Source organism: Rhinolophus sinicus, chromosome 1 (assembly GCF_057876585.1).
Source record: "Rhinolophus sinicus isolate RSI-liver-muscle chromosome 1, RSI-T2T, whole genome shotgun sequence".
Classification (NCBI taxonomy): domain Eukaryota; kingdom Metazoa; phylum Chordata; class Mammalia; order Chiroptera; family Rhinolophidae; genus Rhinolophus; species Rhinolophus sinicus.
The window spans coordinates 5,209,834-5,498,191 of NC_142501.1; the positions used below are offsets into that span (position 1 = coordinate 5,209,834).

General features: G+C 47.0%; 2 protein-coding genes and 1 pseudogene across 3 annotated transcripts; 1 reads left to right on the forward strand and 2 right to left on the reverse strand.

Annotated features, from left to right (window-relative positions):
* Positions 1-3,107: 3,107 nt before the first annotated feature.
* On the reverse strand, positions 3,108-152,030 carry ATXN10 (ataxin 10). 2 transcript variants are annotated; one of them, XM_088795878.1, is made up of 12 exons: positions 151,828-152,030; positions 130,874-131,065; positions 129,318-129,400; positions 120,081-120,177; positions 117,912-118,070; positions 105,813-105,893; positions 98,110-98,275; positions 90,619-90,727; positions 88,723-88,892; positions 31,588-31,651; positions 3,887-4,074; positions 3,108-3,408 (listed from the first exon to the last, which is right to left on the reverse strand). In XM_088795878.1, exons 1-12 carry the CDS (start codon positions 151,986-151,988, stop codon positions 3,406-3,408), a joined length of 1,473 nt encoding a protein of 490 aa, XP_088652004.1. In that variant the 5' UTR covers positions 151,989-152,030; the 3' UTR covers positions 3,108-3,405. The 2 variants fall into 2 exon arrangements, with proteins under 2 accessions (XP_088652004.1, XP_019594793.2); XM_019739234.3 differs by lacking the exon at positions 151,828-152,030 and adding an exon at positions 151,152-151,541.
* Positions 152,031-182,706: 30,676 nt separating this feature from the next.
* Positions 182,707-182,806, forward strand: LOC148759000 (U6 spliceosomal RNA; annotated as a pseudogene).
* An 18,967-nt stretch (positions 182,807-201,773) lies between these two features.
* Positions 201,774-278,850, reverse strand: FBLN1 (fibulin 1). Its single transcript, XM_019739265.3, has 17 exons — positions 278,635-278,850; positions 262,409-262,514; positions 259,289-259,424; positions 256,937-257,108; positions 253,049-253,108; positions 251,520-251,621; positions 250,805-250,942; positions 249,539-249,676; positions 244,743-244,886; positions 243,791-243,919; positions 243,031-243,156; positions 240,241-240,360; positions 239,241-239,372; positions 237,386-237,509; positions 224,650-224,792; positions 222,561-222,692; positions 201,774-202,577 (listed from the first exon to the last, which is right to left on the reverse strand). The coding sequence occupies exons 1-17, from the start codon at positions 278,714-278,716 to the stop codon at positions 202,438-202,440; spliced, it is 2,124 nt and encodes a 707-aa protein (XP_019594824.1). The 5' UTR covers positions 278,717-278,850; the 3' UTR covers positions 201,774-202,437.
* Between the last annotated feature and the right edge of the window lie 9,508 nt (positions 278,851-288,358).

Below are 288,358 nucleotides of genomic sequence, written 5' to 3' on the forward strand. Positions count from 1 at the left end.
CACGCATCAGGGACTGTCATAAGCGCCTCGTAGCCATTTCCTTTTATCCTCACACCCTCCCACAGGTTGCTGGTATTGGGATGAGGAAATGGACGCACAGGGCTAAGGACTCTGCCCAGTCAGACGGCGAGGGAGGGGCAACTGGAACCAGGCACTCGTGTGCGAGTCTCTGCTCTCAACCACCACCCTTTCCACAGAGCTGCTAAAAATCACATCCATGCTATAAAACACCACGTAAGCTCTTGCGTCACTGAAATAAGCAGGATACAAGTCTGTAAATAAAAAATGTATATTATGTTGTTCAAACAAAAACATGTAACTTAACGTTTCTAATGTTTTCATTTAAACGAGTAAACAATTACCGAAAGCTTCAAAGTCATTTCCATTGCCGTAACTGACTGTGGATGAATGAATTAATACCAACCCCCTACATTTACAGAAAAAGCTTACCTTTAAAATTCATGTATATTGTAGCTGGTAAATCAAATTCTTATTGTAAAAATATCGCCTAAATAAGATCTGACCTAAAAAAATCCAAGTAACTCTATAAAAATGTGCAGGAAAGAAGAAAATAGCTATTATGTCATACAAACGTAAGGAGGAAATCTCAATTTTGAAAACAAGGTTTTTAATTGATTTTCCACATATAGGCCACTGTCGCTGAAACTCTCAGAACCTTGGACAGCACCAAGAAGGCCTGTTTTCTCCAAAGGACTTGGTTTTATATTAGATCTCAAATGTTAAGATTCTTCCTCCTTCAACTTCTCTGCATTTTCAGTCTTAATTTTACTGACTCTTACGTAAAAACGGATTCCTTTATGTGTACGTGCGGAACTTACCGATGATGAAATATGTAGTTTTTAAAAGTCTTCCTCCTGCAAAGACTGGCGTTTTTATTCTCACATCTTTGTTTACTCATTCAAGGATAGAAATTCAAGAACAGTAAAAAAACATTTAAATGACATTTAAATCATAGGTGTTGTAAGAGCAGGCATATCAATGCCAAAGACGTAGGTAACGGACACAAGAGATACATACTCACATATGAAATATTAAATTTTGATTTAAAATTTATTTACTAATGGGTAGCCCAAATGACCTCAATCATTTCTCTATATCCATTTTTGCAAAATGGACATCTTTTAGTAGTCTGCAACGTCCTGCAGTTAGATTCAGAAGTTACTGAACAAAATGCATCTCAATGTTAGCTTCCCCCCAAATCTAAACCCATGAGATGTATTAATATGGATATACATACAGACACACACATCCATTTGTATATACATCATGGACGAATTCTAATAGTGTATTACTAAAATGGTGAAAATAAGTATTTCTGAAGTATGAGCACCCATTGTTACGGTATTAAAAAACTATTCTGCAAACATTTGGACTTGATATCAAACAGAAAGCCTTTCCCTGTTATCTTCTCAAATGAAGCAGGCTAGGAAATTGAACTGCTTTGTCAGTTTGCACTTGGAAGCAGTAACGTGGCACGACACTTTACACACTTGGTAAGGCTGGCCTGCCCTTTTCCCCTGCTAGAGGATTGGCTGAGGTGGTGACTTAATCCTCTACAGCGTGTCAGACAAGGTTCTCAGGAGCTCCCAGGCCGCTGCTGGAGGACAGGGAAGCTCTTGTGCCCAAGAATCAATCTCTCTGAGGGCATCAAAACGCAGCCACAATGCAGCCGTCAGCGTGTTTTCACTCTGCAAGCCCCACATTTCCTATTTAGAAAACACACAACCATTACCCCATTCTGTATTCCCACAAGGCTCCCTTTTATTTGTGTTTGTTATTATATGGCCTATACTGACATGTTTGTGTGATTCCACTGGTGTGCACACATCCATTGAGAGAGGAAAAACAGAAGTGTCTATTGCAAACTTGTTAAAAGGAAAAAGGGACTCCCACTGGTTTTTTCCCCTTTGGCCAGACTTCCATTTAGAGAATAGAATTTTAACTCTTTGTGTCCCAGAGGAGAATGACTTCTTTGTGTGTTTTAAATTTTGCAATGGCTTCTTTACTGGTGGAATGTCATAAATGAGAGGAAAAAAGTATTATTTGTAGATTTCCACATGATCCAAGAAGCTGACATTTCTTCAGCGTTGTACAGAATATATTCGATGGCACAGGGGAAAACTTATTTCATTCTTAACATGCTTAAGCTGTTTTTACAAAGCAATTTAAGTATGGCTACCAAAAAATCTAAGAAGCACTTTACTTTGGCACAATCAGTATTTCTGGAAAATTTCCGGTTGGCTCTTTGTTGTTGTTACTTTGGAAGGTTCGACATGAATGGTGCCAAATCTCTAGGTATTTGTAACATGGCCGTTTAAGGAGATAATGTTTTAAGTATTCACAACACGACCCCCCAGGAGTTTTCTGATGATATGATCCGGTGGTTACAAAGACTGTGGGGCTCACTTAATCCAGTTCTATGTGTATGTATGTATGTATGTGTAGACGTGTGTGCAAACACGCACACAGATATTGGGGAAATTCATTCCCACTCCCCGAGGCTACCTTTGCAAGTCCAGGGAAGCCACGGCCCAAACCGAGGGGCGTGCCTTTGCGAGGCTGGTGCTTTTTAAACTGAAGAGGACACAATGTACCCTGAATGCAGTGGCCTTGCACACAGAACCGACCAGAAAGCCTTTGTTCCCCCTTTACAGAGGCGTGGAGGTGGGTAAGATACAGGCACCAGCGTTGAAACATACTGGGTTGTGAGGAGTGTGATTCCAGCAGGATTTGGAACGAGAAGAGTTAATGGCCTACATGTTCTCTCATCCCCGCTCAATTCCAGAGGGACAGGGCTCGGTGACAACACAGCCCGTCCCTAAAATGAAGAGGGAGGGCGCTCTATTCTTCAGCATCTCTCGAATTAATTAGCTGGAAATGAGTCTCGTCAATGTTTTGGAAAGGCAGCGGGGGTGGAAAGAGATTGCTAGAATTAATCACAGTGAGAAAGTACTTGGGCTGCCTGCCAGAGTTCAGAAAACCCAACGAGAAAAGGAAAATAAAAGGAATGAGGCTGACTAGCCATCTGAAGGAACAAATGGAACCCCAGCAAACAGCCACATCTTTGCCAAATAAGGGACGGGCCCTCCACAAGAAGAGTTTATTATTTGCTGCCACAGTAAGTACAATATATGACTTAAATGCATATTGTATCCATGGGGACAAAGCAATTGAAGACAGCTACATTTTTAATGCCAAGAAACAACAGAATACTCATGTACTTTCACTTTTAAGCTTAAACACATTTAACTCTATTACCTAAAAGCCTCACGAGTTTATGAACTTGTACTTAATAAATCTTCAAACACTTGCAATTTCACATACCGACGAAGATGAAAAATCCACGAAACAGTCTCCAAAAATTCAGGTATTTGGAGAGTGTGTTCACTAAAAAGAAAAAAGAAACAAAATTGCAGATGTAACAGATCTATTTACAAGAATCATTAAAGGAAAAAATAATCCAGAGAATTGTGATCAGTGATGAGAAATAACCGAGAAACCCGACAAAACTCATTCAATATTATACAAGGAGTTTTCTGTCTTTTTCATTGCAGGCAACATTAGCTATCTTTTAAAGAAAATCTAATTCCCATCAAAAACTTCTGGACCTCATGAAAGTTTGATATGCTTTTTATATTTCTCCCTTAAAATGAGTTTGCAGTTTTAACGCTTGGAAGAAAACGGCAGCATAAAGCCTGGAGAAAAATGATTGGCAATTAAAATTTAGGGCATTCTTTGGTATTTTAAAAGCAAAATGCTCTCCTCCACATTCTCACGAAGGAACCTTGCCACGTGCAAGGTGATGGGCAAGTGGGAACCGCTTTCTACAAACTGAGGGCGTTGCAGCCCACGCCAGCATACTCACCGGCTGAGCGGTGTCACTAGTAGATTTCAGAATCAGTTTGTCACCTCTCTTTTCAACTTCAAAACCCACTTTTTTAAGTAGGGATGTGTCGGCCAGCCCCTGCTCCTCCATCTTGGCAATCAAATCCTGGTTTTGGCTGTTGTCTTCTGTAAGGTTTCGGATGGCATACACCACCCACTGGGTCAGAACTGGAACCAGAGTGAAGGAAGCTGCCAGCATATACTTTCCTGCTTCAGAAATTCGCACGAGGATTGGCGGGTGGGAAGCGTGCAGCACAGCAACACCAAAACCCAGACTCAATTAAGTTTTCTTGAGGCTGTGCTAAGAACATGGATCTGAAGCACTAAGTACTCAAAGATGTGATCACATGTATGCACACGCGTGTGCAGCCTGTGTGCGCTGTCCGGCAGCTTCCGCAGGATTTGCGCAACGTATGAATGAGGAAGCAAAGGCTTCGAGGGGCCACGTCTGAAGCGTCGGACACCAGCGTGTGCACTCACGCACGCAGGCACACACGAGCACGCGCACACACACTTCATACTTACTGAGTCACTAAGGAAAGACTAAGAGCATCAGAGAATTAGTCGCAGAGATGCCAGCTAGAATCCGACAAGAAAACCATCCTGTTTAAAGAAAGCCTAGTTACCAATAGGAACTGTTTCCTAGGCGTCACCCTGGAATTTCCCTCACTCCTCATTTTAAAGATGAAGCTAGGGAGCCTTTGAAGGATTTGCTGTGTTCAATTTGAATACTTGTGCTCTCGAGAAAGCATCTCCCCCTCGCTGCCTTGATGTGCCCCAGCCCTAGTTTTAAATCTTCTGCCCAGTGTCCTTCTGAGCGGACAGAAGACAACTTACGAAGCCAGACTCACAGCGCCATTTACTGCAGTCTTTGAGTTAGTAACCAAGGGCGGTGGGAACCTCAGGAAAGCATTGCACCGACCGCCATTTGATGGTGTCTTCTAGCAGTGTATAAAAGCTGCTGTGTGGACCAGTGTCCGGTGTTGGACTCAGGGACACACAAGAGATGCCAACAGTGGACCTGGCACCCTCTGTTGGTCCAGAGGGACACACAGCGCCTCGGGTGGAATAAACACTTTTTCCAGTGAAGACAGGGCTCCCTGCCCACAGGGACGGAAGGCAGCAGGAAAACCAAGTCCTGTCCCCGAGCACCAGGAGTTTCCAGTGCAGCCATTTCTGATGCAAAACTGGGACACTTGGGTCCCCAAAAGGGATCAGGCCCTTTAGCTCAAGAGTCGAGGCTTCTGATCCTGTCCTGGTGGCCAGCACAGCAGTGAGTCCGGCGCCCAGACATTTCCGGCTCCCTTGATGGCGCAGGAAGCCAAAAAGAAAGGCCTCGCTATGCATAAAGCCTGGGACTCTTTCTTAGAGTGTTTGGGGAAGAAAAGTGAAGCAAACGGTCTTCCTAGTTCAGTAACCTCCAAGGAAAATAGTAAAAGATGTGTATGTCCCGAAAGTCAGACAAACCAAACAGGAAGCACAAACAGTTTTAAGCCCGGGATGCGTTTCCTGGGGTTTAAACGCTGCTCCATCTTTGTCCCTCCGACACAGCCCCGCTAGTCCCGTCCTGACAAGGCCTGCCTGGTGCCGAGGTGGGCGCGGCCTCACCATGGGTGCTTCCCAATTTTAGAGTTGACCCCTCATTGGCACTGGCTATGGGTGCCTGCCTCTCCCAACTCCTCCAGGCCGGGGAGGAGAGACACTGGCCGGCACCAAGAAGAGGACCAGCGAACGTTTGCTGAGTGATCCACTGGTGTCTGGAGGTTTAGCATCCAAAGCACTGATGGGTATAAACGACTAACCCCTTCCAGACGGCAAGGAGTAAGCAAGTGCTGGTGCCCAGCTGACGCTGACCCTGTACTCAGTCCCCCCTTCAGTGGGAAAAAGGCCTCATTTTGCCGCCGATCTGCCATCATTTCATGACAAAGCCCAGGTCCTTTGTGAGGCTGTACTTCTTGTCTGGTAACAGAGTCCACACAAATATTCAAACGCATAAAACCTTAATTTGATTTTCTGGCTCTTGCACAATCACCAAACCCCCACTTCATGCCAGTACAGAGAATAGACATAATGACCCCGGGCGACAAAAACTTCCAATATGTTAGCGAGGCTCGGAACAACGAATCATCTGCCACAACCATTTCTCGTCCAGGACCCTGTCCTTAGATGAATCCATTTCCTCACTTTCCGTAGGAAAAGACAGGCGGCGATCATGAGGACCGATGGCAGGAGCCATCATTTCAGGGGTAAATTTGGGTAAGAAAAGGCGTGGAAGGTGGGTGAGTTTGAGTCAACGTGGGTCACTATTGCTCATGACAGAGGCAGAGCACGTCTGTCTGAAGCTTCCTGGTTATTCATTTGAATGTAATTCAAAGTAGGAAACCCAGAGTTCCTTTAACTGCACTGAGAGCTCCTGAGAATCAGAGGGCTGCTTTGCTCGGTGATGCAGGAATGCGACGCCAGCCTGTCACGCAGGATCTCTGGAGGCAAGCACCATCACCCCCAGCCTCAGATTGTCAAACTATCTCAGTTCCAGGCAAACAGACGCCTGCTGAGTGGCCCTGCAGAGCTCTCTTGCCAGGCGCCCGTCATATCTTAGCCTCTAGCAACACCAGGATGACGGGTGTCCCGTCTTCCCACACGTGTCCCTGACCTGAGACGTGGTTCCCCCTCACCTGCCCCTTCCTGTCTCAGACTCAGCTAAGCTCCCCCTCCCCCGAAGTTTTCCCTTACTGTCCGAGCTGCCCCTGGACACCGCCACACGTTAGGCACGCCCGCTGTGTATGTTGTCCAAGCATCCTGTAGCCATTACACCGCCTGTACCCACCTGTGCGAGGGTCTGTGAGCATCTGCGGGGCAGGAGCCACGCCCAAGCGAGCGCTGTCTCCTCAGCACCCAGTCTAGCTCCTGACAGAGTGGGTCCTGGATTTATGTTTGTTGACGTCACGTAAGCTACGATGACCTGTTTATGCGTGTCTGCGCTAAACCCCGTGAACTGATAAGCAAGTCTGAGTTCTTCTTCACCCCTCTGCTCTCCGTCCCAAGCTCAGTGCTGGGACATGTCTGCTGGACGTCCAGACGAGTGAACACACCCGCCCTTCACCATGGGTGGGGCCGTGGTGGGGCTGCAGTGACCCACACAGGCTGGGCTTTTCCTCCTCGTTCTCAGTGTGGTTTCCTGACTCAGGGCTTCGCAGGGTTGAGAGATTAGATGAAAGTAAACCAATATAAATGCAACCCAGGCAAGGAAGCTGAACTGTGTAAATAAAAGGTCCATGACAACAAAACCCCAGGAGAAGTCCCATGTGGACAGATGAAAGGGTGGATTTTAATCACGTCATCTGGGCAGGCATCTACCACATTTGGAGAAAAGACTCACAGTATTTTAAGAGCATTGCACCCTTAAAGGGTTTGGTAGCTCATTTCTGTAGAACAACTTACACGATCCCCATTTAATGTATAGAAAAGGAGGAGCACAGACGGGCATGGGTTACCGCAGGGTAACCAATCAGACACGCACGGGCCCAGCCACTCACTGGGCAGCAAGAATGTCGTGCCCAACCGGGCAGCATGACTTCAGGACAGAACGTGACGGTCAAGATTTCACGAGGAGCAGACTCCTGGCATGGCCACCCTCACAGAAGCAGCATGAAAGCCCAAAGCAGAAGAGGCATTTTGTCTTCTTCCAAAACTCGCATTCAAAAGGCACAGAGGTGCATCTGGCAGGAGTGGGTGGAGCTGGGAGAAGTGTTTTTAGCACCTTGCAAACCAGAAATTACAAATGAACAACAAAGCCCCCAACACTTCACGGTAGGGTGTAGTTCACATTCTTAAGTGTAAGTGACATTCCTCTCATTTCCTCCTTAAGGGGGATTTCACGAGGTGAGAATACCGTGTGCTGTGACACTCTACCTGGGCAGGTACCTCTCCACCTTAAGTGAGCACCCACATTTTGGGGTTTGCTTGTCTACCTACAAATTAAATACCACACGAAGGTCCCCTGATTTGTCCCTATTTCCGGTGAGAACATTTTAGCCCCATTGTCCAGGGTCTCTGACTTAATCATAATTTAAAAACCAAATTTTAATGATTGTTTCTTTCATAAAATTTGAGTTGAAAAGAGAAACACTGAAGCACCGCCCTGAGGAACTGTGTCTAATGCGCGAGGCTGGCTCATGAATATGCATGGCCCCCCTTGTCAGTGTGAAAGGCTGAGAGCCTGCTCGCCTGTGCAGACCCAGACGGCCTGGAGTGTCACAGGGGAGATTAAAGCGAGTCCCAGTTAATATTCACATTGCCCTCTTGTTCCCTCTCTAAAGAGACAGAAAGAAAGGAGGAGTGGGGGAGAAAATTAAACATCTTCTAAAGTCTCTAATCCTACCAACACTTGAAGTGCTTTCTTGTATGCTTAGCTTTAGAAAGAGAGCTTCTAGAGTTTCCATAGCTACTGCAAACAGAAAGCATGAGCCTGTTTGTTACAAAACTACCTTGAAAGAACCCTGCACCAGCACGGGAGCGAGGACTCCACAGGGCGAGCCAGCTCTTCCACAGAGCACCCCGGTGTCTCGAGACGGGCCACAAAGGGGACAGTGACGATTCAGCACCTCCAGGCCGCTGCGCCTCAGAAGGAGGAAGTGAGAAGCTGTGCTTGGACTCCAAGCACTGAGCCCTGTGGCCTTGTGCCAGTGAGGTGACGAGGAATGTACGCTGGAAGACAACCCAATACAGAGAAATATTTCATGACAAGGGTATTACTAACCAGCAGATTTACGCACCAAATTCACTTTTTAAGTAGTCAGGCGAGTTAAAACATTAAAATGGCAACTGTCTGATGAGAAAGCTTCCATCTAACTGAAAAAGGCAACAGTCTTTCAACGATCAGATTCAGTGGTACTTATCCTGTCGATGACTAGAAATTGGGCCCCACGCTGACAGGGACTTTGTCCTGTCACTACACTATCTCTGTGTCTAGAAGGCTGCTGAGAATGGGGGCTGGCAAATTATGGCGCAAATTAAAACGTTTTTGTATTTTTAAATGGTTGGGAAGAGCCAAAGAGCACTAATTTGTGACACATGAAAACTATCTGAAACTCAGACGTCAGTATCCATGACGAATAAAGTTTTATTGGCACAGCCGTGCTCCTTCACTTACTATTACCTATGGCCAACTCCATGCTGCAGCGGCCCAGCTGGGCGGTTGGGACAGACATACAGCACCAAGGAAAGCCAAAAATATGTACCAAATTTCAACCTGAAGGTATGCCCATCTCTGCCTAGGACATGGACACCAATAAATATCTGTTATACAAGTACTGTCAATGGAAAAACTTACATTAATTCAAACAATTTAAATATGTTAAAAGACTTTACTGACTTTTCACTATATATGTATATACACTATATATGTAACATCTCTATGTTTTATATTTCTATAGATGTGTAATGTATCTGTTTAATGTCATATACACATATAATAAATATGTATATAACAAATACATGTACTGTATCTATACTATCTTTATTTAATTTTTGCTTCCAGGATAGATTTTTAAAAATGGTTTTCAGACAGCCCCATTTATGACCAGGGATTTACGTATGCCTGACTGTCCAAAGCACAGTATGTAGTTGGGCGCAGAGCAGACATTAGACAAGCCTGTTATGAAGCTGGTCTGAGAACAGGATGCTCTGTGCTGGGAAGCCTCCTGCATCAGGTGGCCACGAAGCCACGGCGGCATCTGCCATGTGAGGCTGCAGGACGCTTCGTAACTCTCACATCTAATCTACTACCTCCCCAGACTATGGAAGATCACAAAATTTTTCACAGCGTGAAGCGTTCAACTTTTAAAATTGTTCTTAAAATGCTATACACTGCTAAAGACCAAAATACTTCCAGACAGGCCAGTTTCTGTCAGCTGGAGGAGAAATCACGGGATGGGGCACTGAAAGACGACTTCTCTCCCTCGACAGGACATACTCCTGTCCTAGCAGCCTGTGCGTGACGGGTGGTGTGGCCCCTGGGGGACCCTGACCTCTCACCCCTTCTGCAAGAGTCCTACCCAACCCCGGCCCTGCTCTCGAAAGAAGCATTAGCTTTCGTAGGGAAGGAGAAAGGTATGTCCTCCACCACTGCTGCCCAGGGACTCCGAGGCGCCGGGTGGCTCTGCTGCTGGGGGACGAGGGACCTGTCCGAACCCCGGAGGACGTCATCCCGGTGGAGATGGTGGAGGAACAGTGAGCTGTGGGCAGGGACAGAGGGCAGCTCACGGGTGAAAGTGGAAGATGGGAGGCGGCCAGAGCGAGGGCCCTGACAGGAGGGAGGAAGCGAGAAGCACCGGCCCTAGCCCTGCCCAAAGTGCACACGCTTTCCTGCATCGGCGAATCGCTCCGAACGCCAAGCGATACTTCAAGGCCTTCGTGGTAAAGCTCACGTTTCTTGTGCCCTCATCGACTGTAGTTTTGTTTTGCTTTCCACTCCATCACGTCGCCCGGTCACAGCCCACTCCCCTCATTCAGAGCAGGCAGAGGAAGGCTCCGTAGGAAGTGTGCAGCCCACACAGGTCTCCGCGCACGACGTGGGCACGAGCATGGGCTCCGCAAGCAGCGCTGACCACCCATCATGGCTCCCTCCTCCTCACGCTGTTGATCTGGCTGGCATCTCATTCCTTCCGCGTTTTGTATTTAAATGTGAGGGGACAGAGCACACTGTGGTTCGCGTGCTTTGCTGCTGTGCTGACATGGACTCTTCTGGGTTTTGCAGTCCATCTTAACAGAATGTGCACTGTATGTGCACTCTCTCATTTACCGATTAACGGTTAGGTGAAAGTAGTCAAAAAAATGAACAGAAGACGGTGGGAACACAAATAATTGCCAGATTTGTCAATTACAGGTCAGTCTGAAAAACGTGATACTTGTTTAGTGTGTGTCACGAGAAGGAGTGAAGCGTTCCAGTCCCGACCGAGGGAGTCATCCAGAAACACCACCCCGGCTGGCTGAGGCTGCCTGTCTGGCCTCTATCCACCCCCCTGCCCCAGGAGCTGGACATCAAAGGAAGTAGTCCAGCGGCCCAACAACACACACCGCTGGCTTCTGACAGAACTGCAAAGCACAAAGAAGCCCGAGTGGCAGCCCGAGAGTTTTCACCCCTGCGCAAAGCCCAATCGGCGCTTTCTTCATGATTTGAAACAAAGGCCACTTCACTGTCCTTGGCAGGCACACCTTCCTTCCCATACATCGACCCTCTAAAGGGAGACATGACGTACTCAGGACGCCACAGGCCTCCCTCCTCTCGGAAGCCTGAACGCTTTCCACCTGACAAGGCCCCACGTCCGCCGTGCAGACCCCGGCCGGGCTGTGAGCAGAGAGGCCTTTACAAGTGCTGGTGCACAAGGCACAGGCAGAACATGTCGCTGCTGCTGTCGGTCGGGCAGTGACGTCACAGGCAGAGGGACCCCTGCTCCCTGTCCAGTCGCCATAGGCAACAGCCCCTCCCAAAGTTCCTGCGGCCACAAGTGCCGTCCTCCCAGTAACCTCACATCCACAGTGCTGTCGGTGAAGGACCCCGCAGCCCTGGGGCTGATTTTGTACATTAGCCTCTGGAATCATTTACCAGCCACTTCTACACACGCGTGGTACAGAGCAGTCAGTCTGGCATCCGCGTCACAGGTCAGGTTTCGGACCAGAAACAACTGATATCGCTTCTGACTTAAACCACACGGAAGGGTTCTGGGGCCACGAAGTCGTTCCGTTTGTACTTGGGGCAGCGCCCCAATGTCACTTCTGAGACTCTCAACGAGCCACGGCATATAGTGTTTAGCAGAATGCCTGGCACACGCCAGGCGTGTAGCAGATGCTCAGTAAATGGTGCAGGAATAATCCTTCTCGAGTCCATCATGCTGTGTGTCTGTCTTCTCTGTGACCTCTCTCATGCCACGTGTCACTCTACTGTCCGTGTAACTCTCTGTCTGGCTCCTTCTACAGAGCGTGTGCTCACCTCGTGCTGGGACTCCTGGCTCGGTCCTAGGAGCTCCTGGCACATACAGAAGGAGGCATGTTCTAAGTAATTGCTGGATGGATGCCCCCTGGCGCCTGGCTTCTCTCTCCTCAGCGGCAGTAACCCCAGCTCTCCTGGCAGCTCTGGGCTGTGGTGTCCTTTAGTAAATGCATGGATACCCAGTGTTATACGTCAGCCATCATGCTGCAAGGCAGAACTCGTCAGGGAGAGGCGTCCTGGACACAGCAAACTCCCCAAGACTAGAATACTGCCCAGTGCCTCAGTTCACATGCGGGGTCACTGCCTGGAGGGCAGCAGGAGAGGGTGTGATGTAACGTGAGAGTACTGGGTCCTGACAGCGGAGGAATTTATGGATGGAAGCCAGTGGAAGCACAGCAGACACACCGGGGAGCTCCAGGCCCCTTCTGCCAGGTAAGAGGGTGTCTGTAAAGTATTCTGCACTCCTTGGGATAAAGGAATTAAATAACAAGCTGGCTCCACTGAATTTCTATTCATGGAGTCTATTGCTACCTTCAGTGTAAGCAAAGCTTTGCAAGAGGAATTAATTTAGGTGTCTCTTGCATAAGCCAAGACTGTCCGGTTATCCACATAAAACCATAACAGTAAGAACAACAAAGATAATGGCAGCGGCCCTCACCAACCAGACACAGTGTCAGGGGCCGTTCCAGGCACTCTCAGAGGGCGATCCACCCGAACCAACACACTCTGCGCGACTATTAGCAACCTCATTCCGCTGCTGAGCAGACAGACACGGGAGGCTGCGACATGTCCAAGGCCACACGACGGGGGCCCCGGTACCCCTTACGCACGTGGCCATATCGCCCCACACACTCTTCACGACCACGGTGATGATGGGGACCTCTGCAGGGGGGCAGATCTTCTTCTCGGCGAGTCTGACTGCAAGCTTCTCAGCTACGCCTACAGACCAACGGCAGCAATGGGAGCGTTTCTGCTACTTGGCACCGGGTCCCTTTCTCTTCAAAAACATCCTACAGCATAAAATAAAGCTTGCAGACACCAGTTAGGGTGACTACCTCTGCAAAATGCCTTTAGAAGTAGCTAATAAACAGTTAAAATGAAGTTAATATTTGAAGCAGAAAAAGAAGTAATCTCATCTAAATTACAGAAGATTAGCGGGAGTCTCGCACTACTGACATTCCAAATTCATAATGTGCAGCCGGAGGCGGAACCGGTTCTGAGAGACACAGCGTAGGGAGGCCACAGTGTGGGGCTTCTGGTGGCTTTCAGACAAGACATGACAGCAGGCTGCAGGGGCAGGGCGCTTCCTCACCCGCATAAGCTAGGTGCCTGCTCCAGAGGTCACTAGTCACCTGGGAAGTTCCGCTCTGCGGGTCACCCGTGGCCATGCTGGCTTGCCTCTCCCCCCTCCCCCCTCCCAGTAGCTCCCAGAGGTCAGCAGTCAAGGGCGGGTGGGCCCGCAGGTTTGAACAGGCCCAGATCCAGGGACAGGTGTGCTTCCCGAGGACACGCTGTGCTGCAAAGTCAACACGGGGTGTGTGTGGAGGTTCCCTTCTGTGTCGTCTGCTTCCATTTCTATGAGTCACGGGCGAGCGGAGAGCTGGGTACAGACCTCTAGCTTTCGCTTACCCTCAGTAAGGGAGCTGCGTCCACTTTAAAGTCAAGACAACCGTCAGCACAAGTTTACAATATGCAAATAACTCTGGCATTAATTGGAAATAAATCCCAACAGTACTTCAGACAATTTAAAAGCCAAGCTGGTTGTAGTGGTGACATTGAGTTCTAAAGCTCTTTTTTGACACACGTCTCTTAAAACTTCTAAAGTACGAAATATCTTGGGACAGGAATCTTATTCAATTATAGAAATCTAATACTTTAACATCTTTTTCCTTCTATCTGTGAATAGTATGCTTCTTAATTCCTATACTGGCATTACAGCAAGGGATTTAAATATAAACAGCAACTTAAACTGCCAATCACACCTCTGAATGTCTCTTAAGAATTTCACCCTGACCTGTTCACACATTCGACGACTCTGAAGGCGTGACGCTCAATGCTAGGAATACAGCACTTGGCAGGCCAGTCAGTGGCGCTGGCATTCGAGAGAGGCAGGCCCAGCTAAAGCAAACCCACTAAACCAAACCCAGACCTGAAGGGGGTGGTATGATGAAGTATCAGAACAGGAGGACAATGCACAGACAAGGGGGGGGTTGGATAAGGCCTCTCTGAGGAGGTGACACTGAGCAAGAACCCACAGGATAAAAAGAAACGGGTCACCTGGCGAGATGGGGATGGCGGCGGCAGGCAGCAGAGCAGACGTGCAAAAGCTGACTAGCAGTGACGAGGGAAATCTCCCGCTGGAGAATGTGTGTGGAAGGACAGAGAACGAGGCAGAGGGAGGCTGAGGCCGGGCTGTTCAGGGATCTCAGGCCATAGTAAAGTGTCTGCATTTTATTCTAATGCAGTGAGAAGCCACTAGCAGCTGAGGTAGAAAAATGAAAAGCTCCCTTTGGCACCTCTGTGCAGGGAGGCAAGGGAGGGACTGGAGACCAATCAGAGTCTATGTGGCAAGAAGCAGATTCTGGAAGAGGGCAGACCTGGGCTCAAATTCCAACTCTGCCATTTTATAAGGTTTGGGTAGTTTATAGAACCTCATTTGTCTTGCGCCGCGCCGGGCATTGGGTGCACATCAGCACACCTGAGGGCCACAGGTGCTGCCCAGCTCCACCCTGGGACACTGGGAGGCCTGTGGAGTGCCAGGCTCCCCTGTCGGGCAGGAGACTCCACTTCGCTTTGCCTCGGTTTCCTCACCCATACAATCAGGGGAGACAAAATGATTTCCCAGTATGTCAAATGACAGCACCGGACAGACAGTAAGGTCTCACGCCCGGCAGTCAGAAAGTCCAGGGTAGAACTGCCTTTCCTGCTGCTCACCAGCTCACGGGCTCGGCCGGTTACAAAACCTTTTTGCCTCTACTTGCCCGTCTATAAAATGGGGATAACAACAGTATGGATTTCATAGAGTGACCATGAAGTTTAAATAAAATCACAATGCCTGGCCTAAAAGAGGCACTCAAAAGATGTCAGTTCTTTGTGAAACACCCAGATCTGTTATTGTTGCTAGTGTCACAGGGGTCTACCCGGAGGTCAGCAAAGCTGGACTGTACACGTTGGGTATCACAGAAAACCCAGGACCGCCTCTGTCTGTTCAGTGATCAACAGCACTTAGTTCTCTGGCGGCCCCTTCTCCCAGGGACACGTGAGATGGTTATCGCATCCTGTAAGTCACTGTTTCCCAACCAGCACCCCATGCATGTGTAGATTTCATTAAACACAACACCATTTCGTAGTTTGTTCTTTCTCCCTTTACCGATTTCCAACTAAGGGATGGAATGTCAAGCCCATCAGCACGGAGGGAGGGAGGAAGGAGCAGACGCTCTGCGTACGTGCACATCCATTGGTTGACGTGGTGAGTGCCAATCAGAGTGCTTGTCACAGGAAAGGCAGTGGTCCTGACCTTCCAGGAAAGAAACAGGTAACTACAAACTTTCTCAACAGCTACAATGTCAAACGACAGGATGAGACGAAACAGTAACAGGGGCCATAATTATCCAAATTGAGGTCATGGAAGACTTCTCTCCATGAATAATGTTTAAGTCAAAATGGAAGAGTAAGTAGGAGTTGGCCAGTGCAGACGGGAGAATTCTAGGCAGAGGAACAGGGTGTGCAAATGTGGGGGTGGAACAAGCTCGGTGCCAGTGGAAGAGGGAGGCCAGCGTGCCAGAAGGACAGCCAGGCAGGCCTGGAAGCACGCGCCCCTGCTCCAGCCAGCACTCCCTACGCGGCTTCTCTGTGCCAGGGACAACTGACACGGGTCAATCAGATGTGGTTTGACAGAAACAGGTCAATCAGATGGGGTTTTACCGAGAAGAGGTCAATCAGATGTGGTTTGCCCTCAGGGAGCTGAGAATCACATACAGGCGGCAGGCCCACTGAGGACACCTCACAAGCTCCTGGGGGCACCGAAGAGGCTTCCTGAGGGCGAGGTCAGGGCTCCTTCCCTAGGGAAGCTGGGCGCTGTCCTAAAGCCTACCCCCCAGCCTGCAGGCTCCAGAGGGCACAGATGGTATCTCCTCTTTGGTTAGCACTGTATCCCGCAGCTAGAACAGCGCCCAGCACTCAAGAAACGCTGCTGAATGGACAAACAAAAATAATGATAGACCTGGTGTACCAGTGAACTGAATCCAGCAACAGGAAAAAGATAGTGAATGAAACATTCGTTGACAGTGGAAATCTGTTCTACCCGGTCGATGTTATAAACCATAATAATTAAGACGGTACAGTCTCATGTTGGGCTAAGGAACAGATAGGGCAGGATCAACGCTCTGAAGAGACTAGAGAACCAGAACCAGAACCACGCCCACAGGACAATGATTTATGACAAGGTGGCCCTGCGGAGCCAGGGGTGAAAGGAAGGTCTTCTCAATTCTGCGACAACTGCACAACCACAGGAGAAAACTTAAAAACTGAGCCCCTACTGTACACCACAAGTAAGGATTAACTTCTGATAGATTACAGATCTAAACGGGAAAGGTGAAACTATAAAGCTTTGAGATGAAAATACAGAAGAATATCCTTATGGTCTCAGGGTCTTCAGTAAGATATAAAAGCCTCTAACCATCGAGGGAAGAAAAAATTCATGAAAACACAACAGAAGTCAGAACAGAGCTCAGCTGTGGGGACTGGTACTGGGTGACAGCGCGCACAAAGGAGCCCTCTGGGGGCAGGGGAATGCCCTGTGTTCACCTGGATGAGGGTTCCGTGCATGTGCACATATGCAGAGATGCTCATTTACAACTTTTGCATTTCACTACATGTAAGTTACATCTCAGTAATAAAGAGATACCATAGAGAAAATAAAAAAAATCAAGCCACAGGATTGGAGAGATTATTTCAATACATAGAAATGAACAAAAAATTGATAACTTGAATATAAAAAAAATTCCTATGAATCAATAAAAAGGAGAGAGAACATAAATATAGGCAAAAAAATTTTGAACAGCTTATTCATGACACAGGAAACTCAAATGGTCAATAAACATAAAAATGTGCTTACCGTACTAATTAGAAAAATTAAAACTGTATCGCGACAATTGTATTGCAAAAAAACGGCAAATCATTAACTATGTGAGAAAATACATACACGCATCAGAAAGGCACAGATTCCAAAGTGTGACTGCATCAAGTGTTGGCAAGAACACAGAACAAAGGGAACTCTTGTGTCCTGCTGGTGGGAGGAGCATAAATTGGCACAAATGATTCTGAAAGAGTTTAGCATCATCTAGAATAAAGTCGAAGATACACAAACCACAAAAATCCCATACCTAGGAAAAAACCTCATGCTCATGGGCCAGGATACACGCACGGTACAAAAGGGTCCATAGCAGCATTAACTGTACTAGCCACAAGGCAAAAATAAGCCAAATGTCCACCAACAGCTAACACATGAATGGATATTAAATTGTCTCGGTATACACTATACAGTCAACCACCAGCAACGATCGGAATGAATCACACAATTCTGACTTTGAATGACAGATGACCAAACAACGCGAGCCCTGGTTCCACTTACATGAATTCCCCAAACGGCCAACCCAAAGCTCATGGTGCAGGGGTGCAGGCACAGGAGCTACCTGGGGAGGGCAGGTCGCGCTGACCCAAGTCAGGCTTGTGAGTTGTGTCTGAAGGGGCTCAAGGAAGCCTGGAAGTGTTTTGTCTTGACTGGGTGCTGTTACACGTCTGCTTTATAATCATTGGCAAACAGTACATATGTACTCTTCTCACTTTGGGGAATCCACATTGTATTTCTAAATAAATAGTTTTGAGAAATGAGGATGACGATGGAACTGAGACGAAACGTGGGTTGGTTTGCCAAATGCAGGTCACGTGCCGTCAACTAGACAGTGCGAAGAAATACTGTCGCTAACACCTCAAAACTCTTCGGAATTCTGCGGGTTCCACGTCCTGGCGACTCACAGCGGGTGCCAGGGTGAGCAGCATATCCCCTGTGGTATCATTTTCTTCTTAGAAACCCGTTAGGATTTCCTGGTGCTTCCTTCCTAGTTCTGCCCCCGGGAAAACACCTGACTAGGAGCTGTGCTAGTTTCTAAAAGTGCTTTAAGGAGAGAAAAACAGCAGGAGTAGTTTTGACTCTGACATATTTTGCTTTCTCTCAAAAATCGGGAAAATGTTTTGAGTTTTTTATAGGCTTTTCCTCCCCAAACCAGGAAGTGCAACAATCCACCTGCAAGTGACAATCATCCTTCTGTGAGCTAGTATGAGAATGTAAAATTAGGCCACCGACCAAAAATGAAGACAAGACTCTCCTGTAAAAGTAAGGCTGGTCATTGTCACATGACACAGCTCAATGGCAGGGTGGATGGACCCTTGTTGTAAACTGGCCTCTCGCCTCCTATTTTTGCTTCTGCCCACCAGTGAGGCTTTTCCACGCCCGGGGCAGTTTTCAAGGGCACTCAGCTAACCCTGAAGAGAAGGTCTGTCCATCTCCCAAATAGCCTTTGCTGGCAGCTCACAGAAACCAGGTGCCATGCTGTGTGAGCGCAGGTGGCCCGTAAGCCACAGGGCAAGGCCTGCTGTCCTGGGGTCAAGTCTGTCTCTACCTCGGAGAAGATGCTCAGACCAGAGAAAGGGAAGAGCGGAAAGGGGGAGGGTACCTGATAGGTAGCTTCATTTTTCTCTTTTCTGGATCTGTGACCGTTACCCAAGTGCAGGGCTGAGGTGGGCCCACAAAACCACGGCGACGAGAACGGCCCACAGCAACCGTGGGCTGTCCCTTCCCTCGCCCCGCGCCACACCCGTGTGAAGCCCCAACTGCAGACAGAAAGCAGACCTCACGTCTCCCCAGAATCTGAGGTGTCTGTCACAGGACACACTCAGGAAACGTGTGGTCAGGGTCCCCCCCATGCTCCGTGGGGCTGAAAGGGGGCTCACGCGTGTATTTCCCAACCAGCCCGTGAGCAAGGCTCACACTTCCTTCACCCAGCACCCGGCCCGCGGTCATTTCATGACCAGCTCCTGCTCACTGAGATCATTCTTCCACAGACCCAAACACTCGCCCACAGGGTTTTTTTTGTTTGTTTTTTAAATCTGTTGGTTCTAGAAAAATAAGCGATAGAATCCAACTGTTCCTGCTAAGAAAGACGATCTCAAAGCAACACAGCCAGGGAGTCACTATCTCACTACGCTTGACATGGTCGCACCACGCCGTGTTTTGACCAGACTCTTCTCTGTCACTGCTAAATTTGAGTAAGGTCATTTTAGGCAAAAAATACTGACATTAGTTGGGGTTACCTGGAACATGTTTCTCTGTGCCAAACTGCGGCAACCCAATCTCTCGAGTGTCTTAGAAAATATATATTCTCTGTGGCAATGGTGTTTAAGCATAGCAATTTCAAAAAGTTATTTATTAAACCTCCTAAACACATGCAAAAGTCACTGCTCTTTTTAATAAGAAAGCAAGTAGAAAAAGGAAACTGGCCAATCATTAACTGTGTGAGAAAATACATGCACCGTAATAACACTTATTAAGCACAGACCATGTGCCAGGAACTGCTCGAGGCACTTCAGCCCAGGTGCGCAGACTCCTTCGAAAGTCAGCAACTCGTGAAGGCAAACCTACATCCTTGGGGACCGCTGACTGTGACCTGCCGACGGACTCCACGTCAAGTATGACACGCCCAGTGACGCGGCTAGGGGATGCCATCTGGGGACAAGGTGAGGCCTAATTATCCAGCACGGAAAGGATTTCCTTGTGACTGGAACACTTCGTGCTGAATATGCTTTCAAAGAATTCCAGAATGCTCTGTGCAGAGAAAGGCTCTCTGGGACCCACGTACAGCCCCCTGGAGAGTGCACCATCGGCTGATATTTCAGACACTATGATCTAACTACACACCAGATACAAAACCTCTGAAGTACAGAGCTCGCCTTATACCATAGTTTACACGACAGGGAGACGGGGGAGGTGCAGAATGAGCAGTGTAACTATCCTCGGTAGAGAAAAGCATCTTGAAAAACAAGCACAGCTGGCCTGCGAATGAGTTTGAACTGCGTGGGTCCACTTGTACGTGGGTGTTTGTCAGTGAATCCCGTACACACGTCTTCTCTTCCTTACCATTTTCTTAACATTGTTTCTCTAGTTTACCTTATTGTAAGGACACCGTATATAATACAGATAACACCCAAAACGTGTTAATCCACTGTTTATGTTTCAGTAGAGCTTCTGGTTAACAGCAGGTTACTAGTTTTGGGGGAGTCAAAAGTTAACAGGTGGATTTTCGACGGGGTCGGTGCCCTTAACCCCCATGTCATTCAAGGGTCAATTGTATTTCATCCAGAAAATGGAACAGTCTGCACTAAGAAAAAAACAGCTATGAAGCCATAAAAAATCACGGAGGAACCTTATAGTCATGTCACTAAGTGAAAGAAGCCAGTCTGAACAGGCTACACACTGTCTGATTCCAACTCGTGACATTCCGGAAAAGGGAAAACTATGGCGACAGTAAAAAGATCAGTATTTGGGGGGAATGACTGGCAGAGCACAGAGGATGTTTAGGGCGGTGAAAATACCCTGTATGACACTATAATAACGGATACATGTCAGTATATGTTGGTCCAAACCCACAGAACGTCCAACACGAGGAGAGAACCCTCAAACTATGGACTCTGGGTGATGATGACGTGTCAGTCGCACGCTCTGCTGGGGGATATTGAAATGGGGGGACCTATGCAAGGGTGGGGGTACATGGGAAATCTCTGCACTGTCCTCTCAATTTTATTGTAAACCTGAAATTGCTCTAAAAAGATAAAGTTTTTTTTTTCTAAAAAACAAGGAAGGAAAAACAATGATATAACAATAAATAAACATTTCATGTAGTTTCTAAATTAGATATACTCTCTTAGGTTAGGAAACTCACAACTGCCATGGTGGCTATTTAGGCAAGTACACACGCCTCCTGCTTCCCGGTGACATTCTTCCTCTAGTTACACTCATCAGACAGCTTCCGTTAAGTTAATCAGCCTCAAGGAGCGGTTCCTTAAGAATAAGAATTCCTGGCAATAAGTGTACACATAAAGTTTTGTTTCTGGTTTCAAATCAATTTTACAGGGTGGCACTGATACCATTAGCAATAACCACTGAGAAGTCAAATTAAGAAAACACTCATCTCGAAGCCCGGCGGCTAAAGTGATGGAGGTGCACGCCACTTGTGGTGTGTGGGCAGTCGTGCCCTGGTCCTGCCCAGACCGACACTGAGTGAGCGCCAGGCCACCTGCAGACCACACAGTTCACACTGGGCACCTCACCCTGGGAAAGGACGAACTCGCATCTTCTAACTCAAGTGATGAGACCGACCCTCCAGCAATCTCGCTCTTCATGCGAGTAGACAAAGCAGGACCTGGTGCGTTCTGACCTGAGAGGGGACACAGGGACGAGCCGAGCAAATCAGGCTCAGCACGACACGGCCAGAGGACAGCAAGGAGCAGGACGTGGCGCCGTGAGGGCAGACAGGTACGGCACGCCAGGCTCCACCAGGCGGTACCACACCGAGTGTGGTAACCATACTGGGAGTCCTACCCTCTGGGGCTGCAGCGACGTTAGACAACGAGAAACACGAAACTAAGAGCCTATCGGACACAATCTGAAGGATTGTGTACAACTTGAAGCATTTCATTTTTGTCTCATTCTAAAAGAGTCTGATGATTTGCCAAAATACCTGAATATGGAAACACAGTTCATTTTGTGAAAGCCTCATTCATGACATTACATCTGACTTGTCCAGCTCGGCTTCCAGCTCTGGGGAACCAGTTGCTAGGATACCACAAAAGCTATATAATGCAGGTCTTCTTTCCTCTTGCATTTTGAATGGGTCTATTTAGATGACAACTTGGCCTGCATCTGTGTGTGTTGGGGGGCGGGGCTGCGTGGTGGCAGCGGGTTGTACCCTTAGCGGCCTGGGAGCGGCACCCGTGTGCCTATCGCCCAATCCTCAGCCCCACTCTCCACTCTTCACACAGGGTCCCGGGGAGGTCTCCGCTAATCTGCGAAACTGTGTGTTTGCACTTGTGCACTTTGGCTGGGGAGAGAGATCTGGTTTGCACACCATCAATCGCACTAGGTGAGGGGTAAAAGAATCAATGAGAGGCTTTAAAAGGGCAAATTAAAGGGTTCGGAAGCCGAACCAAAAATTTACCTTTTTAAAGCAAAACAGCACTGAGAGGTTTTCTAGTTTTCAAGTCATGTCAGCATAACAACCGAACAAATGGTAACTGAGGGTTTATCGGTGGCTTCACACTAGGGACACAGAAATAAATGGAGGGTAGCCCTTGCCCACCAGAGGTCAGACTGGCTTGAGCCCGTCTCTGCCTCTAACATCAGGAGGGACAAAGTGAGACTCCGAGAGCAGAAGTGCATCACTTTGTGGCCACAGCACAAGCGCTTCTCTGGTGGGGAAACTCACTGACGCCTTTTACCAACACCAGACCCTGCTAGGAGCACCGTCCTGAAACGTGTAAGACATTTCCCTCCACGCTCTCCTGTCGTTGCTGCTTGGCAGTCCCAGTCACAAGCTGGAGTCCCCATTAAGAAAAGTACAGAACGGGACGGGTTTCGATGTTTATTCTGAAATTCCTGCATTCCCCAAGATGTGGCCCTATCATCCAGAGTTTCCAAAATGCACATGAGAACAGACACTGCTCCTATGTACGTATGTGTATTTATTATTTAGAAGCCTTTTCTTATATAGTAGCTAGCTAAGACACCACAGAAAACAAAGTACTTCAGAACCCATTTTGGTAACACGCTCTTGGGTCCAGGGGGTCCAACGTGGGGTGTGCACTCAGGGTGCAGGAGCAAGAGACACAGACCCCGCCTAGGATCAACTTCCTCGAGGGACCGAGTCACATATCCAGGTACTCCTGTGTCACATTGTCACGGAGTGGCAGAGTAACACAGCCGAACCATGAAAGACCACACGGAGGTGCTCAGCTCAGTTGAGGGGGATCAGGGAAGAATTCCAAGAGGAAGGGACACGTAACTAAAGCGTTCCAGGAGGAAGGAGTGGGGAATGGAAGAGGGACTTGTTTTGCAAGAAGCCACCATCTCAGGGCTCTGGGATCGACCTTGATCATTGTCTAGGGTCAGAACTCAGCTGTGAGTGGGGACGATGTGCAAGGAGCTCAACAAGATTAGTTCAAGACTTTTGTCCAACACGGCAGGACAGCCACACGTTCCCCAGGAGAGGACACTTGAGAGAAACACTGAGCGAGTCAGTGAAGCACCCACACGGAGGGCTGGACACTCAAATCAGGACCAAAGCACGGGCCGTGCAGGACAAAGCTGGGCTTGCACCCTGGCCCTGCCCCTCACGGGCTGGGGGAAGCTGGACCAGCTCGAGTTAGGAAACTATGAGCTTTAGTTTTCTCATTTGTAAAACGGAAATAGTTCCCCAAAAAGTCTGCTGCTTATTTTGTGTGCAAGATAATGTATGCACAAGACTTGGCATACAGAAACAACTGAGTAAATAATTTTAAAATTTTAACGTGAGGTCTAAGAGAATGCACACATCTTGATGCGTCTCCTCATGAGTACACATCACATAACCCCACCCAGACCAACACTCAGGACAGGCCAGCAGCCAGGAGGCCCCTGTGTGCCCCTCAGTGCCCATCTCCGACCCCCAAGGTACCCACTATTCTAACTTCTATCACAGGTTAATTCTGCCTGTTCTTGAACTTCATACAGCGTACAGTATGTGCTCTCTGAATCTGGCATCTTCAGCTCAGTGTGTCAGTGAGACTCATCCATCCGTTACAGTTCCTTCTTCTATCCTGCTGTATAGTATCCCACGGTATGGACACACAACTTATTTGTTTTACTGTGAATATTTGGGTTGTTTCCACTTTGGGCCTATTATAAATAATGGTATGAACGTTCTTGCATGTTCCTGAGGGACATATATGCGCATTTCTCTGGGGGACACTCCTAGGGATGCAGCTGCTGGCTCCCGGGGCAGAGGCATGCTTGGCGTCGGTGACACTGCCATGAAGGCTTCTGAAGGGATTATTCCAGTTTACATCTCACCAAAAACGGTGTCTCCACCCTCACCATGCCCTGGCAGTTCCTCAGTGGGCTCAGTTTGCATTTCTCTGAGGACCGATGCTGTTGAGCTCTTTCCATGTTTACTGGCGAGCTGGACTTCCTCTTTTGTAAAGTGCGTCTTTTGTCCATTAAAAAAACACACACACACAAAACGGAATTATCTTTTCCCTGTTGTTTTGTAGGAGTCTTTTACATGTTATGGGTACGAAGCCTCGGTCAGGTGTACACAACGCAATTATCTTTTCAGTGTTCTTCCCCTTCTAGTGTTTCTCAGTTATAATATTTATGTCTATGATGTCTTCTAGAAGCTCTTCTGTTTTACCTTTCATGTGGAGGTCTATGATTCATCCTGAATTAACATTTGTGAATGGCGTGAGGTAGGGGTTGCAGGTTTTTCCCCCCATTATGGATACTGAATTGATCTAATACTATTTAAGGCAATGACCATCCCTAACTCCCTGAACTGCAGTGGGGCCTGTGTGTGAATCTGTTTATGGACTCTTTATTCTGTTTTGCGATATTATTCTCATTATTTGAGCTTTACCATTGACTCACAGTGCAATCATAGATGATGAAAGTTCACCTTTCTCCTAGGGATTAATAGCTTGAATAGGATATTTGTACAAGAACATCTATTTGTTGAGAAACTATATGCTAGGCCCTTTACAAACATGGTGACATTTTACACTCACCATCACCCTGTGGGGTAGGTCCCACTTTAGACAAAGAAGCTAAAACTCACGGGGTTAAGTGAAGTGCTTAGAATTTAAGAAGTGGCCGAACGTGGGTCGGTCTGTCCCAAGAGCTGTTGCTCTTGCCACTGTGCCATACTTCCTCAACACGGGATTACGGGGGGAAACACGGTTTTCTTATTATTCCTAGAAACTTACATTTCAGCATGTAAGTGAAACTTACAAATGAGGTCTTTCAATATGAAAAAGAGAAAAGGAAGGGAAAAAAAAAAGAAAACAGAAAGAAAAAGTCCTGTTTGGACTCTCATTCTAACCCTGTCCCCTTCCCCTCCAATAAAAACAACATTAAAAAAACCCACATCAAGGACAAGTGATCAAAACACAGATCAAAAAAGGATGAAAGAAAACATTTCAAATAAAGTTCAGCTGTTTCTATTTGGAAACAACAACAAAAAAATCCCACTTGCCACAATAAACTGACAAATAAGAAACGGACCCTGTGGTAGTGCAGCTGGAATTTTCCGACGGCGTCTGCTACTATGTCATTACTGTGGGTGATCCACAAGTGAGCGGGTGAGTGAACAGCTGGGCGCTGGCTGGGCCTGTGTCGCCGAAACAGCAGCCCAGGACGCGCCTTCAGAGTTAGCCACCGCTTTGAGATGACGTCTTTTCCCTGGAGCTGGAAATCCCCGCTGGCCTCTAGAATCTACCTCCAAGAAATGGGAGAGTAAGCCTTCCAGCCTGGTCCCTGGCCCGGGGGAGTTTTTAGCTCTAGTTTTCTGGTATGCCAGCCTGAAGTCCCTAATCCCCAAGGGTGGCCAAAAAAGGAGAGGTCTTCACGGGGTCCTAACCACAGATTTCCGGTGCGGAGCAAGGACTGCTGTCCAAAGATACCGCGAGCCCTCACCCCACCACATGTAGGTGGTTTATGGGCATGGCCAGGGGTCCAGAGTGACCAGAGAACGGGGGTACTTTCATTCACTAACATTTAACATAAGCACTGTTCCTAGTCTAGGCACAGCCAAAATATCTATTGCTTTTTTAACACAACGTATTATAGCTAAAGTTCAACGAAAGTTTGGCTGGTGTTCATTATTAGGACGCGGTGAAACCAAACAAATTTGAAATAATATCACTGCCAAACCAAGTGTAATTAATTCACGGAAGAATGGAAGAACTCATGGGAGAAATTTCTCGTGCTCAGGACCCTCCCCAACAGAACATACACACGTACAGACATGTATTCACCATGCTACCGTGTGTTCATTTTCTTGTTTATTCATTTACTCTATAGAAACACACCGTGAGTGACTCCCAGGTTTCCGGACCGAGCAACTGGAGGGATGGAGACATTCACCCGTCTACTGAGAAAGAGGGGGCAGTTCTGTGGGGAGACAGGAATAGTTCAGCTTTGGCCATGCCGGGTTTGGAATGGCGGTGAGACATAGAAGCAAAGTGTTATGCAGGGAGTTAGCCACATGTCTGAGTCTCAGGGAGAGGTTTGCCTAGAGGTTAAGTTTAGGAGCCACAGGTGAAGAGATGCTATTTAAAGCCATGAGACTACTCAGATGACAGCTCTGTCTCCCCACCTGCAAGGTTCCTAGTCTGACTCAAGCCACTGTCATCTCTTGCCTGGAAATGGTAAGAGCTGCCCTACATTCCATGGGCCCAGAAGAATGTCTGGGATGCAAAAGGTATTCAGTGAACACTGAATGAATAAATGAATGAGAGGCGGGGTTCCGAAGGGAGACACAGCGAGTGGGAAGAGGGCGCTGAGCTCTGGGAGGCCCAGTACTCAAACCCTGGAAAGTCGTGATGAAGAGGAGGCAACAAAGGAGACAGACAGGGAGGTGCCAGGGAGACGTGAAGAAACCAAGAGAAGGTGCGATCACGAACGCCAAGAAAAAAGTGGTACGTGAAGGAGGAAGTGATTAATTCTGGCGAACTGAGTTTTAATGAGAACTGTAAAGTACCCACTGATTTGGGCAATACGGTGGGGACTGGCGACAATAAGCAAATGAGGAAGCTTATGAACACATTCATCCATCTATACTCCCTTTTGAAGACCTACTGGCATTTTTTAAAAAGCGTAAACCCACAAGGACAAAAAGAATTTCGGAAGCCGACAGGCAGGCAGCCAGACACGAGGTAACAGACAGGCCTGTGGCTTATGGCTGTGCAGCGGCTCCAGCAACAAGCAAACCCAGCAGAGCTGACCCTACCATTCAATCGGTCTGTAGGACGCCCCCCAACTCAGGTGTCGGCGACCCTTTAATGTGAAATGAAGGTGAACATTAAAACAGAAGGGTTGTCTGCAAATTTTGAAAAGCAAGTGAACCTCCAGTTCTCCCCTCAATCTCAATAGAAGATTGAAAGATTCATTAATTTAACAAAAAGGGTAAAACAGAGACTCCCTGGAAAGGAGGATACCAGATACGCTAGAGGGTGCAGCTACCACACTGGAAATCGTGGAATTAAGGGAAAGTATCCATATTCAAGTGTTGAGAACCTGCAACCATCCCAACAGAATACTGGCACCTGGCATATGCTCTCCACAGGAGATAAAAAAAATGGAGGTAAAAGAGAAACATTTCAAACAAACTCAGTTCCCCACCAATGGACACAATTTAAAGGAAATCCTAAAAGAAGGACTTCAGGAAGCAGGAAAATGTTTGCAGAGAGCTGGAGAGAGACAGAAGGGGGAGAGGGCTGGGAAACTAGTAAATGTGTGGATAGATCTAAATGAACAATGAATTTATAAAACAACAATAACAGTTTATGGGGTTTGAAAAATAGAATGAAGATATTCATCAACAACAGCATATAAGCTGGGAAGTGCTAAATGGTCCTGTATTATCTGGGAAGGGGGTAAATGTTTGAGAAACATTAAATATTGCTTAGTTAAGAATGCATAATGTAATTTCCTAGGGAACTATTAACAGAACAGAAAAAAGAATAAAAGAACTTTTAAACTAGAAAAAGACAAGAAATTGAATTACAGAAACAATCCAAAATAAATTTAAAAATAAAATAAAATAGAAAGGACAAATACAGAGGCTTAAGTATAAATATATCAGTAATTACATTAAATATAAATGGGACAAATGCAACAGCTAAAAAACAGTCAAACTACATTAAGAAAAAACAACTATTATACGCTGTTTATAAGAAACACCTCGGGTACAGAAAGGTTAAAAATAAAAGGACTGACAAGGTTACACCATGTAAATACCAACCAAAAGTGCTAGAGTAGCTACATTAATATTAGGCAAAAAAGACTTTGAAGCAAAAAGCATTTTTAGAGATAAAGAGGGTCATTTTTTAATAACAACAGGGACATATCTCAAGATCTATCTTACACACCTTTATCTAGTAACATTACCTCAAAATATATAAAGGAAAAAATGTATACAGCTAAAAGGAGAAATAGACAAATCTATAATCATAGGCTAGTATTTAAAAATCTCTTTCTCTATAACTGATAAACCAAAGTAGATAAAAAAAATATCAATAAAAATATGGAAGTTTTACAGACTTTGACCTAATGTATAAATGTAAAACACTGCACTCCACTACTGGAGAGTAGACGTGCTTTGCAAGCACACACAGAACATTTGCAAAAAATGCCCAATAATGGGTCATAAAGCAAGTGTCAGGAAATTTCACAGGACACAGAACATCAAGTATGTGGTCTCTGATCATAATGCATTTGTACTAAAAATCAATCTCCTAAAGATAACTAGAAATTTCCTATTTGTTTAGAAATTAAGAAATGAATTTCTAAATAATCTACGAGTCAAAAAAGAAACCATAATAGAAACCAGAAAACACTTTAAATGAATGGTCACCAAAATAATACATTCACTGAGCTGGGACAATTATGTGTTCACGTGGAAAAATATAGAAATAGACCCCAAACTCACACCACACACAAAAATCAACTCCAAGTGAATTACTGTGGTATTCAGACTACAGATTATCATCATGACCTGAGGGTAGGAAAATAATTCTTTAACAAGATACACACCCCCAAAAATCTAATCGTAACAGAAAAGTGATAAATTTGACTAAAAATTTTTCTGTTAATCAAAACAAACTATAGAGAATGACAAGGTAAGTTCACAGAATAAAAGAAGAAAGTATTAGCAGCACATGTAGCTGACGAAGAACTTCTATCTAGAATGTATAAAGATACACAAATAAATATAGAGATAACCCAATGAAAACACAGGCAAAAATGGTTTATCCAGTACATTTTACGTACACACACACACACACACACACACACACACACACACACACACGAGCAACCCAAATAGCAAACAAACATTTTAGAAGACACTTGGCTTCGCGGTCATGAAGGCAACAGTAACTGGGATCTGTCATCTTTACCACAGTGGAAGTGAGGGGGAGGACAGGAGGTGGCATACAAGCCCGAATCCTTGGGTCACAACAAATAGATAACATCACAATGTGATATATCAAGAAGCAACAGCAAAGCACACTGCTTAGGAAGACAAAAGCAACTACCAGAAGAGCTAAGAGAGTGAACTGAAAAGTGTGGAGGGTGGAGCCAGAGATCTCGGACCCCCATTCAACACCTGTTGGCATTACAAAAAAAAAAAAGTCAATTCAGATGTAGGATTTTGATGAATAAAAAACATAGGAAAACACACCCCCTAAGAACGAAGTGCACGAGAGGCAAGGAGCAAGGTGAGGGTAACTGGTAATCTTCAGGAAGCATTGCCTGCAAGGGGTGGGGGTGGGGGGGGGGCAGATACAGTATAGAAGGGGTGCTGGTGTACGCTTTACTTGTCACCTGTAGTAGCACGTACTGTCTGCTGTGACCACTACCAAGGCCAGGCTGTAACTTATGGCTCACGTGGACGGACCGAATTTCTGGACTCTAAATGTAGCACATCCTTGTTTCTGATCAACCACTTTCTCCCTTGCTCTGATATTTCAGTATGTTATCTTATACCTTATGCCTATTTTATATGCCTTTAAAATCTGGTAGCTTTAATTAATAGAACTCTAAAGAATGACTGAATACACATCACACTAAACATATAATATTTTACCTTTTCTTGACAATTTAGAGGTGATTCTGGGCGCTTGTAATGCTTCACCATCATCATAAAAACCAGTTATCTCTATAGAGTATCCATGTAAATGTTTTCAACTTATAATTCTGAGTAATTTCTCTGCTACACGAAGACTTACTATGGTTTCCCTGTCCGTGCTCTGTCCCCTCCCAGACTGGTGAGCAGGCAGTGTGGCAGGTGGCTAAGAACCAGGCACACAGGGCAAGTCTGAACTCTGGGCCTGATCTTTAGGACAAGTCACTGAGACTCACCTACGTGCTCACCTAGGAAACGGGGCGGGTGAGCCAACAGCACTGCCCATGGCGTCGTCTGGTGCAGACACGGTCACGTGTGTGAAGATGGCAAGGGCTCCCTAACTGCCCTGAGGGAAGAGATTGCAGGAAGGCCGTGGGCACCGATCATGTGGCTGAGGGGCTCAGCATCCTGTGCGCTGGAAAAGCCAGACTGGTGACAAAAACCGTTTTCACTAGAAGGTCAGTGCAGGGAACAGAAAAGTAAAACAGTGGGTGCACTTCCTTTGTCATGATGAATCACCCTTTTCATCAGGAAATCGACACCAGCACCTGAATGTTTTCCTACTGCTTTCCTGCCATGAAAAGCTTTCTTCTTTCCTCCCTCCTTTCCTTTTCTGGACCGAAATAATTTCAGAACTCGCAGGAGCCCAGCCTGAGTGGCCGATGACAATGCCGGGCAGCAAGCCCACTGTCTCACCTAGAAGGATAGTCGGAGACGGTCTGTCTTTCCCTGACTAAGCTTGTGAGCTGTCTGCTCTTTGACATAAGAAATTTTTTCCTATTGCTACTCAGACATGACAGTATCTTTAGCATAAATGAGCATTTTTCCATCCACAAAAAGGGGAATGTGATTTTAAAACGCCCCTCTCCTCTGTCTCCTGTCCTAGGCTGGGCTCCTCACTGTCTCCCTAGGGTCACATCTCCAAGTTCCTACAAGAGCCTTATTCGCACCCCCTCCACCCCACCCCACCCCACACACGATTAACACAAAGCCAGGGGAAGGGGCTGGCCGGATATTTAGCTCTCACCAGGGAAGGTCCTGAAATTAACCAGTTTTTTTCTCAACCTAAAAAGGCTCTATCCGGTCCCTGGTCCCTGGCCACCGCACTAGGCCAGTTTCCTACAGCGCAAGTACTTGGCGAAGCAAGTCCCCTGGGAACACCCCTTACCCCCCCCAATCTAGGTAAGGGCAAGGGCCAGAGCCCCCAGCTTCAGTCACAGACGATCCCAGGACAGGACCCATCGAAAATGAGAGTTCAGTGCCATTGAAATGTCTCTCCCTATTGCTGGGGTCTCAATGCCCCTCATGCTTCTACGTCACCAAACCATTGTCTAAATGGCTCTCCCAAAGGACTGAGTACTTAGAATCTTTATAGCAAAAGAATGTAAAATTCTTCACATTTACTCCAAAGAACACATACACGGTTTGGAAAGGTGACACTGGTGCCATGCAGCACACACAGGGGCCCCCGAGTTTTAAAGTCCTTTCCATCAGAAGGCTGGTTTAGGATGTTCTGTTTACCTTGAACATTTCAGCTCACTGATCGGCCAGCACCTAACTCTGAGCAAGCGGCATAGTTCTGAGGAAGAAGCAAGTAAGAAAGCATGCCAGCTGCATGTCACATGAATCCCAGGAAGGGGACTTGGTGCGCTAAGGCACCTGGTTGGGAACCAATGCTCCATGATTCACACGCAAGGATACAAGGGTTTCTGTCATCAGGCCTGCAGCTGTCCAGGATCAAGGGAATGCCATCCAACTCATTGACCTAGAGAGAAAGAACAAGACACATTTACATGCTGGAAACAGCCTGGGTAGCGTCAGAGATTATAGATGATGCATTTCTTTTTTTATTTCCTTCTTCATTGCTAAGCTGCTGCTGGTGCAATTACCTGAAACACACCTCCATCAAACCAGAAATACTCAACAACAGACATGCAGGCAATGTAGGACTTTTTTCCTCCCCTTCCTCAAAAATGTTGGGGCAACTGGGCAGCCCTATAAACAAGGATACAAGTAGACCTCTTCCTAACGTTGTTCACCGGGATAAACTCCAAATGGTCTCAGTTTATAGTTTACTATTATGAGTAAGTGAATTCTCTTTCTAAGCTACGAGTAGGAAAAGCTCTTCTATGATTCAAAATCCAGAAACCTTAGGGAATGGGTTTTAAAATTGGACTAGATTTTTTAAAAAAGGCAAATGAAAACCGGAAAAATTATTTGTAAGATATCACAAAGAGTTAATATTCTAATATATAAAGAACTTGTAAAACTTGAGAAAAGACCAACAATCCAATAGAAAAATGGATGAAATACATGAACAGAAATGGCACAGAAAAAAGGAAATGCAGGTGGACCACAGAGATATCAGAATATGCTCAACTCTGTTCACAGTAAGAGAAAGGTTAAGTTATCATCACACTGAGATGTCATTCCTCACCTGTCCAAATGGCAATACCTAGTCCAGAAATTATTTATTTACTCTCTTTTGATCCAGTAATCCCATTTCTGGGACTGTAGATAAACATACATTGGCACGTGAAATTTTGTTTGCACAAGGTTATTCATTGTGGCACAATTTCTATTTTTATAACAGTTTTACTGAGATTACAGTTCACATGCCATAAATCTCACCTTTTTACAGCATCCCGTTCAGGGGATTTTAGCAAATTCACAAAACTGTGGGCTCACCACCACTGTCTACTTTAGAACACCTTCATCAGCCCAAGAAGAAACTCCACCCTCCCTCTCCAGTCCTGGCAACCACTGATGTACTTTCGGCCTCTGGATTTGCCTACTCTGGAGGTTTCATACAAACAGAATCATTCAATATGTGGCCTCTTTTACCAAGCACAATGCTTTCAAGGTTCACCCACATTGTAGCATGTATCAGTACTTCGCTCCTTTTAATGGCTAAATGGTATTCCATTGTCTGGACAGATGCCATTTTGTTTAGCCATTCACCTAGTGACGGGGATCTGAGTTGTTTCCACCTTTTGACTATTATGATATTTGTCTCAACCTTTTGGCTATTATGATAATGTTGTTACCATTTATAGTATGTGCATGTTTTTGATGGGCATATGCATTTTAGTATCTTGGCTGTATACCTAGGAGTGGAATTGCCTGTTTCTTAGTTAACTCTATATTGGACATTTTGAGGCACTGCCAGACTGTTTTCCAAGGTGGCTGGCTGCACCATTTGACATTCCACCAGCAATGTGTGAGGGTTCTAATTTCTCCACATCCTGCTCAACACTTGTTATGGCCTGTCTTTTATTTTAGTCACCATAGTGGGTGTGACGTGGTGTGTCATTGTGGTTTTGATTTGCATTTCTCTGATGACTAATGATTTTGAGTGTGGCAAATTTGTAACAACAAAGGTCCTGGAAACAACTCAAAAGTCTGTCGATGCAGGCCACGGCACAAGAACAAAACCTGTCTATGGAGCTGTGAAAATGAATGGAGAAGATCGAGATATACTGCTATGGGATCACCAGACTAGAACGGGAAGTGAAATAAAGCCAAGTGCAGAACGGGCTCACACGGGAACCTCTGGTGTAATGAGGGAGGAGAAACATACCGACTTCCTTATATTCCTAAAAAGAAATGATGAAGGGTTAAGTAAAAAACAACTAATGGTTATCCAGAGGACAAAGAAGAGATTGAGGTGGAGGAAACAGGAATGGAGGTTAGACCTCCGGGAATGTACCTGGTGTCTAATTCTGCCTTTGGAATCCTGCATATAGTTTACGTAATTTTTAAAAATGAAATTGATAAAGCTATAAAAACAGAAACAAATTAATCTGATGACATGTAAAACAAAGAAAAACCATTTCACAGAGTTAAAACAGTATTTTGACTTTGCATCTCTAGTGAGATATATCCTAAACTCACAGAGAACTACACAGAAATCTTAAAACCACATTCAGTTGTCTGAGCATAACAGATTGGCACTGTTATTTTCCAGGGGTTATTTACACATTTACTTTAAAGCAAATGGGTAATTAACCATTAAGAACAAGATTTTCGGCATCAAAAAGAAGTTAACTTTACGTTTAAATGAGGAATATTAGCATGAATTCATGACATATTTTTCTCTTTCTAAAAAATATTTATTTCCTAGCTGTTTCCTGAAAAGCCCAAGAAGCAAAGACAAGCCAGCAGCAATGATCGTTCCAGTACAAGATGAACTATTATAAATATCACTCCCATGAAAGAAACCAGATCTCCAGTTGCCTGGTGCACAGACGTGCTGAAGACAGAGAAGAAGAGAGTAAATCCAATTTCCATCCTTTCTTCTAGGCACTGAGGTAGGGCGGGAAATGAAGTACTATTTAATAGACATCCAGCACGTACTTGGTGATGACAGATACTTGAACGATTTCATTATTGGTTGCGTTTTACAGATAACGGAAGTGAAGGCTCACAAGTTAAATACCCTCCCGATGGTCACTTAACTAGTAAGTGCGAATCAAAATGAGGTCTGGAGACCACTGTCAGTCTACAAGGACAGACAGCGAGGAAAGGGTCATGCTATGTCTGAATCGTGTAACAAAATTTGGGCTTGCATTTTGTCTTTAAAAATATTTCTTTCTCTAGTAATTCATCTGTAATATATTTTATAAACCTATTGCCTCAGGATGGTTTGGGGGTATTGGTCCAGATCACTGGGTCTTCCCCACAGAGAGTCTGCGAAGCTCTGGCACGGAGGGTTAGACCGCGAGAGAGGGTTAGAGCTGGAAGGGATCATGAGTTTGAGAACCACAGAGGGAAACTGTACTCAGAGCTTCCCAAGCAGCCCTCACACCCCACTTCTCCTCCAATGACCTGCCAAGCAGCTCCCAGCAGGGCGCACAGGGTGCTACCAAGTATCCAAACGGGGAGGGGAGCTCTGTCAAATGCGCTCGCCTTGGGGCGAGGAGGTGACACACTGAAAAGGAGCAAGGGCCTGGTGACTAGCAGAGAGGGACACGCTGGTCCTCACCGGCTCTGAGAACGTGTGAGCCAAACCCATCTGGGATACAGGTCGTCTGCAGGCCGCAATGAGCTTGGTGTTGCGCTCAGGGTTTGGTTTTGTTAGGGGACCATACAGCGTGGGACTCACCAGGCTTCTCTGAGGAAGCGACATTTAGCTCAAGATGAGGAGAATGACTAGGAATAGAACAGACAAAGGAAAGGGGCGGTGCAGAACGCTCTGGCCAGAGGCGCGCATGTGCAAAGGCGGGGAGGTGGGAAGGAACACGGAGCGTCAGGAACTGGGATGCTGCACAGAGCAGGGGCGAGTAGGAGCTGGACAGCAGAGCCAGAGTGCCAGGGTCAAGGCCAGGTCTACAGCACTTGTGAGCTGCCACCGCAAGCAAGGCACTTACCCTCTAAGACCCAATTTTCTCATCTGTAAACTGGAGATGATAGGGCGGAATTCAAAGGGGACTGTGAGAATGGAATGGATTACTCTGAATGGCACGCAGTCAAGTCTCCAGGAAGGGCACCGGGAGTGACGGTGACAGCTGGTAACACTCAGTGCGGTTAACTGCCAGTTCAGTTGGCCAGGGCCTGAAAGCATGAGGACATAGGAGAATACCTTTCATACAGCCGAGTATACAATTCTGCTCCATATTGGGCAAGATTGTAAATTTATGTTCAAAACCCAGTTTTGTGGGTAAGAGAAATAAAAGGACTCAGGCTCTATTATTCAATATAAGAGCAACGTCTCATTTTCTGGGGGTGGGGGGAGGAAGAATTCTCAGATACGCTACATGGGTAAGATGTTCTTAGAAGGCAATGAAGTCACGTGCTAAAAACTAAAATTGAAGCAGGCAGTAAGGGGGCGTTAAAGAGTCCCTGAAAATGATGGCTACTCCAGAGTCGTGGCTGAATTAAGGGTATGCTTCCTTAGCTGAACATTTCTCATTCACACAAATGCATTATGAAATGAAACAAAATGAACGTTTACATAAACTCATGAAATATTGGTAACATAAATGACCTACTCTAGACAAGGACGGCAGGGGCATCCTGACAAACAGGTAAGTATACACTTAGGAATGAACACAGGTACAGTCCTGAGGAAGAGTGTATGGATGCACCATCGTCAGGAGGAGCGACTGACAGCACCGTTGTGTGATGGCCAAGCTCAAGTTCACGGCCGCAGCTCCACGTGTGGAGCTCCTGTCTGGGGCAGGGGAGACAATTAGGAAATTAACACGTTTTCTTCTGCTCGCTCTTCATAAAACAAGGAAGTTGTTTGTTTTTTCACTGAACATGTTGGGAACGGATTCTAGACCCGTAATAAATGAGTCACGAGTTGTACTTCGTATCAAGGAGCCAAGTGCAGTCAACGCTTTCCCTCAGCTAACACATCCCAACAGGACAACCTGCCTGCGTTAAACAAACTAACATTTCGCCTCTGGAAATAAAGTGTAAACAGTAGGACAGCTGGTTGGTTTGCTAACTCTTCTCTCCCCCCTTAGCCAATAATCTCAGAGAACGCACTCTGCCACACGCCCACCCCATAACATCTGATCTCCCTGGGGAAAGTGTATTAGGTTAACAGAAAACACAGCCTCAATTATTCGCTGCTCTCCCATTGAAGGGTAAATACCGAAAGCTGAAGAAACACAAGACCACGTGACCAACACAGGACCAAATCTCCTTTGGACCAAAGCTCCTTTTCAAACAGTGAAGTGAGCCTGGCATTTGGTAAATGTGTGTTCGTAACACACCTCCTCAAAACAAACGCACAAATGAAAAGATCACCAGCGTCCTCGTGCGGAAGAGAATAACGAAGCATCTTTTCGGGGCGTATGGGCCAGTCCCGAATCTTTTATGAAGTGCTGTTCAAATCTTCTGCCCGTTTGATGAATTGGGCTGTTCTTTCTTGAGTAGTATGAGTCCTTCACGTGATTTGGCCATGAGTGAGACCTGTCCCAGATACATGCATTGCATGAGTATTTTCTTCTCTTCTGGGCTTGCCTTTTCATTTTCTTAATCGTGTGTTTCAAAGAGTATAACTTTTCAATTCAGATGAACCGTTTATGATTATTTTCATGATGAGTGCTTTTTGTATCCTCAGAAATCATTACTCACGTTTTCTTCTTTGAGTTTTATAGGTCTCGATTTTGTATTTCCATTTTAAATCCATTTTTGACCTTGGTGTAAGATAAGGTACTTTTTATTTCCCGTAAGGATATCTAATTTCTCCAGTACCATGTGTTGACAAGACTAGCCTTTCCTCATTCAATCTATTTCTAACTGTTCTGTTCCTCTGACATAGACATATCTTTATTTATGCCACTACCACACTTAGTCAGCCTTGTAGTAAATCATGAAAGAAGTATAATCCTCCAACTTTGTTTTTTAAAAGTTGTTTTGACTATTGTATTAGTTTGCTAGGGCTGCTGCAACTAACTACCACACTCTGAGTGGCTCAAACGACAGTTTATTCTCTCCCAGTTCTGGAGGCCAAAGCCTGCAACCAAGGTGCTGGCAGGATTGGTTCCTCCTGAGAGCTGGGAATGAGAATGCGTCCCATGAATGTCTGGTGGTTTGCTGACAATCTCTTGGTTCCTTGGCTTGTAGATCTCTGTCTTCACCTTCAAATGGCATTCTTGTCTATGTGATCTGTGCCCAAACGTCCCCTTTTAATAAGGACACCAGTCATATTGGATTAGGGGCCCACCCTACCCCCATACCACCTCATCTTAACTAATACATCTCCCACAACCCTATTTCCAAATAAGGTCACATTCTAGGTACTGGGGATTAGCACTTCAACATATGAATTTTGGGGTCACACAATTCCCATAACAGTTATTCTACGTCTGTCATGTTTCCATCAAAAGTTTAAAACCACCCGATCAATTTTTACAGAAAAGACCTCCTACATTTTTGACGGGTATAGTGTTCACTCCATAAATCACCTTGGGGAAAACAGATTATCTTAACAGCGAGCTGCCCATTAAATGAATACGGTAGCTCTCTCTGCTTAGGTCTTGTTTAACTTCTCTCAGCAATGTTTGATGGTTTTCAGAGTACACGTCTTCCACCTATTTTGCTAAATTTATCCCTAAATATTTCATGTCTTATAATGCTACTGTAGGTAGTATTTTTTTCTAACACAAATACACACACACACACACACACACACACACACAGTGTGTCCTCATCAACCTTATTCACTGGATCTGGCACCGTGCGATTTCTGGCTCTTCCCCAAAGTCAAAATGACCATGAAAGGTAAATGTTTTGCATCGATTCAGGACATCGAGGCAGCCACGACCATGCAACTAAAGACACTCACGAAAGAGGACTTCCAGAACTGCTTCAGAAAGTGGCAAAAACGATGGGTGTGTTCGAAGCGAGGGGGAGTATTTTGAGGGGGATTAATGGCAATGTGTCTTTTACTGCAATAAATTTTTTTTTAAATTTAAACATTCACCATAAGTTTTGGCCACTGTGTGTGTGTATACTGTGACCGTTCAAAAGTCACTTTTCATAACTTTCTTGTAAATTCCTTAACACACGTGATCTTCCCATTTATGGATGAGACAGTTTTACTTCTTCTTTCAATTATGTATACTTATTTCTTTTTCTTGACTTATTGGATTGCTTGGGACCTTCAGTGAACTAGAATGGTGAGAGCAGACATTCTTGCCCTGTCCCTGATGTTCAGGGGGAAATCAGTCAGTCTTTCATCATACAGTATAAAATTAGCTGTTCAATTTTTTTCAAATAGATGCCCTTTATCAAGTTGAGGAAGTTCCTTTATACTCTTATTAGTTTGCTGCTAATTTTTATTATGATTGAGTGTTGAACTTTGTCAAATGCTTTTCCTCTATATAACGAGATAATTATACCTCTTTTCCACTTTTATCCTATTAATATGGGGGAATCAAAATGTTTGATTTTCTAATGTTGACTCAACAGTGCATGGCTGAGATAAACCATCATTATTTGTGATGCATTATCATTTTATACAGTACAGAACTCAGTTAATATTTTGAAAACATTTTATTTCTGTTCATGATTCTATTCATGTTCATGGTTCTACAGTTTGGTTTTTTTCCTTGTAAGGCTTTTGTCTGGATTATATCAAGACAAATATATTGCTGGTTTCATAAAATAGGTCGGAAAGTGTTTCCTCCTCCTTTATTTTCTGAAAGACAAAGATTGGGTATTTTTTTCTTTCTCAGGTACTTGACAAAATTAACTTTTGAAACAATGTATGCTTGGAGATTTTGTTGTGAGAAATTTTAAATCACAAATTCATTTTTTAAAATACAGGCTGTGGAGATTTTCTATTTAATCTTGATTCAGTTTTGGTATTTTGTGTCTTACAAGGAAAATTTCCCCATCATCTAATTTGGCAAAAATTTTGGCACAAAGTTGTTTATAATATCTCCTAGTTATCCTTCTAATGCCTGTAGTATCTGTAGTGATGGCTCCCCCTCATTCCTGATACAGGTAGTTCGTTTTTTTTTTCTCTTGGCAGGTTTATCAATCTTATTGATCTTTTATCAATCTTACTTATCTTTTCAAATACCCAGCTTTTGATTGTACTGATTTTCTCTAATGTATGTCTGTTTTCTACTTCAATTATTTCCATTCCTGTTTATTATTTCTTTTCTTCTACATACCATGGCTTAATCTGCTCTTGGTTTTACTAGCTTCTTCAGGTGGAAGCTAAGATCACTAATTTTAAACCTTTTTTGTTTTCCAACATAAGTATTTGAAACCATTTCCTAACTACTACTTTATCTCCATCCCACCCATTTGTTGTGTTTTCATTTTCATTCAGTTCAAAATATTTTCTAATTTCCATAAGATTTCATCTTTGACATATGGGCTATTTAGAAGCGTGTTTAATTGTCAAATATTTGGAGATTTTAAAGATATTTTATTGCTGCTGATTTCTAATTCAATTCTGTTATAGTCAGAATATGCTGTTTGATTTTGATTTTTTTAAATTTATCAAGATTTGTTTTAGGGCCTAGCAAATGGTCTATCTTGTGAATGTTCCATGTGTACTGCAAAGAATGTATATTCTGCTATTGGTGTTTCTATAAAATTTAATTGGTCAAGTAGATTGATGGTATTCATGTTTTTTATATTTCTCCTGAATTTATTTCAGCTTGTTATAGAATTTACTAAGAGTGTTTAAATCTCCAATTATTATTAGAAGATCTATTTCTCCTTTCAGCTGTCAGTTTTTTCTTCATATAACTGAAGCTCTGCTATTAGCAATATGTTTAGGTTGCTATGTCTTCCTGATGAATTGACCCTTTAATTACTATGATATATCCCTCTGTATTATCTAATATACCTGTTCTCAATTCTATTTTGTCTGATATTTATATAGATTTGTGTTTGCAATATCATTTCCATTCTTTTACTTTTAACCTATCTTCATCTTTACAGCCAAAGTGTGTTTCTTGTAGACAATTATATCATTGTCTTGCTTTTTAAAACCAGTCTAACAGTCTCTGTCTTTTAACTGAAATATTTAAGCCACTTACTTTTAATGTACTTACTAATAGGGTTGGGTTTAAGCTTATCATTCTGCCGTTTGTTTTCTACTTGTCTGACTTTTCTTTTTTTCCTTTTTCTTCTTTTCCAGACTTCTTTTAGGCTGCGTATTTTTTAATGTTCCACTTCTTTCTCCACTATTGGCATATTATTTTTTTCTTCAATAATTTTTTAAAAAAGGCTGCTCTAGGGATTAGAGTACATTATCTTAAACTTGTTATAGTTTATCTACAAATAATATTGCAGCAGGTCCTCGAATAATGTCATTTTATTCAACATTGTTTTGTTACAATGTTGATGAGAAAAAAAAAAAAAAAATCATGATTCCCAGCCAAGGCCACTGTCTGACTTTTCTCTGGGTACTCTGGTTTCCTCGCACATCCTAAAGAGCTGCACATTAGATTAACTGGCCTGTCTAAACTGTCCCAGTGTGACTGTGGGTGTGGGTGTGAGTGTACCCTGCAATGGAAGGGTGTCCTGTCCAGGTTGGGCCCCTGCCTTGTGTCCTATCCACCTGGGAACCTGAACTGAAATAAGTGAGTTAGAAAAGAATTCCCTTACTTGTTTTTATCAATCTTCCTTAAATGTATCTGTCATGCAGGGAGGCCTGCAGGGTCTCTGGTCCCGCTCCCCATACAAGAACGCAGGATATGGTGAGGCCAAAAAGGAACACCCACGGAGCCATAGGTAGGGGAGTCATACCACTACGGTCTCACTGGAGGCTGGGTCCACACTGTCCGCAAACCGCCATCCACACTTGCCAGCCCAGCCGCCATCTTCTTGCTAGCCCCCATTCTTTCTCTCTCTCCCTCTCTCTGCTAGCGTAGCCACAGCAGTTATATTGTGGCCAATGGCTCACTGGTTACAGCTGACGGCCAACTAGCCACAGCTGATGGCCATGCAATCACAGTTGGCCATTTACTACCTGAGCCAACACCTTTCTATGTGAGGCCGAGAGCCTGGAAACTTCTTTCTGGGGCTCTGCCCCCACAGTATCTATAGTTCACATTTATTTCAATGTCTAACATTAGATGTGTTTTGGGTCTTTATTTAGAAGTTAGATGATGTTTTGTGACCAGAAATATGCTGTAGGAACTTACTCTTGTTTTTATCAATTAGCCTAGCCTAGGGTAAAATTGGTTTTGTTGTATGTTGTTCCATTTAAAGTCACATTTTCCAAGAACCTATCAATGATGTAAAGTGAGGACTTCCTGTTTACTATTTCACATACAATGTAAGAATCTTACAGCTGTATATTCTACTTGACATTTGGGCAGCTGCTCTCATACATTTTATTTCTACATACATTATAACCCCCAAAATACGCTGTTATTATGATTGCTTCAAAGAGCCAATTATATTTTAAATAAATTAAAAAGTGAAGATAAAGGTATTTTATTTTGACCCACATATGTAACTTTCCTAGTGCTTTTGATCTCTTCATATGGAATCAGGTCTCCATTTGGTATCATTCTGCTTCACCTCACACAGCATCCCTCAGCATTTGGTATAGCACAGTTCTGTTGACAACAAATTCTCTTAACTTTTGTTTTTCTGGAAATGTCTTTATTTTGAGGGATATTTTGGTTGGACAGTTCTAGATGAACAGTTTTCGTCTAGCATTTTAAAGATGTCATTCATTGATTCCTGTTTTGCATTATAGCTAAAAAGCCTGCTATCATTCTTATCTTTGTTCTTCTCGACTGACAGGCAAAAGTCAGTGAATTGGAGAGTAACAACATAACAGAAAAGATTAACCAAAACCAAAAGCTGGTTCTTTGTAAACATTAATAGAATGGAAAAATTCTGGAAAGACCAGTGAGGGGGGAAAAAAAGAACCATCAATTTAAAAAGAATAGAATGAAAAGAGAGAAACAGGTATAGAAAACATAGATAAAATATTATAAACTTTATGACAAAATTGAAAGTCTAGATGGAACAGATATTTCTGAGAAAAGTAAAAAATTAACACAATGAATAAAATGCTTGAATAAAACAATAATTCAAAGATGCAATGACCAAGACTCACTGACAAAAATAGTCAAAGACCAAAACAGCTCTCCAAGTGGGCACCATTAAATTTTAAATGATCAGATCATCTACCATGTATATAAGATGTTCCAAAAAATGGAAAAAGAGGAAAAGTTTCCTACCTCATTTTATGAAGCCACTATGACTTGGTTCCAAAACCAGGACAAGACAGACCAGTAAGAAAATTACAGGCCTATTTAATTTACAAACATAGACCCCTTTGGCCCTGAAAAAAAAAAAAAATCCTAGAAATATTAATGAAATTAAACATGCTACAAAAATTCACCATGATCTTAATGCAGATCAGAAAATCCACAGTGTAATTGTCCTCATTAATGTACTAATACTTATCTCTGTAACAGACAAAGCATCTGATGTTTAGCACCTATTTATGATTTTTTTGAGTTCTCAGAAAACAAGAGAACTTTTTTAACTGGAAAAAGGCTATGTGCCAGAAACCTATAGTAAATATCATACCTAAGAGGAAATTCAGAGAGCTCGCAAGTCCATAGAAAACACAAGGACTCTGTCTTCTCACTCTGATGGAGAACAATGCGCTCATCAACACACTGCAGTTCAAAAGGTTTTTGGAGCACTGTCCCTGGAAATCCAAGAGGAATTAGTGGTGTGAAAAGTTCTCACTAGTAGAACAGAAGCAGCAGAAAATCGACAGTGAAAGAAAGGAATCAGGCTGATTTACATGAAGGACGAGTGTTTTTTTTTGTTTTTTGGTTTTTTTTAGGAGTCAAAGTTGATGTCTTAGAGGACAGAGCACCCAGGAATAAAACAGGAAATAACGATCTAAAAGGTCAGGAGAACATGATCTAAAGGGAAATGAAAATTGCACCTAGTCCTAAGTGCTGTTAAGGTGAGTTTCAGGAAAGGGGTAAACGTTTGAGTTGTTACTACAACAGAAACTGTGACTGGGGCCCTACAAACCCCAGGAGAGGAAGATAAGCATGGTCTTGGCTCATTGGAATCACTCATCAAAGGGGAGCTGGACCCCAGAAATCAACGAGAGACTGCTCCCAAATGTCACAGGCCACCAACTGCCACAGACGGACTGGAGTCCTAGGGAAGCAGGAACCAGGACGTCTTACACCACGATGTCACAGACTGTCTGCTATGGTCTGCTATCTCGCAACAGGTATGAATGCTGGTTTCTGGGGATACATTTTTGCTTGAGGTTAACTATTAGAAGACTGGGGATTGGCTTGTTCTCTGTGGTGTGGAGGGGTGGGGGTTGGTGTTGGGATTTGTGAAACCTCAAGACAGCGGCATAGGTTGCAGCTGTAACAAGAATCCTGACCCCACGCAGACACCGAGCCCCTCCCATCAGGACCAAGCAGAGTAAGAATCGGGAGGATACATTTTGCACTTAATTCTTTTTGAATTTCAACTTACACAGGCTGAGAATCTGACTTTAATGCCTTTGAACTTTAATTTAAAATGAAATGTAATCTTCGGATTTTAATCTCTCCTTGGGAATTTAATAATGAGATAGAATTTAATATTCAAATATTGAGTATCTCTTGTGGGCATTTCATTATCACAGTGAATTCAGACCTTTCACTGGAGTATCCTAATATGGAATAAATTTTCTGCCTTGAGGTCAAAGTGATTTGGGGGTTAATTTGATTCATGTGTTCATCTGACCCACTTAAGAGCCTTCTGGGGGCACAATCTCCACTCCCCTGATCCAGGAGAAAGAAAGCAGCATGGTTGGTATAGGGAAGAGATGCCAGCCTCCTAAACGTGGGGACAGGACAATCCTGATAAACTAAGCTTCTCTGCAAAGAAGGGGCACCTCCCTGGCCCGACACGTTAGTAGAACAACAAGAAAAAGCAATGCTGAGAGAGGCAGAAGACACTGCTCCTCCCTTATGTTGTGGAGAGAAGTGGATTAACCTAACATTCCTTGGCTTCCTAGGTCCTTCACTGGTCCCTTCCCAGGGCAAGGACAATCAGATTAGTGAGTCTGGTTGTATCAAGTCCATGGTACATGTAGCAGCTCTTTGTTTGTCTGACTCTTTCATTAGACTCTGGGGTTTTCAACTGCACAAAGCACGTTTCCCTCATTCCTGCATCCCTTCTCTTGCCGTTAGACGTCAATAACTATTTGGAGAAAAAAATAAAAAAGTATATGAAGGAGCTTTGATGACTGGCCCCACCAGAAGTTGGGTAACATATGCATATGAAAAAAAATGGGAAGATCAACTAGAGGGTGATGGGGAGGCCCTATGTTAGTTAGACAGGATGGTGAGGGAAGACTTTCCATAAAACGGTGACACTGAACAGACACCTGAGTCATGAAAATGGAGCAGGTGCAAAGATCTAGAGGGAACCAAAATCATTTAAGGGCGAGGGAACCAGGAGTGTGAAGACTCACAGGTGAGAGTGGCCTTCGGGGGCCCGGAAGCCAGCATGGCGTGTGCAGGAGCAATGGGTACACGGCAGCAGGTGAGGCCGGAGAAGGAGGAGCCTGATTAGGAGCAGGTTCTCCAAATGTGGTCCCTGGGGCAGCAGCAGAAGCATCACCTGGGAACCTGCCCTTGAGCCATGCAAATCCTTGGGCGCAATCCCCAGACCTGCAGAATCAGAACCTCTGGGTCAGGGCCCAGCAGACAGTGTGGCAACCGCCTTTCCGATGACTGTGATGGGCGCGCCCTTTTCAGAGCAGCGGTTCTCAGGCCTGTGAACCTGAATCCCGGGGAAGCTCTGAAAGCTGGCGATGCCTTGGTCCCACCTCACATCCCCTGAATGGGAATCAGGGCGTGATGGGCCAGGCACATATCTGCACAGGTGTACAGTGGAACCTCGGTTTCCGAACGTAATTCATTCCAGAAGACCATTCAAGTTCTGAAACGCTGGAAAACAGCCGACAGCTAGGCCTCAGGACCTTGCACTCAGCGGAAGCTGTGGGACATGTTCGACTTCCGAGGCATGTTCGAAAACCGAAGCATTTACTTCCAGGTTTACAGCATTTGTAAACTGAAATGTTCGTCAACGGAGATGTTCGAAAACCAAGGTACTACTATATTTTCAAAGTTTCCTAGGTGATTCAGTGGGGTAGAGCACAGTCCTGACGGCCAGGAAAATTGTTTTGGTTTTTTTTCTAAGTGTTAAATCAGGGGTGTCCAAACTGCAGCCCGCAATCCATTTTTAATTGGCCCGCAGCAAATTCCAAAAATATATTTAGTTCACTTAAATAAACCAGGTGAGGCAATACGTACTTCACCTCGAGTGAGTGGCCCAGCTCTTTGTGTATTTTACCGCATATGGCCCTTGGTGAAAAACATTGAAAAAAGTTTGGACACCCCTGTGTTAAATGAACCACGGAAGATTTTTATGCAGGTGAATGAAAAACCTGCATAAATGAATGAAACCTGCAGGTGAGAGAAAAAATTCAATTTGGATTTTTCTAAGGATGACCCCAGACTGTCATAAACAGAACTGGCTGAAAAGGAGCAAGAGTGGCTCCAGGAAGACCTGTTTAGGAAGCACTGCAGTAATGGACTTGAAAGGGGACGCAGGCAGGGACGGCGGCGGTGGCAGTGAGGACGGGGACAGACTGGCTGAAGTGAGACAGAGTTTAAAGGTAGATCAGACAGGAACTGCTTTCTAGAAAGGTGGGTGGTTAAGAGACAGACAGGACTCAAAGATTCAGTGGCAGTTTCTGTTCGGCTGGACGGGGTGGCATCAGTTCCTAAGACAGAGCAGAACAGATCTGCAGGGGAGCTGGGCACCTGAGAGCATGATTCTGGACACGTTAGTTAGGGGTGAGGCGTGTGGAGACATCCCAGTGTGTGGCAGCAGTTGTGTCTCCCGCATTTCATAGACAGAGGATGTGATCGGTTATGGACCTGGGCGGAGCCGAGGGGACAAGTCTGGGCTCGAGAGGTACTTTGGGGTCATGTGCACACAGATGGCCTTTCAAGCCCAGGAACCTGAGGTCTCCCAAGGGGGGTGGATGCAGACAGTGAAGGGCTCGGGACCAAGTCCTCAGGCATTCGAATGTTTAGGTCTCGGGAGAGAAATCCTGGGCTCCTTCTGTAACTTTCTCTAACCTTGCATCATCACCAAATATTGTTTAGTCAAAACGTTTGAGGAATCCAACACGAGACACTGCAGGCAAATGGAAGCACTCATTCTTGACGGATTAATTTCTAAGCAAAATGAATATTTTTTCATGGAAGGACATACCCAGTAACTGAAGCTGCACAGAAGCAAGATTTTCTTTCAAAGTTACAGTGACCATCAGATGATCTGTCCACGGACCACGGACCGCTCTGCAGGGTAACTTCTTTTAGAAGCTCGTTCCTAAGCCAAATTCTATTGTGGGCTGTGAAACATGCACATTTCTTAGCTTGTTCTGTTAAAATTATATACGAATAACAGATACATGGACCTACCTCTCTAAACTGAATAAAACATATTTTAATTCCAACCGACTCATTATGTCCCAGCCCAGGCCACAAGAAGAGCAAAGACGACTTTGATGAGAAGTTCAACTTCAACAAGACTGATGGGCAGTGGTTCCCATGAAGTAGGTCCACTGAGTGCCCAAGATACACAAATGCCAGTCCTGGGAGCGGGAGGCGGGGAGGTGGGAGTGAAATAGCCACTGGACTCACCGTGTCCTGAGTCCCTCTGTCCCTCTAGCTGGAGGGCAAAGGGGTGAAACAACAGCGTAGAACCAGGAAAAGGTGAGTTTCGGAGCCAATGAGAATTAGAGCTCACTGCAGCCAGACGATGGCCGCCCTCTCATCTCCACAGCCAGGCTGACATCCTAGGACCTGACCCCTCTCTTTAGAGGCCAGTCCCCAACCTGGAGATGGGGACAGATCCTATCATGCACACTTTCAGACTTTTTTTTAACCCATGTATATTATACACTTTTAAAAATAGAGATCTTTATATATACACTATTTTACATGTTTCCATAAAAATTCTTTGAACGTGTGATTTTTTAAATGGTGCATATGATTCCATGACTATAATCTACCATAATTTAGCTAACTTTCCCCTTTTTAGGACATATGATTCATTTCTAAAATTTAACCAACAATATAATGAACATCCATATATACCATATTTTTACTATATCGCTGATTATTTCCTTTGGAGAAATTTCTAGAACAAGAATTACTGGATGAAAAAACACTAACATCTGTAAATTTCTTTCATCCACACTGCCAAACTGCCCCCAAAAGGGTTCTTCTAATTTATACCACCCAAGAACTACCACTCACTTTATCCTACTGATAAGCGCATAATTGTTTTAAAAGTTGCTTTTTAAAAAATAAAAGAATGTAATTTGGGCGCTTTACTTTGTCTTTTACTATTAGTATTAGGTTGAGCATTTTCCCACCTGCCTAAGTTTTTGCAGGTAAGGTTTTCGGAGACACAGGCATTTCACAGTCACGTTCCTTTGAGCAGCTAAAACGGCCACGAGTCACTCTCGGAGTGGCCTCTGAAGCCTCGGAAGAGCCAGCAGTTCTTCCTACGGGTGAACGATGTGCAGGCGGGAAAGATTAACTATGGGACAAGCCTTTGCCCAGTTTCCATACGTGACTGACACACCACAGAAACTCCGTGCCACCATCAGGGACAGGGTGACAGTGCCAATGCAAGGCCACAGCGAGGGCCAGCAATGGACCCAGACTTGTTCACAGACGTGTCCCATAAGTGACCTTGCCCCCCAAGTCGCTGCCAGGCTGATCACTCTGGGAAAGACAAAACATGAAAAATAAACCACGATCCAGCTAGGACAGCAGGTACAGTCAGAAAAGACTCCGGAGGGAAGACTGACAACCATGGCTGTGCACTAAAACTCACGGGGGAGGCAGCAGTGTTCTGAGAACGTCTGCAGAAAGACAGAGAAGCTTTGCAAGCATAGTAAAGACTGAGACTGGAAGAACAATGTAATTGTAAAGAACAATGTAATTAATAAAAATACTTTTTAAGTTCAACTACCAAATTCCAGAGAGACGAACGACCCATTTTTCTTTAGCAAGCCATGCGTCTGAATTCAGTGCAATTTTCTCACGCATTCTTTACCCAGCAGCTAAGACCTCTGTTTAAATAATGAATGAAGCTGGCTGGTCTTGAAGATGCTTACTATATTCTGCTTACCCGGCTGAAAAAAAAGTACCGTTTTTAAGTGAGAGGGAAATGGCTCACACACGGGAAAAACTCGGTAAATACCAGGTGAATGAAGGAACCGCACAGCTCCCACACTGACTCATTACAGCAACCAGAAACCTTAGGGCTGGGCATCACGACCGTATTTCCACCTGAGCTGGAATGCAAGACCTCTCCAGGCGTTTGGTCCAGGAGAGTGGAGCTCAGAGGCCGCTGAGCGCATCCCCCACAGCACGGCACCACAGCCTGTACACCACCGTCCCCGCTCCGAGTCCCTCAGCGTCTTCAGACTTCTGCGTGACAAGGGGTGGCAGCAGGAAAGCTGGAGGAGGACCCTATCCCTGCCACCCTTTCCGCCATGTGAACGTAGAGGAGTCACCTTGGTCTCACATGAGGAAGACACACAAGGCTCTACTGGCAAAGCGGAGGGTGTCATTTATGTAGATGGTGAGAAAAGACGGGCGCAAACCTGGCTTCCAGAAAGTGCTTGATAAAATGATAGATATTAATAGCGTCTTTTTGATTTATCCTTCTACTGACGGCATTTCTGCTGCACTCTTTGTAAAGAACTTTAAACTAGCTGAATAGTAAGAAAAAAGTGAAAGCACAATGTTGTTTTTCCATTACTGTCATTTCTTTCGGATCGTTTAATTAAGCAAATGTCCTAGGCTGACCAGTGAAATACCTGAAGAGCTAGATGAAAGGCCTGTTGTCGAGCAGAAGCAGGGAAAACATATGGATCAGAAGTGAACTTATCTCTAACGCACTCGAGTGCACGTGACTCAAAGCTGCACTGCACTTAGCGGCCTCCCTAAAGCAAAGCGCCACAAGATCTGACTTGAGAAAGTAGGGGCACCACAATGGGCTCGGCACACCCTGGCCGTGCCGAGGACACAAAGCAGCTCGGAAAAGTCGTTCTGGCACATCTGTGCTAACATGCAGAGCCGCATGCAGACAAAAACGACCCACAGAGCAAGGTGTTAAAAGTATGCATTCCACCTCTGCCACTTGGGGTGTAATTCCCACCCGAACGCGTCACCTACAGTGTCACACTTCAGTGCCTGAACAAACAGAGACCTGTCCAGAACACATTCAGGCTTTAATTTTTAACCCACGGACAGAACCTCAGCTGCCTGCTGTATTATGATGAGCTCTCTGCCACCGATACATACAGCCTTGGAAACGGATCAACTTGCCCATGGTGTTGAAAAACAGCTTGCTGAAAGCGGGAGTCTGCAGCCAGCACCAGAACCATAGCATACACGGCCCATGGAAGGAGTCTGGAGTGTGAGAACAGCTCGGAGAGGAGGGGCCAGGCCCCCACGGGGGCCCTGTTCTGAGCCCTGCGTCCTCTTGGCACAGGGAGGACTGAAGTGACAGGTGAGGCTGGGGGAACCAACCTCCTGTCCTTCTCTCTGGCACGCCATCTGGGAATCATGATGGACTGGCTGACAGCCCGTCACCGGCTCTGAAGGGCGTCACATGGAAGCCTACTGTCACCTTTCAGGTGCAGATTACCATGAGGGGAATACGTCTGTGAACAAAGACGACACATGTCAGAAACACACCCAACTGTCAGAAACGGTAGTTCTGCTACAGAACGGAGCCTGGAAGAGGAAGGAAACATACACCAATGAGCTGCTGGGATGCCCACGTGCTCCGTGCAAAAACGCGGTGCTTGTAACCGCTTTGCAAGGCAGGAAGGAGTGCTCTGATCTGACAGATGAAGAGAACGCGGCTTGTAAGGGTTAATCAACTGTTCACGGTCACAGAGCTGAGTGAGTGGCAAAGCACAGGTCTGTTCGTTCAACTTAAACATGCATGCTTTTTATAAATCGCACCATACAAATGGCAGGAGGGTATTTCTGGTCTTCAGAAAAGAGATAGTGGATGAAATAATATTAAATGTGCTAGAAAACCTCGAAGTATATGTAGCTGAGGGTGCTCAGAATTGAGACGGGGAGAGGAAGGGGCCAATGAGACAGGCCTGGAGGGGGACAGGACGGCCCCCGGCCCCGGAAGCTGCCAAGAACCATGGGGACAGTGCATGGTCAGCCTCAGCAACCCAGGGAGGCCTCTAGCACCAAACCCTTTGCAGCCCCGACCACCGGTGGGCAGGAACGGACTCTGGCCATGTCTCCAGAGCCCTCAGGAATCTCAGTTAGCATGACGTGAGAATTACAGCGTCATTTCCAGGTCCTTTCTCCATGGCTGATTTCTCTGTTGGCTAACACCTGAACACCTGAAAATGTTTGACTCTACAACTATGTATTTATTTGACAAAAATGTAAAAGCTTCTTTGCGACAGATCCCATGCTGGGGACCAAAGGGGGTTATCAGACACATTTACTGCTTGCAAAAGTCAGGATGAGGGTGGTGATCAGGAAGAGAGAAAAGGCCGTAGATACAAGCAAAAACCACCATGGCTGTCTGGGGCCGGAGGACACGTGACGTGCCATGGGGGTACCACGGGAACAGACGAGCCACACCCCTAACCCAGCCTGAGTGGGGCCAGTCACGGGGGGCCTGGAAGGCCAAGCTCATGAGTTTCCAGTCTACCCTGATGGCAGTAGGAAGAGTTTAGAGAGATCTGTTTCAGATCACATACAGATTTTATTTTTAAATTTAATTTACACAGTAAAGTGCACGCATCTTAAGCGTACAGCTTGCAGAAGTTTTATATACGTATATATGGGCACCCACCACCCAGATCAAGACAGAGAACACCCCCGCACCCAGGAGCTCCCTTGTGTCCCCCACCAGCTGGTCACCCTTCACGGTAGCCAGTGCTCTAGCCCCTATCATCTTAGATTTCTTCTGCCTCTTCTGGAATTTTGGGTAAATGGAGTCATACAGTATGTCCTCTCTCCTGGCTGGTTTCCTGCGCTAAACACACCCATTGCTGCATTATCATGGCAGCTTGTCTTTTTCACTGCGGTGTACTGTCCCACCAAGCACACAGGGTGGTGTCCACCCACATTCCATAATGACAGACATCTGGGGGGTCTCCAGTTGTTAGCTATTGAGAATACTGTGCTACGAACGTCTATGTACATGACTTTCGGTGGACACAGGATTCATTTCTACTGGGTAAACCAGGTAACTGTTGTTTTCAGGAAAAGATATGTAGCAAAAAAGACTATTTTGTTATGTTTTTATTGAAAATGCTGGTTGTTATAACCTGGACTAAGATAATGGATCTTAGTCATTAAGAATAAAAGACTGAAAGCAAGACCCTTTGTTTCAACAGGATGGATGGGTTAATGGGATCATAACAATTTCCAGAGAGGTGGGTCATTTATTATCCGGAAGCTAAACCAAGGAATGACCCAGTCTCGACCCTCCTGAATCTGAAGGTTTCTTTTTTTTGCCAAATTTGGGAAACTGCTTCTTTGAACACTTTTTTGACCCCATCCTTTCTTATCTCCTTCTGGGACTTTGATGACAGAATGACAGACCATTTATCAGAGTCCTACATGACCCCGAGGCTGTCAATTTTTCCCCCAGTCAGTTTGCTTTCTGTTGTTCAGATTGGACAATTTTTTATTCTATCCTCAAGTTCACTGACGGTTTCCTGGGTCCTCTCTGCTATGCCACTGAGCCCACCAACTGAGTTTTAGAATTTTATTTCGGGTTATTGGGTTTTCCAGCCTTAAAATTTGCATTTGGCTTTTCTTCACATCTTCTATTTCTTTGCTGCGATTTTCTATTTGCTTCAAGTGTTCATTGCTCACAGCACTTTCATGACGCTGCTTTGAAACCCTTGTCAGATAATTCCAGCATCTGTGTTGTCTCGGGGTTGGCATCTGTTGATGGCCTTTTATCATTCAAGTTGAACATTTCCTGGTTCTTGGTATAACACATGATTTTTTTTTTTTTTTTTTTTATTAATTAGTTTCAGGTGCACAAGACAAAGCAAAACTTAGACATTTATCATTTATATCCCTCACACTGTGTGAACCCCCCTCCCCCCATCCATTATCCCTCTGTACGTTCCCAAAACCTCTCACCTAACACATGATTTTTAATTGTACTCAAAACATTTGGAGTATGATGCTATGGATGGTAAGAGATTGTGGATCTTAACTTAATCAAGTCTTTTAGCTGGTCTCCTCTAACACCACGACGGGTTGGGGGGCAGTGTCTTGCTACTGCCACATGGAGTGAAAGTGCAGCATGGGGGTGGGCGGTTCCTTACTGCCAGCACAAGGTCAGACCAGTTTTATACCTATCGCCTTCAAACAGGTGGGACTTCCGGTTTCCCACATGGTCTCTACCAACAGCGAGGCTGTGCAGGGGTGGGGAGGACACCTTGTTACTGAGAGCGAGATGGAAGTCCTGACTCCCTCCTAGTCTTCTCAGACACCACCCAGTGGGGCAAGGGGTCCCTCACATATCCAGGTGAAGGTTTTGGTCTAGGCTTCCCATTTGGCCTTGGCGGATGAGGGTAGCACCCCCTTTTCCCCACAGTGTTTGTCTGAAGTAGGGCACTGACTGTCTAAAAGTTGCGTCTTTCTCGGTCCTTTGGCAAGCTTCTGTTGGGGGCTTTTTCTGTCTGCACCCACTGGTGGTTCTGGGCTGACAGCTTCTCTAACATCTGGTCTTAGATATGCAAGAGAAAAGGAAACTCCGGGGACTCACCCTCAGGCTGCGCCTTGAGTCCCGAGGTCCCCAGGCAGGCCGCCTTCTCCTCTCCATCTTTCTGAGTCTTACTACGTTTGTTTGACATATGCTGTCCAGGGTGTTTAGCTGTGGGAGAAATACACCTACACCATCGCCATCCAGACCCACACGTGCCATTCCTGACATTTTGTTTTTAAGATGCCAAAGGACTTCCATTAGGAGATAAAGGAGGAAGTCGATGATCCAGGCTTATATTTCACAAGAAAGATCAGAATGCACTTGTGCAAATAAAAATGACTGCAGTTAGTAGTTACTAAGGCTTTGCCCAGCACACGTCACATGACATGAGCTATCTGACCCTCCTCCACAAAGTCCTCTGGGGTAGGACTTCCCATCGCTCCATTTTTCAGAGGGGGAAGGAAACAGGCTCACACGGGGTCATGCCCGGGTCCACAGCAGTCCAGGGCTTGGACCTCGATTCATCTGACCAGAGCTCCTAACCACCACATTGCATGAATGTCTACACCACATGCCACACTCCAAAATGGGCAGTAAGAGACCTTTACTCACACTTTGCTCTGTCTTCCAAACATATGACCCAACACAGGCGAATAATCAGCCGCTTCAAATGACCGTCTGCCCTTTGGTCTATTAAAGCCTTTTTAGTTGGAATTTCCTGAATTTGGAATACTATAGACATTAAAAGTCATAGATAACATTAACCTTATATTTTACTGACTCCTGATTGATAAAATCACTGAAGTATATTTTCCCACTTTACTTCGTCAGCCAGTGATTTTTCAAAAACACACTGCTAATTAGTAAATATCCCAAAAATGAAGGTTCCAGAAGAATGACATGTTTTCAAACAAAGTACAAATGATTTTTCCTTTGTATTTTCAAAAAGGATATGTGAATTTTATTTAACCTCTGCCAGATCACAAACTATAGATTTCAACTTTTAGTTTTTACAGCTCTAATTATACGAGGCAATTTTGAATTGGTCATTTCACATCATATATGCTTTTAGGCATAAACATTTCCTACGGAGTTGTCTGCCAAAGGGCAAGCTTGACAGGAAAAAGGACACTGCACCAACACCACAGGACATGACAGATGCCACTGAAACCCTGACGTCACTGCCAGGGTCACAGCCACTCTGGTCTTTGAAAACTCCCAGCTCTGGAGGTTTCCCCCTTTCTCCACCTTAAAAACAAAACAAGAGACAAAACAAAGCCCTCTCCCTTCCAGCCCACCTTTAATTTTCAGAATTTTACTCTGGAACCTTCGAATGGCAGAACTGGAAAGTGCCCCTAGTGGTCCATGAGAACTGCACCCCTGCCTACGGCTGCGGACTGTGAAAGTACCCTGATTACGAGGAGGAGGAAACGGGGGACTTCTCAGGGAGCGCGGGGCTGTTACCCCAGTACCATGCGTTCTGTACTCAGAAACAGGAAGAGCCCGGGTGTCACGCCATGTTGAGAAGGAAACAGCGGCAGTTTCCAGCAGGAGGGAAAAACAGGCAAGACTTTCTACTTTGGGGAATCTGGTCAAGGAGAAAATTCACAATCACATAATTAGAGCTGAAAAGTACCTGGAAGAACTTGGTCCAATCTCCTTACTTTACAAATGAGTAAATTAACAAAGTGATTTTCCCCAAGTCATATCGAGGTCCTCTGTCCACTCACCAATTAACTGCCCCACCCACCATACATGCCCGAGTACCGAGATATGAAACACTCAGGTCGAAGGACCTTGTGTACAAACACCCATTAGATCATCAACATTTAACGTACATGAAGACACTAGTATCAATTTCGTATTTTCAGGTAGTAAACTTCAGTGTTCAAACGATCACCACGCCAAAGGACATCACCTAAGCCGAGCCGTCTCCTGAGTACTTCTCCCTACTCCTACACGGATCCAAAGAACTGCCGAGTCCAAGGGATCTAACGTCTAAGGAGAATTTGAAAATATGGACTGAGCAGAAAATTCCAAGAGTTAACGCCGAGTTCTATGAATGAATAGTAAGAGATTGGAGGCAGCAGATTTTCAGTTTTTCTGTCCTTATCTTCTCCATCTGGAGTCCTGTGTACCAGGAACGACCTGTGAACTGATTCACACTGCTCTGAACCGGGACGCAGTGACACAATTCTCACTTAGTGGAGACCACACATCGTTTCACAGGAGTTCTTGTCTCTGTCAGGCTAACTGCACCAGGTACACGTCTTGTTATTTCGAGTTATTCGTTCTTTCAGTAAAAACCTTCCAGACAGGACACATGGAATTAGAAGCGTTTCGATCCTGAATGGAGGTTCTGCTTTGTTTTGTACATGAACCACCCTACACTGAGCATAACAGTAATAAGCTAACATCGCTGAGCATGCAATCCACTTACGACCGCCGGTGCCAAGAAATGCTCTAAGTGTGCTTTCCAGTATTACTTCCCCAACCCTCCCTCGGAGGGAAGCATGATTACCCTCACTGAATAGGCTCCACTGGAATGTAAGCCCCACGAGGGCAGGTATTTGTGTCTATTCTGTTCACTGCTACATTTCCTGAACCTAGAACAATGCTTTGCCACATGGTAAACACAAAGTTCATTGAAATGGATAAATGACATTTGTGGAGGAGAAATCAAGGTACAGAGAGGTTACGAAACATGGTCAAGGTCACACAGTTACTGAGGGGCAGGGCTAAGACTCAACCAGTGTTTTTTTATTGCATTGTATTGGGGTCAGCAAACTTCTCCTGCAAAGGGACAGAAAATAAACTCGTTAGGTTTTACAAATCATATGGTCGTGTCTGTCACAACGACCCAACTGTGTTGGTGTAGCATGTGCACAGCCACAGCCAATATTAAAGGAATGAACGTGACTATGTCTCAATAAAACTTTATTTACAAAAACAAGTCCACTGGCTCTAGTCTGCCAGCCCCTGCATTAAATCCTCACACTACTCAAACAAGGTTGATTAATGAGAACCAGAGACTCAGCTAGTAAGGGCTTCATCCAAGATTACACATGCTTTTCCCACTAAACCCCAAGCCCCATGTGAGAGGGAGCCCTGCAGCCTGTCATGCACTCAGAATGTGATTTTGCATTTCTGCTGCAAAGTCGGGTCTCAGCTCTCTTTTGCATCTTGAAATCAGAACCATGACCTCAGCAGGTGGCTGGAGCTTAAGTGCACAGGCAGGTGTGAAGGGGTGTGTGCAAGTGCACAGACACAGTTAATCCAAAATCTGTTTTCACAGGAAAATCTGACCTTACATTAAGTACTGTGATCTGGAAACAAAGCAAAGACTCCATCTGGAAGACAGGCAGGGCACAGGATTGGCTGTTTCTGTTCTCAGAAGGAAAACAGCCTAACCAAAACTAAACACTAACCTGGTTAAGCGTGAGGCTGAGCATAGCTGAATGCATTACTCATCAGACAGGACAATAAAGGAAAATATGCAAGCTCTCTCCCAACTGTTTACCACTTATATTTTTCTTGGAACAGAAATGCATTTTATATATTACATGAACCTGTAAAAAACACATACCTGGTAAAATATTTGAACACATACTCTGTACCAAGAGTATTAAATGTGAAATATTCCATCATCATAAAAGAATTTTGAGTTCACAAAGGTTTAAACACCCACCCAACTCCAGCTATGGTAACAACGACATAACAAAAACTAAACTGCACTTTATGCTAACTGGACAATCTTGATAATTTTTAAGCTATTTAGTATGTAACTAAGTGTGACAAACTTCTCCTTAAAGCTGGCAGATCTTGGTAAGTAACTTAGGAGTAACATGCTAAAATTTAAATAGAAAACTTCAAGTCAATTATACTTCAAAATATAAAAGCTTTATATTTTGGTTTAAGATTACTGTTCATATATAAAAAAAAATCATTCAATTTCAATGGTGTCCATTATTTGGACTGACATAAATATTACTTGGCTTAAAAAGTTCAACTCAATACGTTTACTGAGAAATTATTTACAAAATGATACGGGAAAATAAAAACTTCACATCTGTCTCAGACTCACTGGTACAAAAACTAATTGGCATATAAATGCTTAAAACACCAGTAGCAGCAGCAGTTAGTATTTCGGGGTGACTGTCATATTGAGCATCATTTTATATACTTTACATATATCACTTTCACGCTTACAGCAATCCTGCAAGATACAACGCGTGCGTTATTTTTCTCTATTGAGACAACTGGGGTTCAGTTATTCTTGTCCCAAACCACACAGCTAAGTGAGCCCCTGAGCCCGGCATGTGGGCACCTGCAGGACGTAGCAGCAGGTCCGCCTGGGCACTCAGTCCAAACTCCTTCCCTGGCTTAGTTTAAAAGCAGGGTTTGAACTCTGACGTCCCAATGTAGGTTTCAGGGACCTGACAGGCCGCTGCTAACTGGATGAAAAACTTTGTATGATTATGGTGTGCGAGCTTTGCTGAAAGGGAAACTTTTTAAAGGAGAAAAAAGGGACAGAGGGTCACACGAAACGCATGTAGCATGTATCACACTCGCAAGATGTTCTCAGTGCCTTGTGCAGCCCTTTCCAAAACCTGCTGCTCCCATCTGTTCACACAATTCTAAAACAAAGAATGACTCGTTCTCTCTTCTCTGGCCTAAGGACAGAAGTGCGAGGGTACAAGCCAACCAGTCCGGCTCAGGTCTTTCACTGAACGGCAGGAACTATCCACCCTCACGTTCACCTTGAGAAATATACAACATCCAGGCCAGAGTTATAAGTCCCACGACAAACACCACTGCAAAAAATTCAACTAACTGCACACCATTTGCTTTTCTAGAAACAGGAAGATTCATTCTACAGTCATCTGGGAGTTTATGTGGAGGGGCCATCACTGTGCATTGAGATGCCCACGAGCCACTGACCACGCTCGTCACGCACTGATTTCCTGACGCACCAAGACCCCTGAAAGAGTGTTTCCAGCAAAGACAATTTATTTTGCAAACCTCCTTCAGTGATGTGCATGTGAAAGTGCCTTGCTATAAAAAGATGAGTTATTATTAACAAACCAGTGGGTGACTTAAGGTTACGGTAAGACATGGCCCACGTTTCTTGAGTTTTTGATGGAGAAAGGGAAAGTCACCGCAGGCCTTATGCAGTGGGGGTTTGCATTGCTGCGGAACGCTTCCTGTCTGACCACAGATCCGAGCGTGTCCTCATCTTGATTTTAAGGACACGAAAACTAGAGTCCTGAAAGAGCACGTGACATGCTCCAGGGCACTGACTGCAGCCCTGGCTGACGCATCAGGCCATCCCCAAGCAGTCAGGTGACAGAAGGCTATGGAGTGGCCGGATGCCAGTGCCCACAGCAGCGCCACCCAGCTTCCCGAGCTCCACGTTCTCATCAACAAGGGACGCCACGCTTATCTCCCAGGTGTGCTGTGCAGGGCCCAACGGTACACTGTAAATGTTTACCGTTAGAATTACTATCTTAAGTAAGTTGAAGTCCATGTTCACCACATAAGGCACTAAAGAGGTAAAATCTTTCAGCATGAAACTACTCAGATGCTGTGTTTCGCTACACTCCCCTCAATAACAACACTCTTAGTTGTATTCGCGTTATAAATAATCACACTAAGCAAAAAGGCGTTGTTACACAGACTGAAATTGCCCAAAGTCATCGGTGGCAGTCACCTACTTCTAACTGGATTTTTCAGTATTAACTGTATTTTAACAAAATTGACACACTACAGAATAATTATTCCTGAATATGATTCAACAAGCAAATAAGTAAATGAACGAAATATAGACAGCTAAATATGGACTAAATACAAGCTTTCATTTCAGCACGTGAACTCCCTTCCTATAAACCCTTCACCATGGTTGTGTTTTCCAACTTTAGTCTTGATTTCTAATAAAATCTCAACTAAGCCACTTCACGGGGGAGCCCTTAGCTAATGGTCCCTCTGCTGAGGCCCAGCGCGTAAGCACAGGGACATAGAGACCATCTCAGAACCGTGAGCTACGGGTCCCGCTGCCGGTTAAACATGGCGGCATCGGGATGTGTGGCAGACCTCACATTCTTTGTGAGCAAACACCTGCCTGCCCCACCCCTCCTTTTCTAAGGACCCAGGGGCAGTGTTTCTAAAGGCCAAACTCAGAACCTCTGGAAATGGGGGGATCTTAAGGTCTGCATGGTCACTGACTTTGATAAGTGCTTCTTATCAAAGGACATTCGCGTTTTGTAATTACCAGGAGTGGGGAGTAGGGAAGGAAAAAAGCAGGAACCATACTTTAGTGAAATGTGACCCCCCAGCCCCACCTCCGTTGTGTAAAAGCCATTTAAAATTCCTTTTTGGGAACTCAACTTGGACGATTTGCTGAAGGTGGATTCTTTGCTGGACAACACTGGTGGGATCTGGGAAGGCAGAGGCGTGACAGGAGGACATTGTGGGAAGAATCCAACAATACTGGTCTCTTTCAACAAAGCAGTTGCTCCTCTTTTCCTCCAAGGCAGCTTGGGTTTTCACAAAGAAGGGGTGGGAGGCCAAGGTCTCCACTGAGCCGCCTGCTGACGCACTGTCTCCAGACTGTCGTAACTCTAAAACTCTGATACACTGGAAGAGACAGGCAGGCAGCATCTGTCTCTCCCTCCACGGGACAAGTGGCCATGAGAAACAGTAACAGAGTCACAGTGGCCGAAGACACCCCTGGCGAAATGTCACCAGGAGGCGGTGACTCCCTGCGTTTCTGAGGCCCACCCGACACTAGTGGCCTGTCACAGGGCTTCCCGGAGGGTATGCAAGCACACATGCATTGCACTGGTGTAGCCGCTGCACTTAGTACGAATGGTTTGTTCTGCTCTAAAGGACCAGAACATGCTCCATCGCTATGGTTTTGCATTGCTTTCCAGTTCAGTTCTACCGGCCATTCTCTACCCAGAAATGACGAAAATAATAACTCTCCAAAGTTAATTCCGGAGTAGGAAACCTTCACATTCAAATATGCCTATGTGTAAACATAACTACTTTTCTTTTATTCTTTCAATAGTTGGCTCATTTAAAAAAAAAGAAGTCTGTTTTCTCTTATTCTTCTGGTTTGGTTTTGTTTGTGATTCTTCTCTTCCGTTTTAATACTTCTCTATTCAGTAAAAAGTGGTTTCTGTTCCCATTCGGCAACCCAGGGAAGAGGGAAGAGAGAGACATCACAGCATAACCAGAAAAGGCTCCTCGGCGGTGCCGTAAAACAAGAAGTGGCAACAGAAGGCACACAGATTGCAAAGGAAGAAACACACCTGCATCCTTACTCACGGAGGATGCCATTATCTACGTAAAGGATTCCAGGGGATCTGTTTTTAAAAACTCTTCAAATACGAGTTAGGAAGGCCACCAGATCCAAGGTTAACACGCAGAAATCAATTGTATTTCTACACGTATGCAATCAACAACCAGGATATCTGAATTTTTTTTAAAGAAAAAATACCATTCATAATAACGCCCCTCAAAAAGTGAAATGTCCAGGAACATGCAGGATCTGTATGCCAAAAACTACGAAACACCGATAAAAGAAACCAAGGGAGATCTAAATATAGAAAGATGCTCCTTGTTCATGGATTGGAAGACTCAATATAGTAAAAGTATTAATTCTCCCCCAAAGTGAGCTGCAGGTTTAATGCAATTCCAACCACAACTACAGCAGGGTTCTGCACAGTTATAGACAAGCTACCCTAAAATATACATGGAGGGCAAAGAAGGTAGAACAGCTAACATAAAGTTGGAGGAATCACACGACCTGATTATAAGACTTAATGTAAGTGTACAGTAATCAAGACAAGGTGGTATTGGTAAGAGAGGGACACAAAGATCAATAGAACAGAATAAAGTGTCCAAGAAACAGACCTACACAAATAGGGCCGTGTGGTTTTTGACAAAGATGCAAAAGCAATTCGATGGACAAAATATCATACTTTTAACAAATGATGCTGGAATAACTGGTCATCCACATGCAAAAGAGAAAAGACCTAAACTTCACATCTTCTACAAAGACAAACTCAGATGGAACATAGCTGTAAATGTAAAACACAGAACTATACAACTTTCAGGAAAAAACATGATCCTGAATTAGGCACAGAGTGCTTACGATGACACAAAAGGCACGATCCATAAAAGAAAAAACTGATAAATTGAACTTCGTCACAATTATAAAACTCTTGCTCTGCCAAAAACCGTGTTAAGAAAATGAAAAGGCAAACTCCAGACTAGAGAAAATATTGTGGATCACATAGCTGACAAAGAAATTGTATCCAAAATATATCAAGAACTCTCAAAACCCAACAAGAAAACAACGCAATTAAAAAGTGACACCTCACCAAAGATACAAAGATGGCAAACTAAGCCCATGAAAAAATGTTCAACATTGTTAGCCATTAGGTAAATACAGACTAAAACAAAATGAGATATTACCACACACCTATCAGAATGGCTAAAATAAAAACCACTGACCATGTGCTAATGACGATTCTATAAATATGTGGCTGGTGGAAACGCGAAATGGGAAAGCTACTCTGGAAAATGCTTTAGTAGTTTCTTATAAAATGAAACATACATTATCCTGCAATCTAGCAGTCCCACTCCCGGGTATTTACCTTAGAGAAATGAGAACTAAGTCTTTATACGAATGTTCATAGCAGCTTTATCTGTGATCGCCCAATGCTGGAAACAACCCAAGAGTCCTTCAGAGGGTGAGTGGCTGAAGTGTGGTGGTGCCCCCACACAATGGAATACTCCTCAGCACTAAAACAGAAGGAACTTCGGAGAACGTGGGTGACTGTCAAAGACACGGATGAGTGAGGGCAATTCTCAAATGTTACGTACTGTGTGATTCCACCCATGTGAAACCTTCCTCTGAGTGGGTCAAACTACTCGTTTAAAGAGGTCCTGGCTGGCAGGGGTTGCGGGTGGGGAAAGGCTGCAACCACAGAGACAGCACAAGGGAGATCTCTGGGCGACGGAGCTGTTCTGTATCCTGATTATGTAGTGGTGGTTACATGACTCGACATATATACTTAAAAATTCAAAGAACTGTATAGCGCCGCCGCCCCCAAAGTCAACTTTACTGTACGATAAGCAAAAAAAGAGGTTCAGAAGATATAGAGCTCTAAGGAGATGAAGGAAGAAGGCACCCATGCTTTCCTTAGTCTGCTAGTTCCCAGGATATTTTGGGGCAGTCAGAGGGGAAAAGTCCATCTGCAGGAGGAAGTCACCACCGGGTCTTCTGGAACTTTCTGAGTAGGTGCTCTCCCTCCAGCACAGCCTGTGCACTGTGCATTCTGCAAGAAAGGGCCCCTGTGCCTCACGCAGAAAGAGGCAGACAAGCCAACGTATCTGTGTGCTCGAGAAACTTCTCCTCTAACTCTGGTATGAAGGAAGAAATGGAAAAAGCAAGCAGCCCTGGGGAAGCCCTGCGGAAGCAGGCAAAGTCTGTGGTCCCCTGGATGCAGACGCCCGTCTGAGGAGAGCTGCCAGAGTGGCTGCAGGGCCAGTCTTCGAGTAGGAAACGGTGACAGCCCTGAGGGCTGCTGCGAGGACTGCCTGCAGAGGAGAGGGCCTCAGAGACTGTGGTCTCCTAGAGGTGGTTCAACTCCGTGCCAAGGAATGAACAGGAAAAGGCAGTCCTGGGAGGCCAAAGAGCTGAGCCAGCGTTTGCCCAGGACTGGTGAAAGCTCTTCTGTATGGGGAGGTTGTCGTCCTCTGTTTCCAAGTGACAGTTTCTGGAAGCCGCACAGGGAGTGGTGAGGGAAGCAGGGGTCATTCCAAGGCCACGCAATCCAGTGAAAACAGCTCACCGGCTAGAGAGTCGAGGCAGCGGATGCAGACTGGCGCTTGCTGGACCCCGGACCTTGGATTCCTTCTCCGCGGGAAGCCCTCTCTTGGTCCCGGGCCGGTGCTGGCAGCAGTGAGCTCTCATGTTCGCACATCTGTCATCCCACGACGGGCCAAGCTTCAGCAGGTGTGTCTCCCCCACGGTGGCCATGTGCTCGGTGGGGCGCCCTTCTATCTGGTTCATTCTAGGACACTTCAGAACCCAGTCTGGCTCCCCTCCAGCCCATTCAGACAGCCGCTGCAGTGTTATTTCAATGTGTGACTCTGTCCCACAGTAAGAAATATACTTTGTATTGAACCTAATATACACAAACTCATACAGAAACATACACGTGTGAGCATGTCCAGTAAACGCACGTAATCGTCACACACCGTCCCCTATCTTTCTCCCATCATTTATCTCAATTGGCCACCATCTTTATTATAATCTATTCCATTTTACCTCATTTTTAAAAAAATCCTAGCTACAATCCATTCGATTGGTTTCACATCCCATCAATGGGTTGCAATCCACATTTTAAAAAAACCGCTCAAGGTGAAATTCAAACAGATCCAGGTTTCAATCACACTTGACTATAACTGGTTTGAGCAAATTACTGTGACTTTGTTTCCTCATCTGTGAAACACGGGTAACATCTCTCATAGGTAAATGACAGGCATAAGACACAGGGTCTGACACGTCGTAAGATCTCAAGAAATTGTAGCATTACCGGTGCAGAAACTCTGAGATCGCTCCATCGGCTCTTGGTCTTACCATCTGGGACACAGTCTGCTCTGTGGAACTGCACCCGTGACTCCTTATTTAGAAATGTATTTATAGAGTCGCACTATACTTATGGCAAAGTTTCATTTCTATTCAACCAATGTATCTCTATCTGGTGTTCCATCCGAACATTTCTTCCTATTTTTTAAACTTCCTGACACTCTCACAAGTCTTTATTCAGATCAGGCTCCCTTACTGTGCACAGAGTAAATTGCTTCATCAAATATTTTCTGAGCACCGAGCAGGCACTGTACGGGGAAAACAGAATGACAGAGGCATGGCCCTGGCCAGGAGGTCCTCTAGCTGACTGACTCAAAGCCCTGTGGAATCTGGCCTCCATCCATTTCATGTTGACCAAGTTTCTTCCAGAGTCATCTGGCTTCGGCCAGGCTGCACTCCCTCTTTCCTTCCTCTGTACCTTTGTGGTGTAACTCGTTCCTCCTGCACATTCTCTGCATTGCCACACAGCTCGTCACCCACCCTACCACAGAGCCATCTCTCCTTTCCCTGAACTGAGGTTTTGCGGCCTCCTGCCCTTCCGACTCAGAGAGCGCCCCACATCCCCAAAGACAAACTCGTGTATGGATGAATTATCCTCGCTCCGCAGCTCCTGACAGAGTCTGGCCTTCCTGCAAAGCCGGCCAGGTCTCCCAGCTCTCAGTCTCCCGCCGCTGGCTCGCAGACCTGTCTTCCCTCTGTGCGTGTCTGGGTTACTCTGACCGACAGCTGCTGTTACCATCCCTGCACTAAGTCAAACATTTCACTTTCCACTGCTCCCAGAAGAACTGCGTGCGTGCCAGGGCCGAACCAGTGTTGGGACGGTCATTTCCTCTGACCCGGTCCTCTTTCTGTGAAGACGTACTTTCCTTCATGTTGCTTTCCTATCCCCCAGGCTGTTTCAATTCCTCAAAGGGATAGTACCATTCAGATGATAACAGAACATTTATCATACGATCACACACAATGTAAAACACGGGACACTAGAACCAATAGTTGCTGAGAATGAACTGACTGATAAATGAAGCACACGCACTACGGCTGTGAGGCCATGTGCAATCCAGGTGAAAATGGCCCAGCACCCCGCTGGTCGCCAGCTAGATGGGGCTTCCATTCTCGCTGTTTGACACCAAGGACGCAACAGAATGTGTGAGGAGAAGTGTCTGAATTTCAATAACTGCAGAGCTTACTAAATATATGTGTGGTTTGGGACTTTTGTTATTTGTTCCATCCAGACAGTCTCATTTTAACACAGTTTTGAATAAATTCTTCGCTTGCTTAAAAGCTTGTTTAGCTCTTCTTCACCAAAGCATGCAAGGGTTGGATACCAAAAAAGAGAAATCTCTATCTTAGCTGGAATCTGCCCACAAACGATAGGGGGAAAAGTCAACCAAACTGCCACTGGTGAGAGACAAAGGATAACAACCAGCGAGTCAGATTCTGGTCTGAGGAGACACGGCAGAACAAACCTGGGTTCACCAGATGCAGAGACGACGTCTGCTGCGGGCTCAGATGCCTCCACGCATTCGCAGTGACTGAGGCCCTGGCGCTGGGGGCAAGGGTGGTGGCGGTTTGGGCCCTGAAGAGAAGGCCCAAAGGAGGGGAGGGGTCTGGCTTGAGCGAGCAAACGCCTGCAGTTCCGTGAGCCGCCCAGTGCTGCCTGTAGAACGTGCTCTGCAGAGTGAGGCGGTTGCAGCCGGAAAGGCCCGGGGAAGATGGGCTGCCGTGTCTAGAAGGAGCGCACTAACCAGGTGTCGCAGTTTTCTCCAGTACCACTGGGCAGCAGCCTGAGAGAAGCAGCAGAGGGGGCCTAGAGGAGGCTGGGGGAGGAAAGGACGCAGCTGACATCACGCCCTTCATTCAGGACGGGCATGGTGAAGAGAAACATGGTCCCAGCCTGCCCTCATCGCACCTGCAGTCCAGGAGTGTAAGCGGGGATGGGAGTAGACAAAACCACAAACACACCATACACATAGAGTATGACAGATGGCACTTAGGAATCAGACAGAGAAAAGGGAAGTGAGTGCCAAAGGGATGGGAAGGGGTAGGGATGTGGGAGGGGGTACGATTTTAAGGGAGGTGGGGCAGGAAGGGTCTGTGATAAACAAAAAGCTGAAGGAAATGAGGGCGTGAGCCAAGCACCTCTGGCGAATCCGACAGGGAGCAGAGCATGAAAGGCGCCAGGGGAGCCAGGCTAGCACAGGAAGGACGGCGGGGCTGCCGGGATGCTCGAGCAAAGTGGGCGAGAGAGACAAAGTCCAAATTCCTCAGCTGATAGCACAGGCCTCCCATGATCTTGACTAAGCTGCCCTATCTCTTAGGAGCCCTCAAAAAAACAAAAACAGACACAAAAAGCCCTTTTCCCACCATACTCTGCACTGAGCACGCTAGCGTGAACATGCTCGTCCACCATCTTCCTGCCCCCCTCCCACCCAGTGCTCAGTCACCCCCACCCCTGCCCTGACAGTAACCAGGATGGGGGAGCAGGAGGGGAGGCCACAGGCAAGGTCATTTTCTAGGCTTCCTCCCAGATTAAAGTGCTGTGGTGACATCCTTCTACTCCAGGAAACAGTGCCGTGCAGTTCTCCGTGCAGGACTGGTCATGGCCTCCACAAGTGCTTCTTAAACTTGACCGTGCGTTCAGGTAACCGGGCGTTTCTGATTCAGCCAGTCTGAGGTGGAGTCTGAGCATCTACATTTCAGACAAGTTCCCAGGGGATGCCTCTGTGGGTGGCCCAGGGCCCACAGGGGCCTGCAAGGATGGAAACAGACCCAAGGAGCCACGCAAGTATTCTCACTTAGAATTTGGAACCAAGACACAGAGGGACATAGGCCAATGGCAGGCTCCAGAGTGGAGAGCTAAGGCTGCAGGAAGAGTCAGGCTGCTGGCCGCTTGGCCTGATATGCAACACCAGAAGCAAGTCTGGAGAGATGGGAGACTGGGCTGGATGAGTGCGAGGGCAGAGTACGAGGCCAGGTGGCCTCTGGAGGACCATGGGGACAGCTCTGGCTCCTGATGGCTTTCGTGTTCCCTGAGGCCCTGGAGGCCCGTCAGTTCCTGCTCTAGCATTCCATGTTCTCACTGTTACGTCCTCAATTCACGTCGTCCATAGGTTCTGGGATTTGAAGCGAAACCAAATTTACCACAGATAATTGATATAAACAAGAATTAAGTTCCTACAGAATCTCATCAACTTTTAACAAAACAACATTATTTGAGGACCTGCCGTCTCTCTAAAACACACACTCTGGTCCAGCTTTTCTTCAGCCAGCTTGAGAACAACTAGAAGGAAGGGCCCCGACCACACCAGGCCTGGGGGTTCCCCAGGAAGGCCCGACATTCGATTCCAGTTGAGCCAGTCAAGATGAGAATCTTTATTAAGAAACTAGTATAGTGTGAAGACACATTCAAAGATGCCACATTCAAAACACGTGTGTCTTAACAATATTCAGGAAAGAACATACAATAGGCCCAAAGAGTCTACTGCGTCCATTTGCTTCTGCTGGAAATAGTCTACTTTTTTTGTTACCTACCATTGCTACAAAGATAAATAAGAAACAGTCATCCCTTCCCTCTAGCAGGGAAAATATTCATAAATATTTGAGGACCTGGGTCAGGCTCTGTTAGGCAATTACACCCAGAGAAAAGTAAGCCAAGATACGTGCCCCTCAAAAAAGAAATACAGAGCAGTCAAGGGAGACACTCAAAGGGAAAATACTACAGAAAGAGCTTCACAAAAGCCCTGACAAAAGCCAGTACAGAGGAAATTAACTTACTTTTTACCTATAATTTTAAGCCTTTCGCTTCTGTAGTTGTTATGAGCATAATATTATCTTTTATGAGTAATTTTTGTTGTTCAGCTCACTTAAACCATAAAGTAAAAACCTACGTTTAAATAGGAAATTTTTAAAAATTGAGAAAAACCTGGGACTCAGAAGACTTTTAAAGGCTTACCTGGTCCATACACCTACTTAAAATTAGGACCACACCTAAAATTTCCCAGACAGATGTGGTTTTTTTAAAAAGCCAGATTATACTTTAATCCATTTAAAGTACAGTTTCAACACGATTGAACTTAAATCAGCCTCTTCTGTTTTAGACAACATTTAAAAAATATCTCCTTCATGACAACCTCATTTTTTTTTTCAACTTTAATTAAAGACCATTTAGACAAACCACCAACTTTTGCTATTCCCTGGGGTGTAGCTTAAAACAGATTTTTATGTAATTACTAATAACGACTTGGCAAAAGCAGGGAAGAGACGTACGATCAAAAAAATAGACAGCAAAGGGCTGTACAAAATATTCTATTCACTGGGTTCAAATGGCTCACAAAAAGGAAAATAGATATTTTCTAGCACGAATGTATTACAAGTATAATGCTACATTACATTTAACTTTCACCTTTTTAAAGGAATTTCTACCTGTCACACTGTTAACAATTTTATCAATGATCACTTGTGTATCTAGTCTTCCTATAAATGTTAGAGAAAATGAAAACTAAGCAAAATAGCACTCCATAAGAACTTAAGAGAAGTGAGAAACATAATTGCACTGAAGAATATTCCTTTGTTCTTCGTGAAAGTGTACAGAGCACTCACGCTGGACGAGGCGCTGTGCTGGGGGCCAGGGAGAGGGACGGGCAAAAGAAGGCATGGAGTAGGCAGCCTTGCGCTATTTTAGGTGGTGTTTCCATCTCTGCTCAAAATCACCAACATAAACACGCTCAAATTGTGAGGTGGTCCTTGAAGCTGTAAGGCAACAATAAAAAGCTAACTTCTTTCCCAAAAGGATAACGATAATCAAATACAACGGGCCCATCCCCCTGCCAGAAAAAATAAAAGAACAGAAAAAGGAAGAAGTCCTCTTGCAGTCCCATCTTTCTGAGATGCTCTCCCCTCTAACCTGTCCTCTCACCTGCAGGCTCGCCCCACAGCCCATCAGGCCGCCCTCCTCGGGCTTGATACCTGAGACAACCTCTGACTGGTTCCCCCTGGGGGTGGCTCTTCTCCAAGCTTCCACAGGGACGCTCGTCTGAGTCAGGATAGGATCGTTTGTGCTGCAGTAACAACCCAGCAAAATCTAAGCAGCTTAACATAAAGTTTATTTCTTGCTCATGGCATTTAATAGCAGAGTGGTCTTGGACACGTTACTTAACAACATCTCTGGCCCTCAGTCTCCTCCTCTGCAAAAAGGGGAAATAAGATGATTCAATGAGTCAAGAGAGAAGTACCATGCCTGGCACTTGGTAAGCACTCAGTAAGTGGTACTATCATTGTTGTTGCTGTTATTCCTAGGAAGCTTCTGCTGACATCCCAAGTCTTGAAGAGAAGCTTTGGTACTTCCTCCCCTTCCCAGCTCTGACCGTGTCCCACTGTCGCTGTTTAACCATCGATGCCCCCAGGAGGTCAGAAGCTACCTGAGGAAAAGGATTGCATCTGATGTCACTTTTGAACCCCAGAGCTTAAGAGAGTCTGGCACATGGCAGACGTACCTCTCCGCCAAACCAAAGGCGATAATGTGGAATAGCCACCATCCCTGCTGCCTGAATACACCCGCTCATGCTGAGTTGTCGCACTGAGGATGGTGTGAATGCAGACACGCTCACAGAGGCGTCTGGTCTGCAAGCAAGCTGACTGAAAGCACAGGACAAGGGTCTGGAGACGGCAAGACTGGCTGCTGTGGAGCCCTGCTCAGGCCACAGTGCGGGCAGGGCCGCCAGGACTTGGCCGGCTGCTCCCAGGATCATCTAAGCCAAGGGCCATGTCCATCTCCTTTCCATGTCCATCTCCTTTCCACTCTGTCCCCCGTTCCTTACTTAGGGCCACTGTCCCCGCGCACCGACAAGCAGCCTGGACATGGCGTAGCTTTCTGAGGGGGTGAGAATGTTCTATGCATCTTGACCGGGGCGATAGTTACACAGGCACAGGCACATGTCAAAACTTACCGCAACACTCACTAAAAACCTGTGCATTTTAGTGTATATAAATGGAGGGAGCAAGCCACAGACGCTACCAAATGTTCTGTACACCTTTTGTTTCCCTTAGCTCCCAGCGTCCCCCAAAACTAGAGCCTTATGAAGGCGAGAAGGGAAGGAAGGGGGGAAAAACTGCGCAGGTAGGTGAACCTGGCCTCTGCTCGCGACATTATTACACATTACTTACCTGCAAGTCTGCAGTGCCAGCTCCCGTGGAAAGCCTTCCCTCAAGCTTCGTAACAGCCACAGGAAGAGTGGGACTCCTGTGCCCTTCCCCTTGCCCCCCCCCCCGCCCGTCACAGTGTTGCCATCATGAAAACACAGCTTTCCAGGTGGCACCCTCCTCTTGGCTTTGCGTTACTCAAGGGTTGCGACCATTTCCCTCACTTCCTTCTCTCCAGCGCTTAGCACTACGCTTGGCACACAGTATGCTCTTAATGAATATTTGTTTCTCCGACAATATGTTTTTAAAGTTATCTCAGATATGAAATACGCTGCCTTTAGATAAGAATGTTGCTTCTTAGTAAGGATAATGTCTAAATATTATTAAATCTTAGGAACTCTGTAAAGACTTAAATCTCTTCTTTTTTGGAGATGTACAAATCCTACCGTCATGATTTATAAATTAAAAAAAAACCCGATATATTTACTGGGCAGAAGAGACAGCAAGCCTGGAATGCAGAAGACAGCACTAGAATTCCTGCGCTAAAGATTCCTGAGGCCTCAGGCGGTCACAAAACGAGACGCCACCTGACGCTGTCCCTCAAGCGCCTGCTCTAACTGAAACATCGCCCTCTGTCTGTCGGGTGCACTTGTCATTGCAGCTCCTGGCCTCTGCTGCGAGGGTGTGGGCGTGCGTGCCCGTGGAAGCACACAGACCAGTGTATGTTTAAATCAACACCTAGCAACCTGAAAACAACATCTCTAAGAGAACTTGCAGAGCATGGAACGCTGCACCCACCAGGATTCCCAAGGCTGCGGACTGGCACAGCGCACATCAGAAGCGATCTACAAGTAGGCGTGCTATTCCATAGGAAACCTCAGTTTTTCAAGATCAAGAAACTGAACCTAATGTCTGAACCAGAAATAACAACGTCCAACACTAAGTATGGAGATCTCTCCAGCCATGAATATGTAATTTCATTAAAGTAAGACTGGTTTTCGAGCTCGTACATGGATTTGAAATGTTGGAAAGCCTGCAGTACTACATGGAGACGCTGGTGGCCCATATGTCTGTGATACACGCTCAATGCTTTCAGGGGCCTCCGGCAACAACCTTTCTAGGGGGTGGAGGATCTACCAGGAGGATGGAGGACCTACCAGGGGGATGGAGGACCTATAAGGGGGATGGAGGACCTACGGGGGGATGGAGGACCTGCGTAGGGATAGAGGACCTACCGGGGGGATGGAGGACCTACCGGGGATGGAAGACCTACCAGGGGGATGGAGGACCTACCGGGGATGGAAGACCTACCAGGGGGATGGAGGACCTATGGGGGATGGAGGACCTATGGGGGATGGAGGACCTATGGGGGGATGGAGGACCCACCGGGGGGATGGAGGACCTACGGGGGGATGGAGGACCTACCGGGGGGATGGAGGACCTACCGGGGGGATGGAGGACCTACAGGGGGGATGGAGGACCTACCGGGGGGATGGAGGACCTACAGGGGGATGGAGGACCTACCGGGGGGATGGAGGACCTACGGGGGGATGGAGGACCTACCGGGGGGATGGAGGACCTACGGGGGGATGGAGGACCTACCGGGGGGATGGAGGACCTACGGGGGGATGGAGGACCTACGGGGGGATGGAGGACCTACCAGGGGGATGGAGGACCTACGGGGGGATGGAGGACCTACCAGGGGGATGGAGGACCTACCGGGGATGGAGGACCTACCAGGGGGATGGAGGACCTATGGGGGATGGAGGACCTATGGGGGATGGAGGACCTACCGGGGGGATGGAGGACCTACCGGGGGGATGGAGGACCTACCGGGGGGATGGAGGACCTACGGGGGGATGGAGGACCTACCGGGGGGATGGAGGACCTACGGGGGGATGGAGGACCTACCGGGGGGATGGAGGACCTACGGGGGGATGGAGGACCTATGTGGGGATGGAGGACCTACGAGGGGGATGGAGGACCTATGTGGGGATTGAGGACCTACCGGGGGGATGGAGGACCTACGGGGGGATGGAGGACCTACCGGGGGGATGGAGGACCTACGGGGGGATGGAGGACCTACGGGGGGATGAAGGACCTACGGGGGGATGGAGGACCTACGAGGGGGATGGAGGACCTATGTGGGGATTGAGGACCTACCGGGGGGATGGAGGACCTATGGGGGGATGGAGGACCTACTGGGGGATGGAGGACCTACGGGGGGATGGAGGACCTACAGGGGGATGGAGGACCTACAGGGGGATGGAGGACCTACAGGGGGATGGAGGACCTACCGGGGGGATGGAGGACCTACCGGGGGGATGGAGGACCTACCGGGGGGATGGAGGACCTACAGGGGGGATGGAGGACCTACAGGGGGATGGAGGACCTACAGGGGGATGGAGGACCTACCGGGGGGATGGAGGACCTACCAGGGGGGATGGAGGACCTACCGGGGGGATGGAGGACCTACAGGGGGATGGAGGACCTACCGGGGGGATGGAGGACCTACGAGGGGGATGGAGGACCCACCGGGGGATGGAGGACCTACCAGGGGGATGGAGGACCTACCGGGGGGATGGAGGACCTACGGGGGGATGAAGGACCTACGGGGGGATTGAGGACCTACCGGGGGGATGGAGGACCTACCGGGGGATGGAGGACCTACTCTGCTGATAAGGGAGGTGGGCAGGGTGGACAACTCAGAGCCAGAGGTCTGGCAGGAACACTGGGAGTTCAGGAAGAGGGCTGATGTTGGGTATAAAGATTGCACCAGGGGACCACTGACCAGGGCACAGGGCCCTCCTGCTGCCACTCCTAGTCACAAAGCTAAGTGAGTGTCCCTCTGTGGATACTTTGAAACATCAACTTTAGTTCAAATTCATATATCTCATCATTTGTGTTTTCATCGTTTATAAATTTAAATAAAATTACCAAACAGTGCATGTATACTGACACCTAATAAATGCCAATTTAATAAATGTAGCCTCAGTGAGTATGACTGATTGGAGAAAGTGTATCAGTGCTCCATTTTCTAATAAGGCCATGATGAATTGTTTATAAAAACTACTACGAGGATAATACTTAAAATAGAATAAATTATCGATTAATTTACACAAGAATTCTAATCAAAATTTTGACTTAATCACTAAAATTTCAAAACAATGTGACTTACAAGGTCGGTAGATTAAAAATTCCTTGAATCCTGTGTATGTGAAAAAGAGCTTTTTATCCTATCCATATTTCCCGGTGCATTCCTACTGTTTTCTTCTAAAACTGCTAGAAATGGGGTTTTCAAGACTCAACACAAATCTGTCTGAAAAAGACACAGAAAGGACACACTTCTGTTCTCTGCAAAGTGCTGCGTGAAGCATCCACTCCTCCCTTTTGGAGCCTTTTTCTGGGCCCCCCAAGGTGAGGCTCAGTGAAGGGAGAGCTCGGCCACCCCAGCCCCCGGCCAAGGTGCCCAGCTTGGAGCCTTCGGTCCCCAGGGCCTTTCCTGGCGCTGCCGCTGCAGCTGAGGGGGAAACAGAGGCAGCTCCTCAGCCAGGGGGTGGCGGGTTCACCACTGCTCCTTCGTGGCAATGTAAAAATCAGCTGGCAGGGCCCCTCTGGGCATGGAGGCCCTGAGATGTTGTTTTGTTGTGTTTGGGGCTGGGGGAGGAGGAGGATGTAGCTGGAAGTTGCCAGGGTTGAAATTCCAGCAGGCAAGACACGCCCTCTCCCTCCCTGCTCCCAGGCCTGCCTGCCGGATTTTTCCTGTCAACACCCCCACCACCCACCGCCCTGCTCCCACTTCCCCAGCCCCCTCCTCCACACCCCCAGCCCCCAGGCTGTCTGTTCTGGAGCTGCAGGTGCAGACCAAAGTCATTCCTGGCCACAAAAAGGAGGAGGGCGAGATGTGCTTTAGAAAACAGCTGAAACTGTATTTCTCGACCCTCAGGTTGGCGCCCCCTTCCTCCATCTCGGGCACTGACCGACAGGATTACAGGAGAACTCAACGCCAACCCCCTCCCCGACTCTGCCACAGAAATGACTTATGTTTAAAGCTACCTGTTGGGTTTTTCCAGTGGGTACATACATTCAACATTGTCATTAAATCATACCAAGTAAATAACGATGAATCATTCCCAGAAATTAGTCTCACGTTAAACCAGTGATTCAAATGCCAGAGAGTAACATGAGCTAAGAGCCGCTCGGGGAAGGATTTGTAACGTAAGACGTACAACAAGACAAACAGTTCAAGCTCAAAAGGACAATCGCGGCACACCCCCGCCCCCCACAGGCACCTCGCACAGGCCGGCTCAGCTCTCAGCAGCAGGGGAGCCGGGCCGGGCGTCCTGCGTTCTCGGCAGAGGGGCCTGAGGCGCTGCCACTGGCCTCAGAAATATCCGTGAAGTGCATCACAGCTACTTCATTCGCTATCTTCTTTTGATGCCAATAAGTTTATTATTTTTCTTTAAATGATTAAAGAACATATTTTCTGATTGTGTATGTACATACATATACCAAGGGGGTGCCCCCCAAAAATAACATTTTAAGAGATGTTATCTATTACTTTTCGAAGTTAAATTGAATTACGGTAGCAATGTGTCGTATGACGTTCACTCAAAAGATGGCGTTAGTCAAATGAATGCTGGCGTCATTCATTTTCCTTTCTTAAAATGTGTATATATTGTTTTGGCACCTTCTGTATACAGCACATATTATTAGCAGACAAAACTACCTTTAATAAAGGTGCCTTCAGGAAATGTCCAATGCACTTGGAATATTAGTTACTTAAAGTTACTCTGGATGAGCAAAGAGAATCCGATTTTAAATCTAATTTACAAAAATCATCTTCTACACCTGAAAGATTGATCCTGGATATTCCGTACACATTTACTTGTAAACAGAAACCGAATCTGTGACGTAAATGGAAAGCTGGAAGAATCGTGTCTCTGGCTGACGGTGTTTCCAGCGGACAGCTATCGCAGACTTGGCTGACACGGAGTGCAGACCACACATGGATAAAGGGGCCAGAGGCTTGAAGGCCATGGAGCCTGGTCACGAGCGTGGGTCTGCAGCCAGTCCACCTGGGTTCTTACAGGACTCTGCCACTGGCCCACTAGGTGATCCTGGGCATGTTATTTAACTGTGATGGGCCTCAGTTTACACACTTATAAGATAGGGATAACAATATTACCTACTCCAGGAAACATAGATGTCCAGAGAGGGCTTAGCTGTCTATCACACAGGAAGCACTATATAATGCTTGCCTCTATTTTGTTCTTCATTGTAGATGTAATTTACTTTTCTAGAGTCTCAAACAAGGTTAAAAATTTTATTTTTTCAATCTAAGTAAGTGGCGAAGGTAACCGCTGTCTTTTCTCCAAAAGATGCAGGTATTTGCAATGTTGACAAATTATTATTAGCAACAGAAGGAGTGTCAGTGAAGAAATGACCACAATGACTGATCACAGCATTTAGGCTTCGGTAGGAGGGAGGCTTGGTCTCTCCTAAGCGTCTTACCGAGTTTGCTCTCAGGAAAAGACAGACACATATCACACAAATACGTAAAAGATGATAAAAGCTTACCATGCTCGCCTCTAGGATGTATTTACACTTTAACATAAATCTGGACTAAAGAAAATGAAAGGTTAGTATCTTAGCATGATGAAAACTACAGGGAAGATGGAGGGGTGATGGAGAAGAATCCGGCCCCTCTGCCCACTCGGAGGGCAGCTCTGCAGGTGTTATAAGCACTGCGCATGCACAAGAATCCCTGAAGCAGACGTGGAGGCCATCTGCTCTGAGGGCTAAGGTGACCAGCTGGGGGCCACATGTGGTTTTCCTTTCTAGGGCCCTGGCACCCAGCATTCCTGAGCTCCAGGAAGCTGCCTGGCAAGAGAGCCAGCCAGTCCTTGTGTAGAGGGAGGGCCAGTGACCTGCTGGCAGCTCAAGTGTCAAAGGACCCCAGCCTTTGCCCTCTTGGCTCCCATTCATGGATGCTGCCGGCCAAAGGGCCCGGGGCCTGCTCCAAGAGCCGCACGGAGAGCTGCACCACTGAGAATGATCGCTGTTCAAGGTCACCTTGTTAATAAAACTGGAATTTAAACCGTCTTTTCCCTCAAATCCAAGTTTTCCCATACACTCCGCTGAAGGTAAGAGTGTGAAGATTTTAGAAGCAGGCAGTCGGGGGAAGGCTCGCCGCAGCTCTGCTTGGATGACAGGACGCACTTTTGTGCCCGACCCCTATAGGGCTCAAGGGACCTGGGTCTCACCCTGCCACTGGGCAGCCTTTGCATCACCCAAGATGCCACAAATGAAAAGCCAGAGTGGTAGACAAGAGGCGAGGCCGCGGGGATCCAACCAGGAGGAAGGCCCCGGCAAGCAAGGTGGCCTTCAGCCGACAAAAGGCAGAGACAAGGAATGGAAACATCAGTCTAGAATGAGGCCACACCACAGGCGGCCACTTCAGGAAAAACTCTGCTCTGGTTTACCAAGGCCTGTGGTTCACCCAGAGATCCAAGTGGGGGCGGGAGGGGACCCCCACCACAAGCAGGTGCTGGGTCCACATGTTCACCGTCAGTGTGGTACCAGACTCCCTGCTCAAGAAATCACGTTAATATAAAAACTGGGACTCGCAGGAACCCCGGAGATGGAAGCAAAAGCAAACCACTCTGTGAAAACCAGTCCACAGCCCAGGGTGCACGGGTCTGCTGCAGGAAAGTTATCCCCACGCAAGATGAGGGTGCATTTAAAAAAAAAAAAAAATCACTGGGAGAAAAGAACCACAGACACAGCAAAGGAAAAGGAGGGGAGAGGATGGGGGTGGGGAGACAAAGGAGAAAAATTACACCCCAAGGACTAGAAATAATAGAAGCAAACTGAAAGAGAATAAGTATGGCTGAAGTCAAAATACACAGAGATAACACAGTGAGAGAAGTGGATCGGAGAAGCAACTCAAGAGCATTTTCAGAGATGAAAGACATCTATTTTACTGAAGCTCCTACGACTTGCAGCTCCTCCAGTGGAGTTCAGAGCTCATCAGCATGGCCAACAAAGCCCGCGGCCCAGCTGCCCTGCCCTGCTCTCCAGCCCAGTCCCCCGCCCCTGCCCCCCACTTCCTACCCCTGGGGTCCCAGGTAAGTCCAGCACACAGCAGGTGGTCCCACACTCGCCTGTAAGGCAGACCCTCTCCTCCAACCGGCATACCTCCTTCTCATTCCTCTTTTAAAGCCTAGATCCTAGAGGTTCTTCCTGAAGCTCCCAGGTGAGCCATTTATGCGAAGCATTTAGAAAGGTTCTACTACTCTGAGTACTTTTCACACACTACTTACTCCACTCTGTTGAAATGACCCGTGCTTACACCTGTCTCCCCCTTGCACCCTGAATCCCTTGAGAGTAAGCTTAGGCCAACTCCTCTCTGGCACCCCAGTGTCTGGAGTCCGGGCTGGTACACAGCGTACGGCAGGCACTAAAAGCTCTTAGCACGATGCCCAACATCGTGTTCGTTCCCACCTGACTCCAAATTGTTCCTGAGTTTACTCTTAACTGTGACACAGCAGCACATTTACAGTCAAATGAAAACCCACAGCCCGAGACTAAACCTCACTCTTGGTCCATTAGAATGTGATGGGTATGAAACTCAGCTCTCTCAGAACAAGCGGGGGGGGGGGGGGGGGGGGGGGGTGGGTCCTGATAGTGCTGATGAAAAAAACTCTTACAGGAACGTGACTTTGATCGTCTTAATTTTCAGTTGCTGCCAGGAAAAAAAAAAAAAACAACTAAAAATGCTAAAGATCAAAACTGTCTTAGATGTGTGACAGACAGTTCCATTTTATTTTTTTAGAACAGGAGCGAACTCTCCAACATTTGAAATAACAGCACTTTTTTCATTTCACCACAGAAATGAAGCCTGGGGAGAGAAATGTCACAGATTGACATTAGGTTGAGATAAGTAACTGAAATCTTCAACACTCACACACTCAGCAAAAGCGAATGTACTCGAAGGAGAACACCTGACAACGAAGGCTGAATTCAAACTCCGATTCCTTCGAAGGGGAAAACGATGTTTAACACATGGGAAGAATAACCTTTATTATTTTCTCCCCGCCACCACACACACACTCTCTCTCTGTCTCCCTCCCTCTTTTTCTCCACCACCCCTATTTCAGCTAATTATTTGTTAGCAAATTACTCAGATCCTATGCTAATGCTTTATTTTTTATAATCTTTCAATTAAAAATAGAATTGAAATTGTAACTGTTAAAGCCCCCAGACCTTGGCCAAGGAAGGGTTGAGATGGTGCGCTGCTATGGAAGTAGAAGGAAGAAAGTATTTCAGTCACTTGTGCCCTAAACATATTCTCTTCTGATCACAGAGAAAAACAGGAATTCTACACACGTGTCTCTTCTTTTTTAATAGTATCTCCTTGTCATATTAAAGCAGTTCATGTTCACTGTAAAGACTACAGAAAAAAAAATAACCAATCCTTTATTTTACCCCCTGGAGATACCATATTTTGCCATGTACACTGCGCTCCCATGTATTATGTGTACCCATGTTTTTGGCCCAAATTTTCAGGGGAAAAAAATCTTTTGCTTTAATTTTTTAATTCAAATTTTTAAATGTTTACATAGGTACTTGTTTTTTTGTATTATAAAGAACTTTAGCATTTATTTTTTAACATGTTATGGTACAAGGAATTTTTTGTACCAATAACAAATTTACGATATTTACACATCATGGAAGGCCAAGGTCGTAAATTCAACAAAATCAATTATCGTATTCCAGGGTATTTTGCATACGGATATTGTTACTGATTTCTAAAGTTACACTTTTAACTCATCAGCATAAATAAAAGAATTAAAAACACTTACATAGATATGGAATTAGTACTACCCATGTATAATGCACATCCTTACTTCTCCCTCATAAATTTGAGCAAAAAAGTAAGCATTATACACAGCAAAATACGGTAATTGCTATTAACGTGTTTCCCCTGAAAATAAGACCAAATAAGACCGGGTCTTATACCGTATTTCCATGAAAATAAGACCAGGTCTTATATTAATTTTTTGCTCCAAAAGACGCATTAGGGGGTATTTTCAGGGGATGTCTTATTTTTTTCATGTACAGCAATCTACATTTATTCAAATACAGTCATGTCATCTTCTGGAACAGTGTCATAACGTACTAAATGTGTCCATCTGGCTGATAATCTTAACTGGGGCTTATTTTTGGGGAAACATGGTACTGTTGTAGCGTATTTCTTTTTGGTCATTTTCTCATGCACCTATGTATGTGTGGACCTTAAATATAAATGTAACATCACTATAAAGTATATAAAGTCAGGGCTTATAGATGCAGTGTGTGTCTTGCTTTGAATTCCCACTGACCATGGTGTCGTATGTATTGTGTATCAAGACAGTTAACATTCTTGGAAAACATGGTTTTTATTGGATGCATATCATATTACCATAATTTACCTAAACATTTCCAATTGATGGAAAAGTAGATTGTCCCTAATATTGTCAATAATGCTGAAATAAGCCTAAGCATAAATACAGCTGACTGTGACTGAGCACTTAGCATACATCTTACACGGATTATCTAATTTACTTCTCACAACGACCGTTTGCCGTGACTACTAATATGACTCTGTCTTTGGTGGAGTAAACTGAGTCACAGAGAGGCTAAAGAACCTGCTCAAGGTCCCCCAACCATTATTTAACAGAGCCCAGGTTTAAACCTCTTGGGCTCCTTCAAGCCTCATTTACTTATTTATAATCCATCTGTGGTAATCCTCATTATTTCTAACCCATAAAACATCCTGCTGATTCTGAAAGATCGGTTAACTATATTGTAGATTTCCATGGTTCCATTTTTAACATTTTACTCTTTAATTAATCCCAAATTTATTTCGGTGTTTGTCACAGGCGAGGTTAACTTTTCCCCAAGAGTTAGCCACTTACTCCTCGTTTGTCTTTAAAACAAACGTTCCTTTTCTCTCTGGATTGTTGTACTATCCTTATCACATGTTAGCTTCTTGTAACTTCTCAGGGGAGTGAAACTGTTTTTCTTCCACTAACCTATATACTTCTGAACACTGCCACTATTTAGCTTTAAAATATATTTTAATATTGTTAAAACAATTCCCTAATTTTTTTTTCTTCAAAATTTTATCGCTGCCCCTGCCCGTGGGATTTTAATTGGCCTAGCAATAAACAAACAAGTGAGTTTAAAAAACAACTAACATCTTCATAATATTCCGTATTTCCACCCAGAAACAAGGCACATCTCAGTTGATGTTTTCCCCTCACCTAAGTTGCAGATTATTTCCTGTTGTGGAATCTGTAAAATTATCATTTTTACTGTTACACAAAATCCACTGAAAATCCCTGCTGTCCAGACTGGCTCCTGTGACACAGTGAAGAACTGAGTGGCAGTTAAGAGAACTAGATTCCAGGCTTGTACAAACTGCTGAGTCACCACGGGCAAATGACATCCACAATGTCTCCCTTGTGTATCTAGGACGCGGGTCAATTACGCTCCTGAGAAATCTGCATGTCCCTGAAAGGGAGCTCTCCACACGCCTCTCAGGGAAGTCAGATCCTACCAGGACACGTCAGGCCATAAAGAAAACAGTTCGGCAAGCATTGATGAGTGCAATCACTGTCAAGAACGACTTTCCAGTCTGTCTCACATGCACTGCACTGTTTTACAAAAGGTGTCCACTCTCAGAACCCACCAAGTTGGCCAAAGATTTCAAAGGACGAGCCTCCAATGTCTTTTTCCAGTGAACACGGAAGCAGTGGGGTACCGTGGGAAGGAATGCCTCGGGCTCTGCAGTCAGAATCCAGCCTGTTATCGCTCCGAGCAAGTAACGGAACCGCTCTACACTTTGATGTATCAGAAAAATGGGATGCTCATGCACCGTCCATTAATTCTTTCCACTACATACCGGGTGTTGTGGCAGGTGTTAACCCAGAGTGTGTTCCACCTTCTAGGAGCTTACAGGATGGTGAGGAAGAGCTGGTGGTGGGGACCACAGCACTGGGCCTGGAGCCTAGTTGGTATGCAGTAGTAATAGTACAGACAGTAGTCAACTGTTACATTTTATTTGTATATTGAGCACGATGAGCCTTCCTTTTAAATAATGTTACACCTTTTCTGCAAAAGAACAAGTTGATCACTTCACAACAAGACACAGAAAAAAAAGGGGTTTTGGTTCTTTAAAAAAAAATTTACAGCTGCAACAAACTAAACCACGATATATGTCCTCTAGATAGGAATTTTAATTTCATTTACTGTAACAGGAACTGTAAGTTCAGGAAACTAATGGTGACAGCTTGATTTATGAATTTTGACATATTTCTTGAACTGGGATTACATTACAAAGAAAGTGGAATTCTAAGCAAGTCCGATCTTGCCTATACATTCAATCTTCAAATCAATAAGCTGGGATTCTATGCAACTTGTTTCTGACGGAGGAAAAACACACAGTCTAACTGAGACAGGCCATGTACCTGTAATTTAAATGAAGTTCCTTAACACGCTCTCAGAATCGAGCTAGAACAGTTTTGGTATCCACACAGAAAACACTTTACTAGGTAGTAACAAAAGAAAAATTCAACTCAGAAAGCATTTGTGGTCAAACTGACAAGAAAAAAAATGATTCTTGTCATAAAGAGAGTGCCCATATTTGCTTTCACTTTACTTCCTCCAAAAAGCCCCCTCTATTAGAAAAGAAATGTACACAAAATAAGGAATATGAGGATTACTTTAAACTTCGTAAGTACCTGTGAAATACTGTCTACAACTTTCTATTCAAGTATATACAATGGGGAGGCACTGAAACGAGTTAGACCTAATCATTTACAGCGAGACTGGTGGAGAAGGGAGGGTGAGAGAGGAGGAGGTGGTAAGAGGCACCAGACAATCTGTTAGACACTTTATATATGTGATTACATCTAATTCTTCCAACCCCATAAGGCAGCTACAACAGTCTCCATTTGACACACAAAGAAGGTGAGATTCAGAGAGGGTAAGTCACTTGTCCGAATCTACACAGCTAAAAATGGTAAAACAGGCAAATCAAGGTTGATCTAACTCTAAAGTCCTATTTTTGTTCTAGACCAAGCTTTCTGTCTGTTGTGAGCTCCCTCCGTGAGCATCAGGCATATTTATGGCTCCAAATGCTACAAGCCGAGCAAAGGCAGAGGGGCCAGTGAAGGAGAGCCCACTGTCTGCACATTTTCAGCAGCCGTCCCGTAATTCCCCAATTAGTCAGGCCCAGGTATGGGACTGACACTTCCCATGAAGGTAGAAAAATAAGAACTTGGGAGAGAAGGCAGATTGAGCCATTGTCATCCAGGAAGACCCAGAGACTAAACATGAAGGGAGAAGAAAGGGGCTTCTAAGTACAAGTGAGCGATACACAAGTCCAAGTGTGTGTGTGTCATGGTCTTGCTGGTGGCGGTTCATCGGCGAATGTCACACTAAAAACAGCAGCAGGCGTCTACTGAAATGCACCAGAATTAACAACCGACGACACACTTGCATACAAACACTGAAGGCACAGGGGGCGAGTAATGAAGGGGGTAAAGAACAAGCGGTGTGGAGAGGAGTCGGGGGTAGAAAGCGCTTCTGCATCCACCTGAGGTTTCCCAGAGAAGGCACCTTGTGACCGTGAGTTCTAAAGGCCAAGGTAAGGTCACATGGTAAAGGACACAGGCTGGGCAGTCCACACCGTTGTAGGCTAGGCCAAGGATGCGACAGGCGCGGGCAGCTGTGAGGACGGCAGCACAGGCCGTGCTACCCCGGCCCATGTGACGGCGGCGCAAAGGAAACACTGACGCACACCAGTCAACAACCACTTCTCTGCAGGACAGTCACTCAGACATCGGGAACTGACATGTCAGCCGGTCCTGACGTCCAGAACAAGCACCAACCCTCCTGAGAGCAACAACCTACCGAAAATCATTAGGAATCACAACAGACTTTTCTAAGGTTCATGATTTAATGGGCAAATAAGTTGCTTGAGGATATTTCCAGATAGGAAGAAACCATAAAAAAGGGTTTAATAGTTTCCCAGCTCTTGGCTCATGTCTGGATATGAAAAGCTGAAAGGTACCACCCCCTTCCAACAAAAAAGCCACTAAAAAAGAAAAATGATCAAGGCATGAATGCTTAAAAACTGAAAATGTAGTCTAAAACTTTAACATTAATGAAAAAAGTACACTCATCTATAAAGCCTAAACCCAGATTAAAAAATGTATTTTCGATTGCTCGCAAATACTGTACTATGTAGATGCTCTTACAGTCTAAAGTATAGATACGGATAAGTCAAATACCAATAAGGAAAATTACAGTAAGTTAGAATACATTCAAATATACACGAAACATGACTTTCAAAAAATTACAGAACCCAGAATTTTCCTGTGAAATTTTATTTTTACTACGTCTTTGCTTGTAAATATAGTCTGGATATTACAGAGTAAAATACAGACTCCTTGAAAAGGAGGGTTGTGACTTATTTGCTTTATATTTTCAGAACCTAAAATTGTGCTTGCTTTGTAGTGGACTCAATAAAATTTTAAAAATAAATTCTCATTCAAGAGAAATTTACTGTATGCCTACTATGGGGCAGGTAAAATTTGGGCTTGGGGAAAACATAACGGGCAAAACATTTTAATGAAAAATGTATCACAAAGGTTTTTCTATGCATATATTAATAAATAAAACCTACCTTCACGACAGGTAATTTGGGATTGGGCTTGTCAAATAGTTACCTTTACGTGAACTTTTCCATACAGCACAAACTTATTTTAAAATGAATTTAGGCCTGTTATAAAAGCTTCCTGTGTGCACATACTTGTACACATGGGGTCAAACATACATGTGCGTGCTAGGAATCTTTTCCATCACGGAGGAGGAGGTGGAAGAAGAGTAAAAACCGAACAGCACAACCAGAAAACCTTTGGCAGAATTTATTCAACAGCCAAAACAGTGGATGGCCCATCGCAGCCAAGACAATTTCTTTGGGGAAAAAGAAGGTAGATAAACTAGGTCACCCGCCTGTCCATTTTGAAAAAAAGAATGCATGTAGCTTTATGGAGGAAAGAAAAAGTGTTTTTTTCCCTCCCCTAATAAAGTGTTCACTTAAAGAATTTATGATAATAGCAAAGAAAAGAAGAATGGGGAAGGAAGAAAATAAACCATACATTCCTTATTCTAACAAAGAAGCCAAAGAATGCTTTCTTCATGTTTATAGCATTAATACCGTGTGCTTTTTACAACAGAAACCAAAACAGAAATCTCCATTTCAGGTCCACAAAGGTTTAAAGGTAAACTAATCAGCGCAGATGTGGCAAGGGAATACTGTGTAAGCGGAGCGCAAAAACAAGGCAAGTACAAGCCGGGAAGTGTTAGGAACCCCCCAGCGTGCTTTGGTAAAGGGAAGCCCAGCAGCCCCTTTCCAGTTCAGGAAACACTACAATCCATGCTGTGTACAGACTCACGGGAAGGCTGTAACAGCCATTTCTGAGCAGATCTGCCAGCTAAGCCAGGCTCCTCGCTGCTCTGAAGTACAGCCCCAGACACGGGGAGGGGTAAGGAAAAGGCTCTGCCTTCCCATCACCGTGGTGCTCCTGGCAGTCCCCTCCTGTCCGGGCACAGCCAGCCAGAGGAGCACACGGCGCCTGTGTGACAGGCCTCCCCACACGGCCTTCTGTTCCAGTTACATGCGCTTGTGCGTGGTATCACCTGTTAAGGTGACTGTCTTCTCCAGAGCCTGCAGCACACAGTGGCTTCCCTTCGATCGATGCTACCTGACATTAAATCACTGTCTCTCTCGGCCTTGGTGTTTCATTTAAAAACCGGTGACAATTACACCTTTTCAGTCTTTTCCCCAGAGGTGTCATAAGGCTCCAATGAACCAACTCTGTCTGTAACAAGTCCACCGGGTGCCAGCCTGCAGGTGGGTACCACGCTCAGTGCAATGAACAGCGGCACACAGACAAGCACAGAGACCCAGTTGGGCTTAAATGGCTTCTGATCAAACCTCAGAGTAATCAGGTAGGACACAAACATTCTGGGAAAATGTGTGCATTCATGATTGGGGATTCTGGTTCAAAGTGGCAAGGATGATGCCTAGATACCCCGAGATGGAAGCATTGAAGGACCCCCAAGGCTGGGAACATTCACATTTGGTGAACGGATGAGTGGAGACAGAGATGTGCGTCCCAGCCAGACGCGCACCGAGAAGGGGCTGCAGGGGCCTGGCTAGCCTAGGAGAACCAGATTCACCAGCCTCCCCCATCTTGTTTGAAGTCCTTCGGGAAGTCTATTTCAAACGTCTCCTCCAAACCCCTGGAATGCTCCCAAATGAGGCACCATGGCCTGGGGAGGAAGCAGAGGCCAGGAGCTACTCAGGGCTCTGCAACTCACTCACTGGATGGCCTCTCCCTAAATTGTCTTTGGCAGAACCTGCTTTGCAGGACCCAATGCAAAGATGACACTGGTACTACCCATAATTCACTAAACACAATGCTGGGACATCGCAGACACTAAACAAATCATCAGTCCGGTTTTCTTCTGGGTGAAGGAGGAACAAAGTTAGGCTACATGATACAAAATCCCCTAACACGCATCTTCAGTCTCAGGGCAGAGACAGAACTAAATTTCCCTTTAGGCCCCAATTTGGGTAGAAGTGGGACGACCCGTCTAGACAATTCAATGGTAGTTAATGGCCTGGTGACAGACCTGTTACATACGCTCCTAATCACCCATTTCTCCAAAATTGGAAGTGAAGTCACCTGAGGGGCTAGTGAGTACCATCCCTCCAGGAAACCGTGAGCAAAGTTAACGTCTGTAACACCCGGCTGGAATCAGGACGTGGCTGCCAGAATAAAGAAGCTTCCAGCACATTCACAACAAGATTGTGAGGCTGTGTCAGATTCTTTGGAAGGAGGAAAAAAATTGCAGAGGTAATGCTTTCAGGTTAAGGCCTTTTGTTGGCACAGGTAAGAAAGTGGGAGAAACAGAGGCATTCTTATACTCAAAGAACGAGCTCCTTCATACCTTCGAGAGTGTTTGCTCAGAAATCAGCAGTGCTCTTAGCAACTGCACACGTGAAGGCACCCAGCGTGGTCTTCCTGGGCGCCCCGGCGACCTCTCCACAGCAGCACTTGGACACACTCCATATTTACTTACGGTGCAATCTGAGCCTGACTTCAGTGAGCTATTTCATAAGCCTTTTAAGGGTTACTACATTTTATTCCTCTAAGAGGCCAATCCAAAGTAGCAACAAAAGAATAGTTAAACACAAGAAAAAACACCTCCTTTGTGCTCCTCGAGAAAGGCAGTTTTGGTCATTAAAGAGGTAAAGTGTTTTATTCTCTAGAAACTTTCTCTTACAAAGATCAGTCCAGTAATTTTCCAAGGGGAGATTAGGAGTCTTCCACTCAAACCTGCTTGAAGATAAGGAGGAGTCGAAATGGTGCACACGTATAATAAAAGAGCAGGTTACCTGGCACTGGTTCTGTGCCATGTCCCATAAGAATCATTCTACTTGTCAAATGCTGCATAACACACTGCTCCCAAATTTAACATGTTAAGATGACCACTTTATTTTGTCTTTTCTCTCCTCCGTCTTTTAGGCTGGATGATTACTATTGATCTATCTCCAAGCACACCAAGTCTTTACTATGTCGTCTCTATTGAGTTGTTAAGCTCAACCAGTAAAATTTTTTAAATTTTATTTTGGATATTGTATTTTTCAGCTCTAGTATTTCCATTTGGTTCTTTTTTTTTTTGGAGTTTCCTGTTTCTTTAACATACTCTCTTTTCGTTCATTAAAAGCATATTTTCCTTTACATCCTTGAGCACAGTTACAATTGCTTTAAAATCTTTGTCTGCTAAATCTAACATCTGTGTCATCACACAGTCAGTCTCTGTTAGTTATCTTTCTTTCCCCACTTAAGAATTTTCCTGTGTGGCAAGTAAGTCCAGATTTCATCCTGGGCACTGTGAGTGCTCTGTTGTGGAAACTCTGCATTCTATTATATTTCTCTAAAGAATGTTATTTTTGTGTTAGCAGGCAATTATCTTAGCTGGACTTAAACTGTAAACTCTTCAGAGCGACTGCTCAAATCTCAATATAATGAGTTTACCCTTAGTTTAACTGCTTGGCCCCTGACCCACACATGTGTGAATCGGGGGTTTTGGGTCATTGGTACAGAGAATTTCTGGCTTGCTTTTTCCTTTCCAGGATAACCTCCTTTGCCTTCAAATGGCTGTGGTTGCTTCAACCTGTCCTTTAATTCTTTACACTAAAAGGTTTGTAGATTTTCTATCAGAGTTTTAATTGCCCTGCATAACACACTGTGCTTTTCCCTTCTTCCAAGTGTTAATTCAACTCTAGAATCTGCTTGTTTGGGTCAAATTTGAGTGTCTTCACATAGCTGTCTTCTGCCCAATGTGTAATTATTATTTGTTGGAAGATAAGTCCAATAGTAGCTGACAGGGCCATTAACAGAAGCAGAACCTACACAACTTAATTTTCCCCCAACTTTTACTTTTTTCTCACCATGCTGTGGGTGATGAATTCAGGAAGGGCTTGCTGGGCAGATTATTCCCGACTCACGCGACACCTGCTAGGCAACTAAGGAACTGAGGTTAGCGCCACTTCCAAGCTGGTTTCTCGCTCACAAGTCTGGTACCTGGACTAGTCTCCTTCTCTCTCCTCATCACATCTCCTCCTCCAGGGCTTTTCCATATGGACCTGGCAACTCACAGCATGGTGATCTCCGGGAATCTGCACTCTTACGTGGCAACTGGCTGCCAAGAGGCCAGCAATGGAACCTGCCGGGCCAGTCTGGAGCTTTACCAGAAACAGTACAGAATCACTCCAACCATATTTTATTGTTCAAAGTAGTCACAGGGCTATAATCACCCAAATTCAAGAGGATGGAGAAATAAATGCCCACCCTTGATGGGGGAGTGGTAACGTCACACTGTAGGAATACATGTAGAATGACAGATTATTTGTACGACCATCTCGGAAAAACGTAATCTGCCACATGTACATTCAATATTTGATGAAGCAAAACAAATGCCACCTAAGGTAAAGCTCTAAGAAGATGCAGGCAGGCGATGTGAATGAAGCACGTGGTGTAATTCTCCCGCTATCTTTTTTATCACCCTCTCTTATTATCTATATAATTAACCTCTAAGCTATTCAGCACAAAGTAGGTTTCTAATCCAGTCTATTGAGTGTCCAAAGATTCAATATTATGTCCATTTCAAAATACCTAGAAGAAATGCTTACGATGTCATCATTCAAAATGTAGGCTACAGACATGTTAAGGTTTATTTTTCCCTTATGATAATGTCGATAATAACTACCATTTACTAGATATTTATGTGTTTGACAATGTCTAGGCTTTTTAAATACCTGTTTTTATTGACTGTCCTCTGTGTGATATGAGTGCTTAAGTGCACAAGCTTAGCACCAACACTGACAATTTCTAAGAAAGGAGACTGACCCAAACACACCAAGGACAAACACAACGCAAATGACCAAAATACTAACAATTATGGCATCTTATGCTTACCTGTGGGAACAGATACATATACATGTACATAGCTCAAGCTATGGTCCAAGCACCTCAAAGCTTTCACTCCAAAAGAGTCAATATATTCTAATTCTAAACACTACCCTCTAAATGAAGTCCCATATGCATGATAATAATAAGAAACAACCTTACCTTGTCCTGGTTCTCTTTATTCTTGTAACACATATTTCCAATCAGACGAATGAGATGAGACTTGAACCCCTCGGCCACATTTGAGACGTTGCCTTCCGCCTTTATGTAACCACAGGCACTGAAGACGCTTGTGCTGTCCAGGCCAGACACGTGGACCAGTCGCAAGAGATCTATCCCAGGGAGGATAAAACTTCATTTTTCATAGAAAAGTTTTTAGGATTTTGCACTAGTTTTCCGTAAGTAAATCTAATTTATTTTAATGAATTACTATTAGGTTGGTGCAAAAGTAACTACGGTTTTTGCAATTATATTTAACCTTTTAAAACGCAATTACTTTTGCACCAACCTAACAAAATAAACTAAAGGTAGCGAGTCCTGAAAGCTTTCTTTAAATAATGATTAGAAGGCTCTTCTGCTTTTGCTTTAAAATTTTTCAGGACTCTGGTTTTGGGGACAGAAGCCAGAATGATGACCCCAACTCAGACTTTCTACTTAACCACAAAGAAAAGTTGGCTCACAATTTTCCACCATCTTTCTTAGAAAACAGTTTCCCATTCCAGCTTCTTTACGAAAGAGCTGATGTGATGACAACAGTCAGGAAATCTAAAAACAACACCGATCTGTAATGCGCCATGTGACAGAAACCAAGAAACATATCGATCTTTTCTCATTGGCCAGATAATCAGAAAGCAGCAAGTGCTCTCCACAGATCTATTCTGGCCGCATTCAGAAGAAACACCTTAAAATTGTTATACTCTATGAGATGCCCTTCAGCGGCCTCTGGAAATAAGCAAGCTCCCCGAAGCTGCATTTAAATGTTAAGTATCTCCTTGAACCATCTCAGCAAATCTGCTGTGTATCCCCAAAAATAAGACCTAACCAGAAAATAAGGCCTCACGTGATTTTTCAGGAGGACATCCCCTGAACATAAGCTCTAATGGTCTTTTGGAGCAAAACTTAACATAAGACGCGGTCTTATTTTCGGGGAAACACAGTATTAAGGACACCTATCACTTTGCCCATTTTATAATGAAGGAATCAGGATCGTAGAAGTTAGTCGTTTCACAGAGTTGGGATGGCCACCCATGTCTGCCCTGGCTCCAAACACATGTTTTTCCCACAATGATTCGGTTTCCCATGTTCGTGGTATTTTAATTATCACTAAAAGCACTGCGTTCAAAAATAAAACACGTATAAGGTTCCAACTGTCTTCTATAGCTTACTGCTAACTTATCTACCATCTGGATACAAATTCATCTTTCTTAGCATATGGGTCTCCAGAATAAGTATAATCTTTTTTAAAGAAAAAAATAGCAAAGAATGAAGAGCAACCATAAGTGTAGCTAACTCAGGAACAGGCTCTGCTTGAATTATTTTGCCAACAGTTTTTCAGCAAAGACGGTAAAATTTCAAACACTGTCTTCTGGTTTAAAAACAATATTCTTATAAGAATAGAATACACAATTATTATGTGTAAGGCACTATTCGTCATGCCCCATAAATGTAATTAGGAAAAAATTTACTCACAAATTTGGTAAAACTATAGTACTAGAAAAACTGCCATTATCATGATGGAAACCTCCCCCATCAACAACCCCCCACCATCATCACAAATACCCCATCATGGTCATCACAACCACCTCTGATGAAACATCCACCATGCACACCTGTGTGCCCTCGCATACTGATGAGGCATCCTGAGTTAAACAGCAGGTAATGACAAAAGCCTGAGCTGTTACCAAAACACCATAATTCCTCTCAAGAAAAAATATTCCAAAAAATCTCAAAAATATACCAATACCCTGAAAATTACGGATCTGTGTTTGGACTTCTATGACAGTATCACAAGTCAAAGATTTCTCAGTTAAAAATAGTAACGTGTGATATTTCACTCACCAACCCCTCTCTCGAGCAAGGCAGGGTAAACCTGTAAGTAGCCGAGCAGGTCACTGTTAGCAGTCATTTCACACAGGACATCCAGAAGCCTAATTATAACCAGTGCCTCCTAAAAGGAAAAGGAAACATGTAAGTTTTTACATCCAGCTAAATGATCTGACTGCTCTAAATACCGTAAGTGAATGAAATATTACAGTAAGTACCAAAGAGTCAGTGCTTCTAACACCTGTAAAGAGAGAAACAGCAGTGTCAAGAAGAAACCAGAAGCTAAGCCTGTACATGAATGACCGACCCTTTGCACTGACGGCAGATAGCACCATCAGGGACAAGACGACGTGTCATCATCCTGTGTCTTCGTGGAGCAAAGAATCAGAAAAGTTCTTATTCAAGCAAAAATACCTCCAACAGTGGAATAAATTCCAAAATTACTAGCTACACACATATTTATGCAAATATAATACTTTCCTTTTAAAGTGTTCCTAGCAACACAAGTTCTACTTTAACGATACGAATACCCAACGAAATACATTCATTTCTTGTCCACAGGAATCCTGTAAAATGCTGTGGTTGGAAGGACTCTGGCTCCAAGAACTTGCATTATTTCTGGATAAATATAAACCTATATGCAGTATCTTGGTAGGCTGGAAAATATATTACTTGAAAATGTTAGTTGGCATAACTACTAAGTAATTTACTATCAAATAGACTACGTGATCAAGAAACTACCAACTGCATGGCATTAGTCAAAATTAAATTTAACATGCAATTTCGGTACAGATTTTGAACCTCATTTTTAACATATATATTATTTGACAAAATGTGGTAGATGCTATAAATTTAGGTTATAAAGATAACATTCTTTAAAAGAAAAATAAATACTGCCTTCTGTTAATTCTACATGTGTATTTATCATTCTCGAATTAGGATATTTAAAGGTCCTATTTTAATATAGCATTCTGAAATCTCAAAATAAATAGCAAGAAAGAACACACACTTTTAATGCCTTGTATCTTTAATTTTATTTAATAGCTTTCACTTGCTAGTTAAAAAGTTAGTGGCAAATATCTAGGTAAGAAGTCTGAAATGAGTGCCATGTTTAAAAGCCTCTTGAGCAAATCCATGAACTCTGCATGGCGTCAGCACCCTCTTTTGTTAAATGGAGAGCTGCCCAGATGTCATCTCCTGATACCATTTCTCCTTCAAGAAATGGCTGATTAATTCTAGGTCCAGGGCAATACACACGAGATGCTCCTGAACAGCTCGTCATACCAGACGCAAGGACGCTCCCAGAGACTATCAGGATCAGGTCAGAAGAAATCAGAGGCCACTTGGAGAGGCTCCCACTGGCCAGCAAGGGCACAGCAGAACATTAGGAAGTATAATAGCTGCAACGGATTGAAAACAAATTGAACCATGACTTCAAAATAATAATTCAAACAAGTCACTCATCATCTTTGGATGACACCACAAAACCAACTCCTTACTTTGAACATTGGTAATCAAAGGGGGGGGGACATCAAAATGTACCTTGTATCACTTAACAGTTAATTAGGGGAAGACTCTCTTTATAAAATATTGCAGCTAATAAAAAACGAATGACAGAATCAAAACACCATCATTTCACAACCTCTAAACAATGGACGGAACTAGGTAATAATCAACACCCACGAACATCAAAAAGCGACAACAGACATTCTGAGTCTCTTGATGAAAGTATGTATCACCAACAATGAAACATGATTGAAAACAAAAACTAACTCGAATCTGAATAAGCCTCTGGAACTAATTATCATTCACAGGAAATTTGAGAAAAAGAAGAGTAGGTTAAGTACCACCATGGAGATATACTCATCAAAATCCAAGCTGTAGAAAACTCTACAGGTAAAACAACCCAATAACAAATAACTAGCAAAGGGGGGGGGGCGGGGGAGAGAAAGAGGAGAAGGAAAAGGGAACCTACATACTATACTAAAGGAGATTTCAGACATACCAAACAATCGCAATGTAAGGCCCTTATCTGTATCCTGATTCAAAGAAATAAACTTAGAAAAAGTTAAAAAAAAAAAAAAAAAATCACACAATGGGGATAATGTGAATACTGTTTTACTTGATACTAACATTTCATTGTTATTTTTAAGATATGCTACATATATTTTACTTATGTGTGAAGATTCCTTACCTTTTAGAGATACATATAAAATACTAACTGATGAAATACGTTGGTGCTCTATTTCAAGCCAGGGAAACTGGCATAAAAACAGGTGGAATTGTAGGCAAAACGAGATTGGTAATCAATAGATACTAAGGGGCTGGAAGAGATGATCTAAGTTTCCTTCCAACTCCTAAATTCTGGTATTAACTAAAAGAAACCCAAAAGAAACAATCTATCTCTACCTAACACATCCCCAATTTTAATCATTAGAATCCTTTTATGAATAAATTATATCTAATGAGCATCTGGAAATTAATAACAAAAGCCAGGAAACATTATTCTCTTAAAACATAAGAATAACGAGTCACATGCCCTTCTACTATTTATAAGTATTATAACACTATATTCAATAAATCAGGCACTATGGGATTAAAAAAGAAAGACATAGGCAAATCAAAGAACAAGATTATGAAGTGGGCAAAGGAGGTAACAAAAAGAGTAGTCTCCTGTCAGGATCCTCCATCTGGGTTGACTTCGCCTTTTAGTGTCTCCCAGCTATTTTACAACATTGTAAGTTGTAGAAAAATGATAATAATGCAAATGATTCTTGTCCACAGAAATGCAGATCGCTTGTGTCTGGCTGGAGTGCAATTAATCATCGCCTGTGCACAATGTTTGTGTCTGTTTGTAAGTTCACTTCCACATCCTTTTATTGCATATACATGTGTGGCTCTGAATTCCTGGCCATTTGTTCATCTTTTTTGTTCCCTGTGTAAAACATGGGAAATGCAGAAATACATCAGAATTTAATATATGATATGTATTAAGTGGAAAGGATGAAATTATTCACTAAGTGGCACTGATGCAACAACTAATAGCTAACATTTGGGGAACATTAACTACTCACCAGTCAGCAGGCTATTAATAGATGCTTATATTACAATACAATTCATTTTACCGTTATAGAAACTGGGGCACAGAAAGGGCAAGTAATATTTCCAAAAGCACACATCCCGAAATAGAAGAAATCAAGATTCAAGCCCAAGCAGTCACCAAAGATTACATAATCTTGGATAGTAAGAGGATATAAATAATTCTTTTGGCTCTATACTTCATTCCTTACTCACAAATAAATTCTAGGTTAATAAAAAATGCAGACAATGTGTTGAAAGAACTAGAACATACAGGTGTGTATTTCCACAACCAAAGTTGAAAATGTTTTACTAAATAAGTGAAAAATTTCAGAAGCTGTAAGGACAAAATTGAACTAGATTAAAAACAAACAAGAAACTTCTAAGATGTTAAGAGTACCATAAATCAAATTAAAACAAAAACTTAAGAGAAAAAAGTTTCTAAAATATATGACAAACATAAATTTTCTGAAAATGCTCAGTAATAAATGTATTTTTAAAAGGTAACCTAATATGAAAAACAAATTAACATATTGGCCCCTGAAAAAAAAAGTTAAAGAGAAATGGTAATTAAATCATATTAGTGAAGGTTGTAGAGCCACACATTCTAGTTCTCTATTAGTAAGTATATCATTTAGAAATAGTTCTAAAATTTTTAAATAAATGTAGAAATGTAGTCTCTGCCTCAGCAATTCAACTTCCAGGAATTTATAATCCCAGATATACTTGTCCAAAATTGCAAAGATATTTTTACAAGGATATTCACCATAACATTATTTATAAAAGTTTTTCAAAAAGCAAACGTGGAAACAACTGAAATGTCCACCTATCGAACACAAGTGAAAAAAATATGATGGATCTATACAGTGAAATACTATTCAACTATTAAAAAGAATGAGATGAATATACATACATGTGATAAATGGAAAGCTGCACAAGACAGATCAGAGTAAGGAAAAAAGCGAGCTGAAGAACAGAATATATAGTATTGTTAAAAAAGTAAACAAAAATGTATAGGTATGTATATACAAAAAAACCTTTGGAAGAAAAAGAAAAAAGTATATGCTGATATATCTGTAGAAAACAGATGGGGCTAGACATAAAAGGGGACTTCATAACTTTCTGTTTCATTGACTTCAGCTTGAATTATTTCTTTAACAACAAAACCAGTATTATTTGCTTAATATAAAAATGTCATCCCTTATCAGTATGTGGAATGAAAGACTGCTCTTTAACTTACTCCACAGATATTTATTAAACACCTACCATGTAACAGACACTGCAACTTAAGTTGGGGATGTAAAGAATGAAACAGAATGAAAAAACCCACAATCTGAAGATAATTCTCAAAATATAGGGATACAAAAACATACAAAACTAAAAACAGTTTTGTTTACTTTCATTAGAAAGGCAAAGCTCACTACAAGTAACAAGATGGAGACTCAAGACAAAGCTAAGTCGAATCTTAAAGACTAAGCATATTAGAACTGACAAAAATATGTCAAAAACTGGAAACAAGCACACAGTAAGATACCAAAAGACAGAAACATGTACATTAATATGAAAACCTAAAACTATTTTTATAAAGAAACACATGGAGTAATAAATCTCACGATTTTAAAGCCAAAAAAGTACATCAATTAAAAAACAGATGCTAGAAAAATGACTATTTTCATTCTAATTTTTCCATAACATTATGAGAACTTTATTGGATATCTCTTCCCAAATTGTCACAAATGGGTAAACACCTTGGTTTGCTGGTAGATTGACTGGGGGGAGAGAGAAGGGGGAAGCAGAGCGTAAAGCCCTGATTTGTACATTCGCCGATTTCCTTGGTATAAATACTCAACCATGGCTGACTCTAGGCTACCAAGAGCTTAACAAATTCTCACAAATTTCTGAGTATTTAACAACTGACCCTTGGAAGCTGGTAGAGGTCGCTCCAGCACACCCCTGGAGATATAGTATATTTAAAAATTGAGGTAAAGATTCGTCTTTAAAACTACTGTGGCTTTTCTTTAAAAAACTTCTGACTTAAAGGATAACGTATATCTATTAATATGCACAAGTCTTACGTGTATAGATCAACGAATTTTCAAAAAGTGAACGATTTGGGCTTTTCAAAACAAAACTGTCTACAGTTTTCTATCGTTTAATATATAATAATTTCTCCCACCTTAGAGGATAAAACTATTTGGAGGAAAAATGCAAAATTTCCTCAGTATAAAGTTACATCAGGAAACTTATTACACTACTGAAATCGTCTATACTATAAATGTAAGTGCCTTGAAAGAGTTTAAAGCTGTGATCTCACCAGTACTGAGTTTTCCTTCCCTTTCTGCTGGAAGCACAGCTCACGGCTCCTCCTGCTGGAAACAAAGGCACATGGGATCCCCAGAAGGGAAAGGCAGCCCTGAGGGAAGAAACACCTGCCTTCTGCTACCACAAACAACGGGAGTGAAAACGGGGGCTCATCGGCGAGCCCTAACGGGGTCTGCACGACACAGCACAGAAGGTCAATAGCACAGTAATCTTGAAGAAAAGTATATTCACAGAGAAGGAAATTATAATACCTTCTCGGTAGAACCGCAGCCCACATCTGTAACAGGGTCACCAAGTTCACAGGCGCTCACACAACTCTCCAGGAAATGCCACGGGGCAGTGTCCCCATCCCCTACCTTCCCATTGGTGGACAGTCGCCTCACAGGACAATCGCCGCACCAAGTCCCACCTATGTGCCAAAGCGATCCCCTCTCTAGTCACTGTTCCCACAGTATCAGCACAGGAACGTCCCTTTATGGTGCTTTTGAACATGTTTAAATCAACTTTATTGAGGTATAATTTACACGCAATAAAATACATGCTCGGAGGTGTATGGTGCTGAGTGCTGTCACATGCCTGACAGTTCTGTTACCAACGACGCTCCCTCATGTCCCTCCATAATCAATTCCACCCCCCACTTCCAGCCCCAGGTGACACTGGATGTGCTCTGTCATCATCGATAGGTTTTGCTGCTACAGAATTTCACTGAGATGGAATCATACAGTATGTTCTCTAGTCTGTCTGGCTTCTTTCAGTCAGTATGTGTGAGATTCACCTGTTTCTGTCTCAGAAATACATTCCTTTTTACTGCTCAGTAGTATTCCAAAGAAAGGACACTTCCAACTGTAAGACACAAGGGAAGGAAGAAGGAATAGATAAAAACAAAGAGGCTGTCTGAAGTGAAAGGAGGAAAACAGAATTAACGTAAGAGAAAACCTGAGCAATGGAGGGCAGGCTGGAGGAGAATGAAAACACTCCAAGGAGCTGAACAGGAGGGTGGATGAACAGGAACCTCCTACAACGGGCAGAAGAAAAACTCTCTGGAAGGAAGGAAACTGAGAAATGCGCACCCGACGCGTTAAAACTGGACGGACGTGCCCTTACAGCGAGCAACGCCACTTCTGAGACTGGGTGCTCGGTTAGTCAGTATAGAAACGGACCACCGCCACGGACCACCGCCACGACATGCAAGTATTGCTGTAGCACTATTTTTAACAAACAGAAACAAGAGCCACTGAAAGATCCAATTACAGGCAGTTAGACAAATAAGTGACGATACATTGTTTACTTAGAACGCTACAGTGGCATTTTACAAAGCTGTTCAGAAAGTATTACATGTGTATTCATTCAGACAATATATGCTAAGTGCCACTGTGTACATAGTACAATGAACTTCACAGTCAAAACTTCTGCCCTCATGGAGCTTCTGTTCAGGAGACAAAAACAGGAACTGACAAAAAGATGGCATAGGATGATTTCATTTTTAATATATTCGTGTGTGTACCTGCGTATGTATGCATGCATGTATTGATGTTATCTGCCCAGAATGTATCTTCACTAGATATACTCTGAATGGTAGTGAAACAGGACATTATTTTCCTTTATATTTTCTTAAAAGTTCTGAAATAAGGATACTGGTCTTAGTCCATTCAGACTGCTGTAACAAAAAACAGCAGAAACTGGGTGGCTTATAAACAACAGGAATGTATTTCTCGCAGTTCTGGAGGGTGGAAGTCCAAGGTCAGGGGCCAGCAAGGTTGATTCGGGTGAGGGCCTCTTCCAGGTTGCAGACTGTAGGCTTCCTGCTGCGTCCTCACGTGGGAAAGGGGCCGGGAGCTCTGTGGGTCCCTTTTGTAAGGGCATCGCTCCCATCATGAGGGCTCCCTCACGATCTCATCACCCCCAAAGGTCCTAACACCACGGCTTTTGGCATTAGGTCTCCAACTTACAGGTGAGGGGCAAGAGCACGCAGGCATTCAGGCTGTGGCAGATACGTGACATACGCAGTATTTTTTAAAGCTTTTAAGAAAGAATTCTGACAGAGGACCTGGATGAGTCGGAAGTCTGACCGCTCCTCCCACCCTAGATATGAACCCGCCCTCTTACCTCATCATCCGCATGCTGCTCGGAGGTCAGTTTCAACACAGTTTTGCACTGGTCCACGAAAGTGCTTGCAAACAACTGGGCGTGGCTCAGAAACAGCGGGACTTCGTCCCTGGCCAGGGGCTCCTCAGCCATGACCTTAGCTATCATAATGTCTAACAGCGTAACCCTGCAAACGTAACAGATTTTACATGAATATGCAATACTGAAACTATACAATGCTAAAAACATTTACAGAGACCATTTTAAGAGAATACTTTTATTTTTAACTTTCTTACTTTGCTTATAATGTCTAACTAGGGAAAACATATTTTTGTGAATGAAATTAATCATCAATTACCTATTTTTTTATAATACTGATTTCTCTGATGTGACATGACTACAGGAACAAGCACCTTTTATATCCATTGCTTTGAGCACTAAAATAATTCAACATTTCAGAAATGCTGTTGGTTTAAGTTTTATAATCCATCTCCAACAATAACCATAGCAAAGTGCAGTTCGCTAACATTTATTCACTACCTACTATTAAGCCAAGCGTTTTACACGCATGTTCTCATTTGATCTACACAAAACGCCAGGAGGCAGGTATTATCATTAGCCTCACACTACAGAGGGTCAATGAGGCTCAGTGAGGGTCGTTTACTTGCCCAGTGTCACACATCCCAAGCTGCCACGACAGGATTCAAACACAGGACGCCAGCTCTGACTCCAGGGCCAGGAGCCTCACCACCCATCGTACTGTCTTTCTTACAAAGGTTGGCTTTTCTGTTTGGTTCATCATTTTAGCTTACAAAGACACAAATCTGAAGTTCAAATCTATGCTACTTTTTACATCAATATTTAAATTATCAACTAAATGTTTCTATTCAACAGCTTCTTTCCTTCTCCGAGGAAAAACGAATCACACACCGGGCCATCTATCTGGCACAAATCAAGTAGGAAGTTTCTCAAAATCATATTTTGATCTGGAATTACATGTATAAATCTTATGTATTATATGTATAAATCTGATGTATTTCTATACCAGAAAGGGTATGAGTATCTGAAATGCTTCGCAAACGAGGGAAAACACATTTACATTAGGTATGGAGCACATCTTACTGAAGGAAAAATAGGAATTTTTACTACAAGAAAAAAAACTAAGATACTGAACTCTTCTTACATTTTAATGGGAAAGATCACCAATCTGGAAAAACCACCCACAGACCTTAATGATGTTCGAAACTCCTAAGACCTCAGATTCCTCACAGCAACTATTAATCCAAAATAAAACAAACAAATAATCCCCTCAACTGAGCACAAAAGAACAAGTAGTTCAGGAGTAGGATATTGTTTTCCTTTATTCCCATATAACCCGATAAGTAATTTTATCAGAGGAAGGCACAGGTGTGCACAGAGCGCGGTCTGGAGGAACGAGGAACAAGACGGATGGCTCGTCCCAGGGAAAGGCCTGAACACCAGGCAGGTCATCCAGGTTGTCCAGCGGACAGGCCGTGGGGCCCAAGGGTACAAACTGCGGGCGACCTGGAAGCTGGCGCTCAAGGACAGAAAAGGCAGACCTGGCCTTTACACATGCGCGAGGCAGTCCCTTCCCTCCGGGGATTTCTCCCGGCTCAGCTTGTGCGCGCTATACTCGATCCTGCCATTCTCAGACAGGACACCTAAGGACACAGGCAGTGAGTGACTGTGAAGGAAAAGGGGGAAAGTCAGAAATGAACCTTTAAAATCCAAAATATAAACCAAGCTTGACTGTCACCGGAGAATAAATTATACTGCATTAAATGACGCTACTTATATTAAGTCATCTGCCAATAAAAACTTTTAATGGCTCCTGCTATGAAGGAGCGAGTGGGTCCCAAACTCTTTAGTGGGGTACGTGGGGCCCTCCCAATCACGGTCCCCACCTGGCGATCCATCTCCCTCTACCTCTCGCCGCCATCAAAATCCACCCTCCTTACAACAAAGGAATCACTCAGACACACACAACTGTTTTCAAAATCATTTCCTCGTGGCTGCATTTGCTTGTATGGTACTTGCTGCCCCTATTTCTAGGCCAGAAAGCATGTGTGCATTTTTCAAATGTCCTGCTAGTCAGGGAAAATGGCCCACAATCGGAACGTCTTACTTCTTCCAGCTGGGGAACCACACTCCATACTGCCTTGAAAACATAAAATACAAGTGGCCTAACAAGTGCTTGTCACTCACGGATGTATTCAGTCTGGGGAGGAGGGTGCAACAGCAAGAAAACCCAGTCAAAGAGGTCAGAGATTAGCTGCCTGAAATTATCACACATCAGTGGGAAAGTCTGGCTTCCTTTAACCCAGAAATCATCATTCAGGCTGTGTCAGGCTCACCAGACACAGCCCCACAACTCGGAGTCAAGGGTCTATCATATTATCTCCCAATCACTGGCTGTCCTTAACACTCTATTTCTAATTCACTTCTGATTAAATAGTTAGGTACTGCGTCCTCAAAATGACGATTCATGCTTCATAAAAAAAACAGACAGCAAACTCACCCCGAGTCCTTCTCCTGTGCCTGCCTGTCGCGTTCCTTCGCCTAGAAAATGTCGCTCTTTCCTCACACGTGCCTGGCGACCCCCCCAACTCCCCTTCCCCCCTCGAATGCTACCTCTCCCATAGTCTTTACTTACTCCTGAAGCCTCTGTCTTCCCCGCCATGTCCCTAAAGCACTGTGTCTGTCCTCTCCGGTGACATCTACCACACACGTCTTATGTTAGTTATCAATACCCTGGTTTTACCACTCCCCACCAGGGCTGTCGCGAAGCTTCCAGAAAGGCTACAGGACCCTTAAGGGTGGGCAGTGTCACCCAATTGTGGCCTCTCCTTGAAGAACAAAGGAGAGCGCCCTGCTCAGAGCAGGGCGTCAACACTCCTCACTGGAATGAAGCAAACCAAAGAAACTCTGCTGTAAGTAAAACCGCAGAGGGGTAGAAAGTGCTCGGAGCCTTCTCGCTTGTGTAAAGCACCATGTATGTCTCCCTACACTCAGGCCCATTTCCTTTCATCCCAAGTGGTCAAGTAGGTCACACAATTTGCCGGTATAATTAAATTGCTTCCACGTGTTTACATGTGCAGTTGAGAGGGCACAGAAACAAAAGCACAAATCTCGAGCCAGAATATTCTGGGTTGATGTTTCTTGAAAATGAAGTTTGCTGCAGCTGGAAATCTTACTGAGGCCATAGAACCACATGAAATATGAACCACGAAGACCCGCCTCCAATAAACTCTCTCTCCCAATGAAACTGAGGGCTTCGATCGTCATTCACTGAACATCTGTTGACGGCTCATGACAAACACCATGCCTGACATGCCATCAACAGGAAAGAAACACACCGATATTCGGGAGAAATAAACCACCAGAGAAAGCTTCTCTTTTCTTAAAGGTATTCAATGTGTATGTTCTCATACAGTGTGCTGTTGGCTGTTTTACGCTTTTTACATATAACACGAATGTTCTCTCATCTTAACGGCCTTCAGCTCTAGGTGGCATCAGGTCAGACGCCAGAGCCAGGCTGCCTACACTGGGATGTGGTCGATTAAATGCTCCATTTCTGACTCACACATACTCTCATAGAAAATAAGCATTTTGAAAAGAGCAAGGTCCTCTCCTAGAATAGCACCTTAGCATCTCATTGTGCCTGGAAGGACTAGCTTACTATTTGGTGCCCAAGGACAGCAGCCCATTCTCCTACCTTCTGCCCTGGAAACAGCCTTGCAGGCTTCCTTGGAGTCTGACCTTCTGCTGGCCTTGGGGGTATCTCTGCTGCCCACCTCCCCCCACCCCCCGCCAAGTATCGGGCACTGTAAAATTGTTTTTGACAGAGTTACTCCAGAATGACAACAGCTCTGTCACGCACCCACATGACAAAATGATGCTGCTAAAACTCAGTATCCCTTCCTTGAATACTAATGTGTTGGGCAACTTTGGTGTTCTTAGCATTTGCCACACCACAGAAACCTGCTGAATATAAGTTCAATTAAAAATAAAGAATGAAGCGCCACAGGAACAAATAATCTAGCAACGGCACACTTCCGTTTAGTATTCTCTAAGTTTTTCTCTTTTTTTAAGAAAGGCAGACTGCCACATGTAGCACCTCATTTGAATGTGTCTGGAGTCTTGGAAGCTTAACTTCCCTATGTTCTCCTACAAATGGACCTTGAGAGCTTGTTTGGAGGTTGTAGCCGGGAGCACAGCTACTCATATACCCTTGACCAAAAGAGTCCTCTCCTCTAACAGGGAAGGTCGTCCTCTTCGACTGTGCACACACCTTAGGGAGGGACGCACGTGGAGCGGTGAGGGAGGAAGGGGACACCTGCCTCGCCAGCCAAATCAGCTGAATGAACCCTGGCGATCAGTGGGGTGACAGGTGTCGCAGCCATATCACCCTCACATCCTCTCCAAGCTTTTCTGGTAAATAAAAAGATTTTCATCACACACCTCCAATATATGTAAATTACAGATAACCTACAATTGTCAAGTTAGATTTTAAACATTAATAAAGCTCCATTGCTTTATTTTTTAGATAACAAGTCAATATAAGTAGATGTTCCAGTATTTTCTTGCCATATTCGGCAGGCTTGTCTTGCATACCCCACACTGGAGACGCTGCTCTAATGGAGCAACTACAAAACGGTGGCTGTCACCAAACACAGGACAGACGCCTGGAGAAAGGGCAGCAGCGCAGCTGAGACTCAGGCACAGTGATGCGTCCGAGGGGCTTTACTCGGTTTCCTGCCCTGCTGTCGCCCTCTGCCCTGGCAGCTCTTTAGGCACGTTCCCAGGGTGTCAGAAGCCCAGAGATTTCTATGTCACTACTGACACCTTTCCCCCTAGAACACAAATGAAACAAGGAAGCAGAGCTAAGTGTGTCCAAGCACTGCCACTGAGCAAAGACCACAGTCCCCACAGCGAGCGTCACCAGAATCCCGCCGAGAGCCACCCACCGTCTAAACTGTCCACAGACATCATCCTAAAGGCAGGTTTTGGTGAGTGTCTGACGTTAGCTGAGCAGCCCCGGGTCCACTACTGATTCTGGTGGGTAATCAGGACAGAGAATTCACAAGAGTCAGTTTTTGTCCTTGCAGAATACACATTCTAGCAGAAAAGCACATAATGAGGATAAACCAGCAGATGACATGCAGAGAATTTTGCCTGGGAAAGTCAGGAAAGCCAAAAGAAAGCAGGTAATACCTGATGAGGGCTTATACAGCGTGAGTGCATACTCACCAGGAGAGGCGTGGTCAGGACACTCACAGAGAGAAAAAACAAACAAAGGCAAAAGCAGGAAACTACAGGGGAAGGCCCCGGAGAACAGGCTCGGGGAATGGTGAGAAGTTGTGTGCGGGGAGGAGTCGGAAACAGCACTGTGAAGAGCCTCATATGCCACAGCAGGGAACTATTTAACTGCATCCTGTAAGAGATGACATTTGCTACTAACATGGCACGGCACGACCCACAGGTCCACACTGGCAGTACAGCAGGTAGCAGAGGACGACAGAAGAAAAACAAAGTAATCAGACCCCTCCACATTCATAGCAGCATTCTTCGCAAGAGCTGAAAGGTGGAAGTAGCCCAACTGTCCATTGATGGACGACTGGATAAGTGAAATGTGATATATACACACAATGGCCGCCTTAAAAGGGAGGAAATCCTGACACAGCTACACATGGATGAACCCGGAGGACATCATGCTACGTGAACTAAGCCACACACAAAAGGAATCACTGTGTGATTCCACTTACGTGGGATACAGTCAAATTCTGAGACAGAAAGTAGAGTGGCAGCTGCCAGGGGCTGGGCGAGGGGGGTCCAGTTTCAGTTTTGCAAGATGAAAAAGTTCTGGAAATCGGTTCCTCAGTCATGTGGAATATACTCAACACTACTAAACTATACACTTAGAAATGGTTACGACGGTAATTTTATATTGTGTATATTTTATCACAATTTGTAAAAAGGCTCTTTAGCCCAAGTCTAGTCCAAGATGGCATAAGGGTAAACGGGAGCTGTGACAAGAGTGTGACTTCACAGGTGACTGACACGGCGGCCTGGGAAGGCTTGCTGACCAGTGTGGCCTGAAAAGCAAAGGCACAGGGTTGAGGCTCCCTCTGAAGCTTCTAATCCAGATGGTATTACATTAATCGATATACTAAACAAATCGTTTCATGGGTAAGAACATTCATTCATTTACTCCTTCTTTCATTCAAAAAACTTTTTTTTTTTTTTTTTTTTTTTTTGCACCTGTGTGCCAAGCATGGCCTGAGAAACGTAGACACCACAGAAGATCAAATCCTTGCCCTCACACAGCTAACAATCCCAGGGAGGCGTCATGTAACAGCAAGCAGATATGGGACACGATATGATGTACAAAAAACTATGTGGGGAAATGACAGCACTTCTCCTTTGGAAGAAAAATAAAGAAGCAGCAGGAGGTAACACGAGCAGAAATTTGCATGAAGTCAGGAAGCAGAGGTTGCAACCATTTTATAACTAAAAATGGAAAATGTTTAGTCTGTCATCCTCATTTGGTTAGGAAACGGATCAGTTTAAAAATACATCACTCGATAGGAATAGGGAAAATATTAACTAGAATATTAAAATATCATTAAACTACATATTCCTCCTGTATCCAGGCGTTCTTTATTGCAAAACAATTTACTCATTTATAGCTCTGCTCATCATGTTGCTTATTTTAGGTCAAAAACTACAGATAATTCTTTTTCTGCAATAAAAGTATCCACATGTGGTGGTGGCCGGGGCACTGGCCTTATAAATGTAGGATTTAAACAGACCTGAAAAGCACGAACCTTTCCTTTTTGTGAAAGACATTAAACAAGAAAAACCGCTCCTTAACAGGACTACAAAGGGGCGCACAGGCTTCACTGTTGGGACCCAGAGAGCAGGAATTTCCAAACCGCTGCAACTATAAAAACTGTGACTACGATGAAAACATGAACATTTCTTGAAGTTCTCGATCATTAGGTCAGTTTCTGATCATCGGATTTCTGAGGGTTTTATTTTCCTAAGATGACATTTCCAATCGAGTGCAGAAGAACACACACTACTGGGAAGGGAAAGAGTACTGGGAGCCATTTGAGTCAGTCCTCTAATCTTACCGGTCAAGAACTGAATCCAAACACGGGAAAGGGACCTGGTAGGTCACATGAAGCGTTTCTATCACAACGAGGCAGGGAGCCCAGGTCTCACTCCAGGGCATTCACTGCTGCTCCTGCTACAGCAGCGGAGACGGCACAGACGCTACTGACTTTCCTTCAGACTGAACTACCTCTGGAAACTACCAACCTGGTAGAGAACAGCCCTAATCATTGTACCAGCGATGTGAACAGATGAGCACAGTTCAAATACGCAGCTGCAACCGACAGTTGCATGCATGACTATTATAAAATCACGGTGCAAGCATAACATTTTGTTCTTGACGATTTTACTGTGCCTTTACTGGATAATGGCGCCAACCTGGATTCTGCAACCCTCCGTTAATCACCGTCTGCTGTGGCTGGCTAAGCTGTAATGTTAACCAACCAATTTAAAACCATTACTGACACAGAAACATGTATTTAGAGATTTTGTGCCAACTACGAAACCACACCGTTTTTCAGTCATGTGTCCAGGATACTCTATATGGAATGCTAAATACTCAAAACCACACTGGTTTTGGGGGTTACCTTTCTTGATTGCTCATTTTGGCATACATGGCTTGTACCAGTTCCGGGCTTTTCAGAAAATGGTCTGTAATAATCAAGAACCTAAGAAAAAGGAGGAGAAAGTTTGGTTACTAGAAACATAGTAAAACAGACATGGCTTTACCTACTTTATAGGCGTATCTTACACAGAACAGCACTCTTTTACTGAATTTTTTGATTACAAATGTTTTTAACAGGTTTGCATACTATTTTTCTACTAGCAGCTGAAGGAAAATTGAAACCCTCAAAATATTGCTCTCCAATTTTATGTTATGAAAAATTTACTGAAATGATTCAAATTTATTCAACTGAAGCAAAAGACCTACTACAGCTTTTCATCTAAGCTGAGAAAGGAAAATACTTCACCATAGTTTAAACAGTAAAATGAAATTTAGCTACAAGTTCAAGTGTAAACAGAAGACATTAAACTGTTTTAGTCAGAAGCTCAGCGCTAACATTAACCAGAGAAACAGACATATCATACTTTTTATTTAAACACATGCCAACAGCACAGTCATGAATACCGGCTTGATTATCTCCTCCTTACGAGCTCTCAAGTTACCAAGAACACATCCTCACTGCCAAGCGATGCAGTCATCTAAACTCAGAGATCAACTTATGGAAACCCCCAGGCAAAGATTATAAGCATATTTCTTCAAAGTGCCACTGTGACAACTAAAAAGATTGAATAGTATTATTAATTAATTCTCAATCCTATTTACCAGGGGGCATCTGAAGACTTAAGAAGTAAAGAATACACTGTTTATAATCAAGATTATAGTAATAAGAGTGACTGTGAAGTATTAAATATAGTTACAATCACAGTTTACTTAATCATTTCTTAACCAATAAAGTAATAAAATAAAAGTATGGCTTTCAGTATGACAACCAAATGAAGCACTTCATATAAAAACAAAATCTAAATTTGTACTCTATTTGTTCCACAACCTTTAAAATAACTGGCCAACACTTTGATGCAAAATATTTCTAACAATAAACGGATAATATTCAAAATTCTCAAACAATTTTCCTATCAATTTTGGTAACTTATCAAACTGCAACAATAGAAATTCGTGCATTTCAAGCCAGGTACACAAAACTGTGATCCTAGTTAATTCATGTAATTCAGCTATTTGGAACTTAAAACACTTTCCCACAGAAACATTCATTCAAAAACACAATGTTCCAAGTACTGTGCTTGGGACTGGGTCACGGGCCATATTTGCAAACTCTCACAGTGGAGAAGACCCGTACATAGATATTTATAGAAAACTGTCTTAAGTGCAACATACAGACACACATTACGGATGATGAAAACCATGGTTTATCTAACCAGAAGGCTGTGGGGGGAGGGAGACAAAGGATGGGTGAGAAGCTCAAGGAGGCAGGAAGGGGGGAGGGAGAAAGAACACTGAATTAGACATGACAAAACAAAACACACGGCTTGGAAAAACAGCATGAGGGAAAGAATTAGCAGTGTGTTTAAGGAACTATAAGCAATAAAATAGCACTAGGGTTTTAAGGAGGGATTCGGGACTGGAAGCTCTGTCCCTGAATGCTGCTGGCAGATGGCCGTCAGCGGCTGGTCTCTTCAGCATCGTCTCAGCTAAGATAGCTGCCTCCCCCAAGGTTGGAGTTTACGGAAGACTGATTTGACAATCACACTTTCTTTCATGATATTGGTCATTTGTGTTGCTTCCGTTTTTCTCCATCAATTTTGTTGATCTTTTTAAAGAACTAACTTTGCCTTTGTTGATTTTTTCTATTGTTTTCTGTTCTCTATTTCATTGATTTCTGTCCTTATCTTTTATTATTTTCTTCTTTCTACTTACTCAGGATTTACCGTGCTCTTCTCTTTCTAGCTTCATAAAGTAGAACCTTAAGTCACTGATTTCAGACCTTCTTATCTGCTAGAAACACACTTAAAGCTGTAAATTTCCTTCTAAGCACTTCTTTAGCTTTATCCCACAAATTTTGTACTTTCATTATCCTTCAGTTCAACGTATTTTTGACTTGTGATTTCTTCTTTGACAAATCCATCATTTAGATGTGTTAATTTCCAAACGTTTGGAACTTTTCTTGTTTGCATCTTGTTAACATTTTCTATGTAAGCTCACTGTGGTCAGAGAACATATTCTGTCTGATTTCAATCTTTTATATCTTGACAGAGACGTTTTTAATAGCCCCGGCTATGTTCTATATTGGTGAATATAACACATGCAGTTGAAGAGAAAGTGATTTTGCATGTGTTGAGATAATATTCTATACACTTCACTCAGGTGAAGGTGGGTATATGCCTCAGTACTACCGAGCTCATCTACTCTAGACTGAGGTCTGCGTACTTGTTCTATCAATGGCTGAAAAGTGAGTGGTAAAATCTCCAACTATCACTTCCAATTCCAGCCATGATGTATAACAATTTACCCTCCTACCTTAACTACAAAAATAGACAAAATGTATCAAACAACAGTTTTCAGACAACAGACAAGAAACCCAGGTCAGTCAGGTTGTGGGAATAAAACAAAACATCCTAATAAATGGGTGACAAATGTGATTGGACCAATATGTTTATACAACCCTTAAGGCCTAACTGGCAGTGAGACCCACTTAGTGCAGGAAGGAGTTAGTTATGCAGCTGGAATGTGTGTTGAAGATGTGGAACCCGACTGGGAAGGTCTTCCATGCACAGGGGCGGTGAGGGCGGAGGAAATGGGGTTGGGGTGGAGGAAGGCCCGGCAGGTCACAGCCGCTGCAGGGCTCTGTCGCTGTGACTACCAACCAACGTCACCTGGAGCAACAATCATAGTGGATTCAAACTTTGACCTTTACACCAAGATAAAATGCCAAGCGGATCAAACACTTAAACAGCAAAACTGAAACGACACAATACTAGAAGGAAACCTAAGGAGAGCAAAGGCCTTACAGTTACTACCAAACATCAGTAAGACATTGAATGAAGATTGACAAACTCATCTACTAAAAACATCAAACGTTTTTACATGAAAAAAGTGCCACAAGCAAAGTCAAAACACAAATTAAAAAAGAAAAAGCACTTACATTTTATTTCAAACAAGGGGCTAATGTCCCTAATTTGGAAAATATTCCTACATATAGATAAGGAAAAGACTGACATCCTGATAGGAAAATGGGTAAAGAAAATGGGAATGCACATAAAAGGAAAAAGGTTCCTCAACATATAGAAAAATGCTCAACATCATTACAAGAAAAACAGAAAATAAAACTATACAAGGATACCATTTTAAACCTTGGCAGGACTAGCAAACCCCAAACTTTGACAGCACGCCCTGTTAGCAACGATACAGGAAAGCAGGTGCTGTCAAAACATGCTAAGAGGCATGTAGATGGTATGACATCCATGAAGGACAACACGGAAGAGTCTGTCAAATTAAAGCACACTCCCCTGGACCTGGTGACTGCACTCGGGAATTGATCCGACAATCACACTTGCCCACATGCAAGATGGCATTTGTATGAACAGAACTATTTACTGCAGCATTTTATAGTTATGAAAAATTGGACACAGCCTAAATGTTCACCAATAAGGGACCGATGAAATAAATCCTGCCATATTCATACGATGGAAGAGGCATGAATGAGGAGGTTCTTTATGCACTGACCCGGAAAGATCTCAGAAATGTACTACTCAGTATAATAAATAAAGCGAGAAGCCCGGACGTGTGGTGAGAAGAGAGAACTGCCGACCTGTTTAGGGAATGGGCTTGGAGCAACTAGGGGGATGGCTGGGAGGGAAACGATGCATTTTCATATTGGAATGATATGAATGTATTATCTCCCCAAAAGTTAAACATGTCATGTAAGTAATATACCCAGGCAGTTCTCTCAAATGTATTTCCATTTAACAGATATTCTGCCAAAGGATGAAAGCACTGCCATACCTTGGTGGGAAATTATTCAGGTGACCCTGGCAACTCAGATTTCTATGCTGAAGACTCAGCTAAGTTCCATCTTAGCAGCTATTTCTGGGCAGGCAAAGTTCAGTCATTTCTCCAGAATAACTTAATAATAAATCTCTACATCTCTTCTCAAACAGATAAAGAGAAATAGAAAGAAAAGATGAACTAACCTCACCTCTCTATCATGCAACTCAGTGGCACAAAATTCAGCTTATGTAAAATCAAAATCTAATCGCTGAAATGCAGTCTCTACGTCTCTACTTCTCCCTTGCAAGAGTTACCTGCACACAAACCACATCACTGACTGAACACTGCCGACTATTTCTTTTCTCTCTCTCTCTCCGCAATCCTACTACCATCCCCTCTCCCCGACCCAAGCCGCCCTTCACCTTTCACTTTAAGTCTCACGCCCTCTGCAAGGCCTCCCTCACCCCCAGGCCAGCTGAACTCCCTGCCACGGCTCCCATGGCACCCTGGGCTTCCTCTCCTGGAACTTCCATGATGGCTGCACCGTACGTAAGACATCACCGCTTAGATGCAGAGTGGGCACCTTAAATCTAACACGGACAAAGGAGAACTCTTGATCGTCCCTAGCCCCACCCCAAACTGGTCCGCCCACCTCACTCAGTCGAACAAGCCAAACACCCAGCTCCTATCCTGGTCTTCCTTTTGCGCACCGCCCCCCACAAACCTAATCCATCACAGTCTCGTCGATGCTCCCCACTCAGCACATTCAATCTACTCGTGTCTCTTCAACCCCACTGCTGCCACCGTCCCGCAGCCACCATCACCTCTCACCTGGACTGCAATGCCCCCTAAAAGGGGCAGCCTCCGTTCTTCCCTCTCCCCCAACAGTTCAACCTGTGTCCAGCAGCCAGAGGGATCTTTCGAAACATAACCCAGGTTGTTGCACATCTGCTTGAAACGCCCCCCTCACCTCCCACGGTACAGACAGTAAACTCAACTGCCTTTTCCTGATTGCAAAGGCCTCCATAATGGTCTCCATTACCTCCCGGACTGCGTGCGTGTCCTACGATTTTCTCCATCACTCGTTATCCCATAACCATCCTGGGCCCCCGAGTCCTGCCACAGAAGCCTCTGCCGTGGGGTCTTTGCACTTGGTGTAGTCGCTGCTTGGACTGTTCTTCCCAGCCTGTCCCCACCTTTCCCCACAGCTCCGCAAATGGTTGGCGGTCTAGTTCTCGGCTCACAAGTCACCAACTCAGACAATTCCATGACCTCCAAATTTAACGTAGCACCCCGTTACTCAGTCACATCAGCTCAGCAGAGTATTGCATCAAGGCCTGGTGTTCTCTCGGTTTTTTCACTGTCTATCCCCCCCACCGATCATATTTAAATTACAACTAATAAAATAGCTAATACTATATATTGTGTTTATTATGAGCAAAGGACCATTTTAAAGGAAAGCTTACACAAAACATGCTGTGTATTTTTTTCGAAGCATTTATCTGGCATTTTTCAGACATTTATTTTGGGATTTTTTGTTCGTTATCTGCCTTACAAAAACAGTATCTTATTAATTTTGAATCTCCAGTGTCATAAACAATACCTGGCACACTTCAAAAACTCAATCAATAATTACTGAATTAACTAATTAATTTACGTATGAAATGAGCAACTGTAAGTCTTCTGAGTTTCCTAAAAGCCTGCACAGAGGAGGAGCAATTTCTAAACCACAGGTTCTTCAAGACAAAGGTACATCCCATTCTCATGAAGAGGGCAGCTGTTCCCTGACAGAAACCAAAGCCACTGTCGTGTGACATGGCAGACAGCGAGGTCAGGACGTCCTCATGGCAGACCCGAAGCAACACAAAGCAAGGCCGCCTGGGCACTGATCCCCAGCGCAGGCCAGGACCCACGCCAGGGAGGTGCAGACCGGCAGCTGTCCGCCTGGTGGGACGACACAGGACACCTCTCAAGTGCGTGCAGACGCAGACGGGCTGTGCATTTTCCAGGGAATCTCCTACGTACTCGTGTGCACTCCTGAGTTGTTCAGGTAAGTAGTGAGGGCGACGACGTCAGGCGTGCACTCGTTGTTACCCGCCAAATGCAAAACCACAGGCTGCAAAAGGCACCAGAACTGAACATGGCTTATCTGCTTTAATCGACTCTAACTACAAAGACCAACTCATCCGAGCAAAGGACTAGAACGACATCTTCCCACGACGTTCCGTACAAGAGGGCGGATGCGTGCCCCATTCGAGGCTCAGGCAGACAGGGAGCAGCCATCCTTGGGCCACACCAAACACTGGGGGAGTCTGCAACGCCGTCCACATACCCTTAAACAAACATACAGAACGTGAAGTGCCAAAGGCTGGAAACTTCGAATCTAAACCAACGCCTTCACTTTAGAAACAAGGAAAGGGAGGCCCACAGAAGCTTAGTGTCTTGGTGACGGTCCCTCAGGCACCCAGTCAGAACAAGCACTCAGCTTCCTGGCTTCTGTGGTCCCTTCCAGAATGTTCCCCTACGTAGAGCTAGGACTTGCTCAAGCAGCCTGCCTGGAAAGAAGTTTCAGGTGAACTTAAAACCTAAGTCAGGGTCTAGTTCTTCATGTTGCCTTCCGTTCAAAGTGATCAGTGGTAACATTCATTCTTTCATTCACGAAATAGTAAACATCTACTAGTGAGTAAAGATAGTGGCATTTAGACTTTAACTTTAGAACTATGTATTTAGAGGGTAAGAACACCTATCACTCACATTCGACTTACAAATATAGTCAGAAAAACGTGTTCTGTGTGGACACCTGGCATTCTTTGCTCCAGCACTTTCTGGCCTAACACTTAACGTGTAACACCGACGGCAAACAATAGAGCACACGTGAAGCGATGATGATGGGTGGCTCATCTTTCAACTCGAAAACGGTCATTTAAGTGGTTGTCAATGACGTAGAAGTTTGCATGTGTTAGATGTTGCAACTGTTTCTCTAAATAAAAGAAATATACTCTCCATTCCAGAGTGCTGCATAAAGTTACAGGCAAATTTCAGTCAGAATTCATTTCATATATTTTCTAACAAATATCTACTCCACGGTAACCACAGACGAAGACATCCATAACAGAGCCCCAATCATGCTCAATCTTGTCTAAGTTACACAGTTCAAATTATGATTTAATTCTTTTACAGAACTACTATTTCTGTTAAGTCAGAAATTTTGTGCTAATATTGTATGAGGGAGGTAGGGTCCTACTAATCTAGAACCTAAAATGTCAAAGGACATTTAAGAGACTGTCATACACAAGTAATGCTCCAACTTTATGGAAAGTAGAACAAACTTTCTTGGGGGAGGGTCAGAAATACATTCTATCAAAAGCAGAAACAGGAGTAGAAGGGGCATCAGAGAAACACGTATTTATTTTACAAAAAGGAAAAACCTGAACGCTCAGGTTCAGAGCCTAAGTAGGGGCCGGGCCTCGCCAGTGGGTGAATGGTGACACCACTCACTGAAACAGCAGCCTGGTGGGGCAGCGGCGGGCTTAGGGGTGGGGAAACCCAGTCTGGTCGGAGCCTTCCTAAGTCTGAGATGCCAACTAGAGGCATACAGGATGAATACGTAAGTCTGGGGCTCAGCAAGAGGTCAAGGCCAGAGACATACCCTTGGAAATCATCACCTTAGAAAGGAATTTCAAGCTGTGAAACTAGGTAAGGTCACCCGGGGAATGAGCAACGACAGAGAGTGGTCTGAAGACTGGCTGCAGCCACGCCAACTCTGGGCTAATGTAGAGAGTAGGAGCCAGCAAAGGAGGCAGAGAAGGTGCCTGAGGATGAAAGCAGCAGGGAAGAAAAATGGGGCATAGATGACAGAAGAGAGTACTGATGAGGTCTTTCAGCCCCTGGACCCAAGTGCCTAAATACCCAATACTCGAGGACTTTTTGTCAGGTGAACCAAGAAATTCCCTTTTGTGCATTTGCTATCTGAGCTGGGCTTCTGTCACTTAGATTCAGAAGAATCACAACTAACATAATGCCTACAGCATGCCAGACATTATCTTGTCAAGGGTCCAATAACAAACAGCACTAAAGCTTGCCATCAGGGAGCTCGTCGATTGGACAAGTGTTAAACGCAATGAAATCTGAGTGCACGGGACACTCTGAGAGAACAGAAGAGGGGCAACAGATTCAATCCGCAACAGGAAGGACAATTATGTATATTTATCTTCCCAGTATCTTTCTAGTTAAAGAAATAGTACACTTTATAGGCATAAGGCAAGAAACATCCCTAGAGCAGAGGGGACATCAGTCTGGGGGTGAAACTTGGCCATGCAAAATAAATCAACTAGATAACCCAAATATGAACAAAAAATAATACTCTACTCACACTTACAAATTTGTTTTTGTAGTGGAACTGTGTAGAAGTTCAACAGAGTGATAAAACTTTATTCTAAAAGAGGGCAAAACTGAAAGAGTCTGTACCTCCCCGTAGTTGGTAATTCTCATAATAAATGACATGGTTAAAAAAAACATAAGCCTTCAGCTTAGCTTAACTTCCAACTCTACACTAGTTCTGTGATGTTGGTCAAGCTAGTTAACCTTGCTTAAGTCTCAGGGCCGTCATCTGTAACGAGTGACAAACCACAGTCAAAGGAGGGCAGCACCAGGGAAACAAGATCCCATACACAACACGCCACACATCACAGGACAGCACAGGCAGGCCCACTCAGTTCCCTCCCATGTGATTGCACACGGACCCACCTGTTCTCCTCCAACCTACCAACGCACATTTACTGGGCTGTCAGACTCAGATGAATTCAAGTGCGAAAGTTCAGCCCTTGGATTCATCTAGGGTTATCTAAGAGCATGAAAACATCTCTCACACCTACAAACAAAAGAAACAAACATTTTTAGAAGGACATTATCCCAATAATGCAAATTGAGTAGTGCCATCGCCTACAATTTCCTGTGTTTCTGGTGGACCGAAACAAAAAGACCCAAAGTTATTGAAACCTTACATTTGTCCCTTTCCAAGAAAAGATACTAAACCCATGAATTCTAACACCATGTAGTTTTGTACTCTTTGTCAGCTATCTCATACTGTCGGGAGGTGGGAGGGCAAAAAGTGGCCTTTTCCTCTAATTTTCAGGGATGGGTTCACATTTAACAGTGAAAAGTGACAATTTTGTTGGATGCCTCAGGATATTTTGTGGTCCCATTGTTGTTTACCAAATGCAGAGTTCCTCTCACGTAAATCAAACTCTTCAGTGTATGGACCACAGAAGACATCAGTTAACTGACTTTCCATCCTTTTTCCTGTCTAATCCCATCTAGTCACCTTTGATTAACTTCAACTTGAGCTATTCTGAAGATCTTATATTTTGCCCTTTATTCCATGCTCCTAAAAAATTGCAGGTGGTTAAAATATAAATCCAAGACACTTAACAAATGAAACAGAATTGAGCTACAGAAAACTCAGTAACCTGACTCTAACGATTCAATAATCATGCTAAAAAATATTTGAATACTGAGGGAGATTTTTCTAAGTCAAACACAACATAATACTTTTTTTTACCAGCTTCTTTTGTGCAAGTGGTAACTCAAATATAAATGAACGTTCAGAAACATAAATAACTTAAAAATTAGATATAATTTCAACAGAACAATACAATTCACATCAAAAAAGGCCAAAACTGGGAGAGTTCATACCTCGCTTGTGAAAGGCAAGCGGGATTTACTGACGCTCGAGGCTCCCACCCGGATACAACCTGTGCCCTAAACACATTTACCACTGTGGAGAACAGACGTAAAAACAGATTTTAAAGAAAACAGAAGATGGCAGCGTAGGTAAACGCTGTGCTCTCCTACTCTCACAATCACCTCAAAATTACAACTAAACTACAGAACAACCATCACTGAGAATCTCCTGAAGTGTAGCTGAACAGAAGTCCTACAACTAAAGACATACAGAAGAAGCCCCATCAAGACTGGGAGGAGGGGCAGAGACTCAGAATTGGCTGATCACATGCACACACTCACACGGTGGTTAAATATCAAAAGGGGTATCTCAGCTGTGGCGGTTCCCTCTGGGAACAAGGGGTCCAAGCCCCACACCATGCTTGCTAGCCTGGAGTTCTAGTGCTGAGAAGAGAAATCCCCATAACTTCTGGCTGTGAAAACCAGGGGAGATTGTGGCTGAGTGAGACAGAGGGCAACTGTAGTCCCAGGCGCTCCTCTTAAAGGGCCCACGCACGGACTCACTCACTGATGGACTCCCTCGCTCTGAGCTCCACTACTGGGGCAGCAGCTCGAAAGGCACCAGGGCAAGGGCTGGTGGGGCAGTTTTCTATGGGACAGAGTGCTGGCAGAAGTCACTGTTCCTTTGTTGAACAGTGCTGCATATGAACCCAGCCTTCATACCCAGGTGACTGTCATATCTGAGTCTCCATCAACCTGGCTAACACCATTCACCCTGCTGTGGTGATTCCATGAGACCCCGTCCCGCCCAACTTGCAAGCCCACCCAAGTTGCTTCCAGTGGTTTTTCCATACAAACAGCCTGTCTTGGGTCACGCTGCAGACTTTCCTAAAACCTCTCAAAGGCTCCCAAACCCCAAACAGGCAGCATCCGGCTTTGGTATGCCCCATACCTCTTGTTAAGCAGCCCCAAGCTTGGCACTGGCAGCAGCCACCTTTAGTTAGCAGCTTAGCCTCTCCCAGGCACCTCCAAGCCCAGCACAAGTGGCAACCATCTGCAGATCACTTTGTAGCTCATACTAAGTGGCCCCAGGCAGGGCACAGGCAGCAGCTGAATTTGAACTTCAACAGAGCTCCTTCCAAGAGGCCCCAGAACCAACACTCCCAGTGTCCAGCTTCAGACTACACCAGAGTACCACCCACCCACCTCCACAAACACACCCAAAGGGCAAACTGGGCAGGCAGCAGAGCCCAACCTAATAAAGTGAATCCTACTCTGTAGGGTCAGCAGCTACACAGCAGCTCCTTCACTGTAGTGATTTCACTTATATGTGGAATCTAAAAAACAAAATAAATGAACAAACAAGACAGAAATAAACTCATAGATACAGAGAACATTTTAATAATTGCCAGATGGGAGGGGGGTCGGGGAATGGTATAGTGGGGAAGGGATTAAAAGCACAAATTGGTAGTTACAAAATAGTCATGGGGATGTAAAATACAGCATACGGAATACAGTCAATAATATTGTAATAACTATGTATGGTGTCAGGTCGGTACCTGATTTATTGGGGTGATCACTTCATAAGTTATATAAATGTCTAATCACTGTTTTGTACACCTGAAGCTAATATAATATGGTATGTTAACTGTAAATGAAAACTAAAAAATTATTAAATAGAAAAAAAAAAGAAAACAGTTGAGGAGCACTCATAAAGGAAAACAACAAAAATTTTGATGAATTTTATAATGATGAAAGAGTCAATTCCTCAGAAGACACAGCAATTACAAACACACAAGTAGGTACCTAACAACAAAGCCTGAAAATAAGTGAAGCAAAAACTGACAAAATTAAAAGTAGAAAATAATCAACTTTCAATAATGAACAGAATGAGACAGAAGACCATCAAGGAAACAGAAAGCTTAACACTGTAAACCGACAAAACCTAACAGACATTAATAGAACACTCCACCCAAAACAGAATATACATTTTTCTCAAGTACCTGGCACATTCCCCATGATAGACTAAATGTTTGACCATAAAACAGGCCTCAGTATATTTAAAAGTAATGAAATGATACACAATGTACTCATCAATCACAATGACATCACATGACTGAATTTCTCCTCAGACCAGATGACGAGTCACACATCACCCTCTAATCTTCAATGAGCCATCTACTGCAGCCACACTGGTCTGCTCTGTACACTCCAAAAGCACCTGTGCATTTCCACGCTGTGTTGTCTCATATACTCAGTGCCTCCACCACCACCTTACAAAGTTCTCCGTATCCTTCAAGGCCTAACTCAAACCCACCTCACTTTACCTTTCACAGAGCCTCCAGAGTCTGCTGAGAAACTTTTCTCATTTTGTCAACATACGTTGTTTTAATTTATTGTTCAATTGTTATAATTCAAATTTCTACTTAAGACCTCTATAAGGAAGGTGATCTGTCAGGATGTTCTTAAGCAGTCAAATTTCTAACAAGATACTCACGGCCATTCTGATTCAGGATGCTTTTGGTGAGCTTCTATGACATTAATTGCAATATTGAGATTTTCTTCCAGTTCTTTAATTCTTGAAGAATTAAGGCATGTGAACAAAATCATTGAAGAGTAGGCAACAATTTTTTTGTCTGGATGATTTAAGCAAGACCTTCCAAATTAAAGAAATGAAAAGTGTTAGCCCAATTTAACAACACAATAAAATACTATTATAGCACATACCTAGTAATGATCCCATTAACAAATTCAGTACATACTGATTTTTTAAGAATTATAACACTCTGAATACTGAGAATTACAATACTCTGAAACATGTACATCATTTATTGTGAAAATAGCAAGTATAAAATTAGTCAAACATAGAAGTATCCATTAATAGTTATGAGGCACAGAATGTTTAAGGGAAAGATGGTATATTGGCAAGAAAAGAATGTGGGGTCCAGAGCCTCAGTGTACATCTACCTATCAGCTGTGTCACCTTAGAAGGGTCACTAACTGTCAGTTATGCTATGGCTCATGCACTTTGGCAGTTCTCATTTCAACTTCATAATACTCTTCTGAGGAGGTACTGTCCTTGCATTACAGATAAAGAATGTGTTGGCTTACTTGCCCAAAGACACAAAATCAGTACCAGCCAAAGTTGGAATTCAAATTTGGTTCTATGTGTCTCAGAAACACATGAAGAGTGCAGTCACCTAACCTCTTCCCGTGTGTTATCTGGCATGAAAATGGAACACACTCACAAGACCTCCTCGGCCTACTTCCCATGGCCTCTGTGAGGATGAGATAATGTAAGTAAAGCACCAGGTAAACTGTCACAACTTCTCTGACCACCAACACATGTTCAAGGGCCCCTCCTGTTTCCATGACTCCTGGATTTCTCTAGATGGCCCGTTCTTACACTACCATGTGCTCACTTATTCCTTTATCTCCCCTACCAGCACCCACTGGGCTCTTGGGGAGTAATACCCACATTCCACTCACCTAGCTCAACCTGGCAGGTATGAGGCGCCCAAACTATTTTAAAGGAATGAATTCTCAAAAATAAGTAATTTCTATTTCTGTAGCTGGAATTCCACAATCCTTCCCTTCCACCTAAGCTCAATTATTAGTAATCATAAAGATAACAGGCATATATATGCCGTCAACTCTGATTATCTGCAGGAATTTGAGCGGCAGTTAGACTCAGCGAGCTAGAAGTGACGAGAGGCATCTGATCCAAACACCATACTTTCCAGATGACCCAGAAAACCTACACAACCAGGAAAGGCAGCAAAGAATGCAGGCAGTGGGTATGAAGAGTGTGGGCTTTGGAGCCGAGAGCAGCTCTGTCACTTGCCAGAATCAGCGTCAGTTCCCGCGTGTGTCCAGATCCCCGGGACCTACCCAGCAGGACTGTGCACAGAACAGGGGTAACACAGAGCAACTGCCATTGACCGATAGCTGCTGCACTGCTGCTTATACTGCTGCCAGCACCCAAGTCACAACGCTGGGAGGCAACGAGCCGGGGCCGCCCTCCCAGACGGTGCCTTTCCTCTTCCCATCCGCTCACCTTTTCTCTCTGCTCAGTTTCTCACAGACTAACAGCTGCTCAAAGCAAAGTACGAGATCACCGGGAAATGCACCGGGAGCCATGGAGGTAAGCGGCCCGGGGGTCCCACCTCCCAGTTCTCCGCGGCCACCAGAACACTTGGTGCGGAGCCAAACGTGTAAGCGCTCAGTAAACTAATGAATGATTAACTCACTGCCGTGCAACGTTTTCTGGCTTGTTTCTTATTTTTCCCTTGTAAATGTTTTCTTATAATTACAGTGTCCTTAACTATGTATTTCTTATTTGAACCACAACTTTTATTTTCTTAAAGTAAAACGGACATACAACAAAGGGCACAGATCTTAAGTGTACAGCTCAATGAACGCTTAGGGACGAATACACCCACGTGACCACCCCTCCCCCCAGATCAGGACAGAGAACATTCTCAGAACCCCGGAGACTCCTTGGTGCCCTCTCAGCCAGTACTCAACCTGCCACCTCCCGAGCAAAAACACTATCCTGAATCCTATTACCAAAGGTTCGTTTCCCCTGGTTTTGAACTTCATGTAAATGGAATGACAGAACCACAATCTTTTCAGAAGTTAGAAAAACTCTTATCAAAATACTCACAAAAAGAGTTCTGGGAAAGCATGTAACCAGACAACAGACTGGGAATCTTCATTTCGTGAGGCAATATTGCCCAAAAACTGCAGGCCACAGCGAAAAGCTGAGTTTATGAAAGTAAAAAAGACATGTGATTTTAAAAATATTTTTAACACAATGAATGAATACATTTTAATAAGAAATATTCCCCAGGAAGTTTGTGAGGTTCTTTTAATTATAAATGTCTCTCGCCACGACGAAACTTTGGGCATGACATCAATATTAAAATGCCTTACCAAAACAATGCATTCTACAAAATTAACTTCTTAAAAAGACTGTAAATGTTAACACAAATAAACCTGTAACTACATGAAATATCACTGGAATATGGACTCCAATTAAACACTTAGCCTGGGTTTTTAAAAATTTAACTACATGCTATTTAAAACAGACATCTACAACATAAGGCTACGGAAGTACTGAGAGTTAAAAGATGGTAAAAAGATATACTAGGCAAACATCAGCCTAAAAAGAACATCACAGATCATTTAAAATCAGACATAATAACCTTAAAGCTAATGATGAAGGCAAAAAGTGTCATAAGTGATTTTTTTTCCTAAGTTGTTTCAGAATGACGTAATTCACCAAAAAGATATAATAATTTTAAATTGGAACGACCTAATAACACGACCTCAAAAAAAAAAAAAAAAAAAAAAAAAAAAAAATATATATATATATATATATATATATATATATATATATATATATATATTTAAGAGAGGCGGCCGGTTAGCTCAGTTGGTTAGAGCGCAGTGCTCTTAACAACAAGGTTGCCAGTTCGATCCCCACATGGGCCACTGTGAGCTGCACCCTCCACAACTAGATCGAAACAACTACGTGACTTGGAGCTGATGGGTCCTGGAAAAACACACTTAAATAAAAGTTTTTTTTTAAATTATATACATATATATATGGAAAACTGACAAAAGTATAGAGGAAAGAGAAAATCCACAGTTAAATTGGGCGATTATAATATACCTTTCTCAATAACTTGCAGAACAAGTAAACAAAAATGTCAGTATATTTAAAATATTTGAACACGATTTAATAACCTTGCTGACATGTTAGAATATTCCACCAAATAAAACTGCAGACTACTGGACAAAATCCAGAATACTGACAACAGCACATACTGGTGAAGATATGAAGCAACAGGAATTCTCCTTCACTGCTGGTGGGAATACACAACGGTGCAGCCACTTTGGAAGACAGTCTGGCAGTTTCTTACAAAACTAAACGTACTCTTAGCTCACGCTCCAGCAATTGTGCTCCTCCATCTTTACCGAAAGGAACTGAAAGCTAAGTCCACACAAAAACCTGACACGAATGTTTATCGCAGCTTTACTCGTAATCGCCAAGAGTTGGAAGTCACCAAGATGTCCTTCAGCAGGTGATGGATAAATAAACTGTGGTCCATCCAGACAATGGAATATTATTCAACACTAAAAAGAAATTAATGATCAAGCCAGGAAAAGACATTGAGAAAACTTAAATGCATATGACTAAGTGAAAGAAGCCAATTTGAAAAGGCTATGTACTATATGATTCCAAGTATATGACATTCTGGAAAAGACAAAACTATGAAGACAGTAAAAAGATCAGGAGTTGCGGGGAGGGAGGTGACTAAGCAGAGCTCAGAGGATTTTTAGGGCAGTGAAACTTCTCTTTATGACACTATAATGATGAATACATGTCATAATACATTTGTCCAAACCCATAAAATATATAGTTCTAAATAACCCATGGGGACAAGAAAATAAATTATAATGAAAATAAAATATTTCAAACCGAATGTTAACAAAAATATTACGAACCAAAACATCTGGGATGCAGCTAAAACAATACATGGATGAAAATTTATAGCTTTAAAATGCATTATGCTGGGAAAGACGAATGATGAAAATGAGCTAAGCTTTCAAGAAATTATAAAAAGGATAGCAAAATAACTCCTCGAAAAATGAAGGAAATAAAAATGAAGAGTAAAAAATTATCAAAATGGAAAATAATAATAGAGAATATCAACATATTCAAAGTTTGATTCTTCAAGAAGCTTTATACTGACCAGCCTTTGGGAAGACTGATCAAAAGAGGAAAAAAAGCACAAATAACAAAGACAGATTTTCAGAAATGAAAAAGAGGACACCGCCATAGATCTTGCAGACATCAAAAAATATCAGAAAATATTACAAACATTGTGCCAAACTGTTTGAAAATTTAAATAAACAAAACTGTAGAATACAACTAATAAAAACTGACTGTAAAAACTTCTTTGAAATATTCAGGAAAACCCTGAAGAGCCCTCTAACCATTAAGGAAATTGAATCGGTAGTCAAATGTTTTCCCTAAAAGAAAACCCCAGACCTAGACGGTTTCACTGGCCAGTTCACATTCACTCTTCCAGAGAACATAAAAAGAGGGAGGAGACTCCCAAATCAACGATATGAGGCTAGCATAACGGTGAGACCCAAATCAGAACAAGGACAGTATCAGACAGGAAAATAACACTCATGTGAAAAATACTCAACAATATACTAACAAAATGAATCCAGTACTATACAACAGGACAAAGTAGAATTTATACCTGCATTGAAAGCTGCTTTAACATTAGAAATCAAAAATTGTAACTGACCACATTAACTTATAAAGGACAAAATCATATGCTATCTCAAATACTACAGAAAACATGTTTGATGAAATTTAACACCCACTCATAATTCAAAGTAAAACAAAACAAAACTGCTAGCCATCAAAAAATACAAGGGGGCTTCTTTAACCTAAAAACGGTGCCCATAAAAATCTACAGCACACATTCTAATTGCCAACTGGAGAGAAGGAGAGCTCCTTTTGAAAGGGGACAGGTCAAAGGTACCTGCTGTTACCACTGCCAGTCAACACCGTACTGAAAATCTCAGTCAGCAAGACAAACAAATAAAGTCCTAAGAATCGGAAAAGAAACGGAACTGTCATTATACCCTCACAGATGAAATGCATTTCTAATGTATGTAGAAAATATTTTTTAAATGTATGTAAGTTGTTTTATTTAATAAGAGCTATAAATGTTGCTGGATACAAAGTGAATATGAAAAAAACAGTTTTTCTATATACAGGGAGTGAGCAAAAACCAAGAAAAGACATCATTTATAAAAGCAACAAATATATGACCAAAAATGTTGTAAAATTCTAAAACTTGACTGAGAGACATTCAAGTAGAACTAAGTGAAAAGTTTTATCATGTTCACAGATTAGAGGACTGCTTTTATCTAGAGATTAAATGCAATCCCAAACTAAATTACAACGTGTGTCTGTGTGTGTGCATGTGTGTGTGTTATTTCACACACCAGAGCATGTGTGTATGTTTGTGTGAGTGCTCTATAATTTGACAAGATGACTCTAAAATTTGTCTGAAGATACAAAGGGTCGAGAATAGCTGAGATGTTGTTTAAAGTAATAAGGTAAGAGGATTTGTTTTCACAAGACAATAAGCAACAGCCAATAGAAAAGAACAGAACAGACTCAAACCTATACTGACATGTGATTAATGACAGAGGTGTAACAGCAGACAGTGGAGTCAAAGACCATCTTTCCAAAACTAACACTGGGCACCTGGGCATCAGTGTGAAAAAAAATGGAATGGGACTCCTTGCTCACACAACACAGAAAAGTCAATTCCACGCACTAATATAAATGTAAAAAAGTAAAACTAGAAAGATTTTAGAAAACAACACTGCAGAATAAGATTTTTAAACAAGACACATAATACCCATAAAAATATTAATAAACCAGAACACATTAAAATTAAGACTTATTTTTTCTCGAAAGACAACACAAAGAGTTAAAAAAAAACCAAAAAACCTATCAATAGAATAGGAAAAGATATATAACACAACTGCCATAGGATTCCTATATAAAATATAATAAAAGAGCTCTTATAAATCATTGTAAAACACAAACAATCCAATAGAAAAATGAGCCAAAAATTAAAAAAAAACCTAAACTTGAAAAACACTTAATAAAATAAGATTTCCATAAGGCAAATATATACATATGTATGAAAAAGTGCTCAATCCCATAGGAAAACCATGAAATTCTACTATGTATCTACCAAATTGGCAAAAATTACAGTCAAAAATAACAAAGTGTTTGTGAGGATGTAATGCAACAGGAACTGAAGGTTCTCGAAAGTCCTTTATGTCCAAGAGATTCCCTGAGCTCTGTCACACCGACTGCATTTATATAAAACATTTCAGAGTGGGTTCCAGTTACCAGTAACTGCCTCTCAGCGCCAAATGAAGCCTTCATTGCTTGCTCTGTGAAAGGAAAGCTGGGCCCTTCGAGTCAGCTTTGTCAGCTGGCACAGACAGCCTTGTCAGCAGAGGTGCTGGAAGGGCACTGGAGGAAGGAGGAAGCGCAGGTTTTCCTCTTGCTGGCTCTGAGGTATTCCTCTGGCCAGGTGTCTCAGTGCGCTGTTTCTCTAGCATCCACCTCCTGCAGCGGGCGCCTGCAATGGGCGCCGCAGCAGATGCCTGCAGTGGATGCCTGCAGTTGGATGCCTGCAGCGGACTCCTGCAATGGGCACCTGCAGTGCTTCTCCAGTAATTAGGTCCTGCACAGCCTGACAACCAGCAATGTGCAACAGCCAGAAACTTCCTCGGGATGCTTCAAAGCAAATTCCAAGTCATGGTACCTCCCCGTGGACAACTTCCCCCTGCACCCCATGGCAACCTTATGAGGGAGGTAATATTCTCCCCGCTTCACACAGAGGAAACCAAAGTTCAGAAGGTCACTGACTCACCCCAGGACATGAAGCTTTTAAGTGGTACTACGTAGGGCTGGAAAAGCAATGGTTCCTAAGCTTTCCAAGGCATAGGATCAAGGTTGACCAAGAAACGTTTAAAAAGCCACAGAAGAATTTGAGTTGAAATCAAAGATTTTGCTTCATTAAAGGAACTGGCACCAGGCATCGACCAGGAGACATTTTTAAGGGCAAGTAAATGTCCAAAGACCTTCAACTTTCTAGACCCCTGCTTTGCTGGAAGAGAGGAGATGTCCTGCTGTCCTCGCACTTTCCCAGGACCTGAGCCTTCCTTCCAAGCCCCGTCTCCTAATCCCTGAACACAGGGCAGGCTGCTGGTCCCAAGACCTCAAAGGCACAGTGGTTGTAAAGACTGAAAAGGATAAAGTGTGTAACGTGCCCGTGCTAGTCACTTATTCACTAACCAACAACAACTGCTTGCTTGCAAAACTGTGGCCAAAAATCAAAACACTGAAATTAAAAAGGTATAAAAAGAAAACAACGCACCAAGAACCTCAAAACTGAATTAAGTTGGTGTTATAATCTAAAACAGTGACACGGGATATAAAACTGCACGTACACATTTATACCCACACATAGAAATACTGAAAGTGACTAACAAGTCAGGTGTTTGTTTAATGTAGCCTGCCGAGACAGTGATTATTGTTCTTTCTACTTTTCTGAGTTTAAAAAAATTACTCTAGAATGAAATTATACAAAATGTTTATAATAAAAAAATCTTCATTTTTAAGATAAGTCAGTTTTAAATCACATTTATATTTCTACTTAGTATTTCAGGACATTGACACTCAAATCCTTGTAAAATTTAACACACAAAAAAAGCTAACAACATAAGTTGGTCTGAGAGCCAACAGACCCAACAATTTATCAGGCAACTAAAAATTAGCCCGTTGAATCAAACACGATTCGAGGAAGGAGAAGGTTTAAAGATGTCCTAGAAAAAAGAAAAAAAACTCCATCCAGACAAGTACAAATAATAGTTTACTTTTACCCAACAGCTTATCAAATGATCTTTATGTAAATATTGCAAATGTTACAAAGCCCCTCAAAAATCCCAACATTATTTTTACAGATTAGGAAAAAATAAAGGCCAAAAATAAGACCAATAACTCAATTAAAATAACTCATGCTTGTGTTTACATAAAATTTGATGAGCATAATATATTCGTCACACCACTGTAATTATTCTCTGAAAATAATACTCTAAATATTATTTTGACAATGTAATTATAGTTCTTACCTCAAAAGTGGTTAACAAAAAACTGGCACAGATAGCCTGCTAAAATTCTACCAAGAATAAGGTTCTCACAGAGAAATAGTCACAAGATACAGATACTTTATTAGGAGCCAGGATACTTTTTAAGAGTTGTGTTAGGGTTGAACTAACATACTATAAATTTTTTTAAGTTTCACTGTTGAACCCAAATTTCACTGTTGAATTCCGAATAAAATTCAGTAATATAATTACTGAAAGGTAATGGTAGTGAGCAGTATCTCTTACTTTTTATTTTCCTTCTTGCCTTAGTAATAGCCTTCCAACTCTACCTATAAACCCAAGTTCTCTACTTGAAAAGGATACAACTAAAATATTAAAGATGCACATGTATCTTTAATAAGCAGAGAGATATCCCCTATTCGTGGACTGGAAGACACAATGTCATTAAGATGGCAGCTCTCCCCAAATGGATCTACAAATTCAACATAATTCCTCGTATCCACAATACATCAGTAACTCTTCCAACTTGACAAGAAAAAGACAAACAGCCCAATTAAAAATTGGGCCAAGGACTTGAACAGACGTTTCCCCAAAGAAGATTTACAAATGGCCAACAAGCACATTCAACGTCATTAGTCATTAGGGAAATACAAATCAAAACCACAATGAGATACCCCTTCATCCCCACCAGGATGATTATAATCTTAAAAAAGGAAAATAAATTTTGGCAAGGATGTAGAGATATTGGAACCGTGTACACTGTCGGCAAAAATGTAGAATGGTTCAGATGCTATGGAAAAGCCTCAAAAATTTAAATATACGCTTGCCCCAGCCACTCCCCTCCTAGATATGTACCCAAAAGAAATGGAGGCGGGTACTCAGACATGCATGTATTTGAGGTGGCACAATAGCCAAATGGTAGAAACAACCCAAACGTCCACAGACGAACGAATGGGTAAACCAAATGTGCCCTAAGCGTACGATGGAGTACCATTCAGTCATGAAAAGAAATGAGGTGCCGATATGAGCCACAATGTGGGTGAACCTCAAAAACCATTACCCTGAGTGAAAAAGCCAGACACAAAAGAAAGGTCACATAATTCTATGACTCCATTTTTATGAAATATCCAGAATAGGTAAATCCAGAGACAGAAACGCAGACAGCAGAACGGTGGTTGCTGGAGTGGGAAACGGAAAGTGATGAAATGAAGAAAAGAGGGAAAAACTGATGATGCCGGAGAGACGGGATAATTTCAGGAGGAGAGTTTCTGAGTGGGCGAGTGGGGATGGGACTCTACGCACAAGGGGAGCGCTGGCTCCCGCTGATCGTCATTTAATCACAGCGTGTGTACGGCACTTCCGCTGGGCATCTTATTTAGGGGCACATCACGACAAGAGAAAGCTTCTGCCACCACAGGTCCTCAGCGGTGCCAGTGACACACTGCCCACCACACCAGTGTTTTTCAGCAATTACAAAACAGCACATTCTGAACTCTTTCCGCATTACCATACCACACACGGACTTCAAAAATAGCTGCCTTTCCATGCAGGACAATCTGCATTTTATTGCTCATTTTTAAATCCCCCAAGCTGAGCACTGAGGCTTCCGTTTTATTTAAAGTGGAGTAACAAATATAACTTTAGAGCATCTCAAAAACACCTTACAACTAAGTCCTATATCCCATCAATTTCTTGAGAAAATTCGAGAAATTACTGTTGTTTAAAAAAACTTAAAGCAAACCCTTTGTAAATTCTTAGATAACATAATTAATTCAAAAAATAATTACGATTCCCAAAGGAAAAATTCTAAATCAAATAGAAAGATGCAGGAATTTTAACGAATAAGTTTTAAATGAAAACACTAAGAAACCACAGAATAGAATGAGAAATAATCCAAGTCAGGCAGCACCACTAACAGCTAACTTAGCCTATTTCACTCTGTGCCTCAGTTTCTATGCCTGTAAAAAGAATATCCCCTCAGTTCTCAATCGCCCTTCCTACAGCAGCCAGTATGTTAACATTAAGAAGGCTTCACTTTATATAGTAAGTATAGGCATTAAGAACTGTATGTAAATCAATTTATAAATCAAATCATTTTAAATATAGGGGGAGGTTTCTCATTTAAAGGAGTATTTGTTGACTTATGCTATACTTTCTTTATTAAAAAGAATTTTTTAAACCTACAATCTAGTACATCTACTTATAAGCTAGATATTTACATTGAGATTTTCTTACTAAATGACGTAGTATTTCATTTCTTAGGCTATAGAGATCATATGTTAAAATTCTATGTTTTGTTTTATATGATATTAAGATAATAACCCTAGTTCAAAGGGGAAGTGTTGATACTAGTAGTTCAAGAACCAAAAACATTCAAAACCGCCTAGAAAAGCTTCCTGGTCTTCAAATTCAGAAGCTTGATTTTTCTCTTAATCCCCATCCACAGCCATTTAACAATCAGAGCTAAATTGCCACTCTGTCACACTATATGTTTGTTTATCTAACAGATGTAATATCTGGCTCTTCCATGGGAATGTAAGAGGTATTCTCTGCTTGGGTCACTGTTCCGATCACACCCCACACCCAGAATGGGGCCTGCCGCATCCTTCCGTACAGAACAACCCTGTGTTACTTTGCTCAGGCCACCATAACAAAGAACCATCAGCTGGGAAGCTTCAACAATCCAAATGTCTTTTCTCACAGCCCTGGAGGCAGGACCTAAGATGAAGGGGTTGGCAGGGCTGGTTCCTCCTGAGGCCTCTGTCCTTGGCCTGTAGATGGCCATCTCCCCGTGTCCTCACCTCCGTGTGTCTGTGTCCTGCTCCTCTTCTTAGATGGACACCAGTCATAGGGGATTTTTAGGTCCCACCCTAGTGACCTCATTTCACCTTAATTATCATTTTAAAGGCTCTATCTCCAAATACAGTTGTGTTCTGGGGTACGAGGAGTTAGCACCTCCACACATGAATCTCAAGGGACACAATTCAGGCCACAAGAGAGGTAAGAAAGGAAGTTACTCCAACTTTCTTTTATGGTAACTCTTTAATATCACTAACAAAGTGTCTTGTATCATGAAATACAGAATATTTGCTTTAATGAATGACATAATACTCAAAGTATTGGTTTTTAAACCTTTTCAAAGATAACAGAATTCATGAATCATTCAGCAAGTTACCTGTCAGCAGGGATTCCTGTTCCACTCGCAGTTCCCGAAAAAGAAGAATCAAATCAGCAGCAACGCCAATTGTATCCAAGTTCCTGTATCAGGTTGTTCAAAAAGACAAAGTTAGATGCCTTCTTTTTCCAAAGCCTGCATTTCAAATGACCGCAAAACAGTGCTGAGATGAGACTGCTGGTGAACAGTTCCTGTGGCAGGAGAACAATGGCCTCCAAAGACGCCCCATCTACTCCCCCAAACCCGTGAATGTTACCTTCCACGGCAAAGGGGCCTTCCCAGTCAGGGGAAACTAAGGCTCCTGAGACAGGAAGAGTATCCTGGCTTATTTGGGTAGGCCTCACGTAACCACAAGGCTCCTTTTCAGAAGGATGCAGATGGTCCGAGTCCGAAGGATTAAACAAGATACTACAAGTCAAGCTCCTGGGACAAAGCCTGCTGCTTAGGGCAGGCTCACCCAATGCTCGTTTCCTTCCTCACCAGGCTGGCAGAGGACAAAGATAGTGGCCAGCCCACAGCCAAAGTTTCTGTTTCGAGGCTCTCCCTTCCCTCCTCCCTCACACCAGGGCCTCCTTGCCTAGAAAGGGACAAAATAAACTAGCCTCTGGCCCACTCTCCCAGCACATAACTAGTCATGTTTTTAAAATGTTAACTATTATTATCAACATTATAATTGTTTCTATCCATTTATCTGCAAGTAGATGGCAGCTTTGGTTTAGAATTAAAGTTCAACAACCCTAGCTTTTCACCCCCTCTCCTTTCATCTTAAAAATCTCATTAATCATATCAAAGCCTCAGGTCTAAGAACTGTCTAGGCAGCGAAGGGCGTCCTTCAAGTGGCTTCTGGACCAGCCCGACTTCCCCCATCACAGCAGTGACAGGGAGGCCTGGGGCTCTATCTACATTCAAGTTCAGGAAAGAAAGGTGAGCGCGTTCTTTGTGGCTTCTGAGTTCATCCGCAGTAAAAAATGTTCATGAAAAAGCAGATTCCATAAAGCCGAAGAGCAAAGGCGCTCAGGTCTGGAGGAGAGAGGCACATGGAAAAGGAAAGAACAGCCATGGTACAGGCACCACGTTATAAGGCCAAGACCGGCGGCAGGGCAGCTTGCCACTTTACACCACCTTAAGGAAATCTGAAGAGAAGTCATCTTAGAAATTTACAAAACATGCTCCCTGTTCAAAGTAAACATGAGGGTAACGAATTAAAACATTTGCAACTAAGACAAGTGAGGTCCAGAGCTGCCTATGCATTTGGGCAGACAGAGTCTAGGATCCAAGATTCAAAAATAAGTTCAAATCACTGCGTTATGGAGAAAACCAAATACCTCAAAACATCTTGTAAATGCAAATGAGAAATCTGAATACCCCGTCACGTTAAGCTCACTCTACTACAAGTATATACCACTTATGCTCAGAGGAGTCTGCCCTGAAGACGTGTCTCAACGGCTGACACGCAGATGCCCACAACTTCCTACCAGATGCAGCAACGTGACAGAAGCTGCATGCGCACACAGAAATGGAAGGAACGGCATATGTGGCACTGCAAAGCACACTACCTGATTGAGTTCTGGTTCACGTAACACTCGATGCAAGCGTTTCGCAGACACCGGAAGCACTCTGTAATTAACTGCAGACTGGAGGCCAGCTGCTCCTCTTGGGATGGGTCCCTGCAGGCCAGCTCAACCGCCTGAGAAGACTTCTTCAAGATATCCAGCACTCTTTGGAAGATGGTCCTGGGCGCCGTCTCTCTGAAAGGATCCAGTTGTTACGAAGCAGAAAAGGGTGACCTCCTTTCCCAATGTCCTGTGCAGAACACCCTGGGACTCCTTTCTGTGGGGAGGTGAGCTAGGCCCTCCTCTCCCCTCTCCCTAACTGACAACACAAAATGAAGCGCTACGTGTACTGAGCGCTTCCTCCACACCGGGCACTGTTCTGATCAACCTTTTCCTGTATTGTTGCATTTAATCTGTGCAGCAACTTTATGAAGCCAATACTGTGCTCTCCGCTTTCAAGGTCAGATAACTGACGCAGAGGGGAATTTAAGTGATGGGCCCATAGCCCCGAGGTCATCCAGGCCACAGCTACCATCCCACCCGAAGCAGTCTGACTTTGTTCCCACCCCATAGGACCACCCAAGTCCCAGTGTCAGGTGACTGTTCTGCTTATGGATCTGCCCTTAATACGAACGGAATGTCTGTATTTCATGTTCCAGACAGAGAACAGAGCCATGCCCTCTGTCGCTCTATATGGGCCAACAGCACAACTACGAAAAACAATATTCACAAGAACCACCTAGGAGGCAAATGCACTATCCACTCTCTAGATATAGACACGCTGGCAACACGCGCTGGGAGTGTCGGCGTGTGCCTGTGTGTGTGTGTGTGTGTGTGTGTTCGTTTAACTACGTAGATGGGGGTGGGGCCATAGGTAGAGACACTCAGAGACACAGAGAGAAAGCCCTCTCCAACCGAGTGTAGGCCCAGGGGCACAGGAACCTGCAGCTGTTCCCACACGCCTCTCACGCCAGGAACACGGTCTGCAGTGGCAATCGTTCCAGAGCTATGAAGACACGCATGTTTTTGTGCAACGTGGCACCTGTATGCAAGTCAATTTCCTCATTCCGTGACTCCCCTAAAGAAACAGCAATCTGTTTTAATGGTAGAAGAAATACTGCTGTGTGGACAATTTAAGAGATTATCGCCGAGTAATTCTAACCATGTGAATCGTCTCCCTTTGCAATCACAGCCCCGTCCATCTTAGCCTTGCACTAAGCCGGACATCCAGGGAGCTGCACATTTGCACAGAACTACCGATAATGTGACCCCCTCCCCAAGCTACCGTGCCGCTCAGGTGCTGGCCCGGACGCCACAAGCCCCTCCCTTCCCGCCTCAAGCTTCAGGACCATGAGCACTTGTACTCCAAGAGGTATGTTTTTATCTTCTGGACAGAGAACACAAACCACACTACTCATCTCCGTCGGGGCCGCTCAGAGGTCTGGGGTCAAATCCACCACCCATTTGTAACACTGAATCCCATGGCAACACTAACCTGATTTTTCCTATCTGCCTTTTTCCCTTCTCACCCATCTCTTCCCTTATCTTTTATTGTATTTATCTGTATTTATTTTTTAAGGTGCTTCTAATTCGTTTTTGGAAAGAGACAGAGTGTAAACTGATCGGTTAAAAATTGGGAAATCTGCATAAAATAAAACAATTTTCCCAGGTCTCCCTGGTCAGCCCTCCCTAAATGTAGTTCATAAAGCTTGGACTCCATGTCACAGTGACTGAGTGACTGAATAAAAAAGGAAAAGTTCGAGGGTACAACATCGATTCTGCCTCAGTAACTGTATAAAACAATTAAGTAAGCCATTTTCAGGGCCAATATGCCATAAAAAGAACATTCATTAACACTCTCAGGAAAGCTTTAAGGAATACTAAAGTAGACATTAATATGCTAAGAAAATACCCATTTTAAAAACATGTCAGAGAATGCCAGGAGTGATCACGATTTATACAACAAATAATAAAATAACTTTATTGTTTCATCTTTCAGTCAAATAAAAATAGAGCTCTACACCTTGAGTAATCTACACTTAAGCCTCCTTTTTCTGGTAAGATGGCTACGAAATGCATGTTTACGCCTATGATAAAGAAGCTGACACAATGTCCTTCAGGTCACCTTTGCAAATTCCCTCTCACCTGGGCATCAGGTCTTCCCTGGTGTCACGCTTTGAAATCTTAATATTCGTTTTACTCAAAATTGACATCTAGCACAGCAAAAACTCTGGAATCAAACTATGGTAGACTAAACAAGATTGGGAAAAGGCACCGTTGTTAGGAAAGGTGAGTAATGAATAGTCCAACTACAGAACAATTAGTAAGTTCATGAACTATCCTGTGAGTAATTCCCAATGTCATATTTTAATTTGTCATATATGCACCACGCCTTTTTCCCTTATTACACTTTTAACCAAAAGAAAATGTTCACCTGAGCTAAAGGTAATCAAAAGGTTCCAAATAACTATCAATAGCTACTAAAGAGGAATCACGGCAGCATCTAACGGACACACAGAATTCGCATAACCCCGAACAATCTGGGATTACGACCACTGGCACTTGCTCTCCCCACGTTGCACATCCATCATTTCCCGAAAGCACCAGGCACTTGGAATCCTGCGTCTGCGCAAATGTACGCCCTCCCCCAGAATGCCCTTTCCATGCATCCCCACCCGCTTCTCGGCCTGGAACAATCTGGCTCCTTCCCTCTCAGCGCGGTGAAACTCCTCTGCTACTCCAGGCAAACCAGCTCCCATCTCCAGGGCACACAGTCCCGAGACTGGAATAACACTCATCCACAGCAGATGCTATCCACTCATCCAGTCTGTCTCCCCAGCTAGTCTATAAATCGCCCCCAAACAGAGACTATCTTATGTTTTCCTTTATTTTTAGGGCCCACAACCGAGAGTCACTAATTGTACATGTTCAATTCAAGTTTAAAACAGTGATGAGACTATTCTCATACTCAGTGTGACACCGGACTGCTTCCCAGCTTGTCATGTGATCCAAACCTCTCCTGAGCACGTGCCCCAGGCACCAGGCCTGATGGGGGCAGTGACATCAGGGCACTTTGCCACAGCAACTGGAGAAATATTGAGGCATTAGCTCAAGTCTTCCATTCCCTTTAAGAAATTCACATATTCTGGACTCAAAACTGGAACACTGTCATAGTTAAAGATGGAAATATCTTATGATCGATATTTCACAAACATCTAATTTCTCCTTCTGTGCTAAATGATACAATGGGTACGCGTAAAGGGGGAGGGCGGGGAGAGGAGATGTAACCAGATTATATTTTAAATTTCTTGAGAGCAGAGACAATTTCTTAGATGCCTGTATCCCTCTATAAAAGCCCTTTCCTCTAGAGCCATATAATAAATAGCTATAGATGTTCTTTACCACGTTTTGATACAATATAATACATTAACAACTGTCAGCAGATGAGGACAAAAAAGCTTTTACCAGCAGCAAATGAAATACGATGAAAGCATTTAACTCTCTTCTATACTCTGTACCTTCCACACAGCCTTGAAAAAAAGCTACTTGGCATCACAGAGCCATAGTCCTAATGTACTCTGTCTGCAAAGTCTGCTCACTGTCAAGACAACACAGCTAAATATGTGTAATGATTAATGACAGTGAAATAGCTAGTAAAGATCAGTCAATCGTTCCTATATTACAAATGTTATTAATAATAAAAATTGCTGTCATTTCTGCTTTAACCAAACTAACACAAAATATGCACAAAGACTTTAAAAAGCTTAGTTACTTCAATTCACAGAAGGCAAAAAGTACTTAAGAGGACAATTAAAAGTCAACCGTTAGACATTCCTATTAGATAGGAATGCATACCCTGAAGACAACGTATAAATGAAATGTTACATTACAGAACAACAACAAAAAAAAAAGCAAAAAAAGCCTCTGAATTATACAAAAGGTAGAATTTCATTTCCTTCAAGTTCGAACAGATCTGTAGGTTTCATCTTGGCAAGTGCTATTTGAGAAAAATTAAAGAAAACTACCCGTGATTACATGTAACCGGTTAGATAGGTCTAATATACTATATGTACACACATCTTACAGTGAATTCATCAGGTGGGACCGCCTATTGAAAAGGAAACTAAATGCTAGTCATTGTAATGCTACAGCTAAGACTTTCATACTTGTTAAAAGATTTACTCTAATACCTCAGATTTAATTAAAAACTGGCATATGTGGTTTAGAGTAGTTTAACCACTGTCACTAAGAAAAACTATTAAAATATACACAAGTTCAGAGATTAAAGTAACAATCACTGGTTGTTATTTAAAACCATAAACCCCGCTTACTGATTTGACTGGGCTGGATTGAACAAAAACAGAAAATAAAAACATTTCTATCTCCTACCACCCTGGGGCAAAATTTTGAAATTCATCTTTGCAGATCTCAGAATTCTTTTTCATACTCTTTTCCGCTCCTGTCACATCCAGGCCTGTCAGGCTGTCCCTGCAACCCCAGACACTGTAGTTTGCAGGGCTGGCAAATGTTCTCTGTCAAGGGCCAGAGGAAATTCGCCTCTGAGCGCCTGACAATCTCTCCCAACTTCTCACCCCCTCCGCTGTAATACAAAAGCAGCCACGGGCAACACCTAAACAAGCTAATGGCTATGTTCTAATAAAACTTTTTATGGGCACTGGCATTTAAAATCCATCTAATTTTCTTGGGTCACGAAATTTTATTTATTTTCCCCAACCATTTATAAATGTAAAAACCATTCTTCACTCAAAGACTATTGGAAAAAAATAGGTGATGGATCAGATTTGGCCCAGGGACCATGGTTTGGCGACTCCCGCTTTAAAGGGTTCCAAACATATCAGTCTCCTCTTCACCCCCAAAGCATCGCATGCTTCCCCATTACCCACTGTCCTCACCAGTCAAAATTCACCTCTCAGAACAAAGAATCTCAAATGTACTGTGAGAAGTGAAAGAAGCTAAGAGAAGGTGAAATTGCACAGAGGTGGAAAAATAAACCACTGGATAGAGCGTCCAGAAACAGAACTGTGAGTGTAGAGAAACTTGATAAATGACAGTGCTCGCACAAAATGTCTGTAGGGGAAGGCTGGACTGTTCCAGAAGAGGTGCCGTAACAACTGTCATCCACATGGGAAAAAACTGAATTGGATCCTTACTTATAACCCTACTAAAAAAGTAACTCCAGATGGATTTAGGAGTAATATGGTAGGCAGAACTATAAAACGCTGGAAGAAAATGTACTGTTTCCCCGAAAATAAGACCTAGCTGGACAATCAGCTCTAACGTGTCTTCTGGAGCAAAATTAATATAAGACCTGGTCTTGTTTTACTATAAAACCGGGTATAATATAATATATAATATTATAAATGTAATTCATATAATGTATAATATAATATAATATGATATAATAAATATAATACCGGGTCTTATTTTACTATAAGACTGGGTATAATATAAGACCGGATCTTGTGTTAATTTTTTCTCCAAAAGACGCATTAGAGCTGATTATCCGTCTAGGTCTTACTTTCGGGGCAACACGGTATGGAGAATGTCTTTTTATTCTCAGGTAGAGAAAGATTTGGTGTGTAAGACTTATTAAGAACCTTATTTAAAAAGTGGCATTTGAGCACAGAACTGAAGAAGGAAGCAAATTATGCACCTTCCTGGGAGAAGAGCGAGGATGGAGGTGAAGGCATAGCTGGTAGTCAGGAAAAGTGGGGGCTAGCCTGGAAGAAACCCAACGAGCGAAGGGAGTCAGAGGTCAGAGGGAGACAAACTGCGCAGGCTCCACAGGCCAAGGCCACCGAAAGGACTTCAGCTGTCACCCTGCTGTGATGGATGACAAGGAGGCATCTGGGTAGAGGAGTGCTATCCCTGACTTTCATTTTTAAAGGGTCCCTCTGGCTGCTCTGTAAAGAACTGATCAAAACAGGAGAAGAGAAGACACCAGTGGGGACTCTCTTCTTGGAAAGAAGTGGCGGCAGCAGACATGGTTAAGCAGAGATGCGATTCTGAACATATTTAGAAGATAGTCAATCAGATCTGATAATAAGTACTACGAAAGACAACTGAGAAAGGGGAGTCAAGGGGGACTCCACACTTTGGCCTGAGCAATACATGGACAGAGGTATTTGCTGTTTCCTGCCATGGAGAAGACTGCCATGAAGATATTTGGAGAATGGGGGACTTAGGAGTTCAGTTGGAGATTTGGTAAATTTGAGGTGCCGATTAGAAATACAAGTGGAAAAATGGAGAAGGCAGATAAACAGACAAGTCTGGAGACAAGTCCAGCTGGAGAAAAACGTTGGGAGTCACCAGCAAATGCAAAGTATTAAAGCCGCAACACTGAATGACATCACGTGGAAGCAAGTACAGGGGGCAAGAGGCCTGAGACCTGAGCTCCGGGACCTGAGAAAGAGCAGCCAGGAAGGTAGAAGCCGTAAGGGGTGGTGTTCTGGAAGCCAGTGAAGAAGGTGTTTCCGGGAAAAAGGAGGGATGAACGAGAGCAAATGCAGCGCACAGGTCAAGTAAGACAGGGTGCGATGCAGACCCCTGGATGCAGCAACGCAGAACGGGGTCAAGGGGAAACGGGCGGGGGGAGGGGGCTAGTCTTAGGGTAACATGAGAATAATGCAATAGAAAGGGCAAAACTGATGATTTAAGGAAAAGACGGAGACAGCAGAGAATTTTTGGAGCAATGCATGCAAAAAGCAGTGGAATAGAGTGCAGACCTGAGGGGAGCTGGCATTTGGAGCAGGACAGTCCGTCCACAGGACCAGAGGGAGGGCACAGATACAGGCAGAGACACACGGAGGTGAGGAGAGGGTGCTGGGAGTTCCTGGACACTGTCCTCTGGTTGTTCCTTTCTTCTCAGTATAATAGGAAGCTGCGAAGAGGATGAAGGAGAGGCAATGGAGACTCAGGGAGAGCGAAAGGCACAAAACTGTTAAGTAGGGAAGCAAGGGGCTGTGTGCACCAGGGAGATACAGCAGGATTGCCAGGCAGCACTAAACGCCTACCAAGGTTAGCGATCTTCAATGTAAAGAAAGAGCAGTTGGTTTCAAGTTTTTCCCCAGCCTCATTCAGTTATTTGGGCGTGGGCGCAAAGGAAGCAGCCAGTTGGATTTAACTACAGCTGGAGTGTAAAAAGGAAAGTATTAAGTGTAACAGAAGAGGCAAGGGGAGGGGCGGCCGGTTAGCTCAGCTGGTTAGAGCGGGTGCTGGTAACACCAAGGTTGCCGGTTCGAGCCCTGCATGGGCTACTGTGAGCTGAACCAAAGAGAGAGAGAGAGAGAGAGAGAGAGAGAGAGAGAGAGAGAAGCAGCAAGAGAGTTGAGTTAAGGTGAACTAGAGCTACATTCTTCAAGGAGTAAGGTCAGGGACCCACAGATCCCTCATTAAGGGCAACAGAGATTATGTATATTGCATACTCTGATGGCATGAGATGGAGTTATGGAGGAAAAAGGTCAGAAAGTGACAATGCGAGGGAACACCGACCACACCTTCGAGCCAAGCAGCACACTGGATGGAGGAGACAGCCCGCCTTGACCCCCTGGGAATGAACCATATTCCACCATAACAGGAAACCTAGGAGTTTGTCATAGAAATTAGACAATCAGCTTGTGAATTTCTGACAAAAACCCTGCTGAGGTTTCGCTTTGAATGTCACTGAGAATTGATGCCTTTATGCTCCTGAGGTTTCCTATCATGTAATGGGATACGAGTATCTCACCACTTACGTTTTCTTTACCGTCGTCTGATAAAGTTTGGTATCATTCTCTGTGACAATGATGCCCTAACACTTGGCTTGTGCGTATTCTGTGCCCAGGACTCTTCCTACCCCGTGTATGTGAACTCCTGATGGCCACGATAAGAGGGCTGCGTGCTCACAACTCGCCTCCTCAACGCTGATAGGACTTCTCCAGGCCTGTGGCCGGCAGACCGGTTGACTCAGCCGAGAGTTAGCCCCAGGGTTCCTGTGCCTTTGAGGGAGTGTCCCTGCCCACAGGCAGTGACCAGGCCTCGGCGTCCAGGGACCACTACAAAAGACTGGAAGAATAAAGAGCTGAGAAACGGTCCTAAGGGTACTGCTGGTCACAACTCTAACCTTATTTATTTTGATTTGCTGGCTCAAACTTTTTCCGGTCCACTTGGTCCATTTAGGATAATTGGATGTGAGGGATGGCTCACACTGACCACATCTGTATTTTGAAGCTGAGTCAGAACACCTTACCAAATAGTTCCTTCCATGTGGTAGCCCAGCTCACGGCACACATAAAAATAATGGAAATTGTCATCACTCTAGAAAGTTCTTTTTATAGTGTAACTTAATTGATATTCTCTCTCAACAAAGTTGATCTGAATCATGGTTGAGTCAAGATGATATGGCACCCTTAACGAAGCTGACAATTCGTGTGGGCTTTTTGGGGGTTTTTTGTTTTGCTTTTGGCGTAGTCAAAGGCTCTTGCTGGCCAGAGGCTCAGTAATGTTTGGGGAAAACCTATGTGAACGTGTGTACACAGACGGATAGGTTTATTTTTGTGTTCTGCAGTATGTTGACGTCTAAAGTGCTCAATCTATTCCCTTTCTTTATGGCAGTTAGTCAACGTATTTATACAAGCAATTAGCAATAGCAAGACATTTTCACCACTTGAAATCAGTCATCGTATTTGATAATTTCTCTATCTTCCTCTATGCTCTCACTTTTATATCTAATGACTCCAGAAAACTAAAATAGTCAAGGAAATGACAAAAATGCTACCAGATGCTCACTCTGTGCTGTCTTCAAGTAGGTCCTGAGACTACAGAGGTAACTAAGATTCCTGCCCTCAGGCTGCTGTCATTCTAGTGGCACTGCTGGGTGATTCAGTGACACGTGGAGCTGTTTGAAAGAGGCAGAGTGCCAAAGGGAATAGACGGCAACAGCATGTAGGTCAGAAAAGCCTTCAGGAGGAGATGAAAGGGTAACTAAATCTTGAGGAAAAATTAAGAGTGTGCACAAGCAAAAGAATGAAGACATAAGACATTTATATTTATTAATATAAAAGTAATATTACAGCCCCTGAGCTAGTGCTATTTTGGTGATTCGAAGTGAGCTAAACATAGTCAGTTAAACCCTGAATCAACTATAGCTGCAACACTAGAGCAGAGCAGGGCGCACAGCGCATGCGACGTGATTAAATAAACGAAGGAGCACCATGCTCAACAGAACCAATAGTCTTGGAGTCATCAGCGCAAGCCGACTGGCTCCGTAACAGCACTAGGTGGTTTGTTTCATCACCGCCACGGGCTCAGTTCAGTTCAGCTCAGCATGTACTGAGCACCCAAAATGGACCAGGCGCTGTGCTGGGAAATACCATAAAGAAGCCAGTCCCAGCTCAGAACAAAGACGCCACCAAGCAGGGAGCAAACCATGTAAATTACAAGACTATTTCATTATGAAATAAAAAGTGCAGTGAAGAAGTTACTTTAAGCCTCTCCCCTCCATTCCAAAAACGTAATCATGTTTATTTTTAAATATTATAAATATACAGCCCAACTTGAAAGCTAGGTAAGTATCTCCATCCACCAAAAATGGGATGGAAATGCTCAGTTGTAACCAGGCCCAAAACCAAAGGGGAGGACGTGTTCAGAAAGGGCAGAGTCCATCTGCAATTCAACCCCGGCAGGGTGACAGGGAACGACAGCCCCTACGCCTCGTGCTAGTTAGAGCTACTCTGGACAACTCAGTGCGAGGTGAGGACGCCCGAGCACTTGACCGGGGAAAGAGCTGCCCCGCGCGGCCCTACGTACGCGTTCTAGGGAAAGCCACGCACCTCCAATGTCACGAGGAAGCCGAGAGGGTCAGCGAGGCCCTGGCCCAAGATGCTGGCCAGCTCGGTGACCAGATACGTGGTCTCCCCACTATCACTGTGACATAAATCACCAACAGCAGATCTTAGGCTAGGGTCACCGGGGAGGTGAGTGCAGGAAAACGCAAAACCATTCCTCGGGGAAGAGTGAGCCCAGAGAGGGAGAAAATATAGCAAATCTCTCACTCTCGTGAGCCAGCGAACTAAAGGTTCAGGAGAAACACTAACCCGAGTCGTTCTCCTCGTGGCTCCCAGTGACCCACCTGCAGAATGCGTGTTCCCAACCCCGCAGCTCTAGACGGTGCTGGCCGGTCCCAGGTCCCAGACACGCACACTTCATCCAGTAGCACGGGAAGCAATCCCGTGTACTTAACCTAGATCCACAGAATGACCACTTTTGGATGCTCAGACCGGTGGACCAGCAGGCACCGGCAGGAGTAAGTGACCCTGTTACCAGAAGACCTGGGGCTGCCGGTAGGAGAGGGGGAAGGAGGAGCAGGTCTGGAGCCCGGGATTTGGGGGGAATGTTGCTTGGTTCTCCCCGGCTAGGCGTAACCGCAAACAGGCCACCGCAGCCACCAGCCTGACGACAGACAGGCAGCCCGGCGGACCCCGTGGCATCAGGGCCCAGCTGAAGCGCTGCCGGGGTGGAGAGGGGAGATGCTTATTACCCGTTACGGCCGCAGGGCAGGCTGCCGCCTGGGGCCGGTACTCGGTACTGAACTCCTGTCCGGGCCTTTCAGACTCCCACCGGGAAGTGTGACCGAGTGGACAGGAACGGGAAGACCAGACTGTGACACGCTCGTGGTGTCTCACTCCACACCCGTGGCCCACCTAATTAATGACCCCGGGGGCGAGTCTCAATCCCTGGGCAACAGGTTACTAGAGGAATGACCCAGCCACGCCTCAGGGCTGCCAGCCGACAGCCTGTTGCCCACAACAGCTACCAGCTCAGTGAGGCATCCTCACAGCGGCGGTCTCTCCTTCCGGCCTAGCTTCCCCTCTCCCACACTCCTCCTGCTGGGGGTCACTTCTGATTCAATTACTTCACCCAAGTCTTTGCCTCAGATGCTGATTTGGGGGAAAAACAAACTCAGGTACACAAGGAGATGTGTACAAAGGTCTCTGGTGGTGGTTGAATTACCAAAAATTCAAATATCTGACAGTACGAAAGGCAGGTAAATGATGTACCCTTAGGATGGTACACTGATGACAGCTGATGTGACGACCTAGCTCTGAGTGAAAACCAGCGTTCAAAACCATCATGCGAGTAACGATGCAAACCGCAGCGCACACAGCACACATTTATGAGGGAGCGAGGGAGGAAGGAAACACAGGGCACCCCACCATGCCCCCCCTCCTGGTATTCACCCTTATACGATGTGACCCCTCCCGGGCTCCCAGCTCCCGTGACCATTAGAATGCACAGTAGTGAGTGTATGTCATTTCCAAGGTTACGTTATAAAGACACCCCAGCTTCCCTGAGTGCACTCTCTGGGATCATTGGGCTTTGGAACACCCCTGCCCTCATGAGCCTCCCTAGGGAGGGCTCCGCGTGGTAAGGAACGGAAGCTTCTGGGCAAAGCCTCCAGCAGCTGGAATCCCAAGCTTCAGTTCGCGTGGCCTCCAGAGGCGCAGACCTGGGGCTGCAACCCGCTCGAGGGATCAGCTCCCAAATGCTGCCTCATCAGTTGTGTGAAATACTGAATGTCTGTGGTTTCAGGTGTCGACTTGTGGGGTAACCTGTCCTAATACAGGACAGTAACAGTACCGGTGGTGCGGTGGATTCTGGGAGAGCAAGACAAAGTGTTAACCCTTGTTGATTTTGCAAGTGTAGTACTTGTTAGGTAGTTCTATCCATAAAGGCATTCACATCATTATGTATTCGTAGTTTTGATTTGTCAAGAGTTTAGAAATAAGCAAGCCAACAAAACACTAGCATGAAAGCTAATGAAAAGCTTCAATTTCCTTTTTCCTTCGACCATGCAAGCACGGTTTCTAAAATGTCCCTTCCTAAAGCAGTTACTCCACGCAAAATCATCTCCAGGCCTCTGCTCAAGTCGTAACATTATTTTCAAGTATTCCTTTTTATTGGAAATCCTCACAGCTTTTTAGAACTGTTTAATATTTCTAAAAAGCCTTTCTACCAAGGAATCCAAATTTTGGCAAGAAATTACTGCCCATATCTTCTGGGTCTAAAAAAATATTTTCCTTATTCTAAAGTTCCAGAAGCAGTTTCAAAAGCCTACTAAAACAAGGACCTGATCAAGGAATTGAAATGAAATTAAAAACATTATAAGCACTATTTTAAAATATTCAAAATTCCAAGAACTTCCACACATTTCACTTCTTTTCCATTCTGACTCTGACTGGAGCCTGCAATACCAGTGTTTGCTGGGCACCAACTATGCACCAGGGACCATTCTGGACTCTATACAGAGCACACTCTACTGCCTCCACCAACCCTACAAGGTAGGCATTATTATAATACCCATTTTACCAATGCGAAAACTAAGGCTCCGAGAAGTTAAAATATTTGCCATTTCATACAGCGAGGAAGTTGCAATACTTGGATTTTTTGAAACTAAGCCTATGCCTCACAAAAGCCTTGAAATTGCCAAATTTCAAGCCCACTGCCTGAGTCCAAAAAGTTACGGGTATCTCATACAGTACATTTCAGGAGAGAAAAGAGGAGAGGGGAAGAAGCCCCCAAAACACAAATTGTTAAAAAATAAAAAAATAAAAATTTCAGTCACATTGCAAAACAGACCCACAAGGAGCCCTGCATTATTCAGAGGTTCACAAAAAGCTGAGGTAATTGACCCTTCAAGTAAGGCTCTGAAGTCCCAAACAGTGAGATAAGACACGATACCATGGCTAGCCGCGCAACGCAAGATTCCAAAAATGGACAATGAACTGAAATTTCCAGTGCCACATCCGCTATTTGGTTCCCTCATCCTTCCAAGATTACTTCTACTTTTTTCTAGATTTGGTCTCAGGCAATTCACTCATTCACGTATCAGCTCAGCTCCTCTCCGGCTCTGGACACCCAGAGAGCACTGTCTGGCACAGGTGAGAATGTGGAGCAAAACCCCATCAGCTCCCAGTATACTAAAAACATTGGAAAATGCAATGCCCAATTCTCTTCTTCAGCAAATTTTACGATTCAAAAATACTGTTCTACCAGTGATAACTCTCAAATGTGAGCAGAAAAGGCCAGTCCTGTTTCCTTCAAACATGCTGGCTAAGGTTCAGCTCAAATAAGTTTTTTGAAAGTAGAGAGAAGGGTAATAATTTACCTGGAGAAAAGAGATATAATTTATAGTGAAATACACAGATTCCAAGTGTTAGTTGAATGAGCTGTGACAAATGCATGCATCCAGGCAACCAATACCCCGCACAGACAGAGCAGGTTTCCTTTACTCCAGAAAATTTCCTCACGCTCCTTTCCAGTGAATCCCAACCTCCTGTGACAACCACTGTTCAGACCTGTGTCATCACTCATGAGCTTTGCAAATTGTAGAACTTCATAAAATAAAATCACACAGTATACACTCTTTGTGCCTGGCTTCTTTCATTCAGAATGCTCCTGAGATTCATCCATGTTGTTGTGTGTATTAGTGGTTCATTCATTTTAATTACCAAGCAGTCTTAGCCATTTTCCCACTGATGGACAGTGGAGTTCTTTCTAGTATTTGGCTATTATCAATAAAGCGGCTATGAGTGTTCTTTTACAAGTCTTGTCGACATACCTTCTTGTTTCCTGTGGGTAAACATCTAGGGTCATGGGCAGGGGTGTTTATAAAAAACTGCCACAATGTCCCAAAGCAGTTGCACCATTTAGCCTCCTCCAGCAATGCATGCGGATTGCAGCTGCTGCATATCCAGGCCACAATTTAGTGCTGTCAGTCATTTAGCAACTTCAGCCATTATGGCGGGTATGATGAGGGCCTATCTCATTATGGTTTTGCTTGTTTGTAACAGCTTTATTGAGATATAATGAACATAGCCTACTATTCACCCATTTAAAGTATGTAATACATTGGATTTTGGTACAGTAAATGCATGTTGTTTTTTTAATTGTGGTAAAATGTATAAAATTGGCCACTTAGACCATTTTTAAGTGTAGAATTCAGTGGCTTTAATTATATTCACAATGTGCAACAATCACCACTATCTAATTCCCAAACTTTTTAAATACCCCAAAGAGAAATTCTACGACCATTAAGCAATACCCCCATCCGTTGCCCCAATCCATAGTAACCTGTAACGTACTGTTTCTATGAATTTGCCCATTCTAAGTACTTCATATAGGTAGAATCATACATATTTGTCCTTTTATGTCTGGATTCTTTCACTTAGCATAACATTTTCAAGGTTCACCCATGTTGTAACATGTATGGGTACTTCATTGCTTTTTATGGCTGAATAATATTCCATTGTATCCCATTTTGTTTACCCACCCCTCTGTTGATGGACACCTGGGTTGTTTCCATCTTTTGGCTATTGTGAATAATGCTACAATGAACATTACTAGCATACAAGCAGGCTATTTGAGTCCTTGTTTTCAATTCTCTTGGGTATACACACCGGGAGATGTGGAATTGCTACATCATGTTCTGTTTAGAAAACCACCAAACTGTTTTCCACAGTAGCTGCACCCTTTTATGTTCCCACCAGCAATGTACAATGTTCCAGTGTCCACACATCCTCACCAACACTTACTTTTCTTTTCTTTCTTCTTTTTTTTCCCTGGGGAGGGGGGGTGGTAATAGCCATCCTGAGGGGCATAAAGTGGTTATCTCATTGTTTTAATTTGCATTTCCTTGATTACTAATGGTGACGACTAATGGTCATGTTTCTTAGCCATTGTTATATCTCCCTTTGCAAAGCATATAATTTTGCCCAATTTTTTAACTGGGTTGTCTTTTTATTATTGAGTTGTAGGGGCTCTTTATATATTTTGAAACAAGTCCTTTGTCAGATGTATGTATTGCAAATGCTTTCTTTCAGTCTATGGCTTACCTTTTCATTTTCATTTCTTTTGATGAGCAGAAGTTTTTCATTTCTATAAAGCCTACTTTGATAAAGTCAATTTTTTTCTTGCATGGTTAGTGTTGTTTGTGTCCTGGATAAGAACACAAAGGTCACAAAGATATTCTGCTCTTTCTTCTGAACACTTTATAGTTTTAGCACTTATGTTTAGGTCTATAACCCATGTTGAAATATTTTTTGTGAATGGTGTAGGTGTGAGCCGAGGTTCACTTTATTCCAATTAGATACTGAGTTATTCCACCACCACTTGTTGAAAGAAATCGTTTTTAGATTGTTTTTGGTTCTGAGCTTGCAAATATCTGCAAAGGGAGGATCCCTGGTAATGGCCTCATTTGTTATGCACAACATTCAACATTCAATAAAAAAAGACAGGACCAAATGACTGAACACCAGGAAGACAAAAAACTGACATTAGAAAGTCATCAAGCATATTATTTAACTATAATATGTTCAAGAAGGAAAATAACAAAATGAATTTCAATAGTGTCATCTATTTTTAAAAATTAAAATTAAATAGAAATTCTGCAATTCAATAACTCAAAAACACAATACATGAAACTAAGCACAACAGATGACAGCAGGTAAGACAGCAGAAAAGATTAGAGAACTAAAGCAGATTAGCAGAAAATTTTCAAATAGAAGCTCAGAGAATGAGAAATACAGAAAGGAGCCTATGAGACATATAAAATATAATGAAAGGTTTAACGTATGTGTAATTGGAGTCCTGGAAGGAAAGAATAAGAGAGAACCAATAGTTGAAGAAATACTGGCTGACAATTTCCCAAACTGATGAAAGACATCAAATTCAAGAAGCATTTTCCAAACAGGATCATTACAAAAAAGCCAAACATCTCTGCCTTCATGGGCCTTCCATTCTGGAAGGAGACAGAATAAATCAGAAACTACTATAACTACATAATATGTGGGAATGTAGTAAGCGCTTTCTAAAAAGAAAAAGGAATATAGAGTTCATAAGGTAAAGGGCTTCAGAAGTATGGAGGGAAATATCTGCACTACTAAACATGATGTACAGAAACTTGAAGGAAGGAAGCAGAAACATGATTTAACTACACACAGACTGAAGAGGAAAAACAAGCCATACAGACAGAACCTTAAAAAAAATTTGTCTACCTGAGTACGGAAGAAAAAGACCAAGCACGCACAATGGGGTAAAAAGCTACACAAATAGAAACAATCGCACAAGAATTTGTTAAGCACCAACAATGATCAGACTCTAGGCTAGACCCAAAGGACACACGGAATGTGATATGCTCACTTTATTCCAGAAGGTTAGCAGATGGAAAAGCAACAAGGTAGCAGTTTCAGTATGAGAATTTATAGAAAGTCATGTCCAAACGTTACATTATTTCAGGACTACTCAAGAACCAGAACATAATGTTCTCTACGTAAAAAACACAGAGAGCAGCATTATCCAGCAGAACTTCCTGCACTGATGGAAATATTCTAGAGCTACACTACAGGAGGGTAGCCGCCTGCCACATGTGGCAGTGCAGGTGAGGAACAGAGTTACTCATGTATTTACTTCTCATTAACCTCAATGGCCACAGGCAGCGAGTGACTGAGTGACTACTACAAGTGAGCTCACTTGGCTCTACATTTTAACACAGGGGGGTCTGCATACATCATAAAGCTAGATGACAGACACACATCATACAGTAACTTAAGGGTTGGGAAACAACACCTCTAGGAAAAGGCCAAAAATAGAATTTGTAATGTATTTATATCTTACTTCATTCCAGAAACAATCTGACATGACTTTCTAAGACTCACAGCATAGCAAGAAAAATCACTTGTTAAATAAATGTTAAAAATGCAAATATGCACATTAAACAAAAGATAGAAAACAAACTTAAAGTTTAAAAAACTACCTTCCACTGAGAATAGTTGAGTAATATCATTAATACTGATATTTTATGACCATAAGAAACGTTTTATGAACTTTAGTGATTCAGATTCTACTCAAGAAGCGGGTGGCAGAATATGGGTTTAATCCAGAGCATAAAGAATTTAGATTGGGATATTAATGATCTATTGCTATTTAATAAATTACCCCAAGACTGGCAGTTTAAAACAGTCCCACTTATGGTCTGGCGCACGTCTGAGGGTCAGGAATCTGGGAGTGGCTGAGTGGGGTGGTTCTGGCCCAGGGTCTCCCGGGAGGCTGCACAAGAGGCTGAAGATGGGACTCACTGGATCCACGAGCAGGACGCTCAACTCATGGCTGCAGCCTCCACTCCTCACCACCAGATCTCTCTACAGGGATGCTTGGGTGTCCCCATGACATGGCAGCTGGCTCTGTCAGTGAGCAACCCAAGGAAGAGCAGAGGAAGCTGCGATGCCTTTTATGAATGACCTCGTCTCAGAAGTCACACAGTGCTACTTCTGCCATATTGAAAAGCCAATCACTGAATTCAGCCCCTACCAAAGGGGAGAGGAATTAACTCCCTCCTCCTGAAGGGCAGAGCAGCAAAGAATTTGTGGACAATCTAAAATCGCTGCAACGAGATACGAGAATTGCCTCTCACCTGGGAGTTGGCTAAAAACTGGAATGAGATCCTGGGATCCCTTTTCCTGGAAACCCCAAAATTAGAAGTATCATCTTTTTGGAAGAGCTTCCATTGCTTTTTATAAAACAGGACATGAAACACAATTGGGTTCTCAGGTCACAGCCCAGTTACTTTTCAATAGCACATGCTAAATAAATGGCATCTACTATGCATAAAACACTGTGCTATATGTGTAAGATCCTCACAATAATCCTGCAAAGTGGGCATCGTCATTTTCAAGACGAAAAATAAGAAGTCAGGAGCGAAAAGCCAGGATTTTTGCCCAGGTCGACCTGGTTCCCTAGTCATTGTTGTTTTTTTCACTGTGTGACACTTCCGTTACTTTAGCTACCAGACAGAAGCTTGTTTTGTACCATCGAACATCTAGGAAGGACCACAAAATACATTTTTTTCAGCTAAGATGCGTCTCTTTAGTTCCATCAATTACTTTCTTACTTTCTCCTTAGTCTGTTTCTGGTGTTTTCTACTTGGTACTCTGAGGCCTCACTTTGCTTTACTTTAGGTCCCGTCCAGCTCCTGGCTCCGTGGCCCATCCTGCCTGAGTCCATCTGCATAGGAGGGTTCCTCTCAGAGCAGCTGGACTCCGGTCCAATCCCCACGAGACCCCTCTGAGGGGCAACTAGTGGTTTGTCCAAAGACATACAGAGAAGCAGTGGCAGAACTGGGACCTACAAACCCTCATCAAGAGCTCTCTGCCTCACCGCACAGCTGCCTCCCCATCGCAAGACCTGCACGTACGTCAGTTCACCTTTCCTGCTCTCCAAACTCATGGAACAAGGACATAGCCCAAGAAAAACTGGAGCCAAGTGTGGGAAGCATCTTCATGTCCTCATTCTCCCCAACAATCCAACTGGTCTGAGTCCTGCCCATTCAACCTTGTAAATATTTCTCAATATTTATCTATGCATCCATCCCCACAGACAATATCCTAAATCAGGCACTTTTCTTTCACCTGGGCTTCTGCATCCGCTTCTTAAGTCCCCAGCCTCTAGCCTCACCCTTTCTAACTTATTCCCCACAAAGGCAGCCAGAGAGATCTTTGTAATATGCGCGCAGATCTTACCATGCTGTTCCCTTGAAAGAACCTTCACTAGTTCCCCATTAACTCCTCTCGCAATAGAAAAGAAGAGAAACGCTTTGTAAAGTGGCTCAGGGTCTTGGATTTTATCCTACAGGTAGGTTATAGAAAGGGGTCTGATGCTTGAATGTCTCCTCTGTACCAGACACCTTCCCTGTGTTATCTCATTTGATCCTCTTAGGCACCCTGCAAATCAGCATCAGGTTCCCCTGCATATACTGTTCTTCCTCATCAGACCTCATCTGTAAGCCGCCAGTTTATCTAAAGGCTTTCACGGCCCTCTGAGGTGTCCAACACATCCAGTCTCCTCCACCCTCCCCATTTCAATTTGTTTACACAGCCATTTCCCTAACACGCGTGAAAAAAAGCGACGTCACGTTCAACTTTGTACCCTCCGCGCCTAGCAAAGAACCTGTGTCATAGTAGGTGCTCAATAAATGGTTGATTAGCGTCTACCATGGTACAGATATGCGGAAGCATTACTCATCAACACATCTCCCAGAAGTGTCCTCTCAGTTAACACACCTCCCAAAAAGCCCAAGGAATAGCGCCCCGAGCGTTTGGCACTCTCTCTGTAGCTCAACACTTCCTGTTATGATTTGAGGTAGAAGCGCTCAGACTAGGTGTCTAGGTTAAGGACAAAAGGACCTCCAAGTCCAGCTGTCCCGTTCTATGCTCCCTCTATCTTTTGTATCTACTCCCACGATCTGACTTCCCAGTAGCGGCCTTTTCATTTTCAACTTCATCACCTAGCACAAAACCTGGCACACGGGGAGACCATAAATATACGCAGTAACATCAGCTAACATCTACTTAGTACTGTGTCAGGTATGTACTAAGGATTTAATATGCATAATCTCGTTTAATCCTTGTACCACTCCCACCATGGAGGTACCGCTCAACATTATTCCCATTAAACAGATGAGAAAACTACGGCCCAGAGACGATTAGAACAAAATCAAACAAACACTGACTGAGAGCATCACATACTTTGTATTTTCACAAGCCTTATTTCATTAGTCCCTCTGTACAATCCAGGAATGGAGTTATGCAGCATATTCCCATTTTCAGACAAGAAATCTAAGGATACTAGAAATCAGTCTGTAACGCACAGCGTGTAAGGCCAGGAGCCACATTCCGGTCTGTCAGAGGCCTGGGCACCACCTCACCCGGCTATCTTGCCCCTCAGTGGTGGAGGCCGAGGCCACTCCTGACCAGGGCTCTTCCACCCGCCACAAAGCGCCGCCCCGCCGCGGAGCACAGCCTGGGCTCCACTGCCAGGTCGCGTGCCAATCCCAGCCCCACCGCGTAGTGACGGGTACTCACGCGACCTGGGACGCGTCTGCCCCGCTAACATACGTGCTGTGCCTCTGGGGCCTTGTCAGTCGGCTCCCTGCCAGCGCCTAGACTAACACCTTGCACCTCACAGAGGCGCCGTCAGCTCGTGCTCCATTAACACAACAGGCAGACGCTTCCGTCCGCCTGGCTTCACACCGGTACTGACGGTGGGGAGCAGGTGTCAGCCCCCCAGGGCACCTCGGGGACCGACGCGGGCGGCGAGTCAGCGGCCTGGGACCCCTGGGCCGACCGCAGAGGCCTCCACCCGCAGCCTTCCCGGGAGATGCAGCGGCCCCCTCCCCGCGCCGCTGCTGCAGCCGGGCCGCCCCGGACACTCGAGCCGCGCGGGCCGTTACCGATTCCGCTGCTCCTTGAAAAGCGCCGTCAGCGCGCGGAGAGCCTCCAGGTCCTGGATGGACGCGGGCATAATGACGCCTGACAGCCGGACGGGCAGCGGCCTGGGCGCCGCCATCTTGCCGATGCGGAGCCGGGAGACAACGACTAGCCGCGGGAGGAGGAGCAGCAGCGGGAGGGAAGCAGGCGAGGGAGGGCGAGCCCCTCACCGCGCGGACCAGGCCGCCGCCTCTGCGCCCTGCAGCCCGCGGCCCAGTCGGGAGAAGGCGAGGGCACGCGCGGAGGCTCGCCCCGGGGGAGGAAGGGAGGGAGGACGGCGCCGCGAGAGGAGGGGGCGCAGGCGGAACGCCAGCCCGAGGGGACGGGGCGCGGGCGGAAGTGAGGCCTGAGGGGAGGGGGCGCGAGCGGAAGTCCCGCCCGAGGGGCCGGGGCCTGGGCGGAAGTGCAGCCTCAGGGGAGGGGGCGCGGGCGGAAGTGCCCCTCGAGAGGACGCGGCGCGGGCGGAAGTGCAGCCTGAGCGGAGGGGCTGCCCGCGTAGTTGTGTGCGAGGGGCGGGGAGGGGTGGCCGCGGGGTGTTGGGTCTGAGAGGAGGAGCCCGGGTCCCTGGTTCACCCTGAATGGGCAGGGGGCACGGGTCAGGGTCACCTGCGGGGGGAGGGTATGCGGGGACAGGCTCACCTGAGCGGGAGCTGCGAGCAGGGGTCCCGACTGGAAGGGGTAGGCGGCGGGGTGCGCCGTGCAGAGGCTCTCAGGGAAGCCGGAGACGTGGGTCCTGACGTTGCGTGGGTGCCCCCACTCAGACACACTGGACGCGGGAGCAGGCTGTCCCCGCCTCGCATGTCTCACCCTGAAAGTTCAGTTCCCTGTGCGTGGTGACCACTTACCAGGCACTTTACCGAGCGTGAGAAGACGTTGCTCCAGCTCATCAAGGGCTTATATACAATTAGAAGTGACGGGACCAAGTTCTGCAGCAGTAGGTAGGGTACAAACTGGTTTTTCTCCTAAGAGAAACAAATCTATTTTTCAGGAATCAGACAAGGTTCTCTGGCAGGTGTTGGTAACTCACATATTTGCTTCCCAGGGCCCTGATCATATCGTGTGTATTTTCAACAAGCGTTATTGCCAAGACCTGGGCTGGGTGAGATCCCAACCCTGAAAGAACTGAGACTTGAGAAAGACAGAGGCAAACATAGTTGAGTACAGTTGATAACTGCTATGATGGAGGACTGTACAAATTGCAGTGGGACCACTAATACGTAAATGCATCCCCTCTACATTTGGATTTGAAGAGTAGGAGTGTGTTTATAATGGGGCACTTTTGATGTCCTTTGCTAAATACAATTTAAACACAATAATAAAGCCCAGCGTATGCACGAGAAAGGAGTCATGCACAAGCGAGTTACTTGATAGTGTAATTCAACCTCCCCCATGTAACTGAGTACTTACTATTCATTCCGCAAATATTTGTGTGCCCACTGTGTGCCAGGCATTAGACCACCTAGCAGTGCTCCACACAATTCACAATCTTTAACAATCCTTAGACTAGAGGGTCAAAATCTCCCCATTTTTCCTAGAGCAGCAGGGGATCGTACAATGTACTGGCATGCGTCAGGATCTTGCCCCTTAGTTTTCTATCCTCAATGGTAAAACAAAAGTGACTACTCTTGATTCTTCCAGAAAGCATTCCCCGTAAAATTCAAATTTATTGCCTGGAAATTGCAATATGATCCTGATTGATTTCTTTGCTTCTCCTTTTGCCTATTCTGGATCCTTTCAAAATTCAAGTCAACATTTCACTGTGCTCAAAATCATCTAAAGGATTTCCATTTCACTCAGGACAAACCAAAGGTTTTCCAGTGGAAAAGTCCCTCAGTCGCCTGTTTCCCTCCTCTTGCCCTGAGTCTGATCACATTTCTTCCTTCTCTATTGTGCTTCAACCACACCAGCCTCCTATAGTTCCACACCAGGAGAAGTACCCTCCTGCCTCATGACTTTGCACAGCTATTCGTTTTTCATGGAACTCTTTCAACATTCCCAGCAAATACTTGCATGGTTTGCTTCCTGGCTCCCTTCTACTCTCTGCTCAAATGATCTCTTAATAAGTTTCCCTTATCAATCTTTAAAACTAACACACCACCAACATTCCTCAGGAATTTCTCTCCACAGCACTTAACACTTTCTATGTCACAGTTTACTTACCTGTTTATTGTTACTTATCTATTTGGTTTACCACCAGAATGTACTCTAGCTCCTAGAAAAGAACCTACTGTGTGGTAATTGTTCAATAACTATTAGTTGAATTAATGAACAAAGAATATTTTTAAAAGGTATTTTCAGAAAGGAGAAAGGAAACAACATGCCTCCAGAAGTACAACAATCAAAAAAGTACAGGAAAGAAGAAGGATGGAAGAGAGGAAGAAAAAAGAAGGAAGAAGATTAAAAGGGAGAGAGACGTTAACAGGACAAACTAGGATATTAAGTTGGTCAAACAGTGGATGTTATTGACTGCCTGAAATCGAGTAGAGGATTTCAACCTTGACTGATCTGACAGAACTAAGTTAGTATTTCACTTGGGCTACAGGGCATTTTTAATGCTATATAATTGTTTGCCTTAGATAAACGTGCCACCACGTTGATGTACCTGAATTAAACTTCAGATGAAATTTGTGATATAAATTTATGTCTTGAGCCCACTGCAGAAGAACTAGATCACCAATGACTCAGTAATCAAGAAGTAAACATACATAAAAAGAAAGAAGGAAGAAGGAAGGAAACAAAAAAGAAGAAGGAAGAGAGAAAGTAGGTAAGGTGCAGACAAAAAGATTTGGACCAAAGTGCATATAGTTTTGGCACAGAAAAGAGAGGAATAAGCGGATGGTAAAGAGAATGGAAGATGAACGACAATTGGAAAAGTTCTTGCTTATGTATGGTGCCCCTCTGTCTCAGACGTTCTCCTTACCATCTCTGCCTGTGATTCTCTCTCCAGAAAGCATATGCCATCGCCACCTACTCCACCACAACATCAGGGTAAGCTCTCGTCAGACTAGACCTCTCCCTTGGCCTGCCTTTCCATAGTCAGCCGTGTGCTATAGGTGTGTTTATGTACCATCTACCCTCATCCAAGGGCCTTTGTCTTCTTCATTCCATCCAGAGCCAAGTGTCTTGTGCTTAGAAGCAATACTACAGATATTTGCTGAACTGAAAACTTAGAGACTGAAGGAAAAATAACAGGACAGTATAGTTTTTAAGGGCAGGGATCAGCAAACTACAGCCTGAGAGCTAAATCTTTCCCACTATCTATTTTTATAAATTGTGTTGGAAACTGTCATGGTCATTCATTTCCATATTGTCTATGGCTTCTTTGATGCTAGTGGCAGGGTTGAGTAGTTTGAGAGACTGTATGGCCTAAAAAGCCTAAAATATTAACTACTCGGTCCTTTATAAAGTTCGCCAATCTCTGGTAAAGAACGTGAGCTCTGGAGTCAGACACACCTGGATGATGTGACTCCTGCTCTCACCTCTTAGCAGCTGTCCTTGTACAAGTAACCATCTCTTTAAGAGATTTTCTTCATTTGTAAAATAGAATAGTAATATTGCCTACTGAATTAATTGGTTGGTTGAAAGGATTCAGTGAGATCATCTATGTCAATCCACTGTCAGTCATATATTTAGCTGAGCTCAATAAATGTTAACATTGAACTACATATGATATGAAATTGAGTAAGTAGGAGGGATAAAGGGGGCAAGGAAGTAGAAAGCTGTTCGGTAGCTGAGCAAATCAGGAACACTAGGGAGTAGGTAGGTAGACTGCTGGTATTTGAGGTAATAATTCTGATGTTACTATTAATAGTTACCGGTAATTGTAGGGAATCAATGACTTTTATACAATTTGTAAAGTTAGTAACTTAATTCCCTATGATTGCTATCAATCCGTTTTTAATTTCATTTTCATATTTCAATTTAGCCAATATTTTTTGAGCATCTATCATGAACTGTATTAGAATCTAGCATTACAAAAATAAATAGCATAATGCCTCAGCCATCAATCAGCTCAAGGTCCATTAAGGGAATCCAAAAATATAAACACATACTGATGATACCACGTAATAATATCAGGAAAAGGTATACAAAGAGCTAGGGAACTGGGAGACGAAGAAAGACTAGAGAAGACATTTAAACTGAATCGAAAATAATTAGATGAGTGCTAGACAGGCAGAAGGTGGAAGTACATTCCAGAAAATGAAGCACCAAAAAAATGGCCTAAGACCAGTTGGTTTTATATATGAGTTCTACCAGACACAAAGAAAAGATAAAATCTGTGTCTTATTCAAGAAGTTTCAGAAAATGGAAAAGGTTTCACTTTTAGTAATGACAGGCTAGGTTATTTAAAGTAATCCTCTGAGTGAGAAAAACTTTAAAAAATTACTGAATGAAATATTTCAAAATTTCCCTGTCACCAAGTTAATCCAAGCAACCAAAGTACTTGAATTAGGACTAAGACAAACCCAGAATGGTAGCACATCTAGAAACGTGGCAGAAGTAAATGAAAACCATCTTTGGAGGAAGGTGGCATCCTAGGCATCAGATTATTCCTATAATTCTCAGATTTAGTGAATCGCACAAAAATGACTAGGTTTACAAGGAAACAAAGCATTATGAGAGGAACCAGCAACACACAACAGAAACTGACCCACGAAGTCTTAAGCTATTGGAATGATCACACATAAACAATGAGACAACAATGTCTCTATCCAAAGAAACAAAACACAGTTCTAAAGTCCAAGTAAGGAACTGAAATATAAAAAGTGAAATAACATATTTATGAAAGAAATAAATAGGAATTCTGGAACTGAAAAAGAGTCTAGAACAATAAGAACTCAATGGATGGATTTAATAGCAGGTTAGAGAGACTTAAAGAGAGAATAAATGAACTGGAAGGTAGATCAGAAGAAATTATCCAGCATAAAGAAAAATACAAACAATAAGGAAGAGCTAAGAGACACAGAGTCTAGATTGAGGAAGTCTAACAAATGTAACTGGAGTCTCAGAAGGAGAGGAGAGAGTGATAGGTCAGAAGCAATACTTAAGATAATAGCTGAGAATTTGCCAAAACTGATGGAAGATTCCAAACCACAAATTCAAAAAGCTCAATGAATACAAAGCAGAATAACACACACACACACACACACACACACACACACACAGTGAATCTGCAGAAAAAGACAATGACAAAATCTGATAAGAAGCCATAGGGAAAAAAGATGGTTTATTTTTAAAGGAGGGAGAATTTGACTACGCTGGGTTCTCTACAGAAACACTAAAATTTTACACTAAATCAACACTAAAATAATGGAATGTTATCTTCAAGGTGCTGAAAAAATACAAATAGACCCATGCTTAAGGAAACACAAGTGCATGAATAAGAAAGCAATCCAGATGGAAGGGAGAAAAAAAGGAATAAGAACAGTGAACATTCAGCTCCATCTAAATGAACATCCAAAGTATAGAGTAATAATAAAGGAACCATGTGTCACGGGGTTTAAAACAAAGAACTGGAATATTTATGACATGGCTCTGCTCCAAACCATCATAACACCGTCTGGGGACTTTTCACCCTCTGGTACCCAAGGTTGTGCTCCCAGGTCTCTCAAAATGACACCTCTGCACAGGCAACGAAAGAAAAAGTAGACAAATTGGACTTCATGAAAATTTAAAGTTTTTGTGCATCAAAAGACACTATCAACAGAGTAAAAAGGCAGCCCACAGAATGGGAGACACTATTTGCAAATCATATATCTGATAAGGCATTAATACCCAGAAAAATAAAAGAACTAAATCTCAACAACAAAAAGTAGATAACCTGATTCAAAAATGGTCCAAAGACTTGAATAGACATTTCCCCAAGGAAGACATACAAATGGCCAATAAGCACATGAAAAGAGGCTCAGCATCACTAATCAGTAGGGAAATACAAATAAAATTACAACAAATAAAATTACCGCCTCACACTTATTAGGATTGCTACTATAAAGAAGAAAATAGAAAATGATAAGTTTGAAGAGGATGTGGAGCTATGGAAACCCTTGTGCACTGTCGGGAGGAAAGTAAAATGGTAGTCGTTATGGAAAACAATATGGCAGTTCCTCAAAAAGTTAAAAATGAAATTATCAAATGATGCAGCAATTCTACTTCTGGGTATACACCCCAAAGAGTTTTAAACAGGGTCTCGACGGGATTTTTGCACACCCATGTTCATAGCAGCATTATTCACAATAGCTAAAATGTAGAAGCAATTCGTGTCCATTGATGGATGAATGGCTAAGCAAAATGTGATGTATACGAAGAATGGAATATTATTCAGTCTTAAAAAAGAAGGAAATTCTGATCTATACTACAACATGGATGAACCTTGAGGACATTAAGCTAAGTGAAATAAGCCAGTCACAAACAAAAACAAAAACCCTGATTCCACTTACACGAGGGCTTTACAGTAGTTACATTCATAAAGCTGGAAAGTAGAATGGTGGTTGCCAGGGGCTGAGGAGAAGGGACGGGGAGTTTTTATTGGGAATAGAGTTTCAGTTTTATAAGATGAAAAGAATTTTGGAGATGAATGGTGGTGATGGTTGCACACTGTGAATGTACTTAATACCACTGAACTGTATACTTAAAGATGGTTAAGACAGCAAATTTTATGTTATGTGTATTTTATCACAATTTTAAAAATTTGGGGATGTGGGGGAAAGGCCACCTCTGTGGGCACAGGCCCTGGTATATCTCTTGCCTAAGGACTTCCTCTGCTTTACACTTCCTAGCAACTAAAATCACAGAAAGTTGAAGGTCAGAAAAGAAAAAATCTATTGACAGAAAATAAGAGAAAGACTTTGAGAACAATCTTCAAAGGCCAGAACTGCTTGATATAAAATGAGCTGTGTCAAGTCAATCAGAACCAAACAATATTCAGATATTCTTAGCACTCTTCCTACCTTCTGTGCCTGAACTCGGGAGTCCCTTCACTGGCACTGACGTTGTCTAGTATTGAGCCCTTAATTATAAATAGCTGGCAGAAAACTATGGAAGAGAAGCTTACAAATGTCATTCTGAAAGGAGCCATCATTGAGACAGTGGTTTAGACTTGTGCTATTCAAAGAGTTCTTTGTGGAGCAATTCTTAAGATTCTACCTCTGGGTAAGATGGATGAAGACCCTACCATATCACACACACACACACACACACACACACACACACACACCCTGGGAACAATCAGAACACCTGAACATAACACAAACACAACCACCTGAAGGTATTTCAGGAGGAAGACATAATAATCATAATAATTATAAATGCATATTTGCCCAATGAGAAAGCTTCAAACACACAAAGCAAAAATTGACAGAATTAAAGGGAGACAGACAGTTTCACAATCATAATTGGAAATTTTAACAATCCAATCTTAGCAATAGTGAGAACAATTAGACAGAAACTAACAAAGACATAGAATATCTGAACAATACCCTCAACCTCTTTTACTTAATTAATATTTATACAAGGCAACACCCGACAATGATAAAGTGTACATTCTTTTCAAGTGCATGTTGTAGACCACATTCTGGGCCATAAAATAAATCTTAATATATTTATAAAGATTGAATCATACAAAGTATGTTCTCTGACTACAGTGGAATTGTTAGAAATCAGTAATAATAAAATAACCTGGAAAACCCCTAAATATTTGAAAAACAAACTTCTAAATAATCATTGGATCAAAAAAGAAATCACAAAAGAAATTAGAAAATGTTTGAAACCTAGTGATAATGAAAATGTCATATCAAAATGTGTGATAAAGTTAAAGCAATGTTTAGAGGAAAATATACTTTTAGATGCCTCGATTGGAAAAGAAGAAAGATCTCAAATGCATAACCTAAACTTTCACCTTAAGATACTAGAGAAAGAACAGAAAATTAAAGCCAACACAAGCATAAGGAAGGAAATAATAAATATAAGAGAAAAAAAAACACAATGAAATAATAGAGAAAAACAATGTATTATATTAATGAAAGCAAGAGCTAGTTCTTTGAAAAGAGTAATAAAATTGATAAACTTCTAGTTGGACTGATAATGAAAAGGGAAGACACAAATTTCCAATGTCAGGAATAAAAGAGGACACATTAGTACTGATTCTACAGACATTAAAATAACAATAAGGGCATATTATAAAGAACTTTATGACAATAAACATGACAACCTACAAGTAACAAATTCCTTGAAAGACACAAATCAGCAAAACTGACCCAAGGAAAAAAATATACAAAATTTGAACAGCCTGATAGCAATTAAATAAATTGAATTTATAAATAAAACCTTCCCATAAAGCAAACTACAGAGTGGTAAATACGATCGTGCACTTAATGAAGAAATAATATCGATCCTACGCAAACTCTTTCAGAAAACAGAGAGGTAACACTTCCCAACTTATTTTATGAGGCCAGTATTACCCTGACTTCAAAACCAAGCAAAGACCCCTCAAGAAAAAAGAACTACAGACCAATATCCCTCATGACCATAGTCACAAAACTTCCTAACAAAGTATTAGCAAATCTGACCATATATAAAAATGATAATAAATCAGGACCAACTGGGACATATTCTGAAAATGTAAGATTCGTTTAACATCCAACACTCATTATGATTCACCATATTCATAGAATAAAAGAGAAAAGACGCACAATCATTTCAATAGATGCAAGTAAAAATATTTGATAAAAAAATTCAACATGTTTTCTTTGTAAAAACTCCCAGAAACCTAAAAATAGAAGGGAACTTATAAAACCTTATTAGGAGCATCTACAGAAAAAACTTACACCCAATGTCATACTCAGCAGTTTTCTACATAAGACAGGACGAAGGTAAGGATGGCTCTCACTACGTCTAACATTTTACTGGAAGTCCCAGGCAAGACTAGAGAAAAAAATGAAAGACATACAAATCAGGAAAGGGTGAAAATGCCTTTTTTGCAGACTACTTAACCATGTATGTAGAAAGCCCTAATGTATCTATAAAAACAGTGCTAGAGCTAATAAGTGAATGTAGCAAGGTTGGAAGATACAGGTTAATATGTGAAAATCAATTGTATTTCTATACACTATCAATGAACAATTATAAATTCAATTTAATAAACAACTTCACTTATGATAACATCAAAAACACTTAGGAATAAATTTAATAAGTGGTATACAAGACTTTTACAGTGAAAACTTTAAAACATTACAAAAGAAAATTGGAAAAGAACTAAATAAATGAAAAGATATACCATGTTAATAGACTGTAAGGGCTAATATTGTCAATCTATACCTCAAATCAATGTATAGATTCAATGCAGTTCCAATTAAAATTTTAACAGACTTTGTAAAAATATTGACAAGCTAATTTTAAGATTTATGTGAAAAGACAAAGGACCTAGAATATTCAAAACAACTTTGAAAAATAAAACAAATTTGTAGGACTTAAACTATTTGATTTCAAGACTTACTATATAGTCATCAAGACAGCATGGAATTGGCCTGTAGATCAATGGGATAGAAAAGAGAGTCCATGGGCAACTAGTTTTTGATGAAAGCACCAAGGTAATTCAAAGGGGAAATCAATGAGATACTGCTCTGCACCCATTAGAAAAGCTAAAGTTGAAAAGACAGATAACAATAGTGTCATAAGTGATATAGAGCAACTACAACTCTCACACATTGCTGGTGGGACAGCAAGTTGACATAGCTACTTTGCAACAGTGTGGCCATATCTTTAAAAATTAAACATACTCTTACAACATGCCCCAGCATTTCTATATCCACAGAGTATATGTATATGTCTTTCTACACAAAGACATACGTGTATATGCATATACATATACATACGTGTACACATAAATGTTCATAGTAACATTTTCGTAATAGCCCCAAACTGGAAGGAACTCAAATGGCCATCAACTGGTGAATGGATAAACAAACTGTGGTATATCCACACAATAGAATACTACTCAGAAATAAAAAGGAACAAAATATTAACATATGCAATAATGTGGATAATCTAAAAACATCATACTAAACGAAAGACATCAAACACAAAAAGCTATGTGCTATATAATTTCAAAATTACGGAAAAAGCAAAACTATACTGACAGGAGTTGCATAAGGAGAGGTGAGAGGATGGAGCGTGAGGGGGCGTGGGGAAATATTTTCAGGTAAGAAAACTATTCTCTACCATGATGGTGGTGGTGGATACCAACTGTGCAATTTCCAAAATTGTTCCAACAATATACTTTAAAAAGGTGAACTTGACTGTATATAAATAATAGCTAGTAAAAAAAAATTCAACAAGAAAAATATGGCTGGCCATAATGGATAACTAGTAGCAGACTGGTCCTCTTGCTGGAAACAACTAGAAAAGTGGACAAAACATACTGGAAAAAAACAAAAACAAAAAACATTTTCGGATAGTGAATAGTAGGCAACATAGCACTGGGATCCCTGAGACAACATAAATACATGAGGTGATCTTTTGATTGCCCAGCCTTTCTGCCAGGACTCACTTTCCACATCACAGCACAGAAAACAGGAGCCCAGGATAGCAAGACGGCCTCACTGAATTAAGGAGACAGAGATCACAGATGGCAAACCAACGTGGCTGGAATTTGCGGAGGTGGGAGCTCTGCAGAGAGCAAACTCCAGAGATCAGATAGCAATCTGTTTGGGTCTCGAACTAAATATTAAACGGTGCCTGCACAGGGCGAGAGTCCACGAAGCAAGACAGAGAATGAGCCCCAGAGCTCACACAGGGCTAGAAGCCTGAGTTTCAGCCAGTCAGATTGGAGACACACATACAGCATGGACGAAACTCAAAAACATAAAGAAATCAGACCAAAAATCTACGGATTGCATGACTGCATTGTATGAAGTTTCTAGAAAACGCAAAAACTATAGAGACAGAAAGCAGATCTGTATTTGCCTGGGGTTGGGGGTAGGAACAGGGATAGACTGCAAATGGACTTAAGGAAATTCGGGGGGATAATGGAAGTGTTCTAAAACAGAAATGGTGATGATTACACAACTGAATAAATTTACAAAAACTCATCCAAGTGTTAAAGAAAGAAAGCTCCTGGCATGCTACTGGGCCCTGGTAGGTATGGAGCACCTGACCGTGACATCAAGTGGCCATGTGGCCAGCACTGCCCATGGTGAGCTGGACTCTTTCAGACCCTCCAAGGCTGCGGCAGCAACTCATCACAAGATGGAGGTAGAGCATCTGGGATTAAGTACTACAAGGCACACGTAAGCAGCATAAACAAGAAGCCCCAAATCATGTCATCCACCGCTGTTGTACTGGCACGTGTCCGGAAGCCCTCACCACCTCGGGCCACATGGATGGGAGCGGCTTATGATCAGATGGAGATGGGAAAGTAGCCAGCTTGGCCACAGATAGGATTGCTTAGTGTCATATTCGTTTCTAATGGCCACTGTAACAAATCATCACAAACTTGGTGGCTTGAAACAACACAAATTTAGTATCTTACAAATTTAGTATTTTACAAATCATCAGGAACTTAGTGGCTTGAAGAGATTTAGAGTCTTTCTGTTCAGAAGACTGCAGTGGATCTCCCTGGGCTAAAATCAAGGTGTTGGGAGGGACAGGCCTGCATTCCTTCTGTAGACTCAAGAGGAGAATCCGTTCCTCGACTTTTCCAGGTTTAGAGGCTACCCGCATTCCTAGGCTCGTGGCCCCTTCCTCCATCTTCAAAGCCAGCAACACAGGGCTGAAGGGTTGAGCCCTCATACTGCCGTCCCTCTAGTTCTCTGCTTCCATTACCACATCTTCCCTTCTGACTCACATGCCTTCCTCTTTCACTTAGAGGAAACTTTGTGATTACATTGACAGATAATTCAGGTAATTCAGGAGACGCTCCCATCTGAAGATCAACTATTTAGCACCCTGAATTCCCTCTTGCCATGTAATTTAACATTGTCACAGGTTCCAGGAACTAGGTTGGGGACATCTTTTAGGGACCATTATTCTGCTTACCACCCTTGGAATGTGGGTTCAAGCCAAAGTGGAATGTGGCTATGGGGTAGCCACATTCAGGGATGGCTAAGAAAGACAGCAGTGAGTGGAAATCTTAGAGCAGAGGACCTACACATCCATTTCATGTGGAAAGAGAAATGGCCCGAGGTTAGAATACATAGACCCATGAGCTGTGGCAAATAGGTTGGCTGCTTGGTCAGAGGCCTGAAAGAAGAAATACTGGAAGATTGGGAACAGAAGGATCTGGGGAAGGAGATGTGAATCAACCTAAGAGAATGGGGACCGAGAAAATACATCTTTGTATCACATGTTAATGCCACCAATACAAAAGGGGCCCTAAACAACCAAGTAGACAGAATGACTTTACCAGCCTTTGCCACTGGTACTGACACAATGTTCTCGTGAGTTGATTAGCTATCGTTTCAGGGACTGGGGCTATGTGTGGCCCCAACAGCATGGCAACCACACACTAAAGCTGATTTACCATATGTTCAATCTTCTCCCTCCCCCGTCCCGCTTCCTTCACTCCCGCAGGTGTCGATCCCGAGAATATGTTCCAATAAGCTCCCTGCACCCAGATCTCTATCCCCCCAACTCCCCAGGGAACCCAACCTGGAACAAGCTACTCAACAACGGTTTGTTGGATGGAATTGAACGAACTTGACTCCATTGTGGGAGTGTCATCTTTCTCTCACCATGGAGGCGTGCAATGGGGGCAGCCATCCACGGCTAATGGTCCAAGTCTCAAAGGACCCATTTCTTTCCTGGATGATTGAGTGACTGAGAAATATTCCCACTACCTCCCCACCTTCGGTCGCACTGAGCTTATCCTCTATACAGGAGATACCTGCTCCCAGTGTGTGTGAGACTGTTTTGCTAATGATGGCATCCAGAACACGGTGAGTGGAGGTGTCTCTTCTGGGACAAGTGGGGAGTGAGGATGGACGGGAGGCTGTCCACGTTCCTTCCCTTCAGAGGTCTCGCCAACCACCCTATCTAAGCCAGTCGACTCTCTGTTCCGGCCACTGAACTCCGCTTCTTCCTTTGCTGGCACTTACAGTCTCTTATTATCTAACGTAGCCATTCATTTACTTATCGTCTGTCTGTCCTTCTGGAATGTCAGCTTCATGAGGGCAGGAACCTTGTCTAAATTGTTTCCCATTATGCCCTCAGCCTCCAGCACAGCACCCGACTCTCTGCATCACGCACACACATTTAAAGACACGCAGCCTCCTTTTACCACCACCCCCGCCTCTTACCTACAGGCCGTGGACTCTCAGGCCAGTCACGCAGCCTCTGGTTCCCTACCTGTAAAATAAGAACAAAGGAGAGTTGTTGCAAGGATACGTGGAGAACACAGTAACACAGCACTTAGACTGGTGCACACACATAGAGAAATGCATTTGTGGGCAGGGGGCACAGAGCCCCCGATGGCATGGCGGCCACGCTCCCCCAGTTCCTGCGTGAACCAGAAGACAGAGCCATCTGCTGGGGGGAGCTGCTGAGGTTTGGAATAGATGCTGAGAAGAAGAGGAGGTGGGGCCGTGCGCAGGGAGCAGCTGACTCTGGGTACCGTGGCTCAGTGGGCAGCCGACATCCTTGGTGTGGGATTTCCTCCCTCAGGGCGCAGACGCGGTGTAGGGCGGAGAAGACAGGTGCCTGTGCAAATCCTTGGCTCCAGTTTGGCCGGAGGAGCAGGGCGGAAGGGCAAAGGGGCACAGCCGTGGAGGATACTGGCAAGAGAATGGCTGCATCGATGTCCTGTGTGGCCCGGAGGTCTGGAGATGGGGAGCCAGGGGTGCTGGTCCACGTGGGAAAGTCCGGGGACTGGAGATCAGGATGAGGTCAGCTGGGGGCGTGGTGGGGCGGAGGCGTGAGAGGACTGGCAGCTTCGGAAGCTGTGGTCAGGGAGTGCAGTTGGAACCATCCAAGTGATGACAAGGAACAGGGTGTGGGCGGCCAGAGGGGAGTGGAGGTGAAAGTGACCGGCTGAGGGGGAGGCGTGGGAAGCACGGACAGACCTGGCAGCCCCTGCCCCCCAACCCCCACCTCCTTTGCTCACTTATTTCCCCTCGGCTCTGGGACCCCTGTGCCCAGTTTCTGGGGTTCTGTCTGTCCTCCAGATGACTCACAGATGTGCTCTTCTGGCCCCCCACCTCTTACCCTCAGTTCCTCTTTTCTGTTTTGCCTTCTACCTAACATGTGAATGAGGTTTCACCACCACTGACGACTCAACCTACCTCAAACGGAACTCATTTTGTTTATACCAAATCCTCCCCTTTCTTCACCACCCTATCATTGTCTTTCCAATCCCCCAATTTTTATGTCATTCGTTTCCTCTCCTTTTTTGCTGGTTTTGCTCCCATCGTCTGGTCTGTTATGAATCCTCATGAATTATTTTGTCCAGAACAGCTGTGAGCCAAGCCCCTTCTTTCAATTGTCAGAGCTAAACTCCTGCTCGTGAACTGGCAGCAAGAGAAATAGGCTGAACCCGTGGTGAGACGAAGTCCTTAGATGGGGGAGAAGTAGCACAACGTGGCAGTCAGACAGATGTGGGTTCCAGGCCTGGCTCTCCTCTCAGCCTCAGTAAATCGAAGAAAACAATACCTAACGGGGGATATTGTAAACATGAGCTGAAAGTACTAGCTATTAGCAAGCCTGGCACACAGTAAGTACCTGATGGGTGCTAGTTCCCTTCCAGTAGAACGACGCTGGCTGTAGACTTACCCACACTGCGCTGGATGGTGGCCCAGGCTCTGGGCCACAGCTGAGCCCTGCTCCACCCCTGACTTGTCACCCAACTGGCCTCTGAGTCTTCATCTGCCTTGCCCACAGAATGAGGCTGCAAAGAGAATCAAAGATGGTTACGTACGGGAAGATACTTTGCAAATGGTGATGTTTTAGTCTCAAGTAAGTTAGCAAATTATTGTCCCAGGCTTCTCAATATATATCTACTGCCATCATGTACCCCTTCAGTCCGGGTCCAAGGAGAAAACGCTCCCTTAAAGGCTGTTTTGTGCACATCATTCAGAGCTGTCACAGTATCACTACAGACGGTGGTAGAGAGACGATCTGTAGTCAAGCTGCCCATGCCCAAACGCCTGCCATTAGCATTGCCAGCCGTGTGGCCTGGGCACGTGATGTAACCATCTCATTGGGTAACTGAACATTCAATGACAGGGTGTGGACACTCTTTGAACAGCGTCTGGCACATAGTAAGTGCTCAATAAATGTTAGCTGCTATTGTTATTAACAACAGATCTTTGTTGCGTTCACCCCACTACCTAAAAAATGCCCACGTGTTCCCCCAAATGCATAAAGATCTCTGTCATCTGCTCTCTTAGGAAGGTCACACAACTTGATGTCTCAGCTGAACCAACCTCCCAAGGCGTTCACTCATCTGCAGAGTGACCCTCCCCCATCCTCGGTGCTTCCCAACTTTGTTTTTTGTTATTTTTGTGCCACATACAAACCCCACCACCACAGGCCGTACCGCCCAGAAAAAAATGTTAAGTAATTGATGGTTTGGCGATTTTTTAATCTAGGCTTCTGGAAGAGGAGACCTTTGTACGCGACCTGGGACGGGAAGTGAGAGTGGGGTGGGAAGCAGATTCAAGCAGCTCTCAATTTACAGGAAGGAATTCCTGGTTACCCCTCCTTGTTCCATCCAGGCGTCATTGGTTTCTGCCTCCAAGACAGAGCACATACCTTTCCTGCACCTGGGGCGCTCTCCGTGCCCCGCCGCCTGCCAGGGCCTCCAGTACAGTGTAGGTCCATCTGCCACCCCCAAAGCTTTCCTAGCCAGCTCCTCCCCACCCAAATTCCTCCTGCCTGTGGACACACACCTCCCTGGGTTCTTCACTTTCACGACTAGCATTGCTACTGGTTTTTAATGTGTTTCCTTGTCTCGGTGATCTGTGTTTAAAATGTTTCTTTTTTTTTTTCCTTTAGTGACATCAGTCCCAAACTCTCCACATTCTACCATACGCTTTGCTGGCTATGTGGTGTGGGGACTAGAAAGGTGGGAGATATTCAGAGCTCACAATCTAGGTGAAGGTGGGACAGGCCGCAGAGTGAGGTGTGACCTGGCAGACCATGAGCAATCCTAGACCAACAAGCAGCAAGCCCGGGGATGTGGGGCCAGACGCACTCCTTCCTGAGGGGCACACTCGGGAGGCGGGCCCCTCCTGCTCCCTCGGGCACTGGCAGGAGTGCGTTTCCCTGGGGTTCTGGTAAGGCGCTTCCACCCCCAGCTGCGCACCATTGTGCCGTGACCACTCTGGTGGGACCACTGCCAATGAAAGGTCCACAAAAGGGGGAGGAAGTTTGTCGCGGAGAAAAGAAGGAAGGCCATTTAGCAGGAAAGCAAAGATATCTGTCGTGGAGCGTTTTGGAATGTTTGCGCCGGAGGCAGAGAGGAGAATTTGAAAATGTAGTCTGAAAATAGCCGCCCTCCAGCTGAGGCGCCAGCAAGCGGTCATTCGAGACCACAGAGTGACACCTAGTGGACACCTGGGGAGATGCTTCCCGCTGCTGACACCGGCGGCAGGCGCGCTCAGGTGGGTTCGTGGAGCTCAGGGTGCTCAGGGCAGGGAGAACCTGGGCCAGGTGCTCACTTCCGGAACTCGCCTCCCTCCGCGCTGGGAGGATCCCGGATTTCAGTCCTGGCGCAGACATCACAAGCTGTTGGGAAGCCCCAGAGCTCCTCCTCGGCCCCAATGTCCCGGGATTCCCAGACCCACCACGCACAGCCCGGGCCTCTGCTGCTCTGCCCACCCTCCCTCTGCAACCGGAGTGAGCTCACAGGAAGGGCAGGCCTTCATCCTCCGGGCACGAGGCCCACCTTTAAAGCTTTCAGAGTACACCCGACATAGGAGTACATCCCATCATGGAAGCCAAGCACTTACCACCAGGCCAGTGCTTTGCCGGTGGTAAGTGCCCCAGAAAGATCTGGCAGAGGAAAGAGCCCTGGATCTTTGGCCAGGATTCTAGCCAAGTCTAAACATAAGCGCCGTGGGGACTGGGAGCTGAGCAGTTCTTCTAGAAACTTCTCCCTATTCCTTAGTCAAAACTGGCCTCTCTACAACTTTACCCCATTTGTCCTTGCTCAGCCTTCCAAAGCAATTCAGAATAACTTTCGTTTTAATGCAATGCCTGCAAAAAAGCTTTGAAGTTCCCTGTAAATACTGTCATTTTGGCTAAACGTGCTCAACATCCCTTATTGTTTAGAGCCCGGGTTATCAACCAAGGACGATTTTGTCCCTCAGGGGTCTATTGACAGTGCCTGGAGACATGACGGTTGTCACACCTGGAGGAGAGAGGCTGCTGCTGACATCTAGTGGGCAGAGGCCAAGCTGCTGCAGCTCAGGCCGTGCTCAGCAGGGCCCCTCCACGGCTACACCCCCAGCCCCCCAAACGCACACAAAGAAGAATCCAGCTCCAAATGAGTGAGTGCTGGGGTTGTGGAACCCAGCTTGAGTTCCGAGACATCTCAACATCCCCGCCCCTTCCGTGGATACCCTTCATTTGTCCCTGACGTTTCTACCGCGATGTGTTACAGAAGTCCAGACCAGCTCTGACCAGCCTGGGCATTTGGGGTCTACACAATGGCTATCTCTCCGTGGAGCCTTAAGATTCCATCCGCCCTCTTAGCAATCCTTTGTGGTCAGTATGTCCTTAATGTTTCTGAACAAAGACTTGATAAACTCAAATGTGTGTACAAGTACAAAAATATGTGTATCACCTAGAAAAACGACTTTATTTTCACACACAAAAAAAAATGTGGGGTAAAAATGAACATTCCTATCAGGTGGATTCAATTTTAAATGGTTACTATGATATCAGCATGTATTTGTAACCATTCCTCTTAACAAAGAAATGGCGAAGCCCTCCAGAGCGGGCAGAACAAAGAAAAAGGTGCTTGTCAAGTAAAATATGAAAGGCGTGCTTGGGGCTCCCCTAATTACATCTTGGAAGGGAAGCTTTGTCCTATTGACATTCGGGATCATTTTTCACAAGCTCAGGTTACCCCCTTGAAGATTTTTAGGAAGTTTCATGATATAGAGACATTGTTGAAAAGTTGGCTGCTTGACTTCTGCTAAGCAATCAGATCCAGAGATCAAATCCATTGCTACCCACTTAGACAGCTTAGAGTGGGGCTGGTTATCTCGGGCAAAATGAGTTTGCAACTTTAACTCCGACTTTTCAGAAGTCAGGTGGTTTACCCTGCTTTCGTGTGTGTGTGTGTGTGTGTGTGTGTGTGTGTTTTACAAAAGATCTCTGAGGAAGCCCGGCTGAAGGTGTGGATTGATCTCTGATATCTGACATATTCTGTATTCACAAATGTCAGTATTTAAGGAACAACAAATACTGTTTTTATTTTTATAAACTGGAAGCAGAGGAAATAAAACTTCTTTCACCAGACCCTTAGGTCTTTCCTTTAGAATAGAAAAATCCTAAAGTAAATTGTGGGTTGTTCTTGCCCTGTCCTGAATTTTAAGTGTTTGACTGCCTAAACTATCATTAAACTTAATGAAATTAAACTCACTTGGCTCTGTCGGATCTTGATTTATGCACATCTGTTTTACACTCACGGAGACTCCGGGGGAGCGTATTTTTATATGGGCTCAAGACATTAAGTAGACCTCCTGTTTCTTCAGTAGGCCTTCATTCCTGGGACCAGGAGTGTCTAGCAAATAGGAATATATTATAAATCACATTTTTAGCGAGAATGACAAAGCTTAGTAACCCTTGCCTTAGGGAACCTGTCCAATTTGTCAGTTAAAATTCAGCCTTCTGATATAAAACGAGCCCATTCATGTCGTGTGCGGGCTGATTCCCTGTGGAAAGAATGTTCGGGAGCTGTCAACAATGCAGAGAGCAGTAGTAACTGGTGGAATGTGGGCACCTCTGGGAAAGCTTTTGGTGTTTGCTCAGTTTACCACCCAGCCTCTCAATCACTCACCCATCAGGGGCCTTTCTCAGGCCCCGCGGCATGTGGACGAGCCTCTGAAATCAGGGCTCCCATTCAGGCGAGTTTTTGCTACATAAAATTAGAACACAGAACGAATCGGTTACTTTTAAAAACAGGACAATGGAAACATCAAATCTAAAAACGGTAGCCAAAGTAAAAAGTGTTTCATTGAGAGGAGAGGGTGAAGGCAGACCCGTGTCCATTTCCAGTTGGGTCACCACAAGATGGGTCTTTCCGGGCTATGAGGGAGGGGGTTTGATAGTGAACCCCATGATTTGATGATTCTGAAATGTCTGTGACTCTGGGAATGTGCTGTGGGCAGGCTCACCAAAGGAACTGGGAGGCAGTGAGTGAAAGGGGACTTTGTTCTTCATAATGACACTCCTTTGGGGAGAAAGGCCCACAATCCCAAACACTGCGTTCCCTCAGCGCCCCACAACCAAACCTGGGGGAAGCCAGCCCCCATGGGGCCCAGTGCCAGCCCACCTGCTTCAGGACATGTCACTGGCAGGGTTGGCTAAAGTCACACTTTCTGGGACTCCACCCCAGACCTTCAGAGCCAGGATCTCCATCATCTCGGTGGTCTGGCCACTCACTAAATCAGGACCCCCAGAGCGAGCATTGGTGGTCAGCCCAGTCCCCCCTCCACGCCTTCTCTCTGTCCGGGGTGGACATCCGGTACGGCCATCGCTCACACCATGGGGCTCCAATGCCACCTCTATGCAAAATCAGAACACAGGTTGGAATCTGTCACTTTTACGAACAGGACAACAGAAATATCAAATCTATAACGCCACCTCTGCTGAGGTCCACCCCGCCCCTGCCATGTCCCCCATGGAGCTTCGCCCACCCGCCCTCTGTCCCCTCCACTGCCTATGGCTGAGAGATCTTCAAACGTCGGCGTGTTTAAACCCCCCAGTCTGGCAGCACCAATTTGCAGGTGGGCCCAGAGCTCAAGCCTGAGCCAAAGCTCATACCTACTGGAGCTGAGGTTCCAAGGCCACTGTCCCTCAGGCCTCAGCCAGCGTGTTCACAGAATGTGTGACCGCCACTATGCCCAGACTTGCTGCTGCTGGGCAAAAGAGGACCTCAGAACTGTCCACGAGCTAAGCTGGGAGCATGCGTGGCTGGAGCACTGGGCATTAGGGGAGCGTGCTTCTGGGCCCACTGTGCTTCTTCCTGGCTGTGCTGCTCCGGGTATGTCGGTTAACCTCTCTGAAACCCATCTGCTCTATATGCCAAACAGGAGAGGGAGCATCTCTGCCTCTTCTCAGGGATGAAAGTGCTCTGAATGGGCCCCGGGCAGTGCAGGGCAGGGTTGGAGTTGACCCTTGCTTTTCTTGAGAGAGTGGAGACAACCTCTAGTATCCAGTCCCAACCTCTTGGCAGATGTGAATGCCTGGCTGTCCTCAAAACTGAATGTGGCTGCCACAAATACAATGCACCCAGCTGACCCCATGGGCCACCTGCAGCCCCCATCCTGGGACTCCCCAAGCTGTAAGACCTGTCCCTTCAAAGGGGCAGTTACATGCTTGTGTCTCAGAGCGGGAGTCAGCGCACTCAGGAGGGAAATTCAGGCACCTCCATAGCCGTCCCTCTGGGACAGGGACTCTTCCCAAAGCCACCCCTACCCTGCCCCAGTCTCCAGGACCTGCCACCACTGATGCTGACAGGCAGTGGGACAGACTCCTCCTGACCAGGGACACAGCCTGAGAGGAAACATCACTGACCGACCCTGAGGGCCAGGGCACTGCCCACCCCACCCTGAGAAGAGAAAACCTGCAGGACTTCCCAGCTCCTGGGGTTTAAGAAGGGTTAGGATGGGTTTGCCCTCCGAAACTGTAGGATCTGACAGCAAAGCTTCCTCCTTGCCTGCTGAGACCAAAGTATACAAGGGAGGGGAGGAGGAAGGGGAAAACAGACTCCCTCTCTTTCCCTGCACACCCACACCCCCATGGGTTTGCTCCCTCAGCTTCCCGAGCCTCTGTTAGCTGCTCTTCATTCTTCAAGACCCACCTGAAATGCCACCTCCTCCAGGAAGCTTTCCCTGGTTCCGCCCCTTGTGCCCCAACACACCGCCGCTCCCACCTGGTGCTCCAGGCAGCTCTAGCTCACATGTGCATATGGCCGTGGCTTTCCTGCCGCCCTTCAGAGCAGCACCTCCCTGCCAGGCCCATGTTTATTCCATCAGTAGATGCTGTGCTCTTTCTTTCCTGGCTGGCATTTCACTAGGCGGTCCTCACCTTGGCTGTGCAAGCTCGGCCCCCAGAGCAGAGGAACTGTGCTCTGACATTTCTCTTTGAACTTGCTGGGTGACGGGAGACAAATGATACATCCTCCCGGCTCAAAGTGAAGAGATGGACTTATTTAAAGTCCTCTGGAGGCTGTGAGGCACCTGGTGCCTGCCACAGTTCCAGAAGTGGCCACGTTGCCCACTAAAGCCACGGTTCTGTTGGCCTCTGCTTCCCTCACTGGTGGGACATTAGTGATGCATGCAAATCCACCCAGGCCATGCTCTTGACAACCTTTCATGTGAGGTGCCATGGCTGACCCTGGTTTATGGAGGCGAAAGCCAAGGCACAGAGAGGTAAAGCAACTTGCTCAGGTCACACAGCTTGGAAGGTGCAGCTCCAGGAGTCCCACACGGACACGTGCTATTGGCCAGCACTCTTGGCTACCCCAGGTGTGGCCGTGCAGTAGAAGGCCTGTCTCCAACCTCATGCTCCCTGGGTGGCAAGGGTCATGGTCTCATTTCAGACTGGGCACTTGCAATCCTGAGAGAAGGAGGCAGTAATGAAGGGAGGGTGCCTAGGAAGATGATCTGGACCCATGAGGAAGGCCAGCGGCAAAACCCAGCTGGGAGAGTTCACCTCTCACTAACCTCCGTGGTGACCCTCAGGCCTGTGGGCACCAGAGAAGAAAGTGCTGACTCACTAGGGCGGCCTGGAATAACAGAAAGCTGGGCCACTCCCTGGCGTGGCAACTGCGGCCTCCGGGAGGTGTTCTTGCCGGCCACCAGGCCTGTGTCCCTCCCGGGTCTGCATGAACACACAGACAACGTTCACATCTCTGTACCCGACAGCACCTCGCAGCAGGCGGTTTCACCACGTCCTCCTCTCCCTGCGCCACCAAATCTGGCCACTGGAAAAGCCACCATTAAAGCAGACATCATCGTGGGTCAGATAGTGTGGCTTTGCCTCTACTCAAATCTGTTTGTCCAACCAAAAGGTGCTTTGTGTTGAAATCAAACTCTCCTTAATGCATTTTTCATTCTCTACAAAAACCACAGCCGCCAATTAAAAAAAAACACACAAAACCACGAAGCACACTTGGTTTGCCATTTTCTTTGATCCATTAAAATCCGAGAGCGAGTCCTCCTCCGCCTCTAGAGTGAGGCAGAGGGGAATAATTACCCGTGAAGTGGCCATCCCAGTGTTTGCTCTGCGATGAAAGAAAACTTTTGAGAACTTGGAATAAAGACGGAAAACGTAAGTCTCTCCAGATCCCATCACTAATAATATTAATGAATTAATGATTTACTCGCGTTGTGTATGTCTATTTGCTTTGCTGTTCGTAAGCATACATCGTTTCCTTAGTAACCTTGACATCAGACCGAAATTCATCTCTCTGAGAACGAAGGGGCACCTCTCAAGGAAAGGCACACGGCTTCTCTGGCTTTTTTCAATGTTTGCAAATGGGGAAATGATGAATTGATATCTTCTAAAGGAGCCATTTTTCTTCTTTCCTTTTCCTTTTCATTACCATTGAAATTTGACATTTGAAACACCTACTGTATCAACATCTAATTCCACTACCTTCCTTCCGAACAATGCTTTTAGTCTTAACCAAATAACGTTGCTTTCACCAATGTGTGTCATTTATTTATACATGTGTATGTGGGCGCACACACACACACACACACACACACACACACACACACACATATAGATAGGCCATCAACTTCTTACTGACAAACAAAAATGTTGATTTATTTTCTTAGCCGACTTTAAAAACCTTAGTAATCGCATTGCCTGTGTACAGAACCATGCCAGAGACGTAATAAGTGCTCACAAAGGGTTGGCTGATGAGGATGGAAGGTTCTGGATTTGCCGAGTCAAGAGTCCATTTATCCATAATAGCTCAAGTGGCAGCAAGTCAAATTTCCTTGGTGCAAATACTTATAAAGGAATCTGATCAGACAGACACGGATATAGATGGCTAAGAATAGAATGAATATAGATTACAACTCACGCCCAACTCAATAACATTTTCTTTGATCTGCCACTGCCTCTGAGAACGTTCTTGTGAGAGGATTTTGTAATTTTCCTCTTTGGGGATAGGTTATAAAAGAAAGAGGAGAGGGGAGGGAAATCTGCGTGCTAAGGGAAAACTGAAAGGGATTGTCGACATTTTCCAACACACAAAAACCTAAGAGGTCAGAGCAGTTTTCCCCCACATCAGTGAACGTCTTTTAATTTTTACAGGTTCAACCCTTTTCTGCAGTCGCTGCCCCTCTTCGGGTCTGGGAAGCACCGGCCATAGTCAAGGAGAGGCTTAGTGGTAAGGGGCCTCAAGGAAGGAGCCGTTGGCCTGCCCTCCAATGAGAGTGTTTTGGGGACACGACACCGCCCTTGGCCTTGCGAGGCCGCTGGTCTAGTTGGTTGGATATCCAGACAGCAATGAAACGGGGTGCTGTAACAGAGATGGGAGCACAAAGGAGTGGGGTTCATATGGCCTGAAGGGGTTTGGAAAGGCATTACCTGGACACAGAGGTAAGGCCTGACAGGTACATGGATGGAGGGGAAAGGCAGTTTCATGGCAAATTTCAGATTCCAAAACTATCACCTCCCTTCCCGCGTTAGCAAAATTCAACAGAAGTAAACAACTTGCCAGCGTTAACTGTTCACCACCCCGTTTGCTCCTCTCCTGATAGGTACCAAAGCCATAGAAGATTCTGCTTCTTAAATACACATCAGTCAGCGAATGTAAGTATTTGGAATATCAACTCAGGGAGACAGCTCCAGCTCTCACTGCTCATGCGTCTGACACGGTTGCAGTTACAATGGGAAAGAGGAGGCGAACTTTGAAATGGCCCATTTCACTGACTCCCAGGTGTCCTGTTTGCTCTGAAACTAACTGGGGATCTGAAGTTTTAGGCTAGGAATGTTAGACCTTCTCAAGAATGGAAGCTAGCCAGCCCGGGACCAAACCACGAGAGACCACAGAAATTGTCCACTGTTCTTACCAAACATGTCCCTCGCTTGGCTGCAGTCGGACCCAGGTTCTGAAGGAGTGAGCCCAGCTTGCTTGCCTGTTTGTAGGGGAACCAAGACCAACCTACCCTGTCCCTTGTCTGCGCAGGTTTCCCAGTAAAAACGTGACTGGCAATTTTTATAAAGTATTCCCCTGACAGGGCAGCCTGCGTGCAGCAAGGAGCCCCGAAAGGGGCAGGCAGTCATGGTTGCCTAGAGGCAGGCAGGAGCTGGAATGCTGTGTCCTCTTACCAAACATTCCCCATGTTCCCCCCATCTGACCTGCAGCCACTGTGCAAAGAGAGGCCTTGGGTGTAGAAGATCCTGGAGTCCACAAGGGCCACAACTTCTAATCTGGAGGTGATTCTGCAGGATCCCCCTCACATCGCTGTGTTGTCTCTGAAATAGCGGGGCTGACTCTTTCGTATTCCGAAGCACTTACAAAGAAGAGTCAAAAACAGCTGCTTAAAATCACTCAGTAAATGGAATATTCCTTGCGTGGCTGCTGTTCATTTGATTGGGTTAAATTCACCTCACGAGGGGAACTTAAACATTTCTCTGTAGCTGGAGTGACACCTGCATGAGCGGGTTGCTGCTCTTCCTCCAGGAGCAAAGGCTATTTGCAGCTTACAAGTTGGCCTGCGTGGGCATCGTGGTCACCTGGGCATCAGGACCTAACTTCAGTTTTCCTGAAGCACAGTGGGAGTCTGGCTTGGAGATCCCAGCCCAACCCCCCTCCCACCCAGCGTGAGTTCCAGTCATTTAACTTGTGGTTTCCCTTGGGAACCTTTTCGTTTTTCCTTAAACACCCAGTTATGCAAACTTCAACTGGACTTTTTTTTGAAGGAGGGCGCAGCTCACAGTGGCCCATGCGGGGATCGAACCTGCAACCTTGGTGTTAACAGCATCACACTCTAATCAACTGAGCCAACCTGCTGCCCCCTCAACTGGACTTTTAAAAAAGGCCCAATGTAAACAAAGCAGGTGGTTTTAGCATATAGTGTCTTGATTATACCCCATCTGAGAACATGCATTTTTGAAAGTATTTAGAAGGATTTAGGCCTAAGAGCATGGGGGGAAGGGCAGTGTCTTCCCATCTTCCACCCCCCCACACTGCAAATTCTGGTGCTGCTGCTGCTGTGTGACCTCAGCTCCATTACACAACCGCTCCATGCCTCAGTTTCCCCATCAGCTCTCTGTGTTGGAGGATTGGGCTGTCTGCCCGGCTCTCTCCATCTGCGCACCAGTGACCTGGTGTCCATGTGTCAGGCAGGCTGGTCTTACTGTCAGCATTTCTCCATCGCAGCCAGACTCAGTCCTGGCTCGTGGGAAGCAGTGATTAACCGTCTTTTCCTCGGCGGAGGCATTTACCAGCCCGATCCCTCATCGCCTCTTAGTTTCCATGACTGGTATTTTCCAGGGTTGGCCCTGAACTACACACTAAGGTCTCTTCTTGAGACAGAACAATAGAAGCGCATTCTTGCTTCAGTGGTTTGAAGTTAGGTCACACGCCCAGGCTATCTACCAGTTAGGAAAATAAACACAGGCACGCCCACCCACCCCACCCTCCGCCCCCCCAAGGAAGGGAAGGCAGGCTGTGGACCCCGACACAATGCCTTTCTGTTTCATCACCTGTCCTGGGGAATAAAGGATCACTTTTGTGGGGGTGGGCGCTTAGCCGAGAAATAGGGGACAACTTGGCCCTGGACCCATGGGAAAAGGACTGATGGGCACTTCTCGCCTGGGGGGGGAAGGGACTGCTGCAGGACTTGGTCTGGTCTGGTGGGTGGAGGGCTCCAGGCCCAGGGCTGGCCAATCAGTCGCCAAGGACCTATTTGTGGCACCGAGAAATCTTGCCTCTTATGCCTTCCTCTGCTTGGAACTTTTTCTCCCTACACCTTCTCCCCACTTCTTCCTCCCCTGTCTCCTTCTTTTTCAGTCATATACTTATTTTTTCTTTCTTGCGCTGTTATCACTGCAGACAGGGTCTCTCTCCTGTTCTTGGGCTCCTTTCTCAGTGTGTTCTGTTCTTGTTTTATGAATGCAGCATCTTCTCCAATCTCGCTAAGGGCGAGGTTTTTGTGGTTGTTTTCTTGATGTGCTAGCTCTCACCCTTCCCTCAATTCTCGGTGACTGCAGGATTCTTCTTTTCTGTGTTTGCTTTGATCTCCCACATCAGAAGCTTTCCTCGAAGTCCTTGCCCCTTAGTTGTTCTTCACACTTGATAGCGAGGCTAGCGAGGCATAAACCAGCTGATTCAGAGCCCTGCACAGGAGGGCTTCAGTTTGGTGTGACCAGGCGAGTAGCGGCTCCTTAAATGTCAGGATATGGAAGGTTGGTCTCTGACTGATCTAGAAACCAATTTTTGGATTTCTCTCAGAGAGACCAGCATTCAAATCTGCTTCCAGCACACATGGCTTGGGTAAGCCACTACATCTTTCTAGGCCTCTGTTTTCTCCTCCAGAAGGAGAGCATTCTAGTTGCTGAGTGGCTAACCCTGCTCCCTCTGGTAAGTGTAGCAATGGCATTACACAGGCCCAGGTGGCCACAGGATACCACACTGTAACATACGTTTTTCATCTGACCACTGCTAACATTCAGGGGAGTTACACCAGGTCTGCAGGATCCAAGGGACCCCTGGGTACCCCAGGCCTGGGTGCCACTTTTAAACAATGCCAAGTTCTTCCTTTCTTGGTTTCATCCTTTGTCTGCGGCACAAGTCCCTCCCAGACCTCCTCCCTCCAGCCCTTCCTCAAGGACAGACCTTGTGTGCAGTTCCCCTAATTGCAATTTACCACATTTGCATATGGCTTTTTCATTCTAATTCCCTGAACCTAAGCAGCCATGTTGCCAGGGCAACCAAGAGCCGACTGGCTTGCTTACTCACTCACTTGGGGGCTTCTGGGAGAACCTGGCATTTCTTGGTCTGGCTCCAGCTGTGCAGTGGGCCCCCCTGAGAAGGTACAATCTGCAGTTTCCTCCTGCTGGTTTTGTCTGTTTCTCCACAAGGTCTCAGCGACCTTTATACATGCCCCAGACTCATTCGATTTCTCCCCGCTAACTCAGAGTTTGCAGCCCTCCTCCCACACAGTGAACCCCAGTTTTATCAATCCTGCCCTCACCCCCAGCTGGACCTCCTCTGGGGCTCTTGTGATGCTAAACGAGACCCTGCAAGCGGCAGGAGCACGGGTAATCCTCAGACTGTTACAACAGTTACGTGTTGTGCTCCAAGGGTCCCCGCTCTGTCCCAGGAACTCAGTCATGTTTGTGGAATCACCAAGCTCCGTGGGGTCCACCTCCTGCGTGGGTCTCAGCCCAGCCACTTCTCTCTCCCGGTCTCCCTCCAGCTACCAGCCTCTTGTGCTTGGAGAGGCAAATGCTTCCTTCCACTCACCCCTCTGCTTCTTCTCTTTCAAACAGTTTTAAATTGGTACCTCAGGTGAATCTAATGAGTTGTGGCTTAATGACAGGCCTTGGGTCATGACCTGCTCTGCTGAATGAATCAGTGAATCAATGCACTGAGGGACCTCCCAGCCTGTCACCCCCCTACAATCTAGTTCAGAGATGTAGATATTTAAAGCTTTTTCACAGCTTAATTAGGATAATCAGTGATGAAGAGCAAGGACAGATTGTGGTTAACAAGCCCATCACTAAACATCGGGCCGCTTTGAGCCACGAGCTCCACGCTTTTCCCTCTAGTTTTTAAGTAGCCCAAATGGCTTAGCTTTCCCCGCAGACCCCTTAGCAGAAGTGTGAATATGTTATGAAATTAACAGAGTGTGGACAGGGAGATCATGTGTAAGGGAGAAATTCAAGGCCAAGTGTATAAATTCTAGCTAACCTGGCCAAACTAGTTAGATGTGGCCTGCCAGACCACTGTGAGGACGTCCCCAGAATTTCTGCATCCTGGAAGCTTCTGACGCAGGAGTGGGGAGGAAAAAATGGGGAAGAAAAGCCCTTACAATAACTCTCCAGGTGACAAATTGAGTCCAAAAGGTCCCATTTCAAAAAGCTGAGCTCATTAACACTTTTGAGGGTGGGGAAAGGATTTAAACACCAAAAAGAAAAAAAAGAAACTCTGCCTTTTAATTCCAGCTCAGCTTCCTACCAGCTCTGCGACCCTGGTCAAGTTGTTTAACCACCCTAAGATGTCACTGTCTCACCTCTTGCTCAGAATCTGGTAGGTTCTCAGTAAAAATGATGGTTGAGATCCACATCCATCGATCAAAGAGGGATTGCGTGTAACAATGACTGTGATTGTACCTAAGATCCCCAGCTCACATGTACGAAGCCCCGACTGGGTGCCAGGCTGGGTGCTGTGCACAGCAAGACCACAGTGTGAGGCACGTGTCAGCTCCACCCCACCACCAGGAAGCAGGCTCAGAGAGTTGAAATGACTTTTCCAGACCCACAGAGCTGTCAAGGAAGTGGCTGCCCGAACTCAGGTCTGCCTCACTCCCAAGTCTCTGTGTTTTGACTTTGGTGGACTACCTGCTTGGAGCCATTTTTAAGTGATATATGCTGCATCTCCCTAAAGAGATGTAAATTTTACTCTATGTGCCTCCAACAGTGATACTAGCATCACCAAAAAAAAAAAAAAAAAAAAAAAGAGACAAGAAGAAAGAAAGACTCTCAATGATGCACAAAAGTCACACCAAGGTGTGCTGGGAGTGGAGTCCAAACCACTGTTGCTTGCAGCAATTTACGGCACTGCAAGTCATGTTACCTGTATTACTACTTTTTTGCTAAATGTACTACTCCTGCCATAAAGTATCATTACTGAACTTGAAGCAGACACAACACGATTGCCACCCATCTGTTTGGCGGAAGGGAGTTCGCTTACTTTTGAATCTTTCTGGAGCGAGAGTTGTTTTCAGGTTAGTTTTGGCGAGGGGACAAAGCCATAGTAAATAGTAATGGCCCCCAGGGCAGTGCACCATCTTGTGGCCCTGGGACAGCCTGGGTTTCTGGAAGTATTTCACAGAAGCAAACAGGCTCCAGGGCAGTGTTTTCATTGACTTGTGATACCCTATTTCGTCAGAGGTTTGGGGGTTTGTTTTGATTTACGCGGTCCCAGGAAAGGAATTCAAGGGTAAGGTCTGAGTGGATAAGCGGAGCCTCCACGCCTCCAACACAGCTGCCTTTGGGTGAACCCTGCACGGCTGATGCACCTGCAAGGATGGGGAGGGGGTGTGTGGGGGGGTGCGGGTGGACAGTGCAAACACTGCCATGACCTCGTCCCAACAGCAAGCCCGGGCCTTTGCAAAGAAGGGTACAGCATTTAGAAGGTTACACTTCATCGGTAATTAGTTCCAATGCCTTTAGACGTCATTTGCTTTTGCTTTCTTGGTTTCGTTTATTCCTACTTATACCTGCACACTGAGCTGTGCTGAGACCTGGGTCAGAGTCTGGAATCCTCTTCTTACTAAAGGTGCGAATGCGGCAAGACCTGGGCTTGGTTTCCTCAGGTGTCAAACAGAAATGAAAAAAAAAAAAAAAGGTAACTTTGTTGTGAGAATGAGAGATTTTGTAGATAAAATCTGCAATTCCTGCCATGACTCATGCGACCATCCTCACTAAAAAGCCTGTCCTACTGAGGACTTACTGGCCCTGCACTGGGCTGGGTGTTTTGCGGAAGACAAAAGAGAAAGGTATAGAATCCTCACTCCAGAGTAGCCGAAACCAGCTGTGAAGACATGGCTTCATACAAATAAAACGGGACAAAATGCGGCAAAAGGATTCTAACCTGAACTGGGTTTTCTCCTCGGCTTCTTGAAAATGAAACCCATTCCATATTTGGCACATACATTCCCCAACTCTAGTAACCTCCAGACTTCTTCACCTGGTCTGGACCACACCTACCCACCTTGTCTGACTTTAAAGAGAAGAGGGTGTGTCCTAGAAGAGGTATTTCTCACACACATGTTTCATCCTGGAGCCTGGCAACCTTTGCCAAAGATGACTCAGGTAAACAAGTTATCAAGCCGAGCTGCCAGTCGCTCTGCTATGATCCAGCCAGTACAGTCATGCCAGGTATCCAGCTCTACTCACCTGTGCAGCTTCCAGAAAACTCCCTGGCTTGTCTCCACTAGAATCGGGATGGGCGAGAAGGAGAACAACCAGCTTAGCTCTGTCCTCCTGGGAGGAGAAAGAGGAAAATTGTGAAAAGAGGAAAAGGAGAATCAATCATATGGATAAATATTAAAAGTGCCAAGTACTGGGTTGGGACTGAGAGGACGGCCAGGAACAGAGTAGAGGGGTCCTGGCCTCCGAAGGCGTACTGTCTAAAGGAAGCATCATAAACCACAAGATTACATAAATAACAAGACTCACTACATGTATGGTAAGAGCTAGAAAGGAAAAAAATGACAGGATATGATAAACTGTCATAAAGGGGACCTGATTTAAATTGGGGGAAGGGTCAAAATGGACACCTTAAAAATAATATTTAAACTAAGAACTACCGGAGTGGCAGTGAGCCAGGTGAAGGGGACCAGGATAAGCATATTAACCAAAGGAACAGCATGAAGGACTCCAAGGTGGCAAAGAGTTTGGAATGTGTGAGGACCTGACAAGAGGCCAATGTAGCTAGAGTCCCATAAGCAAGGGAGACAGTGGCTTGATGCTATTATCTGATCAACATAAAACTATAATATATTCTACTCCACGTAACACGCCCGCCATGTGGGGAGCGCTATGTGGGGAACTGAGGACCCATTCCACTTTGAGAACCTTGTTCAACCGTGACTGGCCAGGGTTTGAAGCCTGGCCTGCCTACTTTCGAGGCTGGTGGGAACTTTGCTTAATTCTTAGAACTTGGCCTCCTGTCTGTCATGTGGAGCTAACGACACTTGCCTCAGAGGATGGGGTTCTGAGTTGGTTGAGAAAATGTGTGGGACGTGCCCGGTATGGTGTTGGGCATTTGGTCGGCCCTCATTAAGTGGGAGTTAGTGCCCCCGTTCCAAATATCCCCTGCCGCCCTCGACTGGGGACCCCTGTGTCCAAAATAAAAAGGGTCATTGCTCTCTGCAGCTGGCACTGCTCACTTGCTTCCTAGCTTCCTCAGAAGTTGGGTGAGGGAGGAAGGTATTAGGTATTAGGGCCCTTTGGCAACCACCCCCTCCAAAAACAAACCAAAAAAACACCCAGAGGGTGTGGGAGACGTTATCTACTCTTCATTTAGAGGACGGAACTGGAGGAGAAGCTGGAAGGAAAGATTTTTTTTTAAAGGACAAGTCTAAATGTTTGAAAGACTACGTTATGTGCTTGATTTGGCAGCGCTATGCTAAAATTGGAACAACACGCGGAAGACTGCATGGCCCCCACGGGTGACATGCAGATTCGTGAAGCAGTTCACGTTTTTGGAATCCAGTCCAGTAGACAATGGAATAGCATCTTTAATTGCTGGAAGAAAAAAACACTCTGCCAACCTTTGTGAAGAAGATATTCTTCAGAAATGAATGCTAAACAAAAATGTCTTCAAGTAAAAGGGAAGAGAATTAGTCACCAGCAAATCATCCCTACAAGGAACCCTACAAGGTGGAAAGTTCTTCAGGAAAGCGACCCAGATGGAAGCACTGAACTGCAGGAAGGAATGAAGAACACCGAAAAGGGCAAATATTGGGTAATATTGATGATTTAAAACAATAATAAATGACTAAATGCTAAAATGCATAATCTCAATGACTCCAGGGCAGCAAAGGGGTTACGTGGAGCCCTGGAACATTTACCAAAATAGACCATACGCTGGATGGAGCAGGTCTCGACGAAAGGCTGACATCACACAGAGCATGTTCTCTGACCACAGTGCGATCAAGCAAGGAATGAACAACAGAAGAATAAGGACAGGATCCCCAAGTATTTGGAAATTAAGCAACACTCCGCTGAATAAACCCAGGGGTCAGAAGAGAAATCACAATGGATGTTAGAAGATCCATTGAACTGAATGATAATGAAAATAAACATATTGAAACGCAGGAGGAGCTGCTCAAGACGGGCTTAAGTGGAAACCTTAGTTTGAATACGTGAATTAGACAGTAAGGAGGTTGAAAACCAATACTCTAAGCTTCCGTCTCATAAAACTAAAAACAAAACAAAACACAGTAAATGTAACCTAAACAGAGTGGAGGGAAGAATGCAATCAAGAGTAGGAATCAATGAACTAGAGAATAGATGTACAATAGAAAAAATTCACAAAGCCACCTTAAGTGTTTGAAACGATTGATGAAAATGACAATCTCATCAAGACTGATTAAGGGGAAAAAACAAAAAAAATAACGTCCCCATTTTTTCATCCCAATATCAGAAATAAAAAGGGGCCATTACGACACGTCCCATGACATTTTATATGTAATAAAAGGATATTATGAACAACTTTATGGCAATAGAAGTGACAACCTGGATGAAATGAACACATTCTTTAAAAACTAAAATTTAACAAAACTAACACAAGAAGATATGGAAAATCCAAGGAACCCTATACAGTTAAAAATAATGAAATCTATGATTAAAAACCTTCTCACAAAGAAAACTTAAGATTCAGATGGCTTCACAGGTATTTTCCAAACATTTAAGGAAGAAATAATACCAATTTTATACAAACTCTTGTAGAGAACAGAGAAAAAGAGAACACCTCCCAACTCATTTTATTAGGCCAGCAAAACCCTGATATTAAAATTTCACAATGACATTACAATAAAAGAAATGTATAGGCTTATATCGCTCATAAACATAAATGAAAATCTTAAACAAAACATTTGTAGATCGAATACAGAAACAGTGAAAGGCTAATGCTTCATGACCAAATAGAGTTTTTTCCAGAAATTCAAGGTGTGTCTAATGTTTGAAAAGTCAATGTAATTTGCCATAGTAACAGAATAAAGGAGAAAAAAACATATGGCTATGCCCACTGATGCAGAAAATCATTTGATACAATTCAACACTTAATCATGATAAAAACTGTCAATCAATTAAAAAAAAAAAGAAACTTCCTTAATGATGTGATAAAGGGTATATTTAAAAACTAGACTGTTAATACAAATGAAACAATTAAGCATTTACCTCTTGTTGTCCACTATCACCACTCCTCTTCAGTATGGTACTGGAAGTCCTAGCCAGTGCAATCATGCAAGAAAAAGAAAAGGTATAAAGATTGGAAAAGGCAGGAAGTAAAACTGTTCTTCTCAAATGACATAATGACGTACACAGAAAACCCCTAAGAATCTATACACTATTACAATTAATAAATGAATATAGCAAGATCACTGGACAAAATGTCAACATATGAAATTGTTTGTTTCTATATACACACAACAAAGGAGTAGAAAACGAAATTAAAAAAAATTTACAATAGCATAAAATATAAAATACTTAGGAATAAATCTTTTGAAAGATGTGCAAGACCTATACTGAAAACTATAAAACATTGCTAAGAGAGATTAGAGAAGACCTAAGTAAATGGAGAGATATACCACATTTATGGATAGGAAAGTTTAATATTGTTATGATGTCAAGTCTTCCTGATTGCTTTATAGGATTCAATGAAATCTCAATCAAAATTTCAGCAGTGTTTTTGTAACGGACATTGCCAAACTTATTTGTATGGAACTGTGAACAACCTAGAACAACAAGGACTATTTTTAAAAAGAACAAAGTTGGAAGAGTTATTCCAGTAGCTATCAAGACTGACTATAAGGCAAGCATAATTAAGCAAAGGTAATTGAACAGTGTGATATCGCCATTAGAAAAGACACAGACCAACAGAATAGAATAGAGAACTCAGAAACAGACCCACACATACAATGTGTGATCAAAAATTATCGTAAATGTTTAAATTTAAAAAAATTTATTACAGTCAAAGACACATTGCCATTAATCCCCCTCAAAATATTCCCCCTCGCTTGAAACACACTTATCCCATTGTTCTTGCCCCTTTCTGAAGCAGTTCTGGAAGTCCTCTTTCGTGAGTGTCTTTAGTTGCGTTGTCGTGGCTGCCTCAATGTCCTGAATTGATTCAAAACGTTTACCTTTCACGGTCGTTTTGACTTTGAGGAAGAGCCAGAAGTCACATGGTGCCAGATCTGGTGAATAAGGTGGATGAGGACACACCGTAATGTTTTTATTTGACAGAAATTGCCGTACCAGAAGTGATGTGTGACACGGAGCCTTTCCGTTGTGATCATAAACTACGGTGAATGCTGCTGCCGAGTGTCATCCAATGGAAAGGGAGGGATCTTCAATACGGGAAGTGGTGCGTGGAACCTTAGTAACAGTGTGTGACAACTTTCAATTTGTTCAGTGCAGTCAGTTGGGTGTGAGTTACAGTTGAGAGACAGTGTGTTTTAAAGTGTGCCGTAAATCATCATCCATCGTGACAGCACTCCGTGTCACACATCGCTTCCGGTACAGAAACTTCTGTCAAATAAAAACATTATGGGGGCGGCCAGTTAGCTCAGTTGGTTTGAGCATGATGCTCATAACACCAGGGTTCCCAGTTCAATCCCCACATGGGCCAGTGTGAGCTGCACCCTCCACAACTAGATTTGAAACAACTACTTGACTTGGAGCTGATGGGTCCTGGAAAAAAACACTTAAAATAAATAAAAGTTAAAAACAAAACATGGTGTGTCTTCATCCACCAGATCTGGCACTGTGCGACTCCTGGCTGTTCCCCAAAGTCAAAATGATTCAGGACATCGAGGCAGCCACAACAGTGTAATTAAAGACACTATGAAAGAGGACTTCCAGACCTGCTTCAGAAAGTGGCAAGAACGATGGGATAAGTGTGTTCGAAGCGAGGGGGAGTATTTTGAGGGGGATTAATGGCAATGTGTCTTTTACTGTAATACATTTTTTCTATTTAGACATTCACCGTATTGTTTGATCACACCTTGTATATGGCTACTTAATTTACAAGAAGTGTACCTAAGCAAGACAGTAAAGGAAAGGATGGTTTGGTCAATAAATGATGCTGAATTGGATATCCATGAGGAAAGAAAGAAATCTTGACTCCTACCTCATAGCATTCACAAATATTAGTTCATGATGAACTATATTCCTAATGAGAAAGGTAAAACAAAAAAGCTTCCCAAAGAAAACATAGCAGAATATCTTCATAACTTTCAGATAAGCAAAGATTTCTTAAATAGGACATAAAAGCCATTAATTGTAAAAAAAAAAAAAAAAACCCACCAGATTGATAAATTGGACTTAATCAAAATTAAGAACTTCTGTTCATCAAGTGAAACCAATAAATGAGTGAAAATACAAGCTGCAGAGGATGTTTACATTGCATATATCCAGGAAAGGACTCATATCCAGAATGTATAAAGAATCTTTACAAATCCAAAAGAAAAAGACAAGCAACTGGATTAAAGATGGGCAAAAGACTTGAAGAGGTACCTCACCAAAGGGGGTACCCAAAGGACCAGGAATTATTAATAAAAGGAGCTCAGCATCATTAACCATCAAAAACAAATTCAAGTTAAAACCATAACGTATACAATTTGAAGAGGTGAAGAAAGTGCTCAAAGTCACGCGGCTAACTAGAATGGCTCAAATGAAAATGACTGATGACACCATATTGGTAAGACTGTAAGTGACTCTCCTGTGGTACTGTAAATTGGTACAACCATTTCGACCTACAGTATGAAGCAGACATTCCACTCCTAAATGTATACCCAGGAGAAATGGGTGCCCGTGTCCACCAAAACACATGGACAAGCATGAACATAACAGCTCTCACGTGATAAATAAATTGTTGCTTATTCACACAACAGAATACTACACAATGACAAAAAAAGAATGAACTTCTGATGTACCTGATAATATGGATGAAATTCACAGACATAATACTGAACAAAAGAAATTAGATACAGAAGAGTTAGACACAGAACGTCCTTTACAGGACGTTCAAGAATAAGCAAAATTGAAGAAAGGGTAAAGAAGGAAAAAAAAAAAAAAAAAAAGAATAAGCAAAATTGTGGCAGGAGTCAGGAGAGGCGTTGCCTCTAGGGGGCTGGGCACTGGCAGGGAAGGGCCAACGTAGGTGCTCGACAGAGGTCAGGTGGGCAAGGCTTGCAACACAGCTGGTCTAAGTCTTGGTCTGTGGTCCTTCTGCACCACGACAGCATGGAAACCTTGTGTGAGGAGCTGCTTCAAAGAACATTCCTCTGTCTCTTCCCTGTCCACCAACCAGCCTGTTGTCAGACAGTTGCCGAAGTCACTGGACATCCAGTTCTCACCACCTCGGGTCCTGATGGGGTCTGAGACTCACGGTACCGCTGCAGGCTAGAATGGGCTCCTCGTAACAGGGCAGCCTGTCATCTGTGTTGCAGTCTCGTTGTAACTGGCATCTGGGGCTACTCTTCTTTTCACTGTTTAATCCAAAAAGGGCTCATTGTTTTTATTGCTCTTCTGTTGGGCTTTGTGCTTGCCAATTCTTACACATGGAAAGTGGCTCATTCACATTCCAGAAGGAAAGAAGGGGTTGGAAAGGGATCCGGTATTCACTGCAAGCTGACTGTCTGCAGAACACTGCCCCGTGCATCGTCCATAGAACTAAATTCACTTGCTACACATTGCCCCCAGTTAGGGTGGCCCATGGCCACTTTCTGTATTTAATACTTTGTTCATATTATCCTCTCCGCCTGTTGTCTGGGTTGCAGCCTGCCAGTCAGCAGAGATTAGAAGAGCAGAATGTCCAAGGCAAGTCCTTAGGAATTAGTCCTCCTGACTCTGCAGGACACCAGCCAGAGTGGTTCCAAGAAGGTACGGTCATGACTGTCCCGTAGAGGCTGTCCTCTCCATCGATGGAGGGAAGTGTGGGGACGAAGGCGCTGAGCACGCAGGAGGGGGTCTGGAGTCTTGTTATCAGCATAGTTTTCCCCACATGATGACGGGGAGGAGAATGGGGAAGGTGAAAAGGTATCAGGTACCGTGCTAGGAGCTATCGTGAATAGCATCTCATTCCCCATATCAAGCTCAGAGAGGTTTAGCAACCTGCCCACATCACACAGCTTGCCAATGGCAGAGCCAGAACTCAAATCCAGGCCACCTGGCTCCACCATTGCACTTGGGCTGTTAGGATGAGTTGTCAAGGCAACTGTGCCCCTGCCCAGCCTCAGGGTGACCATGGTCACCTCTGGCTCACTCAGGAGAGATTCCGTAAGACCCACTGAGTCAGGCACACGCACGGCCAGTCAACAGGGTGGCCTGGCTTCTGTCCACCTTTAGTAAAACTGAGTCAGGCACAAGTACGGCCAGTCAACAGGGTGGCCCGGCCTCTGTCCACCTTTAGTAAAACTCACTTCAAGGGCCCCCAGAGATGACAGCGAGTATGTATGAGGTCCTGGCCAGAGGAAGCCTTTCTCTGGCTCCCGTCTGTCACCAGCACAGTTAGAGCACCAGGCGTGCAGTCACCCCCTCGTCTTCCTCCTCTCCCGGAGCGAGATTGCTTCTTTCTCTTTCCTCAGTGCCCCTGTGGTACAATGGTACCTCCTCCCCCACCGACTGACAAGCAAAATTGTGGCTGATGATATAATATGACTAATAACGAGGAAGCAGTGTGAATACCTGGAGGCCAAAGATAAAATAAAACGGTGATGACAGTCGCTGCTGCCGCTGAAAGCCTACATTTACGGTGTTCCTTCCCGAGGCCTGTGGGCTGGCTGGCAGGGGGTGGGGGTGCCCGGTGCTCCAGCTCCAGCCGCTGTCCTGCTGCTCAACAAATGCCCGTCTGCTCTGGGGACACAGCTCTGCTCGCTCATCAAATTATAGAAAACTCGGGATGGCTGTGGAGCGTCGGGTAGCAAGTCAGCATTTGCACAAGAGACACCTCCTCGGAGAGGTCAAAACACAATTTACTTTGGTAGGAGGTAGATAAACCAAAACGTGGAAGCTACTACGAGATCCCTCGACTACAAAAACAAAACAAAACGAAAAACCCCAGCAGAAATTGGCCCGGGGCATGTTCTGTAATACAAAAGTGTTACAATGTTCATTTTCAGGTGACTTCTTTTTACACTAACTTTTAAAAAATGGTGGTAAAATATATGTAACATAAAATGTACCATTTGAACCATTCATAAATGTCAAGTTCAGTGGCATTAAGTACATTCACGGTGTGCAACCATCTCCACCGTCCATTCATCCACAGAACTTTCTCATCTCCCCAAACTGAAACTCTGTCCCCATTAAACACTGACGCCCCCCTCCCACAGCCCCTGGCAACCACCATTCTTCTTTCTGTCTCGATGAATTTCACTACTCTACTTCAGATAAGTGGAATCATACAGTATTGGTCCCTTTGTGACGGGCTTATCTCTTTGAGCAGAATGTCCTCAAGTTCCATCCATGTGTCAGAAGGTCCTTCCTTTTTAGGGCTGAGTAACATTCTATTGTATGTATACAATACATTTTGTTTATCCACTTATCCGTCAGTGGACACCTGGGTTGCCTCCACCTTTTGGCTATTGTGTCAGGTGATTTCTATGATGATATTCTCTTCATTTTTCACAAAATTATTTATAATTTATGGCTCATTTTAACTGAGGGTCTGAGACAACTTCCCTTAAAAAAAACATTCTTTAGAATGGGATAAACTAAGACAATGGAGATCAGAAACAAGGTGGAAGGTAAAGTTAAAATTTAAATGTGAAGTATTAATCAATTGGACATTCAGTATAGATTTGAGCTTCCCAACAGCCAAAGTAAAAAGGGGTATGTTAGTTCTCAGGATTCTAAAAGCCTATGATATTTTTATTAGCAAAGTTAGCAGAGTTAAATTATAACCAACTCATCGGGTCTCTCTTTGAGAATTTATTTCTCTAAATATTTGTGAAGTTGAAATGAGTTTTATCTAAAATGAGTTTTATCTTGGTGCATAGACAGAAAATTAACAAAATAAAAGTGATGAAAACAAAACTTAGTCCAGCAAGTTTGTGACAGACAATGAAAGAAACTGGCTTCTTCTGGGTCTGAAAGACCCTCCCCCGCCCCTGCATACCATTCTTTACATTACCTTGTGGGCCACTGAGTGTGTTGTTCACTGTATCTCTGGGCCTGACTCTACACCTGTGGTATGGAACATATGCAATCAATCTTCGTTGAAAATAATAATAAAAAAAAAGAGAATGAAGAGTAAAGTGACGTTTACTGAGAGGCTACAAAAGCAGGTCCCCAGGGAAGGAGGAAAAGAGCCGGAACAGACATTTCTGAGCCCAGACTTGGGCCAGGCACTGTGCCGTTTTCCATTCACCATCTTGCTTCCTGCTCACAAAAGCCCGGCAGGGTAGTTATTATTAGGCCCATTTTTCAGATCAGAAAACTGATACAGATGAAGAAAACTCTTAGGAGGATCTTGTAATGAGTTGGGGAAAAGCACTAGACGTTGGGTTTTGGTCCAACGGGGAGAAGTGCGGAAAGTGTCCTTTTCCAGTGATGAAATGCCAGACCCGCCCCCCTGGAGAACTGGGAGCGGCCTCGCCGCTAACTCCATCTGGCACACACGTCCCACGGAGGGGCCTGCCCGGGCAGTATGGCCCTGTGTTCACTTGGTTATTCCTGTGCTTTTTTTTTTTTTTTTTTTATTTCAGGTATATTTGGATACAGGGATTTGTAGATAACAAAGGTTCCATCGATATTTATCAAATTAAACTGAATGTTGTTTGCAAGGAGGAAAGATTGGTTCCCCGATGCCAGAGTTTATCAGGAGCTTAGATGGAAGCAGTCTGTCCTTTCCGGTTGTAGGGGGAAGAGCCGAGGAGGGCTCCAGAGGGAGAAGCAGCTCTGTCGAGTCCTACCCTGGGCAAGTTTCTTAACTTCTGAGGCTCAGGTCGTCGTCTGCAAAATGGTAACAGTGACACTGACCTCGCAGTGTTCGCTGGAGGTGGTGTGCGTTAAGGTGGGGACATTTCTCTAAAGAGAGTCATCCTGCTCCAGGAGGGGTCGTTTCCTTTCCAATCTCCGTTAAGACTCCGTGAACACTGGTAGCCTCCATCTCTGCGCTCCACGTGCCTGTCGCCTGTCACACACTCACCCTGCCTCTCCCTAAACACCTGTGGCATTGAGGCCCCGGGTGCTAACTCACCAAGCCTCGCCTTAAATCCAGCTGCAAAGACCCATGTTCTGGGGAGCTGGTCTCAGTCTTCCCATCATCGTGTAACTCACAAGGTTGGCAGGAAAGCCACAGACTGATCTAATAAACATTCTCATGTTACCCTAGGTTACTATTCCCTGCCACATTTATGTGGCGTAAAAGAAACAAACAAAAAACTCGTTTTTTTCCTCCCATGGAACCAAAGAAATCTGGAATGTGGCAAATCCCCAGCCATCTGAAATTCCAGTCGGATTAATTATGCTGGAATGGATTTCTTCCTGTTCACCAAAAACACTAATATTATCAACAATAAGTCACCATCGGCACAGGCCAGAGTGGGTTCTCCAGGGACCTCCATGCTATCAGCATGTGGTCCTGGGATGCCAACCGCATTCTCTGCTGTGATCTGGGATTGGGGGCTGATGTGCTCAGGTTTCCAGGGTGATGCTACTGGAAGGGTCTTATTAGTTCCTAATGGTAGAGGCTCAGGAGAAGCAATTTTAACCCGGGGTCTCTGCTAATCACGGAAGCAAGTCAGAAATAGTTCTTTTGTGCACATCCAAACTCTTCATGCTGGGGTGGCAGGCTCTTTAGAGCAAGAATTAAGCACCTGCGGTGTGCGCAGCAGTGTACGGGCAGAGGAAAGGCTGTCCAGGACGGTGCGTTCTTGGGAATCTGAAGATTTCTTCTAGGCTCTCTCTGACTTGGTCCACAGCCCAGTTTGCTGGCTACTCAATAGATGGGCTGAAATAATTCACCCACAAAGGCGCACGAAGTGGGGCAAGGTGCCGGGGACTGAGACTGACTCGGTGCTGCCAGTGAGGGACTTGGTGACAATACAGCGACAGGGTCAGCGTTGCTGCTTGAGGCAGCCATTAGAGTTGGCCCTGCTAACTGCTTAGATTCCCCATGTGGACAAGGGAACTTGGCCACCACCCCAAGAGGCTTGTAGGGGTGCCAGATGGCCGCTTTTGTTCTGTGACATTTCAATAGTTTCTGGGTCCCACCCTCCAAGTGACTCCCTTTTCCTTGACCCAGTTCCATGCCCCTGTGACCCCTGCCACTCCCCTTTCTCAGCTCCACAAGGGGTGCCCACCTCTTCCCCTTCTACTTGTCGCTTTTCTTAATAGTGTTGCCCAAAGCCAGGGTTCCGGGGCCGATTTTAGGGGTATGTTGGAAGAAAAGAGTACTACAGGGAGGGCGCCAGCTTTCCCCACAGCTTGGGGTTCTGTACTGTGTGCTAAGGTAATCCCAGGCTCACAGGCAAATGGTCACAAGCTGCTCACACACAGACTGTGTGCTTTGTCCCCGAATTTTCTGCAGAGGGAGAGAGAAAGTAAGAGGGAGGGAGACCAGTGGTGTGAGTAGTTATTCCACTGCCCCTTGAAAACAACCCTGAGCCACCCCTCCACTCCTGCTCCTCAGCACCGGTGGCTGCGTGTGCGAAGACTGTGGAACAGCAGACTGGGGAGAACAGACTTGGAACAGCAGACTTGGCAATCTGTGCCTCACAGAGGAGGCTCCAGAGTCCCAGCATGGTGGTGGTGATGGAGGGTAATTTAGAGAATCAAAACTAGTTTGGGGAGCATTTCTCTTTTCCCAGCACCCAAAGCACTTGGTCCAACGGCACCAGGGCCCATGACAGGGCACACCCACTCCAGATGAAAGCCGTCTGAGCGATGGCCTAGCTCTCTGAAGGCGGAGAGCCCCCAGGGTGGGGTTGCCGCGGTTCCCCAGCACCGTGGCTGATTAGGGCTCAGCCTGGGCACAGGTGCATCAGACCCCAAGTGAACGCATGGCCATGTGGACCATTGAGGGGGGGTTAAGGGAGAGGAAATGGAGGCTGGTTTTCCAGAAGTGTCTCCAAAACCCAAAGGGGGAATGGCCCGAGCCCCAAGGGAAACCCTTGACTCTTTCCAGCCTCAAGGCAAGAAGACATCTTGACTTCAACAACCCTGGCAGAGCCTTGGTTCCAAGGAGCAGCCTCAGACTTGACCCAACAGAGCCATCAGGCAGCAGCAAGGGCCACCAGGCTCTCAGGCTGAGCTGTGACCAGGTGTGGGTGCAGACCTGGCGCTGGTGGCTCCTCTCTGGCAGAGGCCAGCCTGGGAGCTTCCCAGGGGAGTGGGCGGAGGGCTCCCCAGGCCTCATTAACACCTTCTCTGGGTGACTTACCTGCATGCAATTAATTATGCAATTATCCAGGCTGGGTGGAGAAGAGCAGCCATCAAGCTGTCAAGATGGGCCATGGGATAAGAGTCTTTCCTCTCCGCAGAGTGGAGAACATTCCTTTCTAATTTCTAAATCCCATCTGGCCATCGCAGTTAAAGCAACGTCCAGTCACTCCTGTGGGGTTGGCCCAGCTGAGCTGTGTATTTGCCGTTTTAAAACCTTAATGTAGTTACAGGAGTACCCATCACGCAAGCACTTTTTATCATTATTACTGCTTCACTCCCCAAAGTTGACAGTATTAGCATAATATGGTAGCATGGAATTTGAAGGGGACACCGTGGTCCTTGGTTCAGGTCAGAGGTCGGAGGTCAGGGGGTGAGGCAGATGGAGAAAGCTGACATGGCCCTTCATCTCTGTCAATCCTGACCAGCTAGAGAGACTTTGCTTCAGGGAGGACAATCTGTGAAGTGCACAGAGGATCCCAGGGAGGGGAGCCCAGTGCCTCAGGCCTGGTTTGGGGCAGAAGTTTGGCCAGACCTGGTTTGGCTAAAGGTGTAGTTAGTACGGGAGAAGAGGAGGGCAAGGAGGGGTTGGTTTGGGTTAGATCTCAGAAGGAACTCCTCATGCCGCAAGACTCTAGAATGTTCGAATTCTTGAGGGATCCAGAAGCCCCATAGAAACTCTTGGGTCTTCGACTCCCACTGCCAGCTGCCCACACTGGCTGCTGCACTGATATTACAGCTACCAGATGGCTTGAAGGTCCTGTGTCTGTTTGCAGTGTGTAGAAATTAGTTGGTGTGGCTGCCCTAACAAAATACGAGAGACTGGGGGACTTAAACCACAGACATTGATTTCTCCCACGTCTGGAATCGGGGAAGTCCAAGATCAAGGACTTGTAAACATCCACCTTCTGGAGGACACCTATGTGTCCTCACATAGTGGAGAGAGACCGATCTCTGGTGACTCTTCTTATAAGGACACTAACCTTATCAGACCAGGGCCCACCCTTATGACCTCATTAAACCTTAATTCCTTCTGTAAGGGCCCGTCTCCAAATACAGTCACATTGGAGATTAGAGTGTCAACATACGAATTCTGGGGGAAACACAGTTGAGTCCACAGCACAGAGCCTCCGTATTTTTCCATCCAATAACTATTTCCTGAGAGCCTGTCTGTGCCAGACACGGTGCTGGGGGAAACTCGGAGATGACACAGGTGAGTCCCTGCCCTCCAGGTGCGCCCTGTCTGGCAGGGGACAGACGCGTGAAGGGACATTTACAATATAGTTCAGCAAGCCCGTCCCACGTCAAGATCCCACGTGTACAACAGAGAAGGGCAGGACTGATCACACCTGGGAAACTAAAGGGAGTATCTCAGAGACATTAGCACGTCTTTTCTAGAGCGTGAAAAAATAACGGTAACATATGCTTACCGTAATATTTACCATTTTAAACACTCCTAAGTGTACGATTCAGTGACACTACACATGTTCACTATCTATACCCAAACCTTTTTCATCCTCCCCAGTGAAAACTCTGGTGCCCATTAAACACTAACTCCCTATAACCTGCCCACCACAGCCCCTGGAAACCTCTATTCTACTTTCTGTCTCTATAAATTTGCCCATTCTAGTTACCAATTATAAGTAGAATCATATAATATTTGTCCTTGCGTGTCTGGTTTATTTCATTAATGAGGTCCACATATCAAAATATCATTCTTTTTTATGGATGAATCATATCCCACTGTATGTATAGACCACATTTGCTTATCCATTCATCTGTCAATGGACACTTGGGTTGTGTCTACCTTCTGGCTATTAGGAATAATGCAGCTATGAACACGGGTGTACAAATATCCATTTGAGTCCCTGATTTCAATTCTTTTGGACCTATACCTAGAGCAGTTGGCATTTTATGCCGGGTATGGTAGGGTCAGGAGACGTTCACAGGTAGACAAGGCGGAAAGGGTATCGTTCCTAGTCAAGGGATCTGCGTATATGACTCAGAGGCCTGTACATCCAAGGCTAATGAGTTTTGTGTGTCTGGACCCTGTGTAGAGTGGGTGGAGGAGGGGTGGGAAGTAAGTTTGGGGCCTAGACATAAAAGGTCATGAAACCACATTAGGAGGTTGGTGTGGAGACCCCCGAAGGATGGAGACCAGGAACGGCTCCGTCCAGTCTGGGTTTGGGAAAGATAATCTGGCAGCCGTGGGAAGGACTGGATAGAGAGGGGAGGAGACACAGAGGAAATGACTCAGCAGTATGTGTGTGTAGGGGGCGTGACCTGAGGGGAATGACAGAAGGAGTGAAAGAATAAATGAACTAACAAGTAGATGGAAGGAATGGGACCACATGGTGCAGGGTTTTGCAAAGGAGGTGGAGGAGTTGGGAGCAAGTGTGCTTTACTCTGAAGGAGCACATTACCAGGAAGAAGCAGGATCCAGAGGCCAAGGCAATCAGAGTGAGAGAATTTAGAAAGGCTTGTCGACTGGTTCCAACCAGCAAGAGACCTCTGTTTATTTCACGCAGCACCAAACCCACCAACCAGAGGAGAGCTCACAGAATCATAGCACTGGACTCTCAGTGCCTGCAGAAAATCAACAGGGGACAAGCCAGAGTGACATTTATCTGCAGGGAGGTCTGAATGATTCAAAGTAATCAGTTAGTCTGACTGGTACCATTGACCCCTTCCCATACATAATTTCATGCGTAATTATGATACCATTGCTTGGTTAAGTGACACTGATTCATGCAGGAGCTGCCACAAATATTATAAACCAGCTGTGTTAAAAACAGATCACTCCTCATCATGTGCCAAAGCCTCCTAAGGCTTCATCATGTTTAATAATTAACTTGTGACACCTTGAACTTGCAGGGGACACCGTGCATCACAGCTGAATTCTCCAAATGGTATGCAGTTGCCCTTTATCTTCTATGCTACTTCCTGTCACCAGGGATACTGATTTGATTGAAGCAGTCATGTTGAGCTGCATTATTTCCTGTGCTCTGTGCCCTGCGCCTGGCAGCAATTCCCAGGGAACCAGGCAACCCAGATGCAGCTACTCTCAAGACTGAGACCAAGGGGACATGTGAGGCACGTACATCTACACTCAATTATGCCTTTTTGTAGGGAAACATGAGAAAATAACAGGATCAACCCTCTCTCTATGCTCTCCAAGAAATACATAAACCAAGAGATACATTAGTGAGCACTAATTTAAAAATGTATGCATACACATACACGTACACCCCCCCACACATACAGTATCAGTCTCGTAGGGCTGCTATAACAAATTACCACACCCCAAAGCAATCTATAGATTCAATGCAATCCCCATCAAAATACCAATGGCATTTTTCACAGAACTAGGAGAAATATCTTAAATTTTATATGGAATCACAAAAGACCCCAAGTAGCCACAGCAATCTTGAGAAAAAGAACAAAATTGGAGATATTATGCTACCTGATATTAAACTATAGTACAAGCCTACAGTAATCAAAACAGCATGGTACTGGTGTAAAAACAGACACATAGATCAATAGAACAGAAGAGAGAGTCCAGAAATAAACCCACGACTATATGGTCATTTAATCTGTGACAAAGGAAGCAAGCATTTACACTGGGGTAAAGACAGTCTATTCAAAAAATGGTGTTGGAGGGCAGCCGGTTGGCTCAATTGGTTAGAGCACGATGCTCTTGGCAACGGGGTTGCCGGTTCGATCCCTGCATGGGCCACTGTGAGCTGTGCCCTCCACAACTAGATTGAAATAACTACTTGACTTGGAGCTGATGGGTCCTGGAAAACCACACTTAAAACAAATAAAAGTTCAAAAAAAAGTTGTGTAAAATGATTTAAATAAACAAAGGGAACTTATATTTAAAGAATCATAGGGAAACTTTTAAAAGAAATGGTGTTGGGAACACTGGACAGATATGTGCAAAAAAATGAAACTGGACCACGTTCTTATGCCATATACAAGAATAAACTCAAAATGGATTAAAGGCTTAAATGTAAGACCTAAAACCATAAAACTCCTAGAAGAAAACATACGCAGTAAACTCTCTGACATCGCTCTTAGTGATATTTTTTCTGATCTATCTCCTTGGGCAAGGGAAACAAAAGAAAAAATAAACAAATAGGACTACATCAAACTAAAAAGTTTTTGCACAGCAAAGGAAACCATCAACAAAACAAAAAGACAGCTTACTGAATGGGAAAAGCTATTCGCCAACGATACATCTGATAAGGAGTTAATATCCAAAATTTATAAAGAACTCATACAAATCAATACCAAAAAAAACAACAACAACACAATCCAATTAAAAAATAGGCAGAGCACCCGAATAGACATTTCTCTGAAGAGGACACACAGATGGCCAATAGACATGAAAAGATGTTCAATGTCACTAATCATCAGAGAAATGCAAATTAAAACCACAATGAGCTATCACCTCACACCTGTCAAGATGGCCATCATCAATAAATCAACAAACAACAAGAGTTGGCGAGGATGTGGAAAAAAGGGAACCCTCGTGCACTGTTGGTGGGGTTGCAAAGGGGTGCATAGTAGGTCTTCAACAAAGTGTAATGTGATTATCAGGAGTCATGGTGACTGTCACACACTTGCCCAGGCCATATTAGAAAGCTTCTGCAATAGCTCTATTTCTCCCTTAGGACTTCAAAAGTCATTTGAGAGTCAATTTTCATCTCATTCCACTTGTAGGATGAAAGCGAACAGCCCCTTAAAGCCCATCTCTGTCATGAGTGATTCTGGAAAACGTGACTGGAACTGAGGAATTGTTGCTGGCACCCAGACGTCATCCAGGGGGGTAGACCAGAGCCAGGGAAAGCGACACACTATGTAAACTGTCCTGAATGTGGATCTGAATTGGCCCAGGGTGACAGTCAGCTGTAGTCCAGAAAGTGGCCACTTCCAGGGCAAGTGGTCCAGGACAAGCAGACACCCACTCTCGCAGCCGGTGTCCCTGACCCAATGAGCAAGGCCTGAAGTCACATCACACAAAACCACCTAAGATTCGTCTTTTATAAACTCTTCTGGAGTTTTGCTGCCTCTACTGCTCGTTCACACTGGACTCTAATAAAACATGGCATCGAACTGAATAAAGAATATCCTCTACGACTGTATTTGTAATGATGGTACTGCATATTGAGGACCTACTATGTTCTTGTGCTGAGTGTTTATGTAATCATCCCATTTCATCCTTACAACCACCCCTATGAAGTACATGCAACTATTTTCATATTGTAGTAGAGAAAAACAAGGCTCTGAGACATTAATAGGCCCAAGGCCTCACAGCTCACAAAACTCAGTGTTTTAAAGTTCAATTTAATATCTCATCAAATCATTGTTTCTCAAATGAAAACTGATCTTGTAAAATGTTAGCGGAAGAATCTAGGTGTGGGTACCCTGGCATTCATTGTAAAATTCTTTCAACTTTGCTGTATGTTAGAAATTTTTCATAATAAAATACTAGCAAAGAAAAAATTCAACATGATTTCCAGGTGTTTTTTCACCTGAACCAACTTGAGAACCTTGATAGGACTTAGAAAAGCTGGCTTACCTCCTTGACTTGAGTTCTAGTTGGCAGGGTGGGTCCTGCCACCCTTAATTCCGGTCTCTCTAGGGCGCCAGGCGACTCAGACATTACTACCACATTCCGCCACACTCCTTTCAACATTAGAGTAGGTTCCCTTTATTCAAAGCGGACACAGCTTTTTAGTAGAATATTACAGAATGAGACTTTCTGGAACCTTCCCTCCAACTTTCTTCTACAACCAGATCAGCGAAAATGATTCAACCTGGTGTCTCTGTTTGCCCTTTCACCCTGCTTGTAAACTGCTTCCCCTTCAGCGATTGCTCCCAATTACTTTGTTTTAGGGCCTAAATTAAGAAGGGATCACTGTGGGGGTGTGGGTTGTGGCAAAGGTACTGCTAGCAGCGTTAGTTAGTCCCTAAATGCAGTGAATGCTGGGCCCCTACAGTAATTATTTTGCAAGAATAATGGAGTACATATCTGTCCATCAGCTGCCCAACCCGGAGCATGAAATGAAATATGAAGAGTTACACTTGCGTGTAATTTACATAACTGTCTGCCGAATCTCTCACGGATAATTAAGAAAAGGAAATGCATACTTTAAAAGATACCTGGCTTCTGCAGAGCTTTTGTGTGTCTCGATTGCCAGTGGCAACCGTTATCATCATCATCATCATCCTTACTTTTAAGGACGAACGATTGTAAGATCTCACCCAGCAAACGGCACTTTCCAGTTGCAAAGCTCTTCTGCACTCATCTCCAGCACTGCTCACTGCCACCTAGGGCCAGGGCAGCTAGCTGCGCAGGAATTACCTGCTCCATTTGGCAGTTGCAGAACCTGAGGCCCCGCATACGGCAGTGAATGATGCTGCTAGGTCCTGCCAAGGTGAGGTTCGGACCCGGCTTCTGTGTCTCTGAATCAGGACTGGGTTCCCTCTAGTCCCCTCTTTGCTTCTCCACCCGCCAAATCCCTGCCTTCATCGCCTTCGGTCTGTCAGCTCCCATGCCGCTGTGCCCGCCCTCAGAAAGGGATGATTGGCCAGCTTGGGTCATGTGCTCATCATAGAGCCAATCCACAGCAAGAGACTTGGCTCTGCCCACTAATGGCAGCTCCCACCTAACCCCTATTAAGAGTATGGTAAAAGGGCTCTTTCCCAGAAGGAGCCGGCACTTCAGTCTTCTCACCCCCACCCCACAGAGGCCTCAGGAAGGAGGAGGCACCCAGAAATCTCTCCAACGGCCTGGGCCCAGAACTGTCTGGCTCCTGCAGACTTGTCCCCCAAGCTGCAGGTAGGAAACTGGATCCGCGTGTGGTCTCCCCATTTCCTGTCCCTCATCCTGAGGCTTCCATTTTTGTGATCGGATCCCAGGATCCCATCTCTTCCTGGCCAAGAGCTCAGTTCACTGCATCGAGAGCTGCTCAGATGTCTGCTGTGCTCTCCTCCTCCCTGGAATTGGTTCTCCGGACTGTCTAGCCCACACCAGTTCTTCCCCTTCCCCCCAGTTGAACATGCCCTGGCCTCAGCAGGCCTGTGCCTGGCTGGCCCACGCCTGCCTTTGACAGGCCAGTGCCCCAAATGAGTGACCTCAGAAATGCTGGGCGTTCCCAACGGAGGCGAGAGACCACGTTCCGCAGAGTTGGAGTAGTGCTGGCTTGAATTATTAGAACCCCAGCCACACTGAAATCCCAAAGAGGCTGAAGTCCTATGTGGGCCGCGGTCCAGGCTGCTGAGATGAGCTGTGGCGCTGGACTTATGCTGAGCTGTGAACAGGATGCCTAAAAGGGCGGGATTAGCCCAGGACAGGATTTGGAGGAGAGGCGTGTGTGGGAACAAGGGTCTGTGTGCGGAATCTCTACGGATCCAAGTGGGCTCTGGGGCATAGGGTGCTCTTGTTCCCCCCGCCCGCCACACACACACTGCGGGTGGTGTTGGGACACCCCATAAATCCCATCTGTCCGTGTCTCATTTGACATAGGGTTTCGGAGAGGAACGGAGTTTGGAGTCTGATAAACGGAATTTGAAGGCTTTATCTTTAAAAAGTTGTGTGACTTTGGGCAGGTGAGTTCCTCTCTCTGAGCCCAGTTTGCTCACCTCTAAATTGGGCACGATCACACCTACCTCGCTGGGCTGCCAGGAGGAATAAATGAAGCACCACATGCCAAGTGCACAGGGACTCAGCCCACACTGGTCTCTCCTTCCTATGGAAGAGAATTGTTATTTCTCCCCAGCCATTTCTGGAGTGGATCGGAATGTCCACGAGGGACACAATCAGAAGCTAGAGTTCAGTGACTTGCCTAGCAGGGCTGGACATGGGCATGGAGTGTACTTGAGCCGTGCTCCTCAGATGGTGGGCATGGTACCAGAAATGGTGTGGGTGGCAGGCTTTTCCAATTTACACACCGGGTCCCACCCCAGAACCTTGAGACAAAGGCCTTGGGGAACATTCCCAGGCCATTTGATAGTAGGGAATCCCTTTTTGAAAGACTTTCATGCACAGGCCATCAGGAGAATCACAAAACTGTTTATTTTCCCACCTACGATAAGAAAAGACGATGCAGGGAGCAGAGAAAACCCAGCCATTCTCCTGGTGATCATATGCGGCCACACACAAACAACAGGCTGTGTCTTTACCAAGGGGTTTTTCTGTTTCAACGGACAGCAGTTTACCTTCCAAGTGCTCCCCAAGGCATTGTGTCATGCTGCTCTGGGCAGAATTTACCATACCTACTAGTCTACAGCGGCCGTGTTCTTAGACTTGGGCATACAAAATCTGATTGGCTAAAAAAGTACCAAATGTCAAAATTCATACAATCAGGACAAAAACTGGTCTTCTCTTGGCATTTGCACGAGCTAACCCCTGAAAAATGTCTTTCTTTCCTTGGTCCTTAGCAATGCCCAGCATACAGGGAGCAAAATTTAACTGTTGCACTAAAAATTAGGCAAGGTTTTCAACCAAATAGTTGAATAATTAGACTCATTTAAACACCAAAATACATCAGATGGACTTATTCATCTGGCCCAGCTTAATACATGCCTGCCTAACACTACAAACAAATACATAAAAATCAAGAAATGTCTGGGTGGTACAAACAGGGACAGGGTACAGTGGTTGGCAGCAATGACTTGGCCTGGAGGTGCAGACGTGGCTGCTCCGTGGCCCCACCTTCAGAACCAGTACTCGGAAACGAAGATGTGGACATTGACGACATTTCGGTGGGACACCACACCCCCGACGACATAGTTCATCTCTAGCTTCAGGACAGCATGAAACGGGCCTACGATGGGCCGTACTTGGCGCACCACCCCTGGGGAGAGAGCAGAATGTGTTCTGGAAGTTAGCAAGGGCTGTAATAACATAGAGATCTGGGAAAGGATTTCCCTGGAGGAATTTCAGAGCTATAAGGGGCCTTAGACCTCATCAGATCCCACACTGAGCCAGATGCTTGAATCCCCATCATAGCATCTCCCTCTAAGTGGTCATCCCGGGCTCCATTCTACCTCCAGAGATGAGTGACAATGAGCTCGTTACAGTCTTTCCATTGTGCGCAGCTTGGACTGTGCGGGAATCTGTGTGGCAGGTTTTGCAATCAGATGGCTCTGGGGTCAATGCCAGCTCCTGCTTGCTCCCAGCCCAGGTTTCTTCCTCTATCACTATCTCCCTGACAGAGGACTTAAGAGCCTAGGAAAGGGCCTGGCATGAGGTAGATGCCCAGTAGACACCTGTCCCTCGAGTAGAAACAAAGCAGGTGTGAGCCTCTTCCCCGTCATACTGAGGATTGCAGTGGGGTCCTAGAATCTTTTTATCTGAGCACAAAAGTTCCAATTCCCCATGGCACATACCCCTGGATCCCTCGTTCTCCATACCTCTGTGGAGGGTGACACCTCAACTCATTGTTCAGTGTTTGTGGTAATAGGTGAGTAAGAGGCGGCTTGAGGGACAAGGCCTTGGAGTGCATCCAGCCCGAGCAGCAGAGATAGGCCAGCACAATCAGAAGGAGGACAGGTGACAGAAGAAAGACAAGTGTGAGTTCTGGGGAAGCAGAAATCTGCTATGAAGCTGCTGGGGTGGCAGGGAGTTCTGCCTGGTCCAGGGTAGAGACCAGGCGAAGGCCATGACTGGCACCTCTCCTGCTGGGGCTGAGTGCAGGTCGCAGACAAAGCTCAGCTGGGTCGGGGTGGAAGAGGGCGCAACCCCAGGCATTCTGCAGATTCGCAGGGGAGCAGGATTGGGTGGTAAGAGCGGACTCCGTAACTCTGCCCAACCTGTGCCTGGTCAGGTCCTGCTGGCCCCGCCTTGCCTCTGCAGGGCACCCAAAGGCTCACGAAGAGAATTCTCCTGCACTGTGGGATGAGACAGGCGGGGCTAAGGTGAGTGTTGTCATCCTGGCTAGACATGGAGAGACTACCGCCCTTTGCGGGCCTTGGGTTCCTCGGTGAGCAAATGATGCCATGTGATGCTGTGCTTCTGTCCTGCATGATCCAGACACCCCAGGACAGCATCTGCCAAAGATGTGAGGTCCAGGTGTGCAGGGCGACCTCCCCGCCAGACCTCCACATACACTTACGCATTCCTCAAAAAGCATGTGAGCTGTTCTCAGCGATGCAGAGAAAACTACCAGAATCCTGCTTTCAAAGCCGATGGAGGATCTAGATAAGGGCCGTGCTCTGATAGAAGGTGGCACATTGTCCAGCAGAGGCCAGAATGGAGGTGAGGAAGGCTGGGGACATCAGGAGATGCTTCCTGGAGGAGGTGGCCCTCCGTGCAGGGGAAGCCTGCAGGCTGATCCCCAGTGCTTGGTGCAGAGCAGGTGCCACCACCAGCTGCTGACATTTATGAAGGAACCACTCCAAGGTCCCTCCTGCTCTGACAGTAGGACTTGCCCAAAGTCCCAGGGCGCCGGGTATGCTGGAACTGCTCAACAGCCGGCGCTCTGGTTGGACCATATGACAATTTCTGTGGCTGGTTTCAAGCTCCCAACGAGAAGTCACTGAAGGCGGGGTGGGAAGAGAACATAATCGGGTTCCTGCACACCACTGCCAGGGGCTCGCGAAGAGCAATGGAGCCTGCAGCCCCCACCACTGTTAAGAAACAGCCAGCCACTGTTTCCTGGTCAAAGGGCTGCTTCTGAGCTGGTTTCCACAAGCAGCCCTGCCGCAGACTTAGGAAATGTGCAGGGTGGCATTGTCAGGCCGTGGGTGCCCGCCTGACATGCAGCAAGGGATCGAGGAGACTGAGGGGTCGCAAAGGCCTTGTGTACCAGTGGCTCCTTCCCCGTCAAAAGCACCAAGTTCATGCTCAGAAGGGGAATTTGGGCGCGCCGTCCCCCCTTTCACTCCTTGGTCTTAGGTTTCAAAAGTGAAATGCCCAGCAGCCGGGCTGGAATTCCAGGCTATTCTAAGCAAACAAGGGCTTTAGCTCTGATGGAGAGATAAGCACAGGCTTCTGCGGGCTGTCAGCACCCTTTCTCTGCCTCTGCTCGGCGATGACATTGCAGCTTTGTCCTATTTGAACGCCCACGAACATCTTCAGCTCCCGGCTAGAGACGTGGGCTTGTCACCACCCTGGGTTAGCCAGAGCCCCCTGATGACCGGGCCACTCCTGCCTGCCCCTCCCTGGGCACAGTGTGGGCCGGGGTTGGTGTGGGCTCCCCCTGCCCCATGTGGGGTGCATGCCCCCATGCTCTCCTGCCCGTTCTGTGCCCCCGTCAACATCACCTTCTCTCTCCAGGTCTGAGGCAGACAGCGGCGCCCCCCCAGCCTCAGTGGCCTGGGTTACCTGCTGACTTCACCCATCCCAGGGGCAGAAAAGGTTATTACTGAGCTTCCAGTGCTCCGAGGGGCTCAGAAGGCTTGAAGGAAAGAGGGGGAGGCTGGGGGAGCCTGAGGCCTATGTTAGAACAACAGAACAATGGGGGTGGGGAAACACTTCCGCAAGCCACAATCGGATATATATTTATTTCTATATATTATTATTATATTTAATATGTCATATAATTAATATAGAATGTAGAAATATATAATATAATTATAAATACAGAATATGTATTCTAACTATATAATATAAATCTTTATTTAAATATAGTCAAATCTAATTTATATATAATAATTACATAATAGTGATACACTAGATTATATAATGTATTTTAAATTTGTATAAAATTTTATGTGTATCTATATATTTTATATAAATGTATATTAATTTTATATAAAATGTGTAATATATATTATTACTACATGAGCTATATTATAAATTTATATATATAAATAAATATTACAAAATGTAAATAATTATATTACACACACACACATTTAAATAAACACTCTTTGCTGCCTGTGGGAGCTTTAATGGCATCAACAGTTCAAACGCACAGAAGTTTCTGGGCATATGTGTGTGCCAGGCCCTGGGCTACGTAAGTACGGGGAGAAAATGATGGGCTGTCCCCATTGGGCTCAGTCTGGGGACAGAGAGGACAGAGACAATGCTAAGGCAGCGAGCCTGACTGGGGGACAGGAAACAGTAGTGGTACGACCCCAGACGAGTTATTTAACCTTTCGGAGTCTCAATTTCCTCTTCTATGAAACAGGGCTTCAAAATAGCCACCTTCAAAATCAGAAACCAACACCCGACATCCTTCTTCCCCTCCCTCAGAAATGACCACTGGATATTAAGAAGCATTCCACTGTTTAAATGTGACCTGCTTTTCAGTTACAGTACGGCTGAATTCCTGCACGCCTGGAAAATAGAGCAAGAGTTAACTATTTCTACGGGGTTGTTTTTCAAATTTTACGAGAAAGGAAAGCTCTGAATGTGTGGAAAATGTTTGTATCTAAATATGTCCTATATTGTATTGAAGGGCACTTCACAAGCCTTGTTTCTATGACAGCCAAAGACCAGAACCCACACTGCTGACGAATTGTTCAGACTGCAAACAGCTAAATGATGAGACAAAAGGCACTCGCAAGGAAGCAAAGGGCTGTGTTAGTGAAGAGGGCACTGGGAAGGGGCGGAGGAGACAGGCGATGGGAGGCGGAATTTCTGCTGCAGGTCATATCCACGGCCTGGTTTTCTCAGCATCTTTGCATTTAACAAGAAAAATGACTAAGGCAGACCAATAGGCATGCTGCAGGGGTAAGCAAGAAATCGCATGAGTGCATGTAGCAGGAGCTCAGGGGTGTGCCTCCCTTCCCGCCCCCCACAACCAGTGTCTCCATCCCTCCCCTTTAACCTGAAGTTCATGCTGAATCTCACATCCATCCATAACCCCGGTCAGCCCAGGGGTCCCTTTCCCAGGCCACGCCCATTCAGTGGACCCGACCACTACTTCTCCAGGCTCACCACACTCCTGGAGCTCTGGTTGGATGGACACGTTCCCTCCATTCCCAGGTTAGTTCGAGCTTCAGTTCCCCCTCCTCGTCCTCACCTTGACTGAACCCAGGCTTTCTCCTGATACCACTTCTTTTTTCACAGCTTTCTTATCCATCATCCATCCATCCATCCATCCATCCACCCACCCATCCATCCAGCAGAGGGGAAGTTTAAGGAAGATTCTACAAAGGAATTGACTTTTAAATTGGATTTTGAAGACTAAGTAGGAGCCTAGGAAGCAGGAAGGACATCTGCAAACCCCAAAAGTATGATGGTTCAGGCCAGTTCTGGGAACAGTGTTAATTCTGCAGAGAGATGGGCAGGTGAGTTTGAAGAGGTGAAAAGGACTGGTCCAGGGACCTCACATCTCACAGAACCAGGAATTTGGGTCTGCAGCCTCCTGGCTCCCTCCCCACCACCAATTCTAGGCCAGCGTTCTTTTACAACCGCCACCAACCTTCCTGGTGCAGGAAACGAGAGGGAGGAAGGAAGGGGAACATTGCTGCCCATCTGTGGCATCACAAACATTGGAAAGCCTCCACCAGGGGTCCAATTCCACCCCTGCACTTGATTCCACAGACATGAAGTTGGTGTCTGCCACGTGCCAGGGACTGGGGACTGGCTGGACTGCTTATATCCTCTTTCGTGAAGCCTCCCCAGCCTTACGTTGGGTCAGCTGGTACCTGGTCTCCCTTGGCTGGAACACCAGTGGCATCTGCCCACTGCTGGGAACCTTCACAGTCGGCTCCTGCTTTAGGGGCAGGTCTGCATTACGCTCCTTTTTGCCCCCTTGTCCCCAGCCTGGGGCCTGGGGCAAGATGTAGCAGGAGCTCCGTCAAGATTATTGAGAGGGATGAAGGCAGAGGAAGAAAGAAGAGAGACAGGGAAGGAAGGAGACAAGAAAGCAGCAGCATCAGTCCTTGAGGCCCCCACAATCTAGGGGGAAGCTGAAACTTTGTCCTAAAGGATGGGGGGTTGGGGGGAGGGGGGAGGCACTAAAGCCTCTGAGTGAGGGCAGTTTTATTTGGAATGACCATTCTTGCAGCAAAGTGCAGGAGGAAGGGCGGGGGCATTTCCATCATGTCTGCCTCGTCCATTTACCCGTTGAGTGTTTACCTCCCCAGCTTTCTAGAGCCCCAGGGGGCAAAAAAAAGGGCATGGTGCTGAGTTCAACTGTTAATCTTCCAAATCCTCGTCCTTGGCATTTCTGCTTCGGGTCTCAGACACTGCTGGTATTCCTCGGCGTGTCTGTGCCTCTTAAAGATATAATTAAGCCTTTTTTTTCCCTTTGAAAAATGTAGGCCCCCTCGGGCCGTTCACCTTCATGTCTCCTCTGCTTGGTAAATTGCAGCTGATGTGTGGGGGATCACGGAGCCTGAACACGGAGCACACGAGTGCAGTGGGGACCTTCATCGCCTCTTGGGGCCTGTGCCTTGGATTCCGGGGCCCTGAAGCTATCCCCAAGCTTCTCGTGCTTCAGGCTGCACGGCACTGTCCATCAGTTGTTTGAAAGGAAGAAAACTACCTACTGGGTGCTCTGCAACATGAGACACCGATCTCTAACGAGACCTGGAGTCACAGCCTGGGGTTCCTATGTCGGTTCCTCACTGATCGGCTGTGTGACCTTGTGCAAGTCGCCAAGCTTTCTGAAGTTCAGCCTCAAACTCAAAAGTCCTGTGAGTCTAAACTGACAGAGTGTAATGGCGTGAACACGGTTGTCAAGGAGGATTTTAACAAGAAGATGAACCAAGAGACCGTGCAATATCTCATGCCTGTGGAAATCACCTGTGCTTCAAGGACAGAGATTCAAGTTGGAAAAGGCATAAGAAAACCACCTGCCAACATCATAAAAGCAGCAAGGGGCTATCACTGTCTGAAATCACGTTACAGGGGCATTTGTCTTCTCGCCTATCACCAGTCTCCCCACTGCAATGTAAGTCAACGATACTGTTTCTCTGGGCCACTCCTGTATTCTGGCTCTTGGAACACAGTAGGTCTTTGCACCTACTTTGTCCCTGACCCACAGGAGTCACTCAACCAACAGTTGTTCAATGAATGAGTGAACTAAAGTTCAAAGCATTAAGCACAATTTATAAAGTTGAAAATTATCACCCAGAAATCAAAGTGTTGGCAAAGAATGGACGACAGCATCAGGTCACTGAGTTTTCAGGTGTTGACTACCTGAAAGGAGAAAGCCACAAACGAGAGCCAGGTCTCACTGTCTGGCCTCCAGGGCCCTCACACAGAACCACGAGCAGCGAGGAAGGTGGAGTGTGGGTCTGTGTGGACAAGGTTCTGGAACGGAGAACCCGGGAGCTCAGAGGAGACCCACGTGGTCTCACCAACACAAACATGATGGGCAACTGGGAAGAAGCCAATCATCACCCTCATCTCAGTGAATTTTCCTTGACAGAAATAACGATCCCTGTAGGCTAGGATTAATAACACAGACCAAAGGCAAAGAGGAAAAATCAAAAACACAAAGAAATACCATCCATATCTACAAAGCAAAGCCAAAGAACTAGAGCATGGATGGGCTGGGAAGGGGGTGCTCAGCAGGGAGAGGGGGAGAAGTCGATGGGCCCCATGTGTCCACTACTTCACTCAGTCCTCACCACGGTCCTAAGGAGGAAGGTGACCCCCTTCCTCTCACTGGGGAGAAGAAGGAGGCTCTGAGCGCTGCATGTCCCCGGCCACACAGCTCACAGGGGCATGGATTCTGTCCAGACACGACTGACCCCAAAGCCCAGCTCTCCATCCCACTGCATCTCCTCCCTCCTCACACGGCGATGTGATGTGGAGGAAATTTCCAGAACACATTGCCCTTGACTGAGTCATAAATATAGGGCCACAGTGGCAGAAAGGAATTATGGAGGAATCGCATCAGTAATTGGCAGTGAAGGAACTGAGTTCCTGAAACCCTGTCTTCGCCTCTCGCCCTGAAAAACACCCAGGCTGGAGCTGGGAAGGAAGGGGGACAGGTGTCTGGGCTGCATATTTAAAATACCAACTGTCACTCAACATGTCCCAGCAAAACTCATCATCCGTATTTCTTGATTGTTATAAATGTGCTCCCCGCACAGGTCTTCTGTGAGCTAAACCAGACAGTTTGGACGGGGCCACTGCAAGTAGCTGAGGGAGAGTCAACCCCCAGAGTCCACGTTTCCCCTTAAGGAGAAATATGGCAAGAACTGTCAGCTTTGCACAAAACCTTCCAGCCTTCGTCCCTGACTGGCAACTAACATGTCTACCTCGCTTTGTCATTATGAAACCTGCTCCCGTCTGCTGTCTCTTTTCCCCTCATCTCCACGTAGTTGTCCATGGTTCATGGAGGAGGGCGCGAGGCTCAGCGTGGAGAAGTGAGTTCTGAACCCCAGGAGCCAGTAAGCAGCACACCAGCCCTCAAACCCAGCTCCTGGGCCACTGCCCCTTCCACCAAGCTGCGTGGCCATGCAGAGGAAGAGAGAGAGGCCTGGGCGGTGTTCCGGAAGGGAGATGCTGCCGTCGGATGTTAACCAAAAATGTGACTGGGACAGGAGGATAAGAAGTCCTTTCCTCGGCCTCTGTGTGTCCCCCACCTGGATCAGCCCCCACTCACCTACATGCTGGGGTCCCTCCCTACCCCCCAAACTCATCAGCCCATTCAAATCCCTCCAGACGCCCCCAGATGAGCAACTCACACATCGTCCCACCCTCTTTCCCCAAACCCACTGCCCTTCTCTGAGCCCCTGAGAACTTGGCCTGGGCCGCTGGCCTCCACCCCCACATTCAGTCATACTGGGGCTGCTGAACTCCATTTTTAAGAATGTTTAGACTCTCCTCTCTGCTCCACGCCCCACCTGCCTCAGGCCAGGCCTCCTCTTCTCGGCCTGAATGCTTACAACACCACCGTCCTCTTCACCCCGCACCCCATGCACCCTCCCCCTGCGGCCAGAACCAGGTTTCTAGAATGTAAACCTGATCCCAGGGTCGTGTTGTGGCTCTCCTGAAAACTCTGCTGATTCCCACCCCAGCCCCGGCTCACAGCAGGTAAGGCGCAGCGTGATGAGGCCCCCGCCGCCCTGTGAGCCTGGCTTCTCGGCACAGTCTGTGCTCCAGGCATGCTGTACCCGTCGCAATGCCCCCAAGATGAGCCAAGGCCGTGGGAGGGCGGGATGAGCACAGGCTCACCAACTCAACTTGACTTAGAATTAAGGACCCGGGAACCCCAGAGAGAGACAAGCCCTGCCCTCTGCTTTCCAGGCTTTCCGGCCACACTGCCTCCTTCTTTAGTGGCAATTAAGGCCCCGAGGGATTAAGAGGCCTCTGGCATGAAGCTGGTGAGTGTGGAAGGGGCACCCCAAACCCTACGTCTGCCAGTTGGAGCTAGTGCACTCTCTTCTTTATTCACTTGGCAAGCATGGCGCACTTGCTCTGGGCATGTCCTGTGCTGGGGCCACAAACATTGACCAGCGCCAGCCTGGGTCCTCATGGAGCTCTCGGCCCGCGGGGGAAGGCAGACACAGATGGCGGGGCAGCAGATGCCAGTAAAGGAGAACAAAGGTACTTCAGGAGGTGAGGGAGAAACGCTCACCCCAGACCAGGCACCGGGCACTCATGGAACCTTCACCAAGGAGTTAGTCTTGAGCTGACGTTTGAAAGACAAGGTGGCCTGGCAGGAAATAGGCTGGGGGAGTGGCTCAGACATGCAGAAAAATGCAGAGGCAGAGAAATTGCCAGACTGCGCTGGACCTTGAAGAGTAGGACACTGCCCTGCCCAAGGTCACATACATGAGTCCTAACCTGCTGCATGCACTCTTCAGTCATGCCCCTGAGCCTGGAATCTCCTCTGTGCCTCAGTTTCCTCATTTGGAGAATGGGGACAATCACCCACAGGGCTGTATGAGGAGCATATATGACATGTGGAAGAGTGGCTGCCACACAGCAAAGGCCACCGGAGGTTAGCTGTTAATTTGATGACTGGTCGTCGGGACCTGCTACTTGGGGTTCTCAGCCTGGACCACAGATTGACCATCCCTGGCAGCACCCATGTGGAAACACCCGACATCTAGGCTGAAGGAAGCGCCCTCCATGATAGTGGGTGACAGTCAGTGTCTGGGAGCTTTCCAGGTGAGGCCCTCACAAGATTCCTATCATCATCATTTTTTTTTTTATAATTTTGCACAACATGCCTCTGCTCCTGTTTCGCTAAAACACTTTAGTTTTTTTAAAAAAGAGTAATTTATGGATGTGCCCGGTGATATCAAAGGCTTTTCAAAAAGTGCATCACTGCGGTAGTGAGGGTCACAGATCATCCTGGCTGGACACAGACGACCCCAGGAAAACCTCAGGCGGGAGGTGCCGAGAGGCTGCTCGGGGCTGTAACCCTGGGCGACCCTGGGAGTCAGCAGTGTGTGCGATCCTGCAGTGAGCCGGGTTCTGGGTCTGGGTGACTCCTGGGGGTGTGCTGTGTGCATGCGTGTGTGTGCGCGTGTGTGTGCGCATGCCTGTGCGAGAAAGACAGACAGACACTGACAGAGGGAGGCGTTGCACGATGTGCCCCTTTTAGGCTCTTGCCTCCAGGAATTCACAATTGGTGGAAGAGCAAAATCAAGCAAAATCTCACATTGCTGTGGCTATACACCCTTCTCACGGGCCTGAGCACTTCTCTGCTCCATCCACAGCAGAACTTCTAGAAGGAGTTTCCCAGCACCGCCTCGAGCGCTCCCAGTCTAGTGAGTCTCTCCTCCACCTGCTCCATGGAGATGACCTTGCCAAGGTCACCAACAGTCTGCGTGTTGCTGAATCTGACGCTGAGCCCTCGGTCCTCATCTGACTGGACTCTGAGCAGTGCTGACAGGGTTCACTGCCTTTCCTGGAAGTGCCTTTTCCTCTTCCAGGCCATCAGGGCTCCAGGCTCACTTCCTCATCTCCAGGACCTCTGAGCACCATGGGGGTGGCGCTGCGAACATGTGTCTCTGGCCTCCTCCCCTCTGTGTACTCACACTCCCTTGGTGAGCTCGTCTGGCCTCCGGGCTCTATCACCCACATCCTTACGTCTCCCAGACTCAGTTATTCCACGGCGCCTCGCATGGGTCTCTAATAAAACACCTCAAACTGAGTGTCCGAAGTGAACTTCCCGCCTCCCCAGAAGCTGCCATGTCACAGCCGTCCCCGTCTCAGCTCATGACAACTTCAGGGTTAACCTCGACTCCACACCCAACTCACCAGCGAAAGCTGGCACTACCTGGCACTTACATCCAAATCTGTGTACTGCTCACCCCTCTTGCTGGAGCCACATGGCCAAAGCCATCAGCCCCTCCAGCCTGGACCACTGTAACAGCCCTCAGTGTCTCCTTGCTTCTAGCCTCACCGTAGCACCCACATGGAGCCGTAAAAACACTGAGTCATCTCACCTATCTCGGAACCCTTACGTGGCCCCCACCTCGCTCACTGCAAAAGCCAGAGGCACTCCAGCAGCCTCGGGACCCTTCCTGATCAGCCACCACCTCGTGTCTCTGATCCAGCCACACGGACCTCCTTGCTGCAGTGTGAACACAGCAGGCTCCCCTCTGCCCCAGGGACTTTGCATGTTCTCTCTTCCTCCAGATTTCTGTATGGTTCATTTCCTCAGCTCCTGGGGCTCAGGCAAATGTCTCCGACCCCCAGATTTAAAGTTGCTCCTCCACCTCGCACCATCTCCTGCCCTCTGAACAGCACTCGCTATCAGCAGACAGTGTATATGTTATACTTGTTTCTTGTCTGCTCTTACCCTCTGGACTAAAACATGTATGAGGTAGGGATTCATGTCTGTCTCTGTGTTGGTTGATGCTGCAGCTCCTAGAGCGGGTCCTGCCTCCAAAGGGACACCCATTGTTTGCTGAAATAATGGGTATGATGAGAGTTCTGGAAGAGGCTCAGCCAGGGCACTGTGGGAGCACAAAGGAAGGAGCTGCACACACTGCCTGTGGAGGCATGTGACTGGAGGTGATGGCTGAGCTGGGCTTTGAGGGATGAAGAGGAGTTCACCAAGAGGAGAAGGAGGAGAATGTCATGGTTAAAGTGCAGAAGAGGAAGGCTCTGGGTCCTGGCCCTGGATGATTGCCGTTCACTCCGCTGCAGGTCCAGCTCGAGCATGGACAGGAGCAGGGATGCTTCCAGCGCTATTCCCCGTGGTCTTCCCCGTGTCTCGCTCCAGGGGCCTTGGGGACTATGCCCCACTGAACCCCACCGAGCCCTCTGAGAGTCCAGTCTGAACCCGGGGGCTTCCTGGGGGGACCACCAGCTATGTGACTGGGGTGACCTCTGAGAATTTCTGCGTCAGTGAAATTGGGGTCGAGAGCCATCTTCACAGGGCTTGGGAGGGACAAGAGTGGCCATTTCAGAGTGGTCACATGTCAGGCACAGCGCTGGGCCGGACACTGTCAACCCCATCTCTGCTCCAAGGAGCACAGCACAGGGGGCACAAAAAGTGTTTGTACCCTGTCATCCCCTCTCAGAGATGCCCTCCTGCCCATTTCTCCCACCACCCTCAGTGACACGACCAGCCGCAAAGTAGTCAGGCCGCAGCCCATTGTGGGCCTGGAGGCGGCGGGGCCGTCACCCTGGGAAACCACTTGGCTGCTGGCCAGGGTGTGGCCCCAGGGTGACAGCGCTGTGCCTCCCGGAGAAGAGAAAGTGCCTAATCCCTGGGATTTGCCGTGAAAGCCGGGACAGGGCCAATCACTCATCACCCGGCAGGGACGGCCGTGCTGTTGTTTTTAGGTGGAATTTCTGAATCTCACTCATAATGTGTACTGATCCCGGGCCAAGCTTTCCGAATCAGGCTGCAGGATGGGGTCAGCAGCACATGTTTAACCCCTTCAGAGGTAATGATTTTAAAGAAGTGATCTGGGCCCTGCTAGCTGGTATGACTGATGGTGACAAAGCCAGATGGCTGGGCAAGCGAGCTCTTTTCTTGACTGAGGCCGTGCCTGGCCAGGGACAGAGGCACAGCTCAGCTGCTATCTTCACTCACAAGCTCTTGTACCCAGGTTGTTGTGTACGGTTGACCAGGTTATGCATTGCACACAGACTTGGCTGTGAATGCCGTGTTTCCCCGAAAATAAGACCGGGTCTTATATTAATTTTTGCAGCAAAAGGCGCATTAGGGTGTATTTTCAGAGGATGTCTTATTTTTTCACGTACAACAATCTATATTTATTTAAATACAGTCATGTCATCTTCTTCTCTGGAACATCGTCATAAAGTACTAAATGCGTCTGTCTGGCTAACAATCTTAACTGGGGCTTATTTTCGGGGTAGGTCGTATTTTCAGAGAAACACAGTGGTACCCTCCTAGGGTTTTGCAGTGCACAACCTATTCAACTGTACGTAGCAGCCCTGCCACACATCACTTCTCTCTCCCTCTGAAACATTAACAGGGATGGAGCCATCCCTCAAAAACAAGCACTTTCAGCTTCAGGACCTCAGATGGCAGGACGCTAGGGAAGCTAGCAGGCAACTTCTTAGAAGCAGGATCTGTGGCTTAGGCATTAATTTGTCCCCACCTCCCTCCTGGCATGGAGTAGAAACCCAGGATGTTATTATTGACTGAGTGAGAAAATTCAGGGATGGCAGGACCTGGGAGGCATGGCCTCCACCATCCTGCTTCAGTGTGGGCCTGACTCGCCAGCTCAGGCCACACGACATAACTAGTAAATAGCTCCCAGGTAGCTGGAGACACCTGGGGACGAACCATCCTGGCACTGCCCTGTGTGCTTCATTCTGGCCTGTTGTCCCCTCAGGGGGCTCCAAGCTCTCACCAGCAATCCAGCTTCAAATGGTACCCTCACCGCAGCTTATTTATCCCCCTAAGGACTTACCAGATGTGTTAAAACATGTATACTCCTCTGGGGCTCGTAACCCGACAGGGCTAGTATTACATGGCAATTTTACTGAGAAGAAAACTGAGGCTCAGAGAGGTTATGTGACCTGCCTGAGGTCACACAGCTAGAAACAGAGAAGAATCAAGCCCAGAACGTCTTCCCCCAAGATCGATGCGTGAACAGCGGGAGCAGAGACTCAATTGCGTTTTGCCCCCAAATGGTCGCATGAGTCATTGATCTTTTTCAAATGGGAAACTTGAAATAGAGGAGTAATCCTTATACACTCGGATGAAATTTAGAATGTCATTTCAACATGTAAAAGAGTTTAGTTATCTCTAAGAGGGAGAGGGAGAGGAGGTCCCGTAGGAGGGTGTTGGCACTGGTCAATTTCAGAGGCCCCCACATCATGCTCAGTGCAGACAGCGTGGGAAATGGGCTCTGTCAAGCCCCTTTTCGTGGAAGGGCTTTGGGTGCCCATTAGGATCGACATCCTGCACACCTAGGAGCTTCCACATAATCGGCTCATCTAATTACATTAATTGGCGTCAGTAATTAGGGCCCATCCCTCCTAAACCTAATGTAGATAACCATCTCCAAGGGGGGCCGGTCAACCATCAGTCTGCATTCACTCAGACCTTCCTGAGCGCAGGACTGGCTGCCCCGGGGCCAGCTAGTGAGGACAGGAACCCTCGGTCTCTCAGGGACCCAGGGGCCCTCAGAGCCACCTGGGGAGTGACCGAAAACAGACTTGGGTCTTGCACACCTCTCTGCCAACTGCAGCTCTGACTCGCTGGCTGTGGGACCCCAGGCCAGCCCTTCATTTTCTTCTTATATAAACAGTGATGCCAGCCTAGCACCCCTGGCTGTTGTCCCACGAGGCCACGCAAGGATCTAACAGTGCAGAGCCTGCGAAGAGCTCTGTGAATGGGGAGAGTGAATGCACATGGGGACACCAGGCGACTCGTCCACTCCTAAGTGAGCTGTGAGCAGAATCTCCAAATCCTGTCCCTGGGCCCAGGATGGCCTTGGTCTGGGACACGAGGCCAGGCCTTGATACTACAGGGCCATCTTTTCTCCACGCCAGTGAGTACGAAACATCTCAGAAATCAAACCCTGTGGGCATACACACTTGTTCCTACCCCCACGAACACATACACCTAGATATACCCGCATACACTCGGCCCCACCTAAACTCACACACACACTCCCTCCATATACACTCACATACACGCACTCAGCTCCGTGTGCACACTGAGTCAGCCCGGAGGGCTTTCCCAGAAACAAGTTGACAAAATGGAGTAGGGTCTGAATTTCTGTTCAGATTTGCAGTCGTCATTAAAGCACATTTCTGGCCAGAGAAGACTGCCTAGCCCGGGGCTTCCACGCGGCCAGCATGTGTGAGCAAGAGCGGTCGGCACCGGCCTGATGAAGCAGCAGAGCGATGTTCCAGGGCCCCGTCCACCTCCCTCATGGTGGTGTTTAAACCGTAAAGACTTGAAGCGCTTCCTTACTCACAAGGGGAGGGGGCCCAAGACCCCAGACCCAGTGGCCCCTTGCAGCCTCTCCTCTCGCCCTTGCTGGTGCATTCTGGATGTTCGGCAGCACCAAACTGCACCATGCCCTGGGCCTGCTGCCCCTGGGCCGCGAGTGCCTCTGTACCTGGCTCAGTCCTGCCTGGCTGTCAGGACCCAACACTTGCATTACCTCCTACAAGAAGCCTCCCTTGATTGCTCCGTGAGGTCAAATGGTTTGCCCGTCCTCTGCACGTCCAGCACATTGCATGTGCTGTTAGAAGGGTCTGGGTTGGCGTCTGTCTCCTGCACAGGGCTGGCAGATCCCGAGGGCGTGGGATGTGTGTCTCTCAATGATCTCAGCCTCCCCAGAGCCACCCCAGGCTGGGCTCACAGGGGCTCGGAGTGTTTCTTGGAATGCCAGGAAGGGTAGGTGACGGGGCAAGGCAGCGGGTGGGCAAGACTCAGTGGGAACCAGGGGAGGGAGTAGAGCGAGAGCTGGCATGTGTGTGTGTGTGTGTGTGCACGTGTGTGCACGTGTGTGTGTGTGTGTGTGTGTGTGTGTGTAGCATGTGGTCACGAGAGCACATAGCCCAACCTGCATTTGACACTGGGCGGGAAGGTCCCTGGGTCAGTGTAGAGCAAGCGTGACGGTAGTCTGAGCCCCGGGACACTGGGATGTTACAGTTGACAGCTGCTGACCTGCACTGGCATTTAAGTTGAGGGACTGGGCAAGACTTGGGTTGTCACTGGACAGTTCCTATAGGGATGGTTGTCTCGAAGCTTCAAGGCCACCTCTTTATAAGTAAAGACCCCTTTCAAGTCTATATGGCCAAGGGGGGAGGTTCAAAACACCACCGTGCAGAGGAAGGGGCAAAGTCCTGAAATGCCCTCTGATTCTTCACCTGGCCAACGGCAAGCCAGCCCAGGTGCCATCTCCGCCCTGTAGCCTGCCTTGATTTGCCCAGGCAGGGGCCTCAGCATCTCTCACTGCACCCTCCTGTCACTCTCTGGGGACTATCATCCTCCCCAGAGGCAGAGACTACATCCTCTTCACCCAGCACATAGTAGGAGCCCAAGAAGCACCGTGGAATGGATGAGGCAGTTAACTGACTAGTCACAGTGCCCTCCAAGCCTGTGCGCCCCTTGACCGCTGTGACTCCCCACAGCTCCAGGGCTGAAGTTCTCCCCAAGCCCGACCACAGAGGCGCGAAGCCAGTGGGGCAAACCTGAGCTCCTTGCAGACCTTCTCCCCTAGTTAATCAGAACTGCAAGAGAGGCTGCTTGTAGAGACACTGCCCATCTGAACCTGTTACTTCCAGCTGAATGAAAGCAACATGAAATATACATTTGTCTATTTCCAGGATCCCTGAAACTGTAACACAGGAACTAGGGAGCTATTACCTGAAAGACCCCTTCTCCAAGTATCCCCATTACAGCCGGTACCCTGCAGAGCGAGGAAGGAATCAGAACTGGATGAGGAAGGCTTTGTACTGGCCCGAGAATACCGGGGCACTAACAGAGCACTTTCGCACAGATTGAAAATGCATTTTTATTTCTTGCTGACAGCTGGTTAAAGAGGAATGCGATGACGGCTGGGACGGCTGTCCAGCGCTTCACAGGCCCAGCCCTGCTCCAGAGCTGCCCTTATCCCCGCTAAGACCTGGGTTTTAGAGGACACATTAGGGGAAGGCCTGGCCCTTTTTAGGTTCTTAGTCCACTCAGGGCACTTTCTTCTTTTGTTACTGGTGGGGTGGTGGTGGTGGTGGAGAATGAATGCGGCTGCCTTGTGGTCCTGGAGGCTTGTACACTATTTTCCTGGGACACCCAAACTCTTAGCAACTTTGCTCAAGCAGCGCCAGCCATCTGTGGGCTTCAGCTCTGGGTGTTTGGGGAAGACGGGGCTCTCGGACCACTCTGCCCCCCAGACTAAGTGGTCTCGGGCAAGCCTCCTGCCCTCTGTGGCCCTCATTCCCTCATCCAATAATGCAGATACACCCCCACATCACAGGGTTGTGGTGGCGATGAAACACCTGCTTCTGGCACACACTAAGTGTTAATTGCTCCTTCATATGCGTTGACACTCAGCTCAGACCACACCTCTTCCAGGAAGCCTTCCCGACCCTGGCACCCAGTGTTGGCACAGGGCGTGGCCTAGAGCAGGCAGGTGTTCAGCTAACACCTGTGAGTAGATAGGTGTCTCTTCCCAGGTGCCGTAGGCTGCATGGGCCTGCATGCTGATTCTCAATGGGTAGGGAGCCACCTCCCAGGCCCTGCCAGGGCATAGCACGTGGGAGGCATGAACAGCCCCAGAGAACGCTTTTCCCGCTCCGCTGACATAAAGGGTTTCTGTCTAAGACGTGTTTGAAATGAGAAGTGCACCCCTGAAAACAAGTTCCCAAATTCCCCGGGCCTGCTGGTTTTCAGTTGCTCAGTCTCACGAAGCCATTTACTCAGTTCCCTCCCTCGCTCAAGGGAGACAACCCCGCCTGTCTTCACGGGTATTTGTGAGGACCAAGTGGGGACGCGGGAGTGAACAAGCTCAGCCACGACGGTTCTCAGGCTGCTCACACTGGGCTTGAGTCCAGCGGCAGAACAATCCATTGCGGGAGGACAGACCCGGAACCACAGCACATGCACATGTCCAAGGCCCGTGCATGCAGAATGGATACACCCAGAGGCCCAGAAGTTCCTGGGGTGCACAGAAGTTATTTGGGTTAGAAGAGGGGAGGCAAGAGGTGGGGTTAAGGAGACTGAGGGAAGAGACCCCAGGCAGAGAAATAAGGCAGCCACCAGCAGGTTTAGAAACAAGAGCCCAACCCGAAACACAGCCTCGGTCCCACCTCAGCGAGACATTGCCCGCTCTGGCCTTGGTCCTCCACCTGGGACATGGCAGACTCCAGGAACCCAACCAGGTGGGGCATCTTGCAAACACACTGAGAAGTGGAAGAGGCTGCGCCCACACAGGAGGCAGGACTACAGGCAGGGTGAATTCCCAAGGGCCAGCTTCGGCCCTCCCGCCTGCAGCGCCAGCCCGGAATTCCACAGACCAGGGCCGTGTGACCAAGCACAGTGAGAGACGGCTGCTCTGTCTCTGTGGCCTTATCCACATTCCATTCCCAGGAAGCGGGTGGCACCTGTGGTCGCCTCTCACACTCGGGATCTGTTCCATTCCACTCTGCCTGGTCACAGTGAGAACCCTGGCAAGCCCCTCGCCTCCCTGGGCCCTCCGTTTCCCCCTCTACAAAAGAAGGAGTTGGCAGAGGTGGTCTCCAGGATGCTATGACAGGCCAGAATTCTCTGCCCCAGTGGATAGGGAGCCAAGAAACAGAGCCTCCCAGGTGGTTCTGTTTGGAGTATAGATTTAGCTAGAAAAATGTGCTGGTGGGCACTGGGTCTGGGCCTGGCCACTGCCCAACCCTTTGTCTTGGTTCACCGCAGGGAGGAGTTAGCTGGGAGCCGAAGGTGCAAATACTACAGGGAACCCAACCCCAGGAGAGCTCTCAAAGGCTGCGGGGCTGGTCCCAGTCTCTGTGCACTCTAGCTACAGTGTCCTGTTTTCACGATCTGTGTACGGGGCCGTCTCCTCCCCTGCTGGAATGCAAAGCAGCACAGGTACCACCCTATCTCTGTAGCCACAGTGCCCGGCCCAGGGCTTGGTACAGGTGGGGGCTCAGGAAGGTTCCGATTCCAGCTCCTAAGGTTCCAAGCGGTTCTCAGGTTCCAGGGTGGCCGTGTCACAGCCTACCTGCAAGCCCAGCAGTGAGCACAGGACTGGCATGAGGGGGGTTTCTGCTTGTGAGTGTGGTCAGGCTGGTCGTCCCCCTCCCTCTGCGCCAGCACACACACAGGTGGGACAAGCTCTGACCCTAACTCCTTCTGCCTGTTCTCACCCCCAGGTGCCTGAAGGTCCCTGAAGGGTCTCTTCATCTACCAGTGGGAGATACTGAGGCCAGAGTGGGCAGTGACTCCAGGGCAAGCAGCACGTTTTATGACTGCTGACAACCACACATGGCATGCCCTCCCCTTGGAGCGAGGGTTAATGTAGCATTAATTGTAATTAACTAATTATTCCTGCTGCCAGCCAGTGGAGGAGGAGGCGGCTGGGGGTGGAGAGCCCCCAAATGACTCAGTCATGTTTACAACACGCAAACCCATTTAAGAGCTTGTAAAGTCGCTATAAATGGCTCTCTGGCAACAGGGAAATAACGATTCCCTGTCTCCAGCTGCCAGTTTAACAACGGTCGGGTTTGGGGCTTCAGGCATGGGGGTTCTAAGATCCAACAGCGCCACCTAGAGACCATGTTCCAAAACGCTCTGCTAGGGGTTAGGGGGGCAACTGTATGGATTCTGGTTCTGGTCAGGACCTCACAGAATCCAGGGCCTAGGAGACCCCCAAGCCCACTCCTCTCCTCCCCCCTTCACAGTGGGGAAACTGAGGCCCAGGTGAGGACAGAGCCTGGCCCTCGGTGGCTCAGCTGCTTTGAAAATGTTCAGAGTCTAAATCTAAGTCCCAAATGGCAGCTGTGATGGTTATCATGCCCCACGAGCTTAAATTCTTTAAAAGGTGACAGTTCAGGAAGGTACTGTGACCCAGTTTCCCAGATTCACCCGCTCTCTCCACCTGGACTCTGCTGCTGCCTTTCCCCTCCCTCTTCACCTGAAAACGCCTCTCAGCGGCCACCTCCTGTAACTTTCATCCACCCCATCCGTCCTGCATGCTCCCAAGGCACTGTGTCTCCAGGGGGAAGGCTCCAAAGGGCTCCCAGGTCAGACAGGCTGTGTGCATGTACGTGCCCGGGGGTGGCCTTGGTCCTCTAATGGGCTGCCACGCGGGAGGGGACAACAACCAGACGTGGGCAAGCCCAGGTGAGACCAGATCGCAGGCCCGACTCCCTTTTTGTTATTCCTTCCGTTACATCACAAGAATGAAAATCACATCGGCTCCCAGTGAGCCGAGCCCTGGGAGGAGCGCTCCGCCTGTGCAATCTCGTCTGAAATTCACGGCTGTGAGACGCAGAGATCTAGCGAATCCACCCATTTACAGGCGCGGAGGGAGCCTCGGCCCACAGGAGTTGCCCAAGACCCGGTGGCACAGCTAGGGCGGGTCCCAGGCAGGCTCCGCCACCCACAGGAGTTGCCCGAGACCCGGTGGCACAGCTCGGGCGGGTCCCAGGCAGGCTCCGCCACCCACAGGAGTTGCCCGAGACCCGGTGGCACAGCTCGGGCGGGTCCCAGGCAGGCTCCGCCACCCACAGGAGTTGCCCGAGACCCGGTGGCACAGCTAGGGCGGGTGCCAGGCAGGCTCCGCCACCCACAGGAGTTGCCCGAGACCCGGTGGCACAGCTCGGGCGGGTGCCAGGCAGGCTCCGCCACCCAAGGCGCTCCTCGCGCTGGAATTCCCCGGAGTTCCAGCAGGGCCCTGAAGAATGGATGGGGTCCGTTTAGGAAGGGGACTCAGATGGGAGCTGGGCTGCTCCAGAGAGGTTTGCCTGCCCAGTTAGCACCACAGGTTGGGAGGACGACAGCGTGTCTGCACAGACCTGGAGGTCTTAGGCCACTCACCCACAGTCATGCCGTCCATGTAGCGCTTGAAGATGTCGAAGGAGTCCCGCAGGTTCCCTTCCGTTATGTCGAAGATGATGTCAGCGTGGTTGTCGGGAAAGGCTGGCGTGATGGCTCGCAGGAAGATGATCTCTGCCAGAGCGAAGCACGGCATGGAAAGGGGAGCAGCACTGGGCCCCTCATCCCAGAGATGCACCCTCAGGTAATGAGAGCCCAATAGGAGGGACCCCTGCATGGAGACGCTGGAGGGGTCCTGAGAGGTCCTAGGTCACAGCCTATCGCCCTGCCCTACCAATGGGGAAACTGAGGCCTGGAGAGATTTTTTTTTGGGGGGCTCTTCCCTGAGGTCATGGAGCTAATCAGTGGCAGTGCCAGCATTGAGAAGTAACTAGTAATTAGCCACGAATCTTCATGAAGCTGGGAGAACGGGGAAGGGAGATGCATGAGGGGACAAAGGGAAAGGCAAGGGAGCAGGCTGGTCTCCTGCCCCACGGTGATATGGGTCAGACAAAGCCCTTCTCAGGGTTGGCTGGGCAGTTTGGTGGCTGTGTCCATCTCCCAGACCACCTGGTGTGATTGGGGCAGCTGCCTGGGCTGGGAGCACGAGGCCCTGACTATGCCGGCGCTGGGCCATCTAGGGGCGTCCTCTCTCTGGGCCTCATTTTCCTCATCTGTAAAGGGAAGGAGGCAGCCCACCAGTGCCCACTAAGGGTCCTTTCAGTGCCAGAGGTCAAGGTCTGAATCTCCTGGGCCTGAGATGCTAACAGGTGTCTCTAGCCATGTCCAACTCCCTGTAGAACCCACTTAGGTCAGCACTGGCCGAGAAGCCACAGAACCAGCCGTTAGGGTTTTGCAAAGGATTCGTATGTGGTTTGGTGGAACCTGTCATTTTGCACAAGGCAAACACCAGTCAGTGATTTTCTCCATGCCAAGTCTGTGCCACCCTGTAAAGATTCTGCGCCTCTCCGTTTCAAGAGGAACGAGTCAGCGGGTTGAGGGCTAGACACCTGCTCCTTCAGGCAACCACGTCCTCAGGGAGCCTCGCGTGCCCTTGCCACCAACCACAACTAGGTTTCATGTTCTGGCGTGCGCTCCTGTAGGACCCTGTCACTGTGGGTAAACACAGGGGTACTCATGCTGGCTTAACTGCACGTCTTCCCTGAGAGGGCCAGAGGGCTCTTTCTTATCCGGGGGCCCCAGAGCCATGCCCTGAGCTGGACAGGGGAGACTCAGTCCACATTTGCTGAATGAATCACGGTGAGCTCCTCCAGAGGCCAGGGATGAAGCCTGCACAGAGGACGGGGGTGGCTGGAGACCACACCAGCCCTGGTATGTGGGCTGCATCCCCCAAAGCGGGGTGTACAGAGTAGCACCCCGTTCACAGCCATCTGCCCACGCAGGCTGTCCCTGGCCCCGCCCTAGTGAAAGGGCACGGTGACAGCAGGTCCACATGGCAGGCCAGGCACCCCCTGCAGGCAGGGGCCGGCACGGCAACACTGACCCCTTGACTACTGGATTCAGTGCAGCCCCTCCAGCTGTGGATCCTTTGGTGTCCAGGGTGATGTTAAAGTCGCAGCCCCAAGTTCAGGCTTTCACTTATCCTTCAGATCGTGTCTGGCCGAGCCGCTACTGCTCCAGCCAGAAAAACCAGGTTTAGTTCCTCAAATGCCCACGTTCCCCACTTACCTCCAGACGTGTTCCGCTCTGCTTGGCACCCTCCTCTCTCCCTGCTCCCTACTTTCACTGGATTACCTCCTACTGCCCAGGCCCCAACATGGAAGTCACTTCTTCCTGGAGGCCCTCCCTGACTCCCCAGCATTTGGCACAGAATCAACACTTAATCGCTATTTGCTGAACAATGGTTACCCATAAGAAGAGACCCCTGAACTGGGATCTGGGAGTGGGCAGGCAGCATGGTGCCCTGCAGTCTGGGGACACAGAGCTGACGTGGGGCAGAGGTGGGGGAGATCTACACTTCAAACCCAACCCACATCTTACCCAGGAGTGGCTGCCTCTCAGGGAGTTCTCCCAGACCATGGCCTCCCCGGGGGCCCCATGCCAATCCCGGGCCGTGGGAGTTGTCACTCACCTTCCGGGCGGGTGAACTCTCGGAAGGTGGGCAGTGAGACAACAGTGTGGGAGATGGTGTGTACTGGGTCCAACACACAGGTGACATCGTTGGGGCGGCAGGACTTGACGCAGCGGACGGTGTCCGTCTTCTCTTGGCGGAGCCTGAGGGGAGCCAGAACACAAGAGCGGATGAGAAAGTTGGAACCAGCACACCTACAGAGACCGGGGTCTAGAGAGGAGCAGCAGGCGGCCAGGCGGGGAAAGCTGGCTCAGAGACGGCTCCATCAGAGAACAGCAATGGCCTCCACAGCCCGGCTGCTCCGTGGGGATACCTCAGGGCCCTTCCTGCAAACAGGATTGGGACCCAGATGCCAGAGACACACCCCGGTTTCCATCTGCCCTTGCTGTGCATAAGCGAGGCTTTGCTATTTGCCAACACTAAGGACTGAGCTCCAGTTTCCAGAAGAGCAAAACCCATGCATTCATTCACTCTCTCAATAAGTGTTTTGCGTGCCTGCTGGGCGTCAGGCGGCGGGGACACCAAGGGAGTCCTGCCTCATGGAGCCCTTGGTTGGGTGGATCGCACGGGTCATAAATGAGGGGGTATTTATAAAGTAAGTGCCCTCTCTGGTACCCAGCAAAGAAGTCAAATCTACAGTGTCATGTGACTGGTGGGGAGGAGGGAAAAGAGGCAATTTGTTTCACGCATTGTGCTAGAAATATTTTTAAAACCTCTTAATCTTAAAACACAAATGCAAATAAATGCTACACAAAACAAGGCTACAGTTCGGGTATTATGAGGCAAACACCTTTATAATCACCACTCAGGTCACGATATACCAGCCACCTGAGATTCCTTCACGTGCCCCACACCAATTTCAACCCCTTCCTGCACCCCCAAAGTAACCCCTATCTGAAGTCTCCTAGCAATCGCCTACCTGGGTTTCTTTATAGTTTCTGTCACACAAGTGTGCATCTCGGGACACGATCATTTAGATGCGTCCATTAAAAAGTTTTATGTCTTCTAAGTCCTTTTTCATCTACAGGTTTTGTCTCCATCCTCTTCGTTTCCCACAATTTATCTGCTAAGGAACCAGAAACCTTAGAATTGTAGAGCTTCTGACATCTGGACTTGCTGAGTACAGGCGCATGGTGCAGTCCAGCATGTTCCTTCGTCCTCTGCATTTCCTGCACACTGGCCGCTGATCCAGAGGCCTGATCAGATGCAGGCCCAGTCCCTTCGGAAAGATGACAATTGGTGGCGTGTTTTCCATCAGAGGGCACGTGGTGTCTGGTCATCTCTTTCTGTGATGTCAGCAGCTGTTAATGCTCAGGGCCGAGACCCACTGATATATCAAGGATTGCAAAATGCTGAAAGGCTGATTCTACCAAGTCTTTTTCACTTATTACTTGGAATACTTCTGTAAAACGATGCTTTCCCTTATGTGCTATCTGGTTACCAGTGGGTATAGTTCATAGAACAAAAGCAACATCCGTGCTTGATTTTTCCCTTGTATTTACCAGTTTTCAGGATAAAGAACTAGCTCTCTATCATCATCCAGAGGTTATTAATGGGTTTTTAAAATATCAGTATGAACTCAAGGACTTGAACTATTTCATGGATTTCAATACATCGCAATCATTATCCTTCGCTGGAGCTCAAGATTTCCCATCTTTGGCCAGCAGCAAAATCAGATTGGCTCCTGAGTTCTTTAGACCTAGACCCAGTAGCTTTTGAGAGCTCTCTTGCTGTCTGCTATGACAGGGTGGTACAGCCTCACATGGTACTTTTACTGCCCCAGCTATTTCTCCAAGAAATCTTGGGTTTGGTTTTTGTTTTGTTTTGTTTTTGTGGAAATAGTATTTCAAGACCACAGTCTGGATAGCAGGAACATTCATTGTTTCTAGGCCTCTGTCAGTGAATATTTTTAAAGATAAAAAATACATCATGAGTGCATACTGATATTTTCAATTCAAAATAAGGACCACACCGTTCTTTACTTAATCTCTTGTACAGTATGAAGGAAACTTCTTTTTTCCATATCAGAACCTTGGTTCTTAAGAACAAAGGAGATGATAGAATATCCCATAATTATTTATTGAACTTATTCCATAATCTGACACTGTAGTCTCAGAATAATAATACTAAAATTACCACCCCTAATTACTTAAATGAATAATTTTAGGGGGGGGGTAGGATCTCTCCATTCTACCTACAAATTTTAAATAGATGTGGTATATCTACAGCGTCTGAGCATATAGCAATTCACACTATTTTTTTCTTGTAACACTCATTTAGTTATAGTTCTATGAGTAACTGTGTTTAATGCTCGTATATTGATAATTTGGCATGTTGAAAATAATTTGTGCCCTTGTATACAAAAGCTAGTTTTGCTGGGTATGAAATCCTGGTATTATATTTTCTTGAGCATCTTATCATTCATTTTCTTTCAGTATAAATCTTGCTGTGAAAAAGTCCGATGATAATATAATTTTTTCCCTTAGAAGTCACTTGCCATTTTTGCATGATGCCCATAGTTTGTTTTCTCTTTAAAGTCCAATAATTTTACTAGACTATGTCTTGTGTTGGTTGCTCTGAGTAGATATGTTCAGTTATGTTGTATGTTCTTTCAATATGGAATTTCAAATCCTTTTTTTAAATTTCTATAAAGTATCTTGAGTTATCATTTTTAGTGTTTATTTCCCCCCTCTTGCTGGGGTTAGTTCTTCAGAGGTTTCTGTTACCTGTATGTTGGATCTTATTTGCCTATCTTCAATATCTGTCACTTTCTCTTCAAGCCTTTTCATCTCTTTTGTTATTTGTTTTTAAATTTATAAAATTTTTCTTCTTTTCAGCTTCTCTTTTTCTTAAGTATTTATTTCTTAAATTGCTTTTTGCTTTAGTTTTAAATTATTTCCTGAGTTCCATCACTTCATTTCTCAGTTTTTCCTAATTCTTTCTTTTCCCCAAAGGGGAAAAAATAAACGATCTCATATAAAATCATACATGATGTTTATGCATAATCTTGGCTCCTGAGTTTTTCCTAATACAGACTTACATTGTCCTTCTATTTTTGATCATTTTCTTAGTGGTTTTATTTTGTTTTGATACAGGTTACAGTTTTGATCTAGTTTGTGAGCATATCTTTCTGGTGTACTTTCATTACCCAGAGGGACGTCATTCTGTTTTTACTAAGTTTTTTTTCTTATAAGAATTTTGTATGAGATTTAAGCTTGATAGTTTTTGGTTGAACATTTTTATGTGAAACTAGTTTTCTTGAAATCTAAGTAAGAGGTATGGTTCACAGTGGTTTTTCTGACTTCCCAGAGCTCCCTCATCTGTTGTTTTTGGCAGCTTCCTTTCTGATATGCCTCTACATTACCTGGACCTTTTTTCTCCATCATTCCTGTTGTTTCATTCCTACTCAGTTTTCTGCTTCATTTCCAGCAATTTTTTCCCCCACAGTGTGAGATCCTGACCTTAAGGGAAGTTTGGTGGCTCAGTTTCAAGACTCCATAGGGGCCAGGTTGCTCCATCCTTCAATCCTTCCATGAGCCCCTTGTACACACTGGCCACTGGGATGAGCAAAATGCCTCCCAGTCTCAGCTGCTATGCCCAAATTGGTCTATTGGACTTTGTATGGAAAACCTGAGGACTCTTTTGGGGTCTCCCACTCCTTTCTCAAGGCTGGATGCCAATACCATGCATGTGGACATGAACTGTATTTAGGGGTTCGTGGGGATACATCATCACCTTTAGTTGTAAATGTTTTCTATGTACTTTAAAAATGTCTTATCTAGTTGTTCTGTGTGTTTTTGGTTGGGATCCAGAGAGCTTCAGAAACTATGTGCTGCATCTTCCCATCTTCCCGGATTCTCTACACTAGACATGGTATACACATCTCATTTCATCCTCACAGCTCTTTCCTTTACACCACACTGCCTCCTTCTTTAGCTAATACAATATCCTGCTTTGTACTTGGGAATTACAGAGCTTGCATCCAGGGCTTTTTGAGATGAGGCTAGAGTAATAACCTAACCAGCATGGACTAATTCCAGTAATTCTGCCCTCTGCACAGCATTTGAGGCAGCTGGGGCAAGGCTTCAGAGCGCAGACCCTGGAGCCAGCCTGCCTGGGTTTGAATCCCGGCCCCCCCCGATACCAGCTGTGGGACTTGGGACAAGTTACTTAAGCTTCCATGTCTTCATTGAGGAATGGGGATCACACCAGTACTTTAATCACGAAGCCACTGTGAGGATTCGTTAAGTGGTTGTGACAGTCCTGGTCCACAGAAGTAGCACACAAGTGTTAGCTGTTACCATTAGCATCACCGTCAGCATCACCGTCATTATAGTAACAATAATCGCGATTATTATCATTTCCCCTTGGGAGTTTGGTTTAGTACAGAAGTGATGACAGCTGTAACATATCAGTGACCTTGAATATATCCAAACCCTCTAAACCTTCACTCCACATTTAAATCAAGATCCAAATGAACACTCAAGTACCTTCTAATGAGTGAACACACCAACACATATTGATTGCCTGCCATATACCAGACATGGCGTCAGGTGTAATTTCATGTTACCTCCAAAATAATCCATGGACAAAGCACCTACTGTGTGCTAGGCACCTTGCTAGGAGCTAGGGACATGCACTGAATGAGACAGACTTGGTCCCTGCCTCCACGGAGTTTTCTCCATGGGGTGATGGTGGGGAAGACAAATGAAAACCACAGGTAAATGGGAACTGCAAAGTGTGATAATAAGCATCGAGAAGGAAGTACTGTGAGTAAATTGGACGGAAGAAACATAAACCCAAGGTATCAAGGAAGGCTTCTCTGAGAAAAGAACACTTAAGGTGAAGTTTAACCAACATTCAGGCCAAGGGTACAAAGCAGGTACAAAGGGCCTGAGGCAGCAAAGAGCCTGTCACTGTGGCCTGAAGGAAGTGAGCAAGGGAGAACAATATGAGGTCGGGTTGGAAATGGACTAAATAATGGAGGGCCTTGAAAGCCACGTTGGGAACTTGTGACAGTGGCTTGACTGGAATCATGGTGGAGATGGAGAGAAGCAGGTGGGTCATAACCACATTGGAGGTATCGTGACAGAATGGAATAGTCAGAGCTGTGGAATCAGCAAACTGAGGTTAACATAGGGGCTGTGCTTTCTTGGACAAGTCACTCACCCTCTCTGAGTCTCTATGAAGAGGATACACCTGCCCCACAGGGCTGGAGGCAACGCATATGAAGGACCTGGTTCTCATGAGCAGCGCACTGTGCCGTCCCTCTGCCACCTCCCGGCACGGGACCAGCATCCTCAGAGGATGCACAGACCTCACTTTGACAAGAGCTGCTGCAATTGTGTTCAGTGTTTTTCCACTACAAGGTTGGGCTTCTCGTCAAGACAAACAGAAAAGGGAGGCTTGATTTTCTGGTTAGAGCTTTTGTGCCTCGGTGAGATCCTCAGCTCCAAGCAATATAGCAAGGAAGCCAAGCTGGAACCAGCAGCCCGGCTCTGCCACAAACAGGCCGTGTAACCTTGGCCAAGGCCCTCCCCCTTCTCTGGGCCTCAGTTTCCACATTTGTAAAATGAGACGGGCTGGAGCTCACTAATCTCAGAGAGCCCTTCTCAAACATCACCTTGTCCTCTGGGCTCAACATAAAATGGAGGAGAGAGAATTTATCTGAAATGGTAGACCCAGGCCTCGTTCTCCCCTTGCCTGGAGTCCCTGGTGTTATGTACAGTGACTTCTATTGACAGACACTCCCAGGCACATACTCCATTATGGAAAACACCCCTCGGTCACCCCCTGAGGGCACCAGGCAGTGGCAAGTGCAGCTCACCCCAGGGTGATAAGCAGCGGATACTCCCAACCACGCCAAAGAAAACCAAGGCACAGGAGGCATGTGGTATGGGATCGCCTGCTACACTTTATTAAAATCCCGGCGAAGAGGGTTAGGAAAGCAACAAGAGGGAGCCCCCACGGCCCAAAGCAAGTGCTCAGAGCTCTGCAGATACAAAGATGAAAAGCTTGGCCACAAAGGAGCTGACGGTGCCGTGGCGATAGAGGTCCATCTTGATAGTCAGGAGCAAGTCCCTGGGCTCAGGGACGGGCTTGGTGAGGGCCACCACCCCACTGTGGTGGTTCACCTTCCGGGTGCTGAAAAAGCCCTCCTCATTGCCGCTGGTGATGGCCAGCTGCATGCTGTCCCCGGGGACGGCACTGGAGGGGCCCATGCGGAAAACCACCGCGGGTACTTGGATGTTGGTGGGGAAAGAGAGGTGGTAGTAGGTTATTCTCAGAGGCAGCTTGTGGCACTCCTGATTCTCATGGCAAGGCAAGCGCTCACAGCGGCTGCAAGAAAAGTGGACAGAGAGAGAAGAAGAGGGTTAGGGCAAATTCAGCAAGCGGAGGAACAACAGAGCACAGGGGAAGCGCGGGCTCACTGTGCAGGGCCTCCCGCCGCCCCTCTGGCCAATTCAGTCAATGGGAAGAGCACCCCTCACTCACCTGTGGGAGGTGCCGTGGACCTCCGGGCCGCTGACTCAGGCACTAGCCTCTTCCAACACCCTCAGGGGGCACTGGGTGGCCGGGGTCAAGGGTTGCGCCCGGAGTGAGGTGTGTCCCCTTCTCACTGGCAGAGCCCCTCCCCGGGCCACACTCACCAGGCATACCCTGCCCTCTGAGTGTCATCCAGGCTCCTGGCCCCTGGCCCATCAGCGGTCAGGGCTACACAGGGCTCTTGGGTGGGTTGTAGAGATGACCCTAGAAGTGACCATCTCCGCTACTAGCAGTGATGGCTGCTGCCATTTATCAAGTGCTTGGCTATTTGTCATCATGCATTCTCTAGTGTGATCACTGCAACTGCACTGTGAGGGTGGGATGAGTGCCATTTTTCAGATGAGGAAACTGAGGCTGAAAGAGTCAATGGCCTCAGAAACAAGGTCGCAGAGAGAGGAAGCCAGATTTGTGCTCGGGTCATGAGGACTATTCCCCATCCCCCCTCACTAGGCCTTATGCTCCAGGCCCAGGTTCCTGTCTGTGCCCTCAGGGCCAGCCAGAGCTTGGAATGGAAATGGAGATAGGTTCTAACTTCCTACGACAGGCTGGAAGCAGGTTTTAATTTCCAGTTATAGTCATTTCCTGTGACAGGATGGTGATAGCTCCTAAATTCCAGTGACAGGATGAGGATAGGTTTTAACTTCCTGTGACAGGATGGTGATAGGTTCTAGCTTTCTGTGATGGAGATGGAGACAGGTTCTAACTTCCTGTTATAGATCCTAACTTCCTGTGACAGGACGGTGATAGCTCCTAACTTCCTGTGACAGGATGGAGACAGGTTCTAACTTCCTGTGAGAGGATGGGGACAGGGACTATCATCTGCCACCTGAACATTAGGCCCGTCACACTATGAAGACAGCTGCCTTAGGAAGGAAAGTCAAGGTGCAGAGCCCCGTGGGACCTGGCAGAGCACGGAAGCTCCGCCATCTTGACTGTGTTTGGATTCTCCAGTCAGGCACATCTACTCTCCCAGTGTTGCACCATGTCTCCCTTTCAGTTTGCATGCCTCCGGTTGGGTTACTGATTTCACACTGGCATTTGTGAGAGTGGTCTCTTTTTACATCCTATTTCCAGGCTCTTTATCAGCACTGATAGCAATCCTTTCATTTGCTTGACCATGTACCATTCTGGGCTCTTAGAAAGAACGACCCTGGGGATGGGCTCTGTGGTACTAAAGGCACATGAGGGTCAGGAACACTGAAGAAGGGAGTCATGCGTGGGAGGGGCCCAAAGGCCGCGGGGAGGAGAGGTAAGGAAGAAGGCAGGCATGGGTGCTGCTGAGGGGTGGCCCAAGGCCCGACACCCAGGTCAGGGCGAATGGGAGGGCTCCAGGTGATCTGGGAGGCTCTGAGGAATGGTGTCCAGCATCATGCTGGTCCATCCAAGTTTCTCCTTCCACCTGCTCACTTCACTGACTCATATCGTTCTCCTTATTCTACTGATGGGAAGACAGAAGCGCAGTGAGTCCATGACTTCACACACACACACACACACACACACACACACACACACACACACACACACACACACACACAGAGCCGGAGCCGCTTTAGGAAAGGCCTGGCGGGTCTGGCCAGCAGGTGGCGCTAGAGTCTCTCTATGTGAGTTAAGCTTTCCCACATTCGTGTGGCCAGTCCTTTGTCCAAGGACACGGTTGTGATTTGTCACATAGAAGCATTATCCCAGCATGTGTGGGAAGCAGGGAATGTAAGGTGTGTGTGATGTTCTGGTATAGCTCCCGCCGCCATCGCACACAAGAGAGACGGACGTTCCTTCCTGCTCGATGGTCTCCACACCCCCGGCCCCACAGAGTCCCCCACACCCTTCCTCACACAAGGCATTTCTCTGCCTGGTTCCTTCTAGACCACTCACTTCCCAAGGGCAGGGCTGTGGCTCTTTGGCTTTACCTCCAGTACCCCTCATGGGCTCAACTCCTACTACGTGTTTAGTAAATGTGTACAAATAAATATGGCCCTGATTTTCCTGATCAGTTTCCACTTTTGTCCTATCCTGCTCTACCCTAGACTTCTTGAAACACCCCAGAAAATAGAATTACTGTATCTGGCAAACGGTCAGACTGGGAATGGCACAAAAGTCTCTGTTAGCCGGTATATCTAGACTGAGGAGGGCTTGCTGTCACCGCATCTATTACAGAGCAGAGGAGGGTCAGGCCCCTGGCACCCAGGCTTTGGTTTCCATCTCATCAAGCACAAGAGAAAAATGTGCCTCGATTTTCAGTTCAGCAAATTTGATCAGAACACCCCAAATTCTGTGAAAATGTAATTCCTGAAAGCTACCATATACCAGGGAAAAAAGGTGTCAAGGCCCAGTCCCTCCTTCTGAGACACATGGCCGCTCTGGCCACCTGCAGGTTGTCGGATACTTGCAGCCGTCTCTGGCTTTCATGCTCTTCCCATTCTGGAGACAAGTCCCAGACACGGGCCAGAGTAGGACTAACCCCCTCTGTCCACCTGCATTACACCCTCAGGCTGAGAGCTGTGCCAACCAAGGCTGCCCAGCCTCGCTCTGGCTTCCAAGACCATGAGTCTCAGGGGTCGGCCCTGCTGGAGGGATAAAGAGAATGTTTTCAGTCCCATCCCAGGCTCTGGGACATTTTGAACATTTGTCCTGTGGGCAGGGGGGAACTGTGTGGTCAGAATCTTAACAGCTTGTTGGTCCTCAAGGCCCAACACTGTGTCTTGTGGCCCAGTTCCCACCCCTCAGCCACCACGGACACTGCCCAGAAGGAGACTGTGTGGAGAGACAGAGAAGGCTAAAAGCCCAGAGAGAGCAAGAGAGAGCAAGAAACCATCTTGAATCTTGCCTGTCAAGGCTCCTGGAACAAGCCGGTCTTGTTGGATATGAACCACAGAAGTACTGACCACCGGGTCCTTTCTAAGAGAGCTCTTTCAGATTTTACAAATTATTTTCCAAAAGGCATATAATAAATTCTTTAAGAGGGTATTTGAGGAGGAAGGAAATGGGCTGTAAAATAGAAAATTCCAGGCTGAGGAATTAGCAGGGCTGAGAAGGCTGACTCTTCCCCATCTGAAGCTCCGGCCTGCATCTTGCTCATGTCGGTTTATGTGACTTGCCGATGACTTAGCACTATGCTCACACTAAGTTGTCGGTGCTCCCATGGTCCCAGAGTAACTTCCCTGACTGGGAGGGGACAGCCAGGATAAAACCCCCCATGGCCCCTCAATGTGGGATTCCAGGCCTGGTCCACACTTCCTACACATGATGCTGGGCTCCCGGCGGGTCCATGATTCCCCAACAGGGGTCAAAAAAGCAGAAAACTTAACCAGACAGATTCCTGTGAGTGGCAGTGGTGGCCCCATGACCACAGAGCTCTTCAGGAGCCATGTCTCGTGTTCCCATCGGAGGGCCGAGGGACTCAGTCGGTCCCAATCAGCACACAGCAGGGCAAGAGGTGCAGTTCCCCTTACGGACCTCTGTGTCCTGACTGGCTGTGCCCTGAGAGGAGCACAGGATGGCTTATAATCACCCTCCTCACCACCGTTTTCTAAGCACCAATGCTGGCACTGGTTGGGCACCCAGAGCTTGTTACTGCCAATCCTCACTCGTTAAGGCCTTGCCAAGCAGGTATTACAGATGAAGAAAGGGCCCCTGGGTGACCAAGAGACTGACACGAGGTCACGGCACCAAGGAACAGGAGAGCCATTGTACTGGCAGTAACATATGCCTTGGGGTGCCCACCCACACACCCCACCAAAGCGGAACCCAGAACAAACTTTATGGAATGGCTCTGTCTCACAGTCACAGGTTACCCTGTAGGAATCCGGGAGGGTGGCATCCTCACCCCCTGTAGAGCTACGGACATGGAGGCTCTGAGACACTCACAGGACCAACTCAAGGTCAAGGTCAAGGCACCGGGAATGGACTGAGCTGGGAGGCAAACCCAAGCGAGCCTAACTCCATAGGCAGGATCTTTTCTGAATGCCTTAGCACTTCAGCACCCCCATGAGGTGAGAACAGTCATGGGGGCATAACAGGGGTGGGGTGTGGGGTGGCACTTGGCTTGCCTGGCCCTGCTCAGGCAGCACCCTCAGCTCTGGGCGCACTCCTGTCCCAGCTCCATTCTCCACCCAGCCTCTGCTCAGGCCACTGGGTGGCACTAGCGAGCAGGAATAGGCCTTAATGCGGCAGCCATCCTGCCTGGAGGCGCCTTTTGGAGCTTCATGCTGCCCCTCGCCTTTACTGCAGGTAGGTGCCCACTTCCTGCCCTTACTTATGAAGCATGACGAGCCCCGTCTTCATCACCCCCGGGGGACAGGCTGATGACCCCATGGGATGGGGACAGATCAGGAGTCGGAGCATTGACCCCTCAGTGACCACTGTGCTGTTGCTTGGGGGACACCGCACGTCATTGCTGGGAACTCCTTCCTTCCCATTTAACGTGTCCACACCCCTGCTGCAGTCCCGCCCCCCACTCCCTCCGTCTCTGCCTAAGTCAGTTCCTCCTTTCTCCTTCATTCAAGCAGCGCCTACTCCAGGCACCCCCTACACCCACCCCAATCACATGGGGGCCATCCTTGGTCTCAGCACCTCTGTACTCTGTAGCCATGGCTGGCTTTTGTACATGCTCCTAGTGGGCAGCCTTTGCAAGCCCACTATCTGCCCAGGTGTCTGCACACAGTAGGCCCACAGTGAACATTCCGCATATGAGTTAAGTGAATTTCTCCAGCACTGAGGGTTGGCAAAGGCATCCAGAGTGCATGCCAACATGACGGGGACGAGGTGGTCTGCAGATTCCAGCAGCAACCTCAATGAGCAATGCCACCCTCGGGCTGAGCAGGTGTGAAGACCCCACACAGGGCCGCCTGCCCTGCTTCTGCTTTCATAGCTGTGTGTGAGTTAGAGGGTCGACCGCAAACAGCCCTTCTTCCAGTATCCTCAAACCCAGACACGGACAAAGCTCTGGGAGTGAGGGACCTCACAATGACAAATGGCAGCAGAGCCTCAAAATGAGGACAGGGAACTTTGTTACCAGCTCAGAGGAGCGCCTTCACTGCCCGCTGGGCCACTGCATAACCCACAAGCTCTTTCGAATGCCGTCCACTCACAAACCCAGTTCTCAAGTGGCTTTTCCCTAGCCGGGGCTCAGGAAAGAAGCAAAGTACTGTTTTTTTAAGCAGACAAGACACATGCTGGGGGAACAGAGCTGGCCTGGGGAGGGTGACGAGGCTGGTGGATGAGCACCTGAGGCTGAGGGAACAAGGGTGGCTGGGAAACTGGGGCTGTCTGAGCATCTCCTGCACCAGGTTTCGCAAAGCTGGAGGCTGGGCCAGAACCTGGAGCCAGGGCTTTCAGGCTGAGCAACTGGACCCTGGGGCCTGGTGTACCATCCAAGTCACTGACTGTCTGGCAGGAAGAGCAGGCCCAGGGTCAAGAGGCCAAGCCACACAGTCTGCCTGGCTGTGTGCTGGCTTGAGCATTTCCAGGGGCTAGAGCGGGGAGGGGTCAGGTGTCCACACTCCCGAGATGGGCTCCCACCATGAAGCTTTTCCTGAAATGACTGACGGTGGCACTGAATGAGTTTCCAAATAAAACTAAGGTGAGATGGTGTGTGGTGAGTCCAGAGGGTCCTCACTACTCCCTGAGGGAGGGGCTCCTCCACACCCCAGTAGACATCCCGGTGGCCTAGGAGTGAATGAGCTTCCAATGACGTGTGGACACACAGCTTCAAACTGAGGACGCGGAGTCTTCCGTGCTATTCCCACAAACTCACTGGGTTGCACAGAATCTGGCTTTCAGGTGGGGTCACCTAGTCCTGATGTCCCAACAAGTCACGTCGGCCCACCTGGAGTCATGGCTACTGCCACAAGTCAGCACGTCTGACATCTGTGTCTCACAGCTAAGGAAACTGAGGCCCAGAGAGCTGTCCCCTGTGCAAGGTTCACCCTGGGTAATGAGAGGGCTGAGGTTTCTGCCGGGTTCCACACACAGGCTGATCTGAGAGCAGCCCGCCGACTTTCAGCTCATTTGAAGTCACTACCTTGGTTTCTGAGACCACCCTTGCTGGCATTTAGGGGTCTGAGAACCAGGGGTCCTCAAGTTGCCTCAGACCCCCACGGGAGGGCACAGCTCATTAACCACCTGCCCAGGCTGGGAGCCAGAACCCCAGGAAGGCCGACACAGACAGACAACCGCAGGCCGAAGGACTTACGTGTCTGCAGAGCGGCGGTAGTTCTCCGGGCAATCAAAGGCCAGGCAGCGGAAGCCGCCCTGGATGTTGAAGCAGGTCTCGTTGATGGAGCAGTTGTGGATGCCGGTCACACACTCATCAATGTCTGTGAGAGACCCGCCCCCAAGGCAGCACGGTGAAGGCCGAGGCCACCCAAGTAGCCCCCACCCACAAACAGGGTTGCTCAGGCCTCCACCAGGATCTTGCCATCCTTGCCCTCTGTTGGCTGCTCTCTGGAGCAGTGTCCTGTGCCAGCTCTTTTATTTATAGGACGTTTATATTTATAGAGTTTTCACTTATTATTCACAATCCCTGGAATGGGCATAACAATTACAACAGCCAACATTCGGATGGGCCTGGAAGTGCTTTGCAGAATTCTCTCCATTCTCCTAATAATGCAGTGAGGCAAGTACTGTATTATCCTCATTTTAGGGAGCAGCTCGGAGGTTCAGTGACATGCCAAAGGCCACACATTTTGTAAGAGGTGGAGCTGAGTTTTGAACCCAGGCAGGCTGGCACAAGGACCTGTGCTCTAATCAGCCAGCACCTCTCCACGGCTCACGTCACGTGTGACTCGTAACACGCTAACAAGGAAGGAGCAGAAGCTATAAGCCCATGTTACAGATGAGCAAACTGAGGCTTAATGGGATTCTACGTCGTGCCCTGTGTCCGAGGCCGGTGATGTCTGGGCTGAGCCCTGGACATGGGGAGCCGTCCCCCATGAGATATCTGTTAAGAGGTGCCAAATGCCTGACCTTGGTGGCAAAAACAACACTGCGAATCTCAAAGCCCAGGCTCAGGAATGTGTTTTTGCTGTGTCTGGCAGGCCCCCAGGCTGTGGTGAGGGAGCCAGGCCAGGCCAGAAAGTCATCTGCTCCATCAGAAATGCGAAAATAGAGCGACTTCCACCCAGAGCTCCAGAGCAAGGGGCCAGCTGAGTGGGCCCCTCCCAGGAAACGCCACAGCTGCTGCCTTGGATCAAAGTCACCTTCTTCATGACCAGAAATGACATCTGCAGAACCCGGGTCCTCAAGCCTCTGGGTCACCAGCCCCATGAGGGGTTCATGAGGAAGGGGCTGGGCAGACCCCACTAGATTCAGCTTCTGGGCCTGTTCCCCGAGGTGAGGCAAAGTTTCCATTCCAGAATCGTTCATTCACAAATATCTAGTCAGCACCCCCTCTGTTACCCAAAGGACGGTTATAGGTCGCAGGATGACCCCTAGAGTGTTCTTAGATATGGGAGCCGAGTGGTCCCCCTAATTTAGCCCATGCTGGAGCTGGCCCCACCCCCCAGTGCCAGTGGAACCCTCACAGCCATAGTGTCCATAGATACAGAGACCCCGGGTTGTCACACAACCCTCCTCTGGCCTGGGCACCTTGGCACAGAGGCCTCCGCCATCTGCTCACTGCCCTTAACGCCCAGCAGGGTCTGGCCCACAGCAAGGGTTTGTTGAAAGACAACGAAAGACTGAACAAACGGCACTGCTGTGGAGTGGGGTCTTCAGGGCGCCGACTTCGCATTTCCTCCCTGGTAGGCATCTTCCTAAGGGCTGTTCCAGGCCCCTCGGGGATGCCGAGGGCAGGGAAGGAGGGCTCAGAACCCCTGAAGACAGGTTTGCTGGTGGTGGGGACAGGTGTGAAAGACCAGGGTGTACGTGGAACCCCCACATCTCAGATACAGAGGCCTCCCTCACCCTTCCCAAATGCACCCCACCTGTGATGTGGCCCCTGAGTCAGGAAAGCACATCCTCCCAGCTGGGGACTGCCTGGCCTCAGCCCCCCGACACTGCAGAGCCCCAAGTACAGCCTGTGTGACCTGGGGAGTTCCACCACTCACCTTGGCAGTTGCGGCCATTGGGGGCCAGCCTGTATCCGGTTGGGGGGCAGCTGCACTGGAAGCTTCCAGGGATGTTGACACAGCGGTAGGAGCAGATGTGGCCCCCGGTGGGCAGGGCACACTCGTCGATGTCTGCGATGGCAAATCCCACCCTCAGCATCCTGTGTAGACCCTGGCCAGGCCACGTCACCCCAGTGGGACAGGCTGGGGCCTGGGAGGGTAGCCTCCCAGGGCCAGCTGGACACAGGAGGCCTCCAAGTGCTGGGGCTGGGGCAGCCTCAGAGACTATCACGTCAGAAGGGGAAACAGGCCCAGAGAGGGTAGGACCTAGCCTAGGGCCACACAGCAAGTTCATGGTGTGAAGTGTGCATATGTGGGGGCAGGAGGCAGAATGGGGGCTGAGCAGAGGGGATAGGCCAAGGGCTTCAGAATGAGACCCAGGACAGGTACCCAAGGGCTTCAGAATGACACGCAGGACAGGTGCAAGCCCATCCTAATGCTTATTATAATTGAGCTAATAAAAAATACCCCTTTCGTGCAAATTGTAATAATCTTCACAATTGCCCTTTGAGCACCTTGCTGTGCCAGGCACTGTAGGAAGCCCTGAGTCGTCACCAGTTTCATCCCCTGACAACCTGGTGACCCTGGGGTGAACCCGTGTTACAGGGGAGGAGGGCCCAGGCTGGGCGAGGGGCTTCCAAAAGGTCAGAGGCCGAGCTGCGAGTCAGGGACGTGGGTGGTGCCCCCTCACCCCTGAGTCACACGCCACCGCCAAGCCCCGCTCAGGGTCCCTGCACACATGGCAATCACCACTGTTACGTGTTTATTAAACAAACATCTGGTGAGTGGCTTTGCTCCTTTCCAAACCTCACTATCAATGGTGGGTAAAGTACACTCTAATAAATCTCAATTAGGGGGAAAAAACAAACCACCCGCCAGTCTGAAAGGGCGCTAAGTAGGAGGGGGTGGAGGGTGCTCTCCCGCAAGTGGGCGTCCTCACCTTCGCAAGTGACCCCATCCACGTCGCTGAGCTGGTATCCTCGGCGGCAGTAACACTGGTAGGAGCCGTAGACGTTGGCACACTCCTGGCTACAGGGGCTGCTGTCGCACTCATTTACGTCTGAAAGAGAGGGTCCCTGGGGGTCACTACTCAGAGCCGAGCCCCACATCTGTGGCGTGACAGTGAACATAGCACCTCCCTCAAGTTACGCACACAGAGAGGCGGAGGTGCCGGAGTGCGGGGCTGGGGACCCAGGGGGGTCTCCCCCAGGGAGAGAGGCTCTCCCGCCGGCCCCCCATGACTGATGGACCTAGAATCTCTCCATCCCCACCACTGCCTGCTTCACGCTGCACCATCTCCCATAGGATGACAGTAACGGCCTCCAGCCTCAGCTCCTTCCAACCCAGCCACCACCACCACCAGGTCCCAGAGTCAGTTCTAGTTCTCAAATGGAAATCTGATCATGTCCTCCCCACTTTACCTCCCAGACGACGTCCTCTGCAGATGAGGGTGGCCCTGCATGACCCAGTTAATATGCCAATACCTAATCCTCCAATGCTCAGAACTCCACTAGGCCACTCAGCAACTCTGGGCTCCTGTCATCTATTCCCTTTGGTGACAGCAGCGATGGGCACATATCCGGCCCTCTACTTGTTTTTGTAAATAAAGTTTTATTGGCACACAGCCATGCTCATTCATTTACCTCAGTCTATAGCTGCTTTTGCCTTACAATGGCAGAGTTGAGTGGTTGCAAGAGACTGTGGCTGACGAGGCCTAAAATATTTACTATGTGGCTCTTAAAAAAAAAAAAAAAAAGTTTGCCAACCTCTGGCCTACAAGTCTCTTTCTCTTAGCAGTTTTTACTGCTAATTCTTAGCAGGGCAGGAGGGGTGAGCAGCTAAGCACATCCAATAGCCTCTCACCCTACGTGTCATCCTTGCAGCCCCCACACGGCCAGTCTGGCTGCACCTGTTCACCTGCTCGCCTCTACCCAGTGTGGTTCCTCGTCACCTCCCAGTGACACTCCCTGAAGGCAGCAACCATGTTCTTGCCACACACCTTGATGGGGAGGGGTTCTTTATAAATGGTTAGTGGGCTAATATGGCAAGGCTGGCCAGGCTCGGGTTTTGTATCCACAACATTGCTCACTAACGTAGATACGAATGTCTACTTTTCAGTCATTTAGAGGTGACCAGGGACAGCATAAGCCATGACTGACAACAGCAATGATACCAGCCATCTCCATATTGCCAGCACTCCGTCTCACACCGGGCATGTGATAAGCCTTCACCTGCTTCATCTTGTCTCATCGTGATGACCCTCTACAAGGTGGGTCCTAACACCCCCATTTTACAGATGAGGACACTGAGTCCTAGAAACACTGAGTTACTTCTTCAAGGTCATAAAAATAGCAGAGCTGGAATGTGCACCCAGGCCCGAGGGCCCCCACACATGAATCTTGCTCCTTGCCAATATACATATGGTTCTTGGGGACCATTCCAGAATTTCAGGGGACACCTAGGACCCAGGAGCTTGTTATACTGTCCATCCTCCAGGTAGAGAATTATGTCCACTGGGGCACATTCTGGCAGATCGGCCTTATGTGATCACATCCTTCTTAATCCGGAATTTTAAGGCCTGCCATGTCTTCAGTCTGACTCCACCAGCTCTGCCCTGGGCATTGTATTGCACGCAGCAGGGCTTGAGGGGCAATGTGGGGGATCCCCAACGGCTGTCAAAGTTCTCAACTTCAGCTGACTTCAGAACCTGATCCCCGTAGAAGATGTGATATCTGCTGAGCCAAACCCTGTGCTAAATACACTGCTCACGACATCTTGGTCTGTCCCATCACAGGTCAGTGTTGTCTTAGAACTCAAGACTCTCGGCACCAATGACTGTGTCCAACCCCCACCCTGCACACTACACTAAGGGACCTGAGCAGACTTCAGCACGGCTTCTATTGGCCTGAGACTGTGTCCCTAGGATGACGACCCCAGCCCCCTTTAAATGCCTGCCTGAGACGGCTCACAGCTGCCAAAGGAATTTCCTGTGTGTTCCAGCTAACATCTGACTACAGGCCCTCACTTCCCTTTCTCTTAGAAACATTTCCTTTAGAAAACTTGCAAATGTGAATCCTTTCCCTGTCCCTTTGAAATGTACCTTCTACAACCCAGGACCATCTACCTCAAGGACTGGGAAGCGTGCCTTTGAAATGTCATCATCAAGAAGGGACGGCCCCTGCCTCCCAGTCTCTGCCAGAGGGAAGGAGACAATTAGCAGGAACAGCTGGCTTAGTCACATGGCCCTCTTCCCTTAGTACCGTCAGTGCTTTTCCTGAGCGTGACCCAGCATTTCAAAAGCCCCTTTTGTTTTGGTGGAGTTGAGACTAACTTACAGTGAGGTCTCCCTCCCCCACTGCAGCGCTGTAAATAAAATCTGTCTTACCTGTAAACAAGTGTCCAGCTTTTGTTTCTCTTTGACATATCAACCCCATTTCCCCCATGAGGCCACTGAGGCAGGTGAGGTCGGCCACTCCCTAAGGTCACGTGAATAAGTGGTGGGTCTGAGGCCTCTAGGTCCTGCAATCTCAGCCATATCTCTGCCAGCTTGTTAACGCCACATGCGTGGCCTTGGAGGGCAGGTGTCAGCAGCCCCTCCAGGGCCCAGGAGAAATCGGGGGAGCAGTCAGCTCTGACAAGCAACCTTTTGTAGGCATTTCCCACTGCAAACATGTCATTTAATATGAATGTGTGTCAGGCCCAGATGGGCTGCCCGGCCCCGGCCCCGCACCTTCACACGACCGGCCGTCCGCCGAGAGCCGGAAGCCCGCAGTGCAGCTGCAGTAGTAGGAGCCCGGCGTGTTCTCGCACTTGTGGCCACACAGGCGCCCGGGGTAACGCCGACACTCGTTGACGTCTAAAACAGAGCAGGCAGACAGCTCAGGGACAGCGTCCTCCCCTGGCAGTGCCACACTCCGCCTCCCCCTCCATGGTTTCATCCTCATTTCTCAGAGGCAAAGTGACTTGTCTCCAAAACAGGGCAAGTCAGTGGGGGAGTTGGGGCCACACTGGGCCAGCTTCATGTCCCTTCCACGACGGCACGTCTAATGCTCCACCCCAGAGCCCCAAGGGAGGGTCCATGGGATCTGACCAAGGGGCCCTGGGGGTGCGTGGGGCAGGTCCCAGCCTACCCTGAACATCCTGGTTTGGGGATGGCAGGCGCCAGCCAGCAAGGCCTGTCTCCACTCCTGGTGCTCAGGCCACCATGCTGTCTCTGGTTCTCACTGCCCTGTACGACTGCCCTGGGAAATCCCTAATCCTTGGGGCATTTGTAGAGTGGGCTGGAGCCTCGTCAACATTTGGGGGTCTTAGGTCAAACACAGCACCTGCTGTACAGTGGGGAAACTGGCTCCTGCCTGGGAGGTAGCAGCAAGAGCTGGAACTGGGATGGGGTCTGCTGACTCGGACTCTTTCTCTGGGATTGTAACAGGCTGGTTCTCTTTGGTGCCACTTGGCCGGGTGCCCCAAGGCCTGGGCAGATACCCACGTACCCACACACGTCTTGCTGATGCCGTCGAAATGGTAACCAGTCTTGCATTCACAGCGGAAACTTCCAGGGGAGTTCACACAGAGGTGCCCCGGCCCACAGGGCTCGGCGGATGACGAACACTCATCCACATCTTGCAAAAGAGAAAGACACGTGGAAAAACCTTTAGTATGTGTGCGTTTCCCCTAGATCAGAATGGAAAGAAAGGGGGGAGCAAACTAAAACGTACACTGACAAAGCAGCACCATTTATTCTTTAACACGATTTCACGGAGCACCTACTATGTGTTGGGCACATGCTGGAGAGGCAATTGACTTGGCCACCCACCTACCCTTGGGGCACTCCCACTCTGGCCAGCCAGCAGTGACTTTAGTTAAGGCAGGAAATGACCAGTGATGAGGGGAGACGCTGAGGAAGTGCCCTGGGAGTAACAGGGAAGAAGATCCCTCTAGCTGGCAGGGATCTGGGCAGCCTGGGTGCAAAAAAGCCTTTGCCCTGGAGCCAAGGGAATGGAGGAGCAGGTGGGCGGAGGGAGTAGTGGAAGAGCAAAAAGCCCACAGAGAGGAAAGGGCAGGGCTTGCATAGGGCACAGCAAGACCTATTTCATCTGGATTATAAGGTTTGTGAGGTTGGGACCAGCTCAGGATGACTGAATTGTAAGCATAGGCATCTGTTTGTCAGCAATGGGGGCTGTGAGCGTGGAGGGGCCAGAGCGCTCTTGGCTCAGGACCAGACAGAGTGAAGGGGACAGAGCTGGAGGCAGCGGGTGGGTTGGTAGTCTGCTGCAATAGTCCAGGCAGCAGACGATAAAGGCCTATGCTTGGAGAAGCAACGGGATGGACAGGCGGAAATGGCTTCACTTTGGGAATCTACTCTCTCCTTCCAGAGACGAAAGGGTTGTGCTGGGAGCAGACAAAAAAATGCCTTTCAGATTGGTTTTCTTTTTTAATACCAACCAACACAGCGGTTTCCCTCCTGGTTGAGGTGGTAGCCACGGCCACAGTTGGGCACGTTCTTCTGGCACGTATAGGAGCCCTCCGTATTGATGCATGTGTGCCCGACAGGGCACGCAGGACTGATACTTATACACTCATTGATATCTGTAGCGGGAAAGATGGAGAACACGTGGTTACACATGGCGGGCTTCCCCAAACGCAACAAGCAGATCTCCAAAGAAACCCCACATCCCCGCTCTTGGTAAAACTGCAAACAGGTGCTACGGTGCCCTCACCCTGGACCACGTCGCAGCCTCCCAACGGGCTCCCAGATTTCGCCAGCACACACCACCTTAAATACCACCATCCTGGCCCATCTTCCTGCTCCTAAACCTTCACCACCTCCTTCTTTTGCTGCCCTGAGTCTGAAGCAGACGATAAAGGCCTATGCTTGCTTGGCTTCCAGGCCCTTCCACGGTCAAGTCCCCTCTGAATCCCACATGGTGGATGGCAATTCGGGTGCCATCTGTATCCATGCACTCCACATGGTAAACGAGTGTCCTCCCTGAGCGGGGTGCAGGGTGAGGTAGACAGAGGTGGCCGTCCCCTCGGTGCCAGCACTACCACCCTGGCGAGGCTCTGGGCTCCTCCTGTGACCGGCCAGGCCCCGCCTGGTCCCAGCCTCACTCTGGCCAGTCTGTCCTATAGCCCAGGCTCCAGCCCTAACAACACACCTATGGATCCTGGATAGGCCACTTGGGTTCCACCTTTGTACCTTTATTCACATGGTCCCTTCCTGGGAAGCCACCTCCCTTGTCTGCCTGGTAAACATGCCTCTTCCAATGCCCAGCTTAGTGCCACCTCCTCAGGGACACCTCCTGCCGCCCCCATCTGGGCTCCTCGTGCTGACTCAGGCCCAGTGGGAAGGGCTGCCCGGTCTAAGTTCACTGTACAGAGGTCTCCCTCCCTGACCAGACACACCTCTGACACAGGGACCATGGGTCGTTCACTTGTGATGGACACACACCCAGCAAGTGTGAACCAGTAAATGAACAAGGAGAACAAGGTTACACATCTGTTCACGCCTCAGGCTCACGTCGGTGCAGACACACAGATTGATCCCTACTAGGGATCATCTTCTAAAAGGACCTAAGTTTTTCAGAGTCACCTATTCAGACACTTGCAAAGTATCTAGGGGGCAAAGGGACCCCTGAGCTGAAGGCAAAAAGAGGGACCAGCTGTACTTCTCCCCTCCCAGCCAAGCCCATCCTCCTCAGACAGACTAATCAGCCTGACTCTCTCCCACCACTGGAGTCAACCTTCATATACCTGCCAAGCACTTTACAGTTTACAAAAGCTTTTATGTCCATTACTGCCCTCGACAACCACCGCAAGCCTGCAAGTTAGGCAGGGCCGGGATTACTGTATGCGTTTTATAAACAGGAAACTCCCCCAAGCACAAGGCTGGAGGTGGGGCCCATGCAGGTCTAGCATGAGGGTCTCCTGAAATCAGGGGTTGACAAACTACAACCCAGCCCACTGCCTGTTTTTGCAAATAACAGTACCAGAGCACAGCCCATACTTTCACGTAGTGTGCAGGCTGCTCTCACAAGCTGATACAGAGACTATGGCACGTGAAGGTGATAGTTACTATCCAGCCCTTTATAAAAAAAACTCCTGGGCCTCTGCCTTGTGTCAAGAATAAATACAGTGTTTAACAATATTGCTCCCTTCCATCTAAGCCTTACGCCTGCCACTAAGCTCCACAATTCCCAAACTCTGTGCAATGGAACACTGGTCTCCCAGAGACATTGTGTGCTCCACAGAGAGGGAAGTCCCTTAGCCTGTGAGCTGCGTGGGGTAAGGACCAGGCGAGGCGATCAATGAGTGAGTGAGTGAGTGAGTGAGTGAGTGAGTGAGTGGGTGAGTGAGTGAGTGAGTGAGTGAGGGGGTGAGTGAATGGGAGAGTGAACAAACAAAGAATAAATAGAAAAGGTCTGAGAAGTTTGGGAACTTATCGGATGGACAATCTCTCCCTCTCAGGGGCTCCCCTGGGCAAAGCCCAGACAATTCCAGCTGCAAAGGGCCCTGTTCACTTTGTTTAATCCAATGACCACGGAACCCTTTGCTGCCTCAGGACCTGTGACCGTCCCAATACCCAGTAGATCAGAGTGTGGGAAGCCTGCACTGGCCCATTCTCTCATCCTCACTAAGCAGAAAAGAAGACGGATGGTAAGCACAGCGAAGGGACAGGAAGAAAAAGAAAAAGGAAACCCAACGAAGATGTGAGAGTTTCAAGGTTCTTGGCGACCAAACCTCAAGGTTCTAGAACATTCTACGTTTTATAATAGGGAGAGAAGCCTCTGATTCCTAAGAGCCTGCCCTGCCCTCTGTGTTGGCCCCTTGGTGGGGGGAGGGAGCTCTCCAACTATAGGGTTGTCTGCTGAGTGGCCAGAGGGGGTCCAAGGCCCCAAGAATGCTTCCAGGAGCTCCAGGAAGACACACTCTGGCTACACGTGAGGTCAGAGCTGCCCACCACTGACCAAGCTAACCTAGGGGAGTGAGCCTGCCGTCGGCGGAGGTGTGCAAGCAGAAGATGCAGGGCTCAGGCAGAGAGGGGAACTGCCCTCTCCCTGAAATGATCCTGTAACAATCATTTGATCTTGATACACTCTCTTCTTGTAAAGCATTTTCTTGGATGATGCAGTCGTTTTTTAAAAAGATGACACAAAGCTACTGACATAAAATGACGTCCAAACACAGTGTTAAGCAGGTGTGGGGGGGAGTCAGTGGCAGATGTCTGGCCCCATTTTCATCAAAAACAAAAAGTCTTGAAGGAGCAGGGGCTGAGAAGGGTGGAGACCCCGCCGAGCAGGGGAGAAGTTTTTCCTTTCTGCACTTGGATTTTGTTTGCTTCTGGGTAAATAAAAATGTGTATAACTTTTGAAGTAAAAAATAATAATTTTAAAAAGAATCCTGAATTTGGCTGCAAGGATTATGTGCCCATGAGAAGGCGCCCCCCCCCCCCCAGTGCAGAGATGAGGGTGCCCCTGAACATTGGTCCATGGCTGAATAAACGGGTACTGGCAGGCTGGACCTCGGCCCACGTCCTGGGGCCTGGGCTCCTGCAAGGTTTTGCTCCACTCGCCTGGGCCCTCCCCCATCTAGGGGAGGACACCAAGGGGGCTGTCCCTGCTGCTCTTATGTCTCCCCCTGGACAGTGCTGCTCTCTATGGAGGGAAAGCCGGGCTAAGTTGGGACTTGCAAATGCCCCTGGTTGGTGAAAATCAAGCTGATTTTGCCATGAGTCAGGGTTTCCATCTCCAACAGATGCCAGCCTCCTCCACTGAACCCCGTCCAAGCACGAAGCAAGTCTGGGCAGGACTCTCCTCCCTGCTGGCCCTGGGAGAGCCCGAGGCCTCCTGCTCACTGGCCCTTCTGAGTGACGAGTGACAAGAGCCCGGCTGGCAGGAGGCTGGTGGTGGTTGGGTTAGGTTCAGGCGAGGCCCCTGCCCTAAGGGGTCGCTGTTCTATTTGTCATTAAATGTCCTGGGGTGGTTAAAAGAAGGGCTTTCATTGCCAACTACCATTTCAAATCAAAGGTCAATACAGATTTCTCTAAGAGAAGGTGAGCTAGAAATCAGACAGAAACTCTTAGTCTCTCGCTCATGAAAGTGCCAGCCTTTTAAGGAGGGGTGACTGGGGCAGCCCCAGGGAGGGTGGCTTCTGACTAGTGGTGTCTGCAGCTCAGGCCAGGGGAAGAGTCTTTCTGACCTCAGAAGCAGGACCCAGACGCTTCTGCTGAGCAGAGGGCAAGGGTAGGCCAGCAGATCTGGACCTCAATGCCAACAGCAAACAGTGGCCAGGCCAGGTGCTTAACCTGGGCAACTGCAGGAGAAAGGGGAGTCACTTCCTGTTTGGAGAACAGCTAAAGCCACCAGCTGCTCCTGCTTCTTCACCCCCACCCCATGCTACTTCTCCAACGTGAGCAGTCTTACCCAGACCTCCTATTTTTACTAAGTTCACATGGGATTTCCTTTCATTTCACATTGATCTTCCTCTGATAGCAACACAGTTTTGCTTTATTGTGGTGAGATATACACAAAATTTACCATTTTAACCATTTTTAAGTGTACAGTCCCGTGGCATTAAGTCCATTCCCATTGTTGTGTAATCATCACCCACAGAACTCTTTCATCTTCCCCAAACAAAACTCTGTGACCTTGAACACTAACTCCTCAGCCCCCCCATCCCAACCCCCTGACAACCACCCTTCTACACCATCTCTATGGATTTGACCACTAATACAGATTATTTTTTAAAACAACTTTTTAATATTCCTGGCACTTCACAATCACCTTGTGTAATCCTTGTCTCAAGCCCATAAGCCAGATATTGTGATTGTTTCCATTTTATAGAGGAGGAAATTGAGACCCAGAGGAAGTAAGTAAATTACCTTAGGTCACTCAGTTCAAAACCAGGTGTCTCTGACTCCAAAACTCAAGTTCTCTCATCTAAACCAGGGGTTGCTAACCTCCAGCTCTGGGGCCAAACCCAGCCTGCTGACGGTTTTTGTAAATAAAGTTTTATTGGGACACAGCCCTGCCCATTTGTTTATGTGTCTGTGGCTACTTTCCAACTGCAACAGCAGAGATGAGTAGTTGCAACAGAGACTGAAAGGCCCACAGTATCTAACATACTTGCTATTCGGCCCTTTATAGAAAAAGCACGCAGACCTCTGTTCTGTACGCTGTGCAGCCCCCACGTCTGTTCACCCCGCCTGGTGGACCCCATGACCCCTGGCGGCAGTGTCTTACCAATACAGTTGCCTAAAGCATCTTGTATAAAGCCACTCTTGCACTGTAGCTTGGGTCTGCAGCGGAAGGATCCCAGAGTATTCTGACAGATAAAATCGGGGAGGCAGTTATGAATACCACTCTCACACTCGTCAATATCTGGTACATCATAAAAAAAGGAAATTGTTAGCAAGAGTCCCGCCAGAAGCATCTTACAACACTTTAAAATCACAAGAATGTTTTTCTTTTGTTGTTTTTATAATGCTCATTACTCAGACTATAACCCAAAACATTTCAATACAGAGGTCACATACAAAAAGGGCCTGAGTTAGCCAAACAGTGCTCGCGACGCTGAAGTCTTAAAATGCTAACTTTTTCCCAGCGCTCTTATGAGACAAACTTTCTGTTATATAACAAATAACCCAGGCATTTTCCTGGCAATATGTGGCTGATTTTATTTTTTCATTTTAGGATAAGCGCATGTTTTGTTTAGCTCATAAAGCAACGATCTTAGTGGTGATAAACACTGTCTCTATAAATTCATTCATTCTGAACTTGTCAAAGTATTACAAACACGAACAATGGGGATTGTCATGATCCGAGTGTTGGCTGCCCTTCCCTTGAAGTTCATGGCTGTCAAATGTTCAAAAGTGTATACTCAGCTGGCCAGGCCCCTGGGTTCTTGGGTCCAAACCACCCAGCGAGTCTGCAGGGGTGGAGTGGGCTGAGCTTGTCCAAAGCCCTCAGACGTCAGGAGGGTGTGCCTTGCTTTTGAGCTACCCTCATAATTCAACCAAGGTTTTTACACAAGTGGTTTGTCGTCTGAAGGGCTGGGAACCCTCAGCAGAAAACTATGTTCTCACAGATCCTCATCAAAGCCTTATCTGCCAAATAACATCTATGGCTTGGTGGGGGAAGGCGGGCAGCCAGAAATGTCATGTTTTCAAGCAGTGAGAAGGGCGCTTTGAACTTTAGGGAAGCTTAGAGTCAGATGGAAGGCAGCTGTTGTGCAAAATATAATTTTTGCTTGCGTTTTTTTTTTTTTTGTAACAAGCGCATGTAAGCACCTGAAATGTATTCCTGGTCTTGTTTTTAAATGACCATGCGCTGAGCCTTTTCAGAAATCCCAACTGGCCTTTGTCATTAACTCAGCGTTCAGGTAAAGGAGGTAAATCTTTACGAGCACCACTGGCCACAAGGGGGCGCAGCACCACTGAGCCCAGGCCGCCTTTCCCATCACATTGTCTACTGCGGAGAGGAGGGTCTTAGACATGGAACATGTTATACCTTTGCAGTCATTGTGCTCTGTGAGCTCATAGCCAGTCCCGCAGCTGCTGTCTCTTTGGCAACGGAAAGAACCCACTGTATTGATGCAGTTCTCTCCAAGCCGGCAACTGTGGCTGCCTGTGATGCATTCATTGACGTCTAGGAGAGACAGACCGACACAGGGGTCACCAGCGGGAACACTTTACCAGAAGGAATGTACCAGAAGGCAGAGCGGGTCAGGTCCCTGCACCCATCGAGTCCCCACATGTTGCATATTCAGGCTGTGCACTGGACTGGAGTCCTGGGCACTCACCACAGAATCAGGGCAGCGGTTTCTCTCCCCCGCTACGTTTCAGACCTACTCGTCCTTCTGAGCTCCCGCTAAGCAAGTGCCAGGCCAGACTGGAGTCATGTGACCCTTAAGGACCCTCTACGGGGCTACAACTTTCCTCCACCTGCTATTTCATAGACGAGGGACCGTGAGAGGCTGGACTCAGAGCCCAGTCAAATCCCAATCCCAACCCTTTTTCCCAACACGGTGTTTATATTCTCCTGGGTGAGAGCATGTGGTACACACTCCAAGGAATGCTGGAAAGCCGGTCCGGGGTTGTTCTTCACCTACGAGCGGGACCCCGAGTTGTGCAAAGTGGGCCCTGCCTGGATGGCAAGTAGAGGCAGATGGTCCCCAGTGCAGTGACCTGCCATCCTGCTGCCCCCGGAGCAAGGTGAACTGTACCTTCACAGGAGACGCCGTCAGGCAGCAGCTGATAGCCCACAAAGCAAGAGCAGACGACCTCCTCTCCCGTGTCCCGGCACTGCTGTTTGCATGGCCCGCCGCCTGCAATCGGGGCAAGCATGAGCTGGAAGCCAGACGTACACCCCTGACCTTTGGCTTTTCCAGTTCTGTGTGGACTAGACCTGAGGAAATGTCCTCGGGGTGGATGGATAGAGAAAGGCAGGCTCCCAGGCTAAAGCCCACTGCAGCCTCCACAGTATCCCTCCCTTCCCACAGGAGACCCTGGGGTCTGGCTCTGGGTACCCCCCAGGGCTGCTGCTTCGGTCCCAGCCCTGGTCTGACAAATTGGGTGAGTACGCAGGGCAGTCGGACCCTGTCAGCTGTAATGGAACTGGAAGGGGCAAGGCAGACAAGAGTGTGAGGCTGCTGCCCCGGCCCAGACACCAAGGGAGCTGGCCCACAAGGGAGGCAGGGTCTGAAGGGGCCCCCTCTGCCCCCCACATCTTTCTTGGACCAGCGCATGGTTCCAACCCTACTAGCATTGTCTCAGCTTGGCTAGCTGCTCACCTGGCTCCCTGAGCAGCCCTGACCACCCCTCTAACCACGCTTCCTGCAGGTCAGCCAGCGTGATGCTCCAAAAACAAATCTCATGGGTTCAAACAACTTCCAGGTAAAGGTCCAGGAGATAGAGTGTGACAGCTGCCCAAGGCCTGCTGGGCCCCGCCCACGTCTCTAGCCTCTTCCCTCATCCCTCTGGGTCTCCACTCCGGATGCCCAAACTCCCCTTTCAGTGCTGCTTTCCTGGCTAACCCACCCTCACCCATTGCACACCAGCTATGCCCTCCCCCAGGAAGACCCTCCCATGCCCGCCAGAGATTACAGAGCTTTCCGGGGCTCTCTGCCCTCCTCCCCAGGCCTCTGTGCCGACTGTCACTATATACCAACCACATCATTTGGTGATTAAACTGGCTCCCTAATGAATACCTCAACCACAGGGCAAGCTGCTGAATGAACCTGTGAAGCAGACCTGCCAGTCTAGACATGCTAGAATGTTCTATGAAAGAGAAATAAAGTTTTATTCATATGAAAAACTAACCTGCTAACTCTAAATTTGCAAACATCTCTCTTGTAAGACAAATGGATATTACGGTTGGTACCACCGGGCTCCAGAACACAAAGTCAAATAACACCCCCCCCTGAAGGCCCCCCAGCTTTGGGGGCAGCTGGTGTTCACCGCTTATAGAGCCTGGGAGCAAGACCATGCTCAGGTGGACGCTGCGGGGGGGGGGGGCGGTTAACACCACCTTCTCTCAGCCCACCTTCTCCCTCCCTCGCCAACCAGGCCCCAGCTAAGGGGAGAGTGAAAGCAAGGAGCCCAGGAGTGTGGGGATGACAGTGACTTACAGGTGACGCCCAGCCAAAGGGCAGTTCCCAGGTGAACCTGAGTAAACCCTGGGGTCATCGCCCAATGAGATTAGCACTGACTGTCCTTCGGGCTTCATGAACCCGCAAACGGCCCAGAGGCTCACCTCGGCAGCGGTCATTCAGGTATGGGTCCTCTTGTTCCTCCTCCATCTCAGAAATCTTAGCTAAGGGGCGAAACGGGTAGACACACTTAGCCACATGCAACATCCCGTCTTCTCTCAGCAGACACCCTGAATATTGTATCTTGTTGTAAACATCAAGCAGTATATCTCCTGACAGCTCAGTATTCATCTTCTCCTTTTTTAAAGTAGAATCATGCCACAAATGTAGTTAAATCTCTAAAAGATCTATGATAACAGAAAAGCACCGTCATAAGGGTCTGTCATTATCGACTCAATGCTGAGTGCTGTTGTGGGTTGAATTGTGTCCCCCACAAGGTGCTGATGTCCTAACTCCCAGCACCTGTGAAAGGACCTTATTTTCGAGAAGGGTCTTTGCAGATAATCAAGTTAAAGTGAGGTAACTGGGTGGGCCCGAATCCGATAGGACTGTGTCCTTATAAGAAGGGGAAATTTGGACATAGTGACAGACACACATATAGGAAAAATGATGTGAAGAAACAGGGAGAAGATGGCAATCTCAAGCCAGGGCAGGCCTGAGGCCACCAGAAGCCAGGGCACAGGACTGGGACATGTCCTCCGTCACAGCCTCAGAAGGGACGGGCCACGCCGACACCTTGATCTTGGACTTCCAGCTTTAGGCTGGGAGAGGATACATGTCTGTTGTTTAAATCCCCTGTCTGTGGCGTTTCATCGCAGTAGCCCCAGAAAATAAACACACTTATTTCACCCAGTTTGCCTGCAAAGCTCACTATAGTTAGTGCCAGTCATCAAGATTCACTCACTCAATTCATTTAACGAAGGAGGGTAAGCACCGGCTCTGTGGGTCAGCCCTCGGCATGGACCAGGCCCCCAACTCAGTAGAAAACGCAACAGGACAATGGGAGAGACACTGGGTGGGGTGTCGGGGCCCTAACTTTATAGGGTGGAACTCCAGTCATCTGGCATAAAAGAAACAGGTCAGTCCTTTTAACTTGGGGGGACCGAGCCAAGAAGAATCTTGAGAAATACTTGAACACCAAGTCGTCGGATGTTGAGGACCCTTCCACCAGACAAAATGATCAAAAAGAGACGTAGAAAAAAGACTGCAAAGAAATGCTGCTTAATGGCAACAGTATTTATCTCTGTCCATTTCCTCTTCCTTCCACCTTTCAGTGTCTTCTAAAATGCCCACACGGAGCCTATAACGTATGCACCCCCCCTAGAAAAATAACCACGATTAAGAAGAAACATATTAGTAATTCTGCTATGAAACGCAATATAACACAACTTACATATATTAACTATGCACAACACATTCCTTCTCAGGGGCTAGTAAAATACGGTGAGGGTCTCTAAATAATTCCAAGAACTTTTCACCAGCGGAGGCACCAAGCGAAAGACATTTAGGGTGTGAATCACCTCTTCTAGGTTAGGAGCTGGGAGTACCTTTGCTCGGGGTATTTAATCTGGGGACTTTTCATTCACTTGGTGCCTTGAATCCCAGCCAAGTCCCTCCCATGTGCCAGGCACAGGCCAGGGTGTCTAGACCCCATCCTCCAAAGGGCTCATCGTGACACGGCCAGGAGAACTCGTGAGGAACTATTTATCAACCGAGCTATGTGGTCAGCAAGATTTCCACGGCGTTCTGTGGAAGCCAGCAAGCCTGGCACAGAAAGACCGCTATTCCTGCTAGAAAATGAAGCCTGAACCTGTGCTTCCCCAGCCTCGTTCTCCCAATCTGTAGAATGGGAATAGACAAGATGTGCCCTGACACAGTTCTTCCCAAAGCACCCATCGTAAAGGAACAGCATTCTTTCCCCATCCTTAGACCAATTCTCAGATCACATACAATAAAAAACAAATTACCAGAAAAACTAAATTGACATGAGTCTTGATTTTTAAATTTAAACAGACATAAGTGACCCTATCAAGTGCTTCTAGAAGATTCTAAAAGCTTATTCTCAGTTCTGTATTTATTTTGTCACAGGCCAGCATTGTTCTGTGACCCCTCTGTGTGACCCCACGGCAGCACACAGTGGGTCTGCAGTAAACGTTAGTGGAAGGGAGCAAGGCGCGGCTGTGACTGGAGGACGGCGGGCGGGGAAGTCCTCACAGGACTTGGAGCACAGTCTGAGGCAAGAACTGAAGCAGATAAAAGATAAGACATCTGGAGCAGCAGAAAAGTCCAGAGATGATTACTGAAACAAGATGTATCATCAAAAGCCTTCCCCAGAGACAAAAGGAGAAATTCTCCACCCGGGTGAAGAGTTTGGGTTTGTTTAAAGTAAAACTGTCATGTCTGATTTCAAAAGTTAAGGAAGGAGTCAGAATGTGGTTCCAATCTCTATGACGGAGATTTTGGAACTCAGCCCCAAGGCATCCATGGGGCCCTGGAAATGACAAATTAAAAACAAAGAATGAAAGACTGGTCCATTTGACCCAAACCCCTAAAGCCACGAGAATCACAAAACCAGAGCAATGGATGACTTGACTTACAGACGGACCATGGATCTGTGAGCAATTCCTTCCTAATCCCTTCCTGCCCCTTACCCATTTTTAATAAAGGGGGAATGGAACTCAGAGTGAGAAGGAAAGGGCCCAGAGTCATGCAGCAAGCTTGGGGCAGAGCAGACCCTTCCTTGAAAATTTCCAGGGTTACTTCCATTGTGGCACAGGAAACCCTGCATAAGGGGAAGAGGTTATTAGGCAACCAAGAAGTTTCCTGAACCATGTAACTGAACCATGGCCTAAGGCTTCAGGATTTATCTGGCTTTGGACGAGTGGAGGGTGGAGAGACAGAACTGTTGGACCCACAGCTGGCAGCTCTCTTGAAGCTGCTCTTGGGGTCACTTGTCCCTTGCCCCCCAGCCTCTAGTCTATATGTCATCAGCTCCAGATGGAGACAGAGGGCACTGGCGAGGAGACAGAAGGCCCGCGTCCCCCCTCCTCTACGTGTCGGCCATGTGGCCTTAAGCATCAGGTCCTCATCTGTGAGATGAGAGCCAGGCCAGCCACCCACGCTGCCCAGGGCTGTTGGAGAGACAGGGAAGAACTGTGATGGCAAACGTTTATAGAGCCAAGCACCGTGCCAAGCACTTCCATCATTTTCCCACTTAATCCTCAGCAACCTTATGAAGTAGGACTATAATTCTCCCCACTTCACAGATGAGGAAACTGAGGCCTGGATAAATCAGTTTGCCAAAAATACATGTTAGGACAGGGACATGAACACGATTTGTCAGGTCTCGGATCCCAAGCCCCCAGTCTCACTCCAGGACAGCGGCTCTCAGATTAGGTGACAAAAGTGAAACTGCTCTGACAACTAGAACCTGAGTGTTCTGACCTAAGGCAATGGTAGACGCGTGTGCCCATACTTCCTATGAGGGTTAATTTTATGTGTGAACTTGGGTGGGCCACAGTATCCAGATATTTAGTCAAACACTCATCTGGACATCGCTGTGACGGTATTTTTGAGATGAGATTAACATTCAAATAAGCAGACTTTGAGTAAAGCGGACTGCTCTCCATAATGTGGGTGGGCCTTGTCTAATCAGGTGAAAGACAGGAGACAGACAGACCTCCCCCTATCAAGAAGGAATTCTGCTAGCAGACGGCCTTCAGACCTGAGCTGCAGCATCAGCTTTCTCCTGGGTCTCTGACCTGCTGCCCACCCCCCAGGTAGATTGCCAGCTCCTACAATCACATGAGCCAATTCCTTAACCTAAATCTCTCTCTTTCTCTCTCTCTCTCTCTCTGTCTGTCTCTCTCTCTCTTTCTCTCTCTCTACACACACACACACACACACACACACACACACACCCTATTGGTTCTGTTTCTCTGGACAACCCTGACTAATGCACTGCCCAAGAGGGAAAGAAGGGAGGAAATTACCTGTTCTTGGGAGGTCCCCAATGTCGGCAGGGGCAAACTCTGTGGTCTCCTGGCCCTTGACGCAGCACGCCCGGAAGACCAGCCCACACTGGTAGCCTACCAGGAGGCTGTATTCGCAGCTCTGGCCCTGGGCCTGGGCCACTCTCCCCAGCAGGCAGCAGTGACAGCACCTCTACGAACACAGGCGGAGACTCCAGATGGAGAAGCCGGACCCACAGCACAGCGCGGCCCCACGGGCCTCTCTGACCCCCCCCCCATGAATGCCCACCCTGGAAGGTGATAACATGTGCCTGTCTTAACTATCTCTTCTAAATGTGGGCAGGAAATAGCAAAACAAGTCGAGCCTGAGGCTTGCTGCCCCCAAATCTCCCAGGCCCTGGTTTTGAAGGAAAGCTTAAAAGGGCTTATACCCAGCATGTGCTCCCCAATACATGACTGGCCCCCAACATCCCTGCCCTAGCCATTTACACACCTCCAGGAAGAGGGAGCTATGAGAGGGACCCTCGTAGAGTCACACAGAGCTGCCTAAGATACCGTTCCTCTTACATGGCCTACGCTCCCTCGCGCATGTCTGGAAGAATGAATACAAGGTTGGACCAGTAAGCTCGCGAACTTAATTGTCAGACCTCATATGTACCTTCCTTCCCAAGTTAGGGTGATTCGGGTGGCAGGAGTGGCGTCATCAATGTGAAAAACACAGGAACCTCAAGACAAGTCGTCAAGCAGGGGACAGAGTCGCTGTCTGTCACCTGGGCTCGTGTTCCCAAAAGTCACACCTGAATTCTGGGGTGAACATTCACCCTGACACAAAAAGCCCTTTCAGTCTTTACTATCCTAACCAGGAAGAGCCCAGAACTTTCCAAAAGGTCCATAGCAGGAGCCAGGGAGGTGAGCCACTTGTTTCTGTGTGTGTGTGTGTGTGTGTGTGTGTGTGTGTGTGTGTGTGAGAGGGGGTGATGGGTCTTCCATCCTGCTTGTTCTACAACCTCTGCTGCCAGAAAGAGGGGGAGCATTAGCTGCCTCCTCCACCTTGGGGGACATGAGTCACCTTTCCCGGAAACACAAATCTCTCATCTGCCAGAGCGATCTGTTTCCACTCCCGTTAGAATATTCCATGCTTTCCCCATACCTCCCTTTCTCTCAAGTCGACGGACATGGGCAGAGATATCTGCCAGGCAGACGGCGTCTGTAGAGCCCCATCCTGGCCTGAGGGGCAGGCACCGAATGCCCGAGATCCCGACCACCCCACCCTCACCCCACCCAGCTGCTCACACCAGAACCCTCCTCCATGAAAGCGCACAAAGGCTGAGGGTGGCCAGAGGGGCACTAGACCCCCAATTCTTCTCTGTGGAATCTCCCTCCATAACCCAATCTGTTTAGAGAGAGAACCCCCAGAAAGGAGCCCACACAGCCCCTCCCGAAATCAGACTCCACTCCAATTTTGGCTTCTTGAAATGACTCCACGCCTTCCTCACAAAGAGCAGGAAATCTTTTTTCCAAGGAATTCGCTTTCGTCACCTGGCACCTCCACGAGAAAGCCCGCCGACCAGGGTAATTTTCCAAACCTGAGCTCGTCTGGCCAGCCATTTTCCTCCCTCAGTAGATGGTAAGGGAGGGACAGCCTGGACATCTCGTTAGTTTATGTGCAGTTTTAGGACGTGGGAATGCTGTCTGGGACTTCTCCACACCCATGCAGAGATGCAGACCTTCCACAGTGGTGGACGCCCTGAGTGGCCTGGCCTGGACCTGGAGCCCCAGATGGGTTACGTCATTTACTCCCAGCTTACCTTCAGTGTAGGACTCTCTCTGGGCCTGATGGAGCCCACTCCCAACTCTGCCTCACCAGACCACTCCCCAGTTGGTCCTGAGAGGCGACTTTGGAATGTGGGCCTCTCTGAACCTCAGTTTTCTCTTCTAGGGTGGTTATGGAGGTACAGGCCCAATCTGAGCTCTGGGCTCTGGAAGGCAGAGAAGCTTGAAGACCTCCTGAGTGGGGCAGGGGTGCCTACCTTGAACTGAGAAGAGGTAACCCCTGCTCTGACCTCTGTGTTCCTGCTTGAAACCCCAGGACTGGATGTCCTCAGGGTGAGGCTGGGTCACTCCATCTCTGCTTCCCCAGAGTTGGATTGGGCCCAGGGTGTTGTCTGGGGTTTACTGATTAAACTGGAGGATGTAGGGAGACTCAGTGGTCCCTCCTCCCTCCTGGGCTAGGCACCCCTTGCTGCTCAAAAGGAAAGGTGGCCTGGAACTAGGGGTGCAAGGGGGACAGCGCCCAAGGCCCCCCACCGATGGGCAGTGGCTGCTGAGCTGGGAGGGACCCGGGAACTGGGGGCTGGCAGGCCAGGTGCTTACCTTCACAAACAGGGCCTCGAGGCTGGCGTTGTCACCGTGTGGCATGGCACAGCTCTCCTGCTCATTGGCCAGGTTGATACCTGTGGTACAATGCAGCTCCTCCAGCTGGTTATGGCAGCACTGCTCCTGGACCATCCTGCGGATGGAGGGGTGGGCTGGGCCAAGGGCCAAGGCTCTGGGGGGTGGGGGGCCTGCCGGGCGGTGCACGGGCTTGGGAGCAGCAGCCCCTTGCAGATGGGACTTCTGTCATCTTTGGGTGCCGCCCCTTCCCCAGCCCTCCCCCGCTCACCCAGACACAGAGAGACACACAGGACTGGCATACAGAAGGTGCTCAATAAGTGTTTCGTTAGAAAGAATGAATGCAAGGTGGTGCCCTGGGTGGAGTCAGGAGACCCAGATCCCCTTTCACCTCTCTGAGCTCTGAGCCTCACCCCCAAAATGTTCCCACTTGTTTAAAAGATAAACAGCTCATTGCTGACCCTGGGCTGGATCTCCCCTCCTTACCGGATGAATTCATCTCAGCACTTGTCCCCATTTTCCAGACTCAGAGGAAATAGCTCCAAAGAAGTGGAGTAGCTTGACCAAGGCCACAGAGCGCAGGGCAGCATGTGTACGTCACAGGTGTGGTTCCCAATAGACCCAAAATAACCCTGGCTTCGGCCAAAGCCAGCAAGGGCGGGACGAGCCGCCAGAGCTGTGCCTGCCCAGAGCGTGGGATGCACTCGGGCTCCGTGCACTGCCAGCCAGGCCTCCTCTGCCCCGGGCATCAGCCCCCAGCCTGCTCTTCCCGCTGCCTCCACCCTGCAGAGCTTTGTACCCAGCTTCCCACGTGTTTCCAGAATTGCCCCCAAGCTCTGGGATGGGTTTGTCTTGTACTGTGCGACTACATAACAGTTCACTCAAGCTTTGGGGGGATTTGCAAATAATAGGCATTTCATTAAATCATCAGGGAGAGCACCCAGCTATGCATCCATCCACGCATTCATTAAAAACTTTTGGCTGGATAGAAAACACCAAGTACTGAATCAGATGAGCAGAAAACGGAACCCTCGCGCCCTGTTGGTAGGAACGGGAGGGAAATGGTGCAGCCGCTGTGGAAAACAGGACGGAGGTTTCTCAAAAAAGCTAAAACTACTATACACCCACTTCTGTGTATATGCTCTGAAGAATTGAAAACAGTGACAGACATTTGTGCACCCACGTTCACAGCAGCATATAAGCAAAATGTAGTCTCTACATACAGTGGACTATTATTCAGCCTTAAAAAGGAAGCAAATTCTACACGCGCTACAACACGGATGAACCTGGGGGCCATCGCGCTAAGGGAAACAAGCCAGTCACAAGAGGAATCACCGTGTGATCCCACTTATATGAGGTCCCTGGAGAAATCCAATTCACAGACACAGAAGGTAGCACGGTGGGTGCCGGGGCGGGTGGGGGATGGGAGTTCTCTCAGGGGGACAGAGTTTCAGTTCAGGAAGATGAGAAAGTTCTAGAGATGCGTGGTGGTGACGGTCATACAACCATGGGGAGATACTGAACTGTACACTAATAAGTGGTTAAGGTGATAAAAGTATGCTATGTGTATTTTACTACAATCAAAACAAAAGTTGGCTACATCCCGACTGTGTGTCAGGCTCGTGCAAAGGCTTCAGGGGTGGGGAGAGGACTGGCCTGGTGGGAAGAACAGCCTCTCGCACAGAGGGGGCTTCTGGGGCAGCAGTTACTGAGCTGTGCCCCAGCAGGGCAGGTGGTGGAGGAGCCCAGCGCTGGGCTTGGTGGCGCTGGCTTTTCTCTCTTTTGGTCATTACCACAGCCCTGAAAGGAACAAGGTATCAGGGTCCCCCTTTTACACTTGGGGAAACTGAGGCTCCGAGCTGGCTCAGGTTGCACAGCCAGAAATCCAGCGTGGGAGGGGTCCAGGTTCATCAGCGCAGTCTGTAAACAGAACGCCTGGGGCTGAGCTCCCAGCTTCACCGGGCAACTGCCAGCGGCCCCTCCAGCCTTTCCAGTGCTGAGCCGCCCTGGGGAGCCAGGGTCCCAGATGTCACTCATCAGACGCTCCGCAAATCCCAACCCCATGGCCTCCCAGTGGATTCAAACAACCCACGTGTCCTGTTTTCTCTTTGTTTTGTCTATAAGGCTTTTGACTTTTCAAGAATTTCCTAAATTAAGATTTACATCCTCTGCCGCTGCTGGCAGGCCGCATGCGATGCTCAATGCCAACACAAACGCAAATTCCAGACTGAGGCGAGCAAGCCTTCTCCGCACGTTCTTTCTGCCCACAGCTCCCAGCGTCAAAGCCGCTGAGACTCGCATCAGAAACGAACGGATGGCAACTGATGGCATTTTCATACCCTCGCGTCCCTGACACCTGCTCCCAGGGCAAGCAGCTCTGGGGCCAAACTGGGACGCTAGCACCTGCCAGCTCTGGGTCCTGGGGAAGCTCGGCTTCCTATCTGTAAAATGGGGCAAACAGCAGGGTGAAATGCACATCAAATGCACAGCGCAAAGTAGGTGCTTTCTGAAGGCTTGCTGCTGTTTCACAATGACCTTGACGAAGGTGATCAACATCATATCGTCATTATTTATTCTAAGCTTCCATATTCTCCCAGGACTCTATCAGAACTTGAGTCCATTCAGGGAAAGAGGAATACAAACAGTGCAGATGTTGGCTGCTGTGCAAAGTGGGCAGCCATCTGGGGGACTCCCCGTTCTGGACGGGCTCCTTGTGGTTTTGGGGTCTGTAGGCAACCCACACTTTGATTTGCAAAGCGCCTCCAGCTCATGATTTCATCACGCCCCTACAATGACCCTCTTTTTGTTAGGAGGAAACTGACTTGGCCACAGCACCCAGCTGTGGCCCAGGGAGCTGCACACCCAGATCGTCGTGCTGGCAGCCCAGTGAAGGGGACAGACACCGGGACAGCACAGTGAGGGGGAGCCGGGTCTGTCCATGGACCGCGGGAGCACATGGCCCACCGCACCTCCCGGCAGCCTGGGCGGATCTGGCCCTGGGCGCCCAGACTCTGCATGGAGGGGGGTCTGGCTGTCCCTTCCTCCCCCACTTTCTTCTGAAGAAACATGGTCCTGGCATCACCGTAGCCACTGAAAACATACCTGCATTCCTTGGATTCTGAAGTGTACGGCAGGGAGCAGGCCCTGTGCTGGGTGGCCATTCGGTGTCCATCTGCACAGCAAGCCTCCATGGGGACATCTGCACGCGCTGTGCAGGGAAGAGAAAGGGGGAACTCGTGACCCCCCACTCACCCCACACAAGGTCCGCTTTGACGTGCCAGCTCCCTCAGCTGGCCAAGGGTTCCCCTGCCCGTAGCACCATCTGGAGGCCCTTAGGTCTGCACTCCAGCATCTGGCTGGCGGGCACATTCATTCCTTTAGTCACTTAACAAACCCATGCAGAAAACTCACTGGGCTGGAAGCACAAACCCCACTCCTTCCTAGAAAGGCCTGAAACCTCAGCTGCTACCAGGTAACTGCCAAATCCAATTCTGACAGGGCTGCGCTCAGCTCCTGGGGTCCACGCTCACCCAGCTGAATCCCTGCTCTGGCCACATGCCGGACCTTCAGATGGGGACCCTGTCCAGATGAGAACTCTGCCCAGATGGGACCCTGCTTTCACAGTCCAGAGGGCGAGAAAAACAGTTACTGCTGACAAAGGAACCCAGCAGTCAGGGTACCCAGATACAAGCAACCCCACTCCTACAGGGTCAGAGATGGCGTGTGCCACTAAGGATGGACAGTGCAGAAGGGGGAGGTCTGGAGGTTTGAGCAGGGCTGGTACCAAAAAGTGGGACAACCAAGGAAGGCTTCTCCTGAGAGTGGGGACTCAGCCAAGGAGTACGGGGTGCACAGCCTAAGCCAAGCAAGGAGGAGAAAATGGAGAGGGGGGCCTCCAGTGCAGAACGCCAACTTGGGGTGGGGGAAGGAGGGCCAACATTTCTGGACCAGCTTCTGGGATCCATGTCCTGCTCTCACATTCAATCTGCGTAGTCACGTGGTAGGGAGGCATCAGCCCTCATACAGATGGGGAAACTGAGGCTGGCGATGGTTTCCATCCTTGATTTGCCTCAAGACTGCGTCTTTGCTTACAGAAGGACAAAAGGCTTACATGGGTGGAGCAGTTGGCCCACCCACGCCCTCACGCTGCGCAGAGATGGGAACCCAGGCCTTCCGGTCCCAGCTGGCTCTTGGCCCCACCCAGGCTGCTGCCCCCACGGGCCCCTCGGCTCCCAGGAAGGACAGGACCCCACTGTGCCCCCAGAGGGGAGCAGCCAGGTACCAAGTGGCCCTAAGCATAAGGGGCTCACGTGGCAGGGAGCTTTAGCACCACAGCCTCTGTAGCCTGGGCAGGTCACCTCGCAGCAGGAAATTTCAAAATGGGGCTTTGAGAGACACCCCATTTTCTTACTGATGGCTGTCCAGCACCCACTGCCAGGCCCAGCAGTGTTTCCTGGCACTGAAGGTCCTGGGTGTTCTGTTTGAGCCCATTATTCTCCCAAGGCCGGGCCCTCAGGGTGGACCCTGAAGAACGGCTTACTCTTGGGCTTCGCATGAGGCTGACACGGCCAAACACATTGGCCTTGACTGCCTGCTGTCAACCACCACAGCAGCTCTGCAACCCGCTGCTGCCCACAGAGACCCCGGGGTGGCCAGCGCCTGAGTGAGGAGGAGGCACCACGCCCCGAACCAAAACCCCCCGACAACCGACGACAGCCAGAGCTTCAGGCCCCCTTCCCAGGGCTTCTATCCTAACTCTCACGGGCTCCCTCAGGCTGGCGGAGAGAGTCTGAAGTAGTCTGGTCAAGGGTGATGGTCCACCCCACGAAGCCCGCCAACCCACTGCCCCCTGGCCACCCGGCCAGACACTACCTCAGTTATCCCCTCTCCATGCTCCCGTGACACCATTTGGTGAACGCAGGAGACTCACCTCGGGCTACGGTTCACATAAAATTGTGTCTCATCACAGGCCTCCCAGCACAAAGCAGGGGATCCCTTACAAGGAAAGCCAGCAGTTAGGGGATCCCCGAATGCTCCCTTTGTTCATTCTTGCTCCAACTAAATTTAAGAAAGCATTTACAAAACATAGGAACTTGTGGATCTCAGACAAAACATGGCTGTGGTTCACCATGGGATGATTGGCACCCACCACATGGCCTGACACCGAGGCTGGATCTCCCCTACACAGCCAACCCCGGCTCCCCCTTCACCCCAACTCTAGCCAGGCCCGCTCAGCTCTCCTGCCTATGGTCTCACCTTTTCTGGCTTCTCCCAGCCTTTTCCCAGCCCTGCCCCCCCAGGGGGTGTAATGTCACCCCCTTCTGCAGCCTGCCCGCCAGCCTGGCCTGGGTGGCCCTGTGTTCCCACGGCACACTGTCCACCTTGCCTCCCACCCCAAATGTCTCGAGAGCTGGGCCTGTCTCCTGTCTTTGTACCTCAGAACAAAGCTGGCACACAACACTGCAAGCCTGAGTAGAAAGAGCATAAACACTGGAGTCAGACGGACTCGGGCTCTGATCCCAGCGCTTGCGGTTTCTTGCTGTGTGACCCTGGGCAGGCTACTGCACCTCTCTGAGCCTCCGCTTCCTGGGTGGTAAAATGGGGCTTAAAATACCTTCGGAGTTGCGCAGAAGATGGATAAAGCTTAAAAAGTTCTGAGCACATGGTGCTCCAGTAGACATGGCTTGGTTACGTGTTAAAGGAACAAAGGGGGTTGGCTCGCTGTTGCCCAGGAGAGATGGAGGAGCCATGGCCCCGTCTTGGGGTGTAGAATCCCCCAGGGATGAGCAGCAGCCCCAAAACTCTGAGAAAGGCAAGCCTGGTGAAGCTCAGACTCCGGCCGCCTCCTCGGCAGGGGAGAACTTGGGGCCTTGAGCTGGAGAGACATTTGGAAGTGATTCCAGCTGGGAGCCTCGAGCACTTTGAACCTTATTCTCAGCAGGACAATAAAACTTGAAGTCCTTCACTGAGCCCAGAAACTTGGAATGTCCCTGGAATGCTCCAAGTAGCCACAAAGCTGGAACTTGTCTGGGGGCCGCGTCCGGGTGGGATCCGCACGCGGGCGGTTGGAAGCCTCACAGCTGCCGAGGATCAGCTCACCCTCCTTGGGCGTGAGGCCCCCATCAGGGCCTGTCAGAGAGGCCATGACGAGCCCCCCAAGGAACAACAGGCAGGCTGCACCGTGACGAGGTGAAGGTGTGGGGACAGGCTGGGCAGGGTGTCACGTCCTCATTGCAGCCAACAGCCCGACACGTGATGGGCCCTGCAGAGAAGGCCCCTCACTCACCATCTCTCAACCCCTTCAATCCATTTGTACGCCACCGTGCCAGGCACACGGAGTCACACTGCCGAGTAGAAGTGGCGTAATTTCCAGCCCAGTCCCCCTCTCCCGGCATCTACGTCGGTTAGGATTTGTCACTATTGGCAACAGACAGTCCTGGTTGGCCGTCTTTATTCATAAATCTTTATTCCTAAAGCCACAATTATTTCCTTAGGCCAGAGCCACTGAAAAAGAAGAGCTGGGTCAAACAGAGAACACGCTCAACTCTTGATACACACAGTGGACTGCAGTCCCTGCTCACACAGCCAGCCCTGTGACGGGAGCCGGTGACCAGGGGTCTGTGAACAGCCAGTTGGAGCCGGGGCTCACTGGCCAAAGCTCGTGGGCTCCCGGGCCAGGCTGAGGTATCGACCTGGGGATGAGCAGAGGCCCCGCTTAAAGTCAGAGGGCACCGGACGGAGTGTGCGGCTCCTGTTTTTGTCTTGCTCCTCTGGAGTGCTTGGGGACATCGCGGTGTAGAGTGGAGGAAGGTTTCAGCTTCAGGCAGACCTGGCTGTGAAGCCCTGACCACACTTAGCAGCTCGTCACCCCTGAGCACATTTCTGAAGCTGTCTGTGCCGTACATTCCACCTCTAACTCACTCATCACTCTCTCTCAAACTGCATGGCTTAAGTGACCCACCAGCAAACTGTCACATCAGTGAATGTCGGTATGGAACCTGCACTTCACACGGAAGGAAGAACAGAAGAAGCCCAATAGAATGAAGTCACCAGTGATGTGAGCATAAATGTTAAGGGGTTCCCGTGTCCCCAGCAGACCCTGCCTCAACCGCCCAGAACCAGTTCCTAGCCAGGTCTGCAAGGAGCTCAGCTGTCAGTCAAAACCCCAGACGTTCTCCTGTCAAACTCTCATCCCACTGCTCCTCTGCCTGGGCTCTGGCCCCTCTAGGCTCTGGTCCTCCTCTGTCCAGCCCTGTCACCTCCAGACATTACCCAGTTCTCTTGGGCTGTCCCTCCACACCGAGTCTCCCCACCATCGCTGCCACTGCCATTAGCGCTCCATTATCACTGAGCGTTCACTGTGTGCCAGGCACAGCACCGGGGAGTCTTACTTAATTCTCACAAGAACCCAGTTCATTATGGTTCATTATGCTGCCCATTTTTCAGATAAGAAAACTTCAGCTCAGAGAGTACCCTGAGCACGTCACCCCTGAGCACTAGCCAGAAGTCACACAGCCAGAGGGGCCAGAGAGTGGCAAAGCCAAGCCTCGGGCTAGGCTCTGGCAACCTCCAAAGCTATTTTAGTCTGCCACCCACCGAATTAAAAACTCCTTTCTCCTGTCTGTGTCCCTACAGCACCACCCATGCCCAGTACAAACCGCGAGCCTCGGTACATATTAGTTAAACAGGACAGATTGGCCACAGACCTTCGACCAGGGGCCTGATCCCCAAGGCTGTCCTTGAAATGCAAAAGCTACTTGCACAAGGGCCTCCTCCTCAATCACGGGCTAGAGGGAGTGACCCCCAAGGGACAATCCTTGGCTGGAGCCCCAGCCAAATGCACGGCTGGTTAGAATTTCAGCAAGGGGTGGTGGTGAGGGGGGAGGTGGAGGGAGCATGGGTCTGAGACGCCACACCTGCGACTTTCTTGGCCTTGGAGAGTGTGGTCCCCCACCCATCAGAGGAAAACTGAGCTGCAGGGAAAGGAGGGGACTGGTGGAGAGGGGAACGCCGTGCAGCACTCTGGTGTCACAACTCAAGATGGCAACCAAGGTGCCACCTGCAGCAGGTTGGACTTGTGCGTCCTGTCCAAGAAAAGAGCTTCCAGTAATGGGTTCCGAACAAACGGAGCTGCCCACCTCTGTCTGAGCACTTCCTTTAGATGGTGCAGGGCTGGGCTCTCTGAGGCAGAAAAGCCAGTCCCTGTCCCAGGTCTGCATACACCTCCTCCAAGACATGTCCCAATTAGAAGGGAACCTAAATAGTGGCCTTTGCTGTTTTCATACTTGTCCCCTTTGTAATCAACAAGCTTTACTCTGGTGATGAAAATCACATTAGGTCAGAAGGGGAGGTGCAGTGACCCAGGGAAAGAGTGTCGGGCAGGGAGCCTGGGCTGGTGTCGCCGCTTTGATCCTGGTGTTTACGGAGGGAAGTGTAGTCACCATAAATGTTTGTGGTAACCCAGAGAAAGAGCATGAAAAATCATTCCTTCTGTGTTCAGATTCTAAAGATCCTAACTTCTTATCCTGCTAAAACCCCCTGGAGTGCATGAAGTGGCCTGTGGACCATTATCTATCTTTCTTTATGTCCTGCAGAATAATGGTTGCATACGCATCCTTGGGTTAAAATTAGTTTTAACTTCCCCTTGATGGTTGCTTGGGGAAGCTGAGCACCTGACATTAACCTAAACACCTCGTTTAAAATGGCGTTGAAGATACGCTCAGTGAAATGAGCGAGTCACAAAAGGACAAATCCTGTATGGTTCCACTTACATGAGGTCCCCAGAGGAGTCACATTCATAGAGACAGAGAGAATGGTGGTGCCAGGGGCTGGGGGGAGGGGAAGTGTCGAGCTAGTGTCCAATGAGAACCTAGTGTCAGTTTGGGACGATGAGAAAGTTCTGGAGACGATGGTGGGGACGGTTGCACAACATTGTGAATGTGCTTAATGCCACAGAACTGTGCACGTAAAAAGGGTTAAAATATTAGGTTTTATGTTATGTATTTCATCATAATAAAAAATACTTAAAAAAAAATTGAGTGTGTGCCATTTTGTTCCACCTTCGTTAGGAAAGGGACTGGCTGTTCTGACGATTAATTCACTTGTTGTTTTCAAAGGATGTCGTTTTAATGCACTAATCTGAAGACAGTACAGAGTACTAATTTGGTAAATCATGTTCAAACGTGTATTAAACATCCTGCACAGCGGTTTGGTAGTGAATACAATGTTTCACATGGCAAGCTATGAGACCGCAAAGGAGAGCAGATAAAACGTTAAGTAACAAAGTAACTTGTTAAGTTCAATAACTTGTAACTTTGTAACCAAAATAAAGATGATATAAAAGTGAAAAACAAACAAGCACACAAACCCCCCCAAATCCTGGGAGTCACACGCCTCCCCCCAAGACTCAGTGGTTGTGGCGGAGGGTGGCACAGACAAAGACGCCAGAGGGCCCGATGCTCAGACTGGCCCGGGCTTTGGCGCCCGCATCCTGGGGACACCTCCGCCTGCTCCTCGTACCTGGGGGACGGGCCCCTGTCACTCCTCTGAGAGCTAGGGCCCTCACCTTCACCAAAGCTGGGGACAGCCTGAGGCCCACACCGGCGCCTCTCCTGCCCCGCTCTCCAACTGCTCATCCTGTCACATGTCACACCTCCATGGCGCACCTTCTCAGTGCCATCCCAGCTGTTCTCAGGGAGCAGCTGAGTCAAGTGACTGTCACCTTGGAGTGGAACAAGCCCTTAGCAAAGGGGGACACTCACTCCTAGAGCCCAAGGATATCAATCAGAGGGAAGACCTTCGGGAGGTGTCAGGAGGGCCCCCTTCCAGCATCACTTCCCCCGAGCATGCACAGTAGGAACTCAGCAATGTCAGTGCCAGAGAAAGAGGAAGGGGGTTCCCAGGCAATGGCCCTGCTGTCGGACACAGGGCATATACTGGAGACGGGGCAGATGGCAAAGAGAACCAAGCGATACCCCCAGTCTGACCACACCCCTCACTGGTATGGAGGGTTTTGGCTGTGGTTACAGTGTCCGATCAACCAGGCCAACCAGCAGTCACAGAGCCCCCGGCAGCACCTCTGGAAGGGTACACAGACCCCCCTTCCCAGGCAGCACTTCCAAAGGGCGCACATTTGAAGACACTCCATGCCCAGACCCGCCATATCTGAGCAGCCCTCAGCAACCTGGGGCAAAGGAGCCCATCACCCTTCCTCCCTGGGAGCGATGCCAACGTCTGTGAAATACTTCAGGCGACCTCACGCTGGCAGCCCGCCCACACCCACCATGCGCTCCTGGTCACTCAGCGCCCGTTGCTGGGCTGCAGGAGGTCTTAAGGGAGAGATGGGGCCTCGGGCCAGTCTGGAATCTTCTGTCAGATAGATCATGTCCCTCTCTTCCGAGAAGACGCTTCTATCCAACGGTTTCAATCTCTGGTTCTGTAACCTGACTGTGTGGATTAGATCCAGGAAGCATAATGCCAAATATAAACCAAAAATAAACTCTCCTGCAAAACCTTGTTGATCTTGACTCAAACATCACAAAGGAAGGCAGCGCTGTGGCTTAAAGCTGCCCAGCCCCGAACCAGCTCCATCTCTCACTAAACCTCCTGAGCCCCTTTCTCCTGGCCAAGGGGGTGCTAACAGCGCCTGCTGTGCTTGGCTGGGAAGATCAACCAATAAATAAATAACTGGGCATAAATAACTCAGGCAAAGGGTTTAAATCAGAACCTGACCACAGAAAAAAAACAGAATCTTCAAAACAAAATAAAAACATTAGTGATCGTACCTGTGTGGGGCGAACATTGTTTGATATGGATCACACAGCCCTCCAGGCTGACAAGGCCAGATGGCTGGGGACCCACTATGTCACATCTCTTCAGGGAAGTGACACACCAGCGCCCGAAGGAATCGGTGAGCAGGTGGATAGAGACAGCCTGGTGCACAGGTGTCAGATATTATTTGTCACCTGAGACAGCAGCTGAAATGAAATGTCTTCCAGGTGAATGAAGGCTTCAGAAAGATTATGGCGCAGGCTGTGAATCGTGGTGGTTTTGATAGATGCCAAGAGCATGTTATGTGTTCTGAGGCTCATAGTCTGAGGAGCAGATGGCCTTGTCGAGTGGTAAAGACGTGTTCTTCCCAAGGCTACTGATGCTGGCCGGCAGTTGGAAGGGTTCCGCACGGCTCCTCAGGTGGAAGCTTCCAGGATACCAGCCTGCTGGCTGTAAGCACCACAGGGGCTCTGGGCAATGTCTGCTCAGCCCGGGAGCTACTGAGATGTAAGAGCCAGGTTGCTTATCATGCAGAGTACTGTGGTGGGACAGGGCTAGGGCTTGGGGGTCTGGTTATAATTCTACCATCGAGGGTTCTTCCACCTGGAGCAAGTCCAGGCCTCAGTTTCCTCATCTGTAAACTGGGGGGAGGAGCTGGCCTGGAGTCAAACACAGGCTTCCCGACTCCACCCTGGATATGGACACTAGGCTGACAACATTTCCACAGCATTGCAACAACTGAGGGAGAATGGAAACGACCAAGGGAGCTTTTCCACAAAGCCAGCCTGATTCTGTGTAAAAGGCTTTCTTTTATTCTGAGACCTTGTCCCTCCAAAATTTGGGGCATTAAATGCCCTTTCTGTATAAAAAATGGTGACATACGAGGTGGTGGTTGGTTGGGTCTCTGTTTTACATTTTAATATACTCATTTAGCAAAATAAAAAGCGGACCAGCTCTATGAATAAATTAGAAGGGGAAAGGTGTGTCATCAGAAGCTAGTTAGCAAGTCACTGGTCTTGATTTCCTCTGCTCAAGGTAAAAGCCCCAGAGGTGGGTGTTTCGGGGGTGTGGACGTGCCCTGTGGGTCTCCTGCACGTGCCACGCTGTGGGCTCATGCCCCACCTGCTCCGTTTAGCATTGTCTGAAGCTGCAGCAAAAAGTTGGACGGGGTCCCCATGGTGACAGGACCCGCATAACTGGGAAGCCTGAAATGAAACGAGACGCTGACTACGAAAATGCCAACAGGAAATTCCAACCAAAGAGAACTGGGTGAGACTCAGTCCACCCCTTCCAGGCGCCCTGCCCTCCGAGGCTGAGGAGCCAGGAGGGGGTCCAGCCTGGGCCTTCCCATAGTTCTCCGTGCTGTCCGAACTCATCTCTCTGTTCAAAAAGCCCTTCGTGTGCCAGGCTCTGAGCTTGGGGTGAGCAACGCAGAGGTGAAAAGGCAGCAGCCTGTCCTCAAGGAGACAGCCAGGGAGACGGCGGGCAATTGTCAGTGGGTTGCGTCCCTGTGCCTCCCCATCTCTTGCAGGTCTAGCATGAGGACAAGCCCCTTTCCCCCTTCAAGGCCACCCAAGCTCCCCAGGAAGAGGCAGGGCATGCTTGAGGCTCCACTTCCGGTTCCAGACCCCACCCCACCCCAGCACAAGAACTCCTGGTGCCCTCAACACACGCGCGACAGCACCCATCACAGAGACAGGAGTCTTGGATAGAACCGGCAAGGAGGCAGGCAGCGGGGGAGGGCAGACAGCACATCTCTGGGAAGGAAGGGGGCCATCTTCTACACTGCTTCCTCCTTGCAGCGACCTCCTGTGACCAAGGCCAGTGGACATGGGGACTGTCTTCACCCCACCCTCCCACAGCCCCAGACATGTCTACAGCGTCCCACCCTGCCCAACCCATCTCCCCTGGGTTTCCTCTCACTTCTCTGGCCAAGTGTCATACTGTCACATGTCCTCTGCTCCTGGCTTTGGAAGCTAGAGCTCCTCAGGTTGGGTGGTCCTGGGCCCACTCCTGTCCTGGCCTAGCTCATTCACACCCACGCCAGTTCAAAGGTCCTTTCCTCCAGTCCTTTCCTCCGGGAAATCCTCCCTAACCCCCAACCCCCAACACATACATACACGAAGGTTGGAAGAAGCACTTCCTTTTTTGCCTGGTCTCTTTGCACCCCGAACTTCCCAGCACTTAGCACAAATCATTAACTGTGCTTAGTTCCAGGAAGGCTGGGACAGGCTCTGTCTCATTCTGCACCCTGCCCCATGCCTGCCCCAAGCAGGCTCTCGATAAATGTCTGAGAAGGAATGAATGGACGTCTACCAGGACACTTAGAGTGTCCACAAAGAACGCTAATCCCGCCACCCCCGTCCAGCCTTCCCCACTTTAGTAATCAGCGATCACCAGAGCTTGTGCCAAAATAACGAGGTCAGCCTGCTTTAGCCCTTGTCCCTCACCCTCCTCGTCTGGTCACTCAGCAAGTGCTGTCCGCTCTGCCTCCCAAACGCCCTGGGTCTGTGCACTTCTCACCAGCGCCTGGCTACCACTCCGTCCAGGGCACCTTTAGCCCCTGACGCCTACAGGAGCCCCTGGCTGGCCTATTGTGCCTCCACTCTCATCTCCCTATAATCCGTTCACCACGCAGCTGTCCAGAGTGGCTTCTAGAAATGTAAGTCAAATAATGTCACTCCCCTGCTTAAGATCCACGGGCAGCTTCCCAGTGCATTTAGGATAAAACCCATAGTCTGCAGCCTAATTTTTAAGGACCTGCGTGACTGCGTGGGCCCCTCCCACCTCGACCACCCTCTCAGGCACCCTCCACTCTTCTCCCCACGGCACACACCTGCCTCCAGCCCCTCTGACACACCTGGTTCCACTTGGGAACCTGCTGTTCCCTTCATCCGAATGCTCTTGAAATCCTTAATTCCATCTGCAAAGACCCTATTCCAAGGAAGATCACATTCCCAGGTCCCAGGGGACAGAACGTGGACATGTCTATTGGGGGGGGTGCCACCATTCCACCCACCACACACGCTAACAGTAAACACAGGAACAGATGAACTAACAAGAACATATGGTGGAATCAGTACCGCACCAACCAGGGCAGTGGCAGCGGGACCAGGTGGCTCTCAAGCTCTCAGGTGCGTGGAGTGGGGAGTGATTCTCGAGCTGAGATATGAATGACGAGGAGCCACCTGTGAAAACACCTGGGGAGTTCGAAGCGAGGGGGAGTATTCTGAGGGTGATTAATAGCAATGTGTCTTTTGCTACCATACTTTTTTTTTTCATTTAAACATTCACCGTGTTGTTTGATCACAGTCTCCATCATAAAACCTGGGCTCCATCGGACCCCAGGGCTGGTTCTCTGACACGAACCAGGAGGAGTAGGGTCCTAGAGAGCCCAGACCCTGTATGTGGTACCCCTCCCCATCCCCGAGGGGCCTGGGGCTGGCACTACAGGTAACAGTGCACATCACAAATGCTTTGCTTGGGGAAAAGAAGGGTCTGGGCCCCTGTCCCTTGGGAAGGAGTAACCGGTCCCCTTGCCCATTGGGTCTCCCAGGAACTTGGTGACAAAGCTGGGGGGAAATCCTATCTCCTGGTTCTGGCCATGTCAGCACAGCCCTCTGGCAGGGTCAGATGGCCCAGGAATCAAGCAGGAACACAACCCGAACAACTTCCGAGGCTGTCCTCTGCCCTGCTGCTTCCAATACCCAGGACCAGCACAAAGCACTTTCCTCTCCAGAGGCGCCAGGAAGGGGCGATTCTCTCTACCCCATGGACAGTTCCAGACCTCCCGGAGCCAGCTGTCCCCACATGCAATGCCTCCCCTGCGGTGGCAGGAGCACCGCTGGCTGATGGTTCCTTGCGGGGCTCCTGCACCCCACCCCAGATGGCAGCAAGGAGGGCCTGACTCGGGCTATACCTGAGGGAGAGGCAGGGCCAGACCAGACCATGGGCTCAACACCCCAGCAAACAGCCCTCCCACCAGCACAAGACAGGCTCATCCACTGATCTCAACCGAGACAGGGGCCACCACCTTGAGGGTCATATCCAGTCAAGCCAGCTGACAAGCCCCTGAAGGACCCAGCCTGTGGCTCCTGCTTCTGTGGCCTCCCCAGTGTGTGGAAAAATGCCCTACTTCCAAAGGATTCTTCTCACATACACAGCACTCATTGGGGTTAAAGTACTGTGCAGCCCAGTGGTTAGGAGCATGGGGTCCCATATCCCAGGCCTCTACTTACTAACCCTGTTGTCTTGGGCAAGGTACTTAACCGCTCAGGGCCTTGGTTTACACGCCTGTAAAATGGACATAATAATAGCTCCTACTTCATAGTGTTGTTGAGAGGATTAAATTAGTGGCCCAATGTCAGACATTTCAATTATAATAATTTCTTTGAGCAGAGTGTGTTTTCATTCCATATAAAGCAGAGAGGGTGTGGGAGTTGGGGAGATCAGCTGGGGGTTAAAAGAGGCCGACCCCTGGAAAGGGCACTGCCCCCCCCCCCCCCCCCAGCACAGCCTTCGGTCCTGCCTGCCTGCTATGAGCTGGATGACTTGGGACAATGACTTAGCCTCCATGCCACACCCTCTCCTCTCCATGCTCCCCTCCAGGCTGAGGGTCTCTGATCCCAGGAAAGTTGACTTAATGGGTGTCCCCCTCTGTTTTGTTATGTGGCCACATTTGAGATTACTGTAAGGAACCATACAGAGCCTGTACAAGCTATTATTAATGAAATCATTATAATTCACCGTTTCGCAAAAGGAAAATCTTTTGTTGTAGGTAATATACTGGCAAAACAATTGTGTCAGTTAGAACTGTTTTCATAAAACTACCTGCAAAGCTGCCCCCCCACTGCACCCATTGCTCAAGAGCCCCCCCAGCAAAGGAATGGGCGGGGGACCATGCGTAGGCACTGCCATCCTCCCCAAGCCTGAGGAGGAGGCCCAACTCCTGCAAGCTCCGTGGAAGTCCCACTTTCTCTCGCCTTCTGGGCCCTTATCCATGCCTTTCCTTGTGCTGGGAATACCTTCCCCACTCTCCTCCCAAACCTCCCCACAAACCTAGCCAACTCCTTCTGCTCCTTTACAGCCCCGTTTGCAGACTGCTTCCTCCAGGAAGGCTTCCCTGAGTTTCTGGCAGTTGGAGTTGGTTTCTGATAAAAGTGAACTAGCATCTTAGGATGATTAACCATAAAGCTGGGAGGACTAATGGGAGAAGCTAGGCCGCCTTGTTAACTCTCTAGTCCTGACTTCCTGTTAAACTCTGTGGTAACCTCCGGGGGGAGGGATTCTTCTAGAGAGAGAGAACCTCATGGGAAGCTCTGGTTTTGCACGTGTGAGGCCGGTTGGAGCCCAGTCCGAGGAGTGCGTTCACACACTGCTGTAGTGGTTTCATTTCTTTTTCTTTTCCCGAATAAACCGCTCTTTTGGTGGACTACCTGGAGAATTATTTTGTCCAGTCGACATTTGTAATTGTTCAGTTTTTCTGGATCCCCAGGGGATGAGCCCCATGGGGAGGGGGGCCAGGAGGCTGGGTCTCTCTTCTCCCCGCCGTATCCCCAAGGCCTAGAACAGTGTCGCACACAGCTGGCCCTCAGTGGCTATTTAGTGACAGAATACCTAAGGAGGCCAGCTGAGGCCACTGTGCATGACCTTTACCAGTACGGCTTTGGCACTCCTCAGCTGCTGGCTCGGTGGCCCTGTTGGCCCTCTTTCCCAGCTCCGGGGGAAATTCAGAATGAGTAGAACTTTCAGAGCCATCTCGGGGAAAAGAACACTGTCCTATCTCAGAAAAGGGGGCAACACAAATAACATAATAATCCAGCCACCACGACAGGCACCGTCCTTTGTTCTCGCAACACAGGGCAACCTAAGAAGTAGGTTTCTGTTACGTCCATGTTATAAGTGAGAAAACCACCAAACCATCCGTGGGCTTTTTCTGAGGGGTGACAGGCAGAGTTGTTTTCAACCCACAAACACTTGTGGCGCCTGCTGGGACCCAAAGATTAGTGAGCCCTGCTTTCCTCCCACCACACACATACACTACAGTCCTGCGAGAGGGGGTGGGGTGGGGAGTAAATGTAGCCCTGCGTTGGGGGAAGGGCTCGGGTGGTACCAGGAGCAGGGCATGACTGCTCTGTGGCACGCACAGGAGAGGCCCTGGACTGCCCCTCGAGGCACCCCAAGTCTCATGTTCATGCATTTGGTGCTCCAGCAATCCCCCCACCCCCCACCCCGCCTGTCTGGTCCCGGCCACCCGACTGGGAAACTTCCAGGAGCAGCAGGGGCGCAAGCCACATGTTTGCAAGCCAAGTCGCTCTCCCTTTGTTCTCCCTCCCAGGACTTTCTCTGTAATCAGTTGGAGCCAGAGGCCAAGACTGTCTTGGAGAAAACACAATCCCCTCCCTCTTTCTCTCCTCTCCCTCCCATCAGGGCCCTCAGTAATTCCCAACAGGACAGATTGGTGGCTCAGCTCTGCTCCTTGGCATGGCATGTTGGTGGCCAAGTCACCAAATGAGTTTCAGCAGATTAGCTAAGGGCTCACCACTGGATGGTCTTTTCTGTGATGGCTTTTACATTGCTCTCCAGAGGGTAGGGACAGTGTCACCACTGGCTTTACAGGGCTTCGGGGAACCTTACAGCTTCTGAACTTGCAGCCACAGAAAGGAAGCCGGCAATCTTCTAACTCCCTCACCCCAAACCATGCCAAACTTTTCAGACTCAGAAGAGGGACCTCCCCGCAAGAAACAAAGGCCACAGGATAACCCAGGTGTTCTCATCAAAGTGTGCAATGAAGTTAGGACACTTCAAGTTAGGACCTTCTCTGAGGGCCTAGGGTGCCACTCCAACCTAACCAGCCCTGGGTGTGCTCTCCAAGTTGGGCACTGCCAGGCTGCAGGGGGACCTTCTCACACGGTGGGCAGCACAGAACAGCAATGGAGTATCTGCAGACTCAGGCTCAGGAGAGGCTCATGCCTTCTCTCGGGGCCTCAGTTTCCTCGTCTGTGAAATACAGGGGTTCTCTGGGGCCACTTCCATTTCCAACAGGAGTCTTGTGTGGCCCCGAATCCAAGCCCCACTTGGTTTTCACTCCAGCCAGTGGTCACCAGTCACTGGAATGCCTTCCTCCCCTGCCCGCCTGACCAGCTCCTGCCCAAGCACCATCTCCTCTAAGAAGTCTCCTGTGAGCCCTGGGGGCCGGGGTGGCTGAGCCCTGTCCCTCCCCACACCATCTCCCCCACTGACGTCCCCCAGGACATGCCCAGAGTGGTGCTGGTGCCCAGAACAGTCAGAGATCCACAAAGGTCTGCTCAGCCAGCAAGTGAGCCAAGAAACCTCTACAGAGCCCCTGCCCCCGGCCCTCAGCCTTTCCTTGAATCCCCTGACTAGCATTAGCTGGGACAAGTGACCTTTTGACCAAGGATGAGGGTGGTCACCTGAGAGTTAAAAGAAACTCAACTAAGCCCGAGATAACGAATCTGGGATTTCAAGGGTGGTCAAGTGAGCTTCTGACCACGTTGGAGTGTGGTCACCAGAGAGTTAAAAGAAACACAGCTAAACCAGAGATAAAGAATCTGGGATTCTGAGGGTGGTCGGGCAATTATCTGGGCCTGGCTCCAGGAGGAACAAAGCCTCCAGGAAGGTGGGCCTGGCTAATGATTGATAAATGACTGGTCAGCATAGAGGTCAAAGGTCATGGCTCTGATCCTTAGGGCCTCCTGGTTACCCCCCAGGAGCTAGGCCTTAAGGATTAAGGGAGAAAGAACGGCACAGCTGGATGCTGGCCGTCTGCTTTCAGTCCTGGGGTGGGGTGAGAGGGGGGTCTGGGCCACGGGTTTGCTGGTGGACACTCCATCCCCCTTGCCTCTGGGTGGGTTTGGAAGTGGCCTGTCCGAGCCCCAGCTCAGTATGGAGCCTGGCAGAAGTTCTGACTCATGGCCTCTGTTTCCCAAGGTAGCAGGCAGAGGTTTCCCACACACATAGCTATCACCCTGAACACCTCCAGACGACTCCCTTCCTTTCTAATTTCTTCAGGTCCACTCCCACCCCATGACTGGTTTTGTCTCCCGGGCAAATTACTGTTCCCCACCTCCCAGTGTCGGTTTTCTCATCAGCAAGCTGGGCACAACAGCCCGTACCTAGGGGTGAAGGTGGATGCAGTGAGAAAAGATATGCCAAGCACACTCCTGGTGCAAACAGCTGAGGAGGCTGGCAGGCAACCGCGGGGTAGCGCTTCCTCTCCCCAACGCAGCACCTTGGCCCGGGCGGGTGGATGTGCGAGGGCCGCAGCTGGAAGTATTAGGAGGGGATCCGGGCTCTAAAACAAGTCCCGCAAACCAGCGGGGTGATTAGGTCGGGAGCTAGGAGTGGGGTGAGGGAGAGGAAACATCGCCCAGGCCTCCGCGGCCGTGGGGCGCAGCGCGAGCGGCGCACGGGCTCTGAGTCGCCAGCAGCTCCAGAACTTCCCAGGAGTGCGGCGCTGGGTGGTTGGGGAGATACTAAAGCGGGGGCCGTGGACCACGGGCGTCCCCTCCCTGCTGGCCCGCCCCCCGCGCCCCTACCTGGGGCCGCCAGCACCGAGAGGCCAGCGAGCAGCAGCAGCAGCGGCAGCGGGACCCGGTGCGAGGGCGCAGCGCGCTCCATGAGGCTGGCGGTGGCGGGTTGGCGGGCGGCGGAGCGGACAAAGACGCGGGGCGCGGCTCCTTGGCTGGTGCGCGGCGCGGGGACAGCGCGTCTCCACGTACCGGCCGAGCCTCCGCAGCCAAAGCTGGGCCCCGCGGCGCGGTTCAATTATCCCGCCCGGGAGGAGGGCGGGGGGAGGGCGCGGCGGAGGCGGGGCCGCGGGGCGCCGGGTCCCCACTCCCCCCAGGCTGCCTCCCCGCCTTGGACATCTGGGGCCACTCCCTCCCGTCCCCGGCCAGGAGGGGCGCTCAGGCCCACAGCGAGGGGTGGGAGCGAAGACCCCAAACTTCTCCCTGGTGGAGCCAAAGAAGGGGGGTGCATTCGCGGGATGCACCCCCACCCCTACTCACCCCACAGCCTTACGCCAGTGAAACCCGATCTCCTCCCCACCCGCCGGCTCGAGGGACCCGCTAGGTATCAAAGGTTAGCTCTGCCTGACTTCTCGGAATGGGCGAGGAGAGACTGAGGCGGCGGGGGATCCCCGAAAGTTGGAGGTGCCTTTGTGGGGGTGGGGAGTGGGAATAAGGGCGGTGTCCACTCGGGGGACTGTCTGCGGGAGGTGGCCAGCGAGCAAAGACCCGCATACACTGTCTGCTCGTTCCCCTCCCTCAGCTGCCCTGGGAGCGCAGATTGCCCAGGGGGTCGGCAGGCCGGTAGCTGACCCCAGGTGTATCCCATGCAGGGACTGCCAATCAGGAGAGGCAGACAGACTCCGCCAGCATCCCCACACTGGTGGGACATGATGAGCCCTACAGCGAAGCCCAGGAGGAACAGAGACTGGATTTGCCTGAGGGGAAGCAGCCTTGGATCTGGGTGGACAGGGGCCACTTCTTTGTGTGGGAATTTGTGGCTGCAACCAGTCAGTAGTGACTGAGTCAGCTGGAACCATAAATGGTTTTATTAGAAAAATAAACAAACAGGAAACTAATGCAGGTGAAGATGCGGAGCAGTGGGATGAGACCCATAGGAACACCACTTAGCAGGATGTACTGATCCCCTGACCCAGCAGGATGCCATCGCGTGCACGTGTGCACAGAAAGGCTGTCCCAGAGTGTTCAGAGCAGCATCCTGTCCAGAAGTGCCCGGCATCACCAGCCCCAGAGTGAAAACACTGGCGTGGCCACACCTTGGAGCACTCGACAGCTCTGAACAGGGACAGCTCTGTACTTCTTGCAGCGACAGGATGGCTCTCTCAGACACAGCACGACACTAGAGCCAGACACAAATGAACACGGATTCCGCCTTTGAAGGCAAGGGCGAGTTACAAGTCAGGAGAGTGATGACCCTTGGTTGTGGGTCAGTGACTGGAGGGGGCACGAGGAGGGATGCTGGTGGTGGTGGTGGCGCTGATGAAGATCTGTTTTTCAAATCTGAGTATTGGTTACAAGTTGGCTCCATTTATGAAAATGTATCAAGCTGTTCACTTATGACATGTCCTTTTCTGAATGAAGGTTAGATTTAAAAATCAAAAAGACAAACGCTCACCTCCCCACAGGATGCCTCATATAGCTGACGTTTGCAGAGAGCCCTGGAAAGTTCATGAAGAAGACCCCACTTGCTAGCTGCCTCCTAGGTGAAGAAGCCTTCCCAGAATAGGTGACATGGGACTGGCCCATGAACGGCGAGCAGAAGGGTGTGAAGGCTTTCCTGGGCAGACCAAATGCATCTGCGAAAACAGGCACCAGAGACCCTGGGCAGCTCGGGAAGATGACCTGGTCCATTTTGACTGGACGGGATGCCTGAGGCACATGCAGGGGGTGAGGTCCTGCAGGCAGTTGGATATGGGGTGCCGGGGAGCTCTGAGCTGGAGACAAATTAGAGACTCGTTAGTACTTTGGTATTAAATTGATTTTTTTCAAGCCATGGGAGAATAAGGGTGCCCTAGAAAGAGGCTAGAGCACCGGAGAAGGTGTCGTACGTGCCCAGACGTTATTTTCTTAGTACTCACACAGCTCTAGGAGGCTTTATGACCCCCTTCCTACAGATGAGGAAACCAGGCTCTGAGACGTGAGATCATTGGTCAAATTCTTGTAACTAGTGATTTGAATCCAGGACACTGGACTGCCAATCCCAGGCTCTCTCATCTGAGAGCCCATAAACCTTTCCCTGTCTTAGAAATCTGCATTACACGTCTAGTGAGTGACGAGGAAAGTCGTATACACGTGTTGTTGACTGCTCTCCTGTCAGCGGACATTGAGGTGGTTGGCATTTGGGGCCTTAGGAATCATGCTGCAGTGACAGCTGTGTGCTCTGGGCTCAGCTCCTAGCGTGGGTGCTCCAGGAGAGCCATGGCTGCACCTCAAAATCGAGTAACTCATATCCCTGGGAGAGGCATGAGCTGAGCCCTGGGTCTCTCCTTCTTCTCTCTAGGTTTGGGCAACGTCTTTGTTTAATCTGGGCTATTTCCACAGGCAAAAGAAACGGGTGTCTTATTGTTCCAATCTATGTCTTTAATCATTATAGAGGTTGAGCATTTTCCATGTGCTTACTTGCTGTTTGCATTTCTTGTTTTGTGACTCCTTTCATAACATTTACTCATTTATTTTTGTAATAGCAGAATCATTTATTACAGTGAAAATCTGGGGGGAAAATGCCATTTCTAACCATGGCCTACTTATGGTATGTGTGACTGGATTCAACTAGATATGTGGGATAGTGTGCCATGGCTGAAAAGGCCGAAGAGGAGGCCTAAGTAGAAGAAATGTGATCTTTGTGAACTAATATCATGTAAAAAAACAAACAAACAATAGAAAACAAAATTGCATGTAAATGTATAGGTCCACACGGCAATCACGACTGTAAAAGCTGCTTTCATGTAGCTAAAGATCAAAAGAAAACTAAATGGAAATGGATGTTGTATTTGACTGGTAAAAATTTTATTTTTAACATTTATTTTATTTTACTTTTTTTAGGAAACAGTCGAGGCAAGGAGGAATAATTGTACCAGAAACCCGGAGTGATAGAATTCCTACACTTAAACTTTACCCTGAATTTCTTGGCAACTGAAGTAAAAATCGAATTATGATCGCTTACACAGTTCCTGTTTTGTGACCACTTAATCGGGAAAGACAAGGTCCTTTGTGGCACCGGGTCCTAAGCATTTCCCTTCTGGGTCTTTATGTGAAAGTCAAGAAGCGGTGAGTGGCCCATTTGCTCATAGGTCATGGAAGATGGGACTGGTGTTTAGAGAGGTTCCATTTGGGGAATTAGGGCCTGGGGGAGGCCCCCACTCTCTGACTCCTGGGGCTGAGGCAAGATGATACCCCACCCCCTTTGGATTCAGCTCCAAGCAGGAAGTCGTTCATTATGTTCTGTTGTGACAGTGCAGCTTTTTCCCCTCTCAGAGAAGCTGAATAACTCCTTGCTTTCCCCCAATAACAAATAGCTCTCTGAAAGATCATTGTTGGCACCTGTGAACTGTTTTTCTCCAAGTCAGAAAACAACTGGCTTTCATGCTGCCCAGCCTTTGGAGGACAAGCTTCCAGTGGTTCTTCATGTGATGCTGCAATGCACCCTGGGTGGTTTTCTGAGGGTGGCAGCTGCCCTGGCCCCTGCCCACCCCTCCAGATGCGTCCTGGCCCCACACCTCTCACTCACTGGCGACAGCCCCCGGGCCTTTGCACAGCTCCTGGAACACCCAAGCACCCTCCTTGCCTTTCCTGCCGCTTTGCTCAACCGACTCCTTTATGATACTTTTCTCTCTTCATACGCCTGTATTTCTTTGTTAAAACATTGGTTTTTCTCCCTGCCCTCCAGCCAATGAGCTCCCTGAGGGCAAGGAGTATGTCTGCGCATCTTTGGTGAGCAATAAATCCTTGTTGAGTGTGGGAATGGAGAAAGCCGCATTCCTAGCAGCATCATGAGAAGAGCAGAGCCTGGGGTCAGAGTCTCGCTCAGCACCACGACCACCACTGAGGTGGGCATTCCCCTTCCACGCAGCAGCTGAGGAGACTGCGGCTTACGGAAGTGGCAGAGCTGGGCCCACAAGCCCAGGGAATCCCTGAAATCCAGTGGGGCTCCCTGGGCACTGTCCTCTGCCAGCCCTGGAGCTGGCCCGGTGCTGAAAACCAATCACCTTCACTCCCGGCCCACTCACCACACCCTCTGGGTCCCTTCTCCACTCCTACACTAGGTCTTTTCCTGACTAGGAAGGCCCTAGGGGCTTTCATGTGACTAAGGTGACAAATGCAAAAAGAATTCTGCCCCTGCAAGTGGGCTGCGGAACATTAAGAGATTCCAAATTATGCTACATACACAAAATACGGAGAATGGCTGGGCTCTCCCAACTCTGCAGCAGACTCTCCTCAAACTCCCATCCTCTTGAATCTGCGCCTCCCACACAGCTCAGCACCAAATCAAGTCTCCCCTGAATGTCATGTTCATTCTCACAGGCAGTGGGGCTGCAGTGACCTGTGCTGGGCACCTCGGACACCCCCCCTTGCCTTCATGGAGCTCCTTCACATCTAGTGACAACCCCACATCATCAGGGCATGTGGTGACCAGGCAAGTCTCTCACTGGGGGCCCAGCTTATTATTCTGTCTCCCCCATGACATCTAACGATGGTAATTTTCGTGTGTCCAGCACTTTAGCGTTCCCCAGGCCTTCCTCTCTCTCCACTCACACAGCCAGTCTTGAGGCAGGCGTGCTTTCCTCTCTGTAGGACCCGTTTCACAGCAGGGGACTCGAGGACCTGCCAGCCTCCCGTGGACCAGCAGCCGGCCCAGGACACAACCTCAGCATGTCTGGTTTTGAGCCCACGTGTTTCTCACACCCCCACCCCACAGTTCCCACCAGCATAGTACCAGCCGGTTTGTCAGTGTCATGAGCTGAATTGTGTCCCCCCCAGAATCCATATGTTAAAGTCCTAACCCCCAGTAGCTCAGAAAGTGACTATATTTGGAGATGGGTCTTTAAAGAGGTGATTAAGGTAAAACGAGGTCATGTGGGTGGGCCCTAATATAATAGACTGGCATCCTTACAAGAAGAGATTAGGACACAAACACACACAGAGGGACCACCATGTGAGGACTTAGGGATGATGGCCATCGATAAGCCAAGCAAAGGAGAGAGGCCGCAGAAGAACCTACTGACACCTGGATCTTGGACTTCCGGCCTCCAGAACTGGGAGAAACAAGTTTCTGTTGTTTAAGCCGCTGCCCTGTGGTGCTCTGTTATGCAGCCCTAGAAGACAAACACTGTTAGAAAAAGAGAGGGTGAGGAAGACGTGCTGTGTCTGTGGTTTACAACATTGGACACAGACGTTAGGACCAGGGATGGAAGGGGGAGGGAGAGCACGCACATTCCAGAACATTCTAGAACCACAGCTGTCCTGGGACTCTATGGATCAGAAGAATAATGAGGGCAAATGCAAATAAAACCACCTTCATTTATTTGTATGCTAAAACACAGTTCTTGCAGTGCTGTCCTCTGCTTTGCAGGTTGACGCTCCTCCGCCACCCAACCAGAAGCCCAGAAAACAGAAACGACGGCCGGCAGAGAGCCCGACGCTGGGGGGAAGGGCATGAGTGTGGGCTGTCCTAAGAGTCCTACTGGCAAAGTGGAAACCGTGACCTCTCAAACGGATTAAAAGCATTGGAACTCATGTGGTTGAAAAAGAAGACGAAGGAGCCATTACATGGCTGAAGCAAATGCAATTTTGTTCTGACAAAATGAGAGAACTCTGATCAGGTTCTGCAAAAACTGCCCCCTGATGCCCTGAGGGCAGCTGTGGAGACTGGGATGGGACAGTCTTGCACTTGGCTTTCTGTTTGCTCCAGGACAGATTTGCATTTCGTTTGCCGTTGCCACCACAGATACAGGAATGAAGTTGTGGAACCGTGAGTGGGATTATAGGGAGAATCTATTCTTTTCCCACCTTTTTTGGAGGAGTTCCCCACTTAAGAGCCTCACAGAAACGAAACTCATTTCTCCCACGCCAGCCTCCCTTAAAGCAAGGGTGCTGGCCAGTGACCACGGCGAGCCAATCATGGAACTGCCCAGATTTCAAAGAGGGAGCTGTGATGCTGAGGGACTCTGATGGAAAGAAGCAGGGTTGGTGGTGAAGCCATTTTGTTGGCAGTTAGAAGCAGCAGCAGCAGAAAAACGTGGACCTTCTGGGGTGGGCGCTGGCAGCAGAGCCAGCCGTGACCTCCGGTGTTGAGTGGCACGATGGTAGGTGGCAGTGACATCGCCTGACTGGTTTTGTGGCCTGAATTTGGCTGTGGCCCTGGCTTTCCTCCACATGTCCCTATTCTAGCCCAGTTTCTAGGCTTGGTCCGCGGTGCTCCTGAGGATACTAGGAGCTGCCCAATACCATTTCAATAAATGTCTTCCGATTTACATCAGCCAGACCTGGTTTCCGGTGCTTGCAATGGAGGGTCCTGACTGATACTGGGATGGTTACAGAATTAAAGGAGTGCACATTTGCCTAAAGAGGCGGACACTGAAAACAGTGGCCCTAATTTCACCGCGTCGATTTAATATCTGAACATGACTTTGGTTGCCTGTGGTGGAGAGAAAGTTAATTTGTAGTTGGGTTGCGAGATAGTTGGGTGGAGTTAAGCAAAGTTTGTATATAGAGAGAAAGGGTATATGAATGTACTAAGCAGCCAAGGGGTGGAAAGGAGTGGGTACCTTTCGGGAATTAAGCCCAGCTCATGACTCTCTCCTTTGAGAACTGTACCCTTTATTACAATTTTTGTAGGTTTTTAAAGTACAGATCTTACATCTCACTTCTTTAGTTCTCAGCACTTTATATTTTATCATTCTGAATGGAGTACTTTTCCATCACGTTTTCTAACTTGTTACTGTTGGTATAAAGGAAAACTATAAGCTTTTACATGTTCATTATATACAACTATGTACACTATATATAATTACATCAGTTGCCATGAGATTTATAATAGAAGCAGAAACATAAATGGAAACATAACTAGTGTGTAATATAGAGGAATTGTTAAGTAAATATATGACATTCCCACTATGGAATATTCATAAATATGAAGATTTGCGGCAGAGGTTTTTATTAAATAAAATAAAAATGAAATCAGAACTTAAAATTGTATGTCTACTAGTCTTTGTTAAAATATATAAATATGGAGAAATATTGGGGAGAACGGCAGTTTCATTAGGATAATGACATTTGTAGATATTTCTGCACCAAATATGTTTTACTCTCTACATATATTACTTTTTCATTAAAGAAAAAAAAAATCTGAACTAGGCCATCCCAGTGGTTCTGCAGAACTTGGTTTTTGTAAAACCAGCCATTGTTTCTTTGCTTTGTTTTTTTGGTTTGTTTGTTTTTTGTAGGCTTATAATATCCTTTTAATTAGAACCACGCTGCAGAAAATTGGGAAGATGAAGGAAGAAAATGTATCCACCATCCCATTCTCTTGATACAACTGGAACAGGGGTGTGTTTATTTCCAGTGTTTTATATGCACTGTTTACACAGCTCATCTCAGGGCACACAGTCTTGTAACCTGATTTCCTTAATTAACATCCCATCACACACATGCTTTGTGTTACTACAAAGCCTCCATTCCTGCTCAGTGGGCAATAAAACATCATCGAGTTGGGAAAACGTCATCGACCCAGGCTCCTATTACATATTCGAGTTGATTCCAGTTTCCTTGCTATTATAAGAAATACTGCAAGGACAGTTTATTTGTTCATGAGTCTTTCCGCATTTTGGGATTGTTTCTTCAGGACAGAGTCCTAGAAGTCGGAGGATGGGTCAAAGGGCACACACGGCTCTAATGAGCATCTGTCTCTAAGTTGGGTCAGCCACCTGCCGTTCACTGGAAGGACAAATGGTTTTAATTAAAGGCCCAAAGTTTCCTCAGAGGTTCCAGCTGTGTGGCTGGGGGAGCGCGGGGGTCTTTGCAAGCAGAGCAATCTCGTTAGACTGCATGGTTGGCGCAGACAGTCTCCATAGGTAGTGTTCTGCTGAAAGGAACGCAACAATCTTTTGCACTGACTCATGTTTTAGGAAAATCTACGTAGCTGGGAGCCTTACAAAATGCCTGCTTTGCTTAGCAAGGAGCAGGTCCCCCAGACCTTCTCTGGATCTGGGCTTGGGAACCTCCGTCATCCCTCCTCACCACCATGTGGCAACTCGGAATTTATGAAGTGCCTTCTTCTCTCTTTGCCTCACATGGTCTCTGTTCTACGAGTCTTCAATGGGTGAAGGGACTTGCCTGCGATTACACAGTAACTAAGTGGCAAAACCCTCACGGACCTCACAGTCTGGGAAAGACCTACGCTGGCCATTTCAGTGCTAGGGAGAAGGGTGGGCACCCCAAGAGGCAGGCTGCAGGGGCGAGGGGCTCTCAGTGTTTGTTGTCCAGGAGGGGTTTGCCAGGTGGGCAAGGAAAGAAGGAGTCACGAGAGGAGAGCGCGGTGCGTTTGGGCGCATGGGGCCTGGGCCTGGCTCAATCTCCTGCATAAAGACAAGTGTGAAAAGCAAATCCCAAAGGAAAATAATCAGGATTCCTCTGTGCACGTAGAGCACCAAGGGACAGGGTTAGAGACCACGGCCACCTGGCACGGGCTCCTGATGGCCAAGAGCGAGCTTTATCCTCACAGACTTCTGTTTAAACAGTGCCTCTCCCCCTCATTGGCTGGATGACCTGAGGCAAGTCACTTATCTGCTCTTGGCTGCAGTGGCTTCTTTATAAAGCAGGGTGACTGACAGCACCCTCATACTGGTGTTGGGGGGACTATGCCAATAACGTATGTGAAGTTTTAGATCTGTTCTCAGCACGCAGAGTTTGGTAAGTGTTAGCACTGGGGGCAGGAGCACACTCTGCCAGGGCACAGGTGGCCTCCTCTCGATGTCCCACACTCGTCTACTGGGCCCCTTGCCTTCCTTTTGGCCACTTGGCTTTGCTCCTGTTTGTGGGGCCATGAGGTGAGTGTGGCCAGGAGACGTTACAAGACACCAGGCCAAGCCCCACGGCCATGCCCAAGGTCCAGCCAGCCCCACGCCCGCCCCTCCTTCCCATGGTGCCTGGAACAGCTGAGCGATAGCAGAGGGATCTTGCTGCATCCTGCGGGCTCCCTGCTGTCTGCGCACGCCCAGGACCTCAGACTGCCACACGAGGCCCCTGGGACACTCTGCCCCATCCGTTTCCTTCAGTTTCATCCTCAGCCTCTTCTCTCTGAATACCCAGCAAATTACTCATTCATCCATCCATGCAACGAGCATTTTATTGAATATCTACTATGTTCCAGGCATTGTCCTAGGTGCAGAAGTGAGCCAAACAGACAAAATCCTGCCTCCATGGAGCTGACGCTCTGGAGGGTAGAGTTTCCATTCAGACACGAACGATCCTTCCTTTGCTTACAGCTGCCATTTCCTCACCGGGCAGGCCCTTTCCCTCCAGCAAATCCATCCTCACCCTTCCAAAGGTACCCCTCTTGGGAGCAGTGTCATCACAGGGTGGGACAGCCCAGCATTGCCCTTCTGACCCACCCTGATATAGGCTGCTGCATCACACCAGAGAACACGGCTCCAACTTTATCTTTGGTTTTAGTTTCAGTCTTAATAGAAAATGTGCAGTGTTTACTCTGACACAGGAAAAGTCAGCCTGTGTCTTG

Coding starts and splice junctions, on each gene's coding strand:
- ATXN10 (XM_088795878.1), bottom strand. CDS start 151,988: ATGCGAGGCGGGGACAGCCTGCTCCCGCGTCCAGTGTGTCTGAGTGGG. Junction 131,066..151,827: donor TGCTCGCAGCTCCCGCTCAG/GTGAGCCTGTCC, acceptor GGATCCTTTCAG/AGAGACGGCGCCCAGGACCA. Junction 31,652..88,722: donor ATAAAGAGAACCAGGACAAG/GTAAGGTTGTTT, acceptor CTTTCTCTCTAG/GTCAATGAGTTGGATGGCAT.
- FBLN1 (XM_019739265.3), bottom strand. CDS start 278,716: ATGGAGCGCGCTGCGCCCTCGCACCGGGTCCCGCTGCCGCTGCTGCTG. Junction 251,622..253,048: donor CCTGAATGACCGCTGCCGAG/GTGAGCCTCTGG, acceptor CCCCGATTGCAG/GCGGCGGGCCATGCAAACAG. Junction 244,887..249,538: donor TGCTTTAGGCAACTGTATTG/GTAAGACACTGC, acceptor TTCCCGCTACAG/ATATCAATGAGTGTATAAGT.